General features: G+C 42.4%; 8 protein-coding genes, 2 long non-coding RNA genes and 2 pseudogenes across 24 annotated transcripts; 9 read left to right on the top strand and 3 right to left on the bottom strand.

Moving 5' to 3' along the window:
* Window positions 1-20720: 20720 nt before the first annotated feature.
* SERPINB5 (serpin family B member 5) lies at window positions 20721-38156 on the top strand. Its single transcript, XM_073329459.1, has 7 exons — window positions 20721-20750; window positions 24265-24442; window positions 28514-28651; window positions 31565-31682; window positions 33415-33557; window positions 35599-35766; window positions 37506-38156. Exons 2-7 carry the CDS (start codon window positions 24269-24271, stop codon window positions 37896-37898), a joined length of 1134 nt encoding a protein of 377 aa, XP_073185560.1. The 5' UTR covers window positions 20721-20750; window positions 24265-24268; the 3' UTR covers window positions 37899-38156.
* Window positions 38157-48087: 9931 nt separating this feature from the next.
* Window positions 48088-69265, top strand: LOC140905962 (serpin B11-like). Its single transcript, XM_073329458.1, has 8 exons — window positions 48088-48104; window positions 56851-57035; window positions 59917-60048; window positions 60624-60767; window positions 61518-61635; window positions 62862-63004; window positions 67403-67558; window positions 67709-69265. Exons 2-8 carry the CDS (start codon window positions 56868-56870, stop codon window positions 68111-68113), a joined length of 1266 nt encoding a protein of 421 aa, XP_073185559.1. The 5' UTR covers window positions 48088-48104; window positions 56851-56867; the 3' UTR covers window positions 68114-69265.
* A 7542-nt stretch (window positions 69266-76807) lies between these two features.
* On the top strand, window positions 76808-91140 carry LOC140906131 (serpin B4-like). Its single transcript, XM_073329636.1, has 8 exons — window positions 76808-76840; window positions 80831-81013; window positions 82736-82826; window positions 83488-83648; window positions 87390-87507; window positions 88513-88655; window positions 89531-89686; window positions 90736-91140. Exons 1-8 carry the CDS (start codon window positions 76808-76810, stop codon window positions 91138-91140), a joined length of 1290 nt encoding a protein of 429 aa, XP_073185737.1.
* Window positions 91141-98901: 7761 nt separating this feature from the next.
* Window positions 98902-100700, bottom strand: LOC140907068 (uncharacterized). The gene is made up of 3 exons (XR_012157355.1): window positions 100556-100700; window positions 99840-99983; window positions 98902-98974 (listed from the first exon to the last, which is right to left on the bottom strand). It is a non-coding gene; the product is annotated as an uncharacterized lncRNA (long non-coding RNA).
* A 6970-nt stretch (window positions 100701-107670) lies between these two features.
* On the bottom strand, window positions 107671-124279 carry LOC140906130 (serpin B6-like; annotated as a pseudogene).
* A 70-nt stretch (window positions 124280-124349) lies between these two features.
* LOC140907067 (serpin B10-like) lies at window positions 124350-146084 on the top strand (annotated as a pseudogene).
* Window positions 146085-148028: 1944 nt separating this feature from the next.
* Window positions 148029-166180, top strand: LOC140907062 (serpin B3-like). The gene is given in 9 exon segments (XM_073332198.1): window positions 148029-148071; window positions 148074-148150; window positions 152947-153129; window positions 154758-154844; window positions 155508-155651; window positions 159278-159395; window positions 160392-160534; window positions 162008-162163; window positions 163209-166180. Coding segments are annotated over 9 exon segments (1356 nt in total). The 3' UTR covers window positions 163614-166180.
* Window positions 166181-172494: 6314 nt separating this feature from the next.
* LOC140907063 (serpin B10-like) lies at window positions 172495-205301 on the top strand. 2 transcript variants are annotated; one of them, XM_073332199.1, is made up of 9 exons: window positions 172495-173522; window positions 173845-173956; window positions 192336-192513; window positions 195593-195709; window positions 198992-199126; window positions 199531-199648; window positions 200614-200756; window positions 202577-202744; window positions 204070-205301. In XM_073332199.1, exons 3-9 carry the CDS (start codon window positions 192346-192348, stop codon window positions 204472-204474), a joined length of 1254 nt encoding a protein of 417 aa, XP_073188300.1. In that variant the 5' UTR covers window positions 172495-173522; window positions 173845-173956; window positions 192336-192345; the 3' UTR covers window positions 204475-205301. The 2 variants fall into 2 exon arrangements, with proteins under 2 accessions (XP_073188300.1, XP_073188301.1); XM_073332200.1 differs by lacking the exons at window positions 172495-173522; window positions 173845-173956 and adding an exon at window positions 191468-191777.
* On the bottom strand, window positions 192815-224165 carry LOC140907066 (uncharacterized). Of its 4 annotated transcripts, XR_012157352.1 has the most exons (6): window positions 217418-217516; window positions 211949-211999; window positions 206631-206727; window positions 199561-199705; window positions 195719-195817; window positions 192815-193244 (listed from the first exon to the last, which is right to left on the bottom strand). It is a non-coding gene; the product is annotated as an uncharacterized lncRNA (long non-coding RNA). The 4 variants fall into 4 exon arrangements; XR_012157351.1 differs by lacking the exons at window positions 211949-211999; window positions 217418-217516 and adding an exon at window positions 223669-224165; XR_012157354.1 differs by lacking the exons at window positions 211949-211999; window positions 217418-217516 and adding an exon at window positions 223669-224165 and having other exon boundaries at window positions 206658-206727.
* On the top strand, window positions 208080-221950 carry LOC140907064 (heterochromatin-associated protein MENT-like). 2 transcript variants are annotated; one of them, XM_073332202.1, is made up of 8 exons: window positions 208080-208191; window positions 209034-209210; window positions 210726-210815; window positions 212177-212314; window positions 213498-213615; window positions 214411-214553; window positions 218305-218472; window positions 219782-221950. In XM_073332202.1, the coding sequence occupies exons 2-8, from the start codon at window positions 209043-209045 to the stop codon at window positions 220184-220186; spliced, it is 1230 nt and encodes a 409-aa protein (XP_073188303.1). In that variant the 5' UTR covers window positions 208080-208191; window positions 209034-209042; the 3' UTR covers window positions 220187-221950. The 2 variants fall into 2 exon arrangements, with proteins under 2 accessions (XP_073188303.1, XP_073188304.1); XM_073332203.1 differs by having other exon boundaries at window positions 208081-208191; window positions 210726-210773.
* LOC140907065 (serpin B6-like) lies at window positions 223573-246777 on the top strand. Of its 10 annotated transcripts, none has more exons than XM_073332208.1 (8): window positions 223573-223711; window positions 228866-228923; window positions 235755-235932; window positions 238630-238767; window positions 240083-240200; window positions 240407-240549; window positions 243501-243668; window positions 245358-246777. In XM_073332208.1, exons 3-8 carry the CDS (start codon window positions 235765-235767, stop codon window positions 245757-245759), a joined length of 1137 nt encoding a protein of 378 aa, XP_073188309.1. In that variant the 5' UTR covers window positions 223573-223711; window positions 228866-228923; window positions 235755-235764; the 3' UTR covers window positions 245760-246777. The 10 variants fall into 10 exon arrangements, with proteins under 10 accessions (XP_073188309.1, XP_073188305.1, XP_073188311.1 ...); XM_073332206.1 differs by lacking the exon at window positions 223573-223711 and adding an exon at window positions 224056-224084; XM_073332207.1 differs by lacking the exon at window positions 223573-223711 and adding an exon at window positions 224085-224143.
* Window positions 246778-253211: 6434 nt separating this feature from the next.
* LOC140907060 (leukocyte elastase inhibitor-like) lies at window positions 253212-266072 on the top strand. Its single transcript, XM_073332197.1, has 7 exons — window positions 253212-253295; window positions 255672-255848; window positions 259338-259475; window positions 260802-260919; window positions 261575-261717; window positions 262812-262979; window positions 264415-266072. The coding sequence occupies exons 2-7, from the start codon at window positions 255681-255683 to the stop codon at window positions 264814-264816; spliced, it is 1137 nt and encodes a 378-aa protein (XP_073188298.1). The 5' UTR covers window positions 253212-253295; window positions 255672-255680; the 3' UTR covers window positions 264817-266072.
* The last annotated feature ends 8246 nt before the right edge of the window (window positions 266073-274318 follow it).

Here is a 274318-nt window from a genome sequence, read left to right as displayed (position 1 = left end):
AAGGTGCCACAAGTACTCCTTTTCTATTTCATTCACAAAGGTCAGATTTTGTGTTACTCATTCCGCTACAGTATTTGTGTAAGTGTGCGTATGGATCATTACTCTTTATTCCTTTGCCATTGTTGAGCCAAATCCTGACATCCTTATTTTTTCTCAGTCTTTATTTAGGCAACCTCCCATTGACCTAGTAAGTACTGAGTAAAAATTAAGTAAGGATTTCAGGATATGGCTGGTTGTTTCAGATAGAGCAAGTCTTATTATCATATAGTGTTTTTTAAAGCAACCAAATATCTTTCCCTCTATGCCTCTTGTATTGTAATGATGCCATCTTGTGGTCAAACACCATCATATTTTGCTGTTTATTTTGTATACGTATATATCACACAGTGGGGCAAGGTTCATCAATATTTTGATGTTTAAAAAAGCTGTTTGATCAACTTGTACTTTTGTACCTTAATATCATGAAGAATCTTTAAAATGAATTCTGTCAAGTCCTAAATCTATTGTGCAAAAAAGAAAAAAGTGAGACAGCAAGAGGAGGCTGCCACATGTCATGCATTTTGTGTGACAGTTTTTTTTTTAACTGGACAATGCTGATTTATCAAACTATTCATGGGAAAAGATTGGTTTCAACGAATCTTCCACTATAAAAATTTTTTGAAAAAAAAGTTTAGAAATGGTTGAAACAAGGCCAACATTTTCAAAATGAAAAGTTTGTTTTCCTGTTCCAAATGATATTTTTGTTTAAAATTTTAATTAATGTATACTAAAAAAAAGTTTAAAAATTTTTTAAAGGTCAAAATCAAAACAAATTGAAAGAAACTGTTTGATTCATCCAATCTGATTTTTTTTTTTTCAGCTTCTCGGTTTGCAAAAAATTTTGAGATTTCAACTTGTCATCCCAGTTCAGGACAGGAAAAGATTTCAAAATCTTGTAAACTCTCATGGCATGGGGACACTGTTTCCTACCCAGCTCTAACAGTTACGCATCTAGTTCTATTACATCCAGCTGAACTTCAGAAAGTCAACAGCCATTCACCTGCAACTGTGCCTTCCTACTGTGTGAAGCTGGTGTGACACCTACTGAGCAAGCAGCTCTCTGCCTTTTCTCTTGCTGCTCTCACAGCTGGATCACAGCCAGGAGAAGATGGAGGTGATGTAGCAATGGCAGTGGCAGCACCAGAATCAGCACCATCAGAGGAATGGCCCAGTGCTGATCTTGGTCTCTCTCATCCCTCTGTCAGCCCCCATCAAGCACCTTCCCATGCACCTATGTGCCCCATATGCTTCAGTCCTCATCCACCCACCAGCGTCCCAGGCACACAGCAAACATACTTAGCAAAAATCCCACCATTCCTTGCTACTCAAGCACCCTTCTATCCAAACTTCCCTGCACCCAGAATCCACCCTCCAGTACCCCTCCACATACCCCAGTACCCCTCCACACCCTCTCACCTCCCCTACCCATAGGGGCCAAGTTTTGTGCAAGTTTTGTCCTATTTCTGCCAATACAAGCTGATAGTTGTGGTTATATGAACATTATCCCATTAAATGTTTTGCATGTAACGTACAGGTGGAGCCGCCCAAAGCCTGGCAGCTGTTGTGGCCATTTGGAATTTGTTAAGAGCCACTTGGTGGTGATCATACACCTGTGTGAAAGCAAGTGAGCTAACTGAACTTCACCTGTGCCCCAGTTCAAAAGTCAGATGATACCATGACAATTTACAGTGGCCACCAGTGTTTAACACAGTGCAGCATTTCCCTATTCCTAGAATATAAAATGTTATCTTAGAAACTACAGTGTATCTGAGGCTGCAAGTCAGTCAGGAACTCCTGAGTTCTAACACCAGGTCTGACATCGACTTGCTCTAAGGTCTTGGGCAAGACCTGAGCCTAACAGCGTGCCGACACCCAACTGTATATCACATTCTCCACCGACGCGACCACTGCCACGAAAAAGATGACAGAATATCCGCAGATGAAGGGAATCTAAAAGTCTGTCTTTAGAAGATACTAAAGAAACCTTCCTCTTTAGCAAAACCTTTACACCATAACAAGAATGATGCTCACATTAATACCTCTTCTACCTGTCCGCAACAACAACACATTTAATCCCTGTCAAACCAACCCGCCACCAACGTTACTCCAAACCTTATACCTTAAAAAGAGAGTACAGCCAAAGATTCCATGAAGTGTGTTTGAGACTTTGCTGCAGTGCTGCTAATCCCTTTTACTTGGGCTGTGGCTACACAACAGAGCTTACAGTGGCGCAGCTGCACTGATGGGAAAGGGAAGGGGCCACATGGTGTCTGTACAATGAATTTCCTACATTTTGACATGAATTGTGCATTTCTTTGGATTTGTCACTGCCATAGCAGTGTTTAGATGAGCTGTGTTTGTATTTTGAATGTACTAATACTTGAACTTTTTTGTTTGTAATAGCTTTTGGCAAATATTTTATTCATTGAAAAATGCAGTTTTGGGTCAACCAGAATTGTTCATGAGTTCAGGTGGAATCCAGTACAAAGTTCTGAAATTTTGGCAGTTTCACCGGAAGTGAAATGTTTCATTTGACCCGCAACAATTTTTTTCCGTTAGGTGAGGAAAAAGAGAAAAATTGCCATTTTGGGGTGACAGCACACACTTTTTTTTCTGGACTTTTGGGTTCAACTACTGCTCCGCTTTATAAGCATGGGGAGGCAAAAATATGAAAATGTTTCAGCAAATGGGTGTGATGAGAAATTTCCCTTGTAATACTATACCTTTGACTCGAAAATACAAGATTTGGCTTTGATTTATATGTGTGAGAAATATTTTACCCCAGTGTAAATGCTAAACTTAAAAGGAAATGTGGGCTGTTTAATTACTTTAATCATTACACATTTCACATTGCATTATATTTTCAATATCTCTTTACTAAGATTTTCACACTAAAGCCGCAACAGCTATTGTAGGATAATGGTACCATTGTATGTCAACGTAAGTTGAAAATAGCGTAGTAAATTTTTGTAGGTGGTAAATCAACGTTACCTGAGGGTGAGAAAGAAAAAAGAATCAAAGATACAAACAAGTGAAATTAACCCCTTTCTTTAGTAAGTTTAAACAATTGTCAGTGGGTCAAATTCGTCCGTGATATAACACCAGTGAAATTATACCTGTATAAATCCAGAGTTATCTCCCTGCAGTTAATGGAGTTTTACACAGATGTAATTAAGAACTGAACTTAGTTCAGAACATCAGTAAAAATAGTTGAATAGATAAATACAAAGCAGAAGTTAAGGAATGTTGTGCAGATGTTCATGTGATCTTTTGACAAAATGCAGCCACAACAAGTTTAGCTCTTTTTGTTTAGCTCGTAAACTCCATAGGCCAGGACTTTCCTGCGCCATTGTACGGTGTCTACTTCAATAGGGGCCTGAACCTGACTGGAACCTTTTTTTTTGTTTTTAACCACTATTCTACTTGAATACAAATAAAATAAAATCACTGTTAAGAATTTAAATAAAATGTACTACCTGATAGTTGCTTGGCCTATATGAAGTGAGCTGGGTGATCTGCAACCAATTCCTCATCACAAATTTGCCTCACGATTGGCACTAATTGGCACCCTTATTGGCAGTGCCAGTACTAGCCCATTGGGGCCCTAATCAGGAATATTTTTGGGCCCCTTCCCACACAACACGTAATAACAAGCGAATAGCCGTGCTCTCCTCCCCCCCCTACCCCCCCGAGCTGCTCGTGGCCCTAAGCAATTGCTTAGTCTGTTTAGGCCTAGCGCTGGCTCTGCTCAGTGGCAATCTTTATAGAGAGGCCAAGAACAAAATTGGGATAGAGACTGAACTTTCTGGTTGCCCTGAGGGGTGGTTCCTCTAGAAATGGAAAGAGGCACATTGTTTGGAGAGGATCATGTTTTCTGGAGTTCCATTTTTTCTTTCAGGTTTCAGAGTAACAGCTGTGTTAGTCTGTATTCGCAAAAAGAAAAGGAGTACTTGTGGCACCTTAGAGACTAATCAATTTATTTGAGCATAAGCTTTCGTGAGCTACAGCTCACTTCATCGGATGCATCCAATGAAGTGAGCTGTAGCTCACGAAAGCTTATGCTCAAATAAATTGATTAGTCTCTAAGGTGCCACAAGTACTCCTTTTCTTTTTTCTTTCACCAGTTCTCACTAGATTCACTTCAAAAAATTAATCCAAGCCTCTTTTTCATACTGCTTCATACAAATAATCTAACCAACTCAGTACAATTGAGTGGAATAGTAGGATTGTTATATTTCATGGTGACACCACTGATGCATACTTGACTAAGCAAACATGACTGGAGGTCTGAGTTGATTCATTGTTGCTCATTTGGGATAGTCAGTTAGAAAGATTTTGTCAACCACAGCTGCTGACTCCTCCATCATGTGGATTCTGTAATGTACATTGTTCAGTTAAGTGCAGTAGACTGTTTTTCTTCTGGTCTCTTTTTCTTTTAAAATATCTTTACTAGCATCTCTTCAGTTGGGAGCACTTCACAGAGATTAAAAGTCAGTCTTAAGTTTCTACAAAAAGCATTTTTTCTGGTTTAAAATGGATATTTATAAAATCTGTTTCATATTACCCTCATTTAATATTTTGATGACCTGTAGAACCATTGGAAAAACTTATCTAGGGACATGGTGGATTCTCCGTCACTTGCAGTCAAGTCTTCATATCTTTCTAAAAGCTCAAACAGAAATTCTCGGCTTGATGCTGAAATTACTGGGTAAGATTCTGTGACCGGTGTTATGCAGGAGGTCAGATTTGATGATTATAGTGATATTTTCTGGCCTTAAAATCTACAAATCTAGAAATCTTGCAAAATCTTATTTGTGGGGTTCTGTCCTCCAGCACAAACCAGGGTCCACATTCTTATCATAATACCACAACCTTAAGATGTACAGGAATACAGATGCAAACAGAAAGACAGTCATGTCCACTTAGTCTTTTCATAAATAGGTAACCAAATCCCTCTAGACAAATTATGGAAGAAAAATTGTACCATTGGAGCATGTAATGGAATAACTACCTAAGCTGTTTCAGAACAAGGAGTCTCATTGAGCCAGCAGGAGATGGCACACTGTCCTAGCGCTGCTCTGCTACATCATGAGTTTCTGCAGAATTTAAATTTTAATTAAAAAACCCCAAACCTTTTCTAACCTTTATGACTGCAAAGGAAACCTTTTGGAATGACCGAGTTGGGAATAAATGGGAAAAGAAATGAACCAGATGTGTGGCTCTACTATGAACCCTTTGAACCATTTTTGTTTAAACTAGTACATATCGTGTTGATTCCTTGGATCAGGTACCTTAAGGAATAAGGGCCTAAATCTGCCCTTTGCTCCATGGGTGCAAAAGGCCCTAAATAGCGTTTGGATATTTGTGTGTAAGCCTGGAGAGGCCATGAGGGTCTCTGCAAGCCAATGCAATGCCTCTCTCCACAGTACTGAAGTAGTAGGGGTGTATCATCATGCCGAGGGCCCTACCAAATTCAGGGTCCATTTTATTTCACAGTCATGGGATTTTTAAAATCATAACTTTCATGATTTCAGCTATTAAAATCTGAATTTCATGGTGGTGTAATTGTAGGGATCTTGACCCAAAAAGGAGTTGTGCAGTTGTCACAAGAGTATTGTAGGGAGCGTTGTGGTACTGCTACCCTTACTTCTGCATTGCTGCTGGCAGCGGCGCTGCCTTCAGAGCAGGGCAGTTGGAGAGCGGCGGCTGCTGGCCGGGAGCCCAGCTCTGAAGGCAGAACCACCATCAGCAGCAGCACAGAAGGATGGCACGGTGTGGTATGGCCACCCTTAGTTCTGCGCTGCTGCCTGCAGAGCTGGGCCCTCAGTCAGCAGCCGCCACTCTCTGGCTGCCCAGCTCTGAAGGCAGTAGCACAGCAGTAAGGGTGGCATGGTCTGGTATTGCCACTCTTCTGCGCTGCTGCTGGTGGGGCGCTGCCTTCAGAGCTGGGCACTGCTCTCTGGCCACCCATCTCTGAAGGCAGCACAGGAGAGAGGGTGGCAATACTGCAACTTCCCCCTAAAATAACCTTGAAACCCCCCTACAATACCCTTTTGGGTCAGGAACCCCAATTTGAGAAATACTGGTCTCCCCCATGAAATCTGTATAATGTAAGGTAAAAGCACACAGAAGACCAGATTTCACTGGGGGAGACTAGATTTCACGGTCTGTGACATGTTTTTCAGGGCCAGGAATTTGGTAGGGCTGACTGAGTAGCTAAGTGGTGAGCAAGTTGCTAGTACAGCTACCACTTTGCAGATCCATGTGCCCAAACCCCCTCTAGGGGGCACACAGAGGCCCCATTTCTATAGTAAGATTATCAGTATCCACGCAACTACTCTCCACCAAACACTTGGGCTGGAAAAGGGAAGATTTCTTTTTCCCTCCCAATCCCTCTTTGATCCTCTGCTCAAAGTCCTTTTAATTGTGCTTTGCATGGGACTGGGAGGTGCCTGAATTTGGGACTAGTAGTCCTTTTCTCTCTCTCATTAGTCAGAACATTCTTAGGAAAAAATCTTCATCTAAAGCAGGAGAACTTTTAAACGAGGTTCAGTAACACTTTCCGTGTCATTTTAGCAAACCTATAATCCAAATACAGGTACACTACAGCCTCTTCCTCATTCAATACACTTCTCACTGGCAGTAGGTAGGCAACACATCCCTGCTTATTATTTCATCTCCTTGCACACAGAGTCACAAACCACTAGCAGCGTAATCCAAAGGCCTTTGAAGCCAACAGGAATCTTTCTATTTTACATTGAATTAAAAATCGACTTCTCTCATGAGTACTGGTAGACCAACCTCAGACTTCCTAGCTCCTCATTTCAAGGTATCACTTTATAACTGTGACTGTAAAATATGTTAATTCACTGTGCAGCACCTTAAATGTCTTCAGAAGGGGGTGGTGGAACCCTATCCAGAAAACATTTGTTATCTAGATCCATCACCAATTCCTTGTGCTGTCTTTTATAAAATTATGGAATGGTAGTGTCCTATAATGGCTAATATAATACTCTTTCAAGCATATTTTGTGGTGGAAATTTAGAGATGCTGGGATGATTGGGCAAGATCCTCAGCTGGTGTAAATTGGTATAGCTCCATTAACTTCAAGGGAGCTACATCATCTTACATCAGCTGAGGATTTGGCTCATTATTTATAAATCTTACACCTGGGAATCAAGAATAGGTTCCATCATAACTTTTAAATCTGAGTATCTGATTTATATAGAGGTGAATGCGCAGGGTGTGTTCCTTAAAGTAAAACTTCAAAGGGCGGAGTGTGATTTTTGTTGCCCTTAACAGACTTGCCAAGTACCAACTGCAGAAGCAAGAAACAACATGCACACACCTAGCCCTGCCTGCATTCCTAAAATGCAAATTCAAATGAGAAGAAATTATTTGATTTTTTAGTTTTGTAGGCAAAAAGTACAAGTTTATTTTCCATTTAACTGACAGAGGAAAGCCTAATGACTAGAAATGAAATCTGAGGTGTGGAAAGTTTGAGCAGATTTTGATGTTATAGTATGTGACTATCAATTGTTTCTTGTATAAGAATTTATGCAAAGCAATTGTGATAACCAATCCAGTAACACCATTTGAACAATCAGATACTGGAAGATCTTTGAATAAAATAAAATGTCATATTTTTTGTGAAATGTAGACATGGCCTTAAATTGGAGTGTTGGCTCCAAATAAATCCCGCCCTTCCGAATATACACACACAGCAAGAGAAAATTGAGCTCCAGCTTCAGACCAGAACTTTGTGATTCAGGCCCATTTTTAGAGAAAACTATAATAAATATTGATGCTAAAGAGTTGGTTTTTTTTAAATTACAGATATTCTGGAAACAGAATTATACCAGAATGTGTTGATAAAAGATCCCCCACAAAAACTACTTGGGAAGGTGTATTTCTCCACCCAGATTAATCACTCAGACATTCTGTAACTACCTGGATTTTGGACTAAAGTGACTCATCAGCCCATAGCATTGCTGACGACAATTGGATAAAAGAGAGGGTGGGGGGAAAACCCCAAACCCAGAGCTTACTAAAGAGACAAGTGAGGGAACTTGAATGTGAACTCCTGTGAGCTGTCTTCTAATACATCTATCAACTCATCTTACCTCAGACTATTTAGTAACTTATTCTGAAAATGGGTCAGCAATGCCTCACCAACAGCTGTAATTTTCTGGCATGCATGTGTTCAATTCATGGCTTGAATAAAAAATATTTAACAAGGGGTGGGGCAGGTGAGACTTTTCTTTCCCTTCTGTCCTTGCTTCTACATATTGTATATTAAATTAGTTTCTATAGTTCAGGTTTAGCCCCCACTAGTTTCCCTCTTTACTAGTGTGACAAAGTTCCTCCTCTTCCTTGGTGGGTCTTGCGCTTATTGGCAGATTTGCTCGCCTTGGAGCTTCACGGCAGCCCTCAGTTTGGCCATTTTCATGAACCCACAGTCCAGGTCAACTCCTCCTGCGTCTGTCCAGGAGTTGGGAGGTTTGGGGGGAACCCGGGGCTGCCCTCTGCTCTGGGTTCCAGCCCAGGGCCCTGTGGAATGCAGCTGTCTAGAGTGCCTCCTGGAACAGCTGTGCGACAGCTACGACTCCCTGGGCTACTTCCCCATGGCCTCCTCCCATCACCTTCTTTATCCTCACCATAGAACCTTCCTCCTGGTGTCTGATAATGCTTGTACTCTTCAGTCCTCAAACAGTACGCATTCTCGCTCCTAGCGCCTCTTGCTCCCAGCTCCTCATACATGCGCCACAAACTGAAGTGAGCTCCTTTTTAAACCCAGATGCCCTGATTAGCCTGCCTTAATTGATTGTAGCAGCTTCTTGATTGGCTGCAGATGTTCTAATCAGCCTGCCTGTGTTAATTGTTTCCAGAAGGTTCCTGATTATTCTGGAACCTTCCCTGTTACCTTACCCAGGAGAAAGGGACCTACTTAACATGGGGCTAATATATCTGCCTTCTATCACTCTCCTGTAGCCATCTGGCCCGACCCTGTCACACTTGTTCAGAATGGTATTGTTGTTAAGGCACAAGATTGGGATTCAGGAAATAGGGTTCACTTCCTAGCTCTGCCATAGACTTTCTGTGTCACTTTAGACAAGTTATTTTTGGCCTAATTTACAAAAGAGCTCAGCTCACATTTAGACACCTAAATGCAGTGGTTAGATTTCCAAAAGTGTTCCACATGCAGTAACTCCCATTGTTCTCAAATGTAGCTGCTTGGTATTGGCTCTAGAGAATCTAGCCTCAATTGTGGTTGTTGAGCACCGTTGAACATCTATACCTTAACCTCTCTGTGCCTCAGTTAGCCACCAGTAAACTGGGGAAAGTACTATAATAGAATCATAGAATATCAGGGTTGGAAGGGACCCCAGAAGGTCATCTAGTCCAACCCCCTGCTCAAAGCAGGACCAATTCCCAGTTAAATCATCCCAGCCAGGGCTTTGTCAAGCCTGACCTTAAAAACCTCTAAGGAAGGAGATTCTACCACCTCCCTAGGTAACGCATTCCAGTGTTTCACCACCCTCTTAGTGAAAAAGTTTTTCCTAATATCCAATCTAAACCTCCCCCACTGCAACTTGAGACCATTACTCCTCGTTCTGTCATCTGCTACCATTGAGAACAGTCTAGAGCCATCCTCTTTGGAACCCCCTTTCAGGTAGTTGAAAGCAGCTATCAAACCCCCCTCATTCTTCTCTTCTGCAGGCTAAACAATCCCAGCTCCCTCAGCCTCTCCTCATAACTCATGTGTTCCAGTCCCCTAATCATTTTTGTTGCCCTTCGCTGGACTCTCTCCAATTTATCCACATCCTTCTTGAAGTGTGGGGCCCAAAACTGGACACAGTACTCCAGATGAGGCCTCACCAATGTCGAATAGAGGGGAACGATCACGTCCCTCGATCTGCTCGCTATGCCCCTATTTATACATCCCAAAATGCCATTGGCCTTCTTGGCAACAAGGGCACACTGCTGACTCATATCCAGCTTCTCGTCCACTGTCACCCCTAGGTCCCTTTCCGCAGAACTGCTGCCTAGCCATTCGGTCCCTAGTCTGTAGCTGTGCATTGGGTTCTTCCGTCCTAAGTGCAGGACCCTGCACTTATCCTTATTGAACCTCATCAGATTTCTTTTGGCCCAATCCTCCAATTTGTCTAGGTCCTTCTGTATCCTATCCCTCCCCTCCAGCGTATCTACCACTCCTCCCAGTTTAGTATCATCCGCAAATTTGCTGAGAGTGCAATCCACACCATCCTCCAGATCATTTATGAAGATATTGAATAAAACCGGCCCCAGGACCGACCCTTGGGGCACTCCACTTGATACCGGCTGCCAACTAGACATGGAGCCATTGATCACTACCCGTTGAGCCCGACAATCTAGCCAGCTTTCTACCCACCTTATAGTGCATTCATCCAGCCCATACTTCCTTAACTTGCTGACAAGAATACTATGGGAGACCGTGTCAAAAGCTTTGCTAAAGTCAAGAAACAATACATCCACTGCTTTCCCTTCATCCACAGAACCAGTAATCTCATCATAAAAGGCGATTAGATCAGTCAGGCATGACCTTCCCTTGTTGAATCCATGCTGGCTGTTCCTGATCACTTTCCTCTCATGCAAGTGCTTCAGGATTGATTCCTTGAGGACCTGCTCCATGATTTTTACAGGGACTGAGGTGAGGCTGACTGGCCTGTAGTTCCCAGGATCTTCCTTCTTCCCTTTTTTAAAGATTGGCACTACATTAGCCTTTTTCCAGTCATCCGGGACTTCCCCGGTTCGCCACGAGTTTTCAAAGATAATGGCCAGTGGCTCTGCAATCACAGCCGCCAATTCCTTCAGCACTCTCGGATGCAACTCGTCCGGCCCCATGGACTTGTGCACGTCCAGCTTTTCTAAATAGTCCCTAACCGCCTCTATCTCCACAGAGGGCTGGCCTACTTCCTGTCTCTCACCTTTTGTCCTTCTTATCTGCTTAGAGCGCATGATCTTCAAGACAGGGACTATCTCATCTCTTACTGTGTGTATGTACAGTGCCTAGCACAATGAGGCAAAGATGTTAGAGCTTGTGGATGCTACTATGGTACAATAATAATAATCAGCGATTAATATTTATAAAGTGGCATATGCCCATTGCCTGTGCCTCAAGGCACTTACAAAAATTAAGAACACAATCCTATATTTATTATTATGCTGCCAATCTAATCTCTCAAATTTACCACCACCACCAGCACAGTAAAATGCATACACCCAGAGATAACCCAGAGATAACCAGGTTTTCTCACCTGGATTTGTGCTGGCCCACCTTGATTATCATGCACATTGTAGGGAGAGTGGTCACTTTCGATAAGCTATTACCAGCAGGAGAGTGAGTTGTGTGTGTGGTTTTTTGGAGGGGGGTGAGGGAGTGAGAGAACCTGGATTTGTGCTGGAAATGACCCACCTTGATTATCATACACATTGTGAAGAGAGTGGTCACTTTGGATGGGCTATTACCAGCAGGAGAGTGAGTTTGTGGTGGTGGGGGGGGGGCGGAGGGTGAGAAAACCTGGATTTGTGCTGGAAATGGCCCAACTTGATGATCACTTTAGATAAGCTATTACCAGCAGGACAGTGGGGTGGGAGGGGGTATTGTTTCATGGTCTCTGTGTGTATATAATGTCTACTGCAGTTTCCATGGTATGCATCCAATGAAGTGAGCTGTAGCTCATGAAAGCTCATGCTCAAATAAATTAGTTAGTCTCTAAGGTGCCACAAGTACTCCTTTTCTTTTTGCAAAGACAGACTAACACGGCTGTTACTCTGAAACCCCTAAGAATTGATACTAATAATACTTCACATATACAGAATATACCGGGTTGGAGAGAAAAAAGTTTTTTGTCAGAGCATGTTAGAACAAAGCTCTCATGAGGCGTTCTGAGGGAGTGGCAGGGAGGGTCTGTCAAGTGATCAGTAGACTGGAAAGCTGAGTAAATAAATGAGCAAACAGTTATAAGGTTACTTCTTACACGCAATGAAAAATACCCCATCTACCACTTTATTAAATAAACCTATATACCCCTTGTGTGTATCTGTTGACTATTAGTTCCCAATGAAGCATCAGCTCATGCTCTTGAAAAAATTCCAGGGAGGAGTGCTCAATGGCTATGTATTAAGCCTATCAGCTATCTCAAACAAATCTCTGTTGGTGGAAGGTACTAGCTTTCAAACTTCACAGAGTTCTTCTTCAGGCTGAGGGAAGGAAAACAGAGTATCTGAGCTAAATACAAGTTGGGATAGATTGTTAAGCATGATGGGGTTGTCCCAACTTGTATGCAGCTCAGACTGGTTTCTTTCCCCAGACCTGAAGAAGAACTCTGTGCAGCTCAAAAGCTTGTGCCTTCCACCAACAGAGGTTGGTCCAATAAAAGATATTACCTTATCTAACCTCTCTCTCTCTCTCTCTCTCATTCGTGACAGGGAAGATATTGGTTATTACATTGTTAGTAAAAAAAACTGTTTTGAATCTATTTATTTTTAACATAACATGGGGGATTCAGGTCAGAATCTCCACGTCCTGTAAGTGCTTAGAGTAAATTGAACAAAAGTAATTGAATGAAGGCTAGATATGGCCTGTAGTAGTCGTAGAAGTTAGTAGAACTAACCATTCAGTCAACAGGGTAAGAAAATTTGCTAAGAAAGAGCCAGCAAGTTTTAGTTGGTGTCTCCTGCAAAGATCAAGTAAAGACTGGATGCTAGTTTCTTTTGCTTTTTCCCCGTCTTCCTGACAGAGCAACATTTAAGGCTATTCAAACCCTGCTCCTGAAACCACGTATTGTTAATATGAAGGTGCCAGAATTTCAATGCCGGGCCAGCATTAACACTCACATCATGAAAGCTCTGCATGTCCATAGGAGGGGGAGTGGGATATGCCACCTAACCCGTGTGATATCAGTACTAGTGTCATATGATTACATCTCTAGATTCACAGGCACCATAATTCCAGAACAGCCGGTTGGTATCATGGTAATTGCAAACATAGTAAATTCCTCCTTATTATTAAACGTATGCTAAATAACTTATGTCTTGATTCTGCTAACTTTAGAGGGTTTTGCCAGGGTTTTGACGTGGATGAGAGTTTTGCTGTTGATTTCAATGGAATCAAGACATGGTTCATGGAGCCTCTCATCCTGGAAGCTTCCAAACTCCTTCAAAATGGACCAAATTCTATAGTCTTTGGAAGTTTTGTCTTAATAAAGACTGCAAGCTTTGGCCTTTGATCACTTGTACACTCTCTGAGTGGAACCCAGTACCTTCTGTGTGCAGCAGGCAAGACTATATTCTAAATTTGCAATAATTTCTCCAATGGAAACTACAAATAGATACATAATGATACTATACTTGGCTAGATCACCAAGTTTACTACGGAGATTGTATATTTTTGTACTGGGGTGCTGTTGTCTTTAATTTATGATAATGCATTAAGTGTTTGCTACCTTTTTCCATCCACACAGAGCAAATATATTTGCAGTCAGAATGCCTTTTATTTTACATTAGGAATAACAAGAAAAGAAGCAACACTTTGAGAGAGCACACATATGTTTGTGGGTGCTGCAACAAGTCTGAGAGCAAAATGGCTGTTGTCTTCACACAAGTGGAAAACAAAAGCAAAGATTGCATAGCTTCATACAGCATGTTTGACTTGCTGGACCTTTTAATTAGCTTCTTTAAACACACTACTATTTTCTCTGTTATGAAGTCACCTATTATTAGTGAAAACACTTTCCTTTTCAATCTCTGGGTAAGAGACTGAAAACAAATCCCTTGTCACTTTATGGAATTCAACAGGATTTCATTTGGAGGGTTTGTTCAAAGAGCCTCTTTGGGAGCAAGTATTGCTGATTAGGAGTTCACAGTGTAGGCTGTTAATCGAAGCGATATGAAAAATGAAATGAGAAACTGCAGCTTCATAATGTTCCTCTCGGCTTTCAAATTCCGATTGTGTCTGAGTACGTATAACATTTGAAGTGAATGGAAAGAAGTTCTCTTGTTTCCTATTCCTTCCCTTTAGACAACTCTAAATGTCAGAGTTTCAAGTCTGAAAATAGACTTTAATGATTGTTTTTAGTAATCATTTTTTCTATTGCAATAGCACCCAATGGTCCCAGTACATATGGTCACATTGTGCTATTAAGGTACTAGCCTACGCTGGAGGTGATGTGGAACTCTACTGCCTCAAAAGAAGCTTAGACATTGTACCACAGAAATGCATGATGCATCCAGGAGCTCCTGGGAAGCACAGGTGCATATGCTCCCCTCTCCAGGCAGCTAGAGCTGCTGGCCATTGCAAAGGTGTGGGGGAAAGGGACTCAGGCTTTGCCTCCTGAGTAACTAGTGTCCCAGTGGGCAGTGCAGTCCTTGCATTCATAAGAGTATGGTCTAGTTTCAGTAAGCCCTTATGCTATAGGTGTAAGAAGAGGCGTGCAACTGGTTCTCTCCCCTATGCACCTGCACGGAGACCAATCCCAATCTGGCCATGTGCTTTTTAAGAAGAAAGTCAAATGCACCGAGGGGCCAATCTAAAATAGTGAAACATTACTTGGGAGCTAAAAAAAGGAAAGGATTTAAAGTGGCCATATGCACACATGTAATTTGCTTATTTTTCTGTGTGTCATTTTCCAAAGTGGCATGAGTTTACATGTATCCTGGAGCACTGGTTTTGATAAGAAGATCTTTTAATTGCTCATTCGCTCCTATTTTCTATCTTTTAGACTCTTCCCCCCACTCCAGTGCTCTTGTAATCTGAAGGCAACATCCAAAGACTGCTGTTGCCTGCTGGAGCATGTTGTCAGTTATGAGAAGCAGCACCAGTCTGAATCATTATTTTCCTACTATGTGTGAGTTGCCAAGAAGGATTATTAAGGGGAAAAAAAGAGAGAGAGAGTCTATGCACAAATTAAGATTGGGAAAATGGGAGTGGCATTACTTGTCAGGTGAGTTAATAGATTCTTTCTGCCCTGTGGGGTGGCACCACGAACACTTAGTTCTTTCTGCTGTGCCGATTTAATTTTTGTCTCTTCATTTTACCAGGATTATTGCCTAGCAAGGTAAGTGCAGATCAAAATTGTTTACTCACCTTTAACTAATATCTGTTGTAAAATATCAGTAAGTGGGATAGAAAGGCCAGTAAGAAAAAAATAATATTTTAAACTGCGGCATGTATTTCTTTTGTTTCATTCAGTAGAGCTTTTCAGTTCCATCCAAAGCCAATTGCTTTCCTTAAGTTACCTTCCTTTCCACTGAAAGGGTGTATCGTAAATAGTGAATAAGATCAGGTAGCCGTGGTTGAAAAGAGTAGGAATGATTAAAATCTTCATACATTCTGTTGCAGAAATTACTTTCCCTGTGTTACAACAGGCTGATTGTGTATTACGTGGTCAAGGCACCCTTCAGGTGTGTTTTGGGATTTAGACTATTAGATTGTTGTAAGAGCCTCTGCTGCAAAAGGAATTTTCCTGTCAATTTCTATATGGGTGTGTACACTCTGCTCTGCTTTCTGTATACTATGACTAATCCTGACTAGGTTGCGCTGTGGGGCTGGGACGTTAATCTAATAATCATTTTGATTTTCAACCTGGCTGTTTAGTCTCCTTAATTCACTCCATATGTACTAGGCACAGTAAATTTTTTGGTTCAATTTGTCTCCTTTTCCCAAAGTTGCTTTCTCTTTCATATCTCCTGACACAGGACCTTATCCTTCTTCCAATAAAATCAGTGTAAAACTCTTTGCTCCCACTGAAGTCAAAAGAGCAGGCCTGCACTTTTAAAGAAATGACAGTTCAGAGGAGATCATATCTTTCACGTGTTCTCCTTTATACATCACTGGATGATCTGCCAATAGGAGAACTAGTTTTATTTTCTTCTTCTTCTTTTAAAAAGGACACCCCAAATCCTTCTAGTTCTTTGATACCTTTCTTCCTTAAGGGTTGAATTGAGCCCATTTTCGTTTTAAAGGTCAGTGTCCTACACATCAAGCATGGACATGGGAGGTTGACACTATTTACTCTGCTCAATGAAAACTTCCATTCCGTTTCAGCCTTGAAGTGGACATATTGGTCACATTGACAGCTCCAGAAATTCAAGTCCAATCATTATTCCCAGGATTGTGTAGATAGCAGCAACACAGGGTTCCACCCACTACCCCACACAAGGGTGCCCTATGCTTCTTTCGGGGAACTGCTTCTCAGAATAGATGGTCCTTCTCCATAGGTGATTTAACTGCTTCTCCTCTACTTAGACTGCCGAAAAAGTATGTCTATTTGGTAGTTATTGTATTGTAGATTACTGTCTTTTAGAAACTGGCCTGAGACCAAAGTAATTTCCCACAAAGCACTTTCACAACACTGGTTACTGCTGAGTCTGATTCAGCTGGATTCAAAACGGGAGATGCAGAGATTAAGAGCTTCCTATCATATTACCAGTCCTCTGAACCATGCAGGTCTCAACATGAATATCAATATTCTCCTGATTATTATCTATTGTGATAGGGTATGCTACGTGTAGGTCTCTGATTAGGCTTGCTTTTTCTCTACTATCTGTGAAGATTTTTGTTGCATTCAGGAATGAAGTTAAAACTATGTATTGCACCAAGAAACTCCTTTCTGTCAGGAGTCCTCAAACTTGTTCTAAAACCTCCCAGCTATTTTTGGTATTTGAAGCTTTTCTATAACGTCTTGTCCTACCAGTTTGTTTTTTTTTTAAATCAAATGCAGGGTCACAAGCTAACTGTGCTTAAAAGATGCCACTATGCCTTGGGCAGCTGTACAGATGCTGACCTATTATTTCCGTAGAGTGAGGAAGGAAGGACGCAGCAGGAGTCTATGCTGCAGTTTTTTTAATCCCCATTCAATTTTTTCTTGACTCCTCCCTGTGATTAATGGCTCAACAGTTGGGTCTCTCTACAGTTTGCTTCTTTTAGAAATGCACCAGTATAGTCTTTCTAGGTCTGCTAATGGGCTTTCCTTCAGTAGAAGTCCCAAACCTCCTCTCTTTAGCTATTCCTGTTCCTGTTCCCAAGGCTTTAATGGCAGGGAAATGAGGGACATGGCCCAAGGCTTTCCAACCTTTAAAGGGCCCTGATATTCCATAATATTTAATACAGTAGCTTTCTTTCAAACATTAGATATCAAGTCAAGAGCCTCTAAATCTCATACATCTCTGATAGGAGAACCTCATTCATCCAGAATCTGACCATGGCTGCTCCGTGTGAAAGGATATTTAAAACCAATGATCTGAAGGTATGGATAGAGTTTGAAGCTGGTTCTGCATGATGCCAAAATGATTTTATTAAGGAAGATAATATAGACTTTGAATGGTTACCTTAAGCTTTTCCTCACTTTGAAGTCTTTAGCCTCCCTGATTCTCTGATTCACATTCTTCTGCCTTCTTTTTGACCCAGATGGATTATTTTCTTCTGATCCCATCTTTTCCCTCCCTCACTTGTTCCTCCATCTTGATCCCTTCCCTCTGAATACAAAAGATCAATAGATTGAACAGTCCAATCTGGACACAGGGTAATATTTCTTCTGTATTTTCTCTAATCTCTGTGTGGATCCAAGGCATGTCCTACCATCAATAGGGATCATAATCTTTGCTAACAGTCTACCAGCTCAGTTGGGTGTGGGAGATGGTAAGGCCTCAGCAGATCTCCCAGTCTCTCTTGGACATGGACTAATTACTGTCTTCAGATCTGGTATGCTGGGATTCCATGACTCAGAGGAAGCCTATCATGTGTGTCTTTGACTCCTGTAGGCCACCACAGTACTTTAGGTTTAAAGATTTGTGGTGGGCCAGCTGCTCTGATTTGATCACAGGTGTTTATCCAGACTGATCCAAACCTTCCATAACATTTGAATTTTATCTGGCTCAAGGTTTAGGGTGAAGTTCAGGCTGGGTAATTTTACAAACTCATTCATCCACCCCAATTAGTGCAGACAAGAGAGTGTGATGGGTGTCACCAGAATGAAAGTGCCTTTTGCTTCCTCCCAGTGGCGATGCTCAGGAAGTAAGAACTATCTCAACCCTAATGCTGAGTAACACTTGCACGGCTCCAGTGGGAGTTTGGGGTGTTTTCCTCTTCCCCTTCCCCTTCCCCTTTCCTCTTCCCCTCTTCCCCTTCACTCCAAATGCCAGAAGGAAGGGTTGGGGTCAGCCTTTTTTCCTGGCTCCATTTTCAAAAGCTATCAGCCAAGGAGGTTTGTCTGCAGACACACTGCCCAACTCAGCCACTCCTTGGCTAACTATCATTCATCCAGGAAAGATCTTGCCCACCTACTAGGAGATCAAGTGAGACACTGTATGTGCTCTGTGCCTTCCCTGATGTCATTCCGTCATAATCTCCAACTTCTTCCTAGGGCATCATAAACCTATCTCTAGTGAAGACTATCTGTGAATTTCTGCCTGCCCTAGAAATTCCAAAGAAGAGTAATACACTACCAGAAAGAACAGAACCAGATGAAAACCCTTTTGGTTTATAACCCACATCAACAAGCTTTGATACATGCAGGTGAAAAAAATGATGGATTTTGCACTATTCTTCCAATCCCAATACAGTGTCTTAGGGAAAATGATGACACTAAAGCCTTTTGAAACAAACATTCTATGTTTTACTGATGGCAATCAGATCACTAGAAAAAAGAAATTATAAATGTCGAGTAGTTTATCATCCCCAAAATAGAATCCATTTGGCAAACAGCCTCTCAAATAGGATTAATTGTTGGATCAATATACAATACAATGAAAGGTTCTTCATGCAATACTTTCAATTTTCAGTAAGGAATGCACTTGATTACAAAAGAAGCGTGAATCTTTGGTCATATCCATTCATGTTTCTCTAACACTATCGGACTTAGCAAAAGAGATGGAAGGGAAGGATTTCAAAGTCATTGTGTTGCAGCTTTTTATTGGAATAAGGAAGAAGAGTTTCACTCAATTTAGCAAAATTTTCGTACTCTTACTCTCTGGAAACCAAGTAAGACACTTAACTCAGATGCATTTCCACAGTAGAATGATTTGCATTAAGTATGAGAATAAAAATTCTATTATGGCTTTGTAGAATCTTTTAGTTACAATCTGGAAGGACCAAATTCAGGTGTAATATTCTACTCTTCTGGTGAATAGTTTAGCATTTAAGAAGAATATCTTTCAGATAAGTTGCACATTTCATTCTACATTTTGTTAAGTCTTGCCAAGGAAGCCAGTTGTCCATTGTCTTTTTGATGATGTCACACTTGTACACCAGTTCCCATTAGCACATGGCTGGGACCACATTATTGAAAACGAAACAAAATAACCCTTACCTTCGTTATACTAGAAGGGTGGGGAAACGAGTTAAAACGTGTGTGCTGGTGGTGGGGGAGGCGTGTATGTGATAATGCAGGCTGCTTGGGAAGGAGTGTGGGTATGTAATATTTTACATATATGCACACACATAAAAGTGAATGTGTGTAACTAGCAAGTGCATAAGAGAGAAAGAGACTCTAGGAGAAATAAAAGGTCAGTTTTTACCTGTTCTTTCCTCCCTGTCTCTTGTAACTGTTCTATATTTCATGTTTTGTTTAAAGTGGCTGTTGAGCCCTAAACTACTACTGAAAGGTCAGCCTGGCTTTTCAGGTATGGAGAAGAAATTTAAATAAGTAACTCTTCACTTAACGTTGTAGTTATGTTCCTGAAAAATGTGACTTTATGCAAAATGATGTTGAGCGAATCCAATTTCCCCATAAGAATTAATGTAAATAGCGGGGGTTAGGTTCCAGGGAAACTTTTTTTGCCAGACAAAAGACATTATATACATATACAGCATAAGTTTCAAACAATTTTAAACAAACAGTTTAATATTGTACACAGCAATGAATGATTGTAGAGCTTGGTTGAGGTGGTGAAGTCAGAGGGTGGGATATTTCCCAGGGAATGCCTTTCTGCTACATGATGAACTAGCACTCAGCTGAGCCCTCAAGGGTTAATATGCTGTTGTTAATGTAGCCTCACACTCTACAAGGCAGCATGGACTGAGGTAGGAGGGACGAAACACAATAGATGCAGGGCAGTAGCTACAAACACTTCCCTGCAAAAACTGAACATGATGATGAGCCCACGCTACCCAGCTGGAGCGCACCACACCCTCCTCCTGACAGCACATGCACGGCTGCACAGGCACTGACTTTCCAAAGTGCTGGGGGGGTGCGTGCATGAGTGAGAGAGAGAGAGACGTGCATTACCCCTTTAAGTACGCTGACCGCATTTCAAGTATGTTGCCCTTTTAAGCAGATCAGCCAGTTCATACAGGAAGCAACAGCTTCCTGCAAGCTCCCCCTCCCCTCGTTCTGGGGTACGGAGTGGAGGGCGGGGGACATCCTGACATCAGCACCCCTCCCCTTCCTGCCCCCCAGCAAGCAGGAAGCTCTGGGGAGCAGCTCCAAGGCAGAGGGCAGGTCAGGAGCAGCACGGCAGTGGGGGGAGGACCACCTGAATTGCTGCTGAGCAGCCGCTGAGCCACATACTTTACAGGGAATTTAGGGGAGCTGATGCAGGGGTGCTGCCCCCTCCCCCCGGTTCTAATCCCCATGAGGAGGGGCTGCTCTTCCAGAGTATCCTGCAAGCAGTGGACAAAGCAGGCAGCTACCAGAGGACGTTATAAGGGAGCATTGCACAACTTTAAATGAGTATGTTCCCTAATTGATCAGCAATGTAACAATGAAACAGCGTTAACCGGACAATGTTAAGTGAGGAGTTACTGTAGTCCAGGGAAAGGAAAAAAGATAGAGAAACTTAAAAGCAAATAAGTCAAAACAATAAGTGCTTTTCTCTTTCCTTTTCTCTTTTCTCTGCTATTTTCTCTGAATGCTTTTCTCACAATGGAAGGATACACTGCATAACCTTTGCGTCTCAAAATTTAAAAATACATTTATGTAAGAGCTCAATACAAAATGTAAAATTAATGAGCTATACTCTACTAGGAATAAGCCATGCCTATCTGTGGGCCTGAGTGTGTGGCATAGATTTGGTTGCAGTTCTTGGGTGGTAGCAGACACATGGCTCTCTGCCTTATGCCTCACAAAGCATAACGCAAGTTTCCAATGCCTCGCTATGCACACCACAATGTGGCATACAGCTGAGGTAAAAATGTGATAGAACACTCTTGGCATATGTTTACCAAAGCATTTGGTATACTTTGAAAGGTTTTTGGGAAACAGGTGCATCTTGCAAGGAAATTAATCCATTGCCAATAATCACTGACGCTGAGAAAACCTTGCAAGAATGCAGTATAAATTAGGTGTGTTTTTTAAACAGGGACCTGGTATGATGCCATTTGGTTGCTTCATATTATTAAATTGTGCAATACATTTCAATAATCTTTTTACATAGTGTCTTTTATAGATTAAAGATATCTCCAAATGCTTTACAAAAGTGAATCTAGAATTACATACAGAAGTTAATTAAAAAGAAATCAAAACTATTTTTCTTATAAAAGGCCCTCTCTAATAAAAAAATCTTGACTATTAAGATGACAAATTAATTCTAATGTACAGGAGACACTAATATGCACATATATATATTCCCATAAAATTTACAAATACTATTGTTTATTTTAGAAGTCTCTACTAAACAGCAAGGGCCACATTTTCAACAGGTCCTCTATGCAGCATCTCTCAGCAATGTGCGTGCACCCCACACCTACATAGTTTGTGCATACAGATGTTAGAATTTACAGTCAGAAGTCTTTGCACTTACTATGTAAATGGAGGCAAGCGTGTACAAATTCTTTCACAATGTGCAAAAAAAAAAAAAAGAATTTGCTACATGCAATATTGCATAGGTACCTGATTACAGACAGTCCATTGTCCACATGGCTAGTGGTTCTTATTGCAGTTCCAGTATACTCTGCTGTTTGTATCCACTGGGATTAGGGTTGCCAGGTGTCTGGTTTTCAAGTGGAATGCCCAATTGAAAAGGGACCCTGGTAGCTCTGGTCAGCACAGCCGTTAAAAGTCCAGTTGGCATCACAGCAGGGCTAAGGCAGGCTCCATGTCTGCCCTGGCTTCACGCAGCTCCTGGAAGCAGCCAGCATGTTCCTGCAGCCCCTAGACGCAGGGGTGGCCATGGGAGCTCCATGCGCTAACCCCGCCCAGAGCGCTGACTCCACAGCTCCTATTGGCCGGGACTGCAGCCAATGGGAGCTACGGGGATAGTGCCTGTGGGCATGGGCAGTATGCAGAGCTCCCTGGTCCCTCCATCTAGGGGCTGCAGGGACATGCCATCCGCTTCCAGGAGCCGCGTGGAGCCAGGGTGGGCAGGGAGCCTGCCTCAGCCCCACTGAGCCGCTGACTGGGAGACTCCTGAGGTAAGCGCCTCCCGGCCAGAGCCCACACCCCAACCTCCTGCCCCAGGTCAGAACCCCTTCCTGCACCCAAACTCCCACTCAGACCCTGCAACCCCTCCTGTACCTCAACCCCCGCCCCAGCCCTGAGTTCTCTCCTGTACCCCAAACCCTTCATCCCCAGCCCCACCCCAGAGCCCACACCTCCAGCTGGAGCCCACAGGTCCTCCCGCACCCCAACCCCCTGCCCCAGCTCTGAGCCCCCTCCCACACTCTGATCCCCTCAGCCCCAGCCCGGAGACACTTCCTGCATCCCCAGCCCCACCCCAGAGCCTGTACCCCTAGCCGGAGCCCTCACAACCTCCTGCACACCAACCCCTTTTTCCCAACCTGGTGAAAGTGAGTGAGGATGGAGGAGAGCAAGCGATGGAAGGAGGGGGGAATGGAGTGAATGTGGGGGTGGAGCCTCAGAGAAGGGCAGGGCAGGGGTGTTCGGTTTTGTGCGATTAGAAAGTTGGCAACCCTAATGGGATCTTTTCTGGTTATGATGACAGAGATGTAAAATAGCTTAGTAAATGTTTGAGAATGCAGCAGAAGATTAAGTAGCTAGTCAAGTAAAAAGCCCATTTCAAATGGAAGTAAATAGACTGTGAAAGGTTCACTGAAACTTAGAGAAAACCTAAAGGTTCTTACAAAGGAGCTTTCTCCCTTTCATGTTAAGGGGGAAAAATTCTGGATGTGGATCTTCAGGATCTGAACCTAGAATTTAACTTGGAGGAAAATATAAAAAAATATGAGATTGTCTGGATTCACTTATGTTTTTAACAGCCCTACTTGACAAATTTTTGTTATAATTTTGCTCTCTTTTCTGGTAACAGCACTCTCACAGCTAAGATCCATCTTCTAGACATCATAGTACTGGGGACAGAACTAGCCCAAATTAACTAAACCAATGGGCCATATTCTTCTGTAAATCCAGAGGAACGCTTAAATCCTACTAATCAAATTTGGCTCATTGACTACAGTATACCTGAGGTACACCTTCTTACACAAGGGCTGAATTTGGCCGAAATCTGTTCCCAATAACTTGACAGTCTACAAGATCAAAATGTTCCCAAACATCTTCATAGCAAGGACCACATTTTAATACAAAGATTGTCTCATGGACAATCCCTTCCTGATTTCACAGATCACCTAAACATCCCTGTGGCAATGACAGTAATTGCTTACATATAAAAATCTTAGGAAAGCAATTGCAATGTAAACAGTTGGAAATGATAAGTCAGCACCCCAGCTGGGATTTCCATAGGAACCTAAGGGAGTTTGGTACTCGACTCCCATTGAATTTCAGTGGGATTTAGTCTCAAAAAGATACAAAATGCACTTAACTCATTTAGCCTTCTTTGAAACTCCCAGCCTACAGGACTAGCCTGCTCTTTGCTGAGCACTAGTGTGAGGACCACCAGTCACAATCTGGGAATGGGAACTTCTGCTCTAGAAGATGGACATGCACAAAAATTCATCGTAGGCTTTGATGGAACAGTTCATTGTGAACCAAGAGACACGAAGGTCAATGAAACAAATAAAGGGGTGTTTCAGGTCAGGGGTACCTAGAGCACAGGAGAGGTACCTTTTAAATCTATGTAGTTTAATGGTAGACATCAAAAATAGATTAAATACAGATTTGGCCCTTTGTGCCTCAACATGCACTGTTTTATCTTGATCTGACCAAACTTCCCCCGCTTCCCGCTGCTGTTATGATGAACAAATCAGTGTTGCACCCCAGAATTCTTTACAGCATGAGCAAGTGGTAGATTTTTTAGTTACCTTGGTCTTTTTTTTCCTTTTTTCTGTTTCAGGAAAATGGCTATCGATGCTCTGCGTCTAGCAAACACTGCCTTTGCAGTTGATATGTTCAAAAAATTGTGTGAGAAGGACAAAACAGCCAATGTTGTTTTTGCTCCACTGTGTACTTCAACTTCTCTTGCTCTGGCGTATAAAGCTACCAAAGGTGACACCGCAACCCAAATGATAAAGGTGAGCCTCTAGTTTCATTTTTAGGTATAAAATTATGCAACTGGCCATTATAGACTATGTATTTACTTATTCTTTTTAAAGTTGAACTCCCCTGCTAGGTAATAGTATACAGTAAAAGCTCTTCCAACATGTGTATGTGGGGGAAAGCGCATGGTTTAAGTGATATCATGGTCTATTGCACCAAGGCTTGCATCTCTTTCAGACCAGGGTTTACTCCTGGGGGAATTTTGTGCCCCAAATTGAAAATTTTGCACCAAAAATATAAAAATTCTGTCCACAATATTTTAAAATTCTGCAAAATTCTGCATATTTTATTTGTCAAGATAACACAATAATCATGCCAGTTTCAGTTGGTAATTTATTTAAAAATACCTCTCAACAAGTATGTCTATAACAATACAGACAACAAAAAAAGATTCAGGAAATGTTTTTTGACAAATAGATTCCTTACTAGACATAGTAATACAGAACTCTGAGTAATAATTCATTAAAACTAAAATACAAAACCATATTTTCCCCCACCCCTCAGAAGCAGTGCAAAGGCTTGGGGGAATCAGAGTTAATGGAGGAGCTTAGGGAGAGGAAAATAATTGCTGGGAAGGAGCCTGGGTACGAACTTGGAGGGTTGTAAACAAACCGTCCTGGCCTGCCAGCAGATTTCCCTGATGGGCCACGTGCCAAAGGATGCCGATCCCTGATCCATCGCCATACGTCCTTGCATCCTCACTCAGCCACTCCTCCTCCCCCCATCCCCATGTATCCCTTTGTCCCCCTCTCCTCTGTACCCATGTGTCCCCAAACCCCCACTCAGCCACCCCCTCCCGCTGTGGCCCTGCATTCCCTCCCCCCTCCCCTCCCCATCTCCTCCCCCAATGTGGTCCAGTACTTCGGTCAGCCAGCCCCCTCCTCTGTCCCCAGGTGTCCCTTGACTCTCTCCTCGATCACCATTTGTCCCTTTGTCTCCACTCAGTCACCCCCTCCCTCCATCCCTATGTGGTCTGAAACCCCCACTCAGCCATCCACTATCCCCATGAATTCCTGCATCCCCTCCCCCTGTCCCCATGTGTCCCTGCACCCCCCTATTCAGCCCTTGCCCCAGTCTGTCCTCTCCACTAGCCCTTCTGAACCTCATTCTGTGACCCCCACAGAAGCTCCATGCTGTCTGTTCCCGCATACACTGTGCCTCCTGACCTGGCCCCGTGGACAGGATGCTGTGAGCAACCTCTTTCTCTTTTCTATCCACAGCTGGGGCTGCTTGCACCTGGGAGCAGCTGATGTATTCTGGCAGCCCCTGGTGGGCAAAAGGAGTAACTGCATCACCTTTTCAACAGAATATATTTTCTGTTGAAAAAAAATTCTGCACAGCACATGAATTCTGTGCATGTGCAGTGGTGCAGAATTCCCCCAGGAGTACCAGGTGTGGTTTACTACACAACTGAGACCACCAAACTTTCTGGAGAATGGCTTTTCCTTACAGCACAATTCAGCATGATTGGCAATGCCTACTCAGGCTAGGCCTGGTGTTTTAATAGCAGTGTGTGTTGCAGGGATGTCTAGGGAAACATGCATAAAACAATTTTTGCCAAAATCCATCAGTAGTACAGTAGAATCTCAGCGTTACGAACACCTTGGGAACGGAGGTTGTTCATCACTCTGAAATGTTCGTAACTCTGAACAAAACATTATGGTGGTTCTTTCAAAAGTTTACAACTGAACATGGACTTAATACAGCTTAATACAGCTTAATTAATTCAGCTTTGAAACTTTACTATGCAGAAGAAAACTGCAGACAGACAGCTTTTAACTGTCTTACTATAAAGGAAACAAGCACAGAAACAGTTTTCTTGCCTTGTTAAATCTTTTTTTTTAAACTTTCTCTTTATTGTTTTAGTAGTTTACATTTAACACGGGACTGTACATTATTTGCTTTTTTTTGTCCCTGCTGCTTTGCTTTGATTGCATACTTCTGGTTCCAAATGAAGTGTGTGGTTGACTGGTCAGTTCGTACTCTGGTGTTCATAACTCTGAGGTTCTACTGTAAAAGTACTTAATTCCATTGGCAATAAGATTCACCCTTTCCCCTGAAAGTAGTCAAGAGAGGTTTAATGCAGTAGAACAAGCAGTGATGGCCCATGTGGACACAGCTACAGTGCACTGAAAGGTATGTAGTGTACTTCGATATACTGCCGTTGTGCACCGTAGCAGTGTGCTTTGATGTACTGGTAGTGTCCTGTAGCAATGTCCACCCTGGGTGCTACTACATGGCAAACTAGTGTGCCGTAGACCCTTCCTTTCCAGGTGCCAGTGTCCCCTAAGATAAGCCCTGATATACCTCTGGAAGTATTGCTGATGTGCAAACTGCTGAAGAGTCTCCCCCTGCTGGATAACTTACAGGGTTGCAGCTTTACTAACTGCTTCATGTATAAAGAAAAGGAGTACTTGTGGCACCTTAGAGACTAACCAATTTATTAGAGCATAAGCTTCATGTATGCTGTAATTGCCATACAGATATATTTCCCATGCTTAAACAATAGCAATCAAGGTATGGGGCTTTTCATGAGGAGATAATGGGTAAGGCTTGGCCAAGACAATTTTTCTATGGTTACAAAGACAAACTGGAAAGAAGATGACATAGGCTTGGAGCTTTTCTTTTTTCTGTAGGAGATATGCACCTCATTGGTATTTACACAACATCTCTATAGAGATAATGCCCTATATATTAGTGAGTCAAATTTCTGGAATCATACTTGAACATTTCATCAGTCATTTTGTGTGCTCTTTTATACCTGCTGAGGTGGGGCACTTAAAGGGTTACACTTGCAGGGGAATAAATAAGGTGGTGGGGGACATAGTGTATGCACACTGGCAGTGAACGGATTACATCTACTGGGGAAGGAATGATGTGGGGAAAGGACAATTATACTCTACTATTCCCTGTCCGTCATTTCAGGAACTTGAAATAGACACTGTAATGACAGTGGGGAGTCGATGAGAGCTGGGCGGGGCTTTTTATTTAAAGCAGTGTGACAAACTTAATGCTATTGATTAGTTTACATTTAGAAGGCGATCTTCAAATTGAAACTGCTAGAAATTCTCCTCCCGCTGTCCAAAAGCAAAATCAGCACTTACATTTAAAGGGGTAGCAGGATCGTCAATTCTCAGGATTTCATTGTGACTTTTGTAATATTTGATGATTTTCTTAAAGCCCTGGCTCTTAGAGAAAGGCGATTAGTAAAGAAACCCACTGCTTAATTAAAAAGAAAGTTTCTAGCCCCCATAGTTGCTGAGAAAAGCATAAAAACGTGACCGGAGTGTACCTGAAAGGCTTAGAAACCAGAAGACAAAAAGAATCCACTTCTTTGTTTTTCTTTTTTTAAAATCTCATGACCCTTTGGAACCTGACTCATGATTTTTGAATGCTTGGGCTTTGCAGTTCTTAGTTAGATACCCAATTGTCAGCTGTATTTTTCATGTCACTGTAGCTGCTGGCATCTGATTACTCTTTAAGCAATTCTGCTTCTGCTCCCCTTCCACCCCCAAATAGTTTATATACCATTGTGTTGTATAAAAACTGCTCTTTCCTGTTCACTAATTCTTTGGGAGGTGTAAATGCATAAGAAGTTTGAACTACTGATATTTCCTTACCTTAAAGTTATAATTCAATAAAGCTTCTGTAATTTGCTTCAAATGTTTAAAAAGTTTCATCTGTCCTGATCCTAAGAATGATGTTTTCTCAAGCTACAAGAGGTTACTGAAAGTTTTTTTGGAGAGACTGGCATTTGTGGACACAGTGACAGCCCAATGCTGAAAAAACAAATGTGATTAGCATCACTTGCATGACTAGTCATATTGATTTCAGTGGGACTACTTCCACAAATAACGTTGCAGGATCAGGACTTTAGCTTTATGTGAGATTTGCAGACAGGGCTTATAAAGGGAGAAAGAAGCTTTGTTACCATTGTAAATATAAGGAGCAATGACAGTGGCCACATACTAGTACTGTTTATTACTGAACAGCTAGAAGTTTTAAGGCAAGAAAGACGCATAATATCTTAACATGTTCATTAACAGGCACTCCATTTAGAAGATGTCAAAGATGTTTTGTTTGGGTTCCAAACAGTAACGTCTGATGTTTCCAAACTCAGCTCTTTCTATTCACTGAAAATGGTCAAACGGCTCTATGTAGAAAAGTCTCTTAACCCTACCACGGTAAGTAGTTAAGGAATACATTTGATAGGCTGCTTGGCCAGCGTATTGACTGGCCATACAGACCTTATGGTTATTTTAACATAATAGACTGTCTCTGTTTGGATGTTACTGTATTGGCCTCAGAATTAAAATGTCTTTATCCCTTAAACTGTATTTCTTTCTAAAAAAAATTTTAATCAAGCCAACGTATCAAAATGCCTAGCCTACTGTTGACACTAAACAAGTTATTAATAATCAAAAATCTCTCCCTATCCATGCTATTGTAGTAACTTTAGAAAGCAAGCCCCCTTACTTAAAATTGATATAATGGTAGTTTACTAATTTCTGTCTAGCTATACATTAGCATGGACTGTTGAAATAAAAAATAAAGTTACAAAGTCAAGCACTCAGAAATGACAAAATGCCAGAATTAAAGTTGCCCATGCTGCCTTAACTCTGCTTCGTTGTGCACAATCATTATGATAGTCTTTAAATATATGATTACATCAAAAATTTCCCCTTCCCCTGGGTCTCCCTTTCCAATCAAACATAAATGACTTTTCTGTGTTTTGAAGACCCTGCACAACATAGCAACACTATTAATCAGCTTTAAAATGTTACTGTCTGAAATTGTTTTACCTAGGACATGGGTTCTCAACCTTTTTCTTTCTGACTCCCCCCCAACATGCTATAAAAACTCCACAGCCCACCTGTGCCACAACAAATGGTTTTCTGACCACAGCACAGGAGCCCCAGTGAAACTACATTGCTCAGGCTTCAGCTTCAGCCCCGGGTGGCAGGTCTCAGGGCCCTGGGCTTCAGCCCCATGTGGTGGGGCTTTGGCTTTCTGCCTTGGCGCCCAGTGAATCTAATGCTAGTCCTGCTTAGAGGACCCCCAGAAACCTGCTTGCGGCCCCGCAGGGGGCCTCAGACCCCTGCTTGAGAACCACTGACCTTGGAGACTGTAATCACCTAAAGATAGTTAAAAATCTATTTCTCTGTTTTTCCAGGCTGAACATTTAACAGGATTCTGTGTAGTGTCAATTTCACTGTTTCCCCTAAAGAATCAGTTTCACGTTTTCCTTTTGGGTCATTTTCCTTGTGATTGTAAAACCACAATAATTAGAATGGGGAGCCAGGGGCAGTCTGTTACCTGAAACTATTTTTTACTCACATCTGGAAACTGACTTGATATCAAGTGAGTGTCACTTTAAATTATGAAAAAGAAGACCAAACAATTACTCTATAGCTTCCACCAATTACAATTTATTTTCCCTAATATCAGGCTTGAAGTTTTCAAGTACAAGACATGCTTACATTTTATTTTAAAGTATTGAGTGGTTAGTGGAAGCTAACTAAAAATCTCTTGTGATATACTCTTTAGAGGGTATATTAGACTTTGTTAGATCTGTATCACCTGTTGACTCCTATTAAGGGTCACCACACGGAGGACCATTAAATTTTTAGGGTCACCAGGAAGAGCTATAGTGTTATGATATTAAATAGGCATACATTATAGAATTACAGTATTGTAAAAAAATAAATAAAATTGCCTATAAGCTGCGTGCTATATAAGTATTATTGTATCTGCTCCCTATTTGTTTAGTAGTAATATTTGTTATTAGATGGAAACATTGTGTCAAATAAGAAACACCATCAATTAAGTAATGTACAAGGTAGAATGTTAAAGCTTTATTGTAATTTTATCTTTAAAAAAAGTTAAAAAACAAAAAAAGAAAATGAAAAAATGAAGTTTCTAGTAGCAACGTTAACACTTCTGCATTGCACATCCTGTGTGGTTTTATGCTAAGTCTTTTATGATGAACGGCTATATATTTATATATATATTAACACGTTTATCCAGACAAACAGGAGCTGAATTACTACATGCAATACTGGTACATCAACATTACATCGGGAACCTTAACTTAGGCATTTCCTGATTTTTGGAGACTTCCACTGTGCAATTAACTTTGCATTAACAGGGTTTATTTGCATTTAATGTGCCAGATTTTTTTACAAAGGAAAATCATTATGGCAGCATCAACTCTTAGAATAATCTCATAATTAAGATGGTTAAGAACCTTTTCCGCTAACTTAAACATTTACATCAGGATAAGAATGTCGGCTTCCTTACAGCTGCATAAATATTTAAACTACCTGAAATCTTTACAGTAAAAAGGCTTTAAGTCACAATAGGCATTTATGCTGGGTTTAAGGATTTATGTAACCTTAAGTTCTTCAGATCTTAAATTCGTGACCCCAAAGGTTCAAAAAAAGAGGGTGTGTAAGTGTGCCCCTAATTTACACACACACACACACATTATGATTACGTATATCAGGTTTTGAAGCTCAGCTGTTTTTTTAACTTGTGTGGGAAAAAACAAGTGTGAGAAAAAGAAAAAGAAAGTGATTTTTTGTTTTTTCAACTCGCAAAACTCAAAAATGGCTGAAGAGATTTCATTCAAAATTTAAAACAAACAAACAAACAAACAAACCTCCTTTGGACAGAGCACAAGCATGAAAAATTTCAGCCCAAAAGCTTTTTTTCAGAAAACTAAAATCCAGTGAAAACAAAGCTATAATCATGTAAACTGTTTTTCAGCCTTATTTTAGTGGAGACCTAATAGCATCCATTAAACTCTTCAAATATATTGTCAGGATGTTGAGGATGTAGATTGTGTGAATAGTCTGTTTTTACCAATCATTTGCAATAGGAAGACCATGGATGTGGTGTCATTGTATCTTCTCAAATTGTGGTAAAATGGGCACTTTTTAAGGGCCATAGGTCAATTTATTCCCTCATGTAATACAATTGAATCTTGACTCCTGTTGAACCTCTGAGTTGATGACATTCACAGGATCTCTCTGTGTCAAATGAACCCATGTGGTAGAATTGCACCAGGGATGTATTTGGCTCTGTGTATCTTTCAGGAGTTTATCAATGCCACCAAGAGACCCTTTCCATCTGAACTGGAACTAGTAGACTTCAAGGAAAAAACTGAGGAAACCAGGCAGCAGATCAACAAATCTGTTTCGGAGCTAACCGATGGCAAGTATAGTTAAATCCAGGAGACCCTACTTAACGTCTCTGACGAGAAATGGGAATTCTGTTCCCTTGTGACATTTTTTGTTAACATTTTCAGACATAAATATATAGTGAAAGAAAAGAAAGAAACAGGAACGTGCTTTTTTAGTGTGATCCTTAAGATAAAGATGTTAAATATATTCTGACCAAAAAAAGATGCAGTTGTGAAACTGAACTAAGGACTAGATTGTGAAAGCCTTCCTTATCCTGGTGAGAATTCAACGGGTCAATTTGAGAGTAATTGCTCTTTGACGTAAGGGGTTCACATTCTGGCCTAAACAAACATTCAAAGGATCGTATTAATAATTTTATTTCAATATATGACCTGCTTTAAAGTTATATGCTAATGGCAAATGTTCCCCAGATTCCAGATTTTGGAGGGGGGGGAGGGGGTTTCAATTAATTTCATATAGGCCATTCATTCCTTGGCCTGTTCGCTGACATAAAGGTGCCAAAAGGTGGTGATGTTTCCTTATCTGGATATGTCTTTATGTAAGAATTGGACTGAAATCACTTACTCATATCAAATAGGCCACCAAACAGCTGTCAGAAGTTAATGATATTTTGGACACCACCAATGGATACCAGATTTGAATCAGTGACCAGGAGACTAATGGTCCCAGGACAGAGCGTGCAGAATTCCTTAGGGGGGTTGCATTTCCAGCTCTTGCCAGCCTACTGCTGAGTTTGGTAGCACAGAGCTTGATAGCACTGTGTATTTACTGAGCACTCATGGGATTTCTTGGTCACTAGTAACCCCAGTGGTAGGACTATGAAATTAGATGTACATGATTCAAGTTTTCATTCTTCCAGAACTGGCACAGATGGGATTGTGCAGGTAGCTTGTACTGCCTATTTTGTGCCTAAAACTGTGCATAAAGAGAAGTTATGAGTCTAGAATGCTGTCAATCCAGTTCCTTTCATGACATTACTAAAATTTTAGAGTGTCTGGAAAACAAAACAAAAACCACACGCATATGACTTTAAAGCATACCATGCGGTACTCGGTAGTGTACTATAACTGAAACAGCACTTCTTGCTTTTTTCCATTCGTCTGATTCCATCTCAATCTGAAATTAGCAGCAACTGGCTTTGAACTTTGCCTTTTGCTCCCAAAATTACAAACTGTATCTCAAAGAAACTTGCTATAGAAGGCTGCAGCTCACTAGCCATTACCTTTCTGTATCTAGTGTCTGAATGGCTGCTGCTCTCTCATAATAGCACTTCCTATTTACCCATGACCACAATGGATCAAATTCATTAACCTCCAGTACTTCCAAGACAGTTACACCCAAGATGAATTTGGTCTCCAGTGCTTAAAATATTCCTTGTAAAAAATGTAACCAACTATAAAAATAAAATAAACACCTGTAACTATTTCACTAAAAATGAAAGTTCTATAGCTTTTTGAAATTTATTTATTATAATATACCCAGTATAGGAAAAATCATCTGGATTTCAACACCACATAAAACACAAAATAAATATTTTGCATCATTTGGAAGTGCAGTTTCCGAGTTAGGCTACAAATACTAAAATAACAAGTAGGATGTCTCCCTCTTGAATTAAATTTCCTCATCTGTGAGTACAGTATCTAGCCAACCCTAGTATTGTAATCTGGCAGAGTAATCAACTATTCAAACAACAATATGGCTGTATTCTATTAATGACATGCTTTTTTAAAAAACATGCATAGGTAAAATGGAGAACATTTTGAATGAGGGGAGTATAAATGACCAGACTAAGATCCTCCTGGTTAATACAGCTTATTTTGTAACAAACTGGATGAAGAAGTTCCCAGAGGCACAAATCAAAGAATGTCCTTTTAAAATCAACAAGGTATGTTTAAAAACGGCATTTAAATAACCCTGTTTCAAAGTAAGTAAATGTTTGGAAGAATTGAAATAGAAATCTTCAGTATTACTAGGCTGTCATGGAGCTCTCTACTGAAACTTGTTTTGTGGCCTGGGTGCCTTAAACCAGTTAACGTTTTAATGGGTTGGTGGTTTTATATAAACCTTTCAGAGACTCAGTTTCAAAGACCCCACCTCATCAGTTTCTATGATCTGAAGAAAACTTACCAGATATATTTTTCTCTATGCTGTGAAGTTTACTGCACCATGTGTTCTCACTCTTTTTCTTTCTGAGGCCCCCCCTCCAGCCCCCAACACCCTATAAAAACTCCATGGCCCAGCAGAGCCCCGACAACTGTTTTTCTGCATATAAAAGCCTGGGCCAGCATTAGAGGGTAGTAAGCAGGGCAATTGCCTGGGGACCCACAAAGCTAAGTTGCTCAGGCTTTGGCTTCAGCCCCAGGTAGCAGGGCTCAGGGCCCTGGGCTTCAGCCCTGCACGGCTTTCTGCCCAGGGCCTCAGTGAATGTAACACTGGCCCTGCTTGGAGGACCCCTGAAACCTGCTTGCAGTCCTCCAGGGGGCCCCAGACCCCGGCTGAGAACTGCAGTAGTACACTATGACTAGAGTATCATTGACAGAAAGGGTGACCGTTAACTGCCATTATGTGAGCGAGGGAGAAGTGCAATCTCACAGGTAACTGCACCCCAGAGATTGTAACCAATACCAGAAACTGCACCCTAAACCAAAGAGGTAGCCAGTGCAGGGCACAGAATATTGGTGTTATACACTCAGAATGGGTCCCCAGCTTGAGACAAATCACTGCACTAGCTGAAGACTTCAGATACTCTTGAAGTAACCTTAAATAGCTCACATTACGGAAATCCAGTCTAGAAGTTACAGAACAGTAGATCACTGTGGTGGGATTTGTGTCAAAGAGAATGGTCACAGCCTGTGGACCACACAGAGACTGAAAAAAGTACAACACACTACAACTAACTCCTGGTGATCCAGAGACATCAATGACTCCATCATAACCCAGAGACTGTTAACAGCACTGGTGAAGGCTAGTTGCACTTCCCAGAGAAGGCATACTCACAGTTCCTGCCCATTCCTCAGTCCAAATGCTTCCCCCTACCCATCAGCAACATTTCCATTTTATCAGAGTGGAGACACTAAGCTGGTTTTCTAAAGGGAAAGCAGAGATAACAGTGTCTGGGCTCTGCAAGAAGATGGTGCAAAGCTATCTACATCTTCATGTTAGAGCTTTGGAGCACCTAGCTGAAGGTCATCTACAAACTAGGAACATTTCAGGCCACAATATTTCACTATGTCATCTAGTGAAATAGCATGTCCTTGGCTTGTGTAATGTGGACCGTTATTTTCTTACTGGGTCAATGATATGTTGGTCCAGATCAGTTGCTCAAGATCAGTTAATAGTTTTGTTTGACAGTAGTCAAAATGTTAATGACAGGGAACATTTGGTTGTATTGTATGGTTGGATCCCCAAAGTTCCTTCCAGACTAGTACTAAAACAGTTTATGGAAATTGTAAGGTTCTTTATAAATAGGGGCACTCTTTTTGCTTTCCGCTTGTAGCAGAGTTGTTGCTAATTTTTTGCTACCCCATGCTGATTATGTTGTGCCTCAGCCATTGGCATATCTTCAGTGCTTTAGGGTGACTGATATTGCAATGCCCTTTAGATGTTATACATTGTAATTTACAGTGAAACTGGTACCAGAGGCCACCCATCTGAGGCAACCTCCTGTCTTCAGAAACCTCCCCAAAGTGTTCCCCAGTCTATTAAGTAGAATCCTGATCCACCATTATTAGAAGGCCATTTCCACCCATGTTTGTCATCCTGGAATGAGGCCAGACAGGTTTCACTGTATATGAAGGCAAACAAATGCCCCAATCCAAAGAAATGATGCATAGGTACCACTCTCATCCAAGCACACACGCTTTCCTTCCTTCCATCCCATTTGTGAAAGACAGGGGCTGCCAAGTTGTTCCCTGTATGTTTTACAGACTGAAACAAAACCAGTGCAAATGATGAACCTGGAAGCTACATTTTGCTTGGGCTACGTAAAGGAATTAAAAATTGCAATCCTTGAGCTCCCTTGCCTCAACAAGCACATAAGCATGCTCATTCTGCTACCAAAAGAGATTGAGGATGATACCACTGGCTTGGAACAGGTAAGAGAAATAGACAAGGTTTAAGTGTTGTTTCCAAGGGAAGCATTCCATTTACAATAATTCTGCTTCTAAGGTATATTTTCTGTATTACTCTCAAGTTACTAAGAAGGGAACAGGATATTGGTTCCTTAGGAGTTAATCGTCTCCTTCTGCTTCTCTGCACTGGATGTCATGTTTGTGAAATTGTATTTCCACCTCAGCTAAAGGAAATGAATCACTTGGAGTGCTGTGTCTAGGACGAAGTGCTTTTGTAGAGCCCACTAGGTGCGTCACTGCATCTTTAGGCACCTAAGTACCTTTAAAAATCTGGCCCAGAGATCTAGTTTCCATGTTAATGTACGTGTAGCCTGGTGATTATAGCAAAGCACTTAGGCCCAGATCCACAAAGGTACTTAGGCTTCTAACTTTCACTGAAATTAAAATTTGCAGTGTATTTGTAGCCATGTTGGACCCAGGATGACAGGGAGACAAGGTAATATCTGTTATTGGACCAACTTCTGTGGTGAGAGAGACAAGCTTTAGAATTGACTCAGCGTTCTCAAAGTTTGTCTCTTTCACCATCAGAAGTTGTCACCAATAAAAGATACTATCTCACCCACCTTGTCTCTCTGTTGAAATAGAGGGTTGTTAGGAACCTAACTATCTTTCTAGGTCTGGGCATTACAGTCATGATTATTGGGTTCTCTTATCAGCTCTGACCTGAACTTGTTCAAAGTAAAAAAACAAGTCACTTCACTTTTCATGCCTCAGTCTCCCTCATTTGACAATGGGTATGTACTAGTGATTTATTATACAGATGAGACGCTTAATTAAGGCTTTTAATGTCTAATTTTGAGCAGAGGGTGCCTGACTATCTCTAACAATTTGCTTTTTCATTGTAACTGCACACAAACTGGAAGAAATTTTTAAAAGCATAGTCTAAAGATGAACTAGATTAGTGCCATTTTATTATAAAGTTATAAATTGATGTGGTTCACCTCCATTCACAGCTCAGACATTAAGGGTCAAGGAGCCCCACTTACCTCTGTGCTACTCACTGTGAGTGAGGATCTCAGAATCTGGCCCTAACCATGTTAGCACAAGCATAAGCACGTGCAGTTCTGTGAGTACTAGCATTTATACATGGAAGTTGTGTTCAGATCATGAGCCTTCCTTTAATGCAAGTTCAACATGGATTCCAATGAAATCGCCTGCTCTGCACACCCCTCAGGCGTTGGGCCAAATAAAATATCTGGAAACAAACACTGACAAAGCTGATCTAGATCCAGATCAGAATTTTGAAGCTTGAGTCTGTTGTCTAGTTCAAATGGCAGCAATTCCTTTGCTGCCGGGCTTGGGAATCAAGAGGCCTTGGCTCACGTATCAGCTTTGCCTTTTCACTTTCTATGTGGCCTTGGGCAAATCACTTAACCTGTCCTTCCCAATTTCCCTGAGGTACTTACCTCACTGGACTATTGTGATGATTACTCACACAGTACTTGTAATGTGCTAAGGACCAGATTATACTCATTTAATGGAGTTACTATAGAAACCTACACCAGTGAGTTAAACCAGAGTTCTACCAATGGAACCTATCAATGGAACTGAAAGCACCATTTACCCTTAGGCATGATAATTACTATATATCAAGGGCAAGTTTAAGTCCCTTATCTTTGGTTTTTGAAGGGAGGAGAACAGTGGGGAGGGTCTTTTCCCCCTTAAACTGACAATTAATATGCTCCCTTGCCTTATTCTTTCAGCTTGAACAGCTGCTCACTCCTGAGACGTTAGTACAGTGGACCAATCCCAGCGTGATGGCCAATACCAAAGTGAACGTGTTTCTTCCCAAATTTAAGATGGAAGGGGATTACGATCTGAAGCCTGCTCTGGAAAGCTTGGGGATGACAGATATTTTTAATGAGAATGTAGCAGACTTCTCTGAAATGTCTGAGACTAATGGCGTAGTTTTGTCACAGATCATCCATAGAGTCTCTCTGGAAGTAAATGAAGAAGGTGCTGAATTGAGAGACGTACCAGGATATCGGATCCTGCAACACAAAGATGAATTTAAAGCTGACCATCCATTCATCTTCTTGTTTAGGCACAACAAAACTCGCAACATCATTCTTTCTGGCAGATTCTGTTCTCCTTAAATAGGGCATATATTGAGAAAAGCAGAATCCATTTGTTGCGATTCTTATTTCTGTAAAGCTTTGCACCCTCAGTACCACTACTGAAAGGTAATCTAAGATGTTCATACATCAAACAGGCAACACTGTGTACTTTTCACATGCAGCAGTCATATAAAATGATGCAATTTAACTCCTTTTGTTTCACTCACCTAAAATAAGGAATTTACCACCACACAGGAAATCTCATGTCTTTTATGTGGAAATACCCCATCTCCAGCAGCAAACAAACATTCATGTTTCTCTGATGCATTTCTTTTTCTAAAAGAAAATTAAATCAAAGTCCATTTTCCTTGAGGAAGGTGAATTGGAATTGCTGAGGGATCTGGAATTTCATAATGAAAGCTGGCTCAGTTTTCTATAAATTTACCTTGTGCTGTGTCCAGAACCTTCCCAAACCTTTAAAGTGTATTCCTACTTCCAAAAAAGTAAATAAATAAGTATTTTGACATTTGGGATTATAGCTCTGATCCTTCGGTTGACTGTGCACTGGTGTGCTGGAGTGGAACAGTGAGACTCCATTCGGGTTGAGCAGTGTATCTACACAGTCTATTGGAGGACTGGGGCTGCCATCGGTAATACGGGAGTTAACAATTCTTATTCACCGTCATAAACTGCTGCGATATCTAGGGGAAGAAATGTGCTAGATAATAAAATAATTAATTATATTACCTTACCTAAAGTGGGTAAATTAACCTAGACTGAACTCCATATTCCCCAAATGAGAAGCAGGTAAATTCAGTTCACCCTCGACTACACTACTGCTCAGTGGCAGTTCCAGCTATAAAGAGCCTATGTTGTGTATATTCTGAAAACGAAAACTGGAAATACTGAATGCACCAAACATTTGCTATGGAGCGATAACTGCCACACGTCTCAGGCTTGTGTTGCCTGTCATTTCTGACTTCAGAGGAGTAGTTAAAGCCTACCGCATTTAATGGGATATGTAAAAAGGAAATCCAGACATTAACACGGATTAGATTAATATATTTAATTCCTGATGCAAGAATGGAAAAATGATATTTTTTTATGAACAAGGTCTTCAAGCTAAATATAACAGCACTGTAAGTAGGTATAATTTTTGGCTAAGGTCTTCCTGCTGCATGTGTTCAGTATTAGTTTACCTTATACCATTCAGAATAAAGCATTATAAAAAGAAGTGTGTGTTGTCTACTTTTAAACTAAAAAGAAAAGGAGTACTTGTGGCACCTTAGAGACTAACCAATTTATTTGAGCATGAGCTTTCGTGAGCTACAGCTCACTTCATCAGATGCATACCGTGGAAACTGCAGCAGACTTTATATACACACAGAGATCATAAAACAATACCTCCTCCCACCCCACTGTCCTGCTGGTAATAGCTTATCTAAAGTGATCAAGTAGAGCCATTTCCAGCACAAATCCAGGTTTTGTCACCCTCCACCCCCCCACACACAAACTCACTCTTCTGCTGGTAATAGCCCATCCAAAGTGACCACTCTCTACATAATGTGCATGATAATCAAGGTGGGCCATTTCCTGCACAAATCCAGGTTTTCTCACCCCCCCACCCCCATACACACACAAACTCACTCTCCTGCTGGTAATAGCTCATCCAAAGTGACCACTCTCCCTGTGGTTCAAAGGCCAAAAATTGGTTTCTGTTATATTCATGCCCACCCTTTAATCCTGTACTATTGATATTGCAGACAGATAGACACACTTTGGATATATTTTTTTTTGTTAAAAAAAATTGTTGTGTGGTGAAAACAGGAGATCAGAAGGGTGGTTACTGCATCTCCAAATACTGAATAAGTTTTTTTAAGATATTGCGCTAAAGCAGGTTATGTAATGAATGGATGACTGATGGGGAGAGATACACAATTAAAATGGTTGGTTAAATAGCGCATCTCTTCCGGCTGTTCAGATCAAATGTAAACTGGAGCTTTAGTTGGAGTTCTGCGTTTTTCTAGGAATGAGTTTTCAGCAAAATGCCTGCAAAGCCCCCAAAGTCAGTATGGTGCAATTGGTCCTTGTCTTCTGGCAGATTGTGGGGTTCTGAAAATTCACCGAAGCCTAAGAGCCAAGATAACAGACCTAACCGTTCTGGATCACCACGGGAACCAATATATCAGCATTTCACTGTCAAATGTACAACGCTAACGGTTCAAAATCTGCAGTAAGTCCAAACAGATGTGAACGTTACAGACAAAAGACTTCTCTTGGTACTTCTGAACTGAAAGCAAAGTCCCTCTCAGTGGGAATCCATGTGACTCAGGCTATGTCTACACTACTGCTTATGTTGGTATAACTTATGCCGCTCAGGGGTGTGAATGAGCCCCCCCGAGCAACTTAAGCTACACAAACCTAGGTGCTAACGTGGGCAGTGCTATGTTGGAGGGAGAGCTTCTTCTGCCAATGTAGCTACCGCTGCTCATTGTGGGTAACGGGAGATCTTTCCCGCCAGCATAGAGCAGCTCCACTACAGCGCTTACAGCAGTGCGGATGCATAGTGTAGCCAATGGCGGATTTAGAGTTAGTAGGGCCCTGTGCCCAGCTTCATTTTTGGGACCATTCCTTGGGACCCAGCCAAAAAAAAAGAACATTCTCTCTTATCTCCTCCCCCGCCCCCGTTTTTCATTCTTTTTTTCTTCCTCCTCCTCCTATAAGTAATAGGAAGTAAATGAAAATAAAGTGAGGTACCTTGATTATTTTTGTAGTCAAACTGATTTTTCCACAGACCTCTTGAAAATCGCGGAGGGTCTCGACGGAACACTTAATAATCTTTCCAAATATTGTTTGTACCGTTAGCTAACTATTGTAACGTGCTTTGGATAAGAGCACTTTATAAAAAAAAAATGTAAAAAAGCATCGGGGTGCGGGGTCTGGCCAGGAGCTAGGGTGAAGGAGGGGGCTCAGGGTGTGGCTGGGGATGTGTGAGGGGGTGCAGGAGTCAGGGAGGGCATGGGGCTTGGGGTGCAGGGTCTGGGAGGGAGTTAGGGTGCAGGAGTGGCCTGGGGATTGGGGTGCAGGGTCTGGCCAGGAGTTAGGATGCAGGAGGGGTCTCAGGGTTGGGGCAGGAGGTTGGGGTGCTTACCTGGGGCAGTTCCCATTTGGTGCGAGGGGTGCAGGTGGGAATGTGGGGGGGGTGCAGGAGCTCCCGTTTGGTGCTCAGGGTGGGGGAGGGATGTGGGGGGGTGCAGGAATCAGGGAGGGCAGGGGGCTGGGGGGGGTATGTGTAGGGAGAGTGTGGGGGGGCTCACCTTTGCTCCGCCCTGCCCCGATTCCACCTCCTTCCCCAAGGCCCTGCACCTGCCTCTTCCCCGCCTCCTCCCCCGAGTGTGCTGCAGCCCCGCTCCTCCCCCTCCCTCCCGGAGTGACCTGAGCTCTGGCAAACAGCTGTTTGGTGGCGGGGGAAGCGCTGGGAGGGATGGAGAGGGGCAGGAACGCAGCATGCTTGGGGGAGGAGGTGGGAGCTTGGCTGTTGATGGGTGCGGAGCCTGCAGCAGGAGCCCCAGGAGCCGGCAAGCTTCTGTCCCTGCAGCTGCCCAGCCCTGGGGCCCCCTGTCCTTGGGGGCTCTGTGCCAGGGCACCCTGTGTTTCACTGTAAATCCACCTCTGGGTGTAGCTGTGCCATTGTAAGCTCTCTAGTGTAGCCATAGCCTCAGAACATATAGGCATCTATCTTCCAGAAACAACATTTCTGCAACACAGGGGAAAGCCCTGGGTCTAGTGGTTAGAGAGCTGGTTTGAAGACAGGAGTTCTGGGTTTTACTCTCAGCTGTACTATAGACAGTGCGTAACCATGGGCAAGCCACGTAAGCCCTGTGCTTCAGTTTCTGCATTTCTAAAGTGGTGGCAATAACACTTAGCAACCTCACTAGCATATCTAGAGACTATCTATATAGGCTTGTAGGTGTGACCATAATACGAAGCCATCACCGCTGGGAAATGACGGAGGGCAATCATTTAGTAGAATCCTTGTCTGGGCCTACAGAAAGGGAAATAGTTCACTTCCCAGCAGCCTGCAAATATCTAAATATCTCTCTCCTTCTGAATGGATGTTCTCAATGACAATCAGCTAACACTGTGTAATAAAGTGAGACTCAACTAAGGGTATGTCTACACTGCAATAAAAAACCTGCACTTCTAGCATCCTGTGAGGAAGGAGGGTCCCTGAACTGGGGCTGCAGCCCAAGCCTGAACGTTTACACTGCAATCAAACAGCCCCGCAGCCCGAGAGCCCAAGTGAGCTGGCACGGGACAACGGTGGTGTCTAATTGCAGTGTAGACATACTCTAACTGGCTAATCCTTTTGGTAAAGCGATCTTGTGACCAGGAAACCCAGAGCAATAATTATTTTGGCTACAACTATGACTTTCCAAATTCCCTTTTTTCACACCTCCTGCCAGTTTCAGAAGAACAGAGCATGAAAATATTCTATTTGGTGAGTAAGGCCCAGTTCCACAAAGTGATTGAGGTTCCTAACTTCCATGGATGTCAATGGAAGTTAGGAGCCTAAATATCTAAATATTCACTTGCTGCAAGTTGCTTGCTGTTTGAATTAGAAATAGACCCTCATACACACAATTAGAAATCAAAGCTTCTCAGACCTAATGCCAGCCCCCCGTGAGCTGTTATCTCATCTGATCTCACCACCTAATCAGAGTTGGGCCTGGACTGTATTTGACGGGAAATCTCATAAGAAACACTTCTGGCAGGTATTGCAGAAAGTGCTGTTGCTGATTCAATAGGTGGTGTGATATCCTTGGAGACCCAGTGGCGTGCCAGGGGGTGCAGCTGAAGAAGAATCCCATCTACTTTCAAGTCTATGGAACTGATTGGTTTGCCCACTGATACCAAGCTTCGCCTGCCCACTTCCTGGATCCCAATAGGATACCAAGCATTGTTTCATTGTACACACCTTCAATCTCCACGTAGCCCCATTACCACAGTGTCTGATACCTCACAGTCTTTAGAGTATTTATGCTCACAACACCCTTGTGAGATGGGGAAGTGCTATTATCCCCATATTATAGATGGGGAAAGTGGAAAAATACACACCACCCCTGAGTGCTTCTAAAAGGCTGTACTTCCCCTCTCGCAAGCAGGCTGTGTATGGAAAAGAAAACTTTTAATGAAAAAGGAAAAGGAACCCAGCATTATGACATATAACCATAAGCAAAACGCCCACCCCAGAGTACACTGGGCAGTGCCCTTTGCCTCAGTTTCTCACAGTCCAGTGTGAAAGTCCGACAAAGTAACGTTCTTTTACCAAGCCATTCCCCTCTCCCTTCACCGCACCCCACTCACAGTTGTGGTCCTTGGCCAACAATGACCCAGAGTTCAGAGGTGCGTTCATGTGAGTTCACCTCCTGCCCGAGGGGGATGAAAGGCATCAAGCAATGCCTCAGCTGCTGCTGCCGTGCTGTCGTTCACTTTGCGTCACTGACCTCCACGCTGCCGTTCACTGCTGCATCGTTGTTCCCTCTGTGACTGTGCTGTTGCTCACTCCACTGCTGTTGGCTGCTGATCCATCACTTTCTCTGCTGCCACCAGCCTCCCTACTACAACCTTGGAGGTTCTTGAGGTCCCACCACTTAACACAGCTCTCTAATTTCAGCAGAGGCCATACCACCAAGTACAAACACTTGTCCCCACACCTCTCTCCCTTTTACTGGCCTCCCTACCCCCTGCTTAGCAATTGCAGTTCAGTTGAGGGTGAACCCTCCAGCCAGGGCAGGCCAAGCTCGGCCTCCTGTCCCCAACTCACATACCAAGAACAACAACCTTTCATTACTCCTGCACTCAACACCAACATGACTTGCAATCCAACACCAGTCAAAAGCGATCATTTGGGCAAATCTGCTCCATGATGCTGAGCATGTAGGCAGAATAGGCATGTCTATGCAAACAAGGTTGGTTCCTAAAGTCTTTTTCCCCAGCTCATCACTAGATGTCAGGGGAGAGCTCATTCAGACCCTGCTTAGACATAGTTTGTATAAGCAAGGAGTCAGATAACTAGCACAGAATGTATTCCAAGACAAAGATGTGTGCTAGGCTGGAGTGCAATGTAAATATAGGTAGTTCAATGGTAAGAAGAGGCTTAGCAGAACATTGCCTTCATCATTAATAAAGAAGCAACCATTAGATTATTCAGAGTGAAGGTTAAACTCAAAAGAACCCAAACATTTGAAATATGGAATCCACAGTTAAGGTCAATTGTAACTCTGCCCCATAGTGACATCAGCCATCCTGCTTTTTTTTTTTTTTTTTTTGTTCCTGCTGATCCTACTGCTTAAGTTGTGTTATTTTTGAACCAACGATTTTTCCTATGGGCTTTAAGAAGTTACAGCCTACTTCTTTTGAAAAGCATCTTATGCTTTCTTCTCATTCCTCTGCTTTCATATTTACCTCCACTTTTCTGGATCACCCAGTGGAATCATATTGTCTTCTCCCTTCCTTTGCTTCTTCTGTTTGTGTCTGTTTCCCTGCTCCATGTTGCTTTCCTTCCATCTTTTTGCTGTTTCTCTCTTTCCCTCCTTTTTTTTCCTTCTCAAATTCTCCCTGAGGGTCTTCCCACAGGTTGCTATTACTAATACTATTATTTGTATTACCATAGCACATGGGAGCCCTAGTCACGGACCAGCACCCCATTGTGCTAGGTGCACAAACACAGAACAGAAACAGTCTGGGGCCCAAAGAGTTTACAAACTAAGTAAGAGCTTATGTCTCCCTGCTCTGAATTTCTTTGCTCCTCCTTCTTCTCCCCCAGCTTCTCCCCAGCATCTACCCCCTGTACTCTCCAATTCCTGAGGATCTCTAGAGACCCAATGGGTGGAGGGAGGGAATCTGTGATGATAGAGGAAAATGCTTCATGGATCCTGTTCTATGCTCTCCAGCCCACTCTTAAATTTGATTCTCTCCTGAAAAGTGACTTCAAGTGACCTCTCAGTTCCGTATCCAGATGGCTCACTGATTACCACATCTGATTTTCTCAGTTTGCAAGCAAAGAGATTATTGTTTTCATCACTGCAAGATCCAAGAATCGTGCTGAGTTCTTTTCATCTTGTGCACCACACCCAGTAATAGAGATTCTGCTGAATGATGCCATCAGCTACACTCATGCAAACAAAGACATTCATGGCAATGGAGCTGCACTGAGACATTATTGAAGGCAGAACTGGATCTGCAGAGTTTTTATTTCTGGTGATGCTGAACAAAATGGGAAGAACACACCTGGCTGGCCACTATGTGGGGCTGACAAGATGAGAAACAAATAAACAAACCACCACCATCATTGTATTTGCTCTGCCACAGAGTGAGCCTTTGGAAGTCAGGAAAAAGGCTCCTGTTGAATAGGCTTTACATCAAGTCCCAAGTGGCCTAGACTCGCTCTTGTAAGCTTTACTAGCTACTGCTCACTGACCAGAATCTGACAGGAAGGCCTGTGTTCTGGCAGAAAGTTTGCTCAAGTCCTGATGTTGTTAATTAGGTTGTAAGCGCCTTAGAGCAGGGACCATGTGTGTTTGGCACCTAACACAACAGGTCTCTGACCGGGTCTTTTTGGTGATACAGTAATATCAATCTGTTGGAGTTTTATCTCCGAGGTGAAATCCTGGCCCCATTAAGTCAATGGCAAAACCCACACTGACCTCAGTAAGGTCAGGATGTCACCCACTGTGCCCAGGCCAAATTTCTAAACTGGGTAGTTCCAGGCTGCCTCCCTAAATTCTGCAAATTAATTTGGATAAGATGTTGTATGGAGTTGCATCCAACTCTTCTTTCTATTAAAAAGATTAGCAGCATATGACTGAAAAATGGTGTGGCACACCCTGCTTTGAGGAATTATACCTCATAGGTTCCCAAACTCATTTCATGTTTTATGAAATGTGCAATTATGCTCATCGTGAAAAGTTTTCAACTCTCCTTGTACTCAGCTTTTCCTTCTTTCTCTCAAGCCCAAGGCTGGCTTTAGGGGGCAATGTTTAAGGGATATCCAAAAACAGTCCAAAATTAATAATGCAAAACTAGACTCTCCTCTCTTATTGATTCCACAAACTTTTTTATTCCCCTGCTCCCATGGCCATGATACTCTGGTTATCTGGGTTCCTGATTCTCCACTGCCCAGCAACAGAAAGGATTCACAACACATGCATAATATAATTAAAAGAGAAGAGTTTGTGTTCTTGTTTTTCCTTTTCCCTTCCCCATTTCTTTGGTTCCTTCTTTCTCTCCTTTTACCTAATGTTTTTTCTTATTTCACAGCCATTCTCTTTTTTCTTGCTATATGTCTCTATTTTGTCCTTTTATACTATTTTACCTTGAGTCTCTCCCTATTCCTCTTTCCTTTTTCTCACCCCACGCGCATCTTTCTTTCTCCTTTGGGCCTCTTTCACTGCCCACTCTTTCCACATAATTCCTTCTGCCATTGAGTCTCCTATACCTTTCCCCATTGTCCCCCCCACCAGTTTTCCCCTTTCCTCATTACATTCCCAACATTCCCCTATCTCTTTTCCTTTTTCTTCATAGCTCACATTTCCTCCCTGGCCCTCGTACCAACCGTATTTTGTCCATTAATCTATCCACTGCTTCTTACAAACATCCCTTCAGCTCTCCCAATTCTCTAACCCTGTTTTGTCTGAATCCTGTACTCTGAAACTTCTCTTCCCCCGCAATACAGCCTTGCTATCCTTTAGCCTTTGTCCTTTTCCTGCAACAGCTGCCATCTCTCCCCATAAAGTCTACACACATTTTCCCAGGGCCTCCCCAAACAATCCTCTCACGACATTCCCAACAAACTCCTTCCCTTCCTTCACCTGCCTGCAGACCTACACGATAGCAGCAGCAAAGATAGTGATTGCTCAGGTTTGAAATTCTGGCAGTTTCCTTCTAGAGATGGGCTTCTAGAAAGCCAGGAGATAGGGGGTGTTTGCCCTTCCACCAGCCGTTGCCTGTTGCTCCATTGTTGGGCCCCACATCAGTAAATCTTGGAAGTCCAGTTGCCTGTGCTGGGTGCTTGATAGCTGAACTGCCTCTTCAGTGAGCTCCCTCAAACCCTCTGTAGCTGCAGGGTGGGTTTGTGGCTCTGCTGAGGAGCGACTAGCTGCACTTCTTAGTCCAGAATCTCAGAGGGCTGTGCTGGCCCACGTGACCAGTGGAGGGGACCTTATAAATTGGATGTCCTTAAAGTCAGTCTTGGCTAATTACCTGCCATGTTCCACTACAGAGCTGGCTGTTCTTGTGTGGTAGACTGTACAATGTTCAGATAAGATGGTAGTCGGGAGAAGGATGCAGAGGAGTTGTCATTGGTACCCATCAGGTTTCTCCCCCCCCCCCCTTTATAATGTTACTACTGGAGTCAGGGAGAAGGTGGTTTTTAATCAGGTTTTGTTGCAGAGGGAGCTACAGCTCAGAAAAAATGTCCAGCTATTAGAAACAAACCCACGCTGCCATTCCTGATCTATTTTTACTGGTAACTAACATTTAAAAGCTGTCCTGACTTTGGATTTTTTGTTTTTCTGTGTTTTTTGTTCCAGGAGACAATTTTCTCTTCTTGATTAAAATCTTTAAATACAAATTAAAACTAGCTTTCTGTATTATCTTCAAATAAAATAAGATAAAATAAAATAAAAAGAGAGAGAGAGATGGCCCTAGGCAATAGAAAAGTAACACATCTCAATTGTTTCCTCTATTACTTGCAATTAGACTGAATTCCAAGCAAGGACTCTCTGAAGATAATATCACCTTCCAGCCTCAACCCATGAAATGAGCTCTGCCTGGAGAGATTTCTGTGCACATGCAGAGCCCCACTGACTTCAAAGGGGTGCCCCGAGGGATCCACCTTCACCGAGCTCGTTGCAGGTCTGGATCCTGAGTTTCCATGTGAAGAGTATCTTGGCTTTGTGATCAGGAGATTTTGGCAACAGATATAGACTGTTAGACTTGCCAGGCAAAATAGTCAAAATAAAGCTCTAATTGCAGATAGTTGGACACTCTGTTCCTCCAAAATGCTGCAAGAAACTACAAGATGATGGGCCTTTGACATGACTAAATTATAATGATTTCACCACCACTGCAGAGAGTGGGTAGACCATTATGCAGTGGGAGTGGCAGAGACTTTTATATTCTAGCAGCCACAGAAAGCTGCTTGGAGCTCACTTACTCAGCAGACAAGAAGCAGACAAGAAGGTAAACAATTTTAAAACAATTTTGTTTTGTAACTATGAACTGTGATTGGTGAGGAAGGCTGTTTTAAAAGCAAACTTTTAAAATTAAGGAATTCTGTAGGTTTGCAAAATAAACAGTGTTTCAGAGGGGACGGACAGTATGATCTTTTAGATTGTTCATCTTTTGAAGAACTAGGCAACAAAAGCACCATGAAAAATCTGAACATGGAGGAGATAAGTTCAAAATTCTTAGACGTGTATGTTGTGTGATAAAATCTGTTGTGACATATGTATATAACTGCATGTGATACTGTTGAAGTTGTAATTAGTGGAGGCCCTTGGCTAAAATAACCCAAATCTGTTGATTTGCATGGCACAATGCAAATCCTATTCCCTCTCTTTGGCTTTTGGAGAACTAGAGATGAAAGGTGGGAGAGTTGAGTATCTTTAGTTTTTCAGTATTGGTTGGGAGGTTAATGTTGGCTCTGGAAGTATCCGATGTTGGCTTTGATATTTGGATTATGCTTTAATGTTTGGTAAAAAGCACACAGAGCTCAGGATAGATGTAGGTAAATACACAGATATAAAAGTTCTTCATGCAGGAACAAATAGAGTCAGAAAGTAATGGAAGGGATGCACTCCCAAGGCATTAGCTACTAATTAGTGGAGCATTGCCAATGGCTTTACCAAAGAGAATGATCCTCATTATTTCATTTTACAAATGGGGAAATTGAGGGACAGAGGTTAAGTGTCTTGCCCAAGGCCACTCATAAAGGTAATGGTACAGCTGGGATGAGAATCCAAGTTTCCTGACTTAAGCACAGTGTTAGGATATAGATATTCAGGCCTGTCTGCAAAGGCCTGTACTTTAAGAATTTAGGTGTATTCTTATCACTTGGCTAATCAGAGGTATAAAAGAAAGAATCAAAATCACTGTCTCCCAGTGTAAGGTCCTTCTCTTACTGTGACAGTCTGAGGCCCTGTTCTTAGGCTAAGGCCTTTGGCTAAGCAACAGAGGCAGCCATAAACTGGGAAGCTACCGGTCACGTCCTCACATTCCAAACTAGTCACATTGAAAGAAGGTTGTCATAAATATAAGGGGAAGGGTAAACCCTTTTAAAATCCCCCCTGGCCAGAGGAAAAATCCTCTCACCTGTAAAGGGTTAAGAAACTAAAGGTAACCTCGCTGGCACCTGACCAAAATGACGAATGAGGAGACAAGATACTTTCAAAAGCTGGGAGGAGGGAGAAAAACAAAGGGTTTGTGTCTGTCTGTATGATGCTTTTGCCGGGGACAGAACAGGAATGGAGTCTTAGAACTTAGTAAGTAATCTAGCTAGGTATGTGTTAGATTATGATTTCTTTAAATGGCTGAGAAAATAGCTGTGCTGAATAGAATGAATATTCCTGTCTGTGTGTCTTTTTTGTAACTTAAGGTTTTGCCTAGAGGGATTCTCTATGTTTGAATCTAATTACCCTGTAAGGTATCTACCATCCTGATTTTACAGAGGTGATTCCTTTACTTCTATTAAAAGTCTTTTTGTAAGGAAACTGAATGCTTTTTCGTTGTTCTAAGATCCCAGGGTTTGGGTCTGTGGTCACCTATGCAAATTGGTGAGGATTTTTACCAAACCTTCCCCAGGAAGTGGGGTGCAAGGTTGGGAGGATTTTGGGGGGAAAGATGGGTCCAAACTCCCTTTTTTCAGGAACCCAGATAAAGTTTGGTGGTGGCAGTGGAAATCCAAGGGCAAAGGGTAAAATTAATTTGTACCTTGGGGAAGTTTTAACCGAAGCTGGTAAAAGTAAGCTTAGGAGGTTTTCATGCAGGTCCCCACATCTGTACCCTAGAGTTCAGAGTGGGGGAGGAACCTTGACAAAGGTGCTGTTGGGCTGTTAGGAATACAATCCTGTCCTGATAATGCCTGTTACCTCCAGAGAAAGGGAAGTGCCTAGAAGATGTAAAAGGAAATTTAGGTTGATAGTTTTCTGTCTGGTAAGAACTCACTTATCAATAGACACAGCTGGGAAACCCTTATGTCTTTATAGATGTCGTTGTGAAATCCTCACTTCTGTATTGTTTTGTCATTATAGTTCCCACTTTGCTATTGTTTATTGGCATGGTCTCTGTCTGGTTCTGTGATTGTTTCTGTCTGCTGTATAATTAATTTTGCTGGGTGTAAACTAATTAAGGTGTTGGGATATAATTGGTTAGCTAATCATGTTACAATATGTTAGGATTGGTTAGTTAAATTTCAGTAGAATGATTGGTTAAGGTATAGCTAAGAATATCACTATATAAATTAGGGGCAAACAGGAAGTAAGTTGGGATTCAAAAATAAGGAAAAAGGAACTTGTATTTAAGCTTGCTGGAAGTTCACCCCAATAAACATCGAATTGTTTGCACCTTCGGACTTCGGGTATTGCTGCTCTCTGTTCATGCGAGAAGGACCAGGGAAGTGGGAGAGTGAAGGAATAAGCTCTATAACATCTTTGTGCTGGGACTTGGGTACATCGCATCGGATAGGTGAGTGGCAGCCTGTAAGTCCCCCTCCCCAACAGTCTGCGCAGCTACTTGGAGGGGGTATGGCGAACTCTTGTGATGGTAGTTACGGGTTCTGGCAAGCTGACCTTAAAAACTTCAAAGGAAGGAGATTCCACCACCTCCCTAGGTAATGCATTCCAGTGCTTCACCACCCTCCTAGTGAAAAAGATTTTCCTAATATCCAACCTAAACCTCCCCCACTGCAACTTGAGACCATTACTTCTCGTTCTGTCATCTGCTACCGCTGAGAACAGTCTAGATCCATCCTCTTCGGAAACCCCTTTCATTTAGTTGAAAGCAGCTATCTAATCCGCCTCATTCTTCTCTTCCGCAGACTAAACAATCCCAATTACCTCAGCCTCTCCTCATAAGTCATGTGTTACAGTCCCCTAATCATTTTTGTTGCCTTCCACTGGACAGTTTCCAATATTTTCACATCCTTCTTGTAGTGTGGGGCCCAAAACTGGACACAGTACTCCATATGAGGCCTCACCAATGTCGAATAGAGGGGAACGATCACGTCCCTCGATCTGCTAGCAATGCCCCTACTTCTACAGCCCAAAATGCTATTGGCCTTCTTGGCAATGGGGGTACACTGTTGACTCATATCCAGCTTCTTGTCCACTGTAACCCCTAGGTCCTTTTCTGCAGAACTGCTGCCTAGCCATTTGGTCCCTAGTCTGTAGCAGTGCATGGGATTCTTCCGTCCTAAGTGCAGGACTCTGCACTTGTCCTTGTTGAACCTCATCAGATTTCTTTTGGCCCAATCCTCTAATTTGTCTAGGTCCCTCTGTATCCTATCCCTACCATCCAGCATATCTACCTCTCCTCCCAGTTTAGTATCATCTGCAAACTTGCTGAGGGTGCAATCCACACCATCCTCCAGATCATTAATGAAGATATTGAACAAAACTGGCCCGAGGACCGACCCTTGGGGCACTCCACTTGATACTGGCTGCCAACTAGACATGGAGCCATTGATCACTACCCATTGAGCCCGACAATCTAGCCAGCTTTCTATCCACCATATAGTCCATTCATTCAGCCCATAATTCTTTAACTTGCTGGCAAGAATACTGTGGGAGACAGAGCCCAGACTCCATCCTGTTGTTCCATTGAATCTAAAAAAGAGGGAGAAGAACTACTGTTGGTCATGACGACATCCAGAGACACTCTATCACATCTGGATTGTCACAGAGTGTAACACCAGAAGGGACTATTAGATCAGCTAGTGTGGCTTCCTGTATATCACAGGCCGCCAACACCCACACACTAAACCCATTCAGTCAGGAGAACTATAAGTTCACGTCACTAGCGGTATAATGTCACTTAAACTTATATTTGTTTCATAACTGCCTGCTTAATCTTTTCATAAATTTATAACCGATACACTGACTGAACACGGTTGTTTCTCAAAACTTGAACACTAACTTATGTGGGGCAGAGGGGAACAAACTTAGTCATCTTGAATCCATTCTATATTTCAATAATTTAAAATATTGCCTGATTCTTCCTATAACCTATAAGTTGCTCTGCTGGCATTTTTCCCCCTTCTTTATAAAAAACAGGGGATATAAATAATCCTGGGAATTACTGGCCAATCAGCCTTTTAAATTTGGTCTTTAAAATGTAGACCAGCTATTTTTAGGGGAGGTTAGAGGACTGTGCTGAGAGCTTTGATCTTCTGTACAAGAACAAGCCAGCTTTAGGCATGGCTGCTCAACCACAGATAATTATTTCATGCTCACACATCTGATTTATAAATATTGTTGCCTTAAGTGGAGAGTTTGATGTGACTGCTGATTTTAAGTCTCCTTTTGATTCTGTGGACAGAGGTCATCTTTGGGAGAAACTAAGGAAGGCTGGGATAGATTTTAGGTTACTTTATCTTTTGAGCCCCCCCTCAAGGTCAGATGGTGGCCAGGGTCAGGACATTAACTGATCCCATTCCCATTACAATTGGCAACAAGGCTGTCTACTGGCCCCCTTTTATTTTTACTTTTTATATCAATGAGGTTTTGATGGTTTTGAGGGGAAACAGTATTTTCCTCCCAAAATTTGTAACCAACCTGGGCGTGCAGATGATGTGGCCAGGTCAAAGATTTGCCGTGTTGCCTATTATTTTGCAACTTTTATTGCAGTTTGATAACTAAATGTTCCTTCGCAATCTTGGCTCAGAAGCCTTTTGCATCATGGACTCGAAAATTGGAATATTAGTTGTACAGCAATAATGTTTCTGTTATATGGGCAGTTGCTCTATTTGCCTGATCAGCAGCCAAAATAAAAATTGTGCGAAGGATATGCTAAATGGCCTAAATGGATCTGTTTATTCCTAACTTCTGTAATTTTATTTTTGTATATTGTTTTATGGACTGTTTCAAAAATGTAAATTGAATCTTGGAGACTGGTGTTTAAATCCATTCTTTTTAGTTACTGCATTGTAATGAGTTTAAAACTTATATTATTCAGTTATGGCTAATTGCTAAGATGCCATATTAACAAGAGAGATTTGATTCGCTTTCTCAGAAAGGTGTCTCACCACTGCCCTGTTTTGAGTGTTCCTTTTGAGCTTATTTTATAATTCCATTTTGAGATATTTTTGGAAACATTTGCATTTTTCTTATTTCGGGTTCTTGGGGCCCAGTTCTGTCCTCAGTTACAGTACAACTCACTGATGTAACTCATGATTATATAGATGATGCACACAATTTAATGATTAAGACAACAAGGGGTACTTAGAATCATAGAATATCAGGGTTGGAAGGAACCTCAGGAGGTCATCTAATCCAACCCCCTGCTCAAAGCAGGACCAATCCCCACTTTTTGCCCCGATCCCTAAATGGCCCCCTCAAGGATTGAACTCACAACCCTGGGTTTAGCAGGCCAATGCTCAAACCACTGAGCTATCCTTCCCACTTGTGGCACCTTAGAGACTAACAAATTTATTTGGGCATAAGCTTTCGTGGGCTACAACCCACTTCATCAGAAGCATGGAGTGGAAAATACAGTAGGAAGATATATATACAAAATACATGAAAAGATGGGCGTTGCCTTAACAATTCTAACAAGACAATTCAATTAAAGTGGGCTATTAATTTAATGGTTGTGAGTCTTTGAAAACCCCTTCTGCCTGTAGTGGGTTAGTGGTTGTCCCTCCCCCACTGGCTCAAAGGGAGGCCAACCCAGTTGCAGGGGGAATTAGCAAATAAGGGCTGTGATCTATGGGGCTTGGGCACAGTCCTCAGGCAGGGCAGAGCAGCCAACACCCTAGGGGGGCTCTGGCCCTCAGGCAGGGCAAAGCAGCAAATAGGCCATTCAGCCTAAGATGGGGAGAGGGTGGGGTGGGGTTGGCAGCAGGGGGTAAGGGCCCACTCTACTCCACTGGGTCCCAGCCAAGGGCCCTGACAGTGGCAGAGGGCTCCACCATTGGGTCAGCAGGGATCCCACCAAAACACACTGACTCGAGCACTGGGCTACTTCCTATCATAATCCAGGGGGGGTTTGCGGTGGCCAGGGATAGTTGGGGTAGTCGGCCGCTGACAATCTCAGCAGTCCTCTCCAGCCTCAGTCTCTTCTGAGGGCTGGGCGCTACTCAGCTCAGTCTCAGGACCAGTGGCCTACAGCAAGCAAGAGACATCTGTCTCCTTCCCTGGCTCTCGCTCAACTGAGCTGGTATCTGAAATAAGTTCACTTTTTCCATGGTGCAGATCAGGTGAACAATCCTTCCTGAAGGCCATGTCCTGATCATTTAGTTAGACAGATTAGAGGAGGACACACTAGAATGAGGGACCCTGCAAGCTATTCACATTCTGTATATCGTACAGTTTTCATTAAGGACCAAGTTATAGTTCATATTTTTTCCATTGAGTGTTTCATCCTGTAATAGATGTAGTGATCTTTGTAAATCAATTGCATGGCTACTTAGCTTATAATTGTGATTGCTAGAGATAGTAACAGACCTATTTATTTTCCCTTACCTTGTAACTAACTATTCATAGTTATAAGGGAGAGGTAGGTTATATGTAGTTTGTAATTACGTTATTCTCTCCTAGTGCTGTTTTAACTAGTCCAGAGTAGTCTAATAGTGATCTATTCTCAAAAACATGACCTGCCCATCATGAAAGAGCAAAGCAACCAATTTTAGCTATGACTTTTTCAAAGTTCTTACTTGCTTAGCTATCATTCAGTAAGACAAGGTGGGGGATGATACCAGTCAGCTCTGTGTTTTTGGGGAACCAGGGCGCAGTATCTAGCCTGTCTGACACATAAAAGACACCCCACCACACACCAGTCTCTGCTTGAACCAAAACCGACCAGAGAAAAGGCTTGCAGTGAGCAGTGAAGGGCTTTGGGAAACACACCCAGACCCCTCCTGACAAGGGTGACAAGATTAAGACATCTCCATTAGCATACAGAATGGAAAACAGAGATAACTCCCCTAGCCTCATCTGCATGAAAGATGGGACAGGGAGACAACTCTATTTGCATAAAGAATGGAGAACAGAGACCTGCACTGAACTCTGGGATCAGAAAAGCAGGGACGCACTGCATCCTGTGGATCTCTGCTCCAGATGTTAATGAACCTATGCCTGCACACACCCAGCTCAGCAGTTATCAGACCAATTCTAGTAATAAATCCTTGATTGATATCCAAAATACTAAAGCAGCCTAGTTGCATTGTGAGCTCCCTGGAAGAAAACACCACCCATAGCCAACAGTGATCAGCTCCTATTGTCTAGCCTAAAGAAAACTCTTGAGTCATCAGTTTACCTATAGACAAATCTAGTGTTCTCCCTTGAACCATTGTATTTCCTCTACAAAAATCCCTACTCACCCTCCAGTCAGTGTTCTGATGCATGGATGCAAACTCTGCATCAGTTCCACTGGGACTCCATCTTCTCCTGACTGATCGTGCTGGGGGCTCTGCCTGTCTCCCGCCCTCAGGACCCTGAGCTACCACCATCACCTGGGAACCCCGACCAGTTCATGCTTCAGGGAACAGTGAGATCCTTTTCTTTCTCTCTCTCTGTTTTCCTTTCTACCTCAGGTATTGACATTTAATAATGTATGTTATGCTGGTTTAGGCTTTTCTTGTGTGGTTATCACTATTATTCAATAAATAACTTTTATGGTTAAGCTGGTTGCTTCTCTCCCTCTCTCTTAACTTTACTCTTTTGTGTTTTTAGCTTCCCCCATTTACTCTGCAGCAACGCTTCTTTTACCTAAGCTAAAGATCCCTGTAGCGCCCAAAAATACTGTGGGGTTTGCTCATCAAGTGGGTTACTACCAGTACAATTGTGACATGAAACTGGAGATAGGGACATGGTAAACCTGTGGCATATAAGGGGGGACAGCTGAAAGTGCTGCTTGGCCCAGCCTATTGAGTACAGGGACATAGAAGGGGGTCAGCTTAAGAGTGCTGATTGACCTGGTCCACTCAGTCTTGCTCTGTTAGTGTGTGTGTGTGTGTGTGTGTGTGTGTGTGTTCATCTGGTTCTAGGGCTGGAGGGACCCAGTCCTGGGGAACCTAGGTCCTGCAGGATAGCTCCATTGGGAGGGGACTTGCAGAAGGAAGGAGTAGAGCTCCATATGAACACACAAGTGACATAAATAGTCCATTAATAAAATTACAGAACCCTCCCGCCCCAGAAGAGTAACCCTAATAAATGAGCATACCCCAAAGTAAAGGGCACATCTGGTAACAGGGAGGAAATATCTTTTATTGGACTAACTTCTGTTGTTGAGAGAGACAAGCTCTGGAGCTGACACAGAGCTCTTCTTCAGGTCCTCTCACCGACAGAAGGGGGTCCAATAAAAGATATTATCCCACCCACCTTGTCTCTCTAATATCCTGAGACTGACACGGCTACAACGGCATTGCAGACCATTCAGTAAGGCAGAGAAGAATCCAGTCCTACATTAGGAAATCAGAGCATGTTCAGTGCTGGATCTAGTATCATTGCCCAGGCCCAGCTGCATTCTTGCTGCTAAGCTGGGCACAGTCAGGAGCTGTACCTTGGAAAGTGGAGAAGACTGGAAAGAAGATGGCTCATGGCTATACAAGATGGTTCATGATGATCAGTAGTAGCCTCCTTGGCTCAGGAGCACCTAAGCTTCTGTTGGTTAGCAATCAGATATAGTAATTTCAGCTGAACTCAGGCTTTAGTCTCACAAAGTTGAGCAAAATAAATTATTCAGATTTGGTTCTCTTCTTTTTTGTTCCTAGCCATCTGTGACTTCACAATGGGCTCCATTTCTCAAGCAATTACTGAAATGGGCCTTGATCTTTACAATGAACTGAACAAAAATGCTGCAAACAAAAATATCTTCTTCTCCCCTATGAGTATCTCTACTGGCCTGGTCATGGTCCTTTTGGGTGCCAGAGGTAACACTGCTAATCAGATGCAAACGGTAAGTGTCAACAAAACACGTGTACGTGCTTTTATATTTTACATGCTTTTTTCTGTTAAGGCAAACATTAAAAGTAAAGACAAATTATGTGAGAATTTATAAAAAAGTGCATTTTCCGGGGATAATGCAGAATTAAGAAAAGAAACACTGTTTTCAAAATTGCTGCATCATGATTTCTATCACCTGCTTGTAGTGTCTGACTAATGATATGATTAGGATTCAGCGGCGTAGAGGCAGGGCTTAAGTCACATGGTGACATGGCAGTCTGCCACCATTCCCTTGCCACCATCTTGGGCTCCATTTTAAAAATAATGTTTCTAGTAGTTATGTTTGTCAAGATATCCTTAAAACTGGAAATATAACCAGTGCAGAGATGTCTGCAGAAAGCCTGGAGCAATTGTTCTGAAAGGTGTGAACTGTCCTGTTCATTTTAGTGAGGTGTTAGCTCAGCTGCTCAATGTTGACATTTTGGGGTCTAATTTTCTGAAGTGCTGAGCCCAACAGCTCCTTTTAAAGTCAAAAGAACCTACAGAAGGTCTACTTCTCTGAAAATCAGGCCCTTAAGTTTTTCACTGCTCATCAGAAAGTCAGAAAAGACAGAGTTTAGTTTGCCACTGCGTAGGACTCATCCTCTCAGAAAGCCCTTCAAACTTCCTGTCCACTAGCAAAGTTGTAAGAGTTGGTCAGAAATCAGGATTTTTTTCCTCTGTCAAAAACGTTTGCCTTTTCATCCGAAAACCAAAATGTTTTGGCCAAAAGCTGCTGAAAAACCAAAAACATTTGGTCAAAAACTTCTGAAAGATTGAAAAATTTTACTTTAGGTGTTTTTGGTTTGCTGACATCAACAGTAATCACCTTTTTGAAGAAAGCAGACACTTTCCACAAAATTTTGTTCGACTGAGACCCCAATTTTCCTTTTTTTTTTTTTAAAGGAAAAGTTTCAACCAGCCCTTTAAAGGATGTCCTTTTGTTTAAGCTACCTACCAATAAGTGGCTTTAGAGTGCATTTACAAAGATTGTAGCATCTATGTTGCGTGGGGCTGTCCTTTAAAAAAACAAAACTAAATGTTGTCCTGTATTTTCATATCAGTCCCCTTTATTTCCTTGAAATGATGGTCATCCTCTCAAACAACAAATGGGAGAGGACTTGATTCTACTCTTACACCAGTATTAATTTGTAGCAGCTGCACTATAGTCAGTGGATTTACATTGCTGTAAAACTGATGTGAGATCAGAATCAGGCTTTTAGTGTGTGAACCACTTCTTAGTCTTCATCTTAGATTTGAAGAAAAATTCAGAATAAAACTATGAAATGCTGGACTACTTAAAAATTAGACTATGGATTAAGAACAATGGGCTGCCTCCTCAGCTGTTTTAAATTGCTAGCGCACCATTCAGGACAGGTTCCATCAGCTCAGATTTGACCCAGCTATTTAATCTCTTTATTTAGAAGAAGATATTGAGAACGATAAAGGTAGGAAAACCATTCGGACATATTCAGAAGTACCTAGCAACATCCTAATTCAGGAGAAGTAAAAAGGCTTGGATTCTAGAAACTCTATGATATGGACCCTTTAATTATCTTTACCAATCAAAGTCTAGCACAATTTTTCAATCTAGGTGCCAAAAGTAGGTTCTTAAATCCATATTTATGTACATAAATTGCTGAGCAGCCACAAATCCCACTGAAGTCAAGAGAACGTGCAGTATATGATAAAGATGTGAACAAATTAGAGAAAGTCCAGAGGAGAGTGACAAATAATAAAAAGGTGTAGAAAACCTGACCTATGAGGAAAGGTTAAAAACACTGGGCATATTGAGTCTTGAGAAAAGCCTGAAGGGGGACCTGATAATAGTCTTCAAATATGGTAAGGGTTGTTATAAGGGTATGGTGATCAATTGTTCTCCCTGTCCACTGAAGGTAGGACAAAAAGTAATGGGCTTAATCTGAAGCAAGGGAGATTTAAATTAGATATTGGACAAACGTTCTATCTATCAGGATAGTTAAGCTCTGGAATAGACTTCCAAAGGAGGTTGTGGGATCTCCACCACTGGAGGTACAAGAGCAGACAAGGCAAACACCTGTTGGATGGTCTTGGTTTCCTTGGACCAGTCTTATTGCAGGAGGCTGGAAAAGATCAGTGTTTCTCAACCTTTTTGATACCAGCTTGCTGCCTTCTTAAAGTGTGTCAGGAAGATTTCAGGACCTGGCGCCAGTCCATGGATAGGCTGTTGAGAAACACTGGACTAGATGACCTCTTGAGGTCCCTTCCAGCCCTACATTTCTATGATTGGTATTCTTAGGTTACCATGTGCAGAACCTGACTGCTGCATGAACACTTTCTCAAGGTGGAGCTTGCTCCCTTTTCACCCACCCAACGGCCTTGACAGCTATACTGAATACGCTTATGTTAAAACAGGGATGGAGTTCTAATCTTCCCCAGAAAGGGGCTAATACCTCTTCTTCTTTCTGAATTCAAGTGTCAATCTCAAATTGAGATTCACACCTTGAACATTTTCAAAATGAAAATTTTGTTTTCCTGTTCAAAATGACTAATTTAGAAACAATCTACTTATAGTTAAAATATGTAAAGTAGAACTTGAAGTGTTTCAAAATCATCAGAACAAGATGTTTTGATTGACCCAAAATGATTTTTTTTTTTTTTTTTGCTTGTGGGTTCAAAAATTTTAGATTTAGACATTTTATCCCAATTTGGGACTGGAAAACTTCTCAAAATCTCAAATATTTTGTCAGGACAGGAAAACTGTTTCCTGCTCAGCTGGTATCTAGTGTAACAAATGTCTTAAGATAAGAAAAAGCCTTTCTGTGGATGTATTTATGCTGCTTACAGCTGCCGTAATGTTACAATTTCAATCACAGGTTCTTCATTTGAACAGAGCTGCAGGAAGTGCAAACCTTGGAACTGGGCCTGTCTTGGAAAGTGGGACGACAGAAGCTGAGCCCGAATATCTCAATGAAGGGCAATATCATGAACTTCCTCACTTCCCAAAGGTACCTCTTCTGACCAAGATAGATAGCATTTTCATAGCTGTAAGGGGAGCTGCAGGCTGTATAATGGCCAGTGACAGCCGTTAGAGGAGTCATGATCACAGGCAGGAGGCCGCTGTAGTATACTAGGAAATCCTTGACCGGGAGGTCGTGATTGATTGATTAAGGGCCCAGTCCTGGAGAAATCAGTGTGCGCGCACACACACACACACTCTTTCTCTCTCTCTCTACTAAGAGCCAGGGGAGCAATTCCCCTGCTTTTTGTACACTTACTCATGCTGGCTCCCAGGGGAGCTAGGGTGAGTATAAATAGCAGTAGAGCCACCGTAGTATGGGTCGGGGCAGTGGAGGCGCTGCTGAGCCATGCCGTGTGCATGCCCACCAGTTTCCGGCAGGCTTGTACTTGTTGCCACTAGCTGCCCTACCGTGGTTGTGCTGCTGTTTATATCCATTGCTAGCTCCCACTGAGAGAGATACTCAAACACCCTGTGTAATGGAACGATCAGTCCCGGTATTTAACTTTTATACAACTTTAACAAAGAGAAAATGAAGCGTCTTTATTTCTACTTCGTCTGAAGCCGTCTCCTTCCCGATGTGACTTGGCTGGAGGAATCCACACAGAGTTCCAGACACTCCTTTCCCAACTGAAAAATCTCAACAAGAGCTATGTATTGAGCCTGGCCAACAGTCTGTTTGCACAAAAAGGATATCATTTTCACCAGGTAAGTTACCTGTGTTTGTTACATGTGAGAATTGAATCAAAGCTCACCTTTATACCAGAGATTCAGGGATGCCAACTCTTGTTATTTTTAGCATACTTTTCACAATATTTGGTGTTTTCCTTAAAGCCCTAACTCCTGGACTTATGATTGGGTGAAAATCTCAACTTTGTGTTTTTGTTGTTTTAAGCAAGCTTCTAGTCCTCAGGAAAGCTTGAAAACATGACCCAAGTATACCCTAGAGGCTTAGAAACCGGAAGGCAAAGAAAAAGAATCCAAAACTTTTGTTAATTAAAAAAAAAAAAGAAAAGATGTTTTGGTCGGAGTTGGCTGCCTAATTCCTCTTTGTGGCCTTGGGAAATCTTCCTTTATGGTCAGGAGACTTTTCCCTTTTTGTTCAACTACGTGTTAGTGGGCTGAATGCACCAGATGCTCAACATAAATAATAACAACAGTAACTTTCTATGTCTGATCTAATCCTTATTTTTACACTTATTGTAGATAAGCAATTCTCCATGAAAAATCACCAATGTAATAAGGGTCCAGTTCATGATTGTACTATAAGGCAATTAGCTCTGTCCAGATGCTCAGTGAATAAACTTCTAGTACTTTAGTTTCCCTATCAACTTCAGTCCTGAACAAATTGTAAAAGAGCAGGGCTTTTTTCTAATTGGTTTGAGTCACCCAGTTTCATATGGAGGATCTGATTTATGGATTCTAACATTCATTAATGATCTTTATTTTACTGAACAGCAATATTTAGAATGCACTGAGGAATTATATGGAGCAATGCTGCAAACAGTTGATTTTGAAAGTGCTACGGAAGCAACCAGACAGACGATAAATTCCTGGGTTGAAAGCAAGACACAAGGTAAGAAAGCATAGGTCCGATTGTCATTGGCTTTTCTCACCGTTTCAACAAAAGAAGAATCAGGATTTGAAAGCAAAAGGTTTTCCACCTGTGTGTGTGTGTGTGTGAGTACTCGTCTAAAATATTTTAACATTAAAAATATGAATTTGCTATCACATTTTCATTTTTATAACATTGCTTTCATATCCTGGTTGATGGCAAGAATACAGGTCCACAGTGCTGGGGCGACAAATGGGGGTAACAGAAGCTGTGGGTCTAGCTGTGAGGTGCAGCAAAGCCAGGGAATGGGAGAAGACAGATCGAGAGACTGATCATGTGGAAAGCAGAGCCTACAGAGGAATGCTCAGGGCGTGGATGATGTCCTAACTGCCAGGGAGGGTCACATCATGAGTAACTTACATTTTCTGTTACCATCTCCATTAAGAACCCAAACATGAGTAATGATCTCTTGCACGCTGGCATATGGCACATTCCCTTTACCTCGGCTGCAGTCTCACCTAGCCAAAGATAATCAAACTTTGAAATTTCAATCTGAAGGTGGACAGAATGGCCCAGAGGGTTGGTTTTGAGCAGTGGAGCTTTTTCTCTAAGTCAGAGATTTGTCTTTGTCTCTGTAAACAAGTCAGTTTTGAATAAGAAGTTATCACCTAATGACTGTCCAGTGACCCATGTGGAAAGAGTTGTTGTTTTCAGTCAGGTTCCTAGTATCAGAACCTGAGGTTCACCTTTTAAAAGCAGCCTCACAAGGCTGGAAATGCATGCTTGTGCAGAGAAGCAGCCCAAGGGCTGTGCATCAATGAACTCCAGCTTCAGTCCTCAGAATGGAAGTAAAAAAACTACACAGATTATTACCAATCTCCAGAGCCATTCTGTCCATATTTGACTAAAAAAATGCAACTGAAATGGTCCTGGCCCCATGCACAGGGGTGAATGTCTGTACCCTCATTGAATTAAATGGGTTTTGTGAATTATCTACTTAATCCTTCTAAATCAGGGCTGAGTCATATTAGTAGCAGTGCATAGAGAAGTTTACAATGCAGCTGGCTATTTCATCCCCGCTCGGTGGATAAACGGAAAGATTTAATTTGCAGAGCCAAGAACTAGATTTTCCCCATGTTAAATTAACCTTGCAAATAAATAAATATTGATAAATGAAAATTCAGCTAGATCTGTCTGCCTCAAATAATAATTTACATTTAGCTTGTTTTTCTCTGACTGTTTTTAAGGTAAAATCAGGGAACTCTTTGTTCCTGGTGTTATTGACTCAACCGCTGTGCTGGTGCTAGTGAATGCAATCTACTTCAAAGCAACTTGGGAATACAAGTTTGAAGAAAAACACACAATGCCAAGAGACTTTAGGATAAACCAGGTACTGTAGCAGAATTCTATAGTTTTAGCTTTGTTTTGTCTTAGACACCTTCAGCAATGTCACTGCAGAGCACAACTTAGATATGGACCTATAGACATTGGCATCCCATCAACCTTACAAGCAAAATGAGGGTATATATTAGGCATAACCCGACTCTTCTACTGCATGAAAGATGTTTTTCAGTAGAGGCCAGTGATCTCAAAGTGAATGAAGAAAACAAGAGCAAAACTGTAGCAATGTTAACTGCTTAGTACGCTACATACTTGGAACATGGTCTAAACACCAGGATACAGATTTATTTATTTTTAACTACACCATCACTTCCTGTAGGCCATGATCCTGGAAAGACTTACACATGTAAGTAATTTCAGCATAGGTCCGTTGACTCGTGAGTGAAGTTGAGCACATGCAGAAAATTTGAGCTTCGACTTCAGAATTTTAAGCCTAGTCCTGCAGGTGCTAGTAACACCAGATAAGTGCCAGAAACCTTAGGGAAGGAAGGTCAGGGTTTAGCCATGAATTGGTTTATGGTACTAGTGATGTCACACACAACTGGCAGAGAAACAAGAAAGTCTGAAGTTCAGATTTCTCACAATCTTAAGGCAATTGTGTCAGATTTTATTAAGTGTTCATTGTACTTCAACAAAAAACATAAGTTTTGGGAATTTAAAAATAAAATCACAACAAAATGCCCATTATACTTCACATTGAAAGGCAAACTGCAAAGCAAAAACAACAACCAACACAGGTTTGTGTTTGCTTTTTTATCATGTCCAAAAAAAGCCCTTTTTAAAAAAAAATGTAACTTTTTTTCTTTGTTTGCCATAGGGATTTCAGGGAATGTCAAAGCTGGCTTTCCCTGTTAGCTGAGGTCTTAGAGGCCTCAGGTGCCTGTTCAAAAGAGGTATGAACTGAGAGAAGGTCACGAATGATGGAAGTTACACATCAGTTAACAAGTCATTGGCCAGATATTCATGTAGATTGGAACCCATTACAATCCTAGATCCAAATTCTCCAGTCATTAGGAAACTTCCAGGGACCTCAGCTAGAGGAAAAACAAAATAGATAAGATGAGACCTGAATTTCTACAGTAATAAAACATGCAGATTTTTGTTGAGAGTCCTGTTTAAATCTTCTTTACGCATTAAAAAACAAAACAAAAAAAGGTCAGCAACCTATATTCCCACCCACCCCTTTGCAGGGTTAAGAGACTAGCAAGATGGCGTTGCTACAATATCTAATGGGTTCATTTATATCCAAAGCGTTTACTATTTTCTTCAGAATATGGAAAAAGAGTCTGTTCTATAGCTGAGAAGAGTCAATGCATTTGTGAGCACCATATCACATACAAATCTCAGCTACACCTTTTTATTTGAATACAAATTAGCAGGGAGGGGAATTTTATTGAACAGTAAAAGAGGGTGTCACCTTAAAGATTTTTCTCTGAGCAAATTGGTTACACCTAAAATAAGACTTGAACAACAACCTAAACAAAGATATAAAAGAGGATGAGGCGCCCATTAAAGATGAAAAGGAGGACTTGTGGCACCGTAGAGACTAATTTATTTGAGCATAAGCTTTCGTGAGCTACAGCTCACTTCATCGGATGCTGTAGCTCACGAAAGCTTATGCTCAAATAAATTTGTTAGTCTCTAAGGTGCCACAGGTACTCCTTTTCTTTTTACGAATACAGACTAACACAGCTGCTACTCTGAAACCTGCCATTAAAGATGGTAACTTCTAGAAGATGAATGATATGAATGAATGACTACCAGAAAACCTAGATATGATTGTAATCCGGACATGGGTATTGGTTGCTGCACTGCTACATCATACAGAAGCCCACAGAGATGGGGAGAAATTGTGCAAGTGAATTACCAACAAATTTTGGGAAACAAAAGTCAGCAAGGTATTGAAATCCCATTTGTTAAATTGAGCAACTCTATTTGCATAGCAATGAACTTCAGAGCAGGTTAGCATTTAAAGCCATATCTTCTTCTCGCAGGGGGAAGAGGAATAATGAATAATTGTTATTAAGCTAAAAAAACAGGAGTACTTGTGGCACCTTAGAGACTAACAAATTTATTTGAGCATAAGCTTTCGTGAGCTACAGTCCACTTCATTAGATGCATAGAATGGAACATATAGTAAGTGTGTGTGTGTATATATATAAGTTGGAAGTTACCATACAAACTGTGAGGCTAATTAGTTAAGATGAGCTATTATCAGCAGGAGGAAAAAAAACTTTTGTAGTGATAATCAAGATGGCCTATTTAGACCGTTGACAAGAAGGTGTGGGAAATAGATTCAATATGTGTAATGACCCAGCCACTCCCAGTCTCTATTCAAACCCAAATTAATGGTATCAAGTTCGCATATTAATTCAAGCTCAGCAGTTTCTTGTTGGAGTCTGTTTTTGAAGCTTTTCTGTTGCAAAATTGCCACCCTTAAATCTTTTACTGAGTGGCCAGAGAGGTTGAGGTGTTCTCCTACCGCTTTTGAATGTTATGATACCTGTTATTAAGCTCTGTCTTTGTACAGGGGCAAGGTACAAACAAATGGGGGAGCTTTCTGTGTTGAAGTGCTCAGGATTCTAGGAGACAAACTATGGTTTGGTTGCACGGTTCATAAAAACAGGGAAGCTACACTTTTATGGCTTGTCAGACATCAGCATTTTTTCCAACCAAAGTCATTCCACAGCTCTTCCTGTGTGGAGCCTCTGAAGAAGCTGTGTCACAGGCAGAATGAGGGGGGAGGGGGAAGGGGGAAGTCTCCCTTCCAAAAAGCTTCTATTCTATGGCTTTCAGCAACATTACAATTCTCCTTTACCTAACAGTGCCATAGAGATGTTCCTTAAATGACTGGTTAGCAATGATTTTCACCTTTCCTGTGTTTTATTCAAGCCAAGTATTTCCAATGACATATAATGTTTGAAAGATAGCAGGAAGGTGAACTGAACGAATTGGGGTGTGTGTATTTTCCTTGATCTTGTTATTTGAGTACTGATCACACTTATGCTGGTTTTATACCAGCATAACTCCAGTAGACCTGATTCTCCTCCCACTTACACCAGTTTTAACTGACTTCCATGGAAACAAAATAGTGGGGGCTCAGCACCCACCAGCCAACCGCTAATCAGCTGTTTGGCGTCAGGCAGGAGACGCTGGAGGGATGGCGTGGAGCTGGGGTGGGAAGAGGTGGACCAAGGGTGGGTGCTTGGGGGAAGGGACGGTGTGGGGCAGGGGCTCAGGGCAGAGTGAGGGTGGAGCACCCTCCTGGAAAGAAAGAAAGAAAGAAAGAAAGAAAGAGCCTGTGTTTCCCACACCATTTGCATCCTGTTTCTCCTCCACCTCATGTGTTTGTTAAAAACAAGAGAAGTCAATAACCTTCACACAGCGGGACGGAGAGTAAAAGTAACCCTTCCTTTTTCATCAAAGAACGGTTGCTGAAACATGGGAGACTGATATTTCGCCTCCAGCAAAAGGAAACAAACTTGAATAGGTTTTAATTAAGTTTGTTTTGCATAATCACTCAATTCCAGTTTCACTGTAAATGCTTGTTTTAATGTCTCATTCCTTCTTGTGTTTAATTAATAAACTTTCAACTTTAGAAGGAATGTTTTTGGGTGATTGTCAAGGAACAGAGTAAATCCAAGGCACCTGCAGAAAATGATGTATCACTGTTGGACAGTGAAAGAGTTGATAAACATCTCTCTCTTTTGGCCCTTGATATCAGTTCAACAGCCCCACTGGCTTTCCATGATACGTAGGCTCCTAAGTGCCTTAATAATGCTTGAAAATGGGACTTAGGAGCCTAAGCCACTTCGCAGCTTTTGAACATTTTACCCTCAGTTAACATTGCCAGACCACTTGTCCATGATCTATGTTAGGTCCAACTTCTTGTCTCCATTACACTACTTTAAATCTGGAGTGATTCCACTGACGTCAATAGAGTTACTCTGGATTTACATCAATGCTCTGAAAGCGGAATTTGGCCTTTGCACTGGAACTCAGCTGCCTGATTTTTTGAGAGTTGATTATCGCACCAGAACAGGACTGACTTCAGTTGAGGCTATCCTGATTTACAGCAGTGTTTGATATCCCATCAGGCCCCAGATCTTTCAGTGTGGAAGCCCCCGGTATTAATCTACTACATTCCCTCATTTTGTTCAGTTTTCAGCACCTTCTGTTTGTCAAATGATCATCCCATTTTAAACACTAGCTTGAGCAATACTCTGCTATGCCTTGATTGATAGTTTTTCCATTTACGAATATAAATGACTTATAAAATATTTATCCTATCTGCAATCAGTGTTCCTGTGAGCACTTCACATTGTCTTTTGTTCAAATGCAGGAGGGCACTGTCAGTTGTATTTATGTATCATTTTCTTTTAAATAGAATGAGAGCAAATCTGTGCAGATGATGTATCAGAAAGGCAGATTTAAAATTGCCCACATACAGGAGATGAATGCTCAGATTCTTATGATCCCATATGCTGGAAAAGCACTGAATATGATCATACTTCTACCCAATGACATCACAGGTCTGGAACAGGTAAAGGACATTATACCACTGAATATCTGTGAAGTAGCCCGAAAGTTGGCTCTCCTTTTTATCTGAATTAAACGTAGATAAAGATCTGAAGTGTTCAGAACTTCTCAGTTCCTTTGTCATTTATCGTGATCTCTCTTTTGGACCCTATAGGTTGAAAGGGCAATGACTTATGAGAAATTAACACACTGGACTTCCTTGGAAAGTATGAGAGAGAGAGAAGTGGAGGTGTATTTGCCCCGGTTCAAACTTGAAGACACCTTTGATCTCAACTTACCTTTACAAGAGATGGGGATGATTGATGTCTTTGAGCAATCAAAAGCTGATCTCTCTGGGATGGCTCCCTCACGACGGCTGTTTCTGTCAAAGGTTGTCCACAAGGCCTATGTGGAAGTTAATGAGGAAGGCACTTTGGCAGCAGTTGCTACAGGAAGTGTTGTTGTTAACCGATCCTATCCATCTGGTGATCTGTTTATGGCTGACCATCCTTTCCTTTTCTTTATACAGCACAATCCCACCAATACCATACTTTTCCTGGGAAAACTCTGCTCTCCTTAAAATCAAGGCAATTTTCTACCTCAGCAAGCACAGACAGATTGTTATATTCTTCTACCATGAAATACTAGGACAGGTTTATTTTCTTAGTGTTTTTATAATCCTTTGAGATAACAAGCTAATAATTTTGGTGATGGCTCTTTAGATCCTTTCCATAGAGAGGAGAGAATTAGGGTCCATTTCAGGGGCACAGGACACTCCCACTAAGCAGAATCCCTTTTGCTAACATAGGTCAGCAGTTCAGACTGAGCTCAAATTCAAGAAGTACTTGGCATAGCACCTTCATGCTTCTGATCAGCGTAGTTATAATGGAGTCTTACTCTGTTACTATACTTTTAACCAATCCACATACTACCCAATTGCAGCTCATGTGGCATCCATTAACTAGGTCTTAAACATTGTCGGCCAGATTCTTGATCCCAACTAAGAACACTCCATAGCAAAGCAGGCACACAGTTGCTCTGAAAGTGTAGCCAAGGACTCCTGTTGGTAGGTATCTGGCCCTATGTCACCTTCCCCCTCCCTCGTCCACATAGGGTATGTCTACACAACAATTAAAAAATTGAGTCTGGCCCAGATCAGCTGACTGAGGTTCGCAGAACTCTAAAACTAGTGTAGATTATTAGGCTTGGGCTAGAGCCCAAGCTCTGGGACCCCATGATGGGGGAAGAGTCCCTGAGCCTGAATGTCTACACAGCAAATTTTAGCCCTACAGCCTGAGCCCAAGTCAGCTGTCTCAGGCCAGCTGCAGCTGTGCTGAAGGTCCTTTATTCCACGGTATATGTATTCCTAGAAGACATGGTGGGGTTAGAGAAAGGAAAAGTGACTAGTGCTCCACTGATCCTGGTCCCTATGTCACAGTTGTTACTGCAGCCATTCTAATTTAGGACAGTGATTAGGATGCATTAAATCAGCATAGGGACTGTTTGGGGCCCTGGCCAGCCCAGTATCAGAAATAGAAAAATGGTAGAGAAGGGTCACATTTCCCCCTACCCCACTTTCTGCAGCTGTGTGCTAAGTCTGAACTTGACTCAGATGGCAGTCCAGCCCTGAAATTCTCTTTTCTCATTCATATTCAAATAAGAAATATTTCCCTACAGCAAATAATAACCACGTATGTGCCAATAAATGCAACGCCTTACCTGTGATAATGGATGCTTGATTTGTCTTTGTGCTATTTTACACTACATTAAAAATCAATTGCACATAAAGTCCCCCTACCTCTTTTTTTTTTTTGCACATAAACCCACAAGATTTGAGTTTACAAAGGTTTACACAGGAGAGTGATGTGGTGTGACTTGGGTGTCTTATCTACATGGTATCTGAATTTTGTCACATAGCTGGAGCATTGTTTTGTATTATAGCAGCACATAGGCCCCATATCACAACTGCAACTCCTATCACAGGGCAGCTCAGTGGCTACCCTGTGTACCACACTGCCTGCCTGGTTTGTGTGGTCTCACAATCTCAACCATACACTAAGTTGTAACTCTTTCATCACTTATGTATTTATTATTTCCTTACAAAGTATAACAGTGTACGCCAGGCTTACAGTAGGAGAAAGCTTCCATGCAGCCATCACTCCTCAGCCCAAACTTACCCTCTGAACTTAGAGTCATAGGGTTAGAAGTGACAGAAAGGGTCAAGCTTCCTCTTCCTGTTCCTCCCACTGATAGCCTTTCAGTTACTGAGCCCATTGCCCGATTTGTCCAGCAATTATCACCCCAGTGTTAGTAATCCCCAACAGAAATCAATTAATTGGCTTCAATTAAGCCTGCACTCTTCCCAGTGCTGCAGCAACCTCCGTGACCAGGGTGCTCCTAATAGTGCCCTGTCACTGAGCCCCATCTGTACACATTATAGAAGATAAGTTCTTCAGGGCAGGAATTGCAAGACAAATACAGGGTGGGAGAATGGAAGTGCCATCTCTGCTCTACAGATGAGAAACAGAGACAGAGATTAAAGTGAAGTGCCATCTCTGCTCTACAGATGAGAAACAGAGACAGAGATTAAAGTGATTTGCCCAAGAATATACAGAAAGTTTGTGGTAGAGCAGGAAATTTAACCCAGATCACCTGTATTCCAGTCCCACATCATAATCCCCAAACCATCCTTCCAGGGGTATGCTTATTACCAGAGGCATGAAAGTCAAAAGTCCAGAAAGGAGGCTAGGAAAAAAAAAATAGAGGAAATAAGCCACTACATCATGATCAACAAGCACTTAGTATACTGTATCTAAGGAGCATTTGTCATTCTAAGTCCTACGGGTCTTAGGCATTTAGCCAAGCCAAACTGTTTCTCCATGTTTCGCTCTGTACAAGAGCCACCCCACAATATTTGTTACCATTATCACATTCATGTGCACTATTGCCAGGCAACTTTGAAGGAAAATGAAAATTACTAGTCAAGGTTTTGATTTGGTATTGTCTCTTGCAGTCGCAGAGACAGTAGTAAAAAAGGCAGGTATGAACTGGGAGACGGTCACTAATGATGGAAGTTACACATCAGTTAAAAAGTCATTGGCCAGATATTCATGGAGATTGGAACTCGTTACAATCCTAGACCCAAATTCTCCAGTCATTAGGCAACTGCCAGGGACCTCAGCTAGAGAAAAATCTTTATAAAAGGCTCCAGGATTTGGCCTAGAAAGGAGTGAAATTGGTACATTTCAATGGAATTTCATCTTACTTATTGGTCTTGACCAAATATTCATTCCCGTCAATGGGATTCTTTCCAAGATAGCTAGATGGGGCCTATAAAAAAAAAAGCTTCACTATATTTACAGTGAAGTTTCACTCTGCCATGGTAATTCTTTGGAAGGCAACAATTAACTACTCGACATGAATTAAGTGCACCGTGCCACTGCTTGATATTTATTATTAGGCATCTAATCTATGTGTGCAGAGTGCTGACAGTATATTATTAGTGGTTTATCCAGCCCAACTTTAAATGGCTCAGGCAATGGATCTTCCTCCAGCCTTGCAGCGACAAAGTGCCCAGTCTTTGCTGAGCAACAAAGCCAGTAGCAATGCAGTTGTTATAGATGGAAGCATCTGAACAACCCTCAGATTTTAATGCAAGACATAATGCCCCTTGTTTTAGCCAATCTTCTTTTGAGCATCTCCAGGACAGCTCCTCAGCCATTATCCATGCTCTAGCCCAAAGCCTGATACATCTGCAAATAATAAGTGTTTCTCATTACCTGGCCTGAGTTATTTTGATTTGACTTTGAAGACATTATTCCTTTTCTCACATTTTCAGATAATGGGAAGAGACGAGGTGTGTTCCCTTTTCATCTTTCCGTGAAAGTCAGTGGCAGAGACCCCACAAACTGTAGGGAATTCAGAAAATGATGGTTAAAAATGCATGTAACAGAGGCATTGCAACAAAATGCATGGATTAACATTAGACTGACTTAATTCATTTATTTGCACTAATAAAGAGAAGCATTTAGTACTCCTCCCAGGACCTGTAAAGCTACTAGCAGTGCTGCAAATATGCAGTGGGTGAGAGCCCTTTGCATTCTGTCCAACTCACAGACCCCATTTAACAAGACTGTGTGTGGGAGCTGGCTTGCAGATTGTTGTTTGGGCAGTTCTGGCATAAAGTACACTATAATCTTTATGGAAGTTCCTTGGAGCAAGCTCCCGTGAATTACAGTTTTGTTCTCTACTAGATCAAAAAACCTGTAAGTAGACCAAAAAACTGCAAGTTTTGATGTGTACAGTTACAGCAGAAAGTAGAATTGGTGAAATCATTTGTTATACTAAAAGGCAATATTAAAGGGACATTCAGGTGGCAAAGTCAAACATTCAGAAGCTAGGAAATGCTCAACTTAAAGTTGCCTCTGAAACCTTAATTTTGCACCTTTGTGGCTATGAAACAGTCTTTAATTACAGTAATTCCTCACTTAAAGTCATCCCCGATCAATTAGGGAACATGGTCATTTAAAGTTGTGCAATGCTCCACTATTACGTTGTTTGGCTACCTGCTTTCTCCACAACTGACAGCCTCCCTCCCCCCCACAGTGCCTCCTGCCTGCTGGCAGACCCCACGGATCAGCACCTTTCCCCTCCTCCCCCCACCTCCTGCCTGTGGCAGTCAGCTGGCTTGTGGCATTTAGGAGGCAGGAGGGACTGGGGAGAAGCAAGGACTCGCCGCTCAGGCTCCCCCTCCCTCCTGAACACCGCAAACCAGCTGATTGCCCCGGGCAGGAGACAGGGAGAGGGTGGGGGAGCCTGTGACCCGAGTCCTCATTCCTCCCCCCTCCCTCCTAAACACAGCAAGCCAGCTGATTGCCCTGGGCAGGAGGGAGGTGGGAGGAGCGAGGACTCGGCATGCCTCCCCCTTCCCTCCCCTGCCCGTGGTAATCAGCTGGCTTGCCACGTTCAGGGGGAGGGTGGGGAGAAGCGAGGATGCAGCGTGCAAAGTAAAGGGGGGGGACAAGAGGCGGGTCAAGGGTGGGGGTTTGGGGGAAGGGGTGGAGTGGGCGGGCTGAGGGTTGAGTGATGGCAATCCTGACAGGGAACGCAGATCCAAAGTAATTAGGGGAGTTGGTCATCTAATGACTTGCTATAAAGAAATTTACCAAGAAAAAAAAAAAAAGGAAATCAAAACAACAATCTCTAGATGTGTTTTTTCGAGTTCAGAAAGTTCAGCAAGAGGAGCAGACGGACAATACACCCTCTTCCACTCTCTGACTCCACTACCTCAACCAAGCTTCATACTCAGCAATGATGATTGCAGTATTAAACTGCTTGTTTAAAATGTATATAACGCCTTTTGTCTGGCAAAAATTTTTTCCCCTGGAACCTAACCTCCCCCGTTTATATTAATTCTTATGGGGAAATTGGATTCGCTTAACATCATTTCACTTAAAGTCGCATTTTTCAGGAACATAACTACAACGTAAAGTGAGGAGTTACTGTACCTGATACGAATACCCAAACCCAAACCAACCCCCCCAGCAAGTCCATCCTGTGGAACCATCCTGACTCCCATCTGGCTCATCAACTGCACGACAACTCCAAGGAGGCACCGCAGCAGGCTTTTTGAATAAGAGTTTTTCAGTTTTCAGCTGAAAACCAAAATGTTTTAGGTTTTGGGCTAGGACATAAAGTCAACATTTTCTGCACAAAGCAGGTGCTTTTTGTTAAATCTTTTAGTCAATGTCACAGCCCCAGTCAACAGCCCTCTGGGGTTAGACTACTTGATACCCCTTCTTGGAAGTAGCCTCAGCCCGATGGCCACTGCTGAACTCCCACAGGCAAGCTCACCCTGCCCACAGCTCCACCCTCCCAGTGGGCACTCTGGTTTACAGTTTAACCCTTCTGGGAACCCTTGATGAAGCCAATAAGACACTTTGCAGAGGGATTTTTAAACCAATCCAGTATTGCCAATCCCCAAGGCTCAAAAATCATGAGTCTGTCCCCCAGCTCAATGAGCTTTAAAGGGGGGGAGAGATAATTTTCTATTTATTTTAATCTGACTTTTGATATTTGACCTCCCATTGCTCAGTGTGTGTGTGTGTGTGTGTGTGTGTGTGTGTGTGTGTGTGTGTGTGTGTGTGTGTGTGTGAGAGAGAGAGAGAGAGAGAGAGAGAGAGAGAGAATTAGCATTGCCAATACTCCCGTATTTATTAAAGTGATTTTCACCCCTGCTGCAGGAACTCTCACTCCCGTCCCCCACCCCTTATCAATTGTGTTTCACCCACAGCCTCACCTCTGCTCTTCCTGAAGCTTTGGGGGCTCTTCACTGCTCTCTCCCTGGGAAGGGGGATTGCAGCAGGTCCCCCTTTTTCGCTTTATAGACTGGGGGCAGCTCTGAGGGATTTTCATCCCCTGTTGCCCCTTCCCAGGCCAGGTGCTGCAGGGAGAGAGGGGAGGAGCTGAGGAGTTGTCCCCATTGATCACAGGGGAAGGGGGAACCACCCTGAGCTGCAGGGCTCTTTCAGCTTCTTCCTTATCCTCACCCTCCCCCCTTTGAGAATGGCATCAGCTCCTGAGGAAAGGAGGAAGTGAGCTCTGCCTGATTCAGGCAGTCTGGGTATTTTTCCCCCAGGCAAGCTGGAGCTTATGATGTTAACACCAGGCTGGCTGCAACCCCAGCCCAACTCTTGTGAATCAGGGAGGTATTGCAAGAGTTGACAGCGCTGCCAATCACACTTTCTTTTCAATAGCACAAGCAAAATGATACACCTCCATGCAAAATACAGGACATTTGTATGTCATTCCCTGCCTCAGTTTCCTCACCACTCCGGAATGTACCCAGTCCTGCATGATATTCCACCAGCACGGGGGTCTCTTTCTGTTCTGGTTGGTGAGGGAAAGCGGACGCTGCTCTAAGTAGTCCTGGTCTTTTGATAACTTCCAGTCCCCTCTACTGTGGGAAACCTTGTGGTCAGCCTCAAGGCACTCCCTCAGGAGATCAAGATCCCACATCATGTGGGCTGTGCTTGGTTACCACCCATCTGGTAACCAAGTCCTAACTCAAAAAAACTGGCTCTAAGTAGGCTATTGCCCCACCAGCCCCAGTGTTCTGATTAGTTGTAGATCATCTTGAAGGATAATCAAATTCAGAGGCACACCGCCCTCTCCTTATCACGATTAGTATGGTGAAAGAAGTAGAGCAAGACATCCATAAAACAGTCCCCAAAGTTACCTTGCCTCCACATTGAACAAACAAAGGCTGCGTCCCTGTGAGAACTGGAAAAACAGAATATCTAGTGCCTCTTTTCTTTCAGAGGATAGTAGCACAATTCCAACAACCTTCTCCTCAGGATTTAAACCAAGTTTTTAGCTTCTATTTCCTTCAGGGAAGAGATCTGGGAAAAGTTCCAAACGATATTTAATAAAGTCTCCAATTTTTTCTTCCTTCATGGAAAATGTATAAGGAAATTCCAGACAGATCTTAAACAAATGAATGAGCATCTTAGAAAAAGCCCCTTTGTGGCCCATCAGTTTCATACTGTTAGCTAGTCAATGTCAGATCCTAGAAGCTAACTTCCTCTTCCTTTTACCTGCAGCAGCCTGGCTCCCTGAGAGGCCAATCAGCTCCAGCTGTTTCTTGACTCCCTGCATCAAACCCTATCCCGGAGTTTCCTGACCCAGCTACTCTGACCTTCCTGAGCCCCAGAGGGGTAGCAAATTATTCTTGTTACACAAGAATCTTTATTATTTGCACAGAAGGGTCCTCCATTTTGTTAGAAATCATTTAAAAAGTAAATACCCCATTGTGAAAATATACATAAAAAATTTTGCAAAAATATAAATTTCTTCAAAACATAACAAAATTCTAGAGTTTTGGTTAAATTGGACAGACCCTTGCAGCAACAGTAAGAAGTGCAGCTGTCAAGGTTCCTCCCCCACTCTGAACTCTAGGGTACAGATGTGGGGACCTGCATGAAAAACCTCCTAAGCTTATCTTTACCAGCTTAGGTCAAAACTTCCCCAAGGTACAAAATATTCCACCCTTTGTCCTTGGATTGACCGCTACCACCACCAAACTAATACTGGTTACTGGGGAAGAGCTGTTTGGACACGTCTTTCCCCCCAAAATACTTCCCAAAACCTTGCACCCCACTTCCTGGACAAGGTTTGGTAAAAAGCCTCACCAATTTGCCTAGGTGACTACAGACCCAGACCCTTGGATCTTAAGAACAATGAACAATCCTCCCAACACTTGCAGCCCCCCTTTCCTGGGAAATGTTGGATAAAAAGCCTCACCAATTTGCATAGGTGACCACAGACCCAAACCCTTGGATCTGAGAACAATGAAAAAGCATTCAGTTTTCTTACAAGAAGACTTTTAATAAAAATAGAAGTAAATAGAAATAAAGAAATCCCCCCTGTAAAATCAGGATGGTAGATACCTTACAGGGTAATTAGATTCAAAACATAGAGAACCATTCTAGGCAAAACCTTAAGTTACAAAAAAGATACACAGACAGAAATAGTTATTCTATTCAGCACAGTTCTTTTCTCAGCCATTTAAAGAAATCATAATCTAACACATACCTAGCTAGATTACTTACTAAAAGTTCTAAGACTCCATTCCTGGTCTATCCCCAGCAAAGACAGAATATAGACAGACATACAGACCCTTTGTTTCTCTCCCTCCTCCCAGCTTTTTAAAGTATCTTGTGTCCTCATAGGTCATTTTGGTCAGGTGCCAGCGAGGTTACCTTTAGCTTCTTAACCCTTTACAAAAAGAAAAGGAGTACTTGTGGCACCTTAGAGACTAACCAATTTATTTGAGCATGAGCTTTCGTGAGCTACAGCTCACTTCATGAGATGCATACTGTGGAAACTGCAGAATTATATACACAGAGACCATGAAACAATACCTCCTCCCACCCCACTGGAGAGTGGGGTGGGAGGAGGTATTGTTTCATGGTCTCTGTGTATATAATGTCTTCTGCAGTTTCCACAGTATGCATCCGATGAAGTGAGCTGTAGCTCACGAAAGCTCATGCTCAAATAAATTGGTTAGTCTCTAAGGTGCCACAAGTACTCCTTTTCTTTTTGCGAATACAGACTAACACGGCTCTCTTAACCCTTTACAGGTGAGAGGATTTTTTTCTCTGGCCAGGAGGGATTTTAAAGGGGTTTACCCTTCCCTTTATATTTATGACAGCAGCAGCTTAAGTAGTTCAGCTGGCAGAGTCCACACCTTAAAAGGGATGCTGAAAATCGGAATATGTTCAGAAAAGAGCTACAAGAATGTTTTGAGGTATGGAGAACATACCACGTTGTGAGACACTTAAGGTCAACCTGGTTAGTTTATCCAAGAGAAGGTTTAGCGTTGACTTAATCACAGTCTACATCTACCTACATGGTAAGATTCTCCATCACATGACATCGTTAAATCAAGACTGGTGATTTTTCTGAACGATACGTTATACATAGCTCAGACAGAAGATATGGGCTTGAAGAAGAGTTTAATGGGGGAGGTTCTTTGGCCTGTGTTATGCAGGAGGCCAACTAGATCAGTGTTTCCCAGATGGTGGGTCCTGACCCACCAGTGGGTCCTGGAAGGTTACAGATCGGTTATCATGTCCAGGGCCAGAACTGGCCTAGACAAACATATACTTCTCCCAGCCCAGCCAGTTTGGAGGGGAAGCCCTGGGGGAGGGTGCAGGCTTGGAGAGCAAGCCCACCCCTTGCTCACCCCACAACAGCTGGGGCAGGCTTTCTTTCCAAATCCTGTCCGCGGTGGGGCTTCCCTCTACACCAGGCTGGGATTTGGGTTGTGGAGCCAGGCAGAGGGTGCACACGTGTATTAATGGATTACCAAAAAGAAAAAAAGAAAAGAAAAGAAAATGCAGTTGGTGGTTGCCTTGGTGCAATATTTGGGAACCTCTGAGCCGGATGATCATAATGGTCCCTTGTGGCCTTAAAACTGAGAAATCTGTTATCCAGTCCCGTGCCTTGTCAGATCTCTCAGCTACGAAATAAAACACCACTAGATTATCCTATCTCTGTTCTGAGATTATTTATGGGATTGGTGAAAGTATAAAGATTCAGGTCCCAATCCTACAAAAACTTAAGCACATACACAACTTTATTCATGTGAAATTAAATGGGCCTTCTCATGTGAATAAAGTTATGCACATTCACTTTTCCCTAGCCACACTCTGTTCATTAGTCCTGGCTACGGTGGCTCTATGGCAGTGGAGGAGGATTCCCAAGGGGGCCTAATCCACCATATTTAGGGCAGATTTGTGTTGGAGGATCAGTGAAAATATACAGCAGAGGTAGCCTCTGACAAATAGTGTCTTATCTTTCCAGGAGTATAAGAATGATAATTATATTTTATGACTAACAAAAAATATTCTGTGGATTGCATTCTAATTAGTTATGCAAGATACCGTTAAGAAATCATACATCTAATAATTTCGACATATGATAATGCCAGTGGGTGTTGCAAATGCTTTATATTCCAGCACCCTGCAAGACACCACACCAAATATCTAGCAAGTTTCAAACTTCCTCTCTATAGCCAGGTAAGCATTTCTTTTTTGTAAGTTTATGGTTTTAGTTACTGTTATGATTTTTGAAGGGAATATTTGTAAGTCTTTTTGCTATAACCAGTCCATTTTAGGATTGCATGGATTAGTTCAGCTGTCCAGAATGTTACATCCCCAGAGGATCGTGTGCAAAAGGTGCAAGGCTGGGGCTCAGGAGTCTATTTCTGACTCTGCCATTATATTCCAGTGTGACTGTGGGCAAGTCACTTTGATATAATTTTCAGATGTGGGTGCCTACAGGTAATCACTTAAACCCAGATTTATGTACCTAAATAAACAGCATGATTTTCAGAATGCCTGATCCCCACAGATCTTGTTGGCTTAAGGTAAATTATGATGCATCTATAACAGTGTAAGAGCAAAATTTAGCTTGCAGAATTTACATAAGATGTTGCAGGTGTCACCACTTTCCAAAGCATATCACATTGCTACATAAAGCCATCAACTCTTGTGAAATCTGTAATTTTCCAGCTTTTGATTAGGAAAAGAAATTCTCAGCAATCTTCTTACTTTTTCCGTAACAAAGCATGTTGTATTAACAATAATACACAAATTTTCTTCTCAACTTCAGACGGCAGTAAATCTGTGCATATTTTTGAAAAGAGTCTGAGATGGAAACAATATATTTAAGTAAGGAAATCATATAATGAAGGACCAGAAGGGAACTCAACAGGTCATCTAGTCCAGTCTCCTGCTCTGAGGCATGACTAAGTATAATCTAGGTCATCCCTAGATTATACTTAGTCCTGCCTCACATGTTTGTCTAACTGGTTTTTAAACACTCAGTATTGGGGTGTCAGTCCATGATCTGTTCCACTTTGCATTTTGCTATGATGCTAGGAGAACTTTTCCAGACCCGAAGAAGAGCTCTGTGTGGCTCAAAGGCCTGTCTCTCTCACCAACAGAAGTTGGTCCAATAAAAGATATTACCTTGCTCACCTTGTCTCTCTAATATCCTTGCAGTTAGGAAATTTTTCCTAATGTTAAATCTAAATATCCCTTGCTGCGATTTAGTCCCTTACTTCTTGTCCTGTCCTCAGTGACTAAGGAGCACAATTTATCATTCTCCTTATTATAACAACCTTTTACGTACTTGAAGGCTGTGATCATGTCCCCCCTCAGTCTTCTCTTCTCCAGACTAAACAAACCCAACTTTTCCAATCTTTCCTTATTGGTCATGTTTTCTAGACTTTTAATCACTTTTTTTGCTCGTCTCTGGACTTTCTCCCATTTGTTCACATCTTTCCCAATTGTGGTGCCCAGAACTGGACACAGTACTCCAGTTGGGGCCTTATCAGTGGTGAGTAGTGTGGAAAAATTATTTCTCATGTCTTTCTTACAAAATGAAAGGTGATGAGTATAACACAATTTCAGAGGAACAGCGGATTAGAATTTGGAAAAGGAAAACCACTACATCGTTCACTTGTGTAGAGAAGAAGATGGGGGACTCAGATTCAAGTCCCTGACCAATGACTATTTAATTTACACAAAGTTGAACAGCTTCAGTGGGAGACACTCACTCCAGAATATCTGATAGCCTAGTCATTATGGTAATCTCCTGATCAGTGAGAGATTCAAAATTGAACTCTCTGTTCCAAACCAGGAAAAGGGGAGAATTGAACCTGGGTCTCCCACATCCAGGTGAATGCCCTAACCTTCAGGCAGAAGTTATAAGGGAGAGCACCACCACCTAAATACTGGGCTAAAGCTATAGAGGAGCAAGGACCACACCACCAACCACTTAACAAATCTAACCTGAAATATTTTTTTGGCCCAAACTCTGGAAAATTTGGGCCAAATTTACAAATAGTTTCAGGTCAACCAGGATTACATTTTTTAGCAAATAAACTATTTGTCAGAAAAACTCCCCCCCCCCCCCCCGGATCTTTTTTATCAATTTGTGAAAGTCTTGAAATAGCTACCTGGGAAGAAATCAAGGGTATCCCTTTTCAGAGTTAATGGAGATGGATTAGAGTATAATCTTCCTCTCAGTCAATCCCAGTTGCAAAATGTATTGCAATAAATAGATGTTCACACATCTTACATAGTGTAGATTTCTTTTACAATAGAATAAACTGATTTGGTGATACCTTATCCCATATTATTCAAATAATTTTCTACCCATTGTCTGTTTTTGTTACCTAGATACTAGGGGTCAAATTAGACTCTCATTTACAACCGTGTATATCTGGATTCACTCCTCTGAAGTTGCTCCAGCTATAACTGGGTGCAAAAGAGAGCCTAGTGTGGCCCTGATCACATACAAACAGAAATTGGAGCATCCAATAATCCCTCTCAGGATGCCTGATTTTGAACTCAGACTGCTATAAATCATGAGTAACTCCCCTAAAGTCAGATGGGGAGATGCACCAGTGTGTTTCATTGCTCTAAGAAATAGTGTTGGTAGAAGATTTTACTCCTTGTAGCATTGTACATTAGCCCCAGAAGTGGAAGAAAAAGGAGAGTCTCAATTTCCTGGGTGGAAGATTGGAGATGAGTCTGTTTTCTTAATGGGAATTCTTTTTTTAAAAGTCTGTATCACAATGTTCCCAACACGTATGCCCATGCCCATCCTGAGGCTAGACACGAGTGTATAACTAACAAGAAAGCCACTGAAAACATCTGATGCAGTAAGAGGTTGAAAAAAGAGACTGTTGAACTCCATTGATTTGGTTTATTTTTTTCCTCGACAGCTTTTCATTTTCACAATGAACTCCATCAGTGAAGCAACTACAAAATTTTGCCTTGACTTTTTCAAAGTACTGAACAAAGATTTTCCATCTGACAATATCATCTATTCTCCTCTGAGTATCTCAGCTGCCCTGGGCATGGTCCTTCTTGGGGCCAGAGGTAATACTGCCACCCAGATAGAAACGGTAGGCAACAATAAATCATTTGTTTTATTCCTTCGTATTTGTTCAGCAATGGCAGACCATTCCCATGTGCAATGTTAGTTGAGCTCCTCAAGGCTTTTCTTTTAATGCAGAGCGTTTTCATTTTCCACGTGTAACATAGCCTGCACAAGTAGCAATTGTCCTAGTTAAAGGTCTCAAAGGCACTTTTATATTGAATGGAATTAAACTTTATGTAGTTGAAAAGGTGCCTGGCAGAAGGTGCAGGCTGAGAACATTATTATAAACTGGAAATAACATTTCCAGTCCAAGAGCAAGAGATTTTCCCTCTCAAGCCCTGATCCTGCAAACCACTCCATACATGAGTGTCATCATGTACATGAGTAGTGCACAATGGTACCTGGGTGTGTTATTATTTGTGAGACTATGGCCTATGGTACAGCTTCACTTACCTTCTGCCTAGGCTGGTCTATTTTGGCCCATAGGAATGTTTGAGCCTCTTGGCCAATAGGCAAAGCCCCAGCAGCAGAAAGGTCATCTTTGATAAAACCCAGAGAAACATTTCCTCAATGTTTGCAATTTCCAGCCCCTCACATTCACTTTACATATACATTTCTGTGGTATTGTGCACTGCCTGGTGCCTCTGGTTTTAAAGGCATTTTTATTTATTTTGTTTTGGTGACATTTTTGTGTTCTGCATTGTACCAAAAAGGGAGATACATAGAGTAAATGGTTATTTCAGAAACGGGTGTATCTCAGACGCAGGGTCCTTTTTAGTTGCTTACTATGGACATGCTGAGCATCAGACTTACTAGTGCAGAAGTGTCACAATTTTGGGTCATAGTTATTAAAAAAATTAATTGAACATCTAGTTTGGCAAAAGTATTAACTTATTTCGGATCCCATGAGCCTGTATGAGTCAACTTTTTTCATTGGAAAATTATTTGTACTGCTCAAGCTTGGATTGCACAGGAGTTAGTACAAATCAAGAATCACGTATCATCAGTCTGAATAAATCAACTGTCATTATTAGAGCTTTGAGATGAATATTTTTCTTTGAAGGCTAGATGTGTGACCCAATACAGTTAGGGGATGTAAAGGGATCTGCAGATGAGAGGAATAAAATTTAAAAATAACCACACAGGTTCCAATGATGCTGGCACTGAAGTCAAAGGCAAAACTCATGTCCACTTAAATATGAGCAGCAACTAATTCTACATTTGACAGACAAACACTGCATTTGTTCGATTTAAACCTAGCAAATTCTGAAAGCATTTCCAGTGGTCTTCAGATTGTTCCTTACATTTAGGTTTTGTAAAAAATAAGCTTTTATCCAAGTCCCAATCATGTGATAGGATCCACACTTGCAGATTGCTGCGTGCCTGCAGAACCCTACTGAATTTATTGCCCTATTGCAACACAGTGCAAAAAGATCTAACAAACTGAATATTATGGGCAGAAATAGGAAGTGATTACCACAATCATAGAAATATAGCTCACCCTTCTAGTGATTTTAAGTAGTATTCACAAAATGGCTTGCTGATCTTGATGTCAATGGATGGACTGGAGCATTCAGTGGTAAAAGTTGAGAACACCTGAGTTTTGAAAGTGTGATGTCCATCTCCAGTAGAAAGGACAGTAGGTAAGACAGACAACTGAATTCTCTGTAACAAGTTCAGTTTCACACATTGTCGTAAGTAAATCAAAATAGTGTATGACTGTTGCAATGTTACATTTCCACCTCAGGTGCTTCACTTCCGAGAATTTGCAGAAAATGAAAATCCAGAAACAAGAAGCTCTTTTGAAGCAACAAGAAGTGATGACAATTCAGAGAGCAGTCACAGACAACCTCTTCCTCCCCAGCAGCCGGTATCTTAGAACAAGTGTTGGAGTTGGAGAAACTTTGGGGAATTTGAATAAAAATTCAAAATTGGCAGATTTGAATTAAAACATAAAAATGGGGGGGGGAGAATGCTGTGATGTTGGGTGACAGAAAGTACAGAGAGAAGGATAAAAATGTATACAAAATCGCAAAAAGTAAGGTTTAGGGTTTTTTTTTATTGAAAATATTGTACAATTATATGCTTGATTTGTGAATGCAATAGTCATAACCGCATTTACAAGTGATGAGTTCAGTTTGCATCTTGTTATTTTACGAGCTTCTACCATGATTCTGAGCACATTTGCATGTATAAATCAGACATACAGAAAGCATTTGAAACTCTTCTACCCTGAACATTTTTCATTATTCAACAAATTTTCACGTGTGGTGCTCCATAAGTAACAAGTGGAACATCCCAAAAGAGCCACGAAATACTTAGGCCTTATAACAGGCTTTTGCGCCACAGATTTGCACTGTCAGGAACAAGAACAAGTCAGACAAGGTAAAGCTAGTTAAGTTATTGAATCTGAATGGTTTAATAGGAGAACAATTATTTTTAAAAAAACAGTGTCTCTGTTACTCTCAGCCTTCTTCAGTCAGAAATAAACTACAGCAGCTTTGTGTTATTTGAAGGTTCCTGATGATCAGTGTGATATATCTGGAGGGATTCATTCCCAGTTTAATGACATCTTCTCTGCAATCAACAAACCTACCACTTCTTACGAACTGGCTAATGCCAACAGACTGTATGGAGAAAAGACATTCAATTTTCTTCAGGTGAGTTGCACTGGGGATTCACATTAACGGCCTGTGACATTGTAGGACAGATAGAGATGAACAACATGGACTTAGTTCAGCTGAGGTCCCATTTCCTGCTGACTTGTATGTGATGTGGCAAAGTACCTTGTTCTCCTCAGCAGACTCAGTCCTTTTTAGCCTGGGAGACACTGGCTAGGGCAAGGCAAATCCTTACAGGTAGCACAGGGTCTGGTTAGTCCTTTCCCTGATCAGTCCCTGGTGCTTACTTTCCCTCCCTTCTGGGCAGGGAGTGCAGCCTCCCTTCCTGGAAGGGTTCTGTGTCTTGCTGCCCTTATTCAACTGGCAGCTTCCCTACTTCTCTCACTCTCTCATCCCCTCCCCCTATTTCCACCAAGGGGAGGGTTAAAAAGAAAAAAAAAAAAAAAGAAAAAGAAAAAAAAAAGGTCTCCAGCAGTTGGAGCCAGCTGAACCTAATTAGTTCTCTAGCAACCCCTTTTCCAGCTGAACCTTATTTCCCCATGGTTCTCCTCAGTGGACAGGGAGAGGCCTTTTAATCCCCTGGGACTAATTACTACTCCTCCCTTTTTTGTAGCTGTTTGTCCTGGGTTTACCACAGTGAGTTGTGTCCACTTAGACAAGGGGTGGAGTTGATCCCATGGAGGTACTGAACAGTAGGGCAGAACAGCCAATCATCTTAAAATAAAGTGGTTCCGGAATGGAATATTTAAGATAACTTCAATCTAAGGCCTTAGTTACAGGCTCTGCTCATTTCTCCCCTGGTCATAGAGCATTATAACCTAACTGTAATTAGGTGTGTTGAACAGCACTGAAAGCAAAATGTCTAAGTGTTTACTATTACTATTTATATTATGGTAGTGCCTACAGGCCAGGATCTCCCTGGGCTACACACGGTACAAAAATATAACAAAGAGACAGCGTTATGTGAACCTCACCCTGAAAAGCTGTTTTATACAGTACATTATTGTTACTCAGGTTTGTCTTCAGCTTTGTAACTATTACTTAAATAATTACTTCAGTACATCAACAGCAAAATAAAGTTTAGAGGGTTGCTATAGTCAAAAAAGTAACTGTTTAATCATGGCACCAGATACTCAGATATATATTCAGAGTTGTATTTGTTTATTTCATTGACAAAATTAAGATTTTAATGCTTTTTACTCTTGTTAGCACTCTAGAAGTAATACAATGATAGAAAAGTGAGCTAGAATTATGAATTCTGGCTCATGAAAATTCAATAAAATTGCTAGCTATGTTCTGGGGTTTCATGCTACATTTTTAACCAATTTATTTCACATTATTTACAAGGCCTCACCATTTCATTTGTGTGAAATTTCATAGGCCCCAAAACTATTCACAAATCAGCTTTCAAAATTTGCATCTAGTTTTAAATTTTATGTGGCAGCACCATTGTAGTCATCTTTAGTTATTTTGGCTGGTGTGGAAAAAGAAACATTACAAGACAGTGCTTCAAAACATTCATGAATTACATATAAATATACAGTCATGGACACACTAAGTTAGACAGCGACAGAAGTGGCCAGACAGTATATATTGGTTTCTACTTCCAAGATAAATTCAGGGTTCTACCTGTAGAACTAACAGAAAGACCTGTAGTGGGTCCTGTTCCACCAGTTTCTCCTGTTCCGCAGTCTACCCAGGATGGAAAGTAAACTTGAGAGACCTAAGGATTGGTTGCTGCAAGAGGAGGCGCATCTATCAGATCTTTCCTCTGAATGGGAGTAGGAAGTGGCCTACGTGAAAATGGTCCCCCAGTCCTTTAGGGCATAAGCAGCCATTTAAGGACCACAAGAGGACCTGTGACAACCAGATATTCTGGTTATTCAAGAGCGACCTAGGTCCACCTTCCATTGTGTAACCAGAACCTGATGTTCTCTAAATGCCTGCTAAAGTGGCTAGGTTGCCAGGGGGCTATATGTGTTTATTGCATCTAAAAAACAGAGAGTAAATCAGCTTTACATAACAAGATCACATGGAAAAGCAAACACCAGCCTCACCACAGCAGTAGTGAGAAGTCTGGGGAGAAGTCATTATTATTTGTGATGAGTAGTATAACATAGGGGCCCCAACCAGTGACGAGCTGCCAAAATCTTAACAACGGGTTCCCTCCTCACCCCACGAGGGGGTCGTTGCCCACCCCCGCCCCCCGGGACTCCTGCCCCATCCAACCCCCCCTGCGTTCCTTTACGCCCCCCCCAGGATCCCTGCCCCATCCACCCCCCTCCCCTGTCCCCTGACTGCCCCCAGAACCGGGCAGGAGGGTCTCATGGGCCACCGTAGTGGGTGCCCACCTCACCCCTAACAGCCAGAGGCACCTGCCAGGGGGCGAGGTGGGGAGTCCTGGCGGTGCTTTCCTGGGGCAGCTCCCAGGAAGCATCCGATAGGTCCCTCTGGCTCCTCGGTTCAGGGGAGCGTAGCTAGGAGGGAAGTAGGGGGAGCAGCCGCTCCCCCCCACTGATCACATCAAAAGTGGTGCCCTAGGCGCTGACTCCCTGGGTGCTCCAGGGCTAGAGCACCCACGGGGAAAAATTGGTGGGTGCAGAGCACCCACCAGCAGCTCCCCGCCCCACCCCCGGCCCAGCTCACCTCCGCTCCGCCTCCTCCCCTGAACCCACCGCCCCGCTCTGCTTCTCTGCACCCCCACCCCCACCAGCTTCCCGCAAATCAGTGGTTCCGCGGGAAGCCAGGGAGGGCAAAGAAGCAGGTTGCGGCTTCCCACTCAGGCTGAGAGTGGCGGAGGAGAGCTGGGGCGGGGAGCGGTTCCCCTCAGCACCCCCCCCCCCGGTTACCTGTTGCGGCACGGGCGGCCCTCCTCATGCCCCCTTCTCTCCCCGCCCGAGCTCACCTCCACCTCCCTGGGCCTGAGCGGGAAGCCGCCGCTTGCTTCTCAGCCCACCCAGGCTTCCCGCGCGAACAGCTGATTCGCGGGAAGCCTGGGGGGGCGGAGAAGCAGAGCAGGGCGGCACGTTCAGGGGAGGAGATGGAGGCGGAGCGGAGGTGAGCTGGGGCCGGGGGTGGGGCGGGGAGCTGCCGGTGGGTGCTCTACACCCTCCAAATTTTCCCTTTGGGTGCTCCAGGGCTGGAGCCTAAGGCGCCACTTTTGGCTGGTTAAATTTAGAAGCCCTTTTAGAACTGGTTGCCTGTCGCGGAACAACCGGTTCTAAAAGGGCTTCTAAATTTAACAACCGGTTCTAGTGAACCGGTGCGAACCGGCTCCAGCTCACCACCGGCCCCGACCAGGGTCAGGGCCCTGTTCTGCTAGAATGCTGTAGAAACATAGTAAAAGACAGTCCCTTCCCCACAACTTACAATATAAATAGACAGGACAGACACAGGGGTAGGAGAAAAGCAGTATCACTATCCTTATTTCACAGATGGGGAACTGAGACACAAAGATTAAATGACTCTCTCAAGGTCATACAATGACTCTGTCACAGACTCAATCAGCTGGTGGAACTTCAAAAAGGTTCAGTGTTTGACTCTTATGTAAACTGTCCAAACCCATGTGGCCCTGTATCTACACTCTACCCATCTGGTCCAGTTCCTTCTGCTCGTCCCCACACTGTCTCTAGCATGTACAAACACACTTTTGAATATTTTGTATATTTCTTGCAGTGTTGCAGAACTAAAAAACAGCAACATTTTATTCTATTCAGGAGACAGCCTAAAAAGAGACCTGTTTTCTGATATATTCTTCTGATCTTCTCTCTTATTGTACAGCAATACCTGTCCTGCATCCAAAAGTTATACCAGGCTGAATTGAAACCAGCTGATTTTCTGAATGCTGCAGAGGAAACCAGGCAGCAGATAAATTTGTGGGTTGAAACCTTTACAAAGGGTAAGGACAAGTCAGCCATTGGCTGCTATTTCTTGATATTTAATAAAAAAAACAATGAGGTAAAGTGTACAAGGTGCTTAAAAACCTGGAGGAGAAAACTATTTTGTCATAATTGGAGCATGCCCAGTATGCAGTGGCAGCTCTCAGCAATTTGACCACCTGAGTGACCTGAAGATGGATCATTAATTCCCACAGAGAAAACATATTTGAGGAGAACAGAGTAGCCAGCAGACTCTGGACCTAGTACAACACCCATTGAAATAAATAGGAATTCTTCTGACAACTTCAGTGAGCGCTGGATGAGACCACCAGTGTGGTTGACTGCATGGAGTTTAAGGAATTATTCAGTCAGTTGCAAGAGGTATTGGAGCAAGGAGAGGGAACCCTCAAAAAGTACCTTGATTTATGAGCTCCTCCACAGAGAAGCAAAAAGAAAAGGAGTACTTGTGGCACTTTAGACACTAACAAATTTATTTGAGCATAAGCTTTCGTGAGCTACAGCTCACTTCATCGGATGCATTCAGTGAAGTGAGCTGTAGCTCACGAAAGCTTATGCTCAAATAAATAGGTTAGTCTCTAAGGTGCCACAAGTACTCCTTTTCTTTTTGCGAATACAGACTAACAGGGCTGTTACTTTGAAATTTACATATAAGGTAAATGACAGCACACTACTTAAAATTGACTTGGATCCAAGACTAGTCGGCAGAAAAAGAATAAAATGGCCATTTTAGGAGATGGCATCTATTCTCCATTATTCACTTGAAGCACATCAGTGTGGGGAAGCGACAAAGATGCTGCTTGTGTTGCACTTGTTCTGTGAATAGATAGAAGACTTCAGCCTCTTAGGCCTGTCAGTCTAATATCTTTCATGTGTGTCCAGTGTCATGTGTATATTCTTACACCCAGGTACATAGATGCACTGTACATCAATGTTATTACAACAGATAAATGGAACTAGAGTTACTGAACTGCCAAAATGAAATAATTTGCCTCCATTTTTTTAAGGTAAAATCAAGGACCTCCTTGCCCCAGGCACTATTTCTGCTGGTACTAAGTTAGTCCTCCTGAATGCTGTCTACTTCAAAGGGCAATGGGAAGTGGAATTTAACGGAAAAAACACCAAAGAAAGAGCTTTTCAGATTAATAAGGTAGAGTACAGAAATACACATATCACATCATTGCTTCTATTGTTTTACACGCTTGGCAGAAAATGGGGAGCTACCATGGGATATGGCCCTCTGCCTGGAGACCAGCTCTGTGGGTGGAGAGGGAGCTGTTTCCCAAAGCTTCTGCTAGAAGAGTGCATCATGCCTGACACATGTACAATGCCTCACAAAGCCACTTGGAGCACAGGGGAAGTCAGTGTATAAGAAACTGTGGCCTGTCAGCTCTTCATTCAGGAGTGGAAGTGCTCAGGACAAAGCCCTGCTTTTTCCCCTTCCGCTTTGGGGTTGTGGGTGAAGTTAGGTTTACTATCCTTGTAAAGATTTGCACTCAGGTGAGCAAAGACCGACTGGCCCCTGAGCAGAGGCCTAGCATAAGGGTTCTTCTTGTACCTTCCCCCACTACACTCCTAATTTGGAGCAGTCCACAGTCTGGCCTCTAATCATTATCTTCATAGACCCTTAACTGGTTTCCATTGTATTCAGACCTACAATGAGCTGTTCTGCTGCCACATTTACAATGACGGCCACCAAGCGATCCATTTAGTCTGTGTTCGGTTTCCACATTCTGTCACCAGATTGAGCTCTCTCCTCATTAAAGTTGAATACTGTAAGTGGGTTTTTTTAGGTGACATTCTGTACATTGTCCCAATGCTACTCCCCCCACCCACATCCCCCCATATTGGGTGGGCAATGAATGTAGAGTAGCCAGCTTCATATTGCTTCAGTTCCATTTCACCTTCTGTTGGTCACACTGCAGCATTCAGGTCCAAGTGAAGATATAATACAAGGAAAAATATGTAAATACAGGAGGATATATTGTATGAATTTCATTTGTTACTAATTGTCATTGCTTTCAGACTACAAGCAAACCTGTGCAGATGATGCACAAAATGGGCGAGTATAAAATAGCTACAATAGAGGAGCATGATTGTCAGGTGCTTGAACTCCCGTACAAGGGTGATGACCTGAGTATGTATGTACTGCTGCCAAAAGACTACACGGGTCTAACACAGGTAAAGTTACCTATGATGAGATGATAACCTTATAACCAGAATATGAACATGGCAATATATCTCTGACCACCTGGACAGGCAGTATAGAAGAAAATTACCTTTCCTCCTCCTTGTTGCAGAGTATGCAGCATGTTGAATAGTAAATCTGAAGGCAGGCTGCTTATGCTGTTCCTGTGTCTATTGAATTTTCAGGAAACAAACAATGAGCCAGCCTTTTTATTCTCCAAATGGGGCACAGTGACAATGTAATTCATAGCTAATTGCTACATTTTTGTATTATCAACCTTTCTAAACAGTTAATACCCACACAGACTCGTCTAAAAGTGAATGAATAATAAATGCAAACAATATAGGTAACGCATCGGCAGATCCACAGAGGCTGTCTGCCACATATTGCTGCCAGACTTAACATCTGATCCATCTCCTAACCCTTCTCCCATACAATTTAATTGCAAAACACCCATTGACTTCACTGGTGCAGGATCAAGTCCTTTAGCTTTAATGGTAGAGGTCTGAGCACTGAAGTTAAAAGTTTCACCATTGACTCCCACTGTTGACCCAGCATTGTGGTCATTATATTTACATTAAAAAAAAGAAAACAAGATTCTATAATCAACACTGGACAAACACTTATTTGGAAATCTTTAGGGTACAGCTACATGGAGATAAAAGCCCTGCAGCTGAGGGGCTAAAAATTGTGGTGTACACCTTCAGGCTTAGGCTGGAGCCTGAGTTCTAGGACTCTGTGAGGGTGGAGGGTCCCAGAGGTTGGGCTCCAGCCTGTGTCCAAAAGTCCACAGAGCAATTTTTCAGCCATATAGCCTGAGTCAGCTGAGACGGGCCAGCTGTGGGGTTTTTATCCCTTTGTAGACATACTGTTAGTGTACATCATGCTACTGACCCCAGTAGTATTGTAAGAATCATGCCTGATGTGGCTACCACAGTGTGAATGAAAAATCATTTTTCCAATTTCTCACACAGTTGCATGTCTTGTTGATTTTGATGCATAACCACAAGATTCTGATTCCCATGTATCTTTATACCTGTAGCTGGAAAAGGAACTTACTTATGAGAAATTAACAACTTGGATTAGCCCCGACCATTTGAAAGAAGATAAAGTGGAGGTGTCTCTTCCTCGGTTCAAAATCGAGACAAGCGCTCAACTTAAAAAATATTTAGAAGCTTTAGGATTGACTGATGTGTTTCACCCAGGAGTATCAGATTTATCTGGAATGGTAAAAACAGATGGCCTGTCTGTCAGTGAAGCTATCCATAAAGCTTATATAGAGGTCAATGAAGAGGGCACTGTGGCAGCAGCTGCAACTTCAGGTAGCATAGGTATAACCTCAGTAAGAATACCTGTACAGTTTGTGGCTGATCACCCTTTCCTCTTCTTTATTAGACACCAAAAAACCAAATGCATTCTCTTCTATGGTAGAGTCTCTTCCCCTTAAGAAAATTTCTAATTAACATGAATGAGATTCTGGACCATGGAACCATGATATGGAAAATACAATGGAAATGTTTATTTTCTTCATTTTTCTCTTTTCCTTCCACTGTATCTTGCCAGTGACTCCATAGTTGCGGGTGAAAATGCACACTATACTCATGGCAGGACTCATGTGACATTCTTTTGATGAACATGTCCTACATTGTCTGTTGTTTCTCTCCCTCACAAGGTTGCTTCTGGTTCCTACTTAAAGAATGCCCCACTCTCTCAACACCTAAGGAAGGGCACCTCTGCTAAGTCCCAGCTCACTAGGAATCACCTTGAACCAAAGCTTTGATAATCAGTAGTGATCCTGAACTGAATGGGTATTGACACAAACATTGACCAAACACTTGCAGTGGAGAACCTGGCCCAGAGTTGAAGCTATGTAATGGTGAAGGATCAGGCTCATTGTTCTTGGTTATTGCAATTGCCCTTCAGCCACCTGTACTCAGAGAGTTGTGCTTACTTCATAAGGTATTTTGCTGAAGTGAGTAGGACTACCATGGAGGAAGGCACTATGCACTGAGGGAGAAGGGAGAGCTGGAAAACAGAGTCTGACCTCTTAGTACTTGAATATAAAGTTAACACTGTACACTGATACAAACTCCTACAGACAGGGTGTGAATTAGGGATGCTGTGGGAACTTTGTACTTCCTGACACATGCATTGATAATTAACACAAATGTTGCTGTGACCCCAAGAACCTCTTAATACCAGCAGGCAATGGGGTGCAGAGGGCTCCAGGGTCCTCCTGATTCTCATTCATCAAAAGGGTGTCATGTGAGGTCAGAAATAAGAGTCCGTGTTGCACTCTTCATCGATATTGTTGTGAAATGTATGTAAGGATACTATGTAAGGAGTAGTGTATCTATACTGAACATATGTTCTTAAAGTCTGTGTCTGGGGGTTGGTCACCAGCAAAGGTAAAAAACAGGTTTTTTGTCAAACAAGAGATGTTCAGCCACCTACATATTTACGTGTACATTGAGCATTGTCTCATTCACAATGGGTCTCCTATCACCAGTCTGAATGGAATGCAAATAAAAGGATTGTGAGAACTTCAGAAAGGAACTAATAGGAAGAAAACAGCAGGGAGGGAGAACCTTATCTTGAAGTGCACCTCAAAGGCTTTTTCTACTATATTTGGGGGGCAAAGACAACACCCAGGCATCCATCAGCTAGGAAGGAAATGGACAGCAGATTTGCTTCATGAAAATGGGATCTCAGCCAGGCTGGGCTGAAAACACTGGAGAGAACTTTGGGTGAGATAAGCTTCTTTAGCAGGAGGTCAACCTGTTAGTTAAGTCTAGTTAGTCTATAGAAAGAGCGTTATTTTGCTTTATACGTAACCATTTGATTCTAATATTCTTGCTCACTTTTACTTGAATCTCTAATCTTTGATAATAAATGTATTCTTGTTTTCACTACAAACATATCTGAGTGCTGGGGTGTTAAGTAAAGTGATGATCCTGAGTTGAATTTTACAAGCTAGTGTTTAATGTTTCTTTGGGAACGGCAGGCTTGGTAATTCTGTGAGTGGTCAGTGGATCAGGGGCCGGACGCTGCAGGGAACGCTCTGAGGACTCGAAGGTTGATGTGTGTCCATCACTACTTGTGCAGAGAAAACAAGGGCTGGAGGGCAGTGCTTGTGTTGTAAGAGGCTGTTGGTTTCAGGGAGCTGATCCACAGCAGGCCCAGACATGACTTCTTCACACTAAGGGCAGGTGGTGGTGAAGTGCCTCACAATCGTGGGTACCCCGAGGAAGTGTCACGGTTGCATTAGCACTTTTAAAAATCATTTAGTTTGTTATAATTTAACTAAGTCCAGGTGTTTGCCACCAGCTGAGAGGTTATTGTGAACAGGAATATGGGATCTTCCAAATTTCATGTAGCGATTTCCTGCCAGTTGTTTAGCGTTTAACACAAAATTAGAAAATTTTGTTGACTTGTCAGAAAAATTTGAATTGTAATTAACCAATTGTCTTCCAAAAGGGCAACTGGGGAAAATAACTCTCTTTCTGCAGCGCTCTCGAGATTGTAATTTTATAGCTTTTCTTTGGTGAAGTACTATAGATGTATTTTGCTTTTGACCTTTTAATTTGTGCAATTGCAATGCATCTATACAGCTATCAAGTCAAAGATTCAATAAATCACTACATATTTTGCCATTTTCAGTAGTGGCAGGGAAATAAGCGGAACAGAAGTTGAAGACATACCTATCTGCATTCACGTAAGACAGAAGCAGCAAGTGTATAACATACGGCTAGTGGTCACATGGTGATAGACAGCATATTGATCCCTGTTCCAGACAGCACTTGGCCATGCATTTATGTCCCACTGATTGCAATGGGACTCAAGCAGATGTGTTTAAGTGCTGTTCTGAATACAGATGCACTCCTTAGGGCCATAACATACATCTTCTTCTAATCATTCTTAAGTAGACAAGTGAGTATTACTAATACATACTGATGTTTTGGCAATTCTACTCAGTTTCATTTTTCAGTTTTATACTCCCTTGGTTCCTAACCATAAATGGTTAGTCTTAAAACATTATATTGGTTTATTACAGAAACAATCTACCTAGACCAGTGTTTAGATAATTTATGTCCCCTGAGAAATGATCAAAAGAAAGAAGCTCTAATCTACAAGGTACTAAGCGTTCCTCATATATGAGGTGAGAAACAAGAAAGCAGCCTCCTGTCCATAAATTAGGGCTTGTAGCAATCTGCATGGAACTGGGAGGGAAGAGTTTGGAGCAGGCACTGGGAAGCCAGTCTGTGTGCACATGGCTGGAAATGTCACTGCAGTTACAGCATTGTGTAAAAGTTGCACTCATCGCAGGTTCACCCTAGTGGCTGGGTGTTGTGTAGCAGCTCATCATCTAGCATTCCTTGCTGACAGCTGCTACGGCCTTGGGGTAGCCTCTTTTCTCATGACTTGGCCTTCCTGCCAGGTCTCTTTAGAGTCTCTCTCCTGCCAGGGTTTCTGTGTGCTACATGGACAATGCCCTACACAATACTGGTAATCGATCTGCCATCTTCCTCCCCTCCCAGACTCCTCTTCCACTCTTCTATCAGACTAGCAGCCTGAGGGCTTCTCCCTGGAGTTTGTTAACCCAACTCAAAAGCAAACCACAAATTTCAGGGAAAGCAGCGTCAGGCTCTTTTCCTGCCTTGAACTTTTAAACCATCCTGTGTCTGCTCCCTTTCCCGCTGCAGCTTTTTAGTCTTCTGCAAAGTACTGACTTTCAGGGACTATCCTCCTTAAGTCTTGCCCTGTTTGGCTCCTCAACTCCAGTCCCTCCTAAGGCTTTCTGCCTGTGGGGTGGCCTTCTCTCAGGCCCACTTCAAGATTCCCCATCACCCCGCTCCCTCTTCCATCCAACTCCCTCCTGAACTTCCTCCATGCTCTACTTCCCAGACTACAGGTTTCTTCCCCTTTCTCTTTGTCCCTAAAGCCCTTTTCTACTCTGGGCTTCCTCTCTTTATAAAAACCACCCACATCCTCCACCAGCTGAGAGGTCATCTTTAACTGGTCCTGGCCTGCTCTCCAAGTGCCATCACCTGTGTGTATTGGTCTCTCAGGCCCACATTAACCATTTCATCACCTGTGTGAGGTAAACAAAAAGAGAAATTTAGTTTTAGGATCATGGAGTCTTCTCATCTTATTGCCCTGTACACGGTACATGAAACATGGTGTCAATGGTCAGTCTAGAAAGAAACAATAAGGAAGAGTGTGTGATTAACAGGCCTACAAAGCAGCACCTAGAAAGAGAGGAAACATGCGGCATGCAGGTAGTCAGAACAGCAAAAAGGTTGACAGCCATTCAACTGCCATACTTGCAGCTACAGCAGATCAGTGATTGCTTCCATTCCAGGCAGATTAACTGGAACATAGAGGCTGTGTCTACACTAGAAACACTACAGATGTAGCTGCACCTCTGTAGTACTGTTATGTCAACACTCGCTACAGCAATAGAAGGGGTTCTTCCATTGCTGTAGTAAACCCACCTCTCTGAGTGGCGATGGCTAGGTTGATGGAAGAATGCTTCTGTCAGTCTAGCAGTGTCTTAACTACATTGCACAGGGTGTGAAATTTTTCACAGCCCTGAGCAATGTAGCTAAACTGACCTAACTTTGTAGGGTACTTCAACCCTGATAAACAGCACTATTAGACCGGAGAAATGTGAGCAGATGTGGTTATGTACAATAAAACCATTTGGAGGTCAGTGGGAAAATACAGATGGTTGATAAGAAACCCACAAAACGAGAGACAGCTTGGAACTTATAGTAGTTGATGCATAGATGCACCACCCACTGCTGGACAGGGTAAGCCATGGATTTGATCTTAGTACAACACTACAATATCTTTAATGTGAGAGAGGAGAGATACCAGTCACCATGCGCCCTGTCCAGCATTCTAACAGAATGTAAGGATGAAACGCAAGGAGATGAACACCTAGAGGGCAAGCTGAAGTTAGAAATACATCCCCACGTGCAGCCCAGGATACTACTGAAATGCAGAGTTTCATTACCACTGTTGAAGTCACTGAAGAAGGATCTGACAAGCCTTCAAAGAAGAGGCATCATTACACCCATAGAAACTAGCACAGAGTGGATAAGCTGCCTAGTCCTGGTGAGAAAACTAACAGGTAAACTGAGGATCTCCATGGATCCCAAACCATTGAAAACAAGTCACTAGCCATTGCCAGTGACTGAGGACATACTATGTGATGTATCCAGGGGAAATGCATTCGCTGCTTGTGATGTCAAAAATGAGTTCTGGTGTACTGAGCTAGACAAGCCATCCGGCCACCTGACAACCTGTGTCACACTTTTTGGCAGGTGCCGTGGCTATAAAAGCTTATGGGCATCAGCCTGGCCCCAGAAATGTTCCACTGAAAATTGAACTGGGCACCTCAAGAGCATAGTTGACAACCTTAATATCTTCTTCCTCTGTAATAAGAATGAAGCGGCAATCCAAATCCACAGTACTAAGCTGTGGCAACTTCTAAACAGGTGCCAGGAGCGCAATATTACGCGGAATACAGACAGGCTGAAAATGAGAAGAACTGAGGTTCTCTACTCCAGGAATTTGATTTCTAAGGGATTTGGTGAGAGACGTTTTGACTGCCATTAAGGAAATGCTCAGACCAAAGGGAGTCCAGCAATTTATAGGGATGGCCAACAATTTTTCCAGATTCTGTTCCCACCTGTTAGAAGCCTATGATCCTTTGAGACCGTTAACATATAATGACGCACCCTAGGAATGATCAGAGACCCAAAATCAGGCTATGATGCTGGCAAACCAGGTGTCAGTTCTTGCCAAGGCTTTAGGCCTCAGCTGAGCACTGAGAAATTCCCTACTGGAAACCAGACCAGCTCACCTGTGTGTTAGTATGGTTAAGATGGATATTAGACTTATAACATGTGTTTAGTCTTTATAAAATGCTTGTAAGTTGCTGCATGTATTAATCCTACTTATAATGTCTGTTTTCCATGCTGTAAGGTAATACTTAAGTATTTGCTATACAGTTGTAAAAGGTTTGTTCTGAAATATCTAACTTATGAACCAAGAAAAAACCCTGTTACCTAGTGCAAAATGCTAAATCCCTATGAAAGGTTTTACCTCTTGCCCATCAGGAGGGGCTATCCGAAACTAAATGGGCCAGCGTGAGACATCAGGGTAAAAAGACTTTTCTAATTGTCTCTGCATACCCATGAAGAGGCTACATGTAAAAGGACTTGTCCCATCAGCTTGAATTCTGGAAGAAGGAAATAAGTTTGCTTGCTTTAACCTTGTAAAAACCCTCTCATTTCTTTTCTTAGTTAATAAATCTTTAGTTAATTAATTACAGGATTGGGTACAAGTGTTTGTTTTTGGTGAAAGATCTAAGGTACAAATTGACCTGGGGTAAGTGACTGGTCTCTCGGGACTGGGAACAACCTGAATATTTTGTAATCTGTGGTGTATAGCAACCATCTGCCACATAATCCAGTTTGCCTTGGTGGCAAGATAGATTGGAATGCCCAAGAGGATTGCCTGTGACTCCATGGTAAGACTGTTACAGAGATTTAGGAATTCACATTTGTTAGTGGGTTTGTGAAATCTCATTATAACATCTAACCAGTTTGGCGTCTCGGCCCTGCTTCTTGACAGTCTGCCCTAAGGTTGGCACACATGGTTGTGAACCACTCCAGACAGGGTGACACAGGCATTTGAAAGAGTAAAGAAAAATGCAAAGTAAGCCATCAGTCCTAAAGTACTAAAACCCCATGGAACAGCTAGCACTGCAACGTGATGCCTCAGAAGGAGGCCTGGGAGCAGCATGGATGCAAAACCCATAGCATCTTCTACTACAGCCCAGAGAGACACAGAAAGGGGATATGCTCAGATACTTGCTGTGCTCTTAGGAAAGAAACAATTCCATCAGTTCACTTTTGGGCACAATGTAAGATGTGCAGCTGGACCAGACGCCAGTAGAAAGCAGCATAAAGAAGCCACTTCTGAGTGCACCAAAGTCTACAATACCTGTTATTGAGATGGCAGCACGGTGATTGTGAGGATAAGGCACTGCCCAGGAAAGGGTCTACTGGTGGCAGATGCACTCTGGAAGGTAAGCCTTGCTTAGTGTAACACAAATGGCTCTGTGGAATAGAAGACGGGATCGATGAATATGCCACAATACCTTTGCATCTTTGATGGGAAGCTCCAGGAAGTCCAGCAAAGCACCAAGAGGATGGAGTCCTCCAGACAGTGAAACAATACAGACTTCAGAACTGGCCAAACTGCAAGAAGTAAGTGCCATAGGAGGTTACCTGATATTATCACATAAGGGATGAGCTGAATATGCATGATAGGATTTTGAAAGAAGGGTGGAAGACATTCCCCACCATCAGTGATAACACAAAGAAGAAGTGGGAGACTGGTTTTAAGACCAACACACTTGAAGGAATATGAAACTTAACAAGCCACAAGGGGCTGGTGGAAAAGGTCATAGCTCCCTAGTGGGTTATGTACTAGTAATCTGTGGCCCCAGCAACTCAACAGAAAAGTCAGGCCATAAGCGTTTCAAATTGGGCACTCCAAAATCAATGCATACTGCCGGTGGCACAGGAACATTTTTAGTTGTGGGGGTGCTGAAAGCCAGTCCCTTTACCCGTCTGCCCCCCACCTCTGAGGCTGGGAGCAGGGCTGTGTCTCCGGGATGGAGGGACCCAGACAGAGGTAAGGGGGCCAAGGCCACAGCTGGGGGTGGGTGTGGGGCCAGGATCGGAGCCCGGGCAGGGGCCGGCAGCCGGGACCCCACCTGTGAGGCCAAAATCAGAGCCCCGGCCGTGGAGCGGCCAAGGAGCGGGGCCAGAGGCCGGGCCCCAGGAGCGGGACCAGAGGCCTGGGACGAGGGGTTGGGGAGCAGAGTGTGGGTGGAGGACATAGGCCCGGGAAACACCCCCAGGTTTTATGCACGGCGCCCCACAGCACCCCCACTTCCCACACTTGTGCATACTGTTGACATTGATGTCCCAGTGCTTCCATTCCTCAAGTGTAAAATGGAGAGATCACCACCTCACTGCGGCGTTGTGAATGTAAATTCATTAACATTTGGGAAGAACTCAGCTGCTACAGGGATGAGTGCCACAGAAAAGCTCATAAGGAAATTAATAATTCTGTTCTCAGTGCTGTGTTTGAACGGTATACAGTAAATAAAGCCAAGGGCCACATATTTAACACAGAAACATAATAGCTTCTCATTTACTTAGTGTTGTCCATCCTGTACACTGAATGAGGCAGCAGTCCTGTGGAAAAATGTGATTGTGTAATTAGAAACTGTATCATGAAGAATAGAGACCTTAATTGGGTCTTTCCTAACTCTTGTGTGCTTGACTTTGCAATCTTAATGTTTCTTTAACATAGATTTGTGTGTGCAAACATAGCTAGGTTTTCTTTAAAAAAAATGAAAAAAAACCCCAAACCAACCCCCCCAGCAAGTCCATCCTGTGGAACCATCCTGACTCCCATCTGGCTCATCAACTGCATGACAACTCCAAGGAGGCACCGCAGCAGGCTTTTTGAATAAGAGTTTTTCAGTTTTCAGCTGAAAACCAAAATGTTTTAGGTTTTGGGCTAGGACATAAAGTCAACATTTTCTGCACAAAGCAGGTGCTTTTTGTAAAATCTTTTAGTCAATGTCACAGCCCCAGTCAACAGCCCTCTGAGGTTAGACTACTTGATACCCCTTCTGGGAAGTAGCCTCAGTCCGATGGCCACTGCTGAACTCCCACAGGCAAGCTCACCCTGCCCACAGCTCCGCCCTCCCAGTGGGCACTCTGGTTTACAGTTTAACCCTTCTGGGAACCCTTGATGAAGCCAATAAGACACTTTGCAGAGGGATTTTTAAACCAATCCAGTATTGCCAATCCCCAAGGCTCAAAAATCATGAGTCTATCCCCCAGCCCAATGAGCTTTAAGGGGTGGGAGAGATTATTTTGTATTTATTTTAATCTGTTTTTTAATATTTGACCTCCCATTGCTCATCCCCAGTGCGTGTGTGTGTGAGAGAGAATTAGCATTGCCAATACTCCCGTATTTATTAAGGTAATTTTCACCCCTGCTGTAGGAACTCTCACTCCCTGTCCCCCACCCCACATCAGAACTACTTACCCACAGCCTTACTTCTGCTCTCTCTGCAACTCCTGGGGCTCTTCACTCCTCAATCCCTGGGAAGGGGGCTTCCAGCAGGGCCCCCTTCTCCTCCTTATAGGCTGGGGTCTATTCATCCCCTGCTGCCCTTTCCCAGGCCATGTACTGCAGGGAGAAAGGGGAGGAGCAGAGGGGTCATCTCCATTGCTCACAGGGGGAAGGAGAGGCTACCCCAAGCTGCCAGGCTTTCTGCTCCTCTTCCTCCCCTTCTCCCCCTCTGAGAATGACATCAGCTCCTGAGGAGAGGGGCAAGTGAACTCTGCCTGATTCATGCAGTAGCTCTGCTGCTCTTCCCTAGTGGGGAAAGCAGTCTGACTGTTTTCCCCCTAGGGAGAGCTGACATTCACCAGGAAGCTGGAGTGTCTTATGTTATCACCAGACTGGCTGCAACCCCAGCCCAGCTGTTGTGAGTCAGGGAGATATCGTGAAAGTTGGCAGCACTGCAATCACACTTACTTTTCAACAGCAAAAGCAAGGTACACGGTACACCGTCATGGAAAATACAGGACACTTATGTCATTCCCTGCCTCAGTTTCCTCAACACTTTGGAATGTTCTTTGGGATTTCTGGGCTCCAAGTCCCTTCTCCTGCATATCACTCCACCAGCATCCTTATCATGATTAGTATGGAGAAAGAATTACAGCAAGACATCCAATAAAACAGTAACAAAAAGTTACCTTGCCTCCAGATTGAGCAAACAAAGGCCAAGTCCCGGAGGAATCTGAGAAAACATAATATCTGATGCCTCCTTTCTTTTCGAGAGAAGTAGCACAATTCCAACAACCTTCTCCTCAGGATTTAAACCAAGTCTTCAGCTTCTATTTCCTTCAGGGAAGAGATATGGGAAAAGTTCCAAACATTATTTAATAAAGTCTCCAGTTCCTTCTTCTTTCACAGAAAAGGTATGAGGAAGTTCCAAACAGAGCTTAAACACATTAGTGAGCATCTTAGAAAAAGCCCCTCTGTGACCCATCAGTTTTGTACTCTTAGCAAGCCAATGTCAGATCACAAAAGCTAACTTCTTCTTCCATTTACCTGCCCCAGCCTGGCTCCCTGGGAGGCCAATCAGCTCCAGCTGTTTCTTGACTCCCTGCATCAAACCCTATCCTGGAGTTTCCTGACCTGGCTACTCTTCTGACCTTTCTGAGCCCCAGGTGGGTAGGAAATTATTCTTGTTACACAAGATTCTTTATTATTTGCCTAGCAGGGACATCCATTTTGTTAGAAATACATTAAAAAGTAAATACCCCATTGTGAAAGAGTGATATATATACATATATAAAAATTTAAATTTCTTCAAAATTCTAGAGTTTTGGTTAAATTGGACAGACCCTTGCAGCAACAGTAAGAAGTACAGCAGCATAAGTAGTTCAGCTGGCAGAGTCCACACCTTAAAAGGGATGCTGAAAATCGGAATATGTTCAGAAAAGAGCTACAAGAATGTTTTGAGGTATGGAGAACATACCACGTTGTGAGACACTTAAGGTCAACCTGGTTAGTTTATCCAAGAGAAGGTTTAGCGTTGACTTAATCACAGTCTACATCTACCTACATGGGTAAGATTCTCCATCACATGACATCGTTAAATCAAGACTGGTGATTTTTCTGAACGATACGCTATACATAGCTCAGACAGAAGATATGGGCTTGAAGAAGAGTTTAATGGGGGAGGTTCTTTGGCCTGTGTTATGCAGGAGGCCAACTAGATCAGTGTTTTCCAGATGGTGGGTCCTGGAAGGTTACAGATCAGTTATAATGTCCAGGGCCAGAACTGGCCTAAACAAACATATACTTCTCCCAGCCCAGCCAGTTTGGAGGGGAAGCCCTGGGGGAGGGTGCAGGTTTGGAGAGCAAGCCCACCCCTTGCTCACCCCACAACAGCTGAGGCAGGCTTTCTTTCCAAATCCTGTCCGCGGTGGGGCTTCCCTCTACACCAGGCTGGGATTTGGGTTGTGGAGCCAGGCAGAGGGTGCACACGTGTATTAATGGATTACCAAAAAAAAAAAAAGAAAAGAAAATGCAGTTGGTGGTTGCCTTGGTGCAATATTTGGGAACCACTGAGCCGGATGATCATAATGGTCCCTTGTGGCTTTAAAACTGAGAAATCTGTTATCCAGTCCCGTGCTTTGTCAGATCTCTCAGCTACGAAATAAAACACCACTAGATTATCCTATCTCTGTTCTGAGATTATTTATGGGATTGGTGAAAGTATAAAGATTCAGGTCCCAATCCTACAAAAACTTAAGCACATACACAACTTTATTCATGTGAAATTAAATGGGCCTTCTCATGTGAATAAAGTTATGCACATTCACTTTTCCCTAGCCACACTCTGTTCATTAGTCCTGGCTACGGTGGCTCTATGGCAGTGGAGGAGGATTCCCAAGGGGGCCTAATCCACCATATTTAGGGCAGATTTGTGTTGGAGGATCAGTGAAAATATACAGCAGAGGTAGCCTCTGACAAATAGTGTCTTATCTTTCCTGGAGTATAAGAATGATAATTATATTTTATGACTAACAAAAAATATTCTGTGGATTGCATTCTAATTAGTTATGCAAGATACCGTTAAGAAATCATACATCTAATAATTTCGACATATGATAATGCCAGTGGGTGTTGCAAATGCTTTATATTCCAGCACCCTGCAAGACACCACACCAAATATCTAGCAAGTTTCAAACTTCCTCTCTATAGCCAGGTAAGCATTTCTTCTTTGTAAGTTTATGGTTTTAGTTACTGTTAGGATTTTTGAAGGGAATATTTGTAAGTCTTTTTGCTATAACCAGTCCATTTTAGGATTGCATGGATTAGTTCAGCTGTCCAGAATGTTACATCCCCAGAGGATCGTGTGCAAAAGGTGCAAGGCTGGGGCTCAGGAGTCTATTTCTGACTCTGCCATTATATTCCAGTGTGACTGTGGGCAAGTCACTTTGATATAATTTTCAGATGTGGGTGCCTACAGGTAATCACTTAAACCCAGATTTATGTACCTAAATAAAAAGCCTGATTTTCAGAATGCCTGATCCCCACAGATCCTGTTGGTTTAAAGTAAATTACGATGCATTTATATCAGTGTAAGAGCAAAATTTGGCTTGCAGAGTTTACACAAAATGTTGCAGGTGTCACCACTTTCCAAAGCATATCACATTGCTACAGATAATCATCAACTCTTGTGAAATGTGTAATTTGCCAGCTGTTGATGATTTGAAATTCTGAAAAAGAAATTCTCAGCAATCTTCTTACCTTTTCCATAACTAAGCATTTTGCACTAACAATAACACACAAAGTTCTCTTCTCAACCTCAGACATTGGTAAATCTGTGCATCTTGTTGAAAAGAGTCTGAGAAGGAAACAAAATATGAAAGTAAGAAAATCATATAATCATAGAAATGAAGGACTGGAAGGGACCTGAACAGGTCATCTAGTCCAGTCTCCTGCCCCAAGGCAGGACTAAGTATTTTCTATATCGTCCCTGACAGGTGTTTGTCTAACCTTTTCTTAAAAACTTCCAGTGATGGGATGTCAGTCCATGATCTGTTCCACCTTGCATTTTGCTGTAATCCTTGGAGAACCTTTCCCAGACCTGGAGAAGAGCTCTGTGTGGCTTGAAAGCCTGTCTCTCTTAACAGAATTTGGTCCAAAAATAGAGGCTACCTCACCATTCTCGTCTTTCTTGCAGTTAGGAAGTTTTTCCTGATGTTAAATCTACATATCCCTTGCTGTGATTTAAGTCCCTTACTTCTTGTCCTGTCCTCAGTGAATAAGGAAAACAATTTATCATTCTCCTCATTATAACAACCTTTTACGTACTTGAAGGCTGTGATCATGTCCCCCCTCAGTCTTCTCTTCTCCAGACTAAACAAACCCAACTTTTCCAATCTTTCCTTATTGGTTATGTTTTCTAGAGACTTTTAATTATTTTTTTTTTGGCTCTTCTCTGGACTTTCTCCAATTTGTCCATATCTTTCCCAAAGAACTGGACACAATACTCCAGCTGGGGCCTTATCAGTGCTAAGTAGAGTGGAAAAATTATTTCTCTTTTCTTGCTTACAAAATGAAAGGTGATATGTATAACACAATTTCAGAAGAACAGTGGATTAGAATTTGGAAGGGGAAAAGCACTAGATCATCCACGTGCAGAGTAAAGAATCTCAGCTCAGAGGAGGGGGACTCACATTTAATCCCTGCTCCAATGACAATTTAATTTGCACAAAGTGGACAAGCTTCAGTGGGAGAGACTCTAGACTACCTGATAGCCTAGGCCTCATGGCATTCTCCTGAGCAGTGAGAGCTTCAAATTCAACTCAGCCCTGGTCTACACTAGGACTTTAGTTCGAATTTAGCAGCATTAAATCGATGTAAACCTGCACCCGTCCACACGATGAAGCCCTTTATTTCGACTTAAAGGGCTCTTAAAATCAATTTCCTTACTCCATCCCTGACAAGTGGATTAGTGCTTAAATCGGCCTTGCCGGCTCGAATTTGGGGTACTGTGGAAACAATTCGACGGTATTGGCCTCCGGGAGCTATCCCAGAGTGCTCCATTTTGACCGCTCTTGACAGCACTCTCAACTCAGATGCACTGGTCAGGTAGACAGGAAAAGAACCGCGAACTTCTGAATCTCATTTCCTGTTTGGCCAGCGTGGCAAGCTGCAGGTGACCATGCAGAGCTCATCAGCAGAGCTGACCATGATGGAGTCCCAGAATCGCAAAAGAGCTCCAGCATGGACCGAACGGGAGGTACGGGATCTGATTGGTGTATGGGGAGAGAAATCCGTGCTATCAGAACTCCGTTCCAGTTTTCGAAATGCCAAAACCTTTGTCAAAATCTCCCAGGGCATGAAGGACAGAGGCCATAACAGGGACCCGAAGCAGTGCCGCGTGAAACTTAAGGAGCTGAGGCAAGCCTACCAGAAAACCAGAGAGGCGAACAGCCGCTCCGGGTCAGAGCCCCAAACATGCCGCTTCTATGATGAGCTGCATGCCATTTTAGGGGGTTCAGCCACCACTACCCCAGCCGTGTTGTTTGACTCCTTCAATGGAGATGGAGGCAATACGGAAGCAGGTTTTGGGGACGAAGAAGATGATGATGATGATGAGGTTGTAGATAGCTCACAGCAAGCAAGCGGAGAAACCGGTTTTCCCGACAGCCAGGAACTGTTTCTCACCCTGGATCTGGAGCCAGTACCCCCCAAACCCACCCAAGGCTGCCTCCTGGACCCAGCAGGCGGAGAAAGGACCTCCGGTGAGTGTACCTTTTAAAATACTATACATGGTTTAAAAGCAAGCATGTGAAAGGATTACTTTGCCCTGGCATTCGCGGCTCTCCTGGATATACTCCCAAAGCCTTTGCAAAAGGTTTCTGGGGAGGGCAGCCTTATTGCGTCCTTCATGGTAGGACACTTTACCACTCCAGGCCAGTAACACGTACTCGGGAATCATTGTACAACAAAGCATTGCAGTGTATGTTTGCTGGCGTTCAAACAACATCTGTTCTTTAGCTCTCTGTGTTATCCTCAGGAGAGTGAGATATAATTCATGGTCACCTGGTTGAAATAGAGTGCTTTTCTTCAGGGGACACTCAGAGGAGCCCATTCCTGCTGGGTTGTTTGCCTGTGGCTACACAGAAATGTTCCCCGCTGTTAGCCACAGGGAGGGGGGAGGGTTGAGGGGGTAGCCACGCGGTGGGGGGAGGCAAAATGCGACCTTGTAACAAAAGCACATGTGCTATGTATGTAATGTTAACAGCAAGGTTTACCCTGAAAGAGTGTAGCCACTATTTTATAAAATGTGTCTTTTTAAATACCGCTGTCCCTTTTTTTCCCTCAACCAGCTGCATGTGTTTCAATGATCACAGGATCTTCTCCTTCCCAGAGGCTAGTGAAGATTAGAAAGAAAAAAAAAACGCACTCGCGATGAAATGTTCTCCGAGCTCATGCTGTCCTCCCACACTGACAGAGCACAGACGAATGCGTGGAGGCAAATAATGTCAGAGTGCAAGAAAGCACAAAATGACCGGGAAGAGAGGTGGAGGGCTGAAGAGAGTAAGTGGCGGGCTGAAGACAGGGCTGAAAATCAAATGTGGCGGCAGCATGATGAGAGGAGGCAGGATTCAGTGCTGAGGCTGCTGGAGGACCAAACCAGTATGCTCCAGTGTATGGTTGAGCTGCAGCAAAGGCAGCTGGAGCACAGACTGCCACTACAGCCCCTGTGTAACCAACCGCCCTCCTCCCCAAGTTCCATAGCCTCCACACCCAGATGCCCAAGAACGTGGTGGGGGGGCCACCGGCCAACCAGCCACCCCACCACAGAGGATTGCCCGAAAAAAAGAAGGCTGTCATTCAATAAATTTTAAAGTTGTAAACTTTTAAAGTGCTATGCTTAAAGTGCTGTGTGGCATTTTCCTTCCCTCCTCCACCACCCCTTCTGGGCTACCTTGGTAGTCATCCCCCTATTTGTGTGATGAATGAATAAAGAATGCATGTATGTGAAGCAACAATGACTTTATTGCCTCTGCAAGCGGTGATTGAAGGGAGGAGGGGAGGGTGGTTAGCTTACAGGGAAGTAGAGTGAACCAAGGGGCGGGGGGTTTCATCAAGGAGAAACAAACAGAACTTGCGTAGCCTGGTCAGTCATGAAACTGGTTTTCAAAGCTTCTCTGATGCGTACCGCGCCCTCCTGTGCTCTTCTAACCGCCCTGGTGTCTGGCTGCGCGTAACCAGCAGCCAGGCGATTTGCCTCAACCTCCCACCCCGCCATAAACGTCTCCCCCTTACTCTCACAGATATTGTGGAGCACACAGCAAGTAGTAATAACAGTGGGAATATTGGTTTCGCTGAGGTCTAAGCGAGTCAGTAAACTGCGCCAGCGCGCCTTTAAACGTCCAAATGCACATTCTACCACCATTCTGCACTTGCTCAGCCTGTAGTTGAACAGCTCCTGACTACTGTCCAGGCTGCCTGTGTACGGCTTCATGAGCCATGGCATTAAGGGGTCGGCTGGGTCCCCAAGGATACATATAGGCATTTCAACATCCCCAACAGTTATTTTCTGGTCTGGGAATAAAGTCCCTTCCTGCAGCTTTTGAAACAGACCAGAGTTCCTGAAGATGCGAGCGTCATGTACCTTTCCCGGCCATCCCACACTGATGTTGGTGAAATGTCCCTTGTGATCCACCAGAGCTTGCAGCACTATTGAAAAGTACCCCTTGCGGTTTATGTACTCGGCGGCTTGGTGCTCCGGTGCCAAGATAGGGATATGGGTTCTGTCTATGGCCCCACCATAGTTAGGGAATCCCATTGCAGCAAAGCCATCCACTATGACCTGCACATTTCCCAGGGTCACTACCCTTGATATCAGCAGATCTTTGATTGCGTGGGCTACTTGCATCACAGCAGCCCCCACAGTAGATTTGCCCACTCCAAATTGATTCCCAACTGACCGGTAGCTGTCTAGCACTGCAAGCTTCCACAGGGCTATCGCCACTCGCTTCTCGACTGTGAGGGCTGCTCTCATCTTGGTATTCATGCGCTTCAGGGCAGGGGAAAGCAAGTCACAAAGTTCCATGAAAGTGCCCTTACGCATGCGAAAGTTTCGCAGCCACTGGGAATCGTCCCAGACCCGCAACACTATGCGGTCCCACCAGTCTGTGCTTGTTTCCCGAGCCCAGAATCGGCATTCCACAGCATGTACCTGCCCCATTAGCACCATGATGCATGCATTGGCAGGGCCCATGCTTTCAGAGAAATCTGTGTCCATGTCCTGATCACTCACGTGACCGCGCTGACGTCACCTCCTTGCCCGGTATCGCTTTGCCAGGTTCTGGTGCTGCATATACTGCTGGATAATGCGTGTGGTGTTTAACGTGCTCCTAATTGCCAAAGTGAGCTGAGCGGCCTCCATGCTTGCCTTGGTATGGCATCCGCACAGAAAAAAGGCGCGGAACGATTGTCTGCCGTTGCTCTGATGGAGGGAGGGGTGACTGACGACACGGCTTACAGGGTTGGCTTCAGGGAGCTAAAATCAACAAAGGGGGTGGCTTTACATCAAGGAGTATTTCAGGCAGGACTTCACGGAGGGTTCCAATAAGAAATGGTGCACCTAAGTTATTGTTCTTATTGGAACAAGGAGGTTAGCCTGGCCTCTGATTGATACATGGCTAGATTTACCTCGCTGCACCTTCTCTGTGAGTGACTGCAGTGTGACCTAGAGGAATGAGTCCCCTAGACGGGGGAGGAGGCAAATGAGTACAAAACAAATCTGGTCTATTTCTTGTTTTGATCCACTCCATCTATCTTTTACATCTTTGGCTGGCAGCAGACGGTGCAGAAGGACTGCATGCCATCCACATCTCATGGCTGCTCAGCAGAAGATGGTGCAGTAGGACTGCTAGCCATCCTCATTTCTTGCCTGCCCGGCAGAAGATGATGCAATAGGACTGCTAGCAATTCGTATCGCCTGCCCGCTCACCATAAGACAGTTCAATAGGACTGACTGCAGGACTAAAGAGAATGACCTGGTCAAGTCACTCCAGATTTAGTCCCTGCGCCCATGTCTGCCCAGGCGCTCCCAGCCGACGTGGCCAGGAGCACCTCGGACATGACAAGGACAGCTACCAGTCGTACTGTACCGTCTGCTGCTACAAGGCAATGGGTTGCTGCTACTGTGTAGCAATGCCGTACCGCGTCTGCCAGCACCCAGGAGACATACAGTGACGGTTACCTGAGCGGGCTCCATGCTTGCCGTGGTATGGCGTCTGCACAGGTAACTCAGGAAAAAAAGCGCGAAAGGATTGTCTGCCCTTGCTTTCACGGAGGGAGGGAGGGAGGGAGGGAACGGGGGCCTGACGATATGTACCCAGAACCACCCGCGACAATGTTTTAGCCCCATCAGGCATTGGGATCTCAACCCAGAATTCCAATGGGCAGTGGAGACTGCGGGAACTGTGGGATAGCTATCCACAGTGCAACACTCCGGAAGTCGACTCTAGCCTTGGTACTGTGGAAGCGTTCCGCCGAGTTAATGTACTTAATGCACTTAGAGCATTTTCTGTGGGGGCACACACACTCGAATATATAAAACAAATTTCTAAAAAACCGACTTCTATAAATTCGACCTTATTCCATAGTGTAGACATACCCATAGAATCACAGAACTGGAATGGAGAAACTGAGATGCTAGGAAAGGTTAAACAACTTCCTGTATGTGTAGAATCCCAGTTTTCTTTGGCCTGCCCTCTGTCCATTGAGCCACATTGCCTCCCAAGTGTTGTAAGCTGGGACGAGTCAATATGTGACTGAACAAGAAGAATACTTCAAACAACCAGTTATCCTCTGGTAGCAGATTTCATTCCATCTGCAGCAGCATCTCTTTTTGGCTCTGATTTACTAATGCATTGCTAGATTTGAATATTTTGACACAGGGCCAGTGTTTGCTTCTAATGATGAGAATATAAAAGTACCCCCAAAATGTTGTTTAACTGAAATGTTTTCTGCAGTAGAAAGAATTCACAGTACATTGAGGAATTTCAACATTATGGGCCTGATTCTAGAGTAACTGTTGAAATCAATTTAAGTAACATTGGTGTAAAGCTTGTGTAAATAAGAACAGAATCAGGCCCATTGCTTTACGTTTGTTACTTAAGCATAAAATTTCAGTTTATTTCTGCTTATGTAGTTCTAAAATGCTGATTGTCAATATACGGTACTTTTTTGTAGTTGGCAGAATTTTTCACTCGGAATTTAACACAGTATCGTTTTAAATATTGTGCAGAATTGCACATAATGCAGAAGTACGTATAGCTTTGATTTTCTTTTCATGGAAGTCGGATTAATTTTTAATGCTTGGGTGCCTAAACACCAATATTCGTTTCTGTGAGTGGAAATGTATAGTTGTTCGTAGGCTCACGCTGATGTTTACTATCAGTGTCAGTATTGGAATTAGCACCACTTGAGTAATTTTTAATGTTAACTAACAGTGAAATATGATAATTCAAGAATATTCAGAATATCTGGCAATAAAATAACATTGGTCCATGTTTGTTTGGGGGAAAAAATAACATGCTACCAAGCTAAAACACTTTCCTTTAAATTTCGTGTCAGAGGAATATAGGTCTACAATGCATAGGAAGTATTTGCAAACTGGTTTATTTTCCTAAAACATATTGTTACTAGAATAAGTTTTTGTAAATTCTACTCATGATAGTAGAAGGGTTGGTATTTGTACAGTTCAGTCATCAGGGGGATTAATTTACAGTGCTTTTAAACTAATCTTCTGGTTAAGGCCTGATCCTGCAAATACTTACTTAAGGGCTTAGTTTTAAGCATGTGAGTAATCCCATTGAAGTAACAGAATTTATATGATATGACTGGTTCTAATACCTATCTGTTTTCTTAAAACAAACCAGTTTTAAAAATACCTCCTCTGAATTGGGGATATGAATTTCTCTCACAGTGTAAATTTAAAAGGCCGTATTTTATCGTAGTAGCATCTGGATTTTTTTCCAAACAATCATAGAACTGGAAGGGACCTCGAGAAGTTCTAGACCAGTCCCCTGCACTCATGGCAGGACTAATAATCTAGGCCATTCCTGACAGGCGTTTGTCTAACCTGCTCTTAAAAGTCTCCAATGATGGAGATTCCATAACCTCCCTAGGCAATTTATTCCAGTGCTTAACCACCCGGACAGTTAAAAAGTTTTTCCTAATGTCCAACCTAAACCTCCCTTGCTGCAATTTAAACCCACTGCTTTTTCTCCTCTCCTTAGAGGTTAAGGAAAACAATTTTTTCCCCTCCTCCTCCCCACAACCTTTTACATACTTGAAAACTGTTATGTCCCCCCTCAATCTTCTCTTTTGCAGACGAAACAAACCCAATTTTTCAATCTTCCCTCATAGGTCATGTTTTCTAGACCTTTAATCATTTTTTGTTGCTCTTTTCTGAACCGTCTCCTATTTGTCCACATCCTTTCTGAAATGTGGCGCCCAGAACTGGACACAATACTCCAGTTGAGGCCTAACCAGAGAAGAGTAGAGCGGAAGAATTACTTCTCATGTCTTGCTTACAACGCTCCTGCTAATACATCCCAGCATGATGTTTGCTTTTTTTGCAACAGCGTTACACTGTTGACTCATATTTAGCTTGTGTTCCACTACGACCCCCAGATCCCTTTCCACAGTACTCCTTCCTAGGCAGTCATTTCCCATTTAGTATGTGTGCAACTGATTGTTCCTTTCTAAGTGGAGTACTTTGAATTTGTCCTTATTGAATTTCATCCTATTTACTTCAGACCATTTCTCCAGTTTGTCTAAATCATGGCTTCTGGAATGCTGGCCTGACTATAGCATGGACTGGGCTGGGCAATAAAATTCTCTCTCTAAAAGATGGCATTGAGAGATAATAGGACTTCCAGGCACTCCTGAATGTCTTTCACCATCCAGGATGGGATGGGTACACACACAGGGTGGCTCACATTTCATTCAGTTTCTTGGTACGCAAATGGCCTGAGCTCTTCAGACTCATGTTACCAGTCCCTGTTTGTGCTATTTGGAGACAGCATCAAGAGGATGCATGAGCTTCTCCAAGAAGGAGGGCTGGCCTATCGCCACAATGAGCATTACTGTGTTATGCCTTGGGTAGAGTGGATGCACTTTAAGATGAGGAGATTTACACACGGTGGTGTGAGTAGCTATCAGTCCTACTGCACCGTCTGCTGCAAATGCAAGGAGCTGCTGCTGTATAGCAATGCAGTACCACGTCTGCCAGCAGCACCCAGGAGACGTACGGTGACGGTGAACTGAGCGGACTCCATGCTTGCCGTGATATGGCAACTGCACAAGTAACCCAGGAAAAAAGGCGCAAAACAATTTTCTGCTGTTCCTTTCACGGAGGGAGGGAGGCCTGACGACATGTACCCAAAACCACCCACGACAATGTTTTTGTCCCATCAGGCATTAGGAGCTTAACCCAGAATTCCAATGGGCAGCGGAGACTGCGGGAACTATGGGATAGCTATCCAAAGTGCACCGCTCTGTAAATTGATGCTAGCCATGGTAGTGAGGATGCACTCTGCCAACTTAATGTGCTTAGTGTGGACATACGCAATTGAGTGTATAAAATCGGTTTCTAAAAATTGACTTCTATAAAATTGACCTAATTTCGTAGTGTAGACAAGGCCTAAGTATAGCTGTTTTAGCTCCACTGACTGCAGTAGAGTTGCTCCTGATTTACATGGCTAATCCTCCTCAAAGCAATTGCCACACATTTTACAAATCAAAGCTTACAAGATGTGAGGTACTTGAGCATTATTTGTGTCCCTGTTTTATCACTGGGTAAAAACTGAAGCAGAAGGGACCAGTTTCTGTAAGTAAACTTAATTCTGTGGTAGTTCTGCACACAAAACAGCAACAGATTCAAGGACAGGGAGGTTAACTGACTTACAGGTTTTCTAACCACCGAACAATGTATGGAATCCCAAACTGTCTGACACTCATTTATCCACATTCTTCCCTTCTATGTTAAAATTCAGACTATTTTAAGTTCTGTAATTATGGTCAAGGTTACTGCCCTCCAACGCTGAAAAGATACACTGAGAGGTATAGCAGAAAACAGAGAGAGAATGAAGTAAACAAGGGATACATCTAAGCTAATGTATTTATTTGAAAATGCAGCTTCAAAGATATTTACAATAAACTAACCAAAGGGGTTGTGTTGAGGGGATGGGATGGGATAGAATAGAACAGAGGGTTGTGGTAAAGTGTATTTAGGGCAATCCTTATTAAAAGCATTTCTTGTTTTCTCTGGGTGAAGTGTACTGCAAAATTAGAGACATTTCTCTACTTCATACCTTGTTAATTTTAAATTGCATTTCCACTGTGCAATCCTTGTTGAATTGGGTTTCCCAGTTGCCTTTGAAGTAGATGGCATTCACCAAGACCAGTCTGGTCATTGAATCAACAACACCCTGAGCCAACAGATTCTGGATTTTACCTTTAGGGCACATTAAAGGAAGAATAGATTTTAGCTGGTACGCATCTATCTACTTAGTTGTGTTATTAACTACAGTATCTTCTACCAGCTGCACAATACAAGAACTTCATCTTAATCTGAAGGATTCAGTTCTGTTTTTCTTCTCCTTCCCTTATTGTATCTCTCCTATTGGCCATATGCTTTTTAAGCAGGCTTTAGCTGTTTAGAGAGACACTGTGGAACTCTGCAAGTTATTTACCTTCAGTTTTTTCTTCTACCCAGGAAATTATAAGTTTTCTGGAATCTTCTGCAGCTCTAGAGAAGTCAAGTTGTTCTAGCTCTGCATGGTAGCATTTCCGGCAGGAGTCTATACATGTCTAGGACAAACTAAAGAGGATGCATTAACAATACATTTTTCTGGTGTGCAGTTGCAGAAGACTCAAACATAGAATCTACCTCTTCTTCTATTTTCTATTATTACCTTCTGAGTCAGAGCAGCTGGCTTACTGACAGATCAACAACAAGACTGCATGGTGAAGTGAGGCAATCAATTTGCTTCGGTTTGAGAGTACAAAGCTTTGTAAATTGGTCTCTAGAAAAGGTTTTTGTAACCCTCCCAGAGTATCTCAAACCTGATCTAGTTCAGAAGTGAAACCGCAGGGGGGTTATTTCTATATCTTTTTTGTACAGTATGTGTGGACCATATGTGTGACCTGCTCTTCAGCCTTAGGAAAGGTCTACTGTGAAAATGTCAATAGGTCAGTAATTACATGGTTAGGTCAAAATCATGCTGTCTTTCTCCAATTTGTATTTTGGAGTCTTCCATTTTATGGACAAAATGCCAAAGATGCCAAGTTTAAATATTTAATCACAGTGGTTTTAACTTTATTGAGAAGAGGAGCTCTGGATCATAGGGCTAATCTACACAAGGCTTTAACGTGCCTTGTGCGGTCGCAGCGTAGCGCTGGGAGACAGGTTTCCCAGCACTCTAAAAAAACCACCTCCCCGAAGGGCATAGCTCCCAGTGCTGGAGCACTGTTTACATGGGTGCTTTACAGCGCTACAACTTGCTGCACTCAGGGGGGTGTTTTTTTCACGCCCCTGAGAGAGAAAGTTGCAGTGCTGTTAATTGGCTGTGTAGACAAGCCCTGAGCCAATTTATACTGGCAATCTCTTTTAGTAATAAAATTACTGTAGATTGGGGAGGGTAAGGTTGATTGGCTTACTGAAAATGTAAGCTTGTTTTTTAGTCTAGGACTCAAGAGAGACTTTCAGTTACCTCTTAATTTTCTGAGATGAACGAAGCGGGTCAGAAAGAGTAAAGTTAAAATCAGGGGTACACTTTTTGGATACATTTTAAAAGGGAAATGTATACCCCAGTACCCGTTACTCTCAGCTAAGTCTTTGAAGAATTTCTAATCACTCTTGTCTGGTTTAAAAAAATAATTATGTGCCCATTGCTGTGTCCTTTGAATGCACTGTCCAATTTACGGGGAGAGAAGACACCTCAAAAAGTCACACCATAATGCCTATTGCCCTCCCTGTCCACCATTGGAAGGAAATTCTTAAAATCTTAGATCCTGGCCAAAAATGCCTGAGTGATTAATGGAATGCTGAAGAGTTCGGGTTTGTTGGACCTTCCATTGACAACACTACATTCCAGTTCTCAAGAGTTCAGAGCTAGGGACTGTCAAACAATCAGCTGAGCACACAAATTGTTTGGATTTTACAAGGAGACTGGCTTTGGTTAGCCAGGTCCTGAACTACATAGTGCCTGTAGATTAAAGCCAATCCCTGGATTTGCACTCAGAAGTGGAAGCGTAGCAAATGTGTTATAACACAAAAGCAAACTGAACGTTTGACTTACTGCAAGAAATTTAAACGTCAATCTTAAGAAATAATTAGTGCCTGGTTTGTTAATTTCAGAAATAAGGGACTGTATCCATCATGAATGTCTTCACCTTTGTCCAGAGAAAGCACCTATAGAAAGAGACAGAAATACACTCAGCATGACCCACATGTGCTGAAACATGGGCTTTGGGACAGGTTAGTACAATGACTTTCAGAAGCTTAGAGATGAAAGCTGCAGCCTGAACACCCAAGGCAGCCTTAAAAGGGAAAGGATTTCCCATTACATAATACATTGGGAGCTCATTGTGCAGGTTCGAAGAGAGAAACTGCTGAAAAAACATTTTACCATGGAAATAAACATAGCTGTTTTGAAGAGACCCCTCACTCAGTCCTAGCTTTAGAGCACATAAATGAACAGTTCTGGAGAGTTAAAGGAAAACAATCAACTTGAAATCTACTCAGTTTCAAAACATGAATTTAAAGTAGCTTCAGGTCTCATATCTGTCTCTATATCCCCATGTCAATTTTTGTAGCTTTATAGTTGCATTTTTTAAATTTGTTTCATTGTGCAAAAGAGCCTGACAAACGGGGAAAATGTCTGTATGGAAGAAAGAGTGAAACACAAAGTGCTGTCAAATGCACAAACATACAAACTGGGGGGAAATGTCCCTCATTTTTCCTTAATCTTAACTGTTACTTGCAAGACTAAGAGGTTAAAGAAAAAAATTCAGACAAGGTAAGATTTATGTTGACGGTATCCCTTTCAACAGTCCTTTTCCCAAAGCTTCCAGCAATGTTTTGGAACTATGCCTTCAATTCAACCACTACCATAGGATGCTGCTGCCTTTGTCCCTTTGTAACAGGGCCTCCATTTTGCCTTCCATAATGCTTTATTTGTTGCATCATTTCATGTTTGCATTGTTCAATTCCCCATGCTTTTCCGTCTTCTTCTTTACTAAAATGAAGCACCTGATAATACAATAGTTAGCACAGGTTCTCTTGGGAATACATTCAAGAACAGATCTGGCTCTTATTTGAGCTTAAACATTAGTGAAATGAAGAAGTGCTATGGATGACCTAGTGTTCCAGTACGTTAGTTCTTAGCTTTAATACAAGCAAGCTTTATTTACTAGAGATCAAGAACGACTCTTCTAGTATGAAACACTGTACTGCAGTAAGACACCCTGAAAAGCCCTTTCTAAGGGAAAACTTTAGCTCTACAATGCTTTACTGTATGTGGGCAGGCAAATGTCAAAAGCGACAAAAATAGCCCAAGACCTCAGAGGCTTCCCAAAGGGCCACAACAGCCAACAGGGGAGGCAGGTGGTTCATCGAAGGAAGTGTCCCCATAGGACACAATAGGCCCAATTCAACCGAATGCAGTCTGGGATAACTCTGTGGGACATCCATGGTAAGTCTCTGGGCTAAATTCACTGATATCCGGTCTCGTTGGTCAACGGTTTTAAAATCAAGATCAGGCCATATTCTGCTTTCATTTACATAGATGTAAATCTGACACAATTCCATTGAAATCTAATAGTTATTCCAGTTTTACACCAATGTAACAGCAGAATTTGTCTCAATGTTTATTTAAACATAATTAGTACTAAAGCTTAAAATTAATCCTCAGTTTGAGTTCAGGTGACACACTGATTAAGATTGATTTTTTTTTTAAAATACTACCTCCCAAATGTTGAATTTGCTTAAAAGTAATAACTACTAAAAAAAAAAAAAAGCCATGATATGAATACCATAACAATTGCAGAGCTGTTGTACTGGTTGATATATTGAGCAAGAGATTTACTTACACAGAACAAGAGAATGTTTGCACGCACTAGTGCATGTAATTTTTAGCAACGTCTCCTAGTCTGGTAGTTAATCATTCTAAACAAAAGACATAGTCTTGTGATGTAAGCAAATAAGTCTTGTCTATTGCTATAGCTTTGATCCAAAGATCAAAAAAGGAATATTAACAGTTAGAAAACACTTGAGTGAAATAGTATTATTGTCTATGTATCTCTTTGAAGGTTGTGATAAACTATATATGAACTGTTTAATGGATAAATTACACTATGTTAATTGCCGTGATGTTTGGGAGGCAGAAGATTAAGCTTATTCTCTCAGGCCAAAAGGCTGCTGGAAATGTATAAAAACCCTGGGACACAATCCTCCTTCATCTCAGATCTGCTTTGGGTTTCAAGAAGGGGAAACCCTAAGCCATAAGAATTGAGATCCCCAGTCAGTGACTGGAGTCACCCCGAATATGGATATTGGACTATAACCTATAGACTATTTCTAAAAGGACTTTTGGCAACTAAAAACTCATCTCTGTTATGTATCTGAACCTCAGGAATGGAATTCAAGTCTGTATGTATATTGATCTTTTATCCAACACTAACTCTTTTCGTTTTTCATAAATTTTAGTTTAGTTAAGAATTGACTATAAGCATGTATTTTGGGTAAGAGCTAAGTTATAAGTGGACCTGGATGTGTGCCTGACCCTTTGGGATTGGAAGAACCTTTTATTTTATATGATGAGATAAGATTTTTAGTAATCATCATCATATCTGACATGTGAGTCTGGATGGAGGCCTGAGACTGGGTACTTTAAAGGAACTGCATTATTTGGACTTCTGAGTAACCAGTGAGGTAATATAGAAGCTGTTTTGTGCTGGCTTGGTAAATCTAAGTATTGGAATATCCACCAGCTTTTGGGGTTTGTCTGCCCAGTTCTGACTGCAGTTCACCCTAATTGAGTGACCTCAGCTGGCTCCCACGGGCAGTTACAAGGCCAATTCTAAAAGTCCTTACATATTATAGGGAATCAGTTTCAACTTCACCCTATTTTACTGTTGAAGCTGCAAGTTTAGGCAAACTCTTCCCCTCCCCTAAACCCAATATTGTATAAGGCTCTAAGTACACAGCTGTAAATTTAGTTCTGAAATTTGTAATTCTCACCTCAGGACCCCTTTCATACTACACTAAAAACCTACAAGCTAAGAGAACCTAAAAGGGTATGTAGCTACAACACAGAAGTCCTTCTTTGCAGACAGATCTCAGGGCCTCAACTCCATGCTCATCTTCCCTGACTCCTGCCAATTTTGCCACCATTGATCACCTTCTTTTTCTAAATCTTGTTCTGTCTTTGCATTTGTAACTCTGTCTCCTGGTTCTCCTCTTAGGTCTTTGCTTGACCTTTCAGTGGGACCTCAGGGCTCCATACTTGGCACCCAACTCTTCTTCCCTAGGCCCTCTTTCTCTCTCGAGGTTCTGAGTGCTCATTGGAGCAGGATTTGGCATTAAGAGTTTAATGAACTAGGCCTACATTTTCAAAAGTGACTAGTGATTTTTTTGGTTGCCCAACTTGACACCTTAGAGGGGGCCTGATTTTAAGAAAATACTCCTGGCTATGTTTTTAAGACATATTTAGGGGATTAGTATAATCTGATATTAACCCCAGAGAATGTAATTGAAGAAGTTCTTTTCTAACTCTTGAGGCAGCTAGACAGCTCTTTTTCAAGACACCTCAGCTGTATGGTGCCACCAAAATTCTACTCTCAGGCTCGCAAGGATGACAATGGGAGTTTTCCATAGGTACAGAACATTCAGTAGAGATATCTGGTTCATAGATACTAAGGTCAGAAGGGACCATTATGATCATCTAGTCCGACCTCCTGCACAACGCAGGCCACAGAATCTCACCCACCCACTCCTGCGAAAAACCTCTCACCTATGTCTGAGCTATTGAAGTCCTCAAATCGTGGTTTCAAGACTTCAAGGAACAGAGAATCCTCCAGCAAGTGACCCGTGCCCTATGCTACAGAGGAAGGCGAAAAACCTCCAGGGCCTCTTCCAATCTGCCCTGGAGCAAAATTCCGTCCCAACCCCAAATATGGCGATCAGCTGAACCCTGAGCATATGGGCAAGATTCACCAGCCAGATACCCAGGAAAGAATTTTCTGTAGTAACTCAGATCCCACCCCATCTAACATCCCATCACAGGCCATTGGGCCTATTTACCATGAATATTTAAAGATCAATTAATTACCAAAATCATGTTATTCTATCATACCATCTCCTCCATAAACTTATTAAGTTTAATCTTAAAGCCAGATCGGTCTTTTGCCCCCACTGCTTCCCTTGGAAGGCTATTCCAAAAGTTCACTCCTCTGATGGTTAGAAACCTTCATCTAATTTCAAGTCTAAACTTCCCAATGATCAGTTTATATCCATTTGTTCTTGTGTCCACAGTGGTACTGAGCTTAAATAATTCTTCTCCCTCTCCGGTATTTATCCCTCTGATATATTTATAGAGAGCAATCATATCTCCCCTCAACCTTCTTTTAGTTAGGCTAAACAAGCCAAGCTCCTTGAGTCTCCTTTCATAAGACAGAAAGAAAAGGAGTACTTGTGGCACCTTAAAGACTAACCAATTTATTTGAGCATAAGCTTTCGTGAGCTACAGCTCACTTCATCAGATGCATTATGAAGTGAGCTGTAGCTCACGAAAGCTTATGCTCAAATAAATTGGTTAGTCTCTAAGATGCCACAAGTACTCGTTTTCTTTTTGCGAATACAGACTAACACGGCTGCTACTCTGAAACCTTTCATAAGACAGGTTTTCCATTCCTCAGATCATCCTAGTAGCCCTTCTCTGTACCTGTTCCAGTTTGAATTCATCCTTCTTAAACATAGGAGACCAGAACTGCACACAGTATTCCAGGTGAGGTCTCACCAGTGCCTGGTATAAGGGTACTAAAACCTCCTTATCTCTACTGGAAATACAAAGTTGTGTTAAGTGGTTCAAGTTTATCCAGACATACCTTTGCCATCTGGGCTGCAGTGTTCACTTTTGCACACAAAAAAACCATGGACAAAGCAGAGGAGATACTCAAAGGAGAAAAGAATAAGTTCTGTGTATTGGCATTTTCACTCAGCTTTTTGAATAGGTTGAGTGCAAAGGTGGTGTTTCCTTTACTGAGGTTATCCATGGTTCAGAACCTATAAGATAAAACACAAAGGAAAGGTCACATAAGATACAGATTTAAAATATAATGGAGTATTTACTGTGCCAGATTCTCAGCTGGTATAAAGCACCATAACTCCACTGAAGTTTTACACCACCTCAGGATCTAGCACAGTGTCAAATAAGTTTAAGGATCACGTGTTCTCTCTCTCAAAATCTGAGTTTATATAAAAGAGCCTTCAGATAGCAAGTGGGACAAACTCACACAAATTGCAAAGTTTTCCAACACTCTAAGATTCATGTTGATTTTCAATAGCATTAAAAGCTATTTTTCAGGAATTCAGTACCTATCTAGCAGACTGTCTAATCACATGAATACAATTTATATTTCATATAATGTTTTATATTTCATATTTAATTTTAATATTTAATACATTTTATATAATATTTTCATATAATATGTTTTATATGTAATGGTCATTATTGCAGGCATGTTGTTTAAGTCACAGCTATGCAATTCTTAATGCCTCAAATTTACTTTAATCCAACCTGTAGTACATAGTTATTTGAATTTATATTAGATTCTCTGGTGTAAAATAGTCACTGGATGAGCTGGGTTGATAACTTTGTCAACTGATTTTGGGTGTAAAGTTCTATAAACACCTGCCTTATTCACTCATTAGTGGTAAATCCCCATATTGCTTCCCGCTGCTTTCTAGGATAGTGTTTGTCTTCTATTTCACAGCAGAGTTATGGAGAGTGGATCCTGTGACTATATGTTCTAGGGGGTGGAGTGCCACTTCTGCAGACATAGGGAAGAGAAATGGGAAGAGAAATAGGAAAATATAATAGGAAGTAGGAGAGGGAGGTTGTGAGGGAGAGGGAAACGCAAGTAAGACAAGAGCTCTTTATTGCAGTCTTCTCTCTTTAACGGTTCATCCCTTTCTTACTTCCGGTTCATCCCTTTCTTACTTCCGTTCCTGTTTCCTCCTGACACCTCAATTAGAGGGCAATTGTTCAGCAGTGATTTTGTTTTATACTCTCAGCCCATCTATTCCTGTCTGTCAGTGACCAACTGGAAATTCTGCTTCCAGCATTTCTCATTCAACCAATTGGGACACTGACAGCAATCATGACAAGAATGTATTACCCTTAATTCACATTGTAGCATGACAGAACCTTTAGGATTAAAGAAAGTCTAATGAAGATGTGTAGTAGACATATGTGCCCATCCAAGAACACATATTAATAATAAAACAAACCAGCGTTGACATTTGATGACCGTTCTATAGCTTATATGAAGCGAATCTGGTTAGCTCGGTCCAATAGCCCATGAAAAGGAGTCCACACTACAGTCTCTTTATTAATCTCCATTAACTTAATGGCTTTATTTTCATATTGCCGCCCAGTAGTTGCTCATTGTAAATATACTTGTGCATAAAGAAATTACTGGAAAGCTCCCAATTACAGCTGATGATATCTTTTGTATTTTCAGAACCTATGACCAGCAGGCAATACTAATTGAAATTAATGGTGTGGAGGATTTATTTGGTTATTGATATGGCAATAAAGAGCGAGAACAAACTACAGAGACTCGACAAAACTGTCAAGGCAACTTTCTAATAAAAATATTCTAAAAATATTCAGCTATTTAGGGGATTTCTCAAGTGCACCCTCATAGCGCAGTAACAAAGAAATCATTATTGTAGAAGGATGGACTGCTGATTACAGTGCTATTTTGGGACGCAGGAGACCCAGTATCAACTCCCTGCTCTACTACAGACTGCCTGTGTGGCCTTGGGCAAGACACACAGGCTAGGTCTACACTGCAACAAAGACCTGAGGGACAGATGTGGCTAGTCTGGGTCAGCTGACTCAGGCAGCAGGGTTATAAAACTGTAGTGTAAAATTCAAGCTTAGGCTGGAGCCTAGGCACTGAGACCCGGTGAGAGGGGAGGGTCCCAGAGCCCAGACTCCATCCGATTGTACCACTGAATCTAAAAAACAAAACAAAAAAAAGGGGGGGGGAAGGGAGGAATTATTGTTGGTCATCATGACATCCAGAGATTACAAATTAGTTTCTGTTGCAGTGTTACCAGAAACATGAAGTCTGATTCAGTCCATGTTTGGTTACCCTAAGTACCACTGGAACATGAGACACTTCTGCACTGTAAAGCTTAGATTGAATTTAAAAAAAGAATCCACAGAGAATTTTACACCACATACACAGGTAAAGACTTGCACTTCTCTTGTGCAGATGTCATACATGATTTAGAGTTTTAATTCCTGCAGAGTTTTTTGTTTGTTTTTTGCATCATGTAGTTTTTTGGCACTATTAAAACACCTTGAAATTAAATGGCACGATGATTTAAATTAAATGTATTCTGTTACAGAAAAAAATCAGACTCAGTACTGTCACTTGTTCTTTGTCCTCCTTGACCCCAAAACTAGGAGACATAGAACAGCAAAATATAAATCTGTTAGCTCCTAAACACCTCTGACCAAATACTGCAAGACTGATCTGTCTTAATCATGCAATCTTATTACCAAAGAAAGAAGTTTATCAGAACCCTCTGTCTTAATCACGCAGTCTTATTACCAAAGACAGAAGTTTATCAAAACCCTCTGTCTTAATCACGCGGTCTTATTACCGAAGACAGAAGTTTATCAAAACCCTAAAACAGATAATCAGCATACGAATGGACACTCACCCTGGTTCCAAAAATAGTGCTACTACCTTGGAAATAGCAGGAATACATTGACTCCATTTGATTTAGAATGTTAATTGACCATCTGGATTAAAGCTCTTTAACACAGTTTGAGGGCAATGTTACCAAGTAAATAAATTATCAGCCTTTTTCCATTTTACAATAATCCTATTAGGAAAAGAACACTCGTCTCCCTCTCCCTTAGAGGAATGCATTTCTCTGTGGTTAACAGGTCTATGTATACCACAGTCCACACCATTAGACCTAGCCGATCAGATTCCTTTCATGACCATGATAATGGAGCTGCTTTTTTAGTTTCCCAAACAGAGTGGAATCTGTATGTGTGCTGGTACAGACTGCTACATGTCAGAGGGAATAAACTTCTGGGATCTCATAAAAGGGTATTGCTCGTATTTCCCCTTTGCTCTGTGTTGTGTAGGATAACTCCCTGCATTACAGTGCGAGTTTCCATGCCACAACAGACAATTCTTTTGGAATTTAGAAAAATTTCTAGATCTATGGTCAATACAGTCCAAGTAAGAAACAATCCTGCAATCCTGACAGCTGCCACAGGCTTTATAGTCTTGCAAATTTCCAGTGTATTTCTCCTCTAGTTACTGAAGCTGAGAGAGGGAAAAGAGTCAAAATTAGGGGAAAAAATCAAATGTATTTGATAACTGCTAACCTGCATATACATGAGAATAAATGCTACCTTTTCTAGAATTGATATTACATTTAAAAACTATCACAGAGATATTAAGGGGCTATAGTGCTAACAGAGCACTTCATTTCATGTTGTTCATCACAGTGCATCTGAGGCATGTGTCAGGTAGCGGTGTATATCATATTGTCCATCTCTGTTTAAATACTGTACTTAACGTATACATATTCAATAAATCCAGTTGAATGAAACAAAAAGTTATGGAGTAGAAATGGGAAACTAGGAGATGTGACGGATTTGTTTATCAAAGGGCTTGCTCCCCTTCCAAACTGCATTATGTTCCAGCTTCTTGTTCTTGACTTCAAGGCCCTGCATAACTGGTCTACTTTCTTTGTCTGTTCATTCCAGCAACATCCCGTGCCCAAACCGCCCCATTCCCTCCATTCTGCCAATGCTAGCAAACATCAAATTTGTACAGGACTCAGATTTTAAGGATCACGATGGTCTCTCATGACTATCTGCATAAGCCCAATAGCTTCACTCTCCTTATAAGCGTGTGAAGATACTTCACACATGTTCATCAGGGCAACATCAACCCCATAACTTGTGGCTGAACTACAGCATCTCTTTTGGAAATACAGCCAATCTTAATTTAAAAATGTGAAGTGTCTGAGAAGCCATCAGGTCTTTAGGGAGATTATTCCAATGATTAATTATCCTCCCTGTTCAAAATTTGTACTTTACTTTCCATTTGATTGTGTCAAGCTTCAACTTCCAGCTATAGGATCTCATCATGTTTCTGTCTGCTAAATTAAAGAACCTCTTCTACCAAATATCGTCTCTCCTTCTTGGCACTTCTCTCATGCATGAAACACCCTTCTTGAATTAGTCTGCAAAGTAACTTCAATCCTCATATTTAAATCTTTCCAGAGGACCCACTCCATATGTGACACCTACAAGCCAGCAACCTGTGCTGCGTGTACCACACCCACCAGGTCTGCCCTAGCCCACCGGCAAGGGAACCAGGGAAGGGTCCTTGGCTGGCACTAAGAAACCCAGCGCCAGGCGCACAGAATCACAGGGTTAGGAGGAACCATAAGGCTAAATAACCCCCCTCCTCCACCTGGTCTTACTGGGAGGAGGAAACCACAGGCTGAGCCACCTTCTCAAGGCAGGAAAGGCCCCCAGGTGCCTATTGTGAGGTGGAGTCAAGATTCCGGGGGCCGGTCTCCTAGGAGCCTGACTCCTCCCCTGCCCCCCCCATACGCTGCCCCCTCGCTCCCGCCCATCCCACCAGGAGCACAGGGTGCCGCACCCCCCGGCCTGGCGGCTTCCATCACACGCGGGGCTCACGGTTCGGTTCCTGGCTCTCACCCCGCACCGCACACGCTCTCCCAGCGCCCCGAGCAGGAGCGCTCACTGCAAGAGAAACGAAACTCACCGGACACCAGCCGGACCCTCCCCCGCGCCGCCCTCGGCTGCTTGAGCCAACCCCGTTGGGGCCGCTGCCCGGGCCCGACTCCGCCTCCCAGCGTCTCCTGCCCGCCCGCCCGCCAGACCCGAGCGACCCCGAGCCCCAGGCTGGAAACTAAACACAAGTCGCAGCCCCGGCCCCGCCCGGCTCCGGGTTCCCACCGCGCCCCAGGCAGCGAGCGCGGCAGCTCCCGCCCCACACGCGGGCGGCCCCCGGGCACCGCGGCAGGGGGCGCCAGGCCGGGGCTGGAACCAGGGGCGGCGGCTGCGGTACCGGCGCGGGAGCGGCTGGCGGCGTCGATCGCTGCTGAGCGCAGGTCGAGTGAAGCGGCTCCGGTGGCGCTGGGCAAAGGGGAGGTGGCCTCGGGCTTGTGTTAGCTCCGCTGAGCCCCGGCGTCCCGCCCTCCTGTCCCCGGAAGCGCCCGGAGCCCCCCACGGGGCGTTTCATCCCTCAGCCTCCGCCCGTCGCTGGTTTCCTGCACCAGCGGGTTTGCCTTGTTCTGTTCGGGGTAAATTTCATTCATGCTGCTCCCGGCAGGTTCATGGAAGCAAGTCACTAAGGCCCTGCCTAGACTAGGAAAAGGAGATGTGTTTGCCAAGTGTGTTCCCGAATATTGCAAATAACATGATTTTAAACACCACTGTGCAACCTCATGCACACAAAGACAATGGTCTTTCTAAAAGTCTCAGCTGGGCGTAATCGTGCTTAATTTTGTGCTAGGTCTTGCCAGGGCTGAGCCCAGCACCTCTAGGCTTGGCAGTTCATAGCCCTGGCACCTCTGGGTTTGCTGCATCTGTTATGTATGTAAAAAATTGCTTGAGCCCTGGCACCTCTTTCATTACAAATTAAGCACTGGGCATAATCAACCCTAGTTAAGTGACTATCATTTTGGAATGGTAACAAGGAAACTATTAAAAGTGCTTGGAATATCATATCAGACAAGTGACAACCCCTCCTCCTCCAAAACCCCACTGTCTATAATCAGCTAAATCACCCATTTCAATAGTAGATACATAATCTCAGCGTGTGGTTTTTTATTGCTTTAAGTGCAAATCATACACTAGAGTTATGGCTTAAAGCAGGGATCAGCAACCTCTGGCACACGGCCTGTCAGGGAAATCTGCTGGCGGGCCGGGACGGTTTGTTTACCTGCAGGGTCCACAGGTTCAGCCAATCACAGCTCCCAGTGGCTCGGGTTCGCTGTTCCAGGCCAATGGGGGCTGTGGGAAGCGGCGGCCAGCACATCCCTTGGCCCACGCTGCTTCCCACAGCCCCCATTGGCCTGGAACGGCGAACCGGCCAGTGGAAGCTGCAATCGGCCAAATCTGTGGACACTTCAGGTAAACAAACCGTCCCAGCCTGCCAGCGGATTTCCCTGACGGGCTGCGTGCCAAAGGTTGCCGATCCCTGGCGTAAAATATCAGCTAAAAGCACATTGGAATTTGTGTAAATAACAGGAATATCTTTGCTAAAATGCATTCTTGAAATGAAAGCCTATTTTTTCTACTTTATTTGTGAAACAGATATCTAGGAATGGGTTCAAATTACAACTAGTAATTACATTAACAACACATTACTGTTGTTTGAATGCTGCAGGTTTTAGATCATATGTCCATACGCATTATAGTCAGATAGGAGGCATGGTGGCGAAAGTTTTCATATCAGTTGTGCTCATCAGACCTGTTAGACAATTTAATTTACAAACATTTTCAAAAGATCAGGTACAGGAACAAACGTTAGTATGAGCAACATGACACACCTGTATAGCCCTCTAGAAACAGCAGCTGGTCATGAAATGGACAAAGATGACAAGTTCACTAGCTGGGGAGGCTAGGCCAATTCACTAACTCTATGCCAACATTGTCAGAGAGCACTGGCAGAATGTTTAATGCCTCATCCAGAGTCCTTCCTCTGACATCAGTAAAAACTGAAAGGGGCCCTTAGGGAGGAAGGATGGTCTCACTAAATATAAATGTTTAGTTTAGAGAGTTTCTGGTGAGGATTGAATTTCACATGCTTTTGCCTTGGATTTTATGAAAGATAGTTGACGGTTTTGTATACCTTCAAGTTTATTACACATCAGACAGTAAGATCTCTTACAAATTTGTTATGGTCTATGGTGATAACATTTCAGTCAGCTGGATCACACTCACAGTAAAAAGAAAAGGAGTACTTGTGGCACCTTAGAGACTAACCAATTTATTTGAGCATGAGCTTTCGTGAGCTACAGCTCACTTCATCGGATGCATACCGTGGAAACTGCAGAAGACATTATATACACATAGAGACCATGAAACAATACCTCCTCCCACCCCACTGTCCTGCTGGAATAGCTTATCTAAAGTGATCATCAAGTTGGGCCATTTCCAGCACAAATCCAGGTTTTCTCACCCTCCGCCCCCCCCCACACACAAACTCACTCTCCTGCTGGTAATAGCCCATCCAAAGTGACCACTCTCTTCACAATGTGTATGATAATCAAGGTGGGCCATTTCCAGCACAAATCCAGGTTCTCTCACTCCCTCACCCCCCTCCAAAAACCACACACACAAACTCACTCTCCTGCTGGTAATAGCTTATCCAAAGTGACCACTCTCCCTACAATGTGCATGATAATCAGGGTGGGCCATTTCCAGCACAAATCCAGGTTGGGTGAGAGAACCTGGATTTGTGCTGGAAATGGCCCACCTTGATTATCATACACATTGTGAAGAGAGTGGTCACTTTGGATGGGCTATTACCAGCAGGAGAGTGAGTTTGTGGGGGGGGGGGGGGGGCGGAGGGTGAGAAAACCTGGATTTGTGCTGGAAATGGCCCAACTTGATGATCACTTTAGATAAGCTATTACCAGCAGGAGAGTGAGTTTGTATGTGTATGGGGGTGGGGGGGGTGAGAAAACCTGGATTTGTGCTGGAAATGGCCCACCTTGATTATCATGCACATTGTAGGGAGAGTGGTCACTTTGGATAAGCTATTACCAGCAGGAGAGTGAGTTTGTGTGTGTGGTTTTTGGAGGGGGGTGAGGGAGTGAGAGAACCTAGATGTGTGCAGGAAAATGGCCCACCTTGATTATCATACACATTGTGAAGAGAGTGGTCACTTTGGATGGGCTATTACCAGCAGGAGAGTGAGTCTGTGGGGGGGCGGGGGGAGAAAACCTGGATTTGTGCTGGAAATGGCCCAACTTGATGATCACTTTAGATAAGCTATTCCAGCAGGACAGTGGGGTGGGAGGAGGTATTGTTTCATGGTCTCTGTGTGTATATAATGTCTTCTGCAGTTTCCACGGTATGCATCCGATGAAGTGAGCTGTAGCTCACGAAAGCTCATGCTCAAATAAATTGGTTAGTCTCTAAGGTGCCACAAGTACTCCTTTTCTTTTTGCGAAGACAGACTAACACGGCTATTACTCTGAAACTCACAGTAAAGTCAGTGAGAGAAGGATTTGGCCAAATGTCAATTTTCCTCTACTTCTGTGAGCAGTGTTATTATTAATTTATTAACTCTTTTAGTGCTTTTGAATGTACAATGTATGTCCAGCAGACTGACTCCTAAATGGTCCGGCATCTGTCATGTAGATAGAATGATCTAGTTCCAAATGGAATGTTGTGGACAGTATGTGATGGGGTTAAATTTCTATTTTAACACTCTGAAAGGAAAAAAGAAAATATATATTTTGGGAGGGAAAAACTTTATAAAAATACAGCTCAAGGCAAATATGAATTTCAGAGCTAATGCTGACTCTCTCTATCATTATATCATTAACTGGCCTTGTTTTGCCTGGGATTTGCAAACAGGACTTACTGTGTTTTCAATTACCCTTTGTATACAGATCTGCAACACCTGTGAATAAGAGAGCTAATTATTAAGTACTTTACTGTGACATCAGGAATGGTCTAGATAATACTTAGTCCTGCCATGAGTGCAGAGGACTGGACTAGATGACCTCTCGAAGTCCCTTCCAGTCCTATGATTCTATGACTGGGTCTAAGGTGGCCATGGACAACAGAAGGAGCGATTAAGAGCCCCCCGCCCCCAAATCATTCTGCATGACTGCTTAGGCCTGTCCCCATCTTGTCTGCAGGCATGGGGATGAGGTCATGGCCTGAATGCCCAGGTGCATTCTCCTGTCCTATGAAGATGTAGGTGGGGAGGGACAGAGGCTACAGAGCCATGACTCTGGCCCCCATAACACTAGCCAGGAGAGCAGGCTCAGTGCAGTGGGTGTTATGCTGCACTCTGTAATGGGCTACAGTAGATTACTGTCCCCTCAGTGCAGCAGAGGAGGCACAATTAATTCTGGAGCTACTCCTGACAGAGGCAGCTCATGCTCAGGGCTCTAACTAAAAGCGCAAACTAGACCTATGCTTTGAATTTCAGGCTTCAATTTGTATTTCCCAGTTGCTTGGTGAACGAATGATGCTATTTGGTAGCATAGAGTAACATTCTAAGGGGAGCAGAATCTGCCTAAGAAGATGATGCTTTTGGTTTAGTTGTGCCTGATGAAGAAGAAGAAAGGATGATCTGCCTTAAATCTTACAGAATTTACAGATGTTCTCACTACTGCACTGGTAGCTGGAGCCTCAGGGCCCTCTTCATTGACCTCAACAAAGGACTTGTGAAAAACTTGTGACAAAAAAAGATTATTATTCTCAGACAACCCTGTGAAGTCAGCTTGGCTCTGACTGAAAGCATCTTACAGCCCCATACTGCTCCAAGTGGACTTGAGGTTATAGCTCTCTTCCAGCTTGATCCTGGGCAGAAACAACTCCACTTCAGTCATTTTCATCATTTCTGGGCTGGTCCACTTAGATAATTTATCATAGGTCAATTCCCTCTTTAGCTACAGTGAGTTAAGAAAGAGAGGGATTTGACAATTAAAGAGCAGAAAGGAAATCAAGAGTAAATGAAAAAAACTCATCATAAAGGCATGAAACACATACATTGCTACCACCCATGGCTATTGCCATCATTAGAGGATGTGCTACATGCAAATAGCGTTTGATCCTGCAAGGTGCTAACTGACGTATGCTCCCGTTTATCTAAATGGGAGGTGACCATACATGCAGGATTATGTCGGTAGAGCAGTTCCTTGTTTTTTCTCTTTAAACGTACATGGGAATGTTCCCCTCTTATGTACATATAGAGCTCCTGTTAATGTTAAGAGAACATCTACATGTGCATACAAGGAAGATTTGATGCTCTGAGGGATTTGGCGTCATTACTGAGGGATTATATAAGAGGAGCAAGTTAGGGGATTTAGAAGGTGAGACATAGAGGCCTCTGTTCCTCTTAAAAAGCAGCAGACCTTGTCTAACAAGCCATCCTTAGTTCCGCAGCCGAGGATTCCCTGCTGAGGAATGACAGCTGGTACACCTACAGGAAATGCTGGCACATGAATTTTTAAGATATCTTCAGGGAGAACATCCACCCCTATCCCTGACCACTCCCAAAATGATGAGAGGAAAGGGGTTTGTCTTAGAGCTGTCCAAGGAGCAGAACACACCTCAGCAGCTCCCCTCTCTGGTCTAATGAACCAAGGCAGACTCATCAGAACGCACCTGCTGGTTTGGTGGGGAAATAGGGGTATCGTCACCACCACCCGCCCCATCTCTCCAGCACTACATACACCTGGCCATTCTCCTACCTTCCCACAAGCACTTTCCAAATCTTCCGTATACTCAAAATATTGTCGCATACCCCTCTCCCACCTTAACTTCCACATCATGCTTTCCCTCTTTATGTCAACACATCATACCCTTCACAACTGTACATATGCCTGTAGGATATGTCTGTAGCTATCCAGTCTCTGAGGTCAGAGTTCAGGTTTTGCATTGCAATGTGCGTTAGAGGAATTGTCTGTGTGTGTTGTCCATCTGTACATGTGTGAGGTGGAAGGGCACCCTGGGGAGGTGCAGAGTCAGTGGTGTGTTGTGTTGCTGTTCAGGAGTGGGAATCAAGTTGCCTTTCCTGCCTTTGAAGGTTTGAATGATTGTGTTTTGCACTTAAGCAACCTTAAAGAATACCATCTTACTTTTTTTGGCCTCCCACAAGAAGTTCTTGTCACCTGCAAACAGCGTCCTCCAGTTCCTGTACTTTCCTTAAAGTGAAGCACCTGCAAGCAGAGTTTGTAAAGACAGTAAATATACTTGAAGACAGCTATCTAAGACAAATGTACACACAATTTGATTTCTAGTGACCTAATTGTCAAAACCTCAAATTTATTATAATTAGTGAGCAAAGATGGTTGCTACTTAGCCTGCTAAGGAAGCTATATCTATGATTTTCAATGACGATTTGAATGTAACTGAGACCCAAGTCAGAACCACACAGCCGCACTGCTGGCTTAATAACAGATCATCATTATGAATCAGATGGAAATTAAATTAGACATATGGTGAGACCATGTAAAATTCATGGTGGCTTCAGCCATGTATTATTATACTCTGTTTATTATTGGGCATCACTGTTGTGCTAGATGCTGTATAATATATAAAGGTACAGTGCTTCCCCAAGGGCTTACAACCTATATTAAAAAGACAATGCATAATGTACGGAATGGCCATATGAAGGTGTAATCACAGAGCCATCAAATGGTAATGATCAGATAAATTTATGGTAAAGCATAGATTGATTAATCTTGTCCCATATCAACATCTTTTCTTAAACCCTGCAAGTATATAGTACTTGTACTCTGTTTTCTAAAAACTGAAATCTAAACTAAACTTATGATGAAAATGTGCAGTCCCTATTTTACTGCATGACATGTGTCATAAATATAAAGGGAAGGGTAAACCCCTTTGAAATCCCTCCTGGCCAGGGGAAAGCTCCTCTCACCTGTAAAGGGTTAAGAAGCTAAAGGTAACCTCGCTGGCACCTGACCAAAATGACCAATGAGGAGACAAGATACTTTCAAAAGCTGGGAGGAGGGAGAGAAACAAAGGGTCTGTGTCTGTCTGTCTGTGGCGCTTGCCAGGGACAGAACAGGAATGGAGTCTTAGAACCTTTAGTAAGTAATCTAGCTAGGTATGTGTTAGATTATGATTTCTTTAAATGGCTGAGAAAAGAATTGTGCTGAATAGAATAACTATTTCTGTCTGTGTATCTTTTTTGTAACTTAAGGTTTTGCCTAGAGGGGTTCTCTATGTTTTTGAATCTAATTACCCTGTAAGATATATACCATCCTGATTTTACAGGGGGGGATTTCTTTATTTCTATTTACTTCTATTTTTTATTAAAAGTCTTCTTGTAAAACACTGAATGCTTTTTCATTGTTCTCAGATCCAAGGGTCTGGGTCTGTAGTCACCTAGGCAAATTGGTGAGGCTTTTTACCAAACCTTGTCCAGGAAGTGGGGTGCAAGGTTTTGGGAAGTATTTTGGGGGGAAGGACGTGTCCAAACAGCTCTTCCCCAGTAACCAGTATTAGTTTGGTGGTGGTAGCGGCCTGTCCAAGGTGTAATATTTTGTACCTTGGGGAAGTTTTGACCTAAGCTGGTAAAGATAAGCTTAGGAGGTTTTTCATGCAGGTCCCCACATCTGTACCCTAGAGTTCAGAGTGGGGGAGGAACCTTGACATGGTGGCACAGTGGTGGGATTAACCTGAAATCATTTTGAGATCCAGTTGAGATTTTTTGAACTAGAAATACAGATTTTAAAAAGGAATTTTTAGGAAGTCCAGAAGGCAGCTTTGAAACTGAAAGCAGCTTGGTTTCTCTCTGCTTTGTGGCCAAGCAGAGACAAAAGGGGATTATCTTGTGAATTGCAGGTTTTCTTTGCCTGGAGGCAGGGTACTTAACTCCTGCAGGGAAATTCACAGTCTTCCAACCCAGAGGTTTTTTTTTTTTTCTTTTCTTCCTAAAAGTAAATAGGGGGTGTGTGCTCTACCCATTTGCCTGGAGACAAAAGTGGCAGGGTTTTTTTTAGGATTTTGATTTTTTTTTTTTTGTTTTACAAGGAGCACAGGTTTGAAAAGAAATTTTTTTTCTTCTTTGGGCTGGGTAAGCAGGTTTCCAAGTAGTTGGAGGTTTTTTGCTTTAATTTGGGCCCAGAGCAGAGACAAGGGAATTGTCTTTTTCTGTAGGCTGACAATCACTATCAGAGAATAGGTATTCTATTCCAGCACAGCAAAATTTTACAGCCAAGTTTTGTTTGTTTATTTCTAAACCTCGGGTGTAAAGTTAGTTAAAAACAGAGAGGTTAGAATGGCCAAATCCTCAGCTCGACTACAGCTGGAATTAGCCAAATTTCAGGCTGAGGAAAAACAAAGGGAACATGAAAGACAGATAGAACTCATGCGGCTGAAGAAGGAGGAGAAGGAAGAAGAGAGGAAGCATGTGGAGGAGGAGAAGGAAAAAGAGAGGAAGCATGTGGAGGAGATGGAGAGGATAAAGGCCCAGCAGAATATACCAACAAACCCTAGCAATCCTTCTCCAGGTACCACTTCCCATCCCAGAAAGTTCCCCACCTACAAGGCAGGTGATGATACTGAGGCCTTCTTAGAAAACTTCGAAAGGGCCTGCCTTGGGTACAACATCTCTACTGACCAATACATGGTAGAGCTGAGGCCGCAGCTCAGTGGACCCTTAGCTGAGGTGGCAGCTGAAATGCCTAAAGAACACATGAACAAGTATGAACTGTTTAAATCCAAGGCGAGAGTCAGAATGGGGATAACACCCGAGCAGTCTCGTCGGAGGTTCAGAGCCCTAAGGTGGAAACCAGACATGTCATTTACCCGACATGCCTACCACATTGTAAAACATTGGGATGCCTGGATATCAGGAGCAAGTGTTGAATCTCCAGTAAATTTGCCCTTCCTAATGCAAATGGAACAATTCTTAGAGGGTGTTCCTGAGGAAATAGAAAGATACATCCTAGATGCGAAACCCAAAACTGTAATTGAGGCAGGAGAGATTGGAACCAGATGGGTGGAGGTGGCAGAGAAGAAGAAAACTGGTCGCAGTTGGAGCGGAGACCAGAAGGGACCACCCCAGACCACACCCTATTACCGGGGGCCGCCCAAAGCCCCACCTACCTCCCAAAGAACCCTCCAGACCCCTTATCGTCCCACCACCCCGTTCTCCAGCAACCCTCCTCGCCCCAGTGACCCGTCAGCTGGACGATGTTTTAAGTGTAACGAGCTGGGGCATGTAAAGGCCAAATGCCCCAAGAACCCCAACAGATTACAGTTCATTACACCGGAATCACACCAGAGGTCCACAGGCCCAGATACCTCCCAGATACCCTTGGAGCGGAGGGAAACTGTGAGTGTGGGTGGGAAGAAGGTCACCGCGTGGAGGGACACCGGAGCACAAGTGTCAGCTATCCATGCTTCCTTAGTGGACCCCAATTTAATCAACCCAGAGATCCAAGTGACGATTCAACCCTTCAAGTCCAACTCTTTCAATTTGCCTACAGCCAAGTTGCCTGTCCAGTACAAGGGCTGGTCAGGAATGTGGACTTTTGCAGTCTATGATGATTATCCCATCCCCATGCTGTTGGGGGAAGACTTGGCCAATCACGTGAAGCAGGCCAAGAGGGCGGGAACGGTCACCCGCAGCCAGGCTAAACAAGCCGTGGGGCCTAGCTCTGTTCCGGAAACTTCTATCAGGGCCCGGTCAGAGGTGATGGACCCGGACCCCAGGCCAATGTCTGCAACAGCAGTAGTGGATCCAGTCCCAGAGACCCAGACGGAACCAGTCCCAGAACCGGAACCAGCCAAACAACCAACACCAGACCCCGTGCCAGCACTGAATCCAGTACTTGCAACCTCAACACCAGAGGGCCCCACCGAACCTGAACTGGCAGCAGCCGATAACCCTACACAAGAGGCTCAGCCGGAGCCTGAATCCCAACATAGTGCACCAGCGGAGAGCGGTTCACAGTCAACAGAAACAGCTCCATCCCCTATATCGCTTCCAGAGGGACCAAGCCTATGTCCCCAATCCAATGAGGAACTGATGTCTCCAGCATCAAGGGAACAGTTCCAGACCGAACAGGAAGCAGATGAAAGCCTCCAGAGAGCTTGGACGGCGGCACGGAGCAACCCACCGCCTCTCAGCTCTTCTAATCGATCCAGGTTTGTTGTAGAAAGAGGACTTTTATACAAGGAAACTCTTTCTGGGGGACACCAGGAAGACTGGCATCCTCAGAGACAGTTGGTAGTTCCAACTAAATACCGGGCCAAGCTCTTGAGCTTAGCCCATGATCACCCTAGTGGCCATGCTGGAGTGAACAGGACCAAAGACCGTTTGGGGGGGTCATTCCACTGGGAGGGAATGGGCAAGGATGTTTCTACCTATGTCCAGTCTTGTGAGGTGTGCCAAAGAGTGGGAAAACCCCAAGACCAGGTCAAAGCTCCTCTCCAGCCACTCCCCATCATTGAAGTTCCATTTCAGCGAGTAGCTGTGGATATTCTGGGTCCTTTTCCAAAAAAGACACCCAGAGGAAAGCAGTACATACTGACTTTCATGGATTTTGCCACCCGATGGCCGGAAGCAGTAGCTCTAAGCAACACCAGGGCTAAAAGTGTGTGCCAGGCACTAGCAGACATTTTTGCCACGGTAGGTTGGCCCTCCGACATCCTCACAGATGCAGGGACTAATTTCCTGGCAGGAACTATGAAAAACCTTTGGGAAGCTCATGGGGTAAATCACTTGGTTGCCACTCCTTACCATCATCAAACAAATGGCATGGTGGAGAAGTTTAATGGAACTTTGGGGGCCATGATACGTAAATTCGTAAATGAGCACTCCAATGATTGGGACCTAGTATTGCAGCAGTTGCTCTTTGCCTACAGAGCTGTACCACATCCCAGTTTAGGGTTTTCCCCATTTGAACTTGTATATGGCCGTGAGGTTAAGGGGCCATTGCAGTTGGTGAAACAGCAATGGGAGGGATTTACACCTTCTCCAGGAACTAACATTCTGGACTTTGTAACCAACCTACAAAACACCCTCCGAACCTCTTTAGCCCTTGCTAGAGAAAACTTACAGGATGCTCAAAAAGAGCAAAAAGCCTGGTATGATAAACATGCCAGAGAGCGTTCCTTCAAAGTAGGAGACCAGGTCATGGTCTTAAAGGCGCTCCAGGCCCATAAAATGGAAGCATCGTGGGAAGGGCCATTCATGGTCCAGGAGCGCCTGGGAGCTGTTAATTATCTCATAGCATTCCCCACCTCCAACCGAAAGCCTAAGGTGTACCATATTAATTCTCTAAAGCCCTTTTATTCCAGAGAATTAAAGGTTTGTCAGTTTACAGCCCAGGGAGGAGACGACGCTGAGTGGCCTGAAGGTGTCTACTACGAAGGGAAATGTGGTGGTGGTGTGGAAGAGGTGAACCTCTCCATGACCGTTGGGCGTATGCAGCGACAGCAGATCCAGGAGCTGTGCACTAGCTACGCGCCAACGTTCTCAGCCACCCCAGGACTGACTGAACGGGCATACCACTCCATTGACACAGGTAATGCTCACCCAATTAGGGTCCACCCTTACCGGGTGTCTCCTCAAGCTAAAACTGCTATAGAACGGGAGATCCAGGATATGTTACAGATGGGTGTAATCCGCCCCTCTGAAAGTGCATGGGCATCTCCAGTGGTTCTAGTTCCCAAACCAGATGGAGAAATACGTTTTTGCGTGGACTACCGTAAGCTAAATGCTGTAACTCGCCCAGACAACTATCCAATGCCACGCACTGATGAACTATTAGAGAAACTGGGACGGGCCCAGTTCATCTCTACCTTGGACTTAACCAAGGGGTACTGGCAGGTACCGCTAGATGAATCTGCCAAGGAAAGGTCAGCCTTCATCACACATCTCGGGCTGTATGAATTTAATGTACTCCCTTTCGGGCTGCGAAATGCACCCGCCACTTTCCAAAGACTTGTAGATGGTCTCCTAGCGGGATTAGGAGAATATGCAGTCGCCTACCTTGACGATGTGGCCATATTTTCGGATTCCTGGGTAGACCACCTGGAACATCTACAAAAAGTCCTTGAGCGCATAAGGGAGGCAGGACTAACTGTTAAGGCTAAGAAGTGTCAAATAGGCCTAAACAGAGTGACTTACCTTGGACACCAGGTGGGTCAAAGAACTATCAGCCCCCTACAGGCCAAAGTGGATGCTATCCAAAAGTGGCCTGTCCCAAAGTCAAAGAAACAGGTTCAATCCTTCTTAGGCTTGGCCGGTTATTACAGACGATTTGTACCGCACTACAGCCAAATCGCTGCCCCACTGACAGACCTAACCAAAAAGAAACAGCCAAATGCTGTTCAGTGGACCGGAAAGTGTCAGAAGGCCTTTAACAAGCTTAAAGCGACACTCATGTCTGACCCTGTACTAAGGGCCCCAGACTTTGACAAACCGTTCCTAGTAACCACAGATGCATCCGAGCGTGGTGTGGGAGCAGTTTTAATGCAGAAAGGACCTGATCAAGAATTCCACCCTGTAGTGTTTCTCAGCAAAAAACTGTCTGAGAGGGAAAGCAACTGGTCAGTCACTGAAAAAGAATGTTATGCCATTGTCTACGCTCTGGAAAAGCTACGCCCATATGTTTGGGGACAGCGTTTCCACCTGCAAACCGACCATGCTGCACTAAAGTGGCTTCACACCGTCAAAGAAACTAACAAAAAACTTCTTCGGTGGAGTTTAGCTCTCCAAGATTTTGATTTCGACATCCAACACATCTCAGGAGCTTCTAACAAAGTGGCTGATGCACTCTCCCGTGAAAGTTTCCCAGAATCAACTGGTTAAAATCGTCCTTGAGATGTGGAAAATATTGTTAGTCTTTATGTACTTGGTAGTATATTTAGAGATGCATGTGTTTTATTAACTCTGTTTTTCCTAGAGCTCCAGGAAGAAATCCCAGCCAGTGTTTCACCCTAGCTGAGATTTGGGGGGCGTGTCATAAATATAAAGGGAAGGGTAAACCCCTTTGAAATCCCTCCTGGCCAGGGGAAAGCTCCTCTCACCTGTAAAGGGTTAAGAAGCTAAAGGTAACCTCGCTGGCACCTGACCAAAATGACCAATGAGGAGACAAGATACTTTCAAAAGCTGGGAGGAGGGAGAGAAACAAAGGGTCTGTGTCTGTCTGTATGCGGCGCTTGCCAGGGACAGAACAGGAATGGAGTCTTAGAACTTTTAGTAAGTAATCTAGCTAGGTATGTGTTAGATTATGATTTCTTTAAATGGCTGAGAAAAGAATTGTGCTGAATAGAATAACTATTTCTGTCTGTGTATCTTTTTTGTAACTTAAGGTTTTGCCTAGAGGGGTTCTCTATGTTTTTGAATCTAATTACCCTGTAAGATATATACCATCCTGATTTTACAGGGGGGATTTCTTTATTTCTATTTACTTCTATTTTTTATTAAAAGTCTTCTTGTAAAACACTGAATGCTTTTTCATTGTTCTCAGATCCAAGGGTTTGGGTTTGTGGTCACCTATGCAAATTGGTGAGGCTTTTTATCCAACATTTCCCAGGAAAGCGGGGGTGCAAGTGTTGGGAGGATTGTTCATTGTTCTTAAGATCCAAGGGTCTGGGTCTGTAGTCACCTAGGCAAATTGGTGAGGCTTTTTACCAAACCTTGTCCAGGAAGTGGGGTGCAAGGTTTTGGGAAGTATTTTGGGGGGAAGGACGCGTCCAAACAGCTCTTCCCCAGTAACCAGTATTAGTTTGGTGGTGGTAGCGGCCTGTCCAAGGTGTAATATTTTGTACCTTGGGGAAGTTTTGACCTAAGCTGGTAAAGATAAGCTTAGGAGGTTTTTCATGCAGGTCCCCACATCTGTACCCTAGAGTTCAGAGTGGGGGAGGAACCTTGACAACATGGATGTTATCATTTAATCTGCTCTGTTGGCTGGGGTTTAACTACTTCAGAAGACGTTTCAAAGAAACCTAAATATGTCTAATACCAATATTACATTACCTCAGATTCCTGTGAGAGACAAGAAATTACTTGTCTCGTCAGCTGGGTTCTGGATCTGTTTTTTAGGCAATAAACACATTTAGAAATATAAAACAGCTGTGCTTCCTTCCATCCTCCACTCTTACCGTCCAATATATTTCACCACCTATGTTTACCCCTCCTCCCCACCAGTTTCCAGAACTTTCTGTTGTAAAGTTTGCCCGGATTGTTGACATACCGTGTATTTCTTGGGCAATAAAGTTTAGAAATAAAATCAGATTGCAGCTCACTTTCCTTCTAGCCTACGTTCTACACCCCGAGCACCTATCCAGCTTAGGTAGGCACCTCTTGATAATCTGGCCCTTGGACCTTGGACTCTTCAGGTTCCATGGCTGGCAACAGGGTTCATTATGGAGTATCTGAACAAATGGATTCTTTTGTTATGAGAAGACTAACAAAAGGATGACAGAATAAAAATCTTTTTCTTCCCCCTGAGGGGAACAACAATTTAGTGCTTGGCCCACTTATTTGCTGTGTTGTACCATCTCACAGCAAGAGATTTATCCTTACTTATCTAATTTAAGATGGTAAGGAACAGATTTTTGGTTCCTCTGTTCGTTGCACTGAGGACAGTGTTTAAATTGCAGATACTGCAGGGGAATGCTTATGATTTAATTAAAACAAGTCTGACACTGTGAGGATTTAGAGACTGGCAGGCTTTTGAAAATGGAGGGATTGAGGTCTCTCTCCAGCTTTTCTTTCTGTTCAAGCCCACTAGCATATATGAAATTTCATGGCCTAGTCACATACCTTGTTCATTCTGAAAGGTTGTTCCTCTGTAAATCCATCCTTAAATTTCTTTGCCCAGTTTTCTTTGAAGTAGAGGGCACTGACAAGCACCAGCTTGGTGAGTTAATCAACAGAGTTGACAGACAGTAGCACCTGAATTTTAACTTTAGGAAATAGTGAGACAGTCATATCATTGTGCAGCTTTTATGCTTGGAGTAAATACCAGATTTGAGTTTTGGAGAATATATGTAAGAAAAATGTACTATTTGAGACCATACTTGTAAGGCAGCTTCCTGTCTTAAGAGATGAAATATCCTCAAACATATTGGGTTGGACTTTGTGGTATCCTTCAGTGACTTTGTCCTACTCAGGCTGCTTCTCACTAGTAATAACCCCGATTGATAGTCTTAATCTACATTCCTCCCATGGAGAGAGAAAGAAGACTGAAGTCGACATTAGAGGCGACTTAGGTCGGCATAAAGGACCTGGTAGTGTAGATGCATACATTAACAGGTCAACTTAAGGCAGCTTCCATCTACCTAACTCTGTAGTGTAGACCAGGCCTCAGAGTTTATCACAGTAGCTGCAGAACCTCAAACTGGTGCTGAAACATCTTCACCCCTTTCTGGTTTTGGAGGAGAAAAGGCCTACAACCCCCCCTGAGTAATTTCAGCAGAGTGTACCCTTTCTGTCAGACTGTTTCATGACACTATATATATCAGAAAATGAACCCCCTGAACATACTGCATGGAATCCCATCAAAATGAAACACATTTTGCTATGTAGGTATTTGTATGAGGCCCAACACTCTGGTATCTTATTGCCTTCAAACACATAAAGGTTAAATTGTTATCATAAATATTTGTGCAGCTGAAAAGCAGTAGTCATCACTGTTTTCCCCTGTGGTCCGAGTAGTGTTATAACTGAAAGGAGATGTCATTTTGGATTTGGTGTTACTGAACTTTCAAATGTAGTTATCTGCCTGCCTCCAACCGGGGCAGTGGGGCAGCAGCCATTTTGTGTTTCAGTTCAAATGCGGAATAGAATGAATCAACATTTTTTCTCTCCCCTCAGAAACAATTTAGGGTGGAAAAATACATGATGTCTCTCTGTGAATGGTAAAAGAACAGTCCTGAACTCACCTTCAGTCTGGCGTTCAACACTGGAATTGATCTCTCTTCTGACTTCTGCTGCTGCTCCCAAGAAATCAACAGCTCATGGCTCTATGTGGTAATATTTTTTGATCAATTGTAAGTATTCCTACAAGGCAAGAGAGAGAGAAGTCTTACATATTATTTGGCAATATATATGGGCCAACTACTACAATATATATGGGCCAAATAGAAAAGAGAATTCATGTTATTACACAGTTTATTAGGATCATAAAGCTATATCTTCAGAGAAGCAAAATATTTTTAGTTATATATGTTATCAATCATTTACTCATCTATGATTGTTCATGTTTACATACAGTCCAGACCAGAAAAGCAAATTAAAAGAATACCTGTAATCTTGATATGAGTATCTACGAAGAGTCAGTGGGAAATAAATCTTAAAGGATAACAAACCTTTTTGCAGATGTAATTGAAATATTTGCATTTAGCTCTTGTATGGTTTGTTGTCCTAGACCAACCATAAAGATGAATTTTCTCCCCATTACACAGATAGATGAACTGCTTCACTTTATTGAAAGGTGATGATTTTTCTCCATGTAACTGGTTGGCACTTTTAAGCAGGTAATTTTTAGTGGGTTGGTTATTAATTTCAGAGCTAAGTGCCTGAAACCCTGCATGGATGTTACGGGCTCAGCCAGGCAGTAATGGCACTTCTGGGTGCTGCCTTGGCTGCCTGCTCCTCTGCTGCTGGGAACTCTGGGATACATCCAGAGGACTTCTGGGACCTGACCGAATTAGGCCAGGGCCGTGCTCACAGAAGAAACCAACAGGGCTCGGACCCTAGGTCTCAGCTTAACACTGGCTGGGGCCCTCCAACCCTGCAGAAACCTGGGACCCTGGGTCTTAGCCCTAGGATAGCACATTTGTAGGACGCACATGTGGACATGTGGACGCAAAGTGGGGTTGGCTTGAGCCTGAGCTCAGACCTGGACTTAAATTGCTTTGTAGACATAACCTCAGTGTCAAAGCAGAGAGGTTGAAATATCTGCATAAATAGTGACAAATAAATTGGTTCTATGAAGTTTCATTTTTTAGTAACCCTAACTAGTTATAAGTAGTAAGTTATAAGTAGTATATATAAGTATATAATTTATATATAAGTAGTATAAGTTATAAGTACAAGAAAATTTAATGTTCATTCTTAACTACGGTATATTGTTTTCACCTGATCCTTTAAAAGTGACATTTGTCCTCCTTTGCCTTGTTGCAGAATACAACTAAGCCAGTGCAGATGATGTTCCAGAGAGGGAAATTTAATTGGACCTACATACAAACAGTGCACACTCATATTGTTGAGCTCCCATATGTCAATAATGACCTCAGCATGCTCATAGTGCTACCAGATGACATCAGCAATGATATCACTGGCCTAGAAATGGTAAAGAAATTAATCATATTAATACGGGGAATTCAATTGTTTTTATATCCTAGATGTTTATATGGCTGCTGTCTGATGGTAAGTGATGCTACATTCTTGTATTAGGAACAGGTGAAAAGATCTGGCTCAGGAAAAAATAAGGATAGACCCAAACCTTGTCTAACACTCAGAGAACCTGAGCCTTTATTGACCTATGACAAGATTTTCATAGACCCAACACTTTTTTGCACTTCTTACTGTCATCCAGTCCGAGAAGCAGAAGCCCCAAAATCCTGCAAGAAAGGCAGTTCTTTCAGCCCAAGCAAAACCAGAGACTACAGGAACCCTTGACAAAAAGCCAGGATAGATGGGAACACTTCATACTAAACAAATATCTACATCTTTGAATGTATTTTCATATGATAAATATTTTAAATAAAGATAAATATAACTTAGAATAACTCAGCTAACAAAGTGACTAAGTATATATGCAAAAAGAAAAGGAGTACTTGTGGCACCTTAGAGACTAACCAATTTATTTGAGCATGAGCTTTCGTGAGCTACAGCTTACTCCACGGCATGCATCCGATGAAGTGAGCTGTAGCTCACGAAAGCTCATGCTCAAATAAATTGGTTAGTCTCTAAGGTGCCACAAGTACTCCTTTTCTTTTTGCGAATACAGACTAACACGGCTGTTACTCTGAAACCTATAAGTATATATGTAATTAATTAACAAACATACTTTTCTGATACATTGCATATGGATATGCTAGAATGCCAAAGACTAAAGACATACAATATGGTTACTATCATGTAAAACAGGACTCTGCTGCTATTATGCTACAAATAGTCAACACTGAAGGTATTCACAAGGTGGGGTCGGGAAGGAATTTTCCTTCAGGTCAGCATGGCAGAGACCCTGGGGGGTTTCACCTTCCTCTGCAACGTGGGGCATGGGTCACTTGCTAGTCTGAACTACAGTAAATGGTGGATTCTGTGTAACTTGAAATCTTTAAAACAAGATTTGAGGATTTCAGTAACTCAGCCAGAGGTTATGGGCCTATTGCAGGAGTGGGTGGGTATGATTCTGAGGCCTCCAATGTGCAGGACATCAGATTAGATGATAATGATCATCCCTTCTGGCTTTAAACACTGAAATCTTCCAGTTACTGCACGAACCTGCCGTAAGAAAACATGCTGCTTTACAGTTGAGAAGACACCTGTAAACTAGCCAGAAGCTTTTCAGTGATCTTCACTATATTTATAAACCATCTCTATAGTTTCTCCATTCAGGATAGTGAAGGACATCAATGTTAAGGAAGTTTCATTTTCACTGTGTAATTTTTGATTCTCTCTTTTTTAACTAACTGTAGCTAGAAAGAGACTTGACGTATGAGACATTATCCAGACGGACCAGCTCAGAAATGATGGAGAAAACTGAAGTGGACGTGTATCTGCCCAGGATCAAAATGGAAGAGAGTTATGACCTCAACTCTACTTTGAGCAGCATGGGTATTTGAGATGCCTTCAGTCAGAACCGAGCTGATTTCAGAGGGATGACTGAGAAAAATGATCTGGTTTTGTCAAATGTTTTTCACAAGTGCTTTGTGGAGATCAATGAAGAAGGCACTGAGGCTGCAGCTGCCAGTGCAGCTTCTATGCCAGCACGAAGTCTCATTTCTGCCATTCAGTTTGCAGCAGATCACCCTTTCCTCTTCTTCATCTGGCACAATAAAACTAACACCATCCTCTTCTTTGGCAGATTCTGCTCTCTATAAAAACTCAGATTTCTGTTGCTAAACAAGATCTTGCAGCAGCAGGACTGTACCATAAAGACAACGCCTCAAGTGTCTAAATAGTTTGGGTAATTTTATTTCACTTTCCTGTATTATTGGCCAATCTTTGTAGCTTGGGAAACAACAAATAGTGCAAATAATATTGGGCTACGACTCTCAAAAGCACAATAAAAATGCACTGGTTGCTTTCTACATGATTGTAAATTGCACTCTTTCTTAATACTGTACAACTATACAGTTTGCCAGAAGCTGTGAATGAGTGACAGGGGATGGATCACTTGATGATTACCTGTTCTGTTCATTCCTTCTGGGGAACCTGGCACTGGCCACTGTTGGTAGACAGGATACTGGGCTAGATGGACCGTTGGTCTGATCCAGTAGGGCCATTCTTATGTTCTTATGTTATAAAGCAGAAGAACAAGTTTGATCTAGAGAAATACATCTCAGGAATAAAACACTTACCTGTGCAGGCACACAAAGAGTACACAAGCAGGGCCAGATCTTCAGTAGGTGCAGATTGGACCACCCCTACTGAAATCAATGGAGCTAGGCCAATTATACCAGATGACGATGTGGCCCACAGTCTCACGAATTATACTGAGTGAACATAGGCATGGCTAGCAATGCAATAAAACTATTTGAATGTAAATGTTTTGTAATAGTTACATTTCTAATGGCATTTTTTCCTGTTTGCAGACTGCTTGCAAGTGTACTGGAAAAAGTGGTAAACAGTGAGGTGGCAAAATTTGCAGATGATACAAAATTACTAAAGATAGTTAAGACCCAGGCAGACTGCAAAAAGCTACAAAAGGACCTCTCAAAACTGGGTGACAGAGCAACAAAATGGCAGATGAAATTCAATGTTGATAAATGCAAAGTAATGCACATTGGAAAACATAATCCCAACTACACATATAAAATGATGGGGTCTAAATGATCTGTTACCACTCAGGAAAGAGATCTTGGCGTCACTGTGGATAATTCTCTGAAAACATCCACTCAATGTGCAGTGGCTATCAAAAAAAAAAAAGCTAACCAAATATTGGAATCATTAACAAAGGAGTAGATAATAAGACAGAAAATATCATATTGCCTCTATATAAATCCACGGTATGCTCACGTCTTGAATACTACGTGCAGATGTGGTTACCCCATCTCAAAAAAGATATATCAGAATTGGAAAAGGTTCAGAAAAGGGTAACAAAAATGATTAGGGGTATGGAATGACTTCTGTATGAGGAGAGATTAATAAGACTGGGACTTTTCAGCTTGGAAAAGGGACGACTAAGGAGGAATATGCTAGAGGTCTATAAAATCATAACTGGTGTGAAGAACGTAAATAGGGAAGTGTTATTTACTCCTTCTCATAACACAAGAACTAGGGGTCACCAAATGAAATTAATAGGCAGCAGGTTAAAAGCATAAAAGGCAGTATTTCTTCACACAACACACAGTCAACCTGTGGAACTCTTTGCCAGAGAATGTTGTGAAGGCCAAGACTATAACAGGGTTCATAAAAGAACTAGATAAATTCGTGGAGGATTGGTCCATCAGTGGCTGTTTGCCAGGAGCTGGGAATGGGCGACGGGATGGATCACTTGATGATTACCTGTTCTGTTCATTTCCTCTGGGGCACCTGGCATTGGCCACTGTCTGAAGACAGGATACTGGGCTAGATGGACCTTTGGTCTGACCCAGTATGGCTGTTCTTATGTTTTTATGTTCTGTTTCCCCTGTAGGTAACATACCAATGGGCAAGTTGTTAGGATATAGATATTCAGGCCTGTCTGTAAAGGTCTGTACTTTAAGAATTTAGGTGTATTCTTATCACTTGGCTAGTTAGAGGTATAAAAGAAAGAATCAAAATCACTGTCTGCCAGTGTAAGGGCCTTCTCTTACTGTGACAGTTTGTGGCCCTGTGCTTAGGCTCAGGCCTTTGGCTAAGCGACAGAGGCAGCCATAAGCTGGGAAGCGACCGGTCACATCCTCACATTCCAAAGTAGTCACACTGAAAGAAGGTGCTATTGGGCTGTTAGGAATACAATCCTGTCCTGATAGTGCCTATCACCTCCAGAGAAAGGGAAGTGCTTAGAAGATGTAAAAGGAAATTGAGGTTGATAGTTTTCTGTCTGGTAAGAACTCACTTATCAATAGACACAGCTGGAAAACTCTTATGTCTTTATAGATGTAGTTGTGAAATCCTCACTTCTGTATTGTTTTGTCATTATAGTTCCCACTTTGCTATTGTTTATTGGCATGGTCTCTGTCTGGTTCTGTGATTGTTTCTGTCTGCTGTATACTTAATTTTGCTGGGTGTAAACTAATAAAGGTGGTGGGATATAATTGGTTAGCTAATCATGTTACAATATGTTAGGATTGGTTAGTTAAATTTCAGTAGAATGATTGGTTAAGGTATAGCTAAGAATATTACTATATAAATTAGGGGCAAACAGGAAGTAAGTTGGGATTCGAAAATAAGGAAAAAGGAACTTTTATTTAAGCTTGCTGGAAGTTCACCCCAATAAATATTGAATTGTTTGCACCTTCGGACTTCGGGTATTGTTGCTCTCTGTTCATGCAAGAAGTACCAGGGAAGTGGGAGAGTGAAGGAATAAGCTCTCTAACACAAGTGCTGTACAAGAAACAACTATGTAAAATATAAAAAGCATTTCCTTGCAACCATCTGCTTTGTAATAATTTTACTTTCAGCTAGCATCATACTAGGGACTAATTCTCCACTGCCGTCTTCTAGTTTTATGATGGAGTAACCTCACTGAAATCAATGGAGTCACACTGGTATAAACTAGGGCAATGGAGAATCAGGCCCTAAATACTTATTTGTAAATATTGTGCAGTATGTTTATGTAGAACCCATATCTTCATAAATGTTGGTGTTAGAGCTGTTTGTGCAAATTCCCAGCAACCAGTTACCGGGGAATAAAATATTAGAAGCACAGAGCTTTTTGAGTAATTTTCTCCCTTTTTTTGGGACTGCTCCTAACTCTTTGATTTCAGGGTAGAGATGAAATAAGCTGGGTACACAAGCGAACCTCTAGGTATATTGAAAATATTCCCACCAGCCTGCAAGCACTTTGGAAGTCCACGCTTCTAGGAAGCAACACACACCTTACTTCTTGGTTCTGCTTCGTAAACAGGAAAAGAACAAATATGAAATGACATTACATAAGGGTTTATTTATTTTATTATACTCACTATGACTGCACAAACATATTCCCTTTAAATACTGTCCTGTTGAATATAACGTGATAAAGCTGTGTGCTAAAATGTAACCCCAAAGCAGTCGCTTTTATATAGGTCTGCACGGACACACTTTCAAGAAAAGGGCTCCTTCATACAGCTAACAGACTTGGATTTTCAAAATACAAGCCCAACCTACGTAGAATGAAGGTACCTGTTTATTTCAGAATTCCTTTTCTGCTATCTCGGAGAGAGGGAACTCTTGGCTGCACACGAGCTATTAATTTTCATGGTGGGTCTCAGCATGAAATAAACAAACAACCCTTTGATTTAAAAAAAATGTTTCTACACTTCAGTATCCACTGCACTGAGTGCAGATCAGATTGTGTATCAAGGAATGTTCTTTAATCCAGCCTTTAAATTAAAAAGGGATACTAGCCCTCATCCTTCAGTGCTCACAGCACCCACAACTGCCTTGAATTAGAGAGAAACTTCTGACATGGGCATATTTTAGTGCTCATTCCAGGCATTCTTTGACAAGCCCATTTTTGGAGTCTTACATCCTCCACTTAAACATCCGGTATTGGTCACTGCTGGGACTGAATACCAGGCTCAAGTTGATTGTTTGTCTGATCTGGCATGGCAGTATCCATATCCCTAATGGTTTTAAATGGGGATGGTGGAGTCACAAGGCCTCACTGATCCCAGCATCACTCCAGTTTTACACTGATATGCCTCATCTGAAATCTATAGAGTTACACTGATTTAAAACTGGAATAATGCAGTGGAGAATCAGGCCACACAGAACACACATCCAGCAGAAAGACAAACATTTGTGTTGTTTGGTGTAAGTTAAACACTAGCTGTACTTATTTCAAACGAAAGAGAGTTGCAGTGGACATCACCAGCCATTCTTACTGTAGGCCACTTGGTGTTATTTTTGCTTATCCTATGTCTAAAATACCATATCTTATAACATCATTGTATTCATCTTCTAAATCTCTTAGTTTGCTGTTTAAAATACATACAATGGATCAATAATAAGGTCAAACTTTAAAACAAAAATTTCTGGGAAGTGGTCGGGAGCAAGAGTAGTTTTAGGTGGTGAAACATATTGGGCACTAGGGGTGGAGAATGTATGCTAGAAAGAAAGGGAGGTGCAATCTCATTTTATTTCTAAACCTATTTATTGCCAAACAAATATAGGGTATGTCAACAATCAAGGCAAACATTGCAACAGAAAGTTCTGGAAATTGGTGGGGAGGAGGTGTAAGCATAAGTGGTGAAAGATACAGACCTGTAAGAGTGGATGATGCAGGCTGGAAGGAAGTGCAACTGTTCTATATATCTAAACATATCAATTGCCTAACAAACAGACCCAGAACTTGGCTGAGGACACAAGTAATTCCTTCTCTCTCACAGGACTCTAAGGTAATGTAGATATTTGTATAGACACAATTAGCTTTTTGACAATTATTCTGAATTAGTTAAACCCTGGGCAGATTAAATGATAACATCCATGTCAAGCAGTAAAACAGGGCTTGCCCATTTCCATCATGAGTTTAGTTTAGATTTCTGTTTCTAGAAAACCGAGTGCAAATATTATAAACTTGCAGAGTTTTAAGAAAAAATGCTGATGTGGGGCAAGATGAATCAAAGGAAGAATTTTCTTAGTTCCTTAAAATCTTGAATTAGATAAATAAGGATAAATCTGTGCAGGTGGTAGTTCTTGCTGTTAGATTGCAAAAGACAGCAAATTCATGGGCCAAAAACTAAATTGTTGTTCCACCGAGGGGGAAGAAAAAAGATATTTTTAGTTTGCCACCTTCTTGTTTGACTTCTCATGACAAAAGAATTCATGACTTAGTATGTGTTTGGATACTCCATAATGAACCATATTGACTGTCAGGGAAACCTAAGAGGCCAAGGCCTGAGAACCAGATGATCAAAGGTATTTAGGCAACTAAAGATGCATTTTGGTGTGTACTGGGATTTTCAAAAGCACCTAAGCAGAGTAGGTGCCTAAGTCCTATTGAAATCAATCTTTAAATAATAATAAAGACCATGCGTGATTTGCGTGTCATACAAGTACCTAAGGATCGATTTACAGCAGAGACAATAGGTCAGATAATCTAAGGGAGTCTGGAATTATTGTCAACTAGATACGTGTTCCAGTTTCTGGGAAAGTTAGTTTGCCCCTATACAGAGAAAACAACACAAGCTGGAGACCAAGGTAAAATCCTGGGCCCACTGAATTCAACTAGAGTTGTGTGGTTGTTCTCAAATGAGCCAGGATTTCACCCCCAAATTGCTGAGGGTATCAGAGTCTGACAGTGAGTAGCAACTCACTGCTTGAGTAGTCCCATTGGAATGAACAGGACTACTCCAGGAGAAAGTCCTATTCAACATCCGTAAGGGTCTTTGAAATCAATTGGACAACTAAAAGAGTAAGGCACTACTCAATTTCAGTCCACATATCAGAATCTGACCCCTACTATTTTCTTAGTCCTTAATCTGGTCAAAACTTTCAACTCCAATGGGAATTTAGACAGTGGAAGTTCTGAATAAAGACAAATTAAGGATTTTTTTTCCACAATAGTACTGAATTCCATATTGATGCACAACATGTTTATAGGAAATGAAAAATGTTGTAAGTCCATTTGGCAAATCATTAGCAAAGGAGAACATTAAGCTAGGAAATTCACAGGTTCCTGCCAACCAAAGTCCGCAGGAAACCACAACTAAATTGCAGTTGTCTAAAGTGATACTGTTTTATAGCTATTAATATGGAGGATAGAAGACTATAGCTGGGTTTAAAAAATTAATTAATAAATCCAATTAAAATTACCAGGTGACACACAATATATATGTGGTCAATCAAACACATGTCATTTGGGAAATCTATGGGTCTTTGGCAGCGCTGTGCTTCCTATAACAGATATCAGGGTAGTAAGGAAGTGCGGCCGACTGAAGGAGAAAACAATAGTTAACCAGTACATTGAGGAAGGGTCTTTCTTTGGCCCCCAAAAACAAAAATCAAGAACTACTACTCTAGGAATCAAAAACAAATGTGAATTCAATGGACCTTCTTAGATGAATAAAGTTATGCATGTTCCCTTTTCACTACCCACACTCTATTCATTACTCTTGGCTCGAGTGGCTCTATGTCAGTGGAGGACCCCTCTGTGGAGAAGGATTCCCAAGGGGGCTGAATCCACCATATTTAGGGCAGCTCTGTGTTGGAGGATCAGTGCAAATATACAGCAAAGGGGGGTAGAATCTGACTCCTAGTGTCTTATCTTTCCTGGAGTCCACACACATTATACAAGAATGGTAATTACATTTTCTGAATGATAAAAGTTATTCTATGGATTGCATTCTAATTAGTTATGAAAGTTACCTTTAAGCAACCATTTGGACATAAAAAAGCAATAATTTTGGATATATAATAATGCCAGTGGGTGTTGCAAATGCTTTATATCCCAAAACTTTGCAAGATACCCCACCATAATCTAGCAAGCTTCAAACTTCATCTCTGGTGACCAGGTAAGCTTTTCTTCCATTTAAGGTTAACGTTTTAGTTACTGTTATAATTGGTGAAGGGAAGTTTTGTAAATCCTTTCGCTATACTCAATCCTTTTTAGATTTATACAGATTAGTCCAGCTTCTCCAGAATTTTACATCCACAGAGGATCGTGTGTTAAAGGTGCCAGGCTGGGGCTCAGGAGTCTATTCCTGCCTGTGTGACTGTGGGCAAGTCACTTTGGCAAAATTTGCAGATGTGGATGCCTAAAAGTAATAATTTAAACCCAGATTTAGATACCTAAATAAACAGCCTGCTTTTCAGAAGGCCTGATCCCCACAGATCCTGTTGGTTTAAGGTAAGTTACAATGCATTTATATCGGTGTAAGAGCAAAATTTGGCTTGCAGGATTTACATAAATTGTTGCAGGTGTCACCACTTTCCAAAGCATATCACATTGCTACATATAATCATCAACTCTTGTGAAATGTGCAATTTGCCAGCTATTAATGATTAGGAAAAGAAATTCTCAGCAATTGTCTTACTTGTTCCATAACAAAGCATTTTGCATTAACAATAACACACAAACTTCTCTTCTGAATCTCAGACTTCAGTAAATCTGTGCATATTTTTGAAAAGAGTCTGAGATGGAAATGAAATATTTAAGTAAGAAAATCACAGAATCATAGGAACGGAGGACTGGAATGGAGGACTGAACAGGTCATCTAGTCCAGTCTCCTGCACCGAGGCAGGACTAAGTATTATCTAGATCATCCCTGACAAGTGTTTGTCTAACCTGTTCTTAAAAACTTCTAGTGATGGGGTGTCAGTCCATGATCTGTTCCTCCTTGCATTTTGCTGTGACCCTGAGAGAACCTTTCCCAGGCATGAAAAGAGCTCTGTGTGGCTCGAAAGCCTGTCTTTCTCGCCAATAATAGAAGATACCTCACCCACCTTCTCTCCCTTGCAATTAGGAAGTTTTTCCTAATGTCAAATCTAAATGTCCCTTGCTGCGATTTAAGTCCATTACTTCTTATCCTGTCCCCAGTGACTAAGAAGAACAATTTATCACTTTCCTTGTTAGAACAACCTTTTAGTACTTGAAGACTGTGGTCATATCCCCCTTGAGTCTTCTCTTCTCCAGACTAAACAACCCAACTTTTTCAATCTTTCCTCATAGGTCATATTTTCTAGACTTTTACTTTTTTTTTTTTTTTTGCTCTTCTCTGGACTTTCTCCAATTTGTTCACATCTTTCCCAATTGTGGTGCCCAGAACTGGACACAGTACTCCAGTAAGGGCCTTATCAGTGGTGAGTAGAGTGGAAAAATTATTTCTCACATCTTGCTTACAAAATGAAAGGTGATGTTATATAACACTATTTCCGAGGAACAACAGTGGATTAGAATTTGGAAGGGGAAAGCCACGAGGATCATCCATTTGAATAGTGAAGAATCTCACCTAAGATGAGGGAGACCCACATTCAAGTCCCTGCTCCAATGACTAATTTATATTAAGTGGAGAAGCTTCAGTGGAAGAGACTCACTGAAGACTACCTGATAGCCTAGGTCTCATGGCATTCTCCTGAGCAATGAGAGATTCAAATTCAACTCACTGTTCCAAATCAGGCAGTGGGGCGAACTGAACCTCGGTCTCCCACATCCCAGGTGTATGCCCTAACCTTTGGGCAGAAGTTATATGGGACATTTCCACCACCTCTTTACTGGGCTAAAGATAAAAGGGGGGAGGGCAAGGAGCACAGCACCAGCCACTTAACAAATCTAACCTGAAAATGTTTTTTTGGCCCAAACTCTTTGGTAAATTTGTGTCAAATTCATGAATAGTTTCAGGTTGACCAAGATTACATTTTTTTAACAAATAAACTATGGGTCAGAAAAACTTCACCTGGGTCTTTTTATCTATTTGTGAAAGTCTTGGAATGCCTCCCTGGGAAGAAATCAAGGGTATCTCTTTTCAGAGTTAATGGAGACAGATTCCTATCAGTCAACCTCAATGGGAAAATGTATTGCAATAAATAGATGTTCACACATCTTACATAGTGTATATTTCTTTTATAATAGAATAAGCTGATTCAGTGATACCTTATCACATATTAATCAAATCATTTTCTACCCATTGTCTGTTGTTGTTACCTAGATACCAGGGGTCAAATTAGGCTCTCATTTACACCTGTGCATATCTGGATTCACCCCTCTGAAGTTGCTCTAGCTATAACTGGGTGCAAAAGAGAGCCTAGTGTGGCCCTGATCATATACAAACAGAAAGTGGAGCATCCCATAATCCCTCTCAGGAAGGCTGATTTTGAACTCAGACTGCTGTAAATCATGAGTAACTCCCCTGAAGTCAGATGGGGAGATGCATCAGTGGGTTTCATTGCTCTAAGAAACAGTGTTGGTAGAAGATTTTACTCCTTGTAGCATTGTACATTAGCCGCAGAAAAGGAAGAAAAAGGAGAGTCTCAATTTCCTGGTGGAGGATTGGAGATGAGTCTGTTTTCTTAATGGGAATTCTTTTTTTTAAAAGTCTGTATCACAAAGTTCCCAAAACTTATGCCCATTTCCACTCTGAAGCTAGACAAGAGTGTATAACTAGCAAGAAAGCCACTGAAAACATCTGATACAGTAAGAGGTTGAGAAAAGAGACTGTTGAACTCCATTGATTTGGTTTATTTTTTTCCTCGGCAGCTTTTCATTTTCACAATGAACTCCACCAGTGAAGCAACTACAAAATTTTGCCTTGACTTTTTCAAAGTACTGAACAAAGATTTTCCATCTGAAAATATCATCTATTCTCCTCTGAGTATCTCAGCTGCCCTGGGCATGGTCCTTCTTGGGGCCAGAGGTAATACTGCCGCCCAGATACAAAAGGTAGGCATCAATAAGTCATTTGTTTTATACCTGCATTTTTGTTCAACAATGGCAGACCATTCCCACGTGCAATGTCACCTGAGCTCCTCAAGGCTTTTCTTTCATTGTAACTCAGAGCAGTTTCCTTTTCCATGGGTAATATAGCCGGCACAAGCAGCAATTGCCCTAGTTAAGGTCGAAAGGCACTTCTATATTGAATGGGATTGAACTTTATGCCGTTGAAAGTGTGCCTGGCAGAAGATGCAGGCTGAAAACATAATTGTGAACTGGAAATAACATTTCCAGCCCAAGAACAAGAGATTTCCCCCCTCAAGCCCTGATCTTGCAACCATTCCATAAGTGTGTGTCATTACATACATGAGTAGTGGATAATGGTACTTGGGTGTATTATTGTTTGTAAGACTCTGGCCTGTTGCAGCTTCACTTACCCTCTGCTGAGGTTGGTCTATTTTGGCCCATAGGGATGTTTGAGCCTCTTGGCCAAAAGCTCAGCCCCAGCAGAAGAGGTCATCTCAGATAAAACCTAGAGAAACATTTCTTCAATATTTGCAATTTCTGGCCCCTCATCTTCATTTTACTCATACTGCTTGGTGACATTTCTGTGTTGTGCATTATACCAAAAGAGAGAGATGTAGCCTAAATGGTTATTTCATAAATCTGTGTATCTCAGATTCAGGGTCCTTTTTAGTTGCTTACAATGAACGTGCTGAGCGTCAGATTTACTAATGCTGAAGTGTCACAAGTTTGGTTGTAGTTATAAAAAATAATTTGAATATCTAGTTTGGCAAAAGTATTAACCTATTTTGGATCCCATGAGCCTGTATGAGTCACATTTTTCATTAGGAATGGGTTTGAATTTCTCAAGCTTGGATTGCACAGGAGTTAGTACTAATCAAGAATCATGTGGCATCAGTCTTTGAATACAGCTGTCATTATTAGAACTTCCAGATAGATATTTTGCTGTGAAGGCTAGACATGTGACCCAATACAGTTAGCAGCTGTAAAGGGATCTGCACATGAGAGGAATGAAATTAAAAAAAAAAAAAAAAAAAAAAAACAGGTTCCAATGCTAGTCAATGGCAAAACTCCTTTCTGCTTAAATATGGGTGGGAGCTAACTCTACATTTGACAAACAAACACTACATTTGTTGGAATTAAACCTAGCAAACTCTGAAAGCATTTCCATTGGTTTTGAGACTGTTCCTTAAATTTAGGTTTTGTAAAAAATAAGCTTTTATCCAAGTCCCAATCCTGCGATAGGATCCACTATTGCAAATCGCTGCATGCCTCCTGAATTTATTGCCCTATTGCAAGGTGTAAAAACTGAATATTATGGGAAGAAATAGAAAGTGAGTTCCACAGTCATAGAAATATAGCTCTCCCTTCTAGAGATTTTAAGTAGTATTCACTAAATGGCTTACTGATTTTGATGTCAATGGATGGACTGGGGCATCCAGTGATAAAAGTTGAGAACACCTGCCTTTTGACATCATGATGTCTATCTCCAGTAGAAAGGACAGTAGGTAAGACAGACAACTGAATTTTCTCGTGACAAGTTCAGTTTCACATTTTGTCGTAAGTAAATCAATACAGAGTATGACTGTTGCAATGTTACATTTCCACCTCAGGTTCTTCGCTTCATTGAACTTAGAGAAAATGAAAATCCAGGAACAGGAAGCTCTTCTGAAGCAACAAGAAGTGATGACAATTCAGAGGTAGTCACAGACTACCTCTTCCTCCCCAGCTGCCGGTATCTTAGAACAAATGTTGGAGCTGGACAAACTTTGGAATTTAGATTCAACTTCCCCAAATTGGCAGATTAGAATTATAACATAAAAATGGGGGGGAATGCTGTGATGGTGGGTGACAGAAGGTAAAGGGAGAAGGATAAAAATGTACACAAGATAGCAAAGAGTAAGGTTTAGGGGTTTTTTTTATTGAAAATGCTGTTCAATTATATGCTTGATTTGGGGCATTCAGAAGTGATCAGTTCAGTTTGCATCTTGCTATTTCCGTGAGCTCCTATCATGATCATGAGCACATCTGCATGTATAACTCAGACATACAGAAAGCATTCACAGCTGTACTACCCTGAACATTTTTAATTGTTCAACAAATTCGCAGGTGTAGTGCTCCATAAGTAACAAGTGGAAAATCCCAAAAGAGCCACAGATTACTTAGTCCTTATAATAGGACTTTTGCTCCATAGATCTCCAGATTATCAGGAACAAGAACAAGTCAGACAAGGCAAAGCTAGTTAAGTTATTGAATCTGAATGGTTTAATAGAAGAACGATTATTTTAAAAAAACCAGTGTCTCTGTTACTCTCAGCCTTCTTCAGTCAGAAATAAACTACAGCAGCTTTGTGTTATTTGAAGGTTCCTGATAATCAGTGTGATATATCTGGAGGGATTCATTCCCAGTTTAATGACATCTTCTCTGCAATCAACAAACCTACCACTTCTTACGAACTGGCTAATGCCAACAGACTGTATGGAGAAAAGACATTCAATTTTCTTCAGGTGAGTTGCACTGGGGATTCACATTAACGGCCTGTGACATTGTAGGACAGATAGAGATGAACAGCATGGACTTAGTTCAGCTGAGGTCCCATTTCCTGCTGACTTGTATGTGATGTGGCAAAGTACCTTGTTCTCCTCAGCAGACTCAATCCTTTTAGCCTGGGAGACACTGGCTTGGGCAAGGCAAATCCTTACAGGTAGCACAGGGTCTGGTTAGTCCTTTCCCTGATCAGTCCCTGGTGCTTACTTTCCCTCCCTTCTGGGCAGGGAGTGCAGCCTCCCTTCCTGGAAGGATTCTGTGTCTTGCTGCCCTTATTCTACTGGCGGCTTCCCTACTTCTCTCACTCTCTCACCCCCTCCCCCTACTTCCACCCCGGGGAGGGTTAAAAAAAAAAAAAAAAGAAAGAAAGAAAAAGAAAAAAAAAGGGTCTCCAGCAGTTGGAGCCAGCTGAACCTAATTAGTTCTCTAGCAACCCCTTTTCCAGCTGAACCTTATTTCCCCATGGTTCTCCTCAGTGGACAGGGAGAGGCCTTTTAATCCCCTGGGACTAATTACTACTCCTCCCTTTTTTGTAGCTGTTTGTTCTGGGTTTACCACAGTGAGTTGTGTCCACTTAGACAAGGGGTGGAGTTGATCCCATGGAGGTACTGAACAGTAGGACAGAACAGCCAATCATCTTAAAATAAAGTGGTTCCGGAATGGAATATTTAAGATAACTTCAATCTAAGGTCTTAGTTACAGGCTCTGCTCATTTCTCCCCGGTCATAGAGCATTATAACCTAACTGTAATTAGGTGTGTTGAACAGCACTGAAAGCAAAATTTCTAAGTGTTTACTATTACTATTTATATTATGGTAGTGCCTACAGGCCAGGATCTCCCTGGGCTACACACGGTACAAAAATATAACAAAGAGACGGCATTATGTGAACCTCACCCTGAAAAGCTGTTTTATACAGTACATTATTGTTACTCAGGTTTGTCTTCAGCTTTGTAACTATTACTTAAATAATTACTTCAGTACATCAACAGCAAAATAAAGTTTAGAGGGTTGCTATAGTCAAAAAAGTAACTGTTTAATCATGGCACCAGATACTCAGATATATATTCAGAGTTGTATTTGTTTATTTCATTGACAAAATTAAGATTTTAATGCTTTTTACTCTTGTTAGCACTCTAGAAGTAATACAATGATAGAAAAGTGAGCTAGAATTATGAATTCTGGCTCATGAAAATTCAATAAAATTGCTAGCTATGTTCTGGGGTTTCATGCTACATTTTTAACCAATTTATTTCACATTATTTACAAGGCCTCACCATTTCATTTGTGTGAAATTTCATAGGCCCCAAAACTATTCACAAATCAGCTTTCAAAATTTGCTTCTAGTTTTAAATTTTATGTGGCAGCACCATTGTAGTCATCTTTAGTTATTTTGGCTGGTGGGGAAAAAGAAACATTACAAGACAGTGCTTCAAAACATTCATGAATTACATATAAATATACAGTCATGGACACACTAAGTTAGACAGCGACAGAAGTGGCCAGACAGTATATATTGGTTTCTACTTCCAAGATAAATTCAGGGTTCTACCTGTAGAACTAACAGAAAGACCTGTAGTGGGTCCTGTTCCACCAGTTTCTCCTGTTCCGCAGTCTACCCAGGATGGAAAGTAAACTTGAGAGACCTAAGGATTGGTTGCTGCAAGAGGAGGCGCATCTATCAGATCTTTCCACTGAATAGGAGTAGGAAGTGGCCTACGTGAAAATGGTCCCCCAGTCCTTTAGGGCATAAGCAGCCATTTAAGGACCACGAGAGGACCTGTGACAACCAGATATTCTGGTTATTCAAGAGCGACCTAGGTCCACCTTCCATTGTGTAACCAGAACCTGATGTTCTCTAAATGCCTGCTAAAGCGGTTAGGTTGCCAGGGGGCTATATATGTTTATTGCATCTAAAAAACAGAGAGTAAATCAGCTTTACATAACATGATCACATGGAAAAGCAAACACCAGCCTCACCACAGCAGTAGTGAGAAGTCTGGGGAGAAGTCATTATTATTTGTGATGAGTAGTATAACACAGGGGCCCCAACCAGTGACGAGCTGCCAAAATCTTAACAACGGGTTCCCTCCTCACCCAACGAGGGGGTTGTTGCTCACCCCCAACCTCCGGGACTCCTGTCCCATCCAACCCCCTCTCCTGTTCTTTGACTGCCCCCAGAACCGGGCAGGAGGGTCTCATGGGCCACCATAGTGGGTGCCCACCCCACCCCTATGAGCCAGAAGCACCTGCCAGAGGGCGAGGTGGGGAGTCCCAGCGGTGCTTACCTGGGGCAGCTCCCAGGAATCATCCGGCAGGTCCCACTGGCTCCTGTGGGGGGGAGCATAGCTAGGGGGGGAGCGGCCGCGCCCCCCACTGATCACATCAAAAGTGGTGCCTTAGGCACTGACTCCCTGGGTGCTCCGGGGCTGGAGCACCCACGGGGAAAAATTGGTGGGTGCAGAGTACCCACCAGCAGCTCCCTGCCCCGCACCCGATCTCAGATCACCTCCACTCTGCCTCGTCCCCTGAAACCACCGCGCCCCCACCCCCACCAGCTTCCCGCAAATCAGTGGTTTGGCGGGAAGCCGGGGAAAGCAGAGAAGCAGGCCGCAGCTTCCCACTCAGGCCGAGGATGGCGGAGGTGAGCCCCCACCCCCACAGGTTAACTGCTGCGGCACGGTTGGCCCTCCTCGCTGTCCCCCCCGCCGGAGCTCACCTCCACCTCCCTGGGCCTGAGCGGGAAGCCGCCGCTTGCTTCTCAGCCCACCCTGGCTTCCCGCGCGAACAGCTGATTCGTGGGAAGCCTGTGGGGGTGGAGAAGCAGAGCGGGGCGGCGCGTTCAGGGGAGGAGATGGAGGCGGAGCGGAGGTGAGCTGGGACCGGGGAGCTACCGGTGGGTGCTCTGCACCCTCCAAATTTTCCCCTTGGGTGCTCCAGGGCTGGAGCACCCGTGGAGTCGTCGCCTAAGGCGCCGCTTTTGGCTTGGTAAATTTAGAAGCCCTTTTAGAACTGGTTGCCCCTCGCGGAACAACCGGTTCTAAAAGGGCTTCTAAATTTAACAACCAGTTCTAGTGAACCGGTGCGAACCGGCTCCAGCTCACCACCGGCCCCGACCAGGGTCAGGGCCCTGTTCTGCTAGAATGCTGTAGAAACATAGTAAAAGACTTCCCCACAACTTACAATATAAATAGACAGGACAGACACAGAGGTAGGAGAAAAGCAGTATCACTATCCTTATTTCACAGTTGGGGAACTGAGACACAAAGATTAAATGACGCTCTCAAGGTCATACAATGACTCTGTCACAGACTCAATCAGCTGGCGGAACTTCAAAAAGGTTCAGTGTTTGACTTTTTTATGTAAACTGTCCAAACCTATGTGGCCCTGTATCTATGCTCTACCCATCTGGTCCAGTTCCTTCTGCTAGTCCCCACACTGTCTCTAGCATGTACAAACAATATTTTGTATATTTCTTGCAGTGTTGCAGAACTAAAAAACAGCGACATTTTATTTTATTCAGGAGACAGCCAAAAAAGAGACCTGTTTTCTGATATATTCTTCTGATCTTCTCTCTTATTGTACAGCAATACCTGTCCTGCATCCAAAAGTTATACCAGGCTGAATTGAAACCAGCTGATTTTCTGAATGCTGCAGAGGAAACCAGGCAGCAGATAAATTTGTGGGTTGAAACCTTTACAAAGGGTAAGGACAAGTCAGCCATTGGCTGCTATTTCTTGATATTTAATAAAAAAACCAATGAGGTAAAGTGTACAAGGTGCTCAAAAACCTGGAGGAGAAAACTATTTTGTCATAATTGGAGCATGCCCAGTATGCAGTGGCAGCTCTCAGCAATTTGACCACCTGAGTGACCTGAAGATGGATCATTAATTCCCACAGAGAAAACATATTTGAGGAGAACAGAGTAGCCAGCAGACTCTGGACCTAGTACAACACCCATTGAAATCAATAGGAATTCTTCTGACAACTTCAGTGGGTGCTGGATGAGACCACCAGTGTGGTTGACTGCATGGAGTTTAAGGAATTATTCAGTCAGATGCAAGAGGTATTGGAGCAAGGAGAGGGAACCTTCAAAAAGTACCTTGATTTATGAGCTCCTCCACAGAGAAGCAAAAAGAAAAGGAGTACTTGTGGCACATTAGACACTAACAAATTTATTTGAGCATAAGCTTTCGTGAGCTACAGCTCACTTCATCGGATGCATTCAGCAGTAGCTCACGAAAGCTTATGCTCAAATAAATAGGTTAGTCTCTAAGGTGCCACAAGTACTCCTTTTCTTTTTGTGAATACAGACTAACACGGCTGCTACTTTGAAATCTACAGATAAGGTAAATGACAGCACACTACTTAAAATTGACTTGGATCCAAGACTAGTCGGCAGAAAAAGAATAAAATGGCCATTTTAGGAGATGGCATCTATTCTCCATTATTCACTTGAAGCACATTAGTGTGGGGAAGCGACAAAGATGCTGCTTGTGTTGCACTTGTTCTGTGAATAGATAGAAGACTTCAGCCTCTTAGGCCTGTCAGTCTAATATCTTTCATGTGTGTCCAGTGTCATGTGTATATTCTTACACCCAGGTACATAGATGCACTGTACATCAATGTTATTACAACAGATAAATGGAACTAGAGTTACTGAACTGCCAAAATGAAATAATTTGCCTCCATTTTTTTAAGGTAAAATCAAGGACCTCCTTGCCCCAGGCACTATTTCTTCCGGTACTAAGTTAGTCCTCGTGAATGCTGTCTACTTCAAAGGGCAATGGGAAGTGGAATTTGACAGAAAAAACACCAAAGAAAGAGCTTTTCAGATTAATAAGGTAGAGTACAGAAATACACATATCACATCATTGCTTCTATTGTTTTACACGCTTGGCAGAAAATGGGGAGCTACCATGGGATATGGCCCTCTGCCTGGAGACCAGCTCTGTGGGTGGAGAGGGAGCTGTTTCCCAAAGCTTCTGCTAGAAGAGTGCATCATGCCTGACACATGTACAATGCCTCACAAAGCCACTTGGAGCACAGGGGAAGTCAGTGTATAAGAAGCTGTGGCCTGTCAGCTCTTCATTCAGGAGTGAAAGTGCTCAGGACAAAGCCCTGCTTTTTCCCCTTCCCCTTTGGGGTTGCGGGTGCAGTTAGGTTTACTATCCTTGTAAAGATTTGCACTCATGTGAGCAAAGACCAACTGGCCCCTGAGCAGAGGCCTAGCATAAGGGTGCTTCTTGTACCTTCCCTCACTACACTCCCAAGTTGGAGCAATCCACAGTCTGGCCTCTAATTATCTTCTTCATAGACCCTTAACTGGTTTCCATTGTATTCAGACCTACAATGAGCTGTTCTGCTGCCACATTTACAATGACGGCCACCAAGCGATCCATTTAGTCTGTGTTCAGTTTCCACATTCTGTCACTAGATTGAGCTCTCTCCTCATTAAGGTTGAATACTGAAAGTGGGGTTTTTTTAGGTGACATTCTGCACATTGTCCCAGTGCTACTCCCCCCACCCCCATCCCACCCGTTGGGTGGGCAGTGAATGTAGAGTAGCCAGCTTCGTACTGCTTCAGTTCCATTTCACCTTCTGTTGGTCACACATTAGCACAATGTAGCAAAAATAGGTTGGCAACGTTGCGAGGGAAACATTTGTTTAGCTAAAGGAAAATTGTTCCTAGTGGAATTTGTTTCCATGAAATTGTTTTGTGGATGTCTGTTGCTTTTAGGTTTTGTAAATTTCTGGGTCAACTTGACCTAAGAACATGCTATTATATTGAAATTTAAATTAAACAGAAGATGGAAAGCCTGTCGTTTTAATGTCCTTAGCGTGGTTCTCAAGCTCGACAACCTAACTGTGAGGCACACACTATCAGTGGCAACTACTGAAAGTGTTGGTCCAACAAAATAGCATTAACTGTTCTTCTAAACCTTCTATTCGTCGTGGGGTGGGTGCACCTGAGTGCAGACACAGGGAGATGATAAATGGTATCTTAGCTTTAAAGGGGCAGGGGAGAAGCAACATCGTGGAATCCTGGACCATGGGGACTAGTTTCCTAGTCCCCCTTCCCCCGATGCCTCACTGACCCCTTTCCCTTGAGTCCAAGATAGAGATGAATCTGTTGTGAGATGCTTGAAGAGATTCAAGGGGACTATATACACCTTTCTTTAGAAGGTGCGAATCTGGCCCTAAACAATCACTGCAGCATTCAGGTCCAAGTGAAGATATAATACAAGGGAAAATATGTAAATACAGGAGGATATATTGTATGAATTTCATTTGTTACTAATTGTCATTGCTTTCAGACTACAAGCAAACCTGTGCAGATGATGTACAAAATGGGCGAGTATAAAATAGCTACAATAAAGGAGCATGATTGTCAGGTGCTTGAACTCCCGTACAAGGGTGATGACCTGAGTATGTATATACTGCTGCCAAAAGACTACACGGGTCTAACACAGGTAAAGTTACCTATGATGAGATGATAACCTTATAACCAGAATATGAACATGGCAATATATCTCTGACCACCTGGACAGGCAGTATAGAAGAAAATTACCTTTCCTCCTCCTTGTTGCAGAGTATGCAGCATGTTGAATAGTAAATCTGAAGGCAGGCTGCTTATGCTGTTCCTGTGTCTATTGAATTTTCAGGAAACAAACAATGAGCCAGCCTTTTTATTCTCCAAATGGGGCACAGTGACAATGTAATTCATAGCTAATTGCTACATTTTTGTATTATCAACCTTTCTAAACAGTTAATACCCACACAGACTCGTCTAAAAGTGAATGAATAATAAATGCAAACAATATAGGTAACGCATCGGCAGATCCACAGAGGCTGTCTGCCACATATTGCTGCCAGACTTAACATCTGATCCATCTCCCTAACCCTTCTCCCATACAATTTAATTGCAAAACACCCATTGACTTCACTGTTGCAGGATCAAGTCCTTTAGCTTTAATGGTAGAGGTCTGAGCACTGAAGTTAAAAGTTTCATCATTGACTCCCACTGTTGACCCAGCATTGTGGTCATTATATTTACATTAAAAAAAAGAAAACAAGATTCTATAATCAACACTGGACAAACACTTATTTGGAAATCTTTAGGGTACAGCTACATAGAGATAAAAGCCCTGCAGCTGAGGGGCTAAAAATTGTGGTGTACACGTTCAGGCTTAGGCTGGAGCCTGAGTTCTAGGACTCTGTGAGGGTGGAGGGTCCCAGAGGTTGGGCTCCAGCCTGCGTCCAAATGTCCACACAGCAATTTTTCAGCCATGTAGCCCGAGTCAGCTAAGACGGGCCAGCTGTTTTTATTCCTTTGTAGACATACTGTTAGTGTACGTCATGCTACTGACCTCAGTAGTATTGTAAGAATCATGCCTGATGTGGCTACCACAGTGTGAATGAAAAATCATTTTTCCAATTTCTCACACAGTTGCATGTCTTGTTGATTTTGACGCATAACCACAAGATTCTGATTCCCATGTATCTTTATACCTGTAGCTGGAAAAGGAACTTACTTATGAGAAATTAACAACTTGGATTAGCCCCGATCATTTGAAAGAAGATGAAGTGGAGGTGTCTCTTCCTCGGTTCAAAATCGAGACAAGCGCTCAACTTAAGCAACATTTAGAAGCTTTAGGAATGACCGATGTGTTTCGCCCAGGAGTATCAGATTTATCTGGAATGGCAAAAAGAGATGGCCTCTCTGTGAGTCAGGTTGTCCATAAGGCTTATGCAGAGGTCAATGAAGAGGGCACTGTGGCAGCAGCTGCAACTGAAATTGGCCTAAGTGGATCCTCATTAAGAATACCTGTACAGTTTGTGGCTGATCACCCTTTCCTCTTCTTCATCAGACACCAAAAAACCAAATGCATTCTCTTCTATGGTAGAGTCTCTTCTCCTTAAAGGGAAATCTCTAATTAACCCACGAGATCCTGGGCCACAGAATTGTAGTACAGAAAATACAACAGAAATGTTATTCTCTTCATTTTCTCTTTTCCTTGCACTCTAGCTAGATAGTGACTCCATAGTTATGGGTGAAAATGCCACACGATGCTCATAGCAGGACTGTGATACTAGCACCACAGTCCTACCTTGTCTGCTGCTTCCCTCCCCCGCAAACTTGCTTCTCGTTCCTACTTAAAGAATGTCCCACTCTCTCAGCACCTGAGGAAGGGCACCTCTGCAAAGTCCCAAATCACTAGGAATCTCCTTGACCAAAGCTTTGCTAACTAGTAGTGAAATAAAGAACTATGAATTTTATTAATCATCCTGAACTGAATAGGTATCAACACAAGCATTGACCAAACTCTTGCAGTGGAGAACCTGGCCCTGAGTTGTGGCAATGTAACAGGTGAATAATCAGGCTCATTGTTTTCACAGTTATTGTTATTGCCCTTCTGCCACCTTTACTACTTCTGGAGGAATTCTGTGCCAAAAAATTAAAAACTCTGTGCACAATATTTTAAAATTCTGCAAAATTCTTCTTTTTAATTTGGGAAAACAACACAAAATAATCATGCCAGTTTCAATTATTTTGGTAATTAATTTCAAAATATCTATCAGCAAGTATGTCTGTAACAATACAGGCAAAAATATAGCCTGGAAATGTTTTTTGATTAATAGATTTCTTATTAGGCATATTCATACAGAATTTTGTGTAATGATTAATTTAAACTAAATTAATACAGAACTTTGTGTAATGATTCATTTAAAGTACACCTGTACTCACAGAGAGTTGTGTTTACTCCATGAGGAATCCTGCTGAAATGAGTAGGACTACCAGGGAGGAAGGCAGTACTCAATATAATGTGGAGCAAGAGGGAGAAGGGAGAGCTGGAAAACAGAGTCTGACCCTTTCGCACCCGAATATAAAGTTAACACTGTACACCGATACAAACTCCTACAGTCAGGGTGAGAGTTAGGGATGTTGTGGAAACTTTGTACTTCCTGACACCTGCATTGAAAACTAACAATAATGTTGCTGTGACCCCAGAACCTCTTAATACCAGGTGGCAAGGGGGTGCAGAGGGCTCCAAGGTTCTCCTGATTCTCATTCATCAAAAGAACGTCATGTGAGGTCAGAAATAAGAGTCCGTGTTGTGCTCTTCATCAATTCTGTTGTGAAATGTATGTGAGGAAACCATGTAAGGAGTGGTGTATCTATACTGAACATATGTTCTTAAAGTCTGTGTCTGGGGGCTGGTCACCAGCAAAGATAAAAAACCGATTTTTTGTCATACACGAGATGTTTAGCCACCTACATATTTACATGTACATTGAGCATTGTCTCATTCACAATGGGTCTCCTATCACCAGTCTGAACGGAATGAAAATGAAGGATTGTGAATACTTCAGAAAGGAACTAATAGGAAGAAAACAGCAGGGAGGGAGAACCTTATCTTGAAGTGCACCTCAATGGTTTGTTCTACTATATTTGGGGGGCAAAGAAGACACCCAGGCATCCCTGAGCTAGGAAGCAAATAGACAGCAGATTTGCTTCATGAAGGTGGAATCTCAGCCAGGCTGGGCTGAAAACACTGGAGAGAACTTTGGGTGAGATAAGTTTCTTTATTTAGCTGGTCAATTTCTTAGTTAAGTTTAGCTAGTCTATAGAAAGAGCGTTATTTTGCTTTATATGTAACCATTTAATTCCAGTATTTTTGCTCACTATTACTTGAATCTCTAGTCTTTGATAATAAATGTATTCTTGTTTTCACTATAAACATATCTAAGTGCTGTGGTGTGAAGTAAAGGAATGATCCTGAGTTGAATCTTACAAACTGGTGTGTACTGTTTCTTTGGGAACGGCAGGCCCGGTAATTCTGTGATTGTTCAGTGGATCAGGGACCAGACACTGCAGGGAATGCTCTGAGGACTCGAGGGTTGATGTGTGTCCATCACTACTTGTGCAGAGAGGACAAGGCCTGAGGGATTCTGGAGGGCAGTGCTTGTATTGCCAGAAGCTGTTGGTTTCAGGGAGCTGATCCACAGCAGGCACAGACATGACTGCTTCACACTAAGGCCAGATGGGCGTGAGGTGCCTCAGAACCCTGGGTACCCCTGGGGAGCGTCACACTTGCATTAGCAGTTTTAAAAATCATTTAATTGGTTATAATTTGACTAAGTCCAGTTGTTTGCCACGAGCTGTGAGACTATTGTGACAGGAAACTTGGGATCTTCCAAATTGCATGTAGCGATTTCCTGCCAGTTGTTTAGAGTTTAACACAAAATTAGAAAATTTTGTTGACTTGTCAGAAAAATCTAAATTGTAATTAACCAATTGTCTTCCAAAAGGGCAACTGGGGAAAATAACTCTCTTTCTGCAGCGCTCTCAAGATTGTAATTTTATGGCTTTTCTTTGGTGAAGTATTATAGATGTATTTTGCTTTTGACCTTTTAATTTGTGCAATTGCAATGCATCTATACCGCTATCAAGTCAAAGATTCAATAAATCACTACGTATTTTGTCATTTTCAGTAGTGGCAGGGAAATAAGCCAAACAGAAGCTGAAGACATACCTGTGTGCATGTGATAAGAGTGAAGCTGCAAGAGTATAACACTACTATAAATGGTCACATAGTGATAGACAGTATGTAGACCCCTTGTTCCAGACAGCACTTGGGCATGTACTTATGTCCCACTGATTGTAATGGGACTCAAGCAGTGCTTAGCATGTGTTTAAGTGCTGTCCTGAATACTCTCCTCAATCACGGCTATAACATACACCTTCTTCTAATAATTTTTAAGGGACAAGTGAGTACTAATAATTAATATCGATATTTTGGCAATGCTACTCAGTTTCATTTTCCAGTTTTATACTCCCCTGTTTCCTAATCATAAATGGGGAGTCTTAAAACATTGTTTCTCTAATAAACCAATATAATCTACCTAGACAAGTTTTTAGCATACATTTATGTCCCCTGAAAAAATGTGCAAAAGAAAGAAGTTGAAATCTACAGACTACTCTGTACATTTGAGGTGAAAAACAAGAAAGCAGCCTTCTGCCTGTAATTTAGGGCTTGAAGCAACCCCCTGGGAACTGGGAGGGAAGAGTTTGGAGCAGGCACCAGGAAGCCTGTCTGTGCACATGGCTGGAAAGTTAGCTGCAGTTGCAGTCATGGCAGGTGCACCACTTGTGGCTGGGTGGTGTAGCAGCTCACCATCTAGCACCCCTTGCCGACAGCTTCTACGGCCCTGGTTGGTGTCTCTTCTCATGACTTGGCCTTCCTGCCACTTTAGAGTCCCTCTCCTTCCAGAGTTTCCGTGTGCCACATGTACAGTGCCCTACACAATACTGGTCATCGATCTGCCATCCTCCTCCCCTCCCAGACTCCTCTTCCACTCTACTCTTCTATCAGACTTGCAGCCCCAAGGCTTCTCCCTGGAGTCTATTAACCCGACCCAAAAGCAAAACACAGATTTCAGGGAAAGCAGTGTCAGGCCCTTTTCCAGGCTTGAACTTTTAAACCATCCTATGTCCACACACCCCCTCCTGCAAAGCTCTCCATTCTTCTGCAGAGTACTGACTTTCGGGGACTACCCTCCTTAAGTCTTGCCCTGTTTGGATCTTCAACTCCAGTCCCTCCCAATGCTTTCTGCCTGTGGGGTGGCCTTCTCTCAGGCCCACTTCAAGATTCCCCTTCACTCCTGCTCCCTCTTCCATCAGGACCAAGGTGTAAATGTCCTCCTGAACTTCCTCTGTGCACTATTACCCGAGAAAGTCCTTTTCTACTTTGGGCTTCCTCCCTTTACAGAAACCATATACATCCTTCCCCAGCTGGGACTCATCTTTAACAGGCCAGGCCAGGCCTGCCCTCCTCATGCCACCACCTGTGTGTATTGGTCTCTCAGGCCCACATTAACCATTTCATCACCTGTGTGCAGTAAACACCACATCACACATCTCTGTAAACAGTTCTCTTAAAAAAGAGTAGTTTCATTTTAGAAACATACTGTGACATTCTGCACCCCAAAGCACCCCATATTTACCATGGTGGTGTAATTATGATATGTTTTGTACAAAGTATGCTTTGTAAGGTATTATTCTAAACGTCTTGATCTGTTGAACATTAATATCCTGTTGGAAGGATTTTACTCATATAAAAAGTTATGAAGTTTTGCTATGTGTGTGTTACTGAAAGATGTTGTGAAGTCGGAAACGCCCACAACTAGCCTTTCAGATACAAGGATGAAGAAGCTAGACAGTGCTAATGGCTCATCAGCAAAGACAATGGACCATGGAAAGGGCTTGTCCTCACCTGGGGACCCTTCACCCAGCCTATGAATAATTGCTTCTATGACTCAGCAAGGCATGCAAGGGCATGTGACCAGACCACAGGACACTGAACTCCATTTTGGTACCTGTATTTTTCCACAGACTGGGCTGGGAAGCTGGCTTGAAACAAAGGGGTTCCTGCCATAGGAGAAATTATATAAGATGGGGAGTGTTATCTTTTGGTCTTCACACCCCCACAACTCAACACCGAAAAGAAATGCTGGAAGACAAAGTACTTTGCATAGGGGAGTGGGAAACCCAGGCTACAAAGCAGATGCAGCCTGTGCCTCAAGAATCTGTAAGCCTGCTTGTACCATCAGTTAGGGTGAGATATTGCTGATTCAAATCCTATCTAGTATATATGACTTAGATTGCATTTTGTTTGATTTCTTAGGTAACCTGCTTTGATCTGTTTGTTATCATTTATAATCACTGTGTGGTTTTGAGTGACATGTTAGGGAATCTTTGTTCTGTTAACACAGGTGGGTGCATATCTTCCCCACATTGAGGGGGAAGCGGACTAATTTAATGAGCTTGCACTGTACAGACCCCTCTGCAGTGCAAGATGGCACAAGTCTGGGTTTATACTCCAGTGGGGGTGTCAGGCTGGGGAGCTGGGAAATCGGCTGGGGCCTCCATTGTTGGTCCATGAGTGGCTTAGGCAAAGTCCCCAGGTGACTCAGTTGGGGGTGTGGCGCCACCTGCTGTTGTGCTGGGTGATAACAGGGCCTGGAGAGGCTGGGTGTGAGGTGCCGCAGAGCAAGTGTGGGAAGCCAGCCCAGCTAAATAGTTAGGGGCCAGTTCCAACAGCTTCCAGGTTTCACTCCGGGTTCCATCCCATCACACATGGTTCTTCTCATCTTATTACCCCACATGTGATATGTGAAACATGGGGGCAGTGGTCAGTCTAACGAGAGACAATAAGAGTGTGTGATTAATCGGCAAACAAAGCAGCACCGAGAAACAGAGGAAACATGCAGCATGCAGGGGCTCAGACCAGAAAGCTGCCAGCCGTTCAACTACTATGTTTGCAGCTAAGCTAGTAGACCCATGAGCAGTTCAATTCCAACCAGCTTGACTAGAACACAGAGACTGTACGTACACTAGAAACTACAGCTCTATCTGCACCACTGTAGCGCTGTTCCCGAGGTCGGGCACTGGAGCAAGCAGGGTAGCAGCCAAGGAGGGGTTCAAGGCAGGGGCAGGGCTGAGGCAAGGCTGGGTGCAAGGCAGGAGCAGCAAGAACAAGGTAACACAGGAGCAGGCACAGTTGTGGTGAGCATGAGTGTTTAGAAACCAGCAAGCTGCTGCTGCTGGCTTAAGTGCCAGCCTGCTGCTTTCTGTAGCCAGTCAGGGTGTGAAGCTAATCAGGCAGCCTGCTGCAGACCAGCTGTAGTGATGAGGCTGCCTGGAGACTAGCTCTGCTGGAGGCCCTGATTCCTGACAGTACTACAGAAAAGGCTCTGGGAGTTATAGTGGATCACAAACTAAATATGAGACAACAGTGTAATACTGTGGCAAAAAAGAGAATGCATTCTGGGATGTATTAGCAGGAGTGTTGTAAGCAAGATACAAGAAATAATTCTTCCACTCTCTCAGAACTGATGAGGCCACAACTGGAGTACTGTGTCCAGCTCTGGGCCCCACACTTTGGGAAAGAGGTGGACAAATTGGAGAAAGTCCAGAGGACGGTAACAAAAATGGCTAAAGGTCTAGAACAGTGACTCTCAACCTTTCCAGACTACTGTTCCCCTTTCAGGAGTCTGATTTGTCTTACATACCCCCAAGTTTCACCTCACTGAAAAACTACTTGCTTACAAAATCAGATATAAAAATACAAAACCGTCACAGCACGCTATTACTGAAAAATTGCTTTCTCATTTTTATCATGTAATTATCAAATAAATCAATTGGAATTAGGGCCATCAAGCGATTAAAAAAATTAATCGCAATTCATTTTGCAATTAAAAAATATATTATGATTAATCGCGTGATTAATCTCGCTGCTAAACAATAACAGAATGCCATTTATTTAAATATTTTTGGATGTTTTCTACATTTTCAAATATATAGATTTCAATTACAACACAGAATACAAAGTGTACAGTGCTCACTTTATATTTATTTTTTATTACAAATATTTTACTTTTGTAAAAAACTAAAGAAATAGTATTTTTCAATTTATCTAATACAAGTACTGTAGTGCAATCTCTTTATTATGAAAATTGAACTTACAAATGTGGAATTATATAAAAAAACAAAACCCTGCATTCAAAAATAAAACAATGTCAAACTTTAGAGCCTACAAGTCCACTCAGTCCTACTTCAGCCAATCGCTTAGACAAATAAGTTTGGTTACAATTTGCAGGAGATAGTGCTGCCCACTTCTAGTTTACAATGTCACCTGAAAGTGAGAACAGTTGTTCTTATGGCACTGTTGTAGCCAGCGTTGTAAGATATTTATGTGCCAGATGTGCTAAAGATTCATATGTCCCTTCATGCTTCGACCACCATTCCAGAGGACATGCATCCAAGCTGATAATGGGTTCTGCTCTATAACAATCCAAAGCAGTGTGGACCTGTGCATGTTCATTTTCATCATCTGAGTCAGATGCCATCAGCAGAAGGCTGATTTTCTTTTTTCGTGGTTCAGGTTCTGTAGTTTCCACATCAGAGTGTTGCTCTTTTAAGACTTCTGAAAGCATGCTCCACACCTCATCCCTCTCAGATTCTGGAAGGAACTTAAACCTTGGGTCAAGTGCTGTAGCTATCTTTAGAAATCTCACATTGGTACCTTCCTTGCGTTTTGTCAAATCTGCAGTGAAAGTGTTCTTAAAACGAACAACGTGCTGCGTCATCATCCGAGACCGGTATAAAATGAAATATATGGCAAAATGTGGGTAAAACAGAGCAGGGGACATACAATTCTCACCCAAGGAGTTCAGTCACAAGTTTAATTAACGCTTTATTTTTTTACTGAGTATCATCAGCATGGAAGCATGTCCTCTGGAATGGCGGCAGAAGCATGAAGGGGCACACGAATGTTTAGCATATCTGGCACATAAATACCTTGCAACACCGACTACAAAAGTGCCATGTGAACACCTGTTCTCACTTTCAGGTGACATTATAAATAAGAAGCAGGCAGCATTATCTCCCGTAAATGTAAACAAACTTGTTTGTCTTAGCGATTGGCTGAACAAGAAGTAGGACTGAGTGGACTTTAGGCTCTAAAGTTTTACATTCTTTTGTTTTTGAGTGCAGTTATGTAACAAAAAAAAATCTACATTTGTAAGTTACACTTTCACGACAAAGAGATTGCACTGGTACTTGTATGAGGTGAATTGCAAAATACTATTTCTGTTCATCATTTTTACAGTGCAAATATTTGTAATAAAAATAATATAAAGTGAGCACTGTACACTTTGTATTCTGTGTTGTAATAGAAATCAATTATTTGAAAATGTAGAAAAACATCAAAATATTTAATACATTTCAATTGGCATTCTATTGTTTAACAGTGCGATTAATCACAATTAATTGTTTTAATCATGATTAATTTTCTTGAATAAATCATGTGAGTTAACTGTGATTAATCAACAGCCCTAATTGGAATATAAATATTGTACTTACATTTCAGTGTATACAAATTGCCTGTATGAAATTTTAGTTTGTACTGACTTTGTTAGTGCTTTTTATGTAGCTTTTTATGTAGCATGTATGCTTTTTATGTAGCCTAAAACTAGGCAAATATTTAGATGAGTTGATGTACCCCTAGTTGAGAACCACTGGTCTAGAACACATGACCTATGAGAAAAGATTAAGCAAACCTTATTTTTTTCAGTATAGAGAAGAAAAGACTGGGGGGACATGATCACAGTCTTAAAGTACATCAAAGATTGTAATAAAGAGGAGGGTGATAAATTGTTTTCATTACTACTGAGGATAGGAAAAGAACCAATGGCCTTAAATTGCAGCAAGAGTGATTTCAGTTTAGACATTAGAAAAAAGTTCCTAACTGTAAGGGCAGTTAAGCACTGGAGCAAATTACCTAAGGAGGTTGTGGAATCCCTGTCATTGTGGGTTTTTAAGAATGGGTTAGACAAACACCTGTCATGGCTGCTCTAGATGATACTTTAGCCTGCCTCAGTGCAGGGGACTGGCCTAGATCGCCTACCAAGGTCCCTTCCAATCCTACATTTCTATGATCCTCTGTGGCCAGAATAGAGAACAAAGCACTGATCATGAAGGATTCCTTGCTCTATTGAATATGTGAACACTCCTCTAACTTGGAGCTAAGTTCTCTCTTCTGCTAATGTGCTCCAGATAGAGAAAGCAGGGCTCTTGTTTGGTTGGACTGTGGGAGAGGAGTTAGCCAGAGGTTCACAGATGAACTCTATTTCCACACTACTAGTAGTACTGAGGGAGATGAGTAGGACTGAAGTGGGGGAGTAAAAAACAAAACAAATCAATCTACACCTCCCCCTGCAGTGCTATGCAAATTTCCTTCAAACTTTTGGCATGAACTTGCCACTTCCTGTATTTATTATTAGAGTTAGAGAAACTACTGTGATTGTATTAACATTGCTGCTGGAGGTAACAGAGATCTGCCGGGGGTGTTGGTATATTTGTTTAATTAAGAAATTGTCCTGTTCTGAATTATTTATCCATGCAAGTTGCTTATTTGTTGGTGACTGACACAATAAAAAAGGGAATCCCCACCCAAAAAAGCTTGCAATCAGCGGTCCTGCATGGCCCTAGCTTTGCATGGGCTAGGTCTTATATACCTGTGGTGCTCATGGCAGGATCAGGGTCTAGGGGACAGAAAAACTCAGGATGGTCTGAGTAATCTAGGGGATACAGATTTGTAACCTACCTTTTTTGAGTGAATGTGTAAATTGTAAGTATGGTTAATTATTTATATGGGATGGTGATAATTTGTGGGATAACAGAGGTGTCAGCTAATACTTAGAACTCCTTATCAGTTTAACTGGGTACAGTATAATCAGAGATTCATTGATTAAAAGGCCAGAAGGGTTCACAGTGATCATCTAGTCTGACCCCCTGTATTATATGGGCCATTAGAGTTCCCTGAATTAATCATTATATTCCTCATCTTATTTCAGAAATATCATGCCAGGTGTACAGATTTAATAGGTTTGTATAAATAACCCAGCAGGTTCCAGCAATCTGATTTGAATTCTAACTGCCATCTTTATAAAGATGGAAACCGAGCCAAAAAAGCAACAGACTGGTCAAACTCTGAGAGGAAAGATTATAGCTGCAAAAAATCCACAAAAATCATAAACCAACCAAGCCAAACCCCACACGTAATTTAGTGAATTGTCAAAATAACACATACTATGGTATTCTCTTCCCTGATTCTCTGCCTAAGGTCTGATCAAAGATTTGTTTGGTCCAGACTCTATTGTGACATCTACTGCACTGGTCTTAGTTAATGCCTTCACTTCAATGGAAAGTGGGAGAAAGAATTTAAGGAAGAAGACACCAAAGAAATGCCTTTTCGGCTGAATCAGGTATGACGCATGAATACACCTATTACTTTCAAGGTATCATATTGTAGACTCCAAAAACAGCAGTCTAGAAATTATACCAGACCCAGTTTTACTTCTTATTTATTCAGCTCATAGTTCCCTTAATGCATTGTATTCCTTATGGGGAGCTTTCCTATTAACTACATTCCTAATACTATGTTCTGCCAATATAAATGTGCAACCAAGAAAAACGAGACCCAAGTTCTCTCAGAAAGAATCTTGTTCTAAGATATTATTCAGTTAATTTTAAGCAGATGCATCACTTGTGTTTCTAAAAAGCATGTTTCTCACATTTATTTTTCAGCAAGTAAGCAAATCTGTGCAGATGATGCATCAGAAAGGTCCATTTGCCTTCGCCTCCATAGAGGAAGAGAAGGTCAAGATCCTGGAGCTTCCATATGCTAATAGAGAAATGAGTATGATTATATTACTACCAAATGTTGTCTCTGGCCTTGATGAGGTAAAGTTCAGTTACCTCAAGTTACCTCAAGAGAGTAATATAACTTGTTGCCTATAGGGTCTTTCATAGCCAAGGTATCCCAAAACAATTAACAAAGTACAGATTTGGACATTGGCAGTGTGATAGCTGTGAAGGTAAATACAGAGGCTTACATGAGGTCCGCAATCGCACATGCCAAGCACTGGGTGCTAGAATCTGTTTTATTGAAAAGCGTTGTCCAGGACGGAAAAGGTTCTTCTTAACAAAGCAACTATTATCCACGTGCCTTGGATTTCAAGGGTCTAATTTCCTGCATAACTGTATACTGATATACACTGGTCAAACAATCTATATTGGTTTTACTATTAGTTATTGTAGTTTTAAAGTTATGTTTGATGCCCAGTGTTTGTTTCATTCAAGCGATTAACAAAGTGAAAGTGCAACTGTACTGCATATGTTGAAAGTCTGTGCTGGCAAACGCACATTTATGATGGAGTTTTCACAAAGTGTTCTGTCGCCAATTACATGTGAAAGCTTTCAAGCCATTCACAAGCTGAAGTTACAGTGATTTGCCCACACACAAAGTAATAAGGATCATGCTGTGACATACCAGGGGCTTATTTTTACAGGTAACAAAGAAGCTGAACACAGAACTCTGTAAAACAAATAAAGGGACTGTAGCGGGGTGGTCACCTGCTACTGCCCTGAACGGCTTGAAATCAGCCCTGGGAGAGGTCTAAGGTGGCGAGAGGGCTGCTGCTAGGAAAAGCAACAAGCCTCAGTTGATTGGGGAACCAGCCACAGATGCGGCCACGCCCCAATCAGGGCCCACCTGGCCCTCATAAGAGGGCAGTGGGCCAGCAGCAAACACCCACTCTCTCTCTAGATGTGGAGAGGGATGGGCCTGGTTGCTAGGAGCTAAGCAGGGTATCAAAACTGGAGCAGGGCTGGGGGAAGGCCAGAGGAGCTTGGGAGCTTTGCCTGGAAACCCCCCAGGCTGCAGGCCTTGTTAAAGGCCAAAGAAAAGTGTTGCAGAGGGCAGCCCAAGGGTAGGCAGAGGCAGCAGGTCCACACACCCCTTGCCAGTGATGAGTGGCATTTACACTGCAGTCTGCCTCAGGGAACAGGGGCTAGTTGATGACTGGCAGTGGCCATAGACTGAGGTGAGGTGGGGATAGAGGGTGGGGGTTCCCCGGGCAGGGGAGACCCAGATCTGTGGGGGGTACTGTCAGGGGGCAGCACCCTGGCCTGAAAGGGGCACCAGGGTCCAGGAGGGACTCAGAGTCCAGTGGCAAGTGGGACACCGGCCTGCAGAGGGTGCTCCGGAGGCTGGAAAAGCTAATTCCCTGGATGACCAGCAGGAGGTGCTGCTACAGGGATCTAGATATTACTTCCCATATTTGTGCTGCAGTCTTTCTTATAAGTTGTAAGCTCTTTGGCCCAAGGCTATTGAGTTCCTGTTTGTGTGAAGGGCGTTTTTTGCCCTAATCCTGACTGGGGCCTCAGGGTGCTAGCACAACAGAAAAAGTTCTGGCTTACACTGCTTAAAGAGGTTTGAATGGGAACACTTCGCACAGCTAGGGGTTGTGTCTATTTCAACTGAGGTTGTTGGACTCTTAGCCATTTATTAAAACAGAAAGCTGCTTTCCTTGGCCCAGGGAGCAGACTAACAGACAGCATCTCCGCTTGTGCTCCAGACACACGTCTGTGCCAAATTTGGGAATCTTTTGGTGCTCATTTTAGGAAGCAAATGCAGACTACCTTACATGATAGTCATTTTAAAGAGTCCCACTTTGCAGTGATGCTCTGTTCTGCTGGGACGTGTTAAGCATTTAGCCGGGGAATACTATAGTCTGTACAAAGTGACACTTTTTGAACCAACCCATTTTCACTGAATCCTGCCACAACAACAATCATAGTGAGCGATTATCACCCCTATAGGGCTGTACACTGTACAGCTGTTAACTGATACAGTGAGCCTGTGAAGTAGATTAGCAGATGTGGAAATAGCGGCTCAGAGAAGTTACCTGAGATTTGTTTTAGGCCACACAGCAAAGAAGTGGAAGGACCTCCCAATCCATCTTAATTCACTGTTCCATGTAACCTCTCTTATGAAAGAGCTCAGAGTCTTTAACACTAAATAGGTGAGTGCTTTACACAACTGTAAGAGTCATTCTGCACTCTAAGGGGAAAAGTAGACGCACTGATAAAGTGGTGTATTTCCTGAATGGATTAAGCTAAATCCCCGCTCTCCAGCACCCAACCAAGAGCAGACACACAAGCGCTGACAAATCAAACATCACACACAGCATAAGATGATAAACCTGATCAAATATACTATGTCACTGATTTAAGTACTGAGAAGTGGCAGAATATCCAGCAACGAAAGAGAAAAGTATTCCATTATTTGATGAATTGGAGTTTGCAGGCAGAATTAGCTCAGATCTTGCCCAAATCTCAAGGGCATTTGCACACAGGATTCAATTCAACCCCATCTGTTAAAAAAATTCCAATGAAGCAAGCCCAGAAGAATGGACATACTGTCCATGTATTTCTTTGCCTCAATCAGTCCAAGTTATTCAAGCTCTATATCTGATAGTCACAGTGAAGTGTCAGTAACATTTTAGTCTAAATCTCTTAGAGTAAGAGCACATAACTGAGACTGGATGAGTGAAAGACACATTACTGTTTCCAAGAATTATATTAAGGGAATAATTGATGGGTCATCTCAGCCTCAGAAGGATGTTTACCCCGTCAAAAATTTTAGCAAAGAAATCTAAACTGAAAAGCAGGCTGCCCATACTATAACAGTTTGTGTTTGAAAGGAATTTGTGCCCCCATTTCTGGGACTACTAGGGAAACAAAACAAAAATGAAGCAACCCAAAATCAACATTTTGCCAGGCCAAAAAGGACTTGAACCTCAACATTTTCCATTCTAACTTTAAATTTGCAATTTTTGAGTAAATTGAGAGTCTGACGAACTCTCATCACTCTAACTTAAGGAGACTAATGTTGAGACATTTAATATCTTGTAAGAATTCTAGGAAATGACTTGTGCAACCCATTGAATAACTCCACAATTTAAATTAAAAATATACTGATTTAACAGCCTAAACATTTTTAATGGGATTAAAAGGACTGCATTAAAAGCACCTGTCCCAGTCAGGATGTGTTGTCTGGGCACTTCTGCAATACAAATGAACAGCAAACCAGGGCTGGCCTTACCATGAGGCGAACTGAGGTGGCCGCCTCAGGTGCCAGACTGTGGCCGGGGTAGGGGTCGGGGGGCACCATTAGGACCCAGAGTGTAGAAAATTGTGTCTGCTGCTGGTGCATATGTATTCTCTCTGCTCGAGATGCACAGAGATGGTGGAGTGCTGTGCTGGAGGAAGGAGGGCACAAGAGACATACCAGGCAGGCAGGAGAAAAGGTGAGAGGGAATAACAGAAAGCAGCAGGAGCTGCAGGAAGAGAGAGGAGGAGGAGTCTCTTATGTACCTCTCTAGCACGCCCAGGAGCCTGGACTGATTAACACCAGCTTCTCAGGGAGTGTCCTGTTTCCTGCTGCTTCCCTGAACCCACTTGAGGAGAACAGGCAGTCAACTGAAGTAGTAGGAGTCAGTTAGGCCCTTAAGATGCTGATCTCTTCCCTCATTCAGGCCCTGCTACCAGCCTGCTTATTTGTCCCATTCAACTGAGTGTTGAGGGCCACTATAGCTGGCACAGAACAGCAGTCATGAGTGAAAGAAGAAAACACCCCTCTGGGCCAGCATTCAGAAAAAGAAAGAAAGCAAAGGAAGCTTTTCTATCTAAGCAGGCAGGAGCTCTCCTGAGATACATAGACGCAAATGTTCACGGGGAGCCTTCCGGCCCCAGTGAGGACGTGAGTTGTGAGGGGATGCCTGATCGTCCAGTTAGACAGAGTGCAGGTGACCTAGCAGCTACTGCAGAATCCTTATCTCCATCTCATATGGATGTAACCATGCACATTCCTGAAGAAAAGTGTAGATCAGAGAAGAGTGTGGTGGAGGTGCAAGAAACAGCTGCTGCTGAGTTTAGTTCCTTAAGTCTAGATGATCCAGGACTGTGGACTCACTTGAGCAGTAGCCTGAGGGACTTCCTTGTACTGCATGGGCCACAGCAAGTGAAAACCTTCATGTTCCCCAAAGACAATGAAAATAGAAGTTTCCATCCAACACACTGTCACCATTGGGTAATTGAGTAAAATGGAGAGGCCATAGCTTATGTACTCAAAAGCCCAGAATGCTGCATACTGTTTTTGCTGAAAACTCTTCCAGTCTAATGTTCCAGCCACATTGGGTTCTAGGGGAACAAAGGACTGGAAAAACCTGGCTAGAAATCTGGCATGCCATGAGAAGGCAGCAGATCACCAGAGAGCATTCCATAGGTTGAAAGAGCTTGAGATGAGACTAAGGTTAAAGGCCACCATAGATGATCAGCATCAAGAGAAGATTGCATCAGAGTCTCTTTACTGGCAAAATGTTCTGAAAAGGCTCATTGTCATTGTGAGAATGCTTGCCACCCAAAACCTAGCACTGCGTGGCTCTTCAGATCAGCTGTATGTGCCAAACAATGGAAACTTCCTTAAAATTGTGGAGCTGATGGCTGAGTTTGATGCTGTACTCCAGAAGCATTTAAGAAGAATCACCACCCAAGAAATGTACACACACCACTATCTTGGAAAAACAATTCAAAATGACATCATACAGTTACTGGCAACAAAAGTCAAACAGAAGATTCAGGCAGATCTGAAGTCAGCATGATAGTACTCTGTTATTTTGGACTGCACACCTGACATCAGTCATACGGAACAAATGACTTTAATGGTGCATTTTGTAACAACAACAGAACCTAGTGAAAATGTCCCTGCAATGGTGGCTGTCAGAGCATTTTCTAGAATTTATTGACATTGATACTACAGGAGCTTGTATGACAAATGTGCTTCTTAAAAAGCTGGAAGATACGGGAATTGCGATAGCTGACATGAGAGATCAGGGTTACGATAATGGTGCCAACATGAGAGGAAAGAACAGACGAGTGCAGACACATCTCCGAGAGTTAAACACTTGAGCTTTTTTGGTCCCATGCAGTTCTCATTCATTGAACTTGGTGGTCAGTGATGCAGCATCAGCTTCTAGTGAGGCTGCTGAATTTTTTAATGTAATTCAAAGCATCTATGTATTTTTTTTTCTCTGCATCAACTCATTGATGACAAATTTTGAAGCAACATCTGGGAACATCCCCTCTGACACTGAAACCACTGAGTGCCACACGATGGGAAAGTCGAGTGGGGGCGATCAAGCCTATCAAACACCAAATTGGGAAGATAGATGATGCCGTAGTTGCCATTATGGAGGATAATGCTATGACAGGAACTGTTCGTGGGAGAACAGTGGCAGAGGGAAATGGAATCACCAGAAACATACATAACTTAAAATTTCTGTGTGGCTTAGTGTTGTGGCATGACATACTGTTTGAAATAAATGTTGTAAGCAAGAAAATCCAAGATGTTGACCTTGATATATCTGGAGCAATGAAACAACTGGACAAAGCAAAGTCATACCTACAGTCTTACCGGTCAGATGAGGGATTTCAACATGTTCTGAAGAGTGCACAGAAGTTGGCAGAGGAACTTCACACTGAAGCTATTTTCCCACCCATTCAAGAATACAAGAGTCACCAAAGAAGAAGACATTTTGATTATGAGGCACAGGATAATCCCATAAGAGACCCCAAACAACAATTCAAAGTTGAATTCTTTAACCAGGTGCTAGATTGTGCAATACAGTCAGTTGAAGAACGTTTCATGCAGTCAAGGAACACAGCAGTATATTTGGGATGTTGTATGATATTCCAAAACTCCCCACTATACCTGAAGAAGACCTACACCAGCAATGCAGGGCACTAGACAGTGTTGACTCATGATGACATGTGCGATATTGATGCGAGTGATTTAGGTGATGAACTGAAAGCCCTTTCAAGATACATTTCAGCAGGATCAACTCCAAAGGCTGTTCTGGACTATATGTGCACAAATAAGAGGACCACCCTCTTTCCAAATGCTTTTGTTGCTTTGCGCATACTTCTAACACTTCCTGTAACAGTTGTCAGTGGAAAATGCAGCTTCTCCAAGCTGAAGTTAATAAAAACACGTCTACGCTCCACAATGACACAGGAGAGGCTGGTCGGCCTCGCAACCATCTCAACAGAGCATGAGCTGGCCCAGACTGTGGACCTTCAGCAGGAAGCAGTTCAAATCTTTGCAGCCAAGGTGGCTGGGAAAGCACCACATTGATTATTCAAACAGATAAAAATGCCAGTGTTTACTCTGCAGACAAGAAAAATTACATTTGCTGTTCAGGCGTTGGAAAGTTAAGTGTTCCTTAAAATTTTTGAACAAGGCATTTGAAGTTGTTAGTTCTCCTTTATTGGGGTAGGTAGCGGAGCAGTACCAAGAGAGGAGTAGAACAGGAAAAAGGCAGAATTGAGACCTTTCAAAGTTTTGGCCCAAGCTAGTGGGTATGGGGGGGTCTCATTTGAGCTCCCTGCCTCAGGTGCCAAAATGTTGTGGGCTGGCCCTGCAGCAAACACTGTGTTTCTTAGCAAGTTGTTTCATGTAGATATGAAAGTTCCCATATTTAGCACTCGTACTCAGCCGCAAGTATCTGGAAAAGTCATATCTGTGATAAACCAAGTCAGCCACTGGAGGTCAGTCTCTGAACAGGTGCTAAAAATCTACCCAACGTCCTTTTCCTCTCCAAATCCATGTTCTCTAGCCCACTTTCTCATCTTCTATTCAGCCCAAGCTCTACTAGTCCACCTTTCAAACACCCTAAAATTTGGAGTTTGGATTAGGATTGTCCATTGCAAAGACAGGGGCTAGCTGTGGAATTCTGCTCTAGCTCTGGGTTTGGACACAATGTTGGTGAAGTGCATCAATCTGTCCATGGGAATAGAGTGCCCAGATAATGTCTGTTATCCTACACTTATATGTCTACAGCTATCCAAGCTATATCAGTTTCAGTATACAATATGATTTCTACGAGTTTGTGAGAAATGCTACATGTATGGCTTATCAGACACACAATATATTCTTTAGATTTTACTGATGCAAACGACTTGTATTTAGAACTGTTCTTATTTCTTATGTTAAAAAATGAAGCCATTGATTATTCAAAATTTCACACATTGTACAGTGAAAGGGAACACAATGCCTTCTAAAATACAGGGACAGGTAAATAAAACTGGCAAGGAGTTTTCAAGTGATCTTTAGTGTATTTTCAAACAGCACTGAAGTCTCTCTTTTGGGGATTGTAGAAAATGTTCACCTTAAGGCAAACATTTAATGTAGACATGACCAACAAGTTATATTTTCAAAAGTCTTTGATTTACTAATTCTCTTTTATAACTGAAGCCAGAAAGAGAATTAGCTTATGAGAGGTTTTCCAAGTGCACCAGCAGAAAACTTATGGCGAAAGCTATAGCTGAGTGTATCTACCAGGGATCAAGTTGGAAGAAAAGTATTACTTCCATCCATTCTGAGCTGTATGTGAATGAAAGATGCTTTCAATCCACACCGAGCTGATTTTACAAGGCACCATTGTGAGCTCTTCTATGATGCCATATTGTTCTGGAGCCATTACTCAATTTGTAGCAGATCACTTATTTCTCTTTTTTTATGAGGCATAACAAGACCAAGAGCATCCTGTTCTTTAGCACAGCTGATCTCAAATGGGGGTCTGTGGCCTCCTGAGGGTCCACGAGCCCTTTCAAGGGGGCCACGGGGCCATGTGGCTGAAGCCCCTATCCCCAGGGCCCCCCGTGGGGCTAAATCCCAGAGCCCTGGTGCTGCCTGTGGGTCAGAATCCCTGAGCGCATGAGCAGCACTGGGGACATGGAGGGCATTGTCCTCCCCGCAACTGCAGTGCAAGATCACGGCAGTCCCGGGGGCAGATTTCCCGCCCTCCCCATCTCCTCTCCCCACCCGCTGGCCAGGTCGGAGGCGGGAACTGGAGCCGGGCAGTGCGGGCAGTACGGGGTAGCTGCTGCTCTGGCTGGTGCCATGGAGCAGTTAGCAGAAGCAGCAGCGTTCCCTCCTCTCCTGCTGGTGCCCCAGATTGAAGATGCTCCTCAGCTCCCAGCCCCCTTTGTTCCTGCAGAGGCAGCCAGTAAGAACGCCCCGGGTGGGGAGACTAGGCTCTATGGCGCACAGGCCCCTCCGGGAACAGGGACCGCAGGGGAGCCCTCCCAGCAACCGGCCCCTAATACTCCTCTCCCTGCACCCTGAGCTACCCCCTGCCCACACAAAGCCCTTAGCCACCCCCCTCCCTACATACCCACAGCCACCCCCTGGGTGCATACAGCCCCAGCTACCCCCTCCCTTCACCCTGAGCTACCCCCTGCCCTCACACAGCCCCTAGCCACCCCATCCCTGCACCCTAAGCTGTTTTTAAACTTTTTGAGTTTACGCTCCCACCTTTGAGTTATAATTTTTGATTGCAAACCCACCCCCTAACTGAGACAGGCTGGGTGGCCTGCTGAGGTGAGTCAGGGGGTGGAGGTGGCACTCCCTCCCTGGACCCTGCCATGCAGAGGTGGCTCAAGCCCCGCTGGCTCTGGCTCTCCCAATAGAAGTCAAACTATGCCTATGCCCAAGACCCCTGGCCCGAGCCCCCACCCTCCCTGACCCTGCTGGCCCGAGCCCTCACCCTCCCCACCCTCCCTGACCCACCCTCCCTGACCCTGACCCTGACCCTGACCCTGGCATTTTTATAGCATGTTGAGCAGGGCCTCAGAGAGAAAAAGTTTGAGAACCCATGTGTTAGCAGACTCTGTGCCCCTTAAGAAGTGTAGTTTGCTGTTACCTAATAGGATCTTGCAGAAGCAGGAATGTATAACATTTTCTTGAGTGTCTAAACATTTTGGGTACTTTTTCTTCACTTTCTTGTATCTTGGTCAATTGTAGAATCAGGAATAGCAAACAGTGCAAGTGATCCTAATAAATTTAAAGATAAAAAGGTGTTACTGTCCCTACAGTAACTTGTGTGGACCTGATAATGGTAGTAACAAATTTCAACTTAAACTCTCAACAGGAATATACCAAATTTTTCTTCCAATGATGCTATAAAATGCATCATTTCAGACTTTTGTAGTTGTACTAAGCAGTAAAAAAGGCTTCATTTGAGAAATACATCTCCGCACAAAAATAAATAAATGTAGAAACAACCTCCCCACCCTGATTTCATTGACTTGACACACAGGCATGACTAGAAAGATGATTTTATTGTAAAGAGTGGTTTGTAGTCTTCACTAGCTAAACAAGCATTTACATTGTGTCCATCTTTATCTGAACAACAACTGACAAATTGTCAATGTGCATTTTCTGTCCCATATTTTCAAATATTCTTACCTTTGGAAAAGTTTCAGATTTGGGACAGATTCTGACCCTGTAAATTCTCTGATCCTGCAAACACTTATATATGTCTTTAACTTTACACACACAAACAGTCCCGTTAAATTCAGTGGGACTACTCACCTGCATGAAGTTAAGCATGTGTTCAAGTGTTTGTAGGACTGAAGCCTTACTCTATAAGAAAGGTATTACTTGGAGTGAGTTAGGGTGGTACCACATAGCAGTGTCAAGACCATTCTTAAAAATGACTTGGTGTTCTCTCCATTTTCTTCTTTTTATGGAGTGTTTCCAGATTGATTTGAGAATACTGAAAGGCTTGTGTATCATTTCTCTAGGTTCTTGCTGGACAATCTATTTTCTCTGAAATACTAGAAATTTAGTGATTGGAGCTCTGGGTGGCTTGTTTTCTTTTGGTTCAGCACCATGGGTTCTGCAAGCTCTTCAAAATTCAACAACACTTACCTCTGTATGTTAGTTATTTTCAGATTTTATCTCCTGTTGTCCAGAACCTCCTTTTTATCCACACATCCACCTTTCCTAACATCAGCCATTTCTTTACACATCTCTTGAGCTTCTACATGGCTAATTCTTTGCTCAGTCACATCAACTCTTCTAATAGTTTGTCTAACTTGGACTCAATAGGGTGCTTTTATATTTTTTAACTCACCCAGTGAGTGAAGAAGTCTGATGTTTGTGGGAGTTCTTAATGTTCTTGCTGAAATCTAATTTCCATGTTGGAGCCCTCAGACAAGCTGGCTCTGGATATCGTCCTCTCCCCTTGCATCCATGGGTTATTTGAGCATCAGCAGAAGAAGTGCACTGACCGTAGATGATCCTGACTGTTTCAACTGATATCTTACTCTGGATGGATCTCTTGCTCCTATTTATAAATATTCGATAATCAGCTCGATAGTTCATAAAACTAAGAACTTGAAATCAGGCTAAGACGGCTTTTTCTGGGAGGTGGTGTTCGTGGGACCAATCAGATGTTGTGCCCTATCTAGTTGTATCTGCTCACTTCACAAACATGGTGAGTCCTTCAGTCCATGTTACTTAAGCTTAATGTATCAGAGTCTTTATTTGACACACAATAGCAAAGTGTGTAGGGTAGAAGGGGAAACACATCCTTGAAACAAACTAGGAATGTGTAGCATGAAGCAAATAATGAAGAATTAGTTGACCTGCATTCCTATGCCAGTGCCAACTATCTAGGAATCTGCTTTTCCATTTTTCAGGCAGTGGTTTGAGTTTAGCAGCATTCACAGTAGACTCCAGTGTGGAGTTCAAAGACCAAAAAGTCCAGGGAGGCATTATTGCCATTAGAGCTGTAACAGGTGGTTTGTGGGAGAATCAAAATATAGGAAGCAAGAATACCTGCCCCCCACCCCAAGTATCTTGGCTAGAAATGCATGCAAATTCACCAGTTGTCTGTTTTTTCTACAAACATCTTTCTGAACCGGTCAGATATTGGGCTGCAGCTTTCCATACTTAGTCTCTATAAAAGGTGATTTTTCTTGTCATTTTTCTAAAGATTAAGAAATATCTTTGTTTTTTTTAATCTGAGGGGGTTTCTACTTTCAAATTTCTGCATGAGGAAGACTTAAAATTCAGGACTAGTTCTTTTCTGATCTTACAAATAACATTACTCACATGAATATAGTTATTTGCATACACAAGTGTTTGCAAAATTGGGCCCTCAATAGGCAATTGGGCCCTCTGGGCCAAATTCTGGCACCCTAAGTCACTCCTCTTTGACAGTCCAAAAGGGAAGTAAAGCTCTGTGACACCCTGGCATCCCAATATTCACCACTGTCACGTAATTAGGATATGTTTTGTACAAAGTATACCTTGTGAGGTATCCTTCTAAAAGTCTTGATCTGCTAGACAGTTATCTCATTGGATGGTATGTGCAATTGTCATATGGGAAGTTATGAAGTTTGGTGCTGTGTGTGTGTTACTGAAACATGTTGTGAGGTTGAAAACACCAACAAGCAGCCTTTCAGGCTCAACAGTAAAAAGGCCAAACAATGTTAATGGCTCATTCAGGAAATTCACACAAGCACAAGAATTACCCCAGGAACTGTGTACAATAGAAACCTCTCAGAGAGAGCACTACACAAGGGGAACTGTTTGACCCAGGTCACAGCAAAAGAGCTTTCCAGAAAGTGGGAAGAAGATATAAAAGGGGGACAATGATGGTACTTCACTCTCCCTACAACAACACACCTGGAAACACCTGTGGGGCAAGGACTGAACTGTGGTGATGGTCCCAGGCTAGAGGGATTTTTAGGCTGTGTATGAAAACTTGGGAAAGCCACGGCAGGTTGTGCCTTAAGAATCTGCCAGCCTGCTTATCACTCAGGGTGAGAATTTGCTAATTCATATCCTACCTATCTAGTGTGTTAAGATCAGTTTGCAGGTTTGTTTACTAACTATGGTAATCTGCTTTGATCTGTTAGCTATTACTTATAATCATTTAAAATCTATCTTTTGTAGTTAATAAATTTGTTTTTGTTTTGTCTAAAACCAGTGTGTGGTAATTATAACTAGGGGCAGAAAGTTGTTGCATGTTTCTCTCCACATTGAGGGAGGGGGTGAATTTTATGAGCTTATGCGGTACAGTTCCCTGTGCAGTGCAAGTGTAATTTTGGGTTTACACTCCAGATGGGAGGATGTGCCTGAGCAACTGGGAGGTGCCTTTACTGAGCCTTTTTATGCAGAGCTGATCTTAGCATCTGTGTGTGAAGCTGCAGCTGGGTATGTCCCTATCTGTGTGTATGCTGGTGAAAGAGCAAGCTTGCAGAGCTTGCCAACTCATCACAGCAACACAGTGTGAAAGGGAGCCCAGGCTGGTGGGTCAGATGGGCTCAGTGGTACCCCAGTCCCAGGTGGCACCCCAAAAGTGGGGGGGACCCCACACAAGCACCTCTGAATATTTGTCAGGTGTGGGAAAGGGAAAACAAGTGTGTTTAATCATTGTACATTTCTAGGAAGATATGGGTCTGTTCAGAAGTGTAAACAGATGTGGGTTATTTTTAACTAAGAATCTGGGGAGGTGGAGGGAAAGAGGAGAGAGAAAGGGGAGTAAGTTCTATATCTGAAGGCTATACATGAAGAATGCCCAGCCCCAGCTGGAGCAGCTGTACTGAACACAACATTGTCAGTGTGGCACAGTGCAAGAAGCCACCTCTCAAGAAGGCCTGCACCTCCCCTGTACTCAGCAGCTATTTCAGCCTCTCCACTATTTAATTTCTCCCCATATAAAACAGCAGTGTGTTCTAATAATTATAAATAGAGAAGGAGTCCACTTGTTAAGAACACATTAAATAATGTGTGCTGGAATTGTTTACACTCTGTCCTAGAAAGATATAGTGAAAATATGGCACAGTGAAGGAAGGGGCACAATTTGAAGGAGCAGAGTGGGGGGTAAAGACAATGTAGGAAAGCCAGGGATGGAGGGTATTCTTTCTTTGTGAAATTTGGAAAATACCAGCTGTTTGATGCAATTTGGTTCATTTAAAAAGGAAAAATCATTTGGTTTTCAGAAGCATTAATAATAAAAAAAAAAAAGCAAAAGTTTTAACAAGAGGCCCCCAGAGAGCCCTTCTCTTGCACATCAGTTCATTGATACCAAGCTATATTGTTGTAACTGGTTTCTGTTTGGTATTCTCCTCCAGAAAAAATGGGGATAGAAAAAAGTTCTTAGAGCCAGTTACAATAATGTAACATGAAGCGGAGAATTTTCTGATTCAGCAGCAAGGCAGCTGGCATAAGGTCACACCCTGTGACATCAAAAGAATCTCGGTGAAGTTTCTGTTCATGAATATTACCTGTAAACCTATCATTAATCACAGTGTGTTTCAGTGTTACTATGCTTTGTTACAGAGAAACCCAGGTTACCCCTCATACTTTTAGCCTTACAAGTCAACTGGAAAATTTCAAGGCTGCTTGCTTATGTCTGCATCATCACTGGGACTGCATTTTTGTGAATACAAGATCTAAAGGTGTGTATAGTTAGCAAAGTAGTAAATTTATATATGAATTGCACCCTCCCAAAAAGTGTTTAAGTAAATTTAGATTGTGCTTTTGAATAAGCAGAAAAACTGAACAGAATAGTCCCCAGAATATAAACATTGCCAGTTTTGAAGATTTTGACTGAACAAAGATACTATGCTTCACCAGCATGAAGAAACTTTTGATACTTCAAGATACTCAACATCCATTTCCTTCTAACATGGTTTATTCTTTAGATCCAACAGAGAGCCACAAAACAGATCAAATTTGAATCAAATAATTTTAATCTGAGAGTTCTGCATGAGCAAGATTTCTCATTGGAATAAATGTGTCTGTAAACAAATAAGAGTCATGAACAACTGTACAGATTTTGGCAAAACTTTCAAAAACCAAGTCACTTGTTGGCAGAAACCAGCCATGGAAAGTTTCAGTCCCTGAGCAATCTGAAAAAGTTGAACAAGACTCACAAGGGAGCAAGAGAAGAATACTTATAATAGAAGATGCATTGTTGCCTCAATTTTGGAAAGAAACTTGTATCTCTTTAATTAGAGAGAGAGAAACACTAACCAGTTTAGAAAAATAAGTGAAGAAAAATACTGAATTATTTGCAGGAGGAAGAGACGTAGGCAGAATGCCATTACACAAATGGAAACTTGCCAGATCACTGAAATGGTCAACAGTAGTCCTGCACAGAGTACAAAGGAAGCTTGAATGACCACAGCGGACAATGCCTCATATTTACATCCCTTCAGAAAGATAGCACCACCAACCCAGTGTCTCCTAACAACATGCTGGTGCCTTAAGTTAACATTAGTTTAAAAGAAAGACTACCTCAATTACCAAATCACCAGCACGCTTTCTACTCCCTTTTGTGTTTTCCTTGGAGAACCTCAGTAAATGGAAGAACTTGAGGATGGTTTTTTATTGCTCTCTCTCATCCCATCACACTGATTTAATGTATATTGTCCTTTTAAGTGTAAATTTGTGTAAAATATATGCACTTCTTCTAGATTAAATGTCACAAGAGAATAGGATTTAAGAGAAGACAGCTTTAAAAATATTGGGCTGCTTAGAAATTACCATATAATGAATAACCACAGAAGTCTTTAATTTAACCTTATACTGCACGTGCATGTACAGTGCACCACAACCATTTCCCAAGATCTAACATCCTCACTCTAACACCACTGATTACGCTACGGGGTGAAACGGGCCCGGTACATCTGGCATTCACCTAATGAATGGGGAAGGCTTTCCAAGATGATTCAAGCCAAATTAAGTCTCTTAAATGACAGACAAAAACAGGTTATAATTATAACTTTCCAAAGTGCAAACCAGTACCCCAGCACCTGAGGCTAACAGAGCCCCCTCCTATGCTATGCTCATTGTGAGGAAGTCAAAATAGAAACAACCTGGAGACCAAAGCTTGAAATCCTATATACAGCAGAATTACCTACATTGATTCAGTGCCTGGTAAGTGAATATTGCTGCATCTACAGAATTTTAAGTTATATACTATTCATCCACTTTGGCTAATAACAGTTATTGGTAAAGAGTGGCCTTTGCTTTAACATAGGCTGTAGTGTAGACATATCCTATGTCAGCAAAATTATGTCGCTCAGGGGTGTGAACATTCCACCCCCGGAGCTACCCAAGTTACATCGATATAAGCACTTACGGGCACAGTGCTATGAAGTGGGAGAACTGCTGCTGCTCATGGAGGTGGGGGTTTTTTTATGGCGATGGGAGCGCTCTCTCCCGGCAGCATAGAGCGTCTTCATAAGATGCTCTGCAGTGGCGCAGTGTGACATGGCCTCACGCTTTCTGTGGAATTAGCCTGGGGAAGGATGTCACCATCTTGTTGGTTGTTAAAGTTGCATGGACGTCCAAAGTGATGAAGTAACTTAGCACAGCTCATAGGAGTAGCCAGCAAGGTCCCGTGTCTCAGAGAGAACTGTTCTATTTAAATCACGGGGGAGTCAGATGAAAAATCCCTGTCTGTTCAGCAACCCTCTGACCCCTGTCTCTCTTGTAATGTTATAATTTCTCTAGTTCTACACTTGCAATAGGTAGACAAGACCTGAGTACCTAATACGAAAAAGCAAATATTATATAATTATATTATAAATATTATATAATATATATATTCCCCTGAACCCCGTGACATACACCTTCCCATGTATTTTGCATGCATTATGGAGCAGTAAAAGGGTCACAAGGCCTTTCTCCATCTCCCTCCCTTGCAGGTCATTAACTGATGACCTCATGGGAGAAAGCAATCAGATATTGCATTGTGTGAAAATCGACACATTACAAAGCAACAGTTGTTTCAAGTAGTGCTGGTTCAAGTTATTACTAGCCTGTTCCCATGAAATGCCTGTAGTAACAATGTGGCAGCCAGTCCCATACATGAGATCATTCCCACCATCCCTTTACATCCAGCTTTCATGGGATGGTTCAGTGCTTCCATAGAGATATTCCCTTTTGGCAAAACTAAACTGCAACATTCTGAGTCATTGGAAATCTTTCTGTGGGAGGGGTAAAAGAAACACTATATATTCAGAGTACCATGTGTGTGAATTGTAGCAAACCCAAGAAAGAAGCTGAGTGCAAGACTTCATCCTCAAGCAAAACAAGGTATTGTAATTACTTCTATAGGTTCCACATTTTCATTCTCATGGATATGCTGTGGTGTTAGTAAATGCATAGAAAGTATACATGGAGGGGCTTTGCATGGAAGCAAAGTAATAAGGAACATATTTTAACGAGACAGCAGACACTGTCTAGAAGAGAGAATTAACTTTAATCTCTTACAGAAAAATAAACAAGAAGGTCAAATTCTGTTGTGACTTACATTTAGACTTGGCAGAATTTGGATTTTTTTAAAATTTTTGCTGGATAAATGTCTATTTTTCAGAATTGTATGGATTTAAATTGTCACCGTTGAGTAAAATTGGTGTGTGTGTGTGTGTCAGACGATTGTTTCATGACAGTAGATGTTGAGACTCAAATGTTAAAGCTTTCTAAACTGTTAAATACACAAACTGTTAATATCAAAATATACAAATTAAATATTCTTAATAAATAACTCAACAAACCATACTTATTTTTACTATTCATTTTGTAGTTCATTTGTAACAAGCCTAATTCAAAAGTATAAATCACTAATATGTTCCCAAGGAGCATTTTTCTTTCTTTGAGTATGTGTAATTTTGATTATGATTGATGGAAATATTTTTTTCATCAGTTTGTGTGTACGGTGAAATCAATGTTTACTGATAAAAATCTAATCCTTCCAAGCCTACTTACATTTTATGCAACTCCCCTGAGTGATGTGTTAATCAGGATAGAGTACGGACCTGTGTATATATTAAAGTTACTGTATTCTAGTGTTATTATTTACATCAAAATAGTACTTAGATTGGAAACTGTCTGGGGTCTGGACTGTCTTCTTCAGTATCTGTGCTTTACCTAGCTCAATCCGGTCCTGCTCCATATCTGGGGCTGCGAAGGGTAATATAAACAATAATAGTGCGTATATTTGTAATCTACCTCCTCCCCACACACACCCCAAAAGGAGTCCTTGCCCTGAAGAGCTGGAAATCTAATGACATGCATAAGTACCATGCAGAAAAATAAAATACTGAATAAAGTCAGAGTGACCACAGATTGTTACAGCTAGAATGTTTCACAGAAGGGATAGGATTTCAGGAGCTTTTTGAAAGACAAGAAAGGAATACATGGTATTTGACATATAGTAGTTCGCAGTCTAGCTCACTGAATATAGCAAAGTGTTCAAAAACATTTGTATGTTTTCTGAATGGATGATCAATTTGACCATGTTTTTTTTTTCTGATTTATTCACTCTTTACAAACTTGCAAGTCAAAGGGCTTTTGTTTGCACAAACAGGAACATTGGAATTGCCATAAACAATTGTATCAATGGTTCATTTAGTTTAGCATCCTGTCTCTAGTCGTGGCTAATACCAGAGGAAGGTGCAAGAAGTCCCACGGTGGCCAACTATGGAATAACTTGCAATTGAGGAAGCTTCTGCCTAACACAGTTAGTTGCAGGCATATGCAATGAACCCTTATAATATTTGTATCATAGCTAAAATAACTATTTAATGTTCTCATTAGCCATTAACCATCTAATTTTCTCTTGAATCCTACTAAGTTCTTGATAACTCAATGGTACCTGTGGTAATGAATACCATGGGTAATTTTCTGCATTGTTTAAAGCTTTTTCCTTTATTGCTTTAAATTTATTACCATTCAGTTTCATTTAGTTCTCCTTCTTTCTTCTGTTATAAAAAAGGAGCTGTTCTGTGTGCATCTACCTATTTCACAGGTGAGCAAGAGTATTCACTATACACTGTGTAATCAAGAAGTAGAAAATTACATGCAATTTAGATGGCCAATCATACAGCATCAATAACAGATAGCAGATGGTTGAAGTGAGCAGCCCGTAGACTCCTGAGCGGCTTAAATGTGTTCCTTCAACTCCTAGAGTTGCCTTCAGTTCAAAACAAAATACTTTACGCAATATGTAATAAGCCTGCAGAACTCATTGCCACAAGGTATCTTCGGGTCACACCTATAAGTAGAATCAATATATTCTATCAGAGGCCTTCTGAAAAGAAAAAGCTTCAAACATACTGTAAAAGGGTCTCTATGAAATACCTAAAGTGAGGGAAATGTGTTTTAACACAGACATGTGGCACATACTAAGGTCCAAATGACTATTTAGCTGCCTGCACTGAAAAGCCTAGCTCTCAGGGTAGCTGCACCCGAGAAACTTTCAATCCACTTTAGTTTCTTCAGTAGGAAATAGGGTTGGGCAGAAATCACCAGTATTATGCAATGAGCTGCCAGCTGAAGATGTATTTTCTTTTCTCTCACTTTCCAGGTTTCAAATAATGGCAGCTCTGAATGTGGCAAACACTGGTTTTGCCCTCGATCTTTTCAAACATGAGTGTAAGACACAAACCAACACAAATATCTTGTTTTCCCCTTGGAGTATTTCAACTACCCTGGCCACTGTGTACCTCGGAGCCAAAGGTAACACTGCAGATCAGATGGCAGAGGTGAGTTGGGACTACAGAGAATGTCTGCTTTTGAGCAATGCTGCTACTATTGAGAACATGCTTTGTACCACAGCTGGTGCTTATTGGTGTGGGTGAGGGACTGCTGTATTAATTTAGATGGAATATAGGGGCCAAAAGTCAAATTTGTTAACACAGTTCTGTCGCTGTCCAACATCAAACAATTTAAAACAAGGTTTGGAGATTGGTATAGAGAGACCACAGCCAGCTTGGTACCATGGCAAACATACCACTAAAACTCCTTTAAACCTTTTATTAAAGATACAGAAAAGAAGGAACAATAGTTAATATATTTAAAAAGGCTTTTATTTTTAACAACATCCCTTGTTCTCTTTCCCTTAGCTGAAGAGAAAACCTCCCCTAGTCCGACAGCCTTTTAGATGGTGTTAAAGATGACATTAAGGCCTTCTCTACACTACAGGGGGTAAGTCAACCTAAGTTACGCAACTCCAGCTATGTGAATAACGTAGCTGGAGTTGACGTACCTTAGGTCGACTCACGGCAGTGTCTACGCCACACTGGGTCGACTGGCTCCACTCTCTGGTCAATTTACATTAATCTTCTCATTCCGGTGGAGTGCCTGAGTTGATGGGAGAGCGATCATAGCAGTGGAGACATGTCCTAACTGTCCGTCTGGGGACAAGGGAAGAAGTGTGCTGAAATAAGCTGGAATTGTCATTGTTGCTGTTGTTGTTAAAGCGTAATCTTCTTTCCTAGAAGGCAAAACAAGACACAAACATACAAAAGGGGAAAGAAAAGAACAGCAAAGATAGAAAATGCAGCTACTGTCTCTGGCTTTGACTCTCACTTGAAACCTTACTGCTGGAGAAACACAGGCACAGCACATTATCTTGTCAGCTACTTGGAGACCAGGAAAAATTGTACAAGTATCAGGCTGTTTTGGGCTTGGCTTTTAGCTGCCTTTCTGGCCTCAGGCTTACAGCAGTGTTGCAAAACATGCAGTCCTGGCTGGTCAGAGAAGAAATAAGGTGGGGAAGGAAAAGGACATAAAAAGAGTGTGAATGGGGCAAGGGGTGAGAAAGAGACAGTTTTAAATCTTAGGTGGTGTTTGGGATTCAGCTGGAGACAGTGGAGGTGGTGAGGTCACTTGGGTCCCTCTTTCTTGGCCCAGTCTGGTCAGGACATCTCTCAGGAATAGGAAGAAAAAGGTGCAATGGTGCCATGTTAGATCCTGGGGTCCCAGGAGACAGAGGGGTGGCAGCTGTGATGGTGACATTCACTCCCTCCCCTTCTCTTTCCTTTCAGTCAGTCAGTGATCACATCCATCTGCCTTCCCCTCCCAGTCCCAAAGGCTCTTTTCTTTAAGAACCCCAAGAGGGAGTGAAGGGTGGACTACCCCATCCCATAGGCGAAGCATAGCAGGGGGCGGGGGCACACAGAGGGCATGCAGGGGGCACCTGCCCTGGTTCAGCGAGTGCCAAGCTTCCCATGCAGGGCTTGCTTTGTTTGGCCTGCCGCCAAGGGAGGGTGGCTCTGTCCTTCTCTTTCTGTGCCTCTCCCTGGGCACTTCCAGCTCGCTCGGCTCCTCCCGCACAAAGCCCAGGCCAGGCAGGGAGCTGAGGGGATGGGATGGAGCCACTTCTCATGCCAGCTGACTCCACTCAGGATCACTGTCTGCCTGAAAACCCAGCTGGGGAGGCGGTGGCGGCAGCAGCCCCCCCACCCCGACTCCGCTTCCTGCCCGGGCCTGGCTAACGGGGACAGGAGCCAAGTGAGCCAGAAACATGATGGGGAGAGGGAAGGGCAGGACTCCAACTCATGCTCCCTGTTCCTGTGTCCTGAGACTCCCAGGAGCTGGCAGGATTGGCTGCCCTGGCCCAAGGAGGTGGGGCTTGAAGTTCTTCCCAGAGGCAATGCGTGGAGTGGTCATGTGCCCCCCCCATTACATTGTGTGCCCCCCTCATCAGGCATGAGTCGTCTATGCCCCATCCCTCATTATTTTGTTTGACAGTTAGCCTAATATCTGACACGCCACTTTTGGTCCACTGATTTCAAGTCCCCACTTTTCTTGTTTTCGAGGCATGATCTTAACACAGTCCTTGACTTGCAGGAGTGGGTCTTTTTGTTGGGACTAATTCAGTCTGTCTCCCTTTTGCAACTTTTCCTATCAAATTCTATTGTTATAGGTTATTGTGACACTTTACAAGCTCTCACTCACTTTTCACAGTTGAGCTCACAATTAGGATAATTTGGGAGGCCCAATTATTACAAGAGGACTGTGGCTGGGATCCTAGAGAGAGACAGGTACACCAAGCTGCAGTCTTTGAGGTGCACTGCCCTGTCACTGGGCTTAAAGTTCTGCCCCCTCCCTCCACCTCTGAGAGGCCTGCCTTCCCAACCCTCCCTCCTACAAGGGGCAAGGACCTCCCCGCAGACTCCATGTAGCTCAGACATAGACACTCCCCCCTCCTCTGCCCCTGAGGCCAATGACCCCTTTCACCAAATCTACCTCATTCCCCTTAAACCATCTGCTCCTGGCTCTAAGGCTTAACCCCCCCAACCCAATGCTGCATAGCACTTCACTGACCCACACATATGTTAGCTTGCTGTTACACATTTTGGATGCTGCTGCTATATTTCTGGTTTCTAGAAAGTTGGTAGCTGTGGTGCGTTTATAGCATGCTCATCAGAGGGCCAGAGGTAGTATTCCACACACTATTAAGTCAGGCAGAAACTGGAATAAAAGATCCGTTCAAGCTCGGACTGGAGCCCACGCTCTGGGATCCTTCCCCCTCACAGGGATCCTCCCAGAGCTCAGGCTCCAGCCCAAGCCCCAATGCCTACACCACAATTTTACAGTCCTGCAACCCAAGCTCTGCAAGCCTAAGTCAGCTGACCCCACCAGCCACAGGTGTTTAACTACTGTCTAGCCATACCCTAAGTGACTAGCCTAAGACCACACAACAAGTCGGGGCAGAGGCAAGAACAGAACCAAGATCCAGGTCTGCTGACCACAAGTCTTCTGCTTTAACCATAAGATCTTACATATACAGTGATCTATCTCTCACTACATCTATTCTGTTTGCAATTCTCATTGTAGGTTCTTCACTTTAACAAAGTTGGAGGAACTGGAGTTGACATCACAACCATAAAACCACGACGAGCCTATTCGAAAATGGAGGAGCTTCTATCAAATCCGTGTATCAGTGTTAAAAAGGTAACTCACCAAAACACATGTCGAAGGTGTCCAGGTTATAGGCATGTTCCCTTCTTTTTTAGACTGCCTTTCCTTCCATGTTTGAATTCACTTTGGTTTGCCTTTCTCCTGTTAAATGTACACAATGAATGAGTACAGTATTCTGAGAGGTTTCCTCCTGTAATATTGTCCCTGATACAACAAGAGAGAAACCCTTCTCTTTTATGTAAATTGCAAAAGGTGTGACTTGTATTTCCTCATCTGAGGGACTCTGCAGAGTTGCAACCATTCTCTGTGTTTCTTTGCCTTTCTCTTTTTTTAATTTGTGGGTTTTCCCTTTCTTCTTTTTGTTCTGCACTCTTAAAGACATGATCCCTGCTTACAACAGCACCAGGGCTGCTCTCACACATGTAAATGCAGTGCTGGGTGAAATTAAGATATTATTGGCTCATACAAGAGACATGCATGTGAGATTTTGAGAGGGAGAGATTTTCCCCATGACAATGCTAAAGAAATACACTGCTGTGCTGAAATGTTCTGATATAGATCAACTTATTGTGCTGGGTGTAAATGGGCATAAAAAATCATGTTAGAGTATATTTCTATGGCACCCTGACAAGTCCTTTATAGTCATTATAGTGTGCTTGATTCATCATTTTTGGTGTAAGGGAGAGCAAATCACAACCCCCTGTTCCAATAGGGACTGCTGCATCTCTGGTAGGACTCCCCCATGGTGGAGGAAAGATGGTCTTTTCACTAACTCCCTACCCTACAGTTCAGCACCTTTAAAGTGTGGCTGGCTATACAGAAGTCCTGACAGCAGATGATGGTCAAGGGTGTTAATTAATCAGCGCATTTGACAGCCAAACTCTTCCTGGCCAACACCACCAACAACAACACCACCAAAGCCCTCACTGGCGGAGAAGGGGTTTACTTTCTGCCAGTAGGAGCTCACCATACAGACTGGCATAAAGCCCAGTGTCTAGATCTAACTGCTCCCTATCTGTTAGCAATCATAGCTCATACCGTTTGCAACGGCTTATCATTGTTTTGAGGTTATGGAAATGCTGCAGGTGGGGCTGAGGGAACTTTCTGAGTGTTTAGAAATTTAAAATTGTTTCATACATCCTTCATTGTCATGTGCTTGTAGGACATAAATGTACTATGCTCCCAAATTCTGAGCCACATTGCAGTTTTTGAACATTGATATGATCTTTATTTCTCTAATTTATTTTCTATAGTAAGTTTAATGGATTGTATTTCCTGTACTTTTCCCTCAACATCATTTTTTAAAAAGACTCCAGAGGCGATCCTGGCAATTACAGACTGGTAAACCTAACTTCAGTACCAAGTCAATTGGTTGAAATTATAGTAAAAAACAGAATGGTCAGACACAATATGTTGCAAGAGTCAACACAGCTTTTGTAAGGGGAAATCATGCCTCACCAATCTATTAGAATTCTTTGAGGGGTCAACAACATGTTGATAAGGGTTATCCAATGGATATAGTATACTTGGACTCTCAGAAAGCCTTTGACAAGGTCGCTCAGCAAAGGCTCTTAAGCAAAGTAAGCAGCCACGGGATAAGAAGGAAGGTTCTCTCATGAAACAGTAACTGGTTAAAAAGACAGGAAATGAAGGGTAGGAATAAACAGTTTTCACAGTGGAGAGAGGTAAATAGCGGGGTCACCTGAGGATCTGTACTGTGACCAGTGCTGTTCAACATATTTATAAATGATCTGGGGCGGGGGGGAACAGTGAGTTTGCAGATGATAAAAATTACTCAAGATAATTAAGTTCAAAGCTGACTGCAAAGAATTACAAAAGGATCTCACAAAACTGGGTGACTGGGCAAGAAAATGGCAGATGAAATTCAATGTTGAGAAATGCAAAGTAATGCACATCAGAAAACTAATCCCAGGTATATGTACAAAATTATGGTGTCTAAAGTAGCTGTTATCACTCAAGAAAGGGATCTTGGTGACACTGTGGCTAGTTCTCTGAAAATATCTGCTCAGTGTGTAGAGACAGTGAAAAAACAATGTTAGAAACCAGTAGGAATAGGATAGATAATAAGAAAGGAAATTACATAATGCCAGAAATGCCACAGAGAAGAGCAACACAAATGCTTAAGGGTATGGAACAGCTTCTATAAAAGGGGAGATTAAAAAGACAGAGACAGTTCATCTTGGAAAAGAGGTGGCTGAGGGGGGATATGATAAAGGCCCTTAAAATCATGAATGGTATAGAGAAAGTGAATAAGGAAATGTTGTTTACCCCTTCACAGATCCCAAGAACCAGGAGTGACCCAATGATATTAATATGCAGCAGGTTTAAAGCAAACATAAGGAAGTACTTCTTTATACAGCACACAGTCAACCTGCGGAACTTGTTGCCAGGGGATGTTGTGAAGGCCAAAAATATAACTGGGTTCAAAAAAGAATTAGATAACTTCATGGAGGATAGAGGATAGGTCCATCAATGGCAGTTAGCCAAGATGGTAAGGGACGTGACCCCATGCTCTGGGTTTCCCTAAACCTCTGACTACCAGAAGCTGGTACTGAATGAAAGGTGATGGATCACTCAATAAATTCTGTTCAGTCCTTCTGAAGCATCTGGCACTGGCCACTGTCAGAAGACAGGATACTGGGCTAGATAGATTATTGCTCTGGTCCAGTGTGACTATTCTTATCTTCATTTATTCTTAACTCCCATAGGTAGTAAGTACCTTGCAAAACTGTGCCCCAAATTACTGACTCCCTGCTTAACTCCCTTAAATAAGTTGACATCATAATTTTACTTGTTTCATGTGCAGCAATGCAAACAGTTTTCAAACTAACAATATCCGCCAATATTGGAATCACTAGTTCTACACATTTTGGGGCAAACTTTCAATGTGATATATGGGAATTTTTGGTTATGTGACTTTCATAAATGCTAATGGGCATCATATAGCTAAGTCTCCATGCACTGTGCAGAAACTGTACTGTTACTGTCTCTGTGAGTATGCTTTGTTTTTTAATAATCTCTCTAGATAACTTTATATTTCAGTGTATTACAGAGCTCCCTCTTGCTCACACAGTGTCTATGGTGTGTCCACTGTCTGGAGATTTTACTGATGGGTTTAGTGCCCCTCATTCATATCAACACACAGTTCACAAAAAATTACTTCAGTAACTGTACAGGATATTACATGCAACTGTCACCAGTGGAGCTATGTGCAATATATGATATTAGAAGTTCTGAATCACTTGCCCTAGAAATCGCAGATAAATAACCAGAATATTTCTTCCTTCTTTCAAGGCCAATCTGGAGAACTCAAGCAACATCCATGTAGGGTTTCAGGCACTTAGCTCTGAAATTAACCAACCCACTAAAAATTACCTGCTTAAAAGTGTCAACCAGTTATATGGAGAGAAATCATCACCTTTCAATAAAGTAAGTGAAGCAGTTCATCTATCTGTGTAATGGGGATACAATTAATCTTTATGGTTGGTCTAGGACAACAAACCATACAAGACCTAAATGCAAATATTTCAATTACATCTGCAGAATGGTTTATTATCCTTTAAGATTTATTTCCCACTGACTCTTTGTAGATACTCATATCAAGATTACAGGCTTTTTTAAATCTGCTTTTCTGGATTGGACTGTATCTAAACAAGAACATCTGTAAATGATTGATAACATATATAACTAAAAATATTTTGCTTCTGTGAAGACAGAGCTTTATGCTCCTAGTAAACTGTGTCATAACATGAACTCTCTTTTCTATTTGGCAGTAGTTGGCATAGATATATTGCCAAATAATATGTAAGACTTGTCTCTCTCTTGCCTTGAAGGAATATTTACAATCGATTAAAAAATATTACCACACAGAGCCACGAGCTGTTGATTTCATGGGAGCAGCAGCAGAAGTCAGAAGAGAGATCAATTCCAGTGTTGAACGCCAGACCGAAGGTGAGCTCAGGACTGTTCTTTCACCATTTACAAAGAGACATCATGTATTTTCCCACCCTAAATTGTTTGAGGGGAGAGAGAAAATGTTGATTCATTGTGTTACAGTCTGCATTTGAACTGAAACACAAAATGGCTGCTGCCTCACTGCCCCAGTTGGAGGCAGGCAGATAACAACATTTGAAAGTTCAATAACACCAAATCCAAAATGACATCTCCTTTCAGTTATAACACTACTTGCACCACAAAAGAAAACACTGATGACTACTGCTTTCCAGTTGCACAAATATTATGATAACAATTTAACCTTCATGTGTTTGAAGGCAATAAGATACCACAGTGCTGGGCCTGATACAAATACTTATACTGACATAGCAAAATGTGTTTCATTTTGATGGGATTCCATGTAGAGAGGTTCATTTCCTGTTATAAACAGTGTCCTGAAACAGTATGACAGAGTACATTATGCTGAAATTCCTCAGAGGGGTTTGTAGGCCTTTTCTCCTCCAAAAATAGAAAGGGGTGAAGATGTTTCAGCACCAGGTTAAGGTTCTGCAGCCAGTGCGATAAACTCTGAGCCTCTTATATCTTTATACTGTACTTTTATCTATGAGCCTCACACAAAATTAGTTTCCTCTCTTGGAGGCGACACTGGATTTTTTGTATTTTGACACATCCCCACCTCTTCCTTTTTTCTTCAGTCTTCTTTCTCTGTCCATGAGAGGAACGTAGATTAAGATTATTAGTCAGGGTTATTACTAGCAAGAGGAAGCCTGAGTAGAGCAAAGTCACTGAAGGGGACCACAGAGCCCAGCCCAGTGTTTGAGGATATTTCACAATAGTCTCTTAAGACAGAAAGCTGCTCTACAAGTATGGTCTCAATAGCACATATTCCAAAACTCAATTCCTACATTTGCTCCAAGCAGAAAAGCTGCACAAATATATGACTGTGTCACTATTTCCTAAAGGTAAAATCCAAGCGCTATTGCCTGTCAACTCTGTTGATTCACTCACCAAGCTGGTCCTAGTCAATGCCCTCTACTTCAAAGGAAACTGGGCAAAGAAATTTAAGGATGGATTTACAAAGGAACAACCTTTCAGAATGAACAAGGTATGTGACTAAGCCATGAAATGTCATAAATGCTAGTGGGCTGGAACAGAGAGAAAAGCTAGAGAGAGACCTCAATCCCTCCATTTTCACAAGCCTGCCAGTCTCTAAATCCTCAGGGTGTCAGAGTTGTTTTAATTTAAATCATAAGCATTCCCCTGCAGTATCTGCAATTCAAACAGCGCACTCAGTGCAACCAACAGAGGAACTGACAATACACAGAAGTGAAACTTAGGGTTCAGGTCTGTTCTCAGGCTGTCTACACAGCAATGTCCACCTAGAGTTAGTGGGACTTAAGTCAGCTCACCTGTGTCCGGGAACCCTGGGCTTGAGTGTCTACATTGCATTTTAACCCTAGGTTAAGAAGTTTCTGATCAGTGCTTGAACCTAGGGCTCTGGCATCCACACTGCAGTGCAGAGACCAGAGTCAAAGTAAACATATTCCAAAGTGCCTAGTGCCCCCCACCCTCCAATGTTGACACTGTAGCCTATTGCCCACCCTGCTTCCTAACTGTGAGGGTGCTACTGATGGGACTCAGGTGCCCACAGGCACACAGGATACATAAACTGCATAATGAGCTCCTTTGGTGGCTGTCTCAGTAGAATGACTGCAGTCTGAGAAGGCTTTTACTGAACTATCTTCTAATCTCAGAATTGTGCTCTCCAGCTCTAGGCCGAGTTACATTGGCAGGAAAATGCCCAAGTGCACCTGTACTGAGGAGAATAAGGACATAGGTCTCCAGGGCTGTCAAACTATTGAAATGAAACTTTTCAATTCTTACTTTTTAAAATGAGAAGCTCAGTGAAGGTGTTTTTCTTTGGTTGCGTTTTTATTTATTCTTGTCTGTATTTTTTGAAGTTTGACATAAAATGAAGGTACCTGAAGAGAAATCCCCTTCTCCCCTCCCCTCCCCTCCCCCCCCCCCCAAGACTGGCTGCTGCCAGCTGTGGAGTGGTGAAGTGCACCCCCATGGCCGGGGTGCAGTGTGCTCCAGCACCCTGTGGGGATTCCTTATCCCTGCACCCGCTGCACCCCGGGAGGCAGGGATCGAGGATCCCCAGGGGTCTGTGAGAAAGTTTTGGGGCTAGCTCCCACTCACCACCCTCACAGTGCTTGCTGCACCCCTGCAGACGCAGCTCCAGGGAGGGCGGGGGGACTTCGGAGCAAAGGACAGAGAGCAGATTGGGATCAAGCACTGCCCTGCAGGGAGGGGGAGCAACAGAGCTCTTGGCTCAGCACAGCCAAGGAGGGATGACCCCCAACATCCCAGTGACTGGGAGCCAGCTCCTGCTTGTCAGCTTTGCTCCCTGCTCTGGGCAAGAAAGTGGGAACAGGCTCAGCCAGGCAGTAATGGCACTTCCAGCCACTGCTTTCTCTGCCTGCTTCTTTGCACTAGGAACTCTGGGATACATTTGGAGGACTTCTGGGTTCCGAGTCAAGTGAGGGCCGTGTGCACACAGGAAACCAACAGGGCTCGGTCCCAGTTAAACACTGTCTGGGGCCCTCCAGCCCTGCAGGATCGTGGGACCCTAGGTCTGAGCCTTGGATTAGCACATTTACAGTGTGGACACAAGTGGGGGTTGCCTTTAGCCCCGACTCAAACCTGGGTTTAAACTGCTGTGCAGACATAATCTCAGTATCAAAACTGAGAGGTTGAAATATCAGCATAAATAGTGACAAATAATTTGGTTCTGTGAAGTATCACTTTTTAGTAACCTAACTCATTATAAGTAACACAGGAAAAATTAATGTTAATACTTAACTATATTGTTTTCACCTGATCCTTTAAAAGTGACATTTGTTCTCCTTTGCCTTGTTGCAGAATACAACTAAGCCAGTGCAGATGATGATCCAGAGAGGGAAATTTAATTGGACCTACATACAAACAGTGCACACCCACATTGTTGAGCTCCCATATGTCAATGATGACCTCAGCATGCTCATACTGCTACCAGATAGCATCAACGATGACACCACTGGCCTTGAAATGGTAAAGAAATGAATCATACGTGGAATTCAATTGTTTTTATATCCTAGATGTCTATATGGCTGCTGTCTGAGAGTAGGTGATGCTACATTCTTGTATTAGGAACAGGTGAAAAGATCTGGCTCAGGAAAAAATGAGGACAGACCAAACCTTGTCTAACACTCAGAGAACCTGAGCCTTTATTGACCTATGACAAGATTTTCATAGACCCAACACTTTTTTGCACTTCTTACTGTCATCCAGTCCGAGAAGCAGAAGCCCCAAAATCCTGCAAGAAAGGCAGTTCTTCCAGCCTAAGCAAAACCAGAGACTACAGGAATCCTTGACAAAAAGCCAGGATCGATGGGAACACTTCATACTAAACAAATATCTACATCTTTTGAAGGTTTCCCAGCACTAATCTGTAAGGACACCAGAGCCGGCAGTGCCCTTCCTCTGGCAAGACTCCCATTAACTTTAATTGGAGTTTTGCAAGGGGCAAAGCTCCGCTGGATCAGTTCCAAGAAGGGATGATGGAAATGCCCTCTTTTTTCCTTTCTAGCTCCCCTCTTGAAAAAATACTAGGTGGGCGGATTTCCAAATATATTTTCATACAATCAATATTTTAAATAAGGAAAAATATATATTAGAACAACTCAGCTAACAAATAGTGACTAGGTATATGTGTAATTAATTAACAATCATACTTTTTTGGTAGATTGCATGCGGATAAGCTAGAATGCCAGAGGCTCAAAAGATGCAACAGTAAATTAACTGGGTACTATCATGTAAAACAGGACTCTGCTGCTATTACACTACAAATATTCAACACTGAAAGTATTCACTTTGTGGGGTCAGGAAGGAATTTTCCTCCAGGTCAGTTTGGCACAGACCCAGGGGGGTTTCACCTTCCTCTGCAGTGTGGAGCATGTGTCACTTGCTGGTCTGAACTACAGTAAATGGTGGATTCTCTGTAGCATGAAATCTTTAAATCAAGGTTTGAAGACTTCAGTAACTCAGCCAGAGGTTATGGGTCTATTGCAGGAGCGGGTGGGTATGATTCTGTGGGTTGTGATGTGTGGGACGTCAGACTAGATGATCATGATCATCCCTTCTGGCTTTAAAGTCTGTTCGAACTTCCAGTTACTGCACGAACCTGCTGTAAGAAAACACGCTGCTTTACAGTTGAGAAGACACCTGTAAACTAGCCAGAAGCTTTTCAGTGATCTTCACTATATTTATAAACCATCTCTATAGTTTCTCCATTCAGGATTGTGAAGGACATCAAAGTTAAGGAAGTTTAATTTTCATTGTTAATTTTTGATTTTCTCTTTTTTAACTAACTGTAGCTAGAAAGAGACTTGACGTATGAGACATTATCCAGATGGACCAGCTCAGAAATGATGGAGAAAACTGAAGTGGACGTGTATCTGCCCAGGATCAAAATGGAAGAGAGTTATGACCTCAAATCTACTTTGAGCAGCATGGGTATGCGAGATGCCTTCAGTCAGAACCGAGCTGATTTCAGAGGGATGACTGAGAAAAATGATCTGGTTTTGTCAAATGTTTTTCACAAATGCTTTGTGGAGATCAATGAAGAAGGCACTGAGGCTGCAGCTGCCAGTGCGGCTTCTATGCCAGCACGAAGTCTCATTTCTGCCATTCAGTTTGCAGCAGATCACCCTTTCCTCTTCTTCATCAGGCACAATAAAACTAACACCATCCTCTTCTTTGGCAGATTCTGCTCCCCGTAAAAACTCAGATTTCTGTTGCTAAACAGGATCTTGCAGCAGCAGGAATGTACCATAAAGACAACGCCTCAAATGTCTAAATAGCTTGGGTAATTTTACTTCAGTTTCCTGTATTATTCGTTAATCTTTGTAACTTGGGGAACAACAAATAATTCAAATTACTAAGAATTTTGCTCTTCTGTTCATGTGGTGAGAGGACTTGATAATATTGGGCTACGACTCTCAAAAGCACAATAAAAATGCACTGGTTGCTTTCTAAATGACTGTAAATTGCACTCTTTCTTAATACTGTGCAGCTATACAGTTTGCCAGAAGCTGGGAATGAGTGATAGGGGATGGATCACTTGATGGTTACCTGTTCTGTTCATTCCCTCTGGGGCACCTGGCACTGGCCACTGTGAGAAGACAGGATACTGGGCTAGATGGACCGTTGGTCTGATCCAGTAGGGCCGTTTTTATGTTATAAAGCAGAAGAACAAGTTTGATCTAGAGAAATACATCTCAGGAATAAAACACTTACCTGTGCAGGCACACAAAGAGTACACAAGCAGGGCCAGATCTTCAGTAGGTGCAGATTGGACCACCCCTACTGAAATCAATGGAGCTAGGCCAATTATACCAGATGACGATGTGGCCCACAGTCTCATGAATTATACTGAGTTAACAAAGGCATGGCTAGCAATGCAATAAAACTATTTGAATATAAATGTTTTGTAATCTTTACATTTCTAATGGCATTTTTTCCTGTTTGCAGACTGCTTGCAAGTGTTTTGTTTCCTCTGCAGATAACATGCCAATGGGCAAGTGCTATACAAGAAACAATTGTGTGAACTATAAGAAATAAAATGCATTTTTCTTACAACCATCTGCTTTGTAATAATTTTACTTTCAGCCAGCATTGTACTAGGGCAGTGTTGGGCAAACTACGGCCCACAGGACAGATCTGGCCTGCCAGCCATTTTAATCCAGCCCTTGAGCTCCTGCTGGGGAGTGGGGTCTGGGGCTTTCCCCACTCCAGCCAGGGAGCAGGGTCGGGGGCCGCTCCATGCGGCTCCCAGAAGCAGCAGCATGGCCCCACTCCACCACTCCAGCCGGGGAGCAGGGTCGGGGGCCACTCCTGGAGACAGCGGCAGGGCCCTACTCCAGCTCCTATGTGTAGGGGCAGCCAGGGGGCTCTGCTCTGCCCTCGCCCCAAGCACTGCCCCCACATCTCCCATTGGCAGGGAACTGTGGCCAATGGGAGCTGCAGGGGCAGCACCTGCAGATGGGGCAGCGCGCAGAGCTGCTTGGCTGCAGCTCTGCATAGGAGCTGGAGTGGGGACACGGCCGTTGCTTCTGGGAGGGAGCCGCTTGAGGTAAGCGCCACCTGGAGCCTGCACCCCTCAGCCTCTCCCCACGCCCCAACACCCTGCTGCAGCCCTGATCCCCCTCCCACCCTCTGAACCCCTCAATCCCAGCCTGGAGCACCCTCCTGCACCCCCAGCCGGAGCCCTCACCCTCCTCCCCGTACCTCTGCCCCAACCCTGATCCCCCTCCTGCGGACTGAACCTCTTGATCCCAGCCCAGAGTACCCTCCTGAACCCCAAACCTCTCATCCTCAGAGTCTGCACCCCCAGCTGGAGCCCTCACCCCACACCCTACTCCCCCAGCCCGGAGCCCCTTCCCATACCCTGAACTCCTCATTTCTGGCCCCACCCTGGAGCCTGCACACCCAACCAGAGCCCTCACCTCCTCACGCACCCCAACCTCAGTTTTGTGAGCATTCATGGCCCACCATACAATTTCTATTCCCAGATTTAGCCCTTGGGCCAAAAAGTTTGCCCACCCCTGTACTAGGGACTAATTCTCCACTGGCTTCTTCTCGTTTTGTGGCAGAGTAACCTCACTGAAAGCAATGGAGTCACACTGGTGTAAACTAGGGCAATGGAGAATCAGGCCCTAAATATTTATCTGTAACTACCATGCAGTATATTTATGCAGAACCCATACTGTCATACATTTTGGTGTTGGAGCTCTTTGTTCAAATTCAGCAATCAGTGACAGTGGAGTAAAATACTAGAAGCACAGAGTTTTTTGAGTAATTTCCTCCCTTTTCTGGGACTGCATCTAACTCTTTGATTTCAGGGTAGAGATTAAATAAGCTGGGTACATGAGCGAACCTCCAGATATATTGAAAATATTCCCACCAGCCTGCAAGCACTTTGGAAGTCCACGCTTCTAGGAAGCAGCACACACCTTTCTTCATGGTTCTGCTTCCTGAATAGGAAAAGAACATGAAATAACATTACATAAGGGTTTATTTTATTATACTCACTATGACTGCACACACACATCCCCTATAAATACTGTCCTGTTGAATATAACAAGATAAAGCTGTGTGCTAAAATGTAACCCCAAAGAAGTCCCTATTATGGTATAGGTCTGCACAGACACACTTTCTAGAAAAGCACTCCTTCATACAGCTAACCGCCTTAGATTTTCAAAACACAAGGCAGGGTGACGGTACCTGTGCCTTTCAGAATTCTTTTTCTGCTATCTCAGAGAGAGGGAACTCTTGGCTGCACATGAGCTATTAATTTTCATGCTGGGTCTTAGCATGAAACAAACAAACAAGCCTCTGAAGTTTAAAAAAAAATGTTTCAACATTTCAGCATCCACTTCACTGAGCATGGACCAGGGATGTTCTTTAGTCCAGCCTTTAAATTAAAAAGGGATACTAGCCCTCATCCTTCAGTACACACAGCACCCACAACTGCCTTGAATTAGAGAGAAACTTCCAACATGGGAATATTTTAGTGCGCATTCCAGGCATTCTTTGAGAAGCCCATTTTGGGAGTCTTACATCCTCCACTTAAACATCAGGTATTGGTCACTGCTGAAGGCCAAATACCAGGCCAGTTGGATGGTTAGTCTGATTTGGTGGCATGGCAGTATCTATATTCCTAAAGGTTTTAAATGAGGATGGTGGAGTCACAAGGTCTAACTGATCCCTGCATTACTCCAGTTTTACACTGATATGCCTCAGTTTAAATCTATAGAGTTAAACTGGTTTAAAACGGGAATAATGCAGTGAAGAATCAGACCACACAGAACACCCATCCAGCAGAAAGACAGACATTTGTGGTGTTTGGTGTAAGTTAAACATTGACTGCACTTATTTTAAACAAAAGTCTCACCACCACCAAAAAGAGAGTCGCAATGGACAACATCACCAGCCATTCTTACTGTAGGCCACTCTGTGATATTTTTGCTTATCCTATGCCTAAAATAGCAGATCTTATAAGATCATTGTATTCCTCTTCTAAATCTCTAAGATTTGATGTTTAAAATACAATGGATCAATAATCAACTACAACAAAAATTTCTGGAAAGTGGTGAGGAGTAAGGGTAGGTTTAGGTGGGGAAACATATTGGGGACTAGGAGTGAAGGCTAGAAGGAGAGTGAGCCGCAATCTCATTTCTTTTCTATACGTATTTATTGCCAAAGTAATATAGGGTATGTCAACAATCGGGGCAAGCTTTACAACAGAAAGTTCTGGAAACTGGTGAGGAGGAGGGGTAAACATAGGTGGCGAAACACATAGGGCAGTAAGAGTGGAGGATGTAGGTCAGAAGGAAGCATAACTGTTTTATATTTCTAAACATGTTTATTGCCTAACAAACAGACCCAGAACCCAGCCGACGACACAAGTAATTCCTTCTCTCTCACAGAAATCTGAGGTAATGTAAATATTCATATAGACATAATTAGCTTTCTTTGAAACTTCTTCTTAACTACTTAAACCATGCCTGACAGGGCAGATTAAATTATAATAAATTAAATGTCATGCAGTAAAACAGGGATTGCACATTTGCACTGTAAATTTAATTTAGATTTCAGTTCTTAGAAAACAGAGTATAGGTATTATATATTTCAGAGTTTAAGAAAAGATGCTGATACAGGGCAAGTTAACCAATCAAAGGAAGAATTTTCTTGAGTAGATGACGATCCTGTTCCTTAAAATCTTAGATTAGATAAGTAAGGATAAATATATTCAGGTGGTAGTTCTTGCTGTGAGATGGTACAACACAGCAAATTAATGGGCCAAGCACTAAATTGTTGTTCCCCTCAGGGGGAAGAAAAAGATTTTTATTCTGTCATCCTCTTGTTAGTCTTCTCATAACAAAAGAATCCATGATTTACTATGCGTTTGGATACTCCATAATGCACCTTGTTGACAGCCTCAGAAACCAAAGAGGCCAAGGACTGAGACCCAGATGATCAAAGGTATTTAGGCACCTAAAGATGCAGAGAGGAGCCTACTGGTATTTTCAAAAGCACCAAAGCAGGTTAGGTGCCTAAGTCATTTTGAAATCTTTATATAACAGTAAAGAGAGTGCATGATATGATTTGTGTGTCATACAAGTACCTAGGGATTGATTTACAGCAGAAACTATAGGTCAGATATTCTAAGGAAGTTTGGAAAGTTAGTTTGTTATGATACAGAGAAAACAACGCATGCTAAAATCTTGGTTCCAATGAAGTCAAACTGTTACACTCTGTCTTCATATATCTGTCTTAGGTTTCAGCAATGGACTCTCTCTCAGCATCAAATGGTAGCTTTACTCTCAGCCTTTTCAAAAAGCTGAATGAATCTTTTAAAGGCAAAAACATTTTCTTTTCCCCTTGGAGTATCTCATCTGCTCTGGCCATGACTTATGTGGGTGCAAAAGGTAACACTGCAACCCAGATGGCTGAGGTAGGTTGTGAAATTTGACTATGTACTGTATATGTCTCGATATGACAAATGGTTCCTACACATGCTACAACAACCTGATATACTACAGTATTAAACACAATATCTTTGAAGGAATGGTGACTGGAAACGCTGGGTAGATTACAGGGAAGAACAAATTCACTGCAATTTTAACTAATTTCAGAGTTTCCCATCCAATTCTACCAGGAGAAAACATCTTGCTGGTAACTCTCTGTACCCCACACTGTTCAGGTACTCTGGACCAGATCCAGTGTTCTGCTCAAAGGGAAAGCTAAAATGAAAGGTCAGGTTCTAAACTACTGGGGCAGCTCCCTGTAAAGGGGAGTTACAGGTGGCAGCTCCTGGCCCTATTGGCTTGGGAGCTTTCCTGAGGTGAATGGGGGCTTGGTTGATCCTGGGTAGTTGAGTGGCTTCTAGTAACTTTTCCAGGTGTCTCCTTACCTTCCCTAGGCAGAGATCTCCTTTATTTACCTCAGTTTGCCAGAATTCTCTTTGGATTGAGGTTCTCTGAATCCAACAGGTAACCCACTGAGGGGGAAAAGTCTTCTCCTCACACTGAGGACCCATCATTTCTCAACACCTTCACTAGCCCCTGCAACTCACTTGCTCCCATACTTCCCAGAGTGGTGCTGCTGGTTTGCCAGATAGGAGCTGCCCCAATAGTTTAGAACCTGATCTTCCATTTTAGCTTTCCCTTAAAACTCAATTTAACATGATTTTAAACATGTTTCTAAGATGTGAATATCAGCGTTCTGTACATAAATAAATGCCAATACTGAAAATGTGGCTTGGTTCGTCCATAGCTCTTCCATGACAGTTGTCTTACATGCACAACTGAAACCTTTTCTGTTTAGTCCTATTTCAGTCTATTTACATTTACCTGAATTTTGTTAATAAAAATGATAACGTTGCATAACCATTGTAATTTGCAGGGATCATACCTTGAATTGTGTTTTGTTGTTGCTGCTACCTATGTTTTGAGCGTAAATGTATCTGATCATTACCATTTGATGGCTCTGTGACTACACCTTTATATGGCCATTCCGTGTATTATGTAACTAAACTGCATTTGTATTTTTAATATAGGTTGTAAACCCTTGGGGCAGCACTGAGCCTTTATATATCGTACTGCATCTAGCACAACAATGATGCCCAATAATAAACAGAGTATAATAATACATGGCTGAAGCCATCATGAATTTCACATGGTCTCACCGTATGTTTAAGTTAATTTCCACCTGATTCATAATGATGATCTGTCATTAAGCCAGCAATATGGCTGTGTGGTTATGACCTGGGTCTCAGTTACATTCAAATCGTCATTGAAAATCATAGATATAGTGTCCTTAGCAGGCTAAGTAGCAACCATCTTTGCTGACTAATTATAATAAATTTGAGGTTTTGACAATTAGGTCACTAGAAATCAATTTGTGTGTACATTTGTCTTAGATAGCTGTCTTCAAATATATTTACTATCTTTACAAACTCTGCTTGCAGGTGCTTCATTTTAAGAAAACTACAGGAACCGGAGGAGGCTGTTTGCAGGTGACAAGAACTTCTCGTGGGAGGCCAAAGAAAAGGAGGATGGTATTCTTTAGAACAAAAATATCAGAGAAACAAATCCGCTGTTCTTTGGGAATAGGAAAGTTCAACAGCAGCATCAGTTTGAATCATGCTATTGGTTGTTTGTTTTCAGCTTACATCTATATTGACTCCCCCTCCCCCAAATTGTAGTTAATAACCAATTAAGGTTGCTTAAGTGCAAAACACACACACTCAAACCTTCAAAGGCAGGAAAGGCACCTTGATTCACACTCCTGAACAGCAACGCAATACACCACTGACTCTGCACCTCCCCAGGGTGCCCTTCCACCTCACACATGTACAGATGGACAACACACACAGACAATTCCTCTAACCCACATTGCAATGCAAAACCTGAACTCTGACCTCAGAGACTGGATAGCTACAGACATATCCTGCAGGAGTATGTGCAGTTGTAAAGGGTATGATGTGTTGATATAAAGAGGGAAAGCATGATGTGGAAGTTAAGGCAGGAGAGGGATATGTGACAATATATAGGGAGTATAGGGAAGATTTGGAAAGTGCTTGTGGAAAGGTAGGAGAATGGCCAGGTGCATGTAGTGTTGGAGAGATGGGGCGGAGGAGACGATACCCTTATTTCCCCAGCAGATGCATTCTGATGGATCTGCCTTGGTTCATTAGACCAGAGTGGGGAGCTGCCTGAGGTGTTCTGCTCCTCAGACAGCCCTAAGGACAAGCCCCTTTCCTCTCATCATTTTGGGAGTGGGTCAGGGATAGGGGTGAATGTTCTTCCTGAAGATGTCTCAAAAGCCTCTGTGCCAGCATTTTCTGCAGATGAACCAGCTGTAATTCGTCAGCAGGGAATCCCTGGCTGCTGAACTAAGGATGGTTTGTTAGACAAAGTCTTCTGCTTTTTAAGAGAAACAGAAGCCTCTATCTCTCACCTTCTAAGTTCCCTAACTTGCTCCCCTTTAATAATCCCTCAGTAATAGCACTCCGTTGCTGCTTCTCATGCTGAGGGAAAGCTATTCCTCATCTCCAACACAGGTGTGCTCCATCAGAGATGTGATCTCCACCAGAGCTGGGTGACCCTGTGTTGAATATCACAGTCTTCATGGTGCAGGAGTAGAGCTCAAATTTTGAGTCCCACCTAAACTGCAGCTCTAAGTACTCACCTGATGATGTTTGTAAAGGTCTTTGCAGCAAGGGAGAAACTGATCTGCTCACTGTCCAGTAGAAACAATAAATCTGATTACAGACAATTCAGTCAAATGCACAGAGTCAATAAACAGAAAAAATAGAGTAATCCCTTCCCCCCAGTAACTTCTGACAACTGTAGTAATCTTAGTACAATACTTTAATAAAGAAATGTGATTTCCAAGTTCATTGTGTCCCTTTTAAAGGAACCTGAGGACTGCAAAACTGAAGACATTCATTCTGAGTTCCAGGAATTAATCTCTTTAATCAACAAACCCCAAACTTCTTACTCGCTTAAAACTGCCAACAGACAGTATGGGGAACAGACTTACCAATTCCTTAGTGTAAGTTGAATATTTTTATTAAGCTGAAGAGAAAGTTTTGAAAGATATTTATGACACTCAATACTGATCAAAATCCAAGATTATTAATAGAGCGGATTGAAAATTTTCCAAAGGAACAATTTGCTAATGGGAAATGCTGATGTGCTAAAACTGAAATGTTTTGTGGGAACGTATAGATTTTGTCTACATTTCTGATGAAAAATTATCAAAACTCTTAATTTCGATAAAGTCGAAGTGCTTTGTTTTGACATTATCAGTTCAACTTTTATATTAGATAATATACATTTATATTATTACTTATAGTTCATATTATATACAGTTGAAACAATAAAGCATTTCAACCATATTAAAATGGAAAATGTTCATGCATTCTAAGGCCAGAAGGGACCACAGTCATCATCTAGTTTGACTTCCATAGAACATCCCCAAAGTAATTCCTAGATCAGATCTTTTAGAAAAACATTCAGTCCTGATTTTAAAATTGTCAGGGATGGAGAATCCACCATAAGCCTTGGTAAATTGTTCCAATGGTTAATTCCTCTCACTGTTAAAAATGTACATTTTATTTCAAATCTGAATCTGTCTAGCTTCAACTTTCAGCCATTGGATTGTGTTATATCTTTCTCTGCTAGTCTGAGGAGCTCACTGTTATACATTTATTCCCTGTGTAGGTACTTATAGAATGTAATCAAGTAATCTCTTAACCTTCTCTTTGTTAAACTAAGTAGATTGAGCTCCTTGGGTCTATCACTACGTTTTCTAATCCTTTAACCCTTTTTGTGACTCTTCTCTGAACCCTCTCCAGTTTATCAACATCCTTCTTGAATTGTGGGCTCCAGAACTAGACACACAGTATTCCAGTTATTCTTATCATTACATCATTTTGATATTTCATAAAAGAATGTTTTCAGAATTATCCTTTCACAGGAAATTTCAAAATTTTAACTTTTTGTTCTGATTTGGGATGAAAGGAAATTTCCCATGGAATTGAAATAGAGATTCAATCAGTTCTAATTATCAAATATACGGTACCATAGATCTTACTTTTAAATTTTATCTAGCTTCAGTTGAATTATACTCTCTTTAGTATTGTAGCAGTTATGTTGTACAGCAATCTGAATTTTTTTTAAGTGATGCCAATTTGAATTTATTTTAATAGCAAATTTTCTCTCCTACTTTTCAGGGATACGTAGAATTTGTTAAAAAATATTACCATGCAGAGCCACAAGCGGTTAACTTTGGAAACGCTGCAGAACAAGCCAGAAAAGAAATCAATTCCTGGGTTGAAAGCCAAACTGAGGGTAAGCTAAGGATAAACCACAGCTTTGCTCTTCTCCCACTATAGTTGCTGATTCCTTTTGGGTAGGTGGCTGCATTTCTACATGTGTTCCTCCTGTAGTCAGGCACTCGTGGAGCTAATGTGGAAATTGAAGAGAGAGGTGGACAAATGAACAGCTGAACAGCTTCTAGTGCCTGATCCAGAATTTTTTGAATTCAATGGAAAGACTCCCATTGGCTTCAATGAGTTTTGGATAAAATCAAGAAAGAATGAAAGAAAGGGAGCAGCCTGTAGAACCTGATTTCCTCTAAAAAAATCAATAGCTCCCGCAGGGCCTCTGGTCTCATGGGCCACCATCACTACTGGAACTACAGGAGCAGGATTTATGATCATGGACTCCCTATTCCATGAGCCTGATTCTTCACAGCCTAGCCCCTTGTTTTATTTACTCCTGTGCAAAAGGAGGATGCAATGGGTATAAAATGCTACCATTCTGATTTGGCAGAGTTTTACACCCACTATCAACGAGTATAAATGACTTCACAAGGGGAAAAGTGGTGGAGATTCAGGCTTTATATTTTTAAGATGCTGCATAATTTTTATTTCTTTCCAACATGTCACCTTGTGCCACAATAACAAAGATTGGTTTTAGAAATGGGTTTAAAGGCCAAATTAATTAAGTTTGAAAACTCACTCAGGGATCAGAGATTCTGAGGCACATACATTCTCAATGGATAACTAAAGAGAAAGCAAGATTAGAAATAGCCACTTGCTGTACTACACTGGAATAAAAACACCACTCTTCTCCTTCTGAAAGAGAAAATCCATAATCTGTTGCCCAGAGATGCTGTTGATGGAAATACCACACTGATCCTGGTTAATGCCATTTACTTCAAAGGAAAGTGGGAAAAGAGATTTCTGAATGAAAACACGTCTGAGAATCCTTTCAGATTGAGCAAGGTATGTCCCACCAATGCTAATGTTGTTGAGCAGTAAGAAACCTCCATATAGCATGAAAATCTTTCACCCACAGTTCATCTTCCATTGTAAAACTATTGTTAGCTCAAAGCATGGCCTAAAATAAATAGCTGTGACAATTTTAATATTTAGTTAGTACATCTACTGCATTGTTTAAGAAAAGGTTTGAAAAATGGCGTTTAGCTTCAAGAGGAGACTGTTGTTTGTTCATATAATGTTATATGAACCTAGGGCCCATATAACATAGAAACATTAGTGAATATCCTGACTGCACATTAATGTGACAGCTGTGCAGCTCTATAGACTATGGTAACCTTTTCAAAAGCACCTACAGGACTTAGGAGCCTAAATCCCATTTTCAAAAGTGACTTAGGAGCCTAACACTCATTTAAAGTCAGTGGGACTTAGATTAAGGCTAGAAAGCACCGTTGTGATAGTCTAATCTGACTCTTGCCTAACATAGGCCACAGGACTTCTCTGTACTAAATTCCTGCTGCAAGTCCAATAACTGTACTTGAACTACTGCATATCTTTTAGAAAAATAGCCAATCTTGATTTTTTAAATTTCCAGTGATGGAGAATCCAACACAACCCTGGCAAGTTGTTCCTATGGTTAACTACTCCCGCTGTTAAATATTTGTGCCTTTATTTCTAGTCTGAATTTATCTAGCTTCAACTTCCAGCCATTGGTTCTTGTTATACCTTTATTTGCTAGGTTGAAGAGCCCTATATTATCAGTTTCTGTTCCCCATGTAGGTATCTATAATCTATGATCAAGTCACCCCTTAAAGTTCTCTATGATAAATAAATAGACTGAACTCCTAAGGTCTTTCACTATGAGACATGGTTTCCAATCTTTTAATGATTCTTGTGACTCTTTTCTGAACCCTCTCTAATTTGTCAACATCTTCTTGAAGTGTGGACACCAGGACTACACACAGAATTCCAGTAGTGGGTTGCAGCAGCACCAAATAAAGAGATAATATAACCTCTATATTCCTACTTAATAGTCTTTTGTTGATACATCCAAGTATCACTGGAGCCCTTTTGGCCACAGCATCACACTGGGAGCTCATGATCCACTATGATCCCTAAATTCTTTTTCACCATAAGGCCCCATCCTGCAAGTATGGCCTACATTCTTTGTTCTCAGATGTATGACTTTGCATTGGCCTGATTGAAATGCATATTGTTTGTCTGTGCCCAGTTTCCAAGCAATCCAGATAGGTCTGTATCAATGACCTGTCCTCTCTGTTATATACCATTCCCCCAATCTTTGTGTCATCTGCTAACTTCATCAGAAATTATTTATGTTTTTTTTCCAGTCATTGATATAAATGTTTAATACCATAAAGCCAAGAACCAATCCCTGTGGGACCCCACTAGAAACACAACTGCTCATTGATGATTCAGTTTATACTTCCATTTTGAGACCTATCATTTAAAGAGTTTTAATCCATTTAATGAGGGCCATGTTGATTTTATATTGTTCTAGTTTATTAATCAAGGTGTCATGCAGTATTACTTAAACGTGTACAGAAATCTATTGTATCAACTCCATTATTTTATCCACCACACTTGTAATCTCATCAAAAAAAGATAGTAAATTAGTTTGACAGGATCTATTTCCCACAAACCCATGTTGATTGGCATTAGTTGTATTTCCCTCCTTTGCTTCTTTCTTAATCAAGTCCAATATCAGCCCTTCCATTACTTTGCCCAGTACTGAGGTCAAGCTGACAAGCCTATAGTTACTCAGGGTCATCCTATTTACTCTTTTTTAATATCAGCACAACATTTGCTTTCTTCCAGTCCTCTGTGTTCCAAAATTTATTAAAAATCAACATTAATGGTCCACAATCTTCCCAGACAGCTCTTTTAAAAATTTTGGGTTCTATGGACCCCCTGATTTATAAATGTCTAGCTTTAGTGGCTGCTGTTTAACATTGTCCTTAGTTACTGTTGGAGTAGAAAGTATTTCATCATCATTTGATATGAATATATGTTTTTTTCCCAAATACAAAACAGAAGTATTTAACACTTCTGTCTGTTCCGCATTACTACTGACAATTCTACCATGTCCATATAGTAAAGGGCATATACCATTGCAAGAATTCCTTTTTTTCTTAATATACTTAAACTCCTTTTTTATTGTCTTTAACTCTGATGGTCATAGTTTTCTTTGTGCCCTTTGCCTTCCTTTATCAATTTTCTACACTCTATAGCTTCTAATATATATTCATTGTCCCAACTTTCTCTTCATTTGTTTTATATATTTATATATACATATATATAGGTGCTTTCACTTTTATACTAAGTCAAACTGGTTTTCTAACAAACGCACCCATATTATTTGACTGTAGGGTTGTGACTTTTCAGTATATAGAAAAATGTTCTCAAACAGTTCCCTAAGTCACTTCTGAAAATGAGATTCAGGCTTCTAAGTAAGTTAGGCATTGAAACGCTGAATGGAGCAACACCTAAATACTTTAAAAACTGGTCCTCAAATACTATAGTGATGGGTGAAGTCTATAGATCTGGATATATCAATGATACAGTTTTAAACAAATGTGGGCTTAATTTCAACCATCATGGAGGGATTTAAAAGTTTGTGTGGGAACCAAGCAAAATGTCAGGAAAAACCTGACAGTCCTGTCTGGCTTTCACAGTAAGATTCTGGGTTCCTTCACACCTAAAACTCAAACTGGAACTCAGGAGTTGCAAACACATAGGAAGTGAAATTGTAAAGGACTTCATGAAACTCCTGCAAACCAAAATTACTGACTTTCTCATGCAGCTAAATATAGCACACACACACACACCTTTTGCACAGCACTGCTCCATACCTGAAACTAAGTGATCTTCCTGCATCCATGAAACTTCACAAACACTGATCTCAGAGTAACAGCCGTGTTAGTCTGTATTCGCAAAAAGAAAAGGAGGACTTGTGGCACCTTAGAGACTAACCAATTTATTAGAGCATAAGCTTTCGTGAGCTACAGCTCACTTCTTCAGATGCATATCGTGGAAAAAAAACGATATGCATCATTTTTTCCACGATATGCATCTGAAGAAGTGAGCTGTAGCTCACGAAAGCTTATGCTCTAATAAATTGGTTAGTCTCTAAGGTGCCACAAGTCCTCCTTTTCTTTTCACAAACACTGAGTTTTTGTATTTATTATCCATGGGGCATCATCAATATCTGTAGAATCCACTTTACAACTGCTACTACTAAGCCACCAGAGAGTCAGTCAAAGGCAATGTTTTCTGTTCTGCCGGGGTGGAGAAGAGACCAAAGTAGCCCCTGCATGCAGTGACCTTTCTCCTTGTACTTAGAAGTTCCCCAGAATTTTCAGAGCCTCCCCCTGCTCTGTCTCCTCAAAAGTCTTCCCTGTAATAGGAACACTTGTCAGGAAACTCATTGAGGTGATCCTTGCAGAATTTTCCGGTTCCTTTGTCCCATCTTCTGTGAGTTATTACGCATGTACTGGGGAAGAGTGGAAGATGAGTCCAGGTCACAGAAAACAGTGCTTTGAGAGAAACAACAGGACAATTAATATTTTCTCATGAAAGGAACCCTGTTAAACCATGCAATCAACTTTGGTTCATAAAACTGTATTCAAAATTTTATTCTTATTTCATCTGAAGCAAGTCATAAAAATTTACTGCTAACCTGTATGTTTCAAAGAAAGAAGTAATATTTATTTTCTTATGGAGATATACAATTTCACAGACCAAGACTAAACCAGTGCAGATGATGTTTCTGAAAGATACATTTCCAATATGCTATTTGGAAACAATGAAGGTCAAAATTGCTGAACTTCCATATGTCAATAATGACCTCAGCATGCTCATCCTATTACCAGATGATATTGAGGATAAATCTACTGGTCTGGAACAGGTAAAACCATTATATCATATTTCTGGTCAACGAAAGTGGAATTCAATGTTTCTTCAGTGTGAGACAGCTACGGGATAATGCTCAGCATAAGTTTAGCCAACATCCTATACATTAATGCATACGGCTATAGACAAATGTATGGCATACAAGTGCCTTTTTGTGAGCAGGATAAGAACTGGGATGTGAAACTGAGCAGTTCTGATGACGATACCATCTAAGGTACAACGTTAAGAAGTATCATTGGCATAATGTATTATTATCTAGATGAAGCCCAAAAGAGTGCAAGGAATTTTCCAGAACAAACAGACCAGGTCTGTGTCCTAGAATAGCTTACAGCCTAGTTTCAGATGTGATACAATGAGAGAATAACAAATCATAAGGAAGTAGGGTGAGGAAGGAGAAAGCTTGTAGCAGGGGGATAATTGGTTTCGTTATGTGCATGTTTTGTGGATTCCATAAAGTTATATGTGTATTTAGGGAATACATGATTCTCTAGTGTGATATGCAGGATTTTCAGAATTCTGTTGAGATACCTGCATTACTCTTGAGTGGGAAGTGTAGTACTTGTTATACATTATGTGGTGATTCCCCTAAACAAGAATTCCATACTGGTTATTGAAGCCAGTTCTTTTGTCCAGTTTCTGTTGCCTGGGTAGCACAAAGTAGACCACAATCTGACTCTCTGGCCCCTTGCAGTTAATACTCTTCCAAGAGCTGTACTCCCTTTCTCTGTTTTCTGTGCTCTCTTTTTCTAGTGAAATAATTAATTAGTAACCCACCTCACAAGGGACTAAGCTCCTCACCGCAGATGCTGAGTGCCTCCAATGCAATGGGAACCGAGAGATCTTAACAACATGAAAAATCAGATGCTCCGTTTGCAAACACATCAGGGCAAGGACCATATCCTCTTACTTGTCTGCAAGACCCTGTGAACACCAATCATATATAGTTGCAATGGGAGAAGACTTCCTTGCACGCACATGTAGATGTTCTATTAACATTAACAAGAGCTCTATATGTGCATAAGGGAACATTCCCATGTATGTTTACATAGAAAAAACAAGGAACCCTTGCTCTATGGACTCAATCCTGCACGTAAGGTCACCTCCAATTTAGATAAATGGGAGTGTACATCACTGAGCACCTTGCAGGATCAAACCGTATTTGCATGTAGCACATCCTATAATAATGGCAATAACCATAGGGGCAGCTATGTATGTTTCATGCCTTTATCAGCTTTTCTCATTTACTCATGATTTCATTTTTGCCCTTTAATTGTCAAATCCCTCTCTTTCTTAACTCACTGTAGCTAGAGAGGGAATTGACATATGAGAAATTATCCAAGTGGACAAGCGCAGAAATGATGAAGACAACTGAAGTGGAGTTGTTTCTGCCCAGGATCAAGCTGGAAGAAAGCTATAACCTCAAGTCCACTTTGAGCAGCATGGGGATGAAAGATGCCTTCATTCTGGACAAAGCTGACTTCACAGGGATGTCTGAGCATAAGGATCTGTTTTTGTCACAAGTTTTTCACAAGTCCTTTGTTGAGGTCAATGAAGAAGGTACTGAGGCTGCAGCTTCCGGTGCAGTCGTTGTAGTAGTGAGAGCATCTGTAAATGCCGTAAGATTTAAGGCAGATCACCCTTTCCTCTTCTTCATAAGGCACAACAAAACCAAGAGCATCCTTTTCTTTGGCAGATTCTGCTCCCCCTAGAATGTGTTACTTTCCGCTACCACATAGCATCATGTGTTCACCATGCAACTGGGAAATACATATTGAAGCCTGAAATTCAAAGCATAGGTCTAGTTTGCGCTTTTAGTTAGAGCCCTGAGCATGAGCTGCCTCTGTCAGGAGTAGCCCCAGAAGTAATTGTGCCTCAGACACACACTGAGGCACATTTTCTCCTGTGCTCCTCTGCTGCACTGAGGGGACAGTAATCTACTGCAGCCCATTACAGAGTGCAGCATACTACCCACAGCACTGAGCCTGCTCTCCTGGCTAGTGTTATGGGGGCCAGTCATGATTCTGTAGCCTCTGTCCCTCCCCACCCACTTGTTCACAAGACAGGAGAATGCACCTGGGCGTTCAGGCCATGACCTCATCCCCATGCCTGCAGACAAGATGGGGACAGGTCTAAAGCAGTCATGCAGAATGATTTTGGTGGGTGGGAGGCTCTTAATCTCTGCTACTGTTGCCCATGGACACATTAAACCCTACTACAGTCAAGTGCTTAATAATTAACTCTCTTATTCACAGGTATTGCAGGTCTGTATACAAAGGGTAATTGAAAACACAGTAAGTCTTGTTTGCAAATCCCAGGCACAAGGCCAGTTAATGATAGAGAGTCAGCATTAACTCTGAATTTCATATTTGCCTTGAGTTGTATTTATGAAGTTTCTTCCATCCAAAATATATTTTCTTTTCTTCTTTCAGAGTGTTAAAATAGAAATTTAACCTCCACACATTCTGTCCACAACATTCCATTTGGAACTAGGCCATTCTGTCTACATGACAGATGCTGGACCATTTAAGAGTCAGTCTGCTGGACAAATACTGTACATTCATAAGTGCTAAAAGAGTTGTTAAATCAGTAACAACACTGCTCATAGAAGCACAGGAAAATCAACATTAGGCCAAATCTTCCCCCCATTGATTTCATTAGGAGTGTGATCTTGCTGACTGAAATGTTATCACATAGACCGTGATGAGTTTGTTAGAGATCTTATTGTCTGACATGTAATAAACTTGGAAGTGTACAAAAATGTTAACTATCTTCAGTCTAAATTTTCACTTTGAAAATTAACATTTTGGAAATTATTGTAATTTCATAAAATCTAAGGCAAAAGCATGTGAAATTCAGTGCTCCCTAGAGGCTCTTTAAACTAAACATTTATATTTACTAAGACCATACTTTACCTCCCTAAGGGCCCAATTCAGTTTTTACTGATGTCAAAGGAAGGACTCTGGATGAGGCACTAAACATTCTGACAATGCTCTCTGACAATGTTGGCACACAGTCAGTGAACTGGCCTAGCCTCCCCAGGCAGTGAACTTATCAACTTACTGTTTCTAGAGGGCTATGTAGGTGTGTCATGTTGCTCATACTAATATTTGTTCCTGTGCCTGATCTTTGGAAAATGTTTGTAAATTAGATTGTCCAACAGATCTGATGAGGACAACTGATGAACTTTCACCAGCATGCCTCCTATCTGACTATAATGGTTATCGACATATGATCTAACACCTGCAGCATTCAAACAATAGTAACGTTAATGTAATTACTGGTTGTAATTTGCACCCATTCCTAGATACCTGTATCAATAATAAAGTAGAAAAATAGGCTTTCATTTCAAGAATGCAGTTTAGCAAAGATATCCCTGTTATTTACACAAATTGCAATGTGCTTTTAGCTGATATTTTACTCCATAACTCTAGTGTATGACTTGCAGTTAGAGCAATAAAAAAACACTGAGATTACGTTTCTACAATTCAAATTGATGATTTAGCTGATTATAGACAGTTGGGTTTTTTCTGGGGGGGGGGGGAGTTGTCAGTATTGTTTTGTTAAGCTATAATATTCTAAGCACTCTTAATAGTCACAGTATGTTTTCATTGTTACCATTCCAAAATGATAGTCACTTAACTAGGGTTGATTATGCCCAGTGCTTAATTTGTAATGAAAGAGGAGCCAGGGTTCATGCAATTTTTTATTTATTTATTTTTTTGCATACGTAATGGATGCAGTAAGCCTAGAGATGCCAGAGCGATGAACTGTCAAGCCTAGAGGTGCCAGGCTCAGCCCTGGCAAGACCTGGCATAAATTAAGCACTGATTACACTTAGCTGAGACTTTTAAAAATACCATTATCTTTGTATGCATTAGGCTGCACAATGGTATTTAAAATCATGTTATTTGAAATGTTCGCTAACACACTTGGCAAACACATCTCCTTTTCCTAGTCTAGACAGGGCCTTAGTGACTTGCTTCTATGAATCTGCCGGGAGCAGCATGTATTAAATTTAACCCTAACAGAACTCAAACCAGCAGAGAAGGCAGTGTGTGCAAGCTTCCCTGAACATAAGTAGCTCACTAATACAAAGAAAAATTCTTAAAAACTTTTTTTCTATATGTACCCAAATACATATATATAAATATAGATTCAGTACTAATTCATGTACACTGAAGTCAGTGAATTTGAATTCTATTACTGCAGGGTTCAGTTTGGCCCAGATTAAATGCTGAAAATTGTTTGTTTTGTGCCAGCTGCTTGTGACACCACTGGACCTGAGTTTTATTTGTTCAGCTGCTTAACAAGCCTGTTTTCACAGGACAGCTGTACTAGAGTCACAGATGCTGACCAGAACTATCTGTCTAAGCCGGCAGGGTTTATGCTGCCTGAAAGAAATACTGTAAAACTGATTATACCCAAACAAAAAAAAATAAATCTTACTTTTCTAGACGAGTGTACACGTCCACATAAAATATCATAATGAACCAGTTGTGCACCTCCCTCACAAGTGAAAAATACTCTGAATGTACAGTTTACACAATAAGAAAAGGAGGACTTGTGGCACCTTAGAGACTAACCAATTTATTAGAGCATAAATTGGTTAGTCTCTAAGGTGCCACAAGTCCTCCTTTTCTTTTTGCGAATACAGACTAACACGGCTGCTACTCTGAAGTTTACACAATGTACATTTGCAGCCAAACCTGACCGTACAGTACATTCCCTTTCCGCCCCTCGTCTATACAAACGAAAATAGATTTTCTTTTCCACCCGCATCACTCTCCTTCAGTTTTAAGGCGTAAAACATTATTATTATTATGGGCTTAGATCTTAGAAAGTGGGGCCGCGTTGAAACTCAATAGGCAAAAGGCAGAGAAAGGGCCCCAAGCGTCTCTCTCAGCGCGAGCAATGAGGGTGTGCGCCCGCTCGGTAGTAGGGCAGCCTCGGGCAACGCGCTGGCACCTAACTCTGCCGCATAAACATCGCTCCTGCACACCGGGCCCTGCCGCGCCCTCCGCAGATAGTGCAGGAAACCAGCGACGGGCGGAGGCTGAGGGATGAAACGCCCCGTGGGGGGCTCCGGGCGCTTCCGGGGACAGGAGGGCGGGACGCCGGGGCTCAGCGGAGCTAACACAAGCCCGAGGCCACCTCCCCTTTGCCCAGCGCCACCGGAGCCGCTTCACTCGACCTGCGCTCAGCAGCGATCGACGCCGCCAGCCGCTCCCGCGCCGGTACCGCAGCCGCCGCCCCTGGTTCCAGCCCCGGCCTGGCGCCCCCTGCCGCGGTGCCCGGGGGCCGCCCGCGTGTGGGGCGGGAGCTGCCGCGCTCGCTGCCTGGGGCGCGGTGGGAACCCGGAGCCGGGCGGGGCCGGGGCTGCGACTTGTGTTTAGTTTCCAGCCTGGGGCTCGGGGTCGCTCGGGTCTGGCGGGCGGGCGGGCAGGAGACGCTGGGAGGCGGAGTCGGGCCCGGGCAGCGGCCCCAACGGGGTTGGCTCAAGCAGCCGAGGGCGGCGCGGGGGAGGGTCCGGCTGGTGTCCGGTGAGTTTCGTTTCTCTTGCAGTGAGCGCTCCTGCTCGGGGCGCTGGGAGAGCGTGTGCGGTGCGGGGTGAGAGCCAGGAACCGAACCGTGAGCCCCGCGTGTGATGGAAGCCGCCAGGCCGGGGGGTGCGGCACCCTGTGCTCCTGGTGGGATGGGCGGGAGCGAGGGGGCAGCGTATGGGGGGGACAGGGGAGGAGTCAGGCTCCTAGGAGACCGGCCCCCGGAATCTTGACTCCACCTCACAATAGGCACCTGGGGGCCTTTCCTGCCTTGAGAAGGTGGCTCAGCCTGTGGTTTCCTCCTCCCAGTAAGACCAGGTGGAGGAGGGGGGTTATTTAGCCTTATGGTTCCTCCTAACCCTGTGATTCTGTGCGCCTGGCGCTGGGTTTCTTAGTGCCAGCCAAGGACCCTTCCCTGGTTCCCTTGCCGGTGGGCTAGGGCAGACCTGGTGGGTGTGGTACACGCAGCACAGGTTGCTGGTACTTGGGATTTATTAAATCCGTTGCACATACAGGAGCCCTGCCTGGGCTGCTGACTCTTGGGGGAGAGGCTCTGGTGATGGAGGTGCCTGGCACTGCCATTCACTGAGGCAGTAAAACAGGGCAGGTGTCTCTAAATGAATCCCTGCAGCCCTGGAGTGAAGGAGGCAATAAAGCTTGCAATGAACATACTACGGTTATTTTCATAACCTCTGTATCATGGCATAAATCCGCACTACCCATGACAAAACTGAGCCTGAAGATTTTACGATCCACTGCAAGGCCTGCATGTTGTTTTGGCTGGTATTTCAATAAGTATATAATGTTGTAGCCCTGCTAGTCCCAAGATATAAGAGACAAGGTGGGTGAGGTAATAGCTTTTATTAGACCAACTTCTGTTGGTGAGAGAGACAAGCTTTCCAGCTATACAGAGCTCTTCAATACCTTTCTGAGACCTGAAGAAGTTTTAAAACTTGTCTGTCTCACCAACGGAACTTGCTCCAATAAAAGCTGTTGCCTTCCCCACCTTGTCTCTCTAAGAAGTCTCTAAAACAGACAGTACAAACTCACTGGAAGGTTAGACTGTGAACCTGAATTAAATTTTAATCGAAATGTGGGGATTAATTTTTTCTGACTCATTGCTTGTATTATGCACATTCTGGGTTCCTCACTTTCTTTTCCTCGCTTTACAGATAGAGCTAACTGTATTTCTAAAGTTATGTGACATTGTGGTCACCAGATAGTCTTATGTATTAGTGTAAAACAAGCTTTTTCTTTTTGAGGGGTGGGGATAGCCACTTCTGGCTACACCCTTTAGGCCCCAGTCCTCAAGCAAACCCTGCATAAAGGCCCACTCACTGTTTCATGGAGTCCTACCAGGCTGCAGAGGTCCAGACATGCAGACAGACTTACTGCAAGATTGTGGCCTTAGTTTTTAAGATAACTGTATATCTGCACAAACATTACAACTTGTTAAATACTGCCTTGGCTCCCATTACACTCCCACACAAGGGGAGATAGATATAGGTATGCATACGCAATATTTTATGAGATGAATTTTTAAAATTCAAAACTATTCACAGTATTCAGAGAGCAGAGAAGAGATTTTTGACATTGATTTGACAAAAACTAATCAATTGGCTGCCTTGTAGATGTCACATTTGGAATGGGCCTTAAGGAAGGATTTAAATATGGGGATTGAAGTTGCTTTGGAGACTAGTTCAAGAAGGGAGTTTCATGCATGGGAGAAGTGTCGATGTGGAGAGAAGATATTTGGTAGTAGAGATTCTTTAATTTAGCAGACAGAGGTATAACGAGATCCTATAGCTGGAAGTTGAAGCTTGACAAAATCAAATGGAAAGTAAAGTGCAAATTTTGAACAGGGAGGATAATTAATCATTGAAATAACTTACCAAAAGACTTGATGGTGTCTCAATCACTTCACATTTTTAAATTAAGATTGGCTGTATTTCTAAAAGAGATGCTGTAGTTCAACCACAAGTTATGGGGTTGATGTTGCCCTAATGAGCGTGTCTGAAGTACCTTCACATGCTCATAAGGAGAGTGAAACTCTTAGAGTTATGCGGATGGTCATGAGGGACCACTGTAATCCTTAAAATCTGAGTCCTGTACAAACTTGATGTTTGCTAGCAGGGGTAGAGTGGAGGGACTGGGGGAGTGTTGGAATGAACAGACAAAGAAGGTAGACCAGTTATGCAGGGCCTTGAAGTCAAGAACAAGAAGCTTGAACGTAATGCAGTTTGGAGGGGGAGCAAGCCCTTTGATAAACAAATCCCTCACATCTCCTAGTTTCCCATTTCTACTCCATAACTTTTTGTTTCATTCAACTGGATTTATTGAATATGTATACGTTAAGTACAGTATTTAAACAGAGATGGGCAACATGATACACACTGCTACCTGACATGTGCCTCGGATGCACTGTGAGGAACAATATGAAATTAAGTGCTCTTTTATTATTATAGCCTCTTAATATCTCTGTGATAGTTTTTAAATGTTATGTCAATTCTAAAAAAGGTAGCTCTTATTCTCCTGTATATGCAGGTTAGCAGTTATCAAATACATTGGATTTTTTCCCCTAATTTTGACTCTCTTCCCTCTTTCAGCTTCAGTAACTAGAGGAGAAATGCACTGCAAATTTGCAAGCCTGTAAAGCCTGTGGCAGCTGTCATGATTGCAGGAGTGGTTCTTTTTAGAGTGTGTTGACCATAGATCTAGAAATTTTTCTATATTACAAAAGAATTATCTGTTGTGGCATGGAAACTCATACTGTAATGCAGGGAGTTATCCTACACAGCACAGAGCAAAGGGGAAATACGAGAAATGCCATTGTCTGAGATCCCAGAATTTTATTCCCTCTGACATGTAGCCATCTTTACCAGCGCACATACAGAGTCCACTGTTTGGTAAACTAAAAAAACAGCTCCATTATCATAGTCATGAAAGGAATCTGATTGGCTAGGCCTAATAATAGGGCCCGTGATATACATAGACCTGTATACAACAGAGAGATGCTTTCCTCTAAGGGAGAGGGAGAAGAATGTTCTTTTTCCTAATAGGATTACTGTAAAATGGAAAAGGGCAGATGATTGAGTTACTCGGTAATATTGCCATCAAACCAGATGGTCAATTAATATTCTAAATCAAACAGAGTCCAAATGTATTCCTGTTATTTCCAAGTTAGCACTATCTCGGAAACAGAGTGAGTGCCCCTTTGTACGTTGATTATCTGTTTTAGGGTTTGGATAAACTTCTGTCTTCAGTAATAAGACAGCATGATCACAATAGATCAGTCTTGCAATATTTGGTCAGAGGTGTTTAGGAGCTAGCAGGTCTGCGATTTGCTTTCTTGTCTCCTAGTTTGGAGTCAAATGCCAATACAAAGAACAAATGCCAGTACTGAGTCTGTTGTTTTTCTAGAACATAATCAATTTAATTTCAATCAACTTGCAACTTAAGTTCAAGGTGCTTTTAATAGTGCCAAAAAGGTACATGATGCAAAAAGCAAATAAGCAAAAAACACCACGGGAATTAAAACTATAAAACCTGTATCACATCTACACAAGAGAGAGGGAGATCCAATTCTAGTACAGGGAGGGGGCAAATTGGCTTACACCTCATCTGTATCCTCTGGCCCTTCAGTGTGGGTTAGAGTATCCCACAGAGCTTCCCTAATTTGTTCCCTGTCTGTCTTGGATTGATAGGCCTTGTGGCAGCTGAGGAATAGCCAGTGCATAGGAATGCACTAGTCAAGCCTTCCTCCCCCAGCACACCATCAAAATTGAAAAATATGGAAAACAAAAATAAGATTGTCCATTCTCTCTCACTCTCTATGATATAAAATAGAAGAGATCTGTCTTCCCACTCCCACCCCTCAATTTTCTTGACAAGTGGGATGTGAGCAGGCCATTCCAAAGAGTGTAGTTCTTGTCCAGTGGATGCATTACTGTAAGATTACTTATCAACTGCTGATCATGAGGGCTGGAAAAAGGGAATCAGAGCGGTTACAGTGTGCAGTTTGGCACAAATGACAAGTTATAAAGGTGCAGATCAGTCATGCTGAGCTTGTATTGGTGACTTCACTCGAATTATGTGGTTTGCCTCACAGCACACAATAGATCATGAACTCTAATTTTGCAATCTTTAACTAAACCGCTCGTATTCTAGGCGGATCCATTCAGCTGTAAGTGACATGAATAAAAAAACCAGCAGGTTGGGGCAAAAGGTCTGTGTTGCAGACTCCATGCAAACTTTGAATCAGGAATTAAGCACCCCTAAGCACTGAGATTGCCCCCAACAGAGTGGTTCCTTTGAAACTTTCCATTTTAAACAGAACAACCTTTCTCACAGTGAACAACTCCTAAAAGAGACACATCCATTGATGAGAATGCATACCCTAAATTCAAAATGTTATGTCCCGATAGGAGGCATGTGGATACAATGGTCCTGGGTGACCACGTAACAACCTAGATGGATCATCTTTGCATCGCTGTTAACGTAAATGTGGTCTACAAGTTTGGACATTTGATGAGTCTGACAATTTTCTCTTCTGCCTCTTCCCAAACCCATTCACTGCACTTAGCTCTCAGACCTGTGTATTAATGGAACTATCTTGCTGGCAAATCAGAAGTCTTATCTGTATGACAGCTGTCAGGACCATGATATTCTGTAACCTAGAAACCCAACACAAATAGTAACACTGGGAATAGATAATCCAGTCCAGTGTTTCTCAAATGTGACCACCAGGGGCTTTTTGTGGGGCCACAGACCACCTGGGTGGTGATGGGGGAGAGGGAGCAAAGCATTATCTCCCCCCCCCCCCCTTCCCTTCCTTTTGTTCCCTTCCAGGATGCACCATCCTGCACCGCCTCTGGAGACAGGTGAGGCACAACCCTGAAGAAGCAAGGTGAATTCTGGACCTATGGGGCAGGGGCACAGCGGGGGTTGGGCTTCAGTCTTGGGGTGGTTGGGTGGTGGGATTTAGGGAGCCGGGCTGTGTGGACCAGGGCTTCAACCACGGGGCTTTGTGCGCCAACACCTGGCTGCAGCCGCGATGTTTTGGGTGCTGACCCCTCGCTCTAGCCACGTGGCCCCGGCCTGCGGCCAGGCCCACAGGGCTTCAGGCTCCAACCCCTAGCTGTGCGGCGGCAGGCTCTGATTCCTGGCTCTGGCTCTGCGGCACCAACCCCTGGCTCCATGTTCTGACTCCCAGCCCTGATCATGAGCCCTCAATGCCAACCCCTAACCCCAGCTGTGCAACAGCAGACACCACCCTGGGTTCTGGTGGGTGCTGGTCCTGGGCGTCAATCCCTGTCAGTGATTGCCAATTCCTGATGCCAGCCCCAGCTGCGGGTCTCCAGCCCTGGCTGCTGATCACAGGAGCTGGACTGGCCACTGACCCCTAGCCCTGGCTGTGCATCAATGGATGCCAACCCCGGGCTCTAGGAGTGCAGATCTAGCCCTGGGTGCAGATTCCTGGTGGCGGGCACCAACCCCCGTCTGCGTGGTGGCAGGCTCCAACTCCAAGCCCTGGCTGCCGACCCCTAGCTCTGGACTTGCAGCAACGGCCACTGGTCCCAGGTACTGACTCCCCAGCCCCTGCCATGAGTGCCGACCTGAGCTCTGGCAGGAGCTGGCCCTGGGTGCCGATCCCCTGCCCTGGCCATGCAGCAGCGGGTGCCAACTTGGGCTCCAGCAGGTGCTGGCCCTGGGGCTGAGCCACAGCTCCAGGCACACAGCAGCAGGTTCTGACTCCGGCTCCTGACGCTGATTGAGCAGCTCCTGCCCCCGTGCTCTTGCCACTGGCACTGACCCCCTGCTACATGGCCACTGACCCCCGGGTCTGGTCACGGGGCTCACCGTCCACCCCCATCACTCCTGATCCCTGCTGCCTCACCTGGCCCTGCATCCAACCCCCCACCCCCATTGCCCCTGGACTCCACTGCCTTCCTGGTCCCACATCCATCCCCCCATTACTCCTGACCCCTGCTGATTCCCCCTCCATCCAGGGCTTAATTTGTCCTGGGGCTTGCTGCGAAAAGTGGTATTAACAAATGTGCAAATATCACTTTTCACAGCATTATTTTTATTATTGAGTCTGCAAAAAAACAAACAAACCTACATAAATAAATTACAATGATTTGGATGTCTATATGTGCATATATATTTATTTTTCCTAAAGTGAATAAAGTAATTTAGGAAATAGTGTCAGTGCGACCACCAGCAAGAGTTGGTGGCCATACTCTGAGGCCACCAAAAATTTTTTTGTGAGAACCCCTGAATTCTAGTCTCTGATAAAGGCCCAGTCGCTACATGTAGTCAATTAGACCAATGGCAGAAAAATAATCGAAGTGTAGCTGACTACAATAAGCATACTGCAAAGTATGTCTGAAAGTGGAAACTTAGGAAATTTGCAAGGGCATGATGGTATTTTTCTTCCAATACTTTAAAAATAATTGTTTAGATGTTAGCTGGATGGAATCAAAACTGAAAACTTTGTCACAAAAAATAATTTTTAAATAGCATTTTTTTTATTTCAAAATTCTGGTAGTACTAGGTTATCCCTTTCTGACAGCTCAGAGGAATAAGATGTGGAGTTACTTATCTTAGACCACAGAGAAAGTCCATTTCAGAACCAGGAAAAGAGCTTCTGGTTCCCAGTCTTTTGCTTGGATTGCTGGAACAATAAAACTTTTCGATGGAATTACATAGAAAATCTGCTGTGTTACAACAGTTCAACTGGCTAGCGTGTGTGTCTAGTAGGATTTTTGCTACTGCAGTTGTAACATACAATGTGGTTGGAGTGTGTTTTCCAGTAAGATGGCTACAAAAATTTGCATGAGTAAACTTAACTGCATTCTGTGCAGGGCAAAATTTTTTATTTTTTGTAAGTCCCACAAAGTGACATCACTAAATATTATTGTTGCCGGCACAGAGTACCCGAGGCAGGCAACAGCAAGGTTTGTTGCCCGGTGTGCGTCACCCAATAATCACAACGGGGTGGAGAAGCGGAAAAGTTTATTTGAAGCTTCAAGTGGTACAGGGAGACAGTAACCTCAAATCCTGTACACAGAGCAGGAAGTTACACAGACTTTTATACATCCTTTCTTCAACATACTTCTCCAATAGCAAGCTGCCCCAAGTATCCATATAGCCAGCCAATCCAGATACCAGCTAGTTCCCTTTTTCTTTGTACCATCTGTTAAACCATATATAAAGCTGCTTTGTTCAGCATTGTTCTGCCATATGTGCCCTGTCTGGCCTTGTTTAGTTTCAGACAGTCTGATTTTGCAACATATTGTTGCAAAATCCCCAGCATGACTGTTGTGAGTGCCTCCGGGCAGGGGGGCCAAAGACACTTGGGCCTAGTGCGAGGGGGCTTCATGGACGCTCGTGGTCTTCCATACCGTCGAGTTACCTAGTGGCCATGCCCAGTGTCCCCAACATTATCCTTAATTCAGTGTTGTAGAGTAAATGCCCTTCTTATTGCTTGAGCTCTGATAATTTTCAGAGTACACCTCAAATATCTAAAGATCAATCAGATGATAATGTAGTGTAGAAAACCCATCCTGGTTAATCTCAAATTTAAATTTTAGTTAATCATTCTCAGTGAAACAGAAAAAAAAAATCTCCAACTAAATGTTTTTCTCTTTGTGAGGGCTGGAGGGCTGTGGAGATTGGTGCTCTTATTTTTAATTTAAATGCAGTTCTTTTGCACTCTTTCCTGAGTTTAACAAAGCCTCTGTCTTGAGTCAGTTACAGTTACGTACAATATCAGACAAATATACTTGATAGTTTGGCAGGCGTGTTGAATAATGCCTTAGTTAACAGCAAAGCTGCCAGCAAGCATTTTTCTTTTGTTGAAACAAGAAGTTGGTAGGATGTGGGTTTTTTCCTCTGTGTTAGACATTGTGAGTTGGGAATGTGAATTTGGTGTAGGTTTGTGTTTTGTAGCAATAAACATACCAGTGTTAGTTGCTGCCTTAGGATAAAAGATTTGAGACATTTTGAAGTTTTTGTTACTGGCTGAGACCATAAAATGGCTGTAAATTGTTATCTGTAGTTAATCCACTATTATCATCTCAACTGATCATGTTGTAGGTGGCTGGATCTGTAACCTCAGGTTAACATTTAACCCTCCCCCACTTCCTCCAGGTGGACTGTTCGCACTTATTTTCTAACAACCTCAGAAGTGCAAGTGTTTACCTGTGTGGTGTAAAATTCTCTGTGGATTCTTTTTTTAAATTCAGTCTAAGCTTTACAGTGCACAAGTGTTTCATGTTCCAGTGGTACTTAGGGTAACCAAACATGAACTAAATCAGACTTCGAGTTTCTGGTAACAGTGCAACAGGTACCAGTTTGTAACCTCTGGATGTCATCATGACCAACAGTACTTCCTCTCCCCTCTTTTTTTTTTTTTTCTTTTTCTTTCAAGAGTCAATGGGGCAATAGGATGGAGTCTGGGCTCTGGGACCCTCCCCCCTCATGGGGTCTCAGTGGCTAGACTTCAGCTTGTGCCTGAATTTTATACTGAAGTTTTATAGCCCTGCAGCCCTGAGTCAGCTGACCCATGCTAGACACATCTGTGCCTCAGGTCTTTCACTGCAGTGTAGACATAGCCTGTGTGTCTTGCCCAAGGCCACACAGGAAGCCTGTAGCAGACCAGGGAGTTGATACTGGGTCTCCTGAGTCCCAAAATAGCACTGTAATCAACAGTCCACCCTTCTACAAAAATGATTTCTTTGCTACTGTGCTGTAACTGTGCACTTGAGAAATCCCCTAAATAGCTGAATAGTTTTAGAATATTTTTATTAGAAAGTTGCCTTGACAGTTTTGTATAGACTCTCCAGTTTCTTTTAGCTCTTTATTGCCATATCACTAACCAAATAAATCCCGCCCCCCTCCCCCGCAACAATTAATTTAAATTAGTATTGCCTGCTGGTTATAGGTTCTGAAAATACAAAACATATCAATCAGCTCTAATTCATAGAATCATAGAATAATAAGACTGGAAGGGACCTTGAGAGGTCATCTAGTCCAGTCCCCTGCACTCCTGGTAGGACTAAGTATTATCTAGGCCATTTCTGACAGAGGTTTTTATAACCTGCTGTCATTAAAAATAAAGGGAAGGGCAACTACCTTTCTGTATACAGTGCTATAAAATCCCTCCTGGCCAGAGGCAAAACCCTTTCACCTGTAAAGGGTTAAGAAGTGAAGGTAACCTCGCTGACACCTGACCAAAATGACCAATGAGGAGACAAGATACTTTCAAATCGGGAGGAGGGGAAACAAAGGGTCTGTCTGTGTGATGCTTTTGCCGGGAACAGATCAGGAATGCAGTCTCAGAAACTCTGTAAAGTTAGTAAGTAATCTAGCTAGAAATGCGTTAGATTTCCTTTTGTTTAATGGGTGGTAAAATACACTGTACTGAATGGAATGTATATTCCTGTTTTTGTTTTTTTGTAACTTAAGGTTTTGCCTAGAGGGATTCTCTATATGTTTTGAATCTGTTTTCCCTGTAAGGTATTTACCATCCTGATTTTACAGAGGTGATTCTTTTACTTTTTCTTTAATTAAAATTCTTCTTTGAAGAACCTGATTGCTTTTTCATTGTTCTTAAGATCCAAGGGTTTGGGTCTGTGTTCACCTGTACAAATTGGTGAGGATTTTTATCAAGCCTTCCCCAGGAAAGGGGGTGTAGGGCTTGGGGGGATATTTTGGGGGAAGACATCTCCAAGTGGGTTCTTTCGCTGTTCTTTGTTTAACACGCTTGGTGGTGGCAGCATACGGTTCAAGGACAAGGCAAAGTTTGTACCTTGGGGAAGTTTTTAACCTGAGCTGGTAAAAATAAGCTTAGGGGGTCTTTCATGCAGGTCCCCACATCTGTACCCTAGAGTTCAGAGTGGGGAAGAAACCTTGATACCTGCTCTTAAAAATCTCCAATGATGGAGATTCCACAACCCCCCTAGGCAATTTATTCCAGTGCTTAACCTGACAGTTAGGAAGTTTTTCCTAATGTCCAACCTAAACGTCCCTTGCTGCAATTTAAGCCCATTGCTTCTTGTCCTATCCTCAGAGGTTAAGAAAAACTATTTTTCTCCCTCTTCCTTGTAACAACTTTTGCGTACTTGAAAACTGTTATCATGTCTTCTCTCAATCTTCTCTTTTCTAGACTAAACAAACCCAGATTTTTCAATCTTTCCTCATAAGTCATGTTTTCTAGACCTTTATTCGTTTTTGTTGCTCTTCTCTGGATTCTCTCCAATCTGTCCACCTTTCCTGAAATGTGGCACCCAGATTGGGAGCTTTCCAGTAATTTCTTTATGCATAAGTGTATTTGTAATGAGCAACTACCGGGCGGCAGCATAAAAATAAAGCCATTATGTTATGGAGATTAGTAAACAGACTGCAATGTGGGCTCCTTTTCACTGGCTGTTGGATGGAGACAACCAAATTAACTTCATATAAGCTACAGAACAGTCATCAGATGCCAACACAAACTTTTTTTATTACTAGTATGTGTTCTTGGATGGGCACATATGTTTACTACTCATCTTCATTAAACTTTCTTTAATCCTAAAGAGTCTGTCATATTACAATGTGAATTAAGGATAATATTCCTTTTAAAATCCTCTTGTCATGATTGCTCCCAATTGGTTGAGTGAAAAATGCTGGAAGCAGAATCTCCTGTTGGTCACTGACACAGGAATAGATGGGCTGAGAGTATAAAACAAACCCAGTGCTGAACAATTGCCCTCTAATTGAGGTGTCAGGAAGGGAAGAGGAAAGGAAGTTAAAAATGACTGAAACATTAAAGAGAAAAGACTATTATAAAGAGCTCTTTTCTTACCTGTGTTTCCCTCCCCATCATAACCTCTCTCTCTTCCTACTGTGCCCGTTATATTTTCCTATTTCTCTTCCCATTTTGCCTCAATCTCCCTATCTCTGCAGAAGGGGCACTCCACCCCTCTTAGGACATATAGTCGCATGATCCACTTTCCATAACTCTGCTGTGAATAGAAGACAAACACTATCCTAGTGGGCTAGAAACAACCAAGTAATATGTGGATTTACCACTAATGAGTGAATAAGGCAGATGTTTATAGAACTTTAAACCCAAAATCACTTTTTAGTTGACTAAGAAAGTTACCAACCCAGATCATAAAGTACATGCAGTGAATATTCTACACCAGAGAATGTAATATAAATTCAAATACTTAGGTACTGCAGGTTGGATTAAAGTAAATTTGAGGTATTAAGTATTGCACAACTGTGACTTAAACAACGTGCCTCCAATAATGACCATTAAATATAAAACAAATTCAACATCTGCTGATAAATTTGGATCACCTGTATAAATATGAAATATAAATTGTATTCGTGTGGCTAAACAGTTCTGTAAGCTAGGTACTGAATTCCTGAAAAACTGTGTATAATGTTTTTGAAAATCGACACGAATCTTAGAGAATTGGAAAACTTTGCAATTTTTGTGAGTTTGTCCCACTTGTTATCTGAAGGCTCTTATATAAACTTGGATTTTGAGAGAGAGAGAGACAGAACACATGGTCCTTAAACTTATTTGACACTGTGCTAGATCCTGAGGTGATGTAAAACCAGTGTGGTTCCACTGACTTCAGTGGAGTTATGGTGCTTTATACCAGCTGAGAATCTGGCACATTAAATACTCCATTATATTTTAAATCTGTATCTTATATGATCTTTCCTTTGTGTTTTATAGGTTCTGAACCATGGATAACCTCAGTAAAGCAAACACCACCTTTGCACTCAACCTATTCAAAAAGCTGAGTGAAAATACCAATACACAGAACTTATTCTTTTCTCCGTTGAGTATCTCCTCTGCTTTGTCCATGGTTTTTTTGGGTGCAAAAGGTACCACTGCAGCCCAGATGGCAAAGGTATGTCTGGATAAACTTGGACCACTTAAGACAACTTTGCTCTAGAAGCTGAACTACAGATCTCTATTGAATGTTCTGTACCTATGGAAAACTCCCATTATCATCCTTGTGAGCCTGAGAGTAGAATTTTGGTGGCACCATACAGCTGAGGTGCCTTGAAAAAGAGAGAGCTGTCTAGCTGCCTCAAGAGTTAGAAAAGAACTTCTTCAATTACATTCTCTGCTATTAATATCAGATTATACTAGTAACCTAAATATGTCTTAAAAACATAGCCAGGAGCATTTTCTTAAAATCAGGCCCCCTGTAAGGTGTCAAGTTGGGCAACCAAAAAAAATCACTAGTCGCTTTTGAAAATGTAGGCCTCGTTCATTTAAATTCTTAATGCCAAATCCTGCTCCAATGAGCACTCAGAACCTCGAGAGAGAAAGAGGGCCTAGGGAAGAAGAGTTGGGTGCCAAGTATGGAGCCCTGAGGTCCCACTGAAAGCTCAAGCAAAGACCTAAGAGGAGAACCAGGAGATGGAGTCACAAATGCTAAGGGAGAACAAGATTTAGAAAAGGAGAGTGATCAACAGTGGCAAAATTGGCAGGAGTCAGGGAAGATGAGCATGGAGTTGAGGCCCTGAGATCTGGCTGAAAAGAGGTTGTTAGAGGGAAGGACTTCTGTGTGGCATCTACATCCTTTTAGGTTCTCTTAGCTTGTACTTCTCTTATATTTTTAGTATAGTCTACTTGGAGTCTTGGGGTGAGAATTACAAATTTCGAAACTAGATTTATAGCTGTCCACTTAGAGCCTTATACAATATTTGGCTTGGGGAGGGGAAGAGTATGTCTAAACGTGCAGCTTCAACAGTAAAATAGGGTGGAGTTAAAACTGATTCCTTATAATCTGTAAGGACTTTTAGAATTGGCATGTATATGTCTTTTTGTTTAGAATAATGTTGCTAAAAATTACATGCACTAGTGGGTGTGCCGAAGTGGCATGACCTGTGAGTCCATGACAGTGGGTGTGAACATTCCCTTGTTCTGTGTCAGTAAAATCTGTTCCTCAAAATATCAAGCAGTACAACAGCTCTGCAATTGTCCTGGAATTCATATCATGACATTTTTTAGCAGTTATTACTTTGAAGCAAACCCAACATTTGGGAGGTAGTTTTTTTGTAAAAATTCAATCTTTTTAGTGTCACTTTAACTCAAACCAAGGATGAATTTTAAGCTTTGATACTAGGGATATTTATTTAAACTACAATGTTTAAATAAACATTAAGACAAATTCTTCTGTTGCATTGGTGTAAAACTGGAGTAACTATTAGATTTCAATGGAATTGTGTCCGATTTACATCTATGTAAATGAAAGCAAAGTTTTGCTTGATCTTGATTTTCAAAACGTTGACCTACTAGATGTGACATCAATGAATTTAGCCCAGAGACTTACCATGGGTCTCCCTCAGAGTTATCCCAGACTGCATTTGGTTGAATTGGGCCTGTTGTGTCCGATGGGGACTGTGCCTTCGATGAGCTGCCCGTCTCCCCTGTTGTCTGTTTGGTCCTTTGGGAAGCCTCTGAGGTCTTGGGCTATTTTTGTCACTTTGGGCATTTGCCTCCCCACATGCAATGAAGCACTGTAGAGCTAAAGTTTTCCCTTAGAAAGGGATGTTCAGGGTGTCTTACTTCACTACAGTGTTTCCTAGTATAAGAGCCATTCTTGATCTCTAGTAAATAAATCTTGTTCATATTAAAGCAAAGGACTAATGTACTGGAGCACTAAGTCATTCCATAACATTTCTTCATTCCACTAATGTTTAAGCTCAAATAAAAGCCAGATCTGTTCTTGAATGTATTCCCAAGAGAACCTGTGCTAACTATTGTACTATAAGGTGCTTCATCTTAGTGAAGAAGGAAAAGAATGAGGAATGGAACAATGCAAACATAAAATGATGCAAGAAAAATCCATTATGGAAGGCAAAATGGAGACCCTGTTCAAAGACAGCAGCATCCTATGGTAGTGCTTGAATTGAAGGCATAGTTCCAAAACATTGCTAGAAGCTTTGGGAAAAGGACTGTTGAAAGGGATACCATCAATATAAATCTTACCTTGTCTGAATTTTTTTTAACCTCTTAGTGTTGCAAGTAACAGTTAAGATTAGGGAAAAATAAGGGACATTTCCCCCAGTTTGTATACTTGTGCATTTGACAGCACTTGGTGCTTCACTGTTTCTTCCATAGAGACATTTTCCCTGTTTGTCAGGCTCTTTTGCACAATGAAACAAATTAAAAGAAAGTAATTATAAAGCTACAAAAATCGACATGGGGATATAGAGACAAGTATAGGACCTAAAGCTACTTTAAATTCATGTATGTTTTGAAACTGAGTAGATTTCAAGTTGATGGTTTTCCTTTAAACTCTCCAGAACTGTTCATTTTATGTGCCCTAAAGCTAGGACTGAGTGAGGGGTCTCTTCAAAACAGCTATGTTTATTCCCACGGTAAAAATTTGTATGCAGTTTCTCTCTCCTCACCTGCACAATGAGTCCAAATGTGTTGGGTTTTGGGAAATCCTTTCCCTTTTAGGGCTGTCTTGGGTGTTCAGGCTGCAGCTTTCATCTCTAAGCTGCTGAAAGGCATTGTACTAACCTGTTCCAAAGTGCATGTTTCAGCACGTGTGTCATGCTGAGTGTATTCCTCTCTTTTTCTATAGGTGCTTTCTCTGGACGAAACTGAAGACATTCACGATAGATACCAGTCCCTTATTTCTGAAATTAACAAGCCAGGCACTAATTATTTGCTTAGGATTGCCAACCGGCTCTATGGGGAAAAGACGTTTACATTTCTTGCAGTAAGTCAAACGTTCAGTTTGCTTTTCTGTTATAACACATTTGCTATGCTTCCATTTCTGAGTGCAAATAAAGGTGTTGGCTTTAATCTGCAGGCAGTATGTAGTTCAGGACCTGACTAACCAAAGCCAGTCTCCTTGTAAAATCCATTCATGTGTTCAGCTGACTGTTTGACAGTCCCTAGCTCTGAACTCTAGAGAACTGGAGCAGAGCGTTGTCAATGGAAGGTCCGTCAAACCCCAACTCTTCAGCATTCCATTAATCACTCAAGTATTTTTGGCCAGGAGCTAAGATAAAGGATTTCCTTCAAATGGTGGACAGGGAGGGTAATAGGCATTATTGTGTGACTTTTTGCGGTGTCTTCCTTCCCCCTAAATTGGACAGTGCATTCAAAGGACACAGCAATGGCCACATAATTATTTTTTTAAATCAGACAGAAGAATGATTAAAAATTCTCCAGAGACTTAGCTGAGAGTAACAGCTACTGGGGTATACATTTCCCTTTTAAAATGTGTCCAAAAACGTGTACCCCTAATTTTAACCTTACTCTTTCCGATACCCTTCCTTCATCTCAAAAAATTAAGAGATAACTGAAAATCTCTCAAGTTTTAGATTCTAAAAAACAAACTTGCATTTTCAGTAAGGTAATCAACCTTACCTGCCCCATTTTACAGTAATTCTATTACTAAAAGGATTGCCAGTATAAACTGGCTCCGATCAAGAGTTCCTCTTCTCAAGTAAAGTTAAAACCACTGTGATTACATATTTAAACTTTGCATCTTTGGCATTTGGTCCATAAAATAGAAGACGCCAAAATACAAATTGGAGAGAGAGGGCATGATTTTGACCTAACCACATAATTACTGACCTATTGATATTTGCACAGCAGGCCTTTTATAAGGCTGAAGAGCTTGTGGTTATGGTCCACACATACTGTAGAAAAAGATATAGAAATAACCCCCCTGAGGTTTCACTTCTGAACTAGATCAGGTTTGGGTTACTCTGGGAGGGTTACAAAAAACTTTATCTAGAGATTGATTTACAAAGCCTTGTACTCTCAAACCGAAGCAAATTGATTGCATTACTCTCAGCATGCAGTCTTGTTGATCTGTCAGTAAGCCAGCTGCTTGGACTAATGTAATAATAGAAAATAAAACATTCAGTTTGAAAAGAAGTGACAACAAGTGGGTGTTAAAGACTATTTTATGACCCCTTCTAAAGGGGTGGGAGAGGAAGAGGTAGATTCTATGTTTGAGTCTTCTACAACTGCACATCAAAAAAATATATTGTTAAGACATCCTGCTTTGTTTGTCCTAGACATTTATAGATTCCTGCCAGAAATTCTACCATGCAGAGCTAGAACAACTTGACTTCTCTAGAGCTGCAGAAGATTCCAGAAAACATATAAATGCCTGGGTAGAAGAAAAAACTGAAGGTAAGTAGCTTGCAGAGTTCCAGTGTCTTTCTGAACAGCCAAAGCCTGCTTAAAAAGCATATGGTCTTAGGAGAGATACAATAAGGGAAGGAGAGGAAAAACAGAACTGAATCCTTCAGATTAAGATGTAGTTCTTGTCTTGTGCAGTAGGTAGAAGATAGATGCGTACCAGCTAAAATCTATTCTTCCTTTAATGTGTCCTAAAGGTAAAATCCAGAATCTGTTGGCTCAGGGCGTTGTTGATTCAATGACCAGACTGGTCTTGGTGAATGCCATCTACTTCAAAGGCAACTGGGAAACCCAATTCAACAAGGATTGCACAGTGGAAAGGCAGTTTAAAATTAACAAGGTATGAAGTAGGGAAATGTCACTAATTTTGCAGTACTCTTCGCCCAGAGAAAACAAAAAATGCTTTTAATCAGGATTGCCCTAAATACACTTTACTACAATCCTCTATTCTATTCTATCCCATCCCCTCAACACAACCCCTTTGGTTAGTTTATTGCAAACATCTTTGAAACTACATTTTCAATTAAATACATTAACTTAGATGTATCCCTTGTTTTGCTTTCTGCTGCACCTCTCACTGTATCTTTTCAGTGTTGGAGGGAGGTAGCCTTTAACATAAAATTTTAACATGGAAGGGAAGAATGTGGATAAACGAGTGTCGGACTCCATAAATTGGGATCCCATAAATTGTTCAGTGGTTAGAGAACCTGGAAGTCATTTAATCTCCTCGTCCTCTAATGTGCTGCAGTTTTGTGTGCAGAACTACCACAGAATTAAGGTTACTTACAGAAACTGGTCCCTTCTGCTTCAGTTTTTACCCAGTGATAAAATTGGAACACAAATAATGCTCAAGTACCTCACGTCTTGTAAGGTTTGATTTGTGGCGATGGCTAATTCTCCTCACATCAGTGTAAATCAGGAGCAACTCTACTGCAGTCCGTGGAGGTAAATGAGTATATGCTCTTTGGGACAGGGACGGTCTTCTTGCTGGGACAGTGGTGTCCTGATCCATGGCTGGGATTCCAAGGGGTACAACAGTATAAAAAGTGTGAGAAGAATTGGGTCCTAGGGAACATACATGTGTTCAGATGCTTTGGCACATGGAACACTTCTCTTTACAACAAGCTTTAATCAAAACAAGATCATTTTTGCTTTAAAATGGATTCCACAATTAAATTGATACAAATTAGATCAGGTTTCTTTTTTTTAGCTACTCACATCATAGTGTGAAAATCTCATCTTAAAGTGCATCCATACTACCCCAAGGCATAATACAGTAATTCTCATTGTGGCAATAGGCCAGCCCTCCTTCTTGCAGAAGCTCATCCATCCTCATGGGACTGTCTCAAAATAGCACAAACAGGGACTGGTAACATGATTCTGGAGAGCTAAATCTATTTGCATACCAAGAAACTGAATGAAATGTGAGCCATCCTGTGTGACTTGTACCCATCCCTTCCTGGATGGTGAAAGACATTCAGGAGTGTCTGGAAGCATTACTGTCTCTTAATGCCATCTTTTAGAGAGAGAATTTTATCGCCCAGCCCAACACATGTTATAGTCAGGCCAGCACTCCAGAAGCCATGAATGAAACCAGACTTTACTGCTTGAGGGTCTAACTTCTTTCCCATTTGTGAATAATGTAATGAAAATGCAAGTGGATACACCTGCTTACTATCTGTATAGTTTACCTCCCCAAATCTGGGCTTCAGATCTTGATAGGTAACAGACAGCACAAGTAGTGTTGATGGATGACCTGCTCTTGTCCATGGATGAGAGACATACATTCACACTACTGGATCTCTCTGAAGCATTTGATAGAATGCTATTGTCCTGCCTTAGACCTACTGGGGAGTTCGTGCCAATCTTTCCTACCAGGCCCTCCCCAGAAAGAGCCCTAACTTGTGAAGTTGCTTAGTTCTCCCTTTTCTTCTTTGGGGGTAGAGGGGAATCAGTACTATGCTGACTCTCCATTGAATACAGGGTCATATTAAGGTTTTGACCCTAATCTTCAAAGCTGTCTCTGAAACTGGGCTGAGCTACCAGAGGACTGCATTTTCTTCTTGACAAGGAATATAACATTTAAAGGAATTCATTAGGAACTACAGAACTGTCAGTCACCAAAACTCAAGTGGAAGACAGCAGATGATCCACAACTATGAAATTCACTTTATAAGGCACAGGAATGACCACAAATCTCAGTGCTTCCAGAACAAACTGTAAAACTTACTCTTTTATCCTCAGCCTGCTTACACTTACTAGTCATAATGAACTGTCAGAAATGGAGTTCAGATAAGCACTCAGAAATCCAGATGCTACCTGAGCTTTTAGGCTCCTCTCTGGTATCAACCGTGAACACTCCCAACAGCCTTTCCAGCATACTAATAGCCATTCTCTTTAATCTACTTACAGGATCACTGTTTGTTTTTGCTGCCTGCTCCTTCCCTAAAATGCGGCAAGATCCTTAAGAAAATCTGACTTTGTGCCCCTGTCCACTCAACCCGTCCTTTTCTGTATTAACAGGCAATAACAGCGATGGCCATATTTGCCATTTAGCAGTCAGAGGTTTGAAATCTCCTGCCTACTAATCTTTTAGATTTAAGTTTTGGAAAAGTTGGATTAATGGCCTTACAGTTTCAGGCTAATTCCTATTTTCTCATCTTGTTACTCATCTTGAATGAAAAGAAAATAATGAAAAAGCCTCACAAGCTTGTGCTCCATAAGAAAAAGGGTAGGAGATAGTGGATTTCAAAATGGTCATTTCAAACCATTAGTGGCTTTATAATTTTAGGATTTAATTATTTGTATAATGTCAGTAAAATATTTTATATTTCTTTTGAGATTGCATTCCGGGACCAGTAGCCTAAAAGAACTAAATATTTAAGTTGAAGATGTTCCCTGTCCATTTGAAGCCAAGATTAAAATATGTTTTTAAATTAAAAGGCTTGAATCCAGGTGTGAAACTCTTTAGGCACAGAGGTCCAGTGTTTTTACAATTTTGTTGATAGGAAGCTATGCACTAAGCAACTAAAATACCTCTGTTGTTTTCCTGAAAATAAATCTCAAGGGACTGGGCATTACAAATGGGAAAAACCTGATGAAATTCTAGTTCATTCCCTCCCAACCCAATGGGCAATGGTAGGACCCTTCCCTACAGTATTTTCTAGTGCTCTGTCCAGCCTAGTTTCAGATGTCATAAGTGATTTGAATCCCAGTTCTTCTAGGTTAGTACCAACATGCTGGCTCTGTATTACTTGTTGACACTGATACTTTTTTTTTTTTTTTTTAAAGAATGAGACCAAACCAGTGCAGATGATGTTCCAGAAAGCTAAATTTAACATGAGCTACATGGCAGATTTTCGGACCAAAATCCTTGATCTCCCTTATGTTGATAACGAGACTAGTATGATCATCCTACTTCCTGATGAAATCCAAGATAATTCCACTGGCCTGGAACAGGTAAGGCATTTGTACTGAATACAAAGGCAGCTCAAATCCTGCCAGAGAAGAGCATTTGACTAAATCTCATTTGGAGCTTGGGACTTGAATTCACAAATCTAAACTCACCAGTATTAACACAAGGTGGGAGAGCTGAGAACACATTGCATCTGTCCTCCAAGGGATGGGAATACCATGTGTTACTGTCAAGTAAACCCAACTCTCTCTGATGTCCAGGGAAATGTTAAGTTCTGAAAAGAGAGATTTCTTGACTAGAGGAGGGGTCACCAGGGAGTGGGATGAAGCCAGAATGTAGTGAGCGACAGACTGAAGGAGATCCTGCAGAGCTTCCATTCTCACAAAAATCACTTCCTGTTTGACAGATTTTCCCCATATTCCTTTCTGTTGTGGGTTGGGCTCTCCCTCACTGTACCTAACGGTTGCTTCATATGGGAGTCTTCAAGTGCTCCTCCATTCAAGAGCTGATTTCTTTTCTGTACTATATTGTTACTGAGCTGGCAAGGGATGGCGAAATAGCAATGCCTCTCCCACAGTAGCCATGTGTCATAAATATAAAGGGAAGGGTAACCACCTTTCTGTATACACTGCTATAAAATCCCTTCTGGCCAGAGGCAACATCCTGTTACCTGTAAGACGCTCAGGCTAACCTGGCTGGCACCTGACCCAAAGGACCAATAAGGGGACAAGATACTTTCAAATCTTGGGGGCGAGGGGAGCCTTTTGTTTTGTGCTCTTTGTTTATGTGGTTGTTCTCTCTTGGGACTGAGAGAGACCAGACAGAAATCCATCTTCTCCAACCCATCCTAATCCAAGCCTCCAATATTGCAACCAATATAAGTCAGTCAGTCAAGGCGGATTAGTTTCTTTTGTTTTATGTGAATTTCCCCTCTGTTAAGAGGGAGGTTTATTCCTGTTTTCTGTAACTTTAAGGGTTTGCCCAGAGGGGGATCCTCTGTGTTTTGAATCCGAATACCCTGTAAAATATTCTCCATCCTGATTTTACAGATTTGATTTTCACCTTTCTTTTAAGAACCTGACTGATTTTTCCATTGTTCAAAGATCCAGTGGTTTGGGTCTTCGATGATTTTGTAACCGATTGGTTAAGATATTATTCTCAGGCCTCCCCGGGAAAGGGGGTGTGTAGGGCTTCGGGTGGGGAGGGCTGGGAAAGACGTCTCCAAGTGGTCTCTTCCTCTTTGTTTAAAACGGTTGGTGGTGGCAGCATACTGTTCAAGGACAAGGCAAAGTTTGTACCTTGGGGAAGTTTTTTTTTTTTTTAACTTAAGCTAGTAAGAATAAGCTCAGGGGGTCTTTCATGTGGGTCCCCACATCTGTACCCTAGAGTTCAGAGTGGGGAAGGAACCTTGACACCATGTCTTCCAAGTACACTTCATTACTAGTGACAACATGCAATTGTATTAACTTGTCACCACAAAAGATGGATTTGTGACAGTACTTGCATATAGTACAGTGGGGCTCTGATCCTAATTAGAGGATCTTTTGAATATACGGATATAAGAATGTATCTGAATGCCATTTATTTTTTGCTTCTGACCTCAGCAGTAGCATTCACTCCAGACCAGGAAAGGATGCTAATCCCTGCTGTGTAAACACACACAGTCGTCATTGTTTCATTAGTATAAATTCCTGGCTTTTCTTCCTCTTTAATTTTGACTCTTTTTCTTATAGCTGGAAAGAGACCTTACCTATGAGAAACTTATAGAGTGGATAAATGCAGAAATGGACTATAGTGAAGTGGAGGTATTTTTACCCAGATTTAAGCTGGAGCAAGCTTATGATCTGAAGCCTGTTCTGAAGAGCATGGGAATGGCTGATGCATTTGACAGAAAAAAGGTGGATTTATCTGGAATGTCAGCCAGCAATGACCTAGTTCTGTCTGAAGTTGTTCACAAGTCCTTTGTGGAGGTAAACGAAGAAGGCACTGAGGCAGCAGCTGCTACTGCAGCAGTGATGAATTTGCGATGTGCACTGATTGTACCACGGTTCACTGCTGACCATCCTTTCCTCTTCTTTATCCGGCACAACAAAACTGGCAACATTCTGTTCTATGGCAGATTTTGTTCCCCCTAAAAAGAAAAAATGCAGCCATTAACACAGTAAAGTTATTTCCATTGTACTATCTTGGGATTTTTTTTTTTTTGCACTCTAAGCAACAAGATTTGTACAGATGCTGTACGTTACATGGTACAACCCTACACACCCTTCTCTCTTGTGCCTGAAACCGCTTTTTGTAATCCTCTATTCAAATTTAAGCAACAGTTTTAAATAATAGGATCATTTAAGAATGTCTGTTCCAAGTGGTAAGACTTAAAATGGCATTTACCATAGTTCATTGGAAAACACCCCTTGTATCCTGTATATCTAAATAAATGCAGATTTCTTTAGCTTGAGTCCTGGCTCATCTTTAGCCATAACTACTTGCTTAATGCATCCCTCCATCTCTGTACATATTCCCCTAGAAATCTGGTTCTCATACTTGGGGTTGCTTAGCAACAAGTGGTAAGATCTTATGGGGAGAGGAAGGAAGAAAGAAAGAAGACTGGCTTCTGACTGACCTCCAAATGCTTTTTGCAAATTTCCCTTCTCCCTGTCTTATTTTCCAGACTGGTTCCTTCCATGTCTAGCTGTGCAGCCATCTAACAGATTTTTATGAACACTATTAACACAACTGTCATTGGGGAATAATTGATCAAGTACTTATTCAAGACAAGGAATGAAGTCAACTCCACTGAAGTCAATGGTAAAACTTGTTATTGACTTCAGTGGGGTCAGAATTTCACTCTGCATGTATCTTATCACTCGTTAACCTGGGTTACATTAATGTTTAACACTTGTGAAATAGGACAGACATTTCTATAGATAGCAAAGATTATAATAAACTTCCAGGACACATACAGTAACTTAAATGTGAGAGCTCTCATTTGTATCTAATGTAACAAACCACAAAGGCAATATGTAACTCAGCAGTTTGTATACCTTTTTTGCTCAGACGAATAATGCTAAACTCTCCAGCCATAGTGGCTTTATACAGTGATTTTGGTCTTGCTGTTTCTGCTCCTTGAACAAAAAATAAAGGAACTGATGTGAAGTGCTATGTGGTCAGGTTTTGTTTGGTTTTAATTGTGTAATTCTTCAGCTGTAGTGTGATCAAAACAAATGTGTGAATTTTTGCCATCGATAACTACCAGGGACAGGCTCTGCCATTTTAAGACTGCACTAGCAGGGCTCCCACTCCCGTGAAGTCCAGTATGTATTGCCTCCTTTATAATACTTGGCTGCCAAGAACATGTGTAAATAGAGTCAATAGAGTGGTTAACTTGGAACACAGAATTTAGTGCTGTTCTGAGTGTTGAAGCTAATTCAGTTTCAGCGTCCGATTAGGTTTGCCAACAGCACCTCTTAACCTGGCAGAGTGAAGTCTGAGTAGGTAAGGAATAGTGTCAATGAAAACCTTGTTGCTGAAAATAACCTTTCACTGTATTATAAATTGCAATAAGATACCAGTCCTGGGTTGTATGCAAGGTTTTCATTCCCTCTGCCAACTACAAATCCTGACCCTTCACAATCTTTGCCCCTACAGGCACTGGTACAGAGTTTGGCATTATCCACAAAACTGTAAGGAAGTAGAAACACTGACTTGACTTTAAAGGAGGTGAAAAGGAACAATCCCTGTGGGCAGAGCTAGGGCATTCTAAGCTGCCCTGGGATTTGACAGTGGGCATGCACCACAGCAGTTCCTTAACTCTGGAGAAATTTAGGGAAACCCTCCTACCAGCTGAAGCAGTTCACTATTAAAACATATTTCATTATGTGTATTTCAGTAGTGCCTAGAGCTCCAACCATTACTGGGGGCCTATTGCGTTTGTACACCGCCTACTACAGAGAGACAAAATAGTCAAAACAGAAGAAGGGAGAAGTAAAGTGACTCGTCCAAAGTCACAGCAGGTCACTGGCAGAGCTGGGAGTAGCACCCACATTTCCTAACTTCCAGTCCAGTGCCCTGTATCTTAGATCTACGCTGCCTTATTGTCACCACGGAGCCAAAAATCATTGGTGGCAGGAACAACACAACTGACTTCAGATGAGTTGCTCGTGCTTCCATCAGCAATGATTTTTGGCCCATAATTCTTTCACTTGGCAGGAAAGAAATGGGAGACTGTTAGTTTCATTTATACTATTGCCTGCAACTTGTGTATTTTTTTTTTTAAATTGTCATCCATTACTCAAATGCAGTAGAAATTCTGTGCGAAAAAGTAAATGCAAGCTTAGAATTTAAGTTGCTCCATATGACTAAATTAAACTGAGTGATATTACTGCTTTACTTCCATAGTTTTGGGATTTTAAAATCCTGGAGTCACATGCTTCAGTGTCAAGTTCCAAGACCATGAAAAGAGAAAATAAAAGCAAGGGCTGTTTGCAGTGGTGTCCTGACTAAATCCCAAATTAGGTTAAGGCATTCTGAAACCTATATTAACCACTTCCTCAGTCTGTTCTAAACTAACGCTCCTATGCAATACTGAAAATCTGCTTCAGTTCAGAGGTGACTGCATTTCTATGGTAGGTAAAGTAATACCATAGACTTGCTAATTGTACCCTTTAAGATAATTTACTTCACCTCAATCTTTGGTGTATTCTAGGTGTTCCCCATAGTAAGTAAGGGAAAGTTTGGAGAATACCGAGGTAATCGTTTATAAAAGACAAAGCTGACAAATTTAAGGGGGACCACTGCCTCGGAATCACTTAATCCATCACTGAAGCATACCCACCTCTGAGGTAGAATGCTGCAGCTACTACCAGCACGTCATTCACCACATGCATCTTAAGAGCGGACCAAAAGAATTAGATACATTACAGGCTCGATTAATGTTTATGAAGTTCTCTGACACCTTCTGGATGAAAGGCAGAGTTGGCAGTGAGATTTCTCACCCAACAGAAAATCAATATCAATCCCATCTCTTATAGCATAAAGTCCTATCAACTTGTTTAGTTCTACAAATCTGTTTGAGGTCATAATGTGCAATATTGTTACCAGGAATGTTGGCCTGAAGCTTACATGAATTTTTGGCATTTTTTAATACTTCTGTAAGAACATTTCTTCATAGGGATCAAGGAGAGTAAATTTCCTCTCTCTATCTTTGGTAAGTAAGGGAAGTATTGTCCTCTTTAGGTGGTAATATTTGGACAGATTTATCCATCACTTGTCTTTTAAATAAAAAACTCCACTATTAACACCCTCTACTGCACTGACATTAATGCAAGCTGTAGAGCTTGTTTTGGACCAGTAGTTAAGTATTTATGAGAGTGAGGTCTGCACTCATGGTTACTATTTCATAGAATCATAGAATATCAGGGTTGGAAGGGACCTCAGGAGGTCATCTAGTCCAACCCCCTGCTCAAAGCAGGACCCATCCCCAATTAAATCATCCCAGCCAGGGCTTTGTCAAGCCTGACCTTAAAAACTTCTAAGGAAGGAGATTCCACCACCTCCCTAGGTAACGCATTCCAGTGTTTCACCAACCTCCTAGTGAAAATTTTTTTCCTAATATCCAACCTAAACCTCCCCCACTGCAACTTGAGACCATTACTCCTTGTCCTGTCCTCTTCTACCACTGAGAATAGTCTAGAACCATCCTCTCTGGAACCACCTCTCAGGTAGTTGAAAGCAGCTATCAAATCCCCCCTCATTCTTCTCTTCTGCAGACTAAACAATCCCAGTTCCCTCAGCCTCTCCTCATAAGTCATGTGTTCCAGACCCCTAATCGTTTTTGTTGCCCTTCGCTGGACTCTCTCCAATTTATCCACATCCTTCTTGTAGTGTGGGGCCCAAAACTGGACACAGTACTCCAGATGAGGTCTCACCAATGTCGAATAGAGGGGGATGATCACATCCCTCGATCTGCTCACTATGCCCCTACTTATACATCCCAAAATGCCATTGGCCTTCTTGGCAACAAGGGCACACTGCTGACTCATAGCCAGCTTCTCGTCCACTGTCACCCGTAGGTCCTTTTCCGCAGAACTGCTGCCTAGCCATTCGGTCCCTAGTCTGTAGCTGTGCATTGGGTTCATCCGTCCTTAATGCAGGACCCTGCACTTATCCTTATTGAACCTCATCAGATTTCTTTTGGCCCAATCCTCCAATTTGTCTAGGTCCCTCTGTATCCTATCCCTGCCCTCCAGCATATCTACCACTCCTCCTAGTTTAGTATCATCCGCAAATTTGCTGAGAGTGCAATCCACACCATCCTCCAGATCATTTATGAAGATATTGAACAAAACTGGCCCCAGGACCGACCCCGGGGCACTCCACTTGACACCGGCTGCCAACTAGACATGGAGCCATTGATCACTACCTGTTGAGCCCAACAATCTAGCCAACTTTCTACCCACCTTATAGTGCATTCATCCAGCCCATACTTCTTTAACTTGCTGACAAGAATACTGTGGGAGACAGTGTCAAAAGCTTTGCTAAAAGCTTTATACTGTGACAACACCCAATGGTTCCAAGCAGAATGGGAGCCCCATTGGTAGGCACTGTACAAACTCAAGAAAGAAAGTCTCTGCCCTGAAGAGTTCAGTCAAAACAAACAAGATCTACGCAGGGAGGGGAAATGGGCTATGCTGTGCAAGCACAGTGATTGGCTGGTAGGCATGCATCTTATTAATTCCGTGGGGGCATTTGTTTTTAATGTAAACTTTCATTAATTAATCTTCCATGTAACCATAGTTAATCACTTAAAAAAAAAAAGCCTCCCCAGCTGGTGGTTTCATTACCTTTCTGAGGACAACCATCCTATACCAACACGTAAGCTGGGCTGCTTCACTATTTGCCTTCTGCTTTCCTACTTTGGACTGACTAAAATATCACTGCAGCCAGTCAGAAGAACCCTTCAACAACTATGCTGATTACACAGTCCCTGGAGCTCATCTCACCAGCTGGAAGAGAAGGGAAGATTTCCCATCTGGCTGTTGAGCAAACACACAACTATTGTCTCCAATTACATTACTCTACCTACTTTAAAAAGTGGAGGTTGTTATTGCAACAGAGAGGGGAAGGGTGCTCATCATCTTCATTTCAAAGGTGGGATATTACCTAATAAATGGTCACCTGAACATCAGTGGTGTCTCCCCTATAAGACTAGACTCATGAAGGCCTGGGTAACATTTGTTGTTTCCTTAGTGTATTTCCTTTACCTGATGATGTCACAGCCAGCAGTACCCAGTGTGATTCTGCACGCTCAGAGAGGCAAAGGAAGCACTGTGGCTGGAAAAAGGCAGGTAGCTCCAGGGGTCAGGTACTTTCTGCCTTTCAGTCATGTAGCCCCATGAATTCTTCCAATGTTGTAACTACCAGATAAATAAACTAAATGAACTTGAACAAAGTTTACCATACTATATCTATGTACACATGGGCTTACCAATCTGAGCAAAAAAAAAAAAAAAAAAAAAATTAAGAATAGAAGACTACGTTACTGGACCCCATATTATGTCATGCTAGAGTACAGCAACAAAGAAAAGGCAATGGCTGAAAAGGTGTTTCTGTGGGGGACAGCCTGCTCCCTCACTCGAGGCAGTAAAAATTGTCCACATGATTGAAGCGTGGATAATACCAGCAGTCTAGGTCTGTCCGCCTTTTTCCAGCCTACATACTGCCTCCTGCAGAGTTCATAAAATCTCACTAGCAAGAGCTCCTCTCTATTCCTCTGAAAAGGCAAACAAAAATTTGGCAGGACAGTTACATATCAGGATAAGGGGCTTAGAGATCTTTCCTGCAAATGTCAGTCTCATGCATCTGAGGGAAGTAATAAACCTCCGACTGATAGAAGCTGGGAGGGGAAGACAGCAGTAGATTTCCCTAAAATTGCCCTGTTCTATACACTCCACCCGAAGCTCTGGTGCTCACCACTGGCAAGAGACAAGATATTGGGCTTGATGGACCATTGGTTGGACCCATTGGTTCTTATGCATATTCCTCTCTTTTGACACTCTTTTTGTGTAAAATTTAAAGTCATTTCCTCTCTTGATAAAGATTTTGTCATTTGTTTTAAGGGGATATTTCAGTCTGTCCTCATTGTATCATCATTGTTTCACATCTAAAGGTGTTGCCAAGCCCCTTGTGGGGGAATTATTTAAAGCTGCTGTGGTAACAATATGGGGCTAGACGTGAGATCTGAGACGTATAGACCTTGAGCAAATTATTTGACCGGTTTCCAACCCCATTCACCTATTTGTAAATAATCTCTGTATTACAAAGTTGGTTTACTTATTTGTAAAGCATTCTGAAATCCTTGGAAGGAGCTATAATGCAACATAGTACCAATTTCAGCCTTTTCTAAACCCAACTGGAGAGAGAGAAAACCATAGTTACAGTACAGGAATTTTGTGTTTGGAAACTGTTCATTCTTCAATAAAGACATTGAGCCAAGTTTTGCTCAGTTACACAGTGTGAATACGAACTAGTGGAGTAGCTCTGTATTTACAGTGCAGGGCTGAAAACAAAATTCAAGACACAATCTGCAGTTAGATAGTACAGAGAAAACTGCAGTTATGGCTGAATTTCTAGTGGAATACAACGTGGCTGTTGAACCTGCTACTACCAAGCTGCAAGCTGTGCTGTGCCTGGAAGGGAAGGGCTTCTGGCAGGTGGGTGAGGAGAAAGGTGCCCTCTCCCTGCCAACCGTCAGACAGCAATTTTCCTTGTTTCACAAACAGAAAACTGGGGCACAGACTGCAGGAAAAGAGAACACGAGAGTATGCTGTTTTCTCTCAGTCTCAGCCCCTTTCCTATACTATCTACTACTCGATTCTTTTCGAGTCTATTTATCACCCCCGGGGCAATCCCACCCCTCTTTCTTGCACCCACACGTCTCTTTTCTCCTCTTCCTCATGAGGAGTTTTCTGTTCTCTGTTTTTTCTGTCTCGTGTCTTGTCATAATTTTCTTTCACTCATTTTTTTCTTCTGAACTTTATTTTCTTCTTTTCTGCCTTCCCACCACTTCCTCCTAGCTCCCCCCTCCTGACTTGAAGCTTGCCCCCCCCCCGCCCTTATTCCTCTCTTCTGCCCACCATTTGGCGCCCTCGCCCACAAAGGCCTTAGGGACCCTGAGAATTCACCTGCCACCAGTCTCGCCCTAGTGCCTCACCCCCAGCTCTAGCAAAGGCAGAGGCGCTGAGAACGCTGGTCGAAGAGAAGCTCTTACCTCCCACACCTGGTCCCTACCCTGGGACTCAGGGGGCTACAACACCCCTGCACACGGAGTTCCTGCCTACACCCTTCCACCCAGCCAGCTGTAGCCGGTTCATCCCCTTCCCCACCTTTCCTTCCTCCTCCCCTCCCGAGCCAGTCCCTCCACCCTTCCTCAAGAGAGGGCCTCCCCCTCCCGCAGTAACACCGCACCCAGCTCGTCTGGCCGAGCGGCCGCGACCGGAGCCGCACCCCGCCCTAAGGCTCGTCCCGTCCCGTCCCGTCCTGTCCCCGGCCCCGGCCCAGCCCGGCCTGCGCACACACTCCCCGCCCGGGGCCTGGCTAACACACGCAGGGCTGAGTCACCGGCTCACGTGTCTCTTCCACTGCCTGGAACCAGTGAATCCCCAGCCGGCTGCAGGGTAAGAAACCAGCTTGCGGTGAATTTGTCCCAGTCCGAGAGCGGGGGAGGGGGATGCTCATTGGCTCCCAGAAACGGGGCTAAGGGGACGTCCCTGCGCCACGGGCTGGCGACCGATCAGGCGCCTGCGATCTGCCCCCCTCCAGTGTATTAGAAACGTGCAGCTTGGGCTGGTCGGGACCGCCTTCGCCTGTTCTCCCCCCCCCCCCCCCCACTTCCCCCGTATTGCTAGGGGGGACACGGAGGAAGCAGTGCCGGAACCTCTCCCACCAGCCCCCAGGGCGGGGAAGCTGCTTCGCAATAGCCTGCCCATGGCAAGTTCTCCGCAGCCTTCCAGGGAGAGCCCTGGATGCAGTTTCTCCTCCTCTTTCCTTACGATTTGTCTCCTCGACTTTACCCCGCGGGCAGAAGCAAAACGTGTCCACACTTAAAACGGCAGCAGTTAAACATCACAACTTCAGGTTTCAGAGTAGCAGCCGTGTTAGTCTGTATTCGCAAAAAGAAAAGGAGGACTTGTGGCACCTTAGAGACTAACCAATTTATTTGAGCATAAGCTTTTGTGAGCTACAGCTCAATGAAGTGAGCTGTAGCTCACAAAAGCTTATGCTCAAATAAATTGGTTAGTCTCTAAGGTGCCACAAGTATCACAACTTCAGCGTGTGGACAGACCCCCAGAGGCCAGAGAGCCTGCCTGTGCTGCAGCAAATACCTAATGGTGGGGCAGTGGCATGATTCATGAACATATAGTTATTTGTTTTAATTAAAACATAGTTTAGTTCCACGTATGGGACAAGACACAGTTTGTTTTTAATCTGTGTCTGAAGAAAATCAGTTGTTAGCGTATTTGTTAAAGTTGATTGAAATTGGGAAAAATTCATGTTTTAATGAAAAATTGTTGCTATTTTAATGAAAGAAGGGGTTTTTTTTCATTAATTTCCTACCCTCCCTTTTTTTTAAAAAATAAGCTCTAATGTGTCCTGATCTCAGTGGAGAGAGGGGGGGAAATTTATTGAAGATTGAGGCAAATACCTACAATGTTGGGGGAAAAGTAGAAACATCGTCTTTTGCTTTAAATTCATTTTTAGTGGAGAATTAGACAAAGCAGAATTGCAAAAGTTAAGAACATTAGAACGGCCTTACTGGATCAGACCAAAGGTCCATCTAGCCCAGTATCCTGTCTTCCAGCAGTGGTCAGTGCCAGGTGCCCCAGAGGGAAGGAACAGAACAGGTAACCATCAAGTGATCCATCCCCTGTCACCCTGTCCCATCTTCTGGCAAACTAGCCGTTGAAAAGTTATAGAAGAGTCAGTAGCTTTCGAAACCTGAATGTGTCCCTGCTGTCAGTTAAAGGGCCTAATCATACATTTTAGAGTTTGTGTAGAACTACCATAGCAGGGCACAGTTTTATAACATGGTTTGGGGATTTGTGTGTGTGTGTATATATGGGACAAAACCATGTTTTAACAATAGTCCTGATCCTGAGCAACAACTCTGATTTGTAGTGTCAGCAACATAGACTATTGAGTTTAAAATAAATTTTAGAATGAAAAGGAATTATAAATGGCTAAATCCTGCAGTCCTTACTCCCCCTGAAATCAGTGCGGGATTTGCCTGCAGGTGTAGGCAAACAAAATAAATTGGGCAATTTAAATCAATATACAAAAGGATTTTGCAGCATCAGGCCCAGGCTTTGTATAGTCTATATTTCACTTTTGATTTCAAAACTCCAGCTCTCGTGTACACATTTGGTTCCATTCTTGGGCTCTGATCCTGCAAAGATTTAGGCACAAACTAAACATGATACACTGTGAGTAATCCCAGTAAATTCAATGAGTTCTCACAGTGCATGAAGTTAAGCAGATGTGTAAGTTTTTGGAGGGCTGGGACCTTAATATGGTGTGGTCTGCTCAACAGAAACAGATCTCAGATGAGATGGAGATTTAAGTACCTTTCACCAGCTACTATATTGGATGTCTTACTGTATTGCAATTAATAAATCCACTGGTGGGAAAACAAGGAGGAGGTCACCCACCAGTTGTCTTGACTGTCTCTGGTTTGTGAATTTGGAATAAGAGGACTATAGTGTCTATTCCTGCAAGCTCCTTAACCTTTGTTTGTTCCAAATTTAGAAATAAGAGGCTACTGAAGTTTATTATATAACATCTGTAAGGTTGGTGTAACCAATCTACTAGCTGTTATATCTTATTTATGTGAATTTGTTAATGTGTGAGGAAGGTAAACGGAAGTTAATATTCCTGATTTCCATATGGTACAAATGCTCGTTTGTTAGTTTCACCTTTGCTCTGCGTAACACAGGGCATTTAGTTTTTGTAAAATCACTACCTGGAGCCTTGATTGCACTTGTTTTGTTTTTCAGTTTGTAACCATGGAGAAACTGAGTAATGCAAACACCCATTTTGCTCTCGATCTGTTTAGAAAGTTGAATGAAACCAACACAACAGGAAATATCTTCTTCTCGCCAGTCAGTATTTCTGCTGCACTGGCCATGGTCCTTTTAGGGGCCAAAGGTAACACAGAGACACAGCTGCTGAAGGTCAGCAAAAATTTCTTTCTTGTATAGATTTTTAATATTACAGAAAATAAGTTTTAAGAGAAAAAATATAAGAATTCATTGACCCTTCATATTGTTTCCCACTTAATTCAGTCACTGATTAATTTGATCAAAACCTCTGGAACCAAATTATTTTTTAATTTGTTTTCATGCCTTTTGATGCTAAGTTTAGGGCTGCCCCAAGCCCCCAGTTCGAAAGAGCCCACAAACTGAGCGGTGTTGCAACCTAGTATGCCAGGTCACAGTGCCTGGAGAGGGAAGCAAGGCCCAGTCCCACAGGACAGGAGTCATCGCTGTAGGGGTGAGTGCAGGGTGGGCTCACTCTCCACTCCCCGCCCTATAATTTTTTTTTGGAAGGGAGGAGAGCTTCTGTTTCAGATTTTGCCCAAAGCCCCTGTGCGACTCTGACAAAGAGATCTGTGATTTTGTAATACATAATGTTACGCATACTGCTGCCATGTTAAAAAAAAACACTCAACCCACCTCCCCCTCCTTAAATTTAAAGTATCAGAACTATGATAATGCATGATGACAATATCTTAGCATGAGATCATGAATTTTGTAAAATGACGGGATTGTTATCTCCCACAAGACACATACAAAAAGAAAAGGAGTACTTGTGGCACCTTAGTCTCTAAGGTGCCACAAGTACTCCTTTTCTTTTTGCGAATACAGATTAACACGGCTGTCACTCTGAAGACACATACAACAGTCCCTTCCAACCCTGATATTCTATGATTCTATTCTATGAACTGCTCTGTGGCAAATGCTAGATGTGAATCTTATTTTAATTCCCCTCACAGTTAATGTTGTTTGCAGTGGTGGTGTAGCCATGTTGGTCCCAAGATATTAGAAAGGCAAGGTGGGTGAGATCATATCTTTTATTGGACCAACTTGTGTTGGTGAGAGAGACAAGCTTTTGAGCTATAGAGAGCTCTTCTTCAGGTCTCGGAAAGGTACAGTTACGCTAAACAATCTGTTCCAACTTGTATTTAAGTAGTTAACACATCTTTCAAGGGACCATTCAAGGTGAAGTGGCCCATTAATACCCCTGCAGTATTAGGACAAAAAATGGACTGTTAGTGGATTACATCTTGGTGTAATAAACCATAAATCCTGACCTCTCAGTCCCCATCCTCAAACAAAACCTGCACAACACCTTCCAAAGACAAGCCTGGACACTTAAATTCATAACTTTGCCAGACACCAAAAATCATGATCTTAATAAAGACACTGGATTTATGGTTTATTACAGCAATCTGTAACCCACTAGCCCCCCCTTTTTATTCTGTGACTACAGGGGTATTAACGAGCTGCTTCACCTTGAATGGCCCCTTAGAATATGTGCTAACTATTTATGCTAAACTACCTGTTTTATCTTAAAAAGAAAAGGAGGACTTGTGGCACTTTAGAGACTAACCAATCTCTAACGTGCCACAAGTCCAATCTCTAACGTGCCACAAGTCCTCCTGTTTTTTTGCGAATACAGACTAACACGGCTGCTACTCTGAAACCTGTTTTATCTTGTATTTGGCTGTGACACTGAATACCTTTCCCAGACCTGAAGAGCTCTGTGTATCTTGAAAGCTTGTCTCTTTCACCAACAGAAGTTGGTCCAATAAAAAATATTCTCACCTACCTTCTCATTCAGAGTCAAGTCATTACCAGTCTCATATCAAAAATGATCTGAATGAGATCAGCCACAATAGTAATATGCAGCGCGTTGTAGACTAATATTTTCAAAAATTGGTGCCTAATGTTCTAAATAAGGCCCTGATTGGAGATTATTTCCTTTTCAGCACACCATTTAAGTGCTTAAGTCTTGAAGGCCTTAAACACATGCTTAACTTTAAAGGCTTACTGTATTTTGTGTTTTCACTGTATTTGCTATATTTTGCGCCTGATAGCCCTGATCCAGACCCTACAGAAATCAATGGAAAGACTCCCTTTGAGTTCCATGGGCTTTGATCAGGCATTTCCACATAGCTTTACATTAGCCATATTTTTTAATAACAAAAGCTTTAAGGTATTCAATTTTGTTTTATTACTGTGGCTGGCCCCAGTTCTAGTGAAATCAATGGGAGTACTCAGCAGGGGTTAACACTGTTGAATATAAGCAAGGGTTGAAGAATTGAGCTCTTTGTGTTCAGCCTTTATCAAATTCAGCGTGTGAACAAGCTGCAAACTGCATTAACTAGTGCAGTGAAGATTTCCTGTAGGTTAAATTCTGGTTTTAGAGATGGGAGATTTCAAAATTAGTATTTATTAATTTTAAATTACAAAAAACAATTCTGGATGGCAGTGTTGGTACTAATTTTACGTGGGATTTATTGCTTAAAAGTGATTCAGCTATTCATGGTTTTCTGTTTTATTGGAATGTCACATGCAGTTGTAAAAGGATATGTTTGAATTCACTCTGCTGGGGGTCACAATATATTTGTTTAAGAATATTGTCTCCTTTGTATTGTTGGCTTTAGGGGCGGCTCTTTTAGGTTATGAGGCAGTATTGCGTTATCCATTAGAACAGTAAAACTATTTAATCACTACATGTCAGACCTGAACTTTGTACAGAAACTAACAGCCCAACCCAGGTTGAACCTATTCAGAGTAGAAATAGCATGAAAAGGGGCTAAAAAACCTACACTGAGACAACTTTCAACATGCTTATCTGTGATACTTTATGTTCTAATTCAAAGTACTTTGTAATATTTGTGAAAATACATTACAACCATCATCGGGGGGGGGGGCAGAGAATCTTGTGGGAAAGGTTATAGCTACCAAAGATTTTGAGTTGCATGTGGATATTTGTTTCTGTGGGTCATGGACCCATTTCATAGTGCCTTAATACTGCATCTTTTCACCTATACTAAGCAGATTGAAACTCCCCAGGACACCTAGGCCTGATGCAAAGCCCATTGAAGTCAATAGGAATCTTTCCATAGAGTTAAATGGGCTTTGGATCAGGTCCCTAGACCGTGTCCTATGTGTGGACTCTGGTTTAGTTTAGCTTTATCCAAATATTTCTCTGTGCATTGAAGATCCTTGGTACACTCTCATTGGCCCATCTAGATTCAGGTAGATCTCTCCATAATGCATATATCCTGTTGAGTAACTTGTCTCTGAGAAGTACTTGTGGCATAAGCTTTTGTGGGGGGCCGTCAGGGAACAGGGGTTTGGATGGGGCAGGTGTTCGGGGGGCCTGTCAGGGGTCCAGAAGCAGTGGGAGGGGGGTTTAATGGGGAGGGCCGGGCCATGCCCCCGTCCCCTAATCGGCCCGCTATACAATTTCCAAAACCCGATGCGGCCCTCAGGCCAAAAAGTTTGCCCACCCCTGCACTAGCTGAAGTTTTCAAATAGCTTACAATTAGAAGGCAAGCAGTGGTTGTTTGTTTTTCCTCCTGACTCCAAGGGCCTGATCATTCAAACACTTACCAAGTATTCTGTATTAATTGATAATTTCTTTTAATCCAGACCTTTCATTTTGATGTTGTTGAAGAGCTTCATCCAAGATTTCAGACCCTGACCTCTGACATAAACAGAAGTGGAGCTTCCTATCTGTTGAAGCTTGCCAGTCGGCTTTATGGAGAGAAGACCTACACTTTTTTAGCAGTAAGTTCATGCAGAAACTCATGTGACAGAATTCCTGTAGAATTTTTCAAAACTCAATCATCAGTTACTTCCCATTTCCGTTAGGGCCTGGTCCTGCCCCTCTTGAAGTCAGTGGCAAAACTCCCACTGGAACAGGATTTATATAAAACCTTAATACAATTTGGAATTAATTTAGTAAACTGCATAACTGCCATGTTATTGATTGATTCCAAGCAGAATAACTTAATTATTTGCATATTTATGAGGTAAAAATTTTGAGGTCAGTTGAAGGACCCACAAGGCAAACTATTTTTGGCTACAAATTTAGCATCCTGTTTTGGGAAGTAGCAGTCTGATATCCACTTGTGCTTCTGGCTCTCAAACTGATAAATCTGTAAATATGAGGGGTGTGGGGGAAGAGGGAGATTTTTAAGGGCACAAATGGTTTTCAGTGGGGCTTGTGCTGCTATGTCACGGAGGTATTTTTGAAAATTCCATCCACTAGCTATATCAGTGGTACACCACCTGATGTACTTTAAAACCAGCATATCTTCAACTGGTGAAATTCACCCCTATGCAGAGAGCCTACATGAGGACTGATGGCCACTTATGTCCCACTTACACTCTGAGTGGGAGTTCACTAGTGCCTAGGCTTGTATGGGCCTGTTGCACGGGGGTGAACATCAACCAATTTAAAAAAAGTCTAAACACTGAAACATCAGTAATAAGTCATCAGTTCATATTCGTGCATGATGGGAGCATTGAAATATTAGCGTTGTTCACCTGTATCTGTCAGAAACAAAAATAATAAAATGCAAGATCAGTTCCTCCAACCCTTGAGATAGACAGATTCTTTAGCTGACCTAAGTTAGTGTTGTTTCACTAGGCTCTAAATAGGCTTGGCAGAATTTTATTTTTATTTTTTTATAATTTTGGCAGATAATATTTTTAAACATTTTTTCCTTTATATTTATCAATTTAAATTTTTAGTTGTTGGAAATTATAGGGGGGTTCTAACAATGGGCGGATCAGACAGTAATGATTTAATGACGGTAGAGATTCAAAAAGTTAAGCTACATAACAGTTAAAATACAAATTGTCAACATCATATGTCAAAATATACAAACCAAAGATCCTTAAATCAAACTCTAGCAAGCAGCATTTTTTGTGCTGTGCCTATCCGTAAATTTCAATTATTATTGATGGAAATGTCTTTTCATCAGTTTGTATATGTAGGATGAAATAGATGTTTACCGACAAGTACTGAAAAAAGTCTAATTCTTCCAAACATAGCTATAAAGATATCTATGTGCAATGAAAGCTATTCTTTCTGACTGTGTATTCTAGGACTTCTTGACTAAGACTCAGAAATTATATGCAGCTGATTTGGCTACGGTTGACTTTCTACATGCTTCAGATGAAGCAAGGAAACAAATTAACCAGTGGGTAGGGGAGCAGACTGAAGGTAAGAGATTTTGGTTAGTTAAATAAATCTTTTTGTGGCTACTCAATAGGAATATGTCCTCATTTTCTGCTGCCATTAGAATTGTTCCATCTTGTTATGGGATATCCAATAACATGGCTGGTAAAACCAGAGAATGCATGAGCATGGTGTTTATGGCAGCTAGATAACTCAAAAGACATTTACATTTTCATACATTAAGGCCAACAATTGTTGCCTAAATATGGATTTAGGAGCCTAAGTTTAGGCATCTGGTTTTGAAAATCTTGGTCTTATTATAGATTTCTAAATCATGTAGCCCTAATTTTTGGGTGCCCAACTGCAGGTTCCTTAAAGAAGCCCTGTTGCCAGATGGCATATGCTCACCACTTTCTGAAAATCAGGCCCCTTTAAGTTGTCTTGAGTTGAGCACCCAAAAATTGAAGCATTTCTGAAAATTTAGGCCGTAAGGGTTTACACTTTTGTGAAATTATATATGGACTGTTATGATATGCAGCATAATGAAGTACAGTACAATAGAGAATGGCACTTAAATATATTGTATTTGAATCAGGGGAAAATATCAGAAATCTTTTCTTGAATTAAGACAGTGGATTTTTTAAAATGTAAATATGTATAGTGTAAAATAATGTTGTAATGATTTTTTATTTCTTTGAAGGTAAAATCCCCAACCTGTTGTCTGAGGGCTCGGTTAGTAATATGACCAAACTAGTGTTGGTGAATGCTATTTATTTCAAAGGAAATTGGGCTGAGAAATTTAAAGAAGCAGACACGACACAAATGCCATTTCGATTAAATAAGGTAATGTAGATACATTCGGTTATCTTTTTGCTTGTAGAATATCTATAAAGGGAAGCTGTCAGGTAATTTAGGCCCCAAATTAAAGTTTTTGTAAAAGATTTTAAAATTACAAACCAAATACGAATAGAAGCATTTTCATGTTTTTGGTTTTTTTAAATGTGTTCAAACAGTTTTTTGTTTGGATATATAAACATTTTCCTGCAGTCAGTGGGCTAGACTCTGTGTTTCACTGCTCGTCCATTTTCTGCAGGAATGTAAGAGTGGAGGAAAATGTGGCATGTAGGTACATTTGCCTCTCCCATACTCTGTCTCTGGTGAGGGACCTGTTTTCTCCAAATACAATTTAGTGTAGCTTTAAATTATGCTTTTAATGCCTCCCTGGAAGCAGTTATGCTATCTGAGCGTAGCTGAATCACCATATACTTTGGCCAAGGCTTCTTTCCTTGTCATATATGCCCCTTATGCCAGGGACTGTGGGAAGAACCATGCTAGGGTTGCTAATTTTGCTTGGACGTATTCCTGAAGGTTTCCTCACATGACAATAATCTTTAATTAAAGATGAATTCTTGGAGATTCCAGGACAGTCCTGGAGGGTTGGCAATGCAGAGCAATCTATTAGTTCTACAGTGCCTGGGGATAGCTTTTACACTGGGGATATTTCTCACAGGCCGTTAACACAGTTTGTGGCCCCTCTTGCTATTGGAGGAGCATAGAGGAGCTACAGTTGAATGAAGAATCTGGGCTAGTTTCTACAATCGAAGAAGGAAGCATTATGCTAGGCAAGAGAAACCAAAAGCAAAACTGAACATAATAATTCTTAGCATTTACGTAGTACCAAGTCTTCAAATAATTGTTAATAAATCCAGCATTAGTGAATCTGACCTGTGTATATGTTCATTGCCTAAGATGACGGAGGTGGGCAGAGAGAGTAAACCATACAGTGAAAAGTAATTTAGATTTTAAAAGTCAATTTTAATCTAAGATATTGTTAAAAACATAGGTAAAGAAATCTGAGTTTTAATTTGTCAGTCTTCTTTTAATTTACGAAAAATATTAATTAAAAAAATTTTCTTTATTTTTTGTAAACCATTCAGAATGAAAAAAAGACAGTGCAAATGATGTATCAGAAAAATACATTTCCTTTTGGATACATCTCTGAACTGAAATGTTGTATGCTAGAGCTTCCCTATGACGGAAAAGAACTTAGCATGATCATCTTGTTACCTGATGACATTGATGATAACTCCACTGGACTCCAGCAGGTGATTTATACAAGCCAATCTCAGTTTCTGCTTGGATGGCATTTCACAGTTTTACTGTAATATAGAACCTTGTTTTTAGTCTGCCTCTCACCCATTCAAAAGCCCACAAATTTTAACCTTCAACATTATGCCTTCACCTGTTTGACCTACCAATAGAACAGTAAAGAATTAATCACAAAAGGGGAAAATCCTGCTGTTTCCATCACCATCCTCGGATAGTCCTTAAGTACTTTCATTGTTTATTTTAGAAGTGTAGTAGGAGTTTTACTTATCAAATAGAATGATGTAGGGCCAGTTTCCAGTGGTGCATCTGCTATCCAAAGCGGTGCATCTGCTTTGTGTCACGCTGTTGGAGGAATCTGGCCGTGGAGACTGTCTAACTATCCACAAGAGGGTCAGTTCTGAGTAAGGGAGTCTTCTCAAGTTGAGTGGATGCTATGCTAGTCCTCTCCCTTCTGGTGGCATGGGGGTTTGCCTGGAGTCAGTGGCAGATTAATGATTTTGCCGTCCTGGCCCCATATGAACTTGTTTTAGGTTTTTTTTACAAATTCATTTGAACCCAGCGGCAGCTCCTCACGGCCCCCCCAGCTCACCTCCACTCCGCCTCCACCTCCTCCCCCGAGCGCGCTGCTGCCACTCCGCTTCTACCCCCTCCCTCCCAGGCTTGCTGGAAATGGCAAGCCTGGGTGGGAGGGGTTAGAAGCGGAGCAGCGGCACACTCGGAGAAGGAGGCGGCGGTGGAGCAGAGGTGAGCTGGGATGGGGAGCGGTTCCTCTTCCCCTTCCCCCCCCCCGGGTTACTTCCTGGGGCCCACCCCATGCCGCAGCTCACCTCCGCTCCGCCTCCTCCCCTGAACGCACCACCGCTCCGCTTCTCACCCCTCCCTCCCAGCGCTTTCACGCAGCAACCCTGAGCAGGAGGGCGAAGGAGGGGAAACATGGCACGCCTGGGGGAGGAGGCGGGGCCAGGGATTTGGGGAAGGGGCGGAGTTGAGGCAGAGCCGGGTGCGCACGAGCACCCACCGGAGCCAGGTCAAGTTGGCGCCTATGGCTATTATACATTTGCTACCCCTGCAAATTTGCCGCCCTAGGCCTAGGCGATAATATGCCGCTGCCTGGAGTAGGGCAGAAGTTTCCATACACTCTGCTGATGGTCAGTTCAGTCCTTTAGAATTCCATTGGCAGCCCCTGTTACTTACAGCAGCCTTCACTTTGTCAAAGTGCTGCAGAAGCTTTAACCAATTAATTAATCCTCAGAACTGAGCCAGGAGGTAGTTGACAAAGTCTATATTTACTTTACTTTGTATACATATATCATTATAGACCATGTTTTCAATATTGCATTTTACATGTTTTTGGAAGAGAAATACTTTTACACTGGTGGTATTTCAGAATCTCTCTGCACAATTTAATGATCTCTGTGCTTGTAATTCCAGCTAGAGAAGCAGCTCACCTTAGAAAAGCTCCAGGAATGGACACAGCCACAAAATATGCGTCCCATTGATGTTCATGTGCATCTGCCTAAATTTAAGATGGAAAACAGCTATGACCTTAAATCAGATTTATCAGGTCTGGGCCTGCAGGATATATTTGACAGTGGCAAGGCTGACTTGTCTGGAATGTCAGGCTCACAAGACCTCTTTCTATCTGAAATTGTACACAAGTCTTTCATAGAAGTGAATGAAGAAGGCACAGAGGCTGCAGCTGCCACTGCTGGCATTGCTGTGTTCTGCATGCTTCTGGAAGAGGATTTCAATGCTGATCACCCTTTCCTTTACTTCATCCGTCACAACCCAACACAAAGCATACTTTTCTTTGGCAGGTATGCTTCTCCATAAAAGAAGACAGAGCTACAGTTGAGGACCTGATCCTAGTTCCACTTTAACCAGTGGGAACCTGTAATTAAGTTCTTACTATTTTCATTTCAATTCTGCATTTCACAATAGAATGACTACTCAGAAATTGATACCTAAGATCCTTCCTGGGCTTTTTTGCCAATTCCTTAGCACTGATATCTGTTTGGGTACAGTAAAATATGCCTTATGCAATGACTCGCAGGCTGAAAAAGTCTGGTTGCTCAGCACGGTTGATCTTCTAATAAAGGTGAACCAGAATTGAACATAGTACTTCTGAGGATTCTTCAAGGCAGTTACTTGAGTCAGAAAATTCCCTAAAGTATGAACATCCTCTTGTGTCGGTTTTGCAATGTTATTGTGAACTGGCAGTGACTTCCCTTTGGTGTAATTCCCCTCTCTGCTGACTTTGATCCTGTACTTCAATGTGCTTGCTCAGCAGGATAAGTTTGCAAGGCTTTTCCTTTCTTAGAGTCTCTTCTTTTAGAGGCCTTTGAACATAATGTTGTTTGGCATCAGAAGGCACTCAACAGCCGAATGGGCGTTATATTTTGGGATAAAAGGTCAATTAGCATTTGTCTAGAGACATTTTCTATTCTTAGAGAAAGCATTAAGCTGTTTTAAACACATGCAACCCTTACAATCACTGTTTCAGAACTCTAGTATGATATTGCTTCTGAGTGAGGAGGTGGAAACGGGACAGGCAATTTCTTAATAGTTTTTTAAGAAATGTTAACACTTCTGTACATTTTAAACAAAAATTTTAAAACTGTTTTATCCATTTAAAATGTATGGAGATTTTGAGAGGTCTTGAAAGATTTTTCAGATAGTTGAAACTAACTTTCCAAAAGGGCATGCAATCTTGGCCTAAAACTATAATAGCAACACAGGAAGGATTCCTGCTTTCCAGGGAACTGCTTTGTCCGTGTTCCAAATGTCTTAAGTGCAGTTTATGTATATTAATGCTACAGTGAGTTCTCGCCCACGTGGCTGCCTACTGCCTCTTTACAAGCTGAGTTTTGCACCAAATAACAGTTTGACTTCTAGGAACTGGTGTACTTATGTACTCGTAATGTCCTGCTGTTGCTTCCTCTTAGTATTAGTAGCCTGTATAATTTCATGTATATTCTGCGCGGTTATGTCTATGCATTAACAGTATAACCTCAGGTATATTCTGTATCCCTAATTCTGTATTCCTTTGTGAACCTCACTATAACTTTGCCTTGGAACTACAAATAAACGGTTGTATTTAAAAAAAAAAAAAAAAGTATCTGTTTGTCCACAGCAGGCAATTTTATGCACAAAATGTGGCATTTGACAGCACAAAAACAGTTGTATACCTAAGTGATAACACCAAAGTAAGCAAGTGGGTTGGTGGTGTGGTTTGCTATATAAGTTCTCCTTTTGCATTTTCAGAATAGTTGGCTCTAGGCAACAGCCTGTTGCAATGGGAGAGGGAGAGCTGAGAACTGGAGATTAACCCTGGGAAGGGGAGGGCAGAAGTGTTGAGAGAACCAGGAGCCGCTGTACTACCTGTGGGCTAAATGCACCTGTAAATATTTGGAATGATGCCTGGAACTGAAGGAGTGATTGGTGGGCAGAACACTGATGCTGGCAGCTAAACAGACTCATTCTGTGGGTCAGGAAATTATGGTGTGGGTGTTCAGGAAACTGGCACTTCCTTAAATAATTTTTTAACTTCCTCTGGAAGTTCGTAAGACTAACTGTCAATGTAACAGACTGCAGCTAATACTTTTGAGAACTTAAAAGCAACGTGGGGAGAACAACTAACTGTTTAACAGTATAGTCTCCGCATCAGTAAAAAATAAGGTTGAATCTGTTACTAACATCTTGGTTTCAAAAGCTGTGGTTTGTTTGAACCAGATCAGAGGAGGAGCTGCTAGAATCTTTGTATGTAGAGTAGTCCAGATATGAGGGGCTATGGAAGGCCATATTGGACAGTATGGATCTGTAAGCACAATGACCTATCCCTGAAGATTTAGAAACTCTGATATACTGAGTACATTTTTTTTTTTTTAGGAATAAGATAAGTCTGCAAAATGCCTCATATAGAATTATTTGCAGTTGTACTAGGTTCATTGGTTTCCCTTCTGAAAATAATTCTGGGCCTGATTGTTCAGTCTTTAAAAGTCAAACTTCTGTTGATAACAAGCGGGGCTTTTGTCAAAGTAATGATTAGGTTCTGTTTCATTGCACACTCTTTCCCTTACTTTACACTTAGGCCTGGTCTACATTTGAAAGTTATACCATATATCTGTTAGGAGTGTGATTATTTCACTGATATTGGTATATCTCTACAAGCCCTAGTGTAGATGTCATTATACCAATAAATTCGTATAGTTTTCAGAGTAACAGCCGTGTTAGTCTGTATTCGCAAAAAGAAAAGGAGTACTTGTGGCACCTTAGAGACTAACCAATTTATTTGAGCACAAGCTTTTGTGAGCTACAGCTCACTTCTTCGGATGCGTCCGATGAAGTGAGCTGTAGCTCACGAAAGCTTATGCTCAAATAAATTGATTAGTCTCTAAGGTGCCACAAGTACTCCTATTTGTATAGTTATCACCTTCCTGTATGGGGAGAAGCTATACCCATAAAAAGCCCCTTTACACTGATATAATGGCATTGCTTTAATTATACTGGTTAAAGAAGTACAACTTTTTAGTGTAGAAAAGACCATAAAACAGTTTGAAAAATATTGCCCTGAATGTAGAAACAAATTACGTGTCATGTTAAGTTGTTCAAACTTGCCCTGTCTTTGGACTGTTATGTAGGGATTTAGGGAACAGAAACCCTCTTCTTAAATCCTTCCTTTGGCTTTGGTTGTTTGGTGATTGTGAGGTACAAATATGTCTACTTTCTCCAGCAACATGATATGCAGAGTCCAAATGGTTGTAATACAACAACTGATAAAAGTAAAAGCATCTACTTCTTGAAAGATAGTCAATTTTAAAAAAGGTAAGGATTTTGCCATATTACACTTGTCCCTGAATCTCCTTGCTGAGTTTTATGGTTCCACAATCAAATTTTCCTATTTTTTTTAAGATGGTCTCCCCTGATCTCATGTCAGAAATTTACTCAGAGGGAAAACTGATTATACAGGAGAATGGGTAAAGTGACTATAGCCATAGGCAAGATATATAAAAATGGTGCTTAAAGTCAGGCTAAAGCCTGATTTAGGTGTCTAGATAAGTGACCTAATTTTTAAAACTTGAGCATACACCACCTCCAATTTAAGACAGTGGGAGACTCTAGGTCTGTGGGATTTTTGAAAATCAGGTCACTCATTTGGGCTCTTAATCAGGCACTATGGGTGAAATCGGAGCCCCACTGAAATCAATGGCAAAACTCCCATTGACTTCACTGAAGCCAGCATTTCATCCTAGAGGCCTAAATATGGAATGAGGGGTATAACTTCAGGCACACGTCTTGGCCAAAGCACAGTCACACACACAAAACCTACAAAATATATATATATTTTTCTCTTTTTTAAAAAAACTCATTTATACTAGTCCTATGTGTTATTGGAAAATAGTAAGCCAAGTGTACTTGTTTCCCTTTAAAGGATTGGTAAATGTTTGAAAATTAGCTTTTCCATTCAGCCCCGGATCATAGGACGGTACAATATAGGAAGCCACAACTACAAATTTCTGTAGCATAGGGTTGAGGATTTCTAAAGGATACCAGTTTGCTTCATGTTGGGATCTCCTGATCAGACACTACCATGTGTCACAAAATGCAGAACATAACGTATGCTGATTTTGGAATGATGAGTAAGTTGGACTTAGTCTTGCTGCTTGCATGGCCTCTTTACGACACTCTTTGCTTCTAACAGTGTCAACATACATGCCTATGAGATACCAGAGGAATGTTGACATTTGGTCATTGTCGGATCTGTACACTTTGAACAGCCCTTTCTGCAAACCAAGCAGTGCATCCTGCATAAGGACTTTCGATATCTCCAGGTTAAAGTCTTCTGAAATTAGAAATGAACTAAATTGTGTTGATTAAAGATCTAATTCATAGAAGATTTAATATTAAACTACATACACCATTAAACATTTGATATCATTTGCATATGAGCAACTATATCAGGGGCAGGCAAACTTTTTGGCCTGAGGGCTGCATTGGGTTTTGGAAATTGTATGGAGGGCCGATTAGGGGAGGCTGTGCCAGACTGTGCCCCGGCCCCCATCTGGCTCCCCCGCCCCCGCTTCTCGCCCCCTGACAGCCCCTCACCCGGGACTCCTGCTCCATCCAAGCTGCCCCCCTGTTCCCTGACAGCCCCCCAGGACCTCTACTCCACCCCCCCCACTCCCTGTTCCCTGATTGCCCCCAGAACCCCACCACCCTGTCCAACCCCCCCTCGTTCCTGACTGGCCCCCCCCCGGGATCCCTGCCCCCATTCAAACCTCCACTCCGTTCCCTGCCCTCTGACTGCCCCAACCCCTATCCACACCCCCGCCCCCTGACCACCACCCCGAACTCCCCTGCCCTCTATCCAACCCCCCCCCCCACCTCCCACCGCTCCCTGCCTCCTTACGGCACTGCCTGGACCACTGGTGGTGCTACAGCCATGCTGCCCACAGCACCGGGTCAGGCCGCAGCTCTGCAACTGCGCTGCCAGGCCACCCAGACCATTGTGCCGGCAGTGTGGCATGCTGAGGCTGCGGGGGAGAGGGGACAGCAGGGGAAGGGCCGGGGCCTAGCTTCCCTGGCCAGAAGCTCAGGGGCCAGGCAGGAGGGTCCCAGGGGCCGAATGTGGCTCACGGGCCATAGTTTGCCCACCTCTGAACAATATGGTCAACTGTATCAAGCTGGCTGGCCAAGTTATGAAAATATCTTGGAAAGAGACATTTGACCAGATTCTGCTTTCAGTTACAATGGTATAAATCCAGAGCAACTCAGCTGAAACCACTTAATTTGGGATTTACTGTGGTGTAACTGACATCAGGATCTGGCTCTTGGACTCTATTTCTTACCATAGTTAAACCCTAGCTAGCTCTGGCAGGCTATTTAGAGCTTCCCACATGGTTGGCTGGGTTATATATATAATCCTACATGTACCTATGAGAATTGTTCCATAGCTGTCACTTACATTACACGGGGGGCGGGGTGGAAGTGGAATAAAAAACCTACTTCCTTTCATGTTAGTGGGAATGCCTAAAGACACATGCGTTTGAGGATAATGTATTTGCAGCTCTGAATTCAACTGCCTGGTGCTCAGCTCACGTCTGTTAGGAGAGAGAGAGTGAACAAATCCAGAGATCTGCAGAACACAAAGCGAATGCTCCTTCTGCACCCTTAAAAGGTGACCAGGAAATCTGGCATTTTCAAAGGACCAGCAGCCGGTTCACCCTGCTTGGATGGATCTACCCAGCTAGATTTTATTTTTACATATAATTATGAAAAATATTATGTTGCTTCTGCAAACAAGAACTTTAAACGAATGAGCGAATCTCCTTAACAGATAAAATGGTACAGTCCATAGGCTAATTGAGGAGTAACTCTTTTTCAGAAAATAGCACAAGGAAATTGTGGGAAAAAAGGGTTTTACAAATATTTATTACAGAACTTCTGCACAACTTCCCCCTCCCCTGCATGTTTTAACAAGTTGGTTCTCTCATCTGGTAGTGCAGAGCTGGGCAAATAATGGAAAGACAATCCATTAGCTACTTTATTAGAGCAATATCACTTTATTCATCCATTAGATTATTCAACTACTACTACTATTGTTGGCCTCTCTCTATTTTTGAGGTTTGTGGGTTACTATTTGGGTCAGCTGCGGTCCTTATTTTTTTTAATTTGTTATTTTATATCCTGGTTACAAGTTGTTCTTTACTGTCCATCAAATTTTGATGACAATTCAATAAATTTGAAAGTCCCGCTTATGATTTTTTGATCCAGTCTCATTTTGGAGGGGCCTGATTTATGATTTTTGAATGTTTGGGTTTGGCAATATTGCCGAAAATTGAAAAAAATAGGGGAGATATCAGAGTGGGGAAGTGGACATTTTGGCCTTATATCTATCTCAGACTTTATAGGGGAGAGGAAGTGGTTCAAAGTTAAATGTCCATTTCCAACTTTGTCTGATAATTAAGGACTCTGTCATCTAGCAGGCACATGTATAACAAAAGCCAAAGAAAGGTTGGAAGATGAAGCTAGACAAATTCAAATGGGAAATAAAGTGCAAATATTTAACAGTGAAACTAATTAGTCATGGGGATAGGTTATCAAGGGACATGGTGGATTTTCCATCATCTTAGTTATAATGGTCCCATCTGATCTTAAAAATCAATGAGTGTGAATTGATCACCTATGCAAGAACAAGCTTTAAAAATATCTTATTTCAGTTTGCCAATATTGTGGATTGTCATTCACTACAAATTACAGTTTGCTTTCACATGAGAGACTCAGAAATACAGCAGAACAGGATGTTGAAACCGTTTACTTTTTAAAAACTTATGCCCTCTGGTGGCTGCCACATTTTACTCAGCTGACTAACATAAAAAATGTTGTACCTCTGACTGATGGTACCTAACTTAACCCAGAAATGTAACTGGCAAAGCAGAGTGAGGCCTCACGTGCAACTCAATGGCATTTCTCTGTTTGTCTGTCTCACTGCGATGTGAAAACTTTCAAACACCACAGCCAATAAATTCCAAAATTTTAGGGGCTGTTTTAGGCATTAATGGACTGATTTTGGTGAAGACTAGAAAATCAGAGAAGAGGGACGCATGGCATATGGTTAGAGGAGCCAGCAGCTTCAGCCACCCCTGTACTTGTCTATAGATCAAAGAACTTGTTGATGGCAGCTATGAGCATCTTCCAGCATAAAAACACTCCATCTCATCTCTGCCCATCTTCCAAATATGATTTTTAAATGTTGACACGCTGAATGACACACCCCTTCTGCTCCAGTCAGAAACAAAAAGTAAAAATAGGTGAGGGTGAAGGGAGGAATGGAGGCTCACACAGAGTGGAGGGGTGGGGGGGAGAAAGAAAATGTGGGAGCCTGGTGTGTGGGAGGATTAATGGGAGACACACAGAGCCCCTGGCATGAGGGTGGGTATAGGAGAGTTTCAGGGTCTCTCTGAAATAAAGTGGGATGGGAAAGTGATACATAAGGAGTTTGTGGGAGAGAATGGACAGCTGCAAGTATGAGATTGTGATCTAATTTAATGACAATATAATTGATTTTTTGTTCTAGACTGCAGAATCTCACTGTAAGGTACTGCATGTATCCATAAGTGAATTAGCAAATGTCAAGCACTCGGAAGTGATTTAATAAAAATGCAATGTCATCTTCACTGTACGCAGTGGGGACCAAAGAAAACTAGCCTTCACAGCAGGGTAGTGCTTAACTGCCCAATATATTTCCCTATTTAATAATGGTAATAAGTGCTTTCTAGCCTCTTAATTTCTAGACTGCTGCACTGGACAAAACTGATGCTCTTTCACTGTGGGCTCAGTCTTCTACCAGAACTAAGTCAGGGTCATGCCTTAAATGCGGCTATTCCGAAGTAGTACCCTGTGTGATTCTGCAGGAAACCTGCATTCCAATTGTATTTCCTGTAGGAAAGGTTTTCACAGCGGCTGTGGAATAATTTGCAGCATGCTACGGAAACAACGACATTTCGAGTGGGTCACACATTTGTGTGCCCTTCAGTCAAGTCTTGATGGCAGCAACATTTGCCAGATTCAATCTATCCAGGAGTCCTTTTATAAAATAAATAAAACTATGGCTCAAGTGCCCACCCAGAGTTGTACTATTTCTGTCTCTGGGACATAAATAAATAAAACCTCCCTGGTCATACTGAAAGGTTTCCTCCTCACATGCAATCATTCAAAAGTCTTTTCAGAACATGGCACGTTGTATGTTTTTATCTGGGGCGGGAAGGTGGGGAGGAATCAGTAAAAAGAAACATGGAAACTCAGTATTAGATTTGCATATAAGAAACTGAGCAACCCTAATTAATACAAATCCTCAGTCCTAAATAATGAATATCCAGTTTATGTAGATCCAAAACTCTGTCTCACCACATACCCACCCACCTAAAACCACACTCACAGGTTGAGTTAGTCTCAGTGTTGTCAAAGGCATCTGAGGGTGACTGTCCCCCACTGATCTGCTCAAGGCCTGACAGAACTGCTCCTCTTGCTCCGACGTACAGCTCTCTGGTCCAGTTTTGTGATTTCAGCTCTGCTTCCACCAGCCAGGAGGAAGTCAGCTCAGCAGCCAGTGCTGCTCCAGTCACTCCTTGCCCTGAAATCATCTCTACTTGCCACCACTGGTCCAAATGAATCCCCTCAGTCCTCACTGTCAGCTGTGCTTCTATAGCTACTGGTATGGTCCAGTCCAGTCCAGGAAATTCTTCCATAGAGAGTTCAGGTGAGGAACCCAAAATAAAACAGGTTGCTTGGATAGAGTTCATGAGATACCATTCTTCATCTCCAGGATAGAACCTTTTACCATCCTTTTGCCTAGCCTAAGCTTCATTACCCAACCAACATCCCTTACTCATAAAATCAGGTTGATCCCTCACCTAGAGTATATCCTACACAATTCCTGTGTCCTTTTATGAGTACCATAAAATAATAATCTATTGTCACATTTATTCATCAAATCATAAGCAAATTCCAACCAAAACAGCAACATTTGGCAGGTGGAATTATGGGTAAAAAACACTGTAATTCAAGTGAAGCTGACCTGAGAGCTCCATCCCACTAGTTATTCTAGCCCAGAGGCTTACTCTCAAATGTCTAACTAAGGCATTCCTCCAACCATTAGTGGTCAGCTGGTAAGGATCTAATGTAACATGATTGCTACCATTACTTTTGAGGAATATCTGAAACTGACTGTGAAGAGTTCCATTGTTACAACCTGTTCAAGACACACCCCCCACCCACACCAATCCTTGAAAATAATAGTTTTTACACCTCCACAATCTCCATTGAATTAGTTGAGGTCATTACGTCAAGGCCTTTAGAATGGGAATCTACTGCAATAAAAAACATCTGTCCCATATGTGGCTCAGCACAGACTATATATATGCATTGCTATTCATAGTTAGCCACTCCCAGGGATGCAATGGAGCATGTGGGGCATGTGTTAGGTTTGCTGACAACTTTGATGTTGTTTTGCCAGTTCCTCTATTTGTGTGTCAATCCCTTGCTACCTCACAAAACTCCTGGTCAGGACTGTCACTGTTACCATTCCCAAATGGTCTTCATGTAATTCTTGGAGTACTCATGACTGGAATGTCATAGGAATAACCAATTTGGGGCCACATATCAGGCAACCTTGATATACACATAGCTGTTCTTTCTGATCAAAGAAAGCTAGAAACAGTGTTTGTGGAGGCAGGCTGTCTCTTCCTCTTCCTCAAGGCTCGGGGGAGGTGGGAAATGCCACCAGTGGGAGCACTGGAAGCAAGGAAAGACAGTCTCCCTACTCTCAGTTCCTGCA

This window comes from Lepidochelys kempii, chromosome 2 (genome assembly GCF_965140265.1).
Source record: "Lepidochelys kempii isolate rLepKem1 chromosome 2, rLepKem1.hap2, whole genome shotgun sequence".
In the NCBI taxonomy this organism is placed as follows: domain Eukaryota; kingdom Metazoa; phylum Chordata; order Testudines; family Cheloniidae; genus Lepidochelys; species Lepidochelys kempii.
This window is presented reverse-complemented; position numbering and strand designations above follow the sequence as displayed.

Coding starts and splice junctions, on each gene's coding strand:
- SERPINB5 (XM_073329459.1), top strand. CDS start 24,269: ATGGCTATCGATGCTCTGCGTCTAGCAAACACTGCCTTTGCAGTTGAT. Junction 28,652..31,564: donor AGTCTCTTAACCCTACCACG/GTAAGTAGTTAA, acceptor TGTATCTTTCAG/GAGTTTATCAATGCCACCAA. Junction 33,558..35,598: donor GTCCTTTTAAAATCAACAAG/GTATGTTTAAAA, acceptor TATGTTTTACAG/ACTGAAACAAAACCAGTGCA.
- LOC140905962 (XM_073329458.1), top strand. CDS start 56,868: ATGGGCTCCATTTCTCAAGCAATTACTGAAATGGGCCTTGATCTTTAC. Junction 60,049..60,623: donor AACTTCCTCACTTCCCAAAG/GTACCTCTTCTG, acceptor CTTCGTCTGAAG/CCGTCTCCTTCCCGATGTGA. Junction 67,559..67,708: donor ACATCACAGGTCTGGAACAG/GTAAAGGACATT, acceptor TGGACCCTATAG/GTTGAAAGGGCAATGACTTA.
- LOC140906131 (XM_073329636.1), top strand. CDS start 76,808: ATGTTCAGAAAAGAGCTACAAGAATGTTTTGAG. Junction 81,014..82,735: donor CTGCCACCCAGATAGAAACG/GTAGGCAACAAT, acceptor TTTCCACCTCAG/GTGCTTCACTTCCGAGAATT. Junction 87,508..88,512: donor GGTTGAAACCTTTACAAAGG/GTAAGGACAAGT, acceptor CATTTTTTTAAG/GTAAAATCAAGGACCTCCTT.
- LOC140907063 (XM_073332199.1), top strand. CDS start 192,346: ATGGCAGCTCTGAATGTGGCAAACACTGGTTTTGCCCTCGATCTTTTC. Junction 199,127..199,530: donor AATCATCACCTTTCAATAAA/GTAAGTGAAGCA, acceptor CTTGCCTTGAAG/GAATATTTACAATCGATTAA. Junction 202,745..204,069: donor ACACCACTGGCCTTGAAATG/GTAAAGAAATGA, acceptor AACTAACTGTAG/CTAGAAAGAGACTTGACGTA.
- LOC140907064 (XM_073332202.1), top strand. CDS start 209,043: ATGGACTCTCTCTCAGCATCAAATGGTAGCTTTACTCTCAGCCTTTTC. Junction 210,816..212,176: donor GGCCAAAGAAAAGGAGGATG/GTATTCTTTAGA, acceptor TCCCTTTTAAAG/GAACCTGAGGACTGCAAAAC. Junction 214,554..218,304: donor ATCCTTTCAGATTGAGCAAG/GTATGTCCCACC, acceptor ACAATTTCACAG/ACCAAGACTAAACCAGTGCA.
- LOC140907065 (XM_073332204.1), top strand. CDS start 235,765: ATGGATAACCTCAGTAAAGCAAACACCACCTTTGCACTCAACCTATTC. Junction 235,933..238,629: donor CTGCAGCCCAGATGGCAAAG/GTATGTCTGGAT, acceptor CTTTTTCTATAG/GTGCTTTCTCTGGACGAAAC. Junction 238,768..240,082: donor AGACGTTTACATTTCTTGCA/GTAAGTCAAACG, acceptor TGTTTGTCCTAG/ACATTTATAGATTCCTGCCA.
- LOC140907060 (XM_073332197.1), top strand. CDS start 255,681: ATGGAGAAACTGAGTAATGCAAACACCCATTTTGCTCTCGATCTGTTT. Junction 255,849..259,337: donor CAGAGACACAGCTGCTGAAG/GTCAGCAAAAAT, acceptor CTTTTAATCCAG/ACCTTTCATTTTGATGTTGT. Junction 260,920..261,574: donor GGTAGGGGAGCAGACTGAAG/GTAAGAGATTTT, acceptor ATTTCTTTGAAG/GTAAAATCCCCAACCTGTTG.